Genomic DNA, 219,730 nt, shown 5'->3' on the forward strand with positions numbered 1-219,730 from the left:
GACCTGGGTGGAGGGGTCTAGAGACAACAGCTGCCATGATTTTGATTGGTTGGTATGAATAGCATGGACATCAAAGAAAGAGTGGCTACTGAGTGACAGAAATGGAGGGAGAACCCGGAAACGGCAAAGGGGAGCAAAGAGCATTCCAACTCCCCCACTCCCCACCAATGAGCCATGAAGAATGAGTGAAGATGCAGCCAGTACTGCCAGCCAAGGAGGCTGTGTCATCATGGGGGAGCCAGGTTTCAGTAATAGCTAATAGATGGAGGAAGTGGGAGATGAAAAGATTTAGGATGAAGGGAAGTTTGTTGCCTAAGGAAAAGGCATTCCAGAGGGCACAGTGGAAAGACTGTGTGGTGTTTGTTTGAAACTTGAGGGTTGGAGAGTTGAGGGACATGGAAATGAGGGATTGAATGGTAAGGGGAATAGAGGCTAATGACCCCATCAGACATCAAGAATAGGGTTTGTATGATGATCTATAGAAGCTTAGAGTCAATGGGATGTGAAGAGTGTGACTAGGTGCGAGAATGTTCATCATTGAATGGAAGGTGCCGCTTTTCCTGATGGAATTTGAAGGTCGAGCTAGAGTGCCAAATGAGATGGTACATGGTCAGATGATTAGATGGGAAGCCCTACCTCAAAACTCTTCCTTCCAAAGGCTGAAGGTTGGGCAGGAAAAGGGTATAGCTGGAGATGGAAGTTGAATTTGCACATCAAGAGAAAAAAGTCTTGTTCCCCATCAACTCTCATCTTCCTCCTATATCAAAGGATAGGTACATGAGGAGATGGAAGGCCTGAAGTTAGAGGGCAGGTTATTCTTCTTTGCACTGGAAGGTCACAACAACCCATTTGGGAGATTGGGCTGGCAGCAGAAGGTAGAGGTTGCCTTGTGCTGATACAGATGGAAATTGCTGCTTTGGGGTAGATGGAAGCTGCCTGAACTAACCCCTTGCAGTCTTCCCCCAAGGGACATGCTGGGCCCAGCAAGAGATGGAAGACACTGGTATGATCAGAGGAGCTATGATTTCTATTCTCATGCGAGAAGGCTGGCAATGAGGCAACAACAGGGAATGATAGATTCCCTGCATAAGGGAGACCCCTCCACTAGTGCTGGGAACAGGAATAGGGGTCAACTGGCGGCTATGGTCACAGCTTCAGAGTGGAGTGGAGCAATCACAGGTTGTGAGTGAAAGAGGATATAGCTGTGTACAGATCAGGGAAAAAGTTCTCAAAACTTTGCTGTGTGGCTCCAAGTCTAAAAGTAGAGAGGGGGAGACTCAATTCTAGCCTTTAGCCCATCACATAAACCTGCAGTGGAATAACAAGGAAGGAAACAAGCACCACAGGGGAATCAAGCAATTCAATCACTTTGAATCTGCAGGCTAACAGTAACGGAGTCCAGAAATAGTCTGCTGAAGCTCAGCCACACACAATCCAACAGACTCAAACCTGGGTCAGGAGCTTGCAGAGATCATACCAAGAGGGCAGTGAACAAACTTCTCTCTAGATCACATTACCTTGGAAGCACAGAAAACTTGCAGGCCCCCCACCTGAGCTGTGAAACAGCAGAAGGACAGAAAAAGACAGAAGTTCAGGCCAGACATCACTCTGAGAAGTGAGGAAAACCCAACACTAACATAAAGTCTAAAATCAAGAAGTAGGCTGGAAGAATGAGCAAACAAACAAACAAAAAAAGAACCTCACCAAAAGATAAACCCTCACTACAAGGAAGCTCAAGATGTAAACATAGAAAAAGACAATGACTTGAAATATCTAAAATCAAAGCCTCAAAGACAAATGCAGCCTGGACACAAGCCCAATGAGAATTCTTAGAAGAATTAAAGAAAGATTAAGAAAAAAAAGAGCAAAAAAATTCTAAAGAAATATAAGAGCAATAGAGGAAAAAAATGAGTAATTATTTATATTAATTAATTATTTATTCAATGCCAACCAAAGAGTTACTTTATAGATCTAGAATGAAAAATAACAAAATTAATCTGGAGGAACAAAAGGTCAAGAATACTAAAGCATTCAATGAAAAAAAAATGTGAAGGGGGCCTAGTAGTGCCAGATCTCAAACCATACTACAAAGTTGTAATCAATGAAACAATTTAGTACTGGGTAAGAAACAGAAAGGTTGATCAGTGGAAGAGACTAGGTACCCAATTTATAGAAACAATTTAGCATAGTAGCTCAGTATTTGATAAATCCCAACTATTATGGCAAGAATTCACTGTTTGACAAAAACTATTGGGGAAAATGGAGAGTACTTTAGCAAAAACTAGGCATAGACCATTATCTTACACTGTATACCAAGATAAGCTCAGAATAGGTGCATGGTTTAGACATAAAGGTTGATATAAGCTGATTAATGGAGCAGGAAAGGAATTACCCATCTGATATGTGGATAGAGGAAAATTTTATGACTACAAATACAGAGACAGACAGATTAAGACAAGAGATAGAGAGGTTCATGGGAGATAAAATCAATACTTCTGATTATATAAAATTAAAAAGTTTTTGCATTAACGAAACCAATGCAGCTGCTGTTGTTCTTTGTCCTTTGTTCTCACAGAGGACCATGGCATCAGGAAGGTGATGCCACGACTTGCAAGTGAACTGGATTCAAGTAAGAGAGGACTGTGCAAAGTCACCAGCCTCACTTTTCCAATGTATCTAAAATTAGAAGAAACGCAAGAAACTGGGGAAAAGAAATCTTTGTAGCAAATTTCTTTGATAAAGGTCTCATTTCTAAAATATATAGGGAGCTGAGTCAAATTTACAAGAATAAGAGTCATTTCCCAATTGATAAATGATCAAAGGATATGAATAGGCAGTTTTCAGGGGAATAATCAAAGCTATCAATAGTCACATGGAAAAATACTCAATTGCTACTAATTTATTGTAGTTATTTAGTCTTGTCCAATTCTTCATGATCCCATTTGGGGTTTTCTTGGTAAAGATACTAGAGTGGTTTGTCATTTCTTTTTCCAGCTCATATTACAGATGAAGAAATGAGGCAGACAGGGTTATAGGACTTGTCCAGATTCACATAGTAAATGTCTGAGGCTGCATTTGAACTCAGGTCTTCCTGCCTCCAGGCCCAGTGCTCTATCTATGCCACCTAGCTGTCCTGAGAAGTGTAAAGCAACTCTGATGTACTTCCTCGTACTCATCAGATTAGTTAAGATGACAGTAAAGGAAAATGGCATATGCTAGAGGGGATGTAGGAAAACAAGCACATTAATGAATTATGAATAATGAACATTCTGGAAAGCAATTTGGAGGCAAGCTGACCCAGTGATACCAGTACCAGAGCAATACTCAAAGGAGATTTAAAAAAAAAGATGAAAAGAACCTACGTGTACAAAAACATGTACGGCAGCTGTTTTTGCAGTGGAAAAGAATCATAAACTGAGGGGACACCCATCAATTTGAGAACGGCTGAACAAGTTGTGGTATATGAACGCGATGGAATACAATTATTCTGTAAGAAATGATAAGGAGGATTTCATAAAAACCTGGGAAGACCTGTATGAAGTGATACAAAATGAAGTGAACAGAACCAGAATAATCTACCCTGTAACAGCAAAAGTAAAGGTAATTAAGTTTGAGAAACTTAGTAACTCTGATCAACACAATGATCCACCATAATTCCAAAGGACTCGTGATGAAACATGCTATCCATCTCTAGATAGAGAACTGATGCACTCAGAATGTAGACTGAAGCATATTTTTTTTCCTTTCTTGCTTTCCTTGCTTTTTTTTTAAATCATGGCTAATGTGGAAATTTGTTTTGCATGACCATACATATTTGTAATAGGTTTTATTTTTCTTGCCTTCTTGTTGGGTTGGGGAGGGGTAGGAGGAGGGAGAGAATTTGGAACTAAAAACCAGAAGTCTCTGTGCATAAATGAACAAATAAATAAATGTTCATTGACAGACTATTTTAAGATGAGAAATGATGAAAGTTTCAGAGAAACTCAAGATGACTTTTATGAACTGGTGCTGAGTGAAATGAGCAGAACCAGAAAAACAACTTGTTTTATAACAACCCTATAAAGGCAAACATCTTTGAAAGACTTAAAAACTACAATCAATGCCATGACCGATTATGATTCTAGAGGACTGACGATGAAGCCTGCTATTTATCTCCTGACAGGTAATGGGCTCAGAGTGTGGACTGGGACATGTACTTTTTTGGATATCGCCAATGTAGGAATTTATTTGATTTAACTATGCATATTTCCTGGAAGGGTTTTGTTTTTATTTTTCTTGATGGGAGAAGGTGGGAGGGAGACAAAACAGATTTTCGTTAACAGAAAAAAAAAATTAAATTTAAAAAAGAAAGAGGGAAAAAAGTATAGCTACAAGTAAAGCCTGATTAGAATTGTTAGGTAATGGAATTTTATTTTTCCTCTGATATGAAATCTGAATTAGCATCCCCAGAAAGGAAGCCACTAATGCTTTTAAAAGGCCTTTGATTCCTTTATTTTGAGAGAACAACTCAAGTTATTTGCCAGATAATTGGCATTTATCCCTTGCTTCATTCCCCTTCAATATCCCTTGCTTTTGCTTAAATTCCTAAAGCAGCCAAGAATGTCTTTCTTTTTTTTTCCCCAGTAATGTCATAAGTACCTATCTGTGCCATTTGCCCTAGCACTGGAGCCTTATCATTTATCCAGTTGGACTTTCCTGTGTGTGGTGTCTCCCTTTATTAGAATATGAGCTCTTTGAGAATAGGGATTGTTTCATTTTTCTAATTTGCATTCTTGGTGCTTTCCATATTGTAACTACTTTAATGCTTTTTCATGAATTCATCCTCTCTTTTTTTCTTTCCTTCATTCATTTGGACTTAGACAGCCCTATGGAATTTGGCAAGATAATTGGGAACAGTCCAGGACAATACCATCATATTCCTCAACCAACTCAAAGATTTCAAAGTGTAGATCTGGAAGCCAAGGTGGCAGATCACACCTTGCTCCCCAACAATCACCATCCTGGAACCCCAGAAAAAGAAGCACCTTTTCCTATATGAAAAGGGAACTCTCTGGAGTCACCAAACAGCCTTAGTACCATACCATTGCTTCAATCTTAATGCAGATTTAGAGGCTCACAGTATCCCATTCTCATCTTCAGCTAGCTATAAAGGTTATCTTTTAATAAATCTCTTTTGGACTCCCAGATTTTATACATGGATTTCCTTTTCTCCTCCCTAGTTTAATCACTCAGTTGGAGAGATGCTTGCTGCTAAATGAAGGAACTGGATTAGCCAGGAGAAACTGATGGTCACCTCATTTCCAAGGAGCCCTCCTTCCAATGAAGCAGTAATGGCCTTAATTGGTGGGGGGCTAATGAGTTACTGTTTTCAGTGGATGTGGACCTACAGAGAACCTTGAATCCAACAGGGCAGATATTCTGGGAACCCCATGTATTACACAGGTAAAATAGGACTTACTGAAGGTCATAATAAAGTTGGTGACAATAACAGAAAGAGAATCGAGGCTTTGTTGATTTTCTACACTTAAAGTGATGGAAAAACATTAATAATGCTAACTAAACTTTAAAATGTCATGTATACACCCCCCAGCCCATTGTTAAATATTTGCCAGCACACCCTTGCTTACAACCCATGACTTCATTGAAATTGTATACTTGAAAGTCAATAAATGGCCTCTTTCTTGCCAAATCCATTTTTGTTGACCTCTTTGGTATTTGACATTTGACTACCAATTCTCTCTCTCTCTCTTTTTTAATACTACCTTATCCTACTCAAGTGGGGAGGGGAGAATGAATGACATAAAATATTTTTATTCAAGGTAGATACGAAATTTATTTTTACAACAACCTACCAAGAGAACTTGGAGTAGGGAGAGATTACTTCTGACTGAAAAAATAAGGAAAGCTACAAACAAGGAGGTACAGCTACATCTGAACTAGGCCTTGAAGGAATGAGCAGAAACTTGAGTAGATGGAATTGTGGTAGGAACAGGTATCATGAGCAATAGCATGAAAGGTAGGAAAGTACAGGACAGGACCTACGTGGAACCTTTGTTTGTAGCTGTACTCTGAAGCCCCAAGTTTATAAAGACTTTTTCCAAATGATTCGCAATTATTGGAGTCAAGCCTTTTCTTTTGAAAATCACCATGGCTTTTTTTTTTAACAGTGTGTAATAATTCCAATTATAACACTTAACATATAAATTAAAAAATACACTGACAAGGATGTACAAGAGCATGATAAAGTAGCAAAAGTATGGCTCAAAGGTGATCAGAAACACATACTACTAGACAAGAATTTGTTTTTAGTGCACGGGGGTTAGGAAAAGGGAAAAGAGAAGAAAAGGCATTTTGCTTCAACCTAGGACATTTTATCACCCAAGTATACACTTACGACTTATCTGTGAATCTCACACTGGTAATTCTTTGCAATATTTACTCAGTGGTCCCTATCCACTGGTTTAAATAGTTGAGTTTTATCATTCCTTACATATTCAATGTCAATTTAAATTGTAATAATAACATTTCCAAAGTGAATACTACATTACCTTTCCTTTCACTCAGTTTTACTTAAAATGAAATTAATTAAATATAAAATAATTTATAAAAGCTTCAGAAATAATCATCTATCCCCTTGGGTAATAGAAAAGTGGTCCAGCTTCTTTGGGCTATATCAAGGGATTCATTCAGGTAGGCTAGAACATATGCTTCCAAGACAAGTGTTTGAAATAGGTTAAACATAGCTGCCCTCAAACGGAATGATAACACAGTTAGTATGAAAACTGACCCAAAGAAATAAAAGGATGACCCAAAGCAACAGAAAATGATTCTAAATAATTCAAAAATGTGACCAAAATATTAAAATAAAAACTGTTTATTATTGCTCAGCCACCTCACACCATGTAATTTAGACTGAGCATCTGCTATAATTTTAGAAGATAATTATTATAGTTGTCCGGTCAAATAAATAATTCCTTTTTCAGATCTCCAACAACAATAAGGTGAGTTTTTGGTAAATGACATGTACTTGGAAATAAGTCTCACAAGAAGGTGGGTAAATTTTTCCGGAGCCTAGGGTGTGTGAAGGGGAGCCAGGGGAGATGAGTCGGCAGAAGTAGCAAAGGCCAGAGGCTCATGGTGAGACTTCCATACAGGAAGGGGAGTCTGGCCTCAGTTTACTCAAATGGAAAACGAGGCACTGTCTTCCGAGATGATCTCTTTCAGCTTTATATCTATGACATTATCTTATGGTGTGTTTTTTTTTAAAGAAATACTTATGTGGACATGGGTTCAGGACATTCGGGATGAGTCAGGAACATGATATGAATAAATGATATCAACTTACAGTTAAGTATTTTAGAGCCATTATTTTTTTTGATCCTGGTGACAAGTTTGTGATGTAGGTAGAAGAGTTTATATAATCACATTTTATAGCTATAGTACCATAACCTGGATTTAAAGGTAGATCTGACTCTGAGCTCCATGCTCTTTTGGGCACCGGGTGCCTCCCAGATGTCATAATTTCAGACTTACTAAAACCGGGAGGGGCAATCCCTTCATTTGTCAGAGGTAACTGAGACCCCAAAAGGTCACACAGCAAATGAATGAAATGGAATGCCAATGGGACTCCATTTCGGGCTTACCTAGATTTCCGAGTGCAGTGCTCTTTGCTCTCCACCAGATTAGACTAGGGATGAAAGATACAGAAACCCCCAATCCCAGGATAAGGTGTGGCAGAAGAAGCCAGGAAAACTGTTGCAGCAATCCTGGTATTTATCTTTACTGCCGTCGTATTATGGTTATTTGTATCTCTGGGACAATAATTATGACAGCAGGGACAAGATTTTTTTTTTCCTCTCTGTCTCTCGTACTTATCTGGGATACACCGTTAGAATGGACATTCCCGTTTTGGGCGGTTCCTTTTTGTAAGCCGGTTCGACTCTGGGAAAGCACAGGAACCCATCTGCCCTGCTGTGCCTGGCTCCTCTGGCCAGAAATCCGTCTGTGTAGGCTGGGCCCGCGGGAAAAGCAAGGTTGGGAGAGGAGGACTTGCCCTTCCTTCACTGCAGGTGAGCTGCGGCGCCCGGGCCCCTCCCCACTCCGCCCGCAGCCGAACAGCCAAGGTCGTAGAACTACCCGCCCCACTAACGTGAGAGGCGTCCACGGGAGGAACTGGGGGACACCCGACCGAAAGGGCCAGGAACGCCCCAACCCCAGGCGGGGCAAAGCTGGGACCAGCTGGCTGCAGCCCGGGTTGGGGGGCGGAGGAGGGGAAGCTGGGCAGCAATGTGGAGGGGGCGGGAACGGATCGGACGCGGGGCTGCAGCCTGAGCCTCCCCCAGCTCCTGCTGCTGGGAGAGACTGATTGGCCTTCTCGGACGAGATGAATCGTGGCCGAATGCCCGAAGCCCAGAGTCAGCACCACGCAGGGTAAAGGCGCGGCGCCGCAGCCTCCCGGCCCCGGCGGGGAGGGCTCACCCGTGGCTCCGTGCAGCCGCAGACCTACTAACCCCCAGGCGCGTCCCGAATGCCCACGGCGTGCAAGGTTGAGCTCCGGGGCACCTTCTACACCGGCCTCCCCTCCTCGGGAGCGAGTGACTGACACCGCGGGAAGCCCGTGAGGTGCGGGCGCCGGTTGCTAGGGCGTTGAACGCGAGCCAATGAATATTATTTGTGATGGGTAAGGGGGCGGGGGAGGTGGGCCGGGGGTGGGCTCGCTTCTCGGGGTTGCTAACGTCTAGCCTCGGAGTTGGACGCTCCAACGGACCCGCGGTGACGGGCGTGGGGCTGGCCCAATGAGGGTGGGCGTGGGAGGGGCGGCGCGGCGCAGCAGTGCTAAAGGAGCCCGGCGGAGGCAGCGGTGGGTTTTCGTCTGAGGAGCCGGATCTGTGGTCGCTGCTGGGCACTTGCGGTCGCCATCATCTGCGCCTCAAGGTGAGGGGGTGCGGGCGCCTCCAGCCGGCCCTGCCGCTCTTTGCTGTGGCCGCCGCGCTGGCGGGGCCGGGAGGGCCGGAGTGCGGGAGGGCGCTGGCTGGGCCCGGCGGGTATCGGGGCTTGCTTGGGGCGGGGGTCTTCTGTTTCTGGGCGGAAGGAGAGGGACTTGAAGGGCTGCGCAGAGAAGAGGCGGAGGAGGCGAGGGGAGGGGTCGCGGGCGTGCGCGCGCGCTTAGGAATGGCAGTAGGGCCGGGGGCCCTCGCGGGGAGGAGAAGCTGGGGGGGTGGGTGGGAGGTGGTGTCCAGGGAGGGCTCTCCCTGTAAGAAGGATTCAGGCTCTGTGAAAATCTGCTCCCTAGAGGGGTCCCTAGGCGGGTCTGGGGCACCCCTGGAAGGGTGGGGGCTCTGGATGGATGTGGGGGTGGTGTTTGTGGGAACCCCTGAAGGGTGAGGAGGGGCTCTGTGCGGGGCGGACAAAAGGAAGGGGGCCTCTGGTGTGTTGTGTGGGAGCCTTGGAGGGAAGCGGGCCCCGCGTGCGTGCGGCCAGGGACCCTCGTGTGGGGAGGGGACAACGAAAGAATGACGGCAGACGGAGCCTTCGGAGGGGAGTCTGGATGCCTGCGGACCCCGTCTGGGAGAGCTCCCAGGGAGGGCGTGTAACCCCGGAGGGGCTGGGAGGAGTCCCGGGAGGACGGGGTTCTGAGTAGGACCGAGGGGGCGCTGATCCGGCCCGGGTCGGGGAAGGCCGTGGCCGGGAGGGAAGGGGGAGTGCTGGGTGGGCTGGGCTCGGCTGCGGGCCCTCTGTGGTGGAGGGGATTGTGGGGAGACTGGAGATGAGACTGTCGAAAGGGATGGGGGGAGGGACAGAGCCATGCGGACTGGGAAAGCGCGGGGACCAGGTGCGGGAAGAAGTAGTGCTGAATGTGCTGTGGAAGAGAGCGAAGGGTTGATCCGGGAGAAGTAGCGCTGTGCGTGTATTGAGTAGGGTGGGATGTAGGAGGTGGGGTTAAGGTGTAATGTGAAGGAAGAAGGCAGGAGTGGGGGCTACATCTATGCTTTGGGAAGGGCCTTGCGGAGGCGGGAAAATGTAGCTCGCTTGGGAGGGAACGGGGAGGGGGGCTCCCTAAATGAGAGGGGGCTGGCTGCTCCTAGAGGCTGGCTGGCAGGGAGGGAGGGTCGATCCTCGATTTTTCCTATTGTGTGAGTGGCCGAGAGTCTCATCTCTGCCTTCTCTAGTTGAGGGGCCGTCCCCAGGAGCTCCCCATTCTCTTTTCTACTTCTGTCCCCGCTCGACCCCCCCCCCCCCCATCAGTGAGTCATGGGTCGGAGGCAGCTTGAAAGTGGTGCGTTTGTGGGAGCTTTTGGACAAGCTCTTTTACCCGTGTGGCTATGAGGAAAGGCCTTCTGGATTGGCCTGGAGCATAATGCCCCAGACTAGGGTGAGGGCATGAGGAGGTTTGGTGTGGGTGTCAAGCTCTCTAATAATCACCGTTATCTCTTCCAGGCTCTGCAGCTCCCTGCAGGATCACTGCGGTTGAATGAGGGGGGTTGGGGGGGGCAGCGGCAGTGGGTGGAGGTAGGGACTGCACAAGAAACAAAGACCTCGCTGCAGTTTTAACTGAATAATAAAATACCAAATATATTACTGTGCTTTGCTGACATTTTGATTTTTGATTCTGAATCTGACGACTGTCTGTGCTATCTGAATTATTCTCGATGCCATTTTATTTCCCCCCAAAACTCGTATTTAGGTTCTTAGTATCCTCTAACTACCCTTTTGGTCTCATGCTTTTAAGTATCTTTTGGCCTAGAAAAGTGACCATTTTATGCGTTTTACGTCTGCATCTTAAAGTCTGTTATTTCTGGAGAAGACACGAAGGGAAGTGACCCGTGAGAGCCTTGCTTTTTATTTAGGATCCTTAGGGAAATTATTTCAGTAAAGCCTGGCTGGATGACAATAGAGAAAAATTGGAAGAGTGGTTCGGTTGGAGGATAAAGGAATGTAGAGCTTTGGCTGTTAGTTTTCTATGGATGGAGACATAAGGATATAAAATAAAGATTCCTAGTTTAGTTTCCAATTTAAGAGAAATTTATTAAGTGCTTACTATGCAGAAAAGCTCAACTGATGATGGTGGTTTTCATTACAGATTACTTTTTTCTTTGCCAGTTTAAACAAATTTCACAAAAATAGAAAGTCTTAGTAAAATTGTGCTGTATATTAACATTATCAATTTATGGATTGTCATTTGTCATACTGAAGCAAATAACTTTTTAGTTCATTTGATGGAGAATAATTGACTAGCAAATGCACACATGAAAAGGAAGATCCAAAATGATTCTCAAAAATTTTTATTAGTATGTATGAAAATACAGTGTCTACTGGATTCATGAATTTCACAAATATTTAAGCATTTATTATGTGCAAGGCACTATACTAGATGGTATGGGGAGATACAAAAACACTGAAGACTGCTTCTTAAGTGGTAGAGATCATCAAGATAAGTGGCATAAAAACTTATATTGGGATTTGTGTTTTACCTAAGAGCTAGGGTTTCTTCTTCAAGCAGAGACTGGATGAGCAGATTGGGTATGTTATAGTGGGGCACTCCGTTCAGGTATCAGTTGGAATAGATGGCAAGGTGCCTTCTGACTGAAATTTTGTGATTCAGTGTCTTGGACTCAAATTGTATTGTGGTCCAATGTTCTCAGAGGGTGCTATACATACAAGTTTAGAGAAGGAAGGAATAATAGCTTTATGTTGCACATGATGATTTTCTTGAAACAGTTCTGTGAAGTCGATAATCCATGTGTTATCACCCCTGTTTTGCAGATAAGTGAACTTAGCCACAAAGTTGGTGACTTAAAAGTTTACACAGTTAGAAAGTGGCAGGTCCTAGGTTCAAATTGGGGTCTTACATATCACTCCCTCCTGCTGGGTTACAGATGGGTAGATTTACATAAGCATACATGGAAAAAGAGTGTTCTAAAACTGGCAGTTGTGATATTTTAGAAGTAGGAATTGAATTCTTAAAAGTATTTGTGCAAGTATTCCTGTTTTATTTTTTACTGGATTAAACAATTATGGCTTAACTGCCCTTACTGCCGCTTGACTCTCCATGCCCTCATTCATTGCTTTTTTTTTAAATTAAGAAAACCTTTAAAAAAAATACATCACAATCCATTCTTTACCTGCTGCTTGAGTAATTTTCCTATTGCCAGCTTTCTAATATATAACTCCTTTACCTAAAAACTGGAGTCTATTTCTAGATTGGTGAATTCATTTCACAGATATTTGAGCATTTATTATGTGCAAAACACCATATGAAGCAGTGTGGGGGATACAAATAACGTAAGACTGTATGCTTAAGGGTAGGGAACTATTTAGTAAGGAAGCTTAGTGACAAAATACCTACACTACATTGGAATCTATGTTTGGCCTCATTCTATCCAACATTTTTATTAATGGATTTGATAAAAGGCATGGATTGCCTTCTCATTAAATTTACTCCCATTGAATACTTTGGCATTTAAGTCCCTTCCCCGATCTGGCTCTAACCTAACATTCCAGCCAGACTGGACATTCCTATGTTCTCTTTCTGCCCTGAATTTCATCTGTGTGGCTTTACTTAATGATGACCCCTATGCCTGAAGTAGATTTCCTCTCTTGATTCTGTACCTGAAATCCTTTCTTTTCACTTAATGGATGTTTGAATTGAATTGTCTGTGCATATGCTTCTATTAAGCACAGGTACAGTTGAAGTTTTTTACTTAATGAAATAAGGATGGAAGGGAATTTCTCTATTTTCCAAACTTTTAGCCATTTTTGTTTCTTGTGTTGTTTAGATCCTCCATTTTCTAAACTTATGGGAGCTTAGTACCCCGCCCCCCAAATCAATGTGATTTCCAAACTCAATTGCCTTTTCTCAATCATCAGTCTTCTTGACCTCTGCAATGTGAAGATACTGCTGAGTAGATAGACTCCACTTGAAACTCTCCAACTTGTTCCTTTTCCATTTTCTTTCCCAATGTTTTGTCCTTTGCTCTTTTTGACATTTTCTTCCTTCAGAAGCTCACCATTGCATGGCTTTAATCTCTAATCTTAATCTTAACCTCTGAAATCTCTGTCTTCCAACCTCTCTTGAAATATTGAAACCTCTGACTCTATTGAAATATTTCCGAATGTCTACTTCTGGCTGTAGGTAGTTATCTCACTGATGGGACTTAAAAGTGAACGTGTCTAAGACTTGAACTACCAGTCTTTTCTGCCAAATCAGTCCCTTCTTTGTGACTTATTTTACAAATACAGAAGGTATATTTTGTCAGCTTTTCTGGAATTGTACTAACGATGTTAGATTCCTTCAAAGACCTTCAGTCCCTGTCCAGGCACATGCCTTGCTAGGTAGGAATTTGTGCCCAATGGTAAGGATGCACACAAACAGCCTATTGAGTGTTGCCTCTTTGTAGTTTCAACCTGACACATGTCTATCCTGCACAGTTACTAGATTAATTTTTTTAAAGCACCCCTCCAGTCTTATCCTCACCTTCACTAACACCTTCATTGGTTCTGTTGCCTGAAAAAGTGCAAACACCTTGGCATCGCATTTGAGGATCTTCAGTGTGTGCCCAACCTATTCCCTATTTCCCATTATTCTCCTGTGTGTACTGTACACAGTGGTCAAAGTAGGCTATTCTTTATTCCTTGAATATATCTTGTGTTCTGTGTTAGTTCATTTTGTTCCCTTTGCTTGGATATCTTCATACTCTACTCTTCCCGTCATTTAAACCTATCCCAAATATCACTTCTTTCATGTCATTTTCTCCAATTCTTTCCAACTGCTACCAGAAGTCATCTCTTTCTTTTGAACCACAGTTGTACTTTGTATCAATATTGATTGATTTCCTGCTTAGTATATGTTAGGGATACAAAGACACGAGTTAAATAGTTCCTGCCTTTAAGGGGCTCACATTTCACTTGGGGGATGCAGCATTTACACAGATAAATTCTGTTGTTGTTCAGTCATTTAGTTGTATCCAACTCTGTGATCCTGTGGACTGTATAGCATGCCTGGCCCTTCTGTACCACACTGTCTGCTGACGGCTGTCCAAGCTTATGTTCCATGCTTCCATAACATTATCCATCTCCTCTTTTGCTGCCCCCGTTCCTTTTTGCCTTCAGTCTTTTATAACATCAGGTTCTTTTCCAGTGAGTCTTGTCTGCTTATTGTGTGGCCAAAATATTTAAGCTTCAGCTTCAGTATTTGACCTTTCAATGAATAACCTGAATTACTTTCCTTAAGTTTTGACTAATTTGATCTCCTTGCAGTCCAAGGGACTCTCAAAAGTCTTCTCCAGCAGCACAGTTTGAATATGTCATTTCAGCACCTCTCAGCTTTCCTTATAGTCCACCTCTCACAGCTGTACATTGCTACTGGAAAAAATGGACTTGAGTCTTTGGATTAGCCATAGCTTTCCTTCCAAGGAGAAGGCATCTTAATATCTTGACTTTAGTCACAATCTTTGAGCCTAATAATATAAAATCTGACCCTGCTTCCATTTCTTCTCCCTCTATTTGCCAGGAAGTGATGGAATCTTAATTTTTTTGATGTTAAGCTTCAAGCCAGCTTTTACACCCTCATCAAGAGGCTTCTTAATTCTATACTTTTCTGCCACCAGAGTGTTATTGTCTGCATATCTGAGATTGTTGATGTTTCCCTCAGCAACCTTAGTTCTGGCTTCTCCACTATGCACTGTGCATGAAAGTTAAATAAATAGTGACAATATATAGCCTTTTCCAGCTTTAAAACCAATCAGTTATTAATCCATTTTTGATTCTAACTGTTGCTCTTGACCCACATACAGTTTCCTCCGGAGAAGAGTAAGATGATCTGGTAGTCCCATTTTTCTGAGGACTTGCCACATTTTGTTGTGATCCACACAGTCAAAGGCCTTAGTGTAGTCAATGAAGCAGATGTTGATGTTTTTCTGGCGCTCCCTTGCTTTCTTCATAGTCCAGTGGATGTGGGCAATTTGGTCTCTAGTTCCACTGCCTCTTTGAAAACCAGCCTGTTCTTCTGGTAATTCTCGGCTCACCTATTACTGAAGCCTAGCTTGCAGAATCTTAAGCATAACCTTGGTGTGTGAAATGAGCACAATTATTCAGTAATATGAACATTCCTTGGCATTTAGGATTGGAACAGTTGATCTTTTCCAATCCAGTGGTCACTGTTGTGTTTTCCAAATTTGCTGGCCTATTGAATGCTGCACTTTAAAATTCTTTTAGAATTTTCAGTACCTCCACTGGCCTTACTATTAACAATACTTCCTAAGGCGCACTTCATTCTCTAGGATGTCTGGCTTTAGATCAGTAACCACACCATTGTGGTTATCAGTGATATTAAGATCTTTCTTCCATAGTTCTTTTTGTGTATTCTTGCCACCTCTTCTTAATCTCTTCTGCTTCTGTTAAACCTCTCTCATTTTTGTCTTCCATGCCTATTTTTGCATGAAGTGTTCCCTTGATATTTCTTAATCTTCTTTTTTTGTTACTCATTTTTCTTTAAAATAGTATTTTATTTTTTCCAGTTACATGTAAAGATAATTTTTGGGGGGGGGAAGGCAGGGCAATTGGGGTTAAGTGACTTGCCCAAGGTCACACAGCTAGTAAGTGTGTTAAGTGTCTGAGGCTGGATTTGAATTCAGGTCCTCCTGACTCCAGGGCCGGTGCTCTACTCACTGTGCCACCTAACTGCCCCAAGATAATTCTTAACATTCATTTTTTATATAAAACTTTGAGTACTGAATTTTCTCCCTCCTTCCCTTCCTTACCCCCATCTAAGACAGTAAACAACTTTATATAATTTATATATGTGCAATCATGTAAAACATTTCCATATTAGTCATCTTTGTGAAAAAAGAAATGAGCAATAGGAAAGAAAACAGGAAAAGAATAAAAAAGTGAAAATAGTATACTTTGATCTGCATTCAGACTCCCATCAGTTCTTTCTCTGGATGTGGATAGCATTTTGGACTTTGTTGTATTGCTGAGAAAAGCTAAGTCAGTCATAGTTGATCATTGCACAGTGCTGCTGTTACCATGTTCTCTTGGTTATATTCATTTCACTTTGATTCAGTGCATGTAAGCTGTTCTAGGTTTTTCTGAAATCTGCCTGTTTGTCATTTCTTATAGCACAATAGTATTCCATTACATTCATATACCACAACTTGTTTAGCCATTCCCCAATTGACATTCCCTCAATTTCCAATTCTTTGCCACCACAGAAAGGGCTACTCTAAATATTTTTGTACATATAAATCCTTTTCCCTTTTTTATGATCTCTTTGGGATACAGACCTAATAGTAGTATTGCTGGATCAAAGGGTATGCATAGTTTGATTGCCTTTTGGGCATATCTCTAATTTGCTTGAAGAGATCTCTTGTCTTTCCCATTCTGTAGGTTTCTTCTATTTCTTTGCATTGCTCATTTAAGAAAACCTTATCTTTCCTGGCTTTCTCTGGAGTTTTGCATTCAGTTGGGTATCACTTTTCTTCTTTCCACAGCTATTTGTAAAGCTTTGACAGACAGCCATTTTGCTTTCTTGCTCTTCTTTTTCTTTGGAATTTTTTTGGTTGCTGCCTCCTATACAATGTTGTGAACCTCTGCCCATAGTTCTTCAGGCATTCTCTGCCTGATCTAATCCCTCAAATCTATTCGTCACTTCTGTTTCATATTCATAAGGGATGGTTTTTTAGGTCATACTTATACGGTCTGCTGGTTTTCCCTACTTTCTTGAATCTAAGTTTGAATTTTATAATAAGAAGCTCATGATTTGAGCCACAGTCAGCACCGGGTCTTGTTTTAACTGACTACATGGAGCTTTTCTACCTTTGGCTGCAAAATATGTAATCAGTCTGATTTCTGTATTGACCTTTTGGTGATGTCCATGTATAGAGTCACCTTTTGGGTTGTTGAAAAAGAGTTTGATATGACCAGCAAGTTATCTTGACAGAACAATAGTAGTCTCTTGCCCTGCTTCATTTGGTACTCCAAGGTCAAACTTTCTTGTAATTCCAGTTATCTTTTGATTTCCTACTTTAGCATTCCAATACCTTATGATGAATAAGACATTTTTTTGGTGTTATTTCTAGAAAAAGTTGTAGATCTTTATAGCACTGATCAGCTTTGGCGTCTTCAGTGTCATGGGTTGGAGGATAGACTTATATTACTGTGACGTTGATACTTAATCTTTCCATTGCGTCTTTGATCACAGGCTTACCTTGGTTTATTCACATTCCAGGTTACTATGCAAGATTGGTCTTTATAACTTTGAACTTCCCCTTCATCACTAGACATATCTACAGTTCTGCTACGGAGTGCCCTTTTAGCTTTGGCCCAGCTGCTTCATTAGTACTGGAGCTACTAGTAGTTGTCCTCAGCCCTTCCCCAGGAGTATGTTGGATACCTTCAGACCTGAGAGTCTCATCTGATTTTAATATTCTCTGTGGGTTCTTTGTTTGTTTGTTTGTTTTGCAGAGATACTGGAGTAGTTTGCCATTTTCTTCTCCAGTGGAACTCTCCACTATAACCTGTCTGTCTTGGGTAACACTGAACAGCATAGCTCATAGTTTCATTAAGCTATGCCAGCCCCTCTGAAGTGATCCAGGAGGGATCTATAATGTACTTTGGAAAAGGTAGAAAACATTTAACAGCTTTGGGGAGGGGAATTAGCAAAGTCTTCACAGAAGAAGCATCATCTGAGCTGAACCTTGAGGAGAAGACAGAAGAACTCTTGAAGAGTCAGAGGATGAAGAGGTATAATGCATTTAGCTTAGAAGATGGATTCTGCCAATACATGGGAGACAGGAGATGAAATGTCGAGGTCAGGGAACAAAGACTAGGGGAATGATGGGAAATGAGGCTAGGAAGGCAGGCTAAATCCAGGTTTTGGAGGGCCTTAAATGCCAGGCTAGAGACTTGTTTTATTCTAGAGGCAAAAAAAAAAAAAACCTGCTCAAAATTTTTGAGCAAAAGAGAGATGTGATTAGATCTGCCTGTGCAAGATTATTCTTGGCAGGAATGTGGAGGACGGATTAGAATGGGGAGAGACAGCAACCAATGGAGACCAATTAGGAGGCTTTTATAATAGTGCCGAGTAGTGATGATGTCTTGAACTAGGGTGGAAACCATGTGAGTGCAGAAAAGGAGATGGGTGCCAAGAGGTATGGAGGTGGAATTGATAAGACTTGGCAACTGATAGGGTATATTGGGTTTGAAAGAGAAGAAAGAATCGGAAAAAGCCAAAGAATTTCACTGAAGGCTGTGAAGCAAGAAAGGCTGGTTAGTGCCCATAGAAATAGGTTGGTTTGATGTAAGGGTAAGGGGTGGGAGAAGAAGATGAGTATTGTTTTGGACATTGATTTCAGTTCAGCAAACATTTATTAAGCACCTACTATGTGCAAAGCACTGGGCTAAAGGCTGAGGACACAAAGACAAAAATGAAACAGGTCCTGCCCTTAAGGAGCTTACATTGTACTGGTAGCAAATAACATACACACAGGTAAGTAAATACAAAGTTATACAAAGTAGTTTCTAGTGGAAAAGAGCATTAACAACTAAGAAATTAGGAAAGATCTTTTGTGAGTCATTTGAGCTATCCTTTGAAGGAAGCTAGGGATTCTACAATGTAGTGTTTTTGTTCTTTTTTTTTTAATAATATTTTTTCAGTTAGCAAGTTTTTAGTCCTATCCTCTTACCTCCACAGGAAAAAAAAAAAACAAAAACCTTAGTAACAAATAAGTACAGTCAAGCAAAATATTTTCCATGTTGACTACATCCAAATGTATATGTATAATTCATTTTGTATCTCGAGTCCCATCGTACTCCTGTTAGGCGATTCTTCATCATTGGTCTTCTGGTTGGTCATTGCATTGATCAGAATTTTGGTTCTGTTCACTTCTCTCAGCATCAGTTCATGTAAATCTTCCAGGTTTCTCTCAAGTTGTCCTTTTCATTATTTGAAGCATAATAGTATTCCACTATATTCCTATGCTTTAATTTGTTTCGACATTCCCCAATCGAGGAGTGCTCCCTTAGTTTCCAGTTCTTCGTCAATACAAAAAGCTCTATAGTTTTATACACACATGTGGGTCCTTTTTTTCTCAATTCGATTTCTTGGGGGTTCAGGCCTGGGTAGCATTAACCTGGATTGGATTAGAGGGTATGCTGTGTATAGTTTAGTGGTTTCCAGAATGGCCAGACTATTCACAGTTGCACCAAATAGTACATTGATGTTCCTGTTTTCCTGCAGCCCCTTCAATGTGTCATTTTTCTTTTTTGCAAATTTTGCCACAGTGCTTTAGTGTACATTTCTCTAGTTATTCTTGGTTGGTGGGGCAGCTAGGTGGCTCAGTGGATAGAGGAGGAGTCAGGAGGACCTGAGTTCAAATATGACCATAGACACTAGTTTTGTGACCCTGAGTAAGTCACTAAACCCCAGTTTCCTCCAAAAAAAAAAGTTACTATTGATTGGGAACATTTTTCATTGTTGTAGATAGCTTGTGTTTCTTTCTTAGAAAATTGCCTATTATTTATATATACATATATACACCCCTCCCCCGTCACACACATCTTTTGGCCATTTCTCAATTGAAGAATGACTCTTTTTCTTAGAATATCTGCATTATTGAGGAAAGGATGTATCCCAGACATGGGGGATCACCTATGCAAAGGTATATAGGGAGGTAAAATCTCAAGTACAGGGACTTGTTAGCTGGCTGTTTGATTGGAACAAAGCAGCATCAAGGGGAATAAGACAAAAGGAAAAAATAGATGGAAGACATTATGGAAGGCTTTACATGCTAGGCTGAGGATTTTGCATTTAATACTAGAGTCAATTAGATAAAATGCACAGATTCTGATGGATATACACACGTCAGCAGTCAGCTAGTGATGTGGGACTGAAATTCAGGAGAGAGCTTAGGGCTGTCATCTAAATACTTGGACATAATTGAATATATAAGAGATGATGAAAACACTCAAGGGGAGAATAAAAGATAACTGGATAAGTCCTTGGGGCGGTCCACACTTACTAGACAGGAGAGGAATGATGATTCAGCAAAGGAGAGTGAGAATGGTCAGATATATAGGAAGAGAACCAGGAGAAAATCATGGAACCAAGTGGGGAGAGTATCTGGGAAGAAAACAGTAGTCAAAGAGTTTTAGGACTGAGGAAAAAAAAAATATTGAATTTAATGGTTAAAAAATAGCTGGTAACCTTGAGAGAACTGTGGTATTGGCTTCTTGCAGGAAGTAACACTTTTTATTCTTTGAATTCCTTTATATATTATTCATAGGCAGCTTGGCATGGTGGATGGAGTATTGGACCTTGAATTAGGGGGTCCTGAATTAGAAACCTGACTCCAGTATTTATTAGCTGTGTGAGCCTGGGTATGTCACTTAACTTTTCTCATCCCCAGTTTCCTGATCTTTAAGAAATTTTTATAGCAACAGGGCTTTTGTGAGGATCAGATGACATAATGTATACTATACCCTTTGCAAATTTTAAAGTGTTATGTTGTTAATAGAAACTTAATATTTGTTTTTTAAAATTATGTTTTTCTTCAGTCAACAAATGCACTTTGTCTCTTCTCCTATTCCCTTCTTTCTGTCCCCCCACTTGAGAAGAAAATCCCTTGTTATAAACAGTGAAGCAAAACAAATTTCTGCATAGGCCACATAAAAAAAAAATCCCCTCCCCTCCCACCTTTTCATCAGGAAGTGGGCAGCACATTTCATTCTTAGTCCTCTGGAATAATGTTTAGTCATTACAATGATCAGAGTGCTTCGTTCCTTCGGAGTTGTTTGCTGTGCCGTATTCTTACCTTTGTTCCCTCGGTCCTATTCACGTCACTCTTCATCAGTTCATTCAAGTTTTTCAAGGTTTTTTCTGAAACCGCTCCTTTCATCATTTCTGAGAGCACAGTAGTATTCCATCACATTTATTATACGGTGCCCCAGTTGATGGGCACCCCCCCCATTCCCATTCTTTGCCAGCTCAAAAAGAGTTGTATTTTTGTACCTTTTTAGAGTTTGTCTTGCTTAGTTCTAATTTGTTCCTTAATCTACCCTCTCTTTAATTCCTCTTTCCCTTTTCTCTCTTTTCCCTATTTCCCTGTCGAGTGAAAGTATTTCTGTATATGTGGTGTGTGTGTGTGTGTGTGTGTGTGTGTGTGTGTGTGTGTGTGTGTTTTCTTCTCTCCTTTGACCAGTTAAGGTGAGAGTAAGGTTTAAGTGTCAAGTGTTTATCTCACCACCTTCTCTTTGTTTGTTTAGATGTTCTTCCCTGATCATGTAGGATGATTTTCTCTAACCTTCTTTTTCCCTCGCCTTCCTATTGTATTCTTCTTTCTCTCCCTTTCCATTCTTCTTTTAAGATCAAGCTATAACAGAAGTACTCCCAGGCTTTCTGTCTAATTAGACCCCTGTAGATGATAGGGGCATATAGGGAATACATATGTCATTTCCCCATATTAGAAAGTAAGCAGTTTATTCATTTTTTGTTCCTTTTTTGTTTTTTCTTTTAATTCCTATATTTGAACTTAAGAAATGTAGATGTTTTGGAGTCGTTCTCTTCTGAGTTTGTCATTTTTGTCATAACAACTTTTAATGATGGGATTTTTTTTTTGTTGTTCATTCTTCCAGCCTACTTCCCGACTTTCTGATGTTAGGGCCCAGTTCTGTGTGTTTCTGTTGGGAATGTACTCTGGAATGTTCCTGTTGCTGCTTTCCTGGGGTACTAATTGTTGTGTTGTTTAAGACCCCCAGGGAGAACTCAGGCTCAGGACTTGTAAGATTTCAGCACTTTCAAAGCAATATGCTCCGGGTCAAAGACTGAATACTGCTCCCCCTGTTCTGAGCTCTACAAGTTCCTGGCCTGGGTTTGGGTCTTAGCAGCAAGAGACTACTGCTGAACTCAGTCATTGTCAGCCGGCTGACAAGCTCTGCTGGTTCAGTGACAGAATTATTGACTGTCTTTTGGTCTGGGATTGCTGCTCAGGTCATTCCTCTGCAGTCGTCATACTGGGCTGGAGGCTGAAACCTATACCTTATTCTACTCTCTACTCCTGAAATTTGGGCCACTCTGCTACTCTTTGCTTTTGAACTTGCTCTTCTGCCCAGGTTTGTGGTGATGGGGAGTGAGAGACACAGGTCCCGTCCTCCTTATACCCTAAATCTGACTCGGAACTCAGTAGTGGGTTATAAAGCTTCCAGTTTGTATTTGTCTCCTGTGATGCTATGATATGGATTTGGGCCTGCCTCAATATGTTGCTTTTGATTAAGCCTTACCCATTCTGTTCATTTAGTGCTGTTTAAAATTTTTAATTTATTATAATGTTTTAAGTTATTAGACATATTAGAATGAGTTAGAATTAGAATATTAAGTGTTTTATTATATGCCAAGCACCATATTAAGTGATGAGAATACAAATAGAAAAATTAAGACATCACCATGTGCTCATATTCTAATTGGGGAAGATAACACATCAAGGAGAGTTCAGCTGTCAGGCAGATGGAAAGGCCTAGAATTCCTAAGAGTGAAGTGAAGTGGTAGATAGCCAGTCCCAAGGTTACATCATATGTAGATCATATGACAGTGCCGAGGTTCTGTGTCTGTAGAGACAGGGTGTATGGTAAAGCCTGGTGGTCTTCTAGCTCACTAGAAAGAACAGAGTTGGTGTCTCCCATCTCATATGAGATGTCAGATAGACTAGATGGGTGGATGAGAGGGTGGGAAAAGGTAAGGGTCAGGAAGGGGAGGAAATACCTGTGGTAGAGAGTCTTCCCAATGCCTGATTGTCCCACTTGGGTTCTGGGAATGAAAATACAGTTCTGGGCTGTGAATGTCATTGGATATTATGTGTGTGTGTGTGTGTGTGTGTGTGTGTGTGTGTGTGTGTATGTATGTACCCCTTTGGTCCTGGCTAATTTTGATGACCTCTGATCTCGAGTTTCTCAACAGTTTTTCTTGGACCTGTTAAGAATGTCATACAATTTCATTTTCATTTTTAGTAATTTCATTACTAGTTCTTGGGGCTACTGGAGGTGGCAGATCCTCTGTCACTTCTGTTCTTGATCAAAGACCTTCAGATTGCCTTTGGATCACCAGCTCAGTAGGGGTAGAAACAGGAAGGGTAAGTCTAACTAAAGAGTGATAGATTAGTATGCCTCTCCTCATACTTAAGGCTGTGTGACAAAGGGCAACATGATTTCATCGTGTCAGACTAACTTCATTTCCTTTTTTGACAGGATTTGTAATCTAGTAGATGAAGGCAGTGCTGTAGATCTAAGTTACTTAGATTTTAACCAGCAGCTGATGAGTACTTTTGCTACTACTACATGCTACTCATGTAGAAAAAATGGAGAGATATGGTCTAGAGTCTAGACAGTAGTACAACTAGATGGATTTAGAACTGGTTGAAGAACTGGACTTAGATTAGTCATTAGTGGTTCCATGTCAGTTGGTCACCTTGGTGGGAGGTCTTCCATGGACTATTTCAAGGAGATGTGTGGCATTGTGCTGTTTAATATTTTTCATCTGTGACTTAGATAAAGGCATGGATGATGTGCTTTTTCAATTTGTAGCTGACAAAAAAAAATTGAGACATCATTATTAATATGCTAAATGGATCCAAAAAGATCTCGATAGGCTAAAACATTGGTCTGATTCTAATGAGGTGAAATTTTTAAAAATTATTTTTACCCTTATTAAATTTTGAGTTATATACTCAGATTCAAAAATTGACTTTTTAAGTATGAGGTGGGGTAGCATGCCATATTTCCCCATGTATAAGGTACATCCATGTATAAGACGCATCTTAATTTTGAGGCCTGAAATTTGAAAAAAAAAATGTATTACATAAAGTTATTGAACTCAAGTTTTATTGGTCTGCTCATAGCTTTCAGGCATCTTTGGGGCAAGTCTGGTACATGTATGCATTTCATGCACCAGAAGCACCAGTTGTGTCCTCCTTTGAAATCAGTGACTTCTTCTTCATCAGCAATTCTTCTTGCCTCATGCTGGACGCAGGAATTCCAATTGCTCTTTGCTCTTCAATCCATATCTTCAATCCCCTCTCTAAATCAGACCATTTTGCTGACTTGTCTCTCATGGCCTTCTTCTGCCGTGGCATTTTCAGTGGGGTTTCTTCTTCCTGTAGCCAGTCTTGGATTGTTTTTTTTCAGTTGGAGAAGGACCAAACTTACGTTCAGCAGCACGATTTCCATTCACTTTTGCAAACTGGATCACTTTTAACTTGAATTCAGCACTGTATGAAAATCTTTCATGAGCCATTTCTGGGCAGATCGTGGCGAAACGTAACCTAATATACTGGTAACAAATTCGAAACAATGAGTGCAAAAACAAGTATGGAAAAATCGGGAAATGCAAGTAAAAAAATCTACAACAATGAGTGCAGAAACAAGCACGAAAAAGTGGGAAATGCTAGTAAAAAAACTACAACCACAGATGCACCCAGTTTTTAGACCCCAAATTTTTTGAAAAAGGGTGCATCTTATACATGACGAAATACGGTAGTTAGTTTGCATAACAAAGATCCGCGGGGGGGGGCGGGGCAGGTGTGAGGGGGGATTTAGTGGACAGCAAACTTAGTACCTAAGTTGGCTGTGTGATAGACTAGCCAGAAAAGTTAATTTAATTTTAGGCTACGTTGACGGGCCTTTTCTCTAATAATAAAGAGGCATTATAGTCTTTATTCTGCCCTTGTTACACCAAAGCTGGCATATTTTGTGTTCAATTCTAGTTATCACATTTTAGGAAGGATATTGATCAGCTGAAGGAATTACTAGAATGTGAAGGACTGAGTATGCATGTTGTATGAAGCCCTTTTTTTTTTTAATCACAAGTTGTAGAGCCATTCTTAGCACATTTCATTTTTCAGAGTATCACTGGCTCTTACCTTCCACACAGTAGGATAACCATTTTCTTTTCTCCCTCATAGAAGGGGGAAGGTGATAGCATTTTCATATGTGTGAGACCTCACTGGATCCCCTAATAGGCATTTTAATATGGGACCAGAGGGGCTAACTTGAGATGTGTAGCCCGTTAATTTTCTTCCTCTCTAATTCTGTCTATATCCTTTTCCTAATTTCAGTCACTCCTGGTATCTGTGTGGGGCACTTTGATCAGCATTCAGATCCCCAGGGCTTGGCATCATACCAACCTTATTATTCTTGGGTGACTCCTTTCTTTTTTCTTTTTAAACAGTTTTTTTCATTCTGAACTTAAGAAATAAAACAAACATTTCCATAACAAAATAGAATTTAAAAAAATTTTAGATTAATTTATTTTTAACCTTTCAACAGTAACTTCCATAAGTTTCAAATTTTCTCCACCTCCCTCCCCCCTTCACAACATAGCATGCAGTCTGATATAGACTCTACATATACATTCATGTTAAACATATTTTCACATTAGTCATGTTGTATAGAAGAATTAGAATGAATGGGAGGAACCACGAGAAAGAAAAAAACAAAACAGAGCAAATAGTATGCCATGATCTGCATTCCGACTCAATATTTCTTTCTCTGAATGTGAATGGCACAAAATGGAATTTTTTAAAAAAAGGATTGCACATGAAACTGCAACTCTATTATGTATAGCTTGTTTTTCCTTTTAAATATGTAATATTTAAATATGTAATAAAGTTATCATGTAACTTTCCTTCCCCCCTAGAGATGGCTAACCATTAGACATAAATATGTATACGTGTTGAACAAAATGTCCGGAATATCAAGAGAATTAATGAAAAGAAATGCTAGGGAAGGTGGCCTAGCCATACCAGATATTAAACTATTATAAAGCAGCAGTCATCAAAACTACTTGGTACTGGCTAAGAAATAGAGTGATGGATCAGTGGAATAGGTAAGGTACACAAGACACAACAGTCAATGACTATAGCAATCTACTCTTTGATAAACCCAAAGAATCCAGCTTCTGGGCTAAGAACTCACTATTTCACAGAAACTGCTGGGAAAATTGGAAAATGGTAGGGCAGAAACTGGGCCTAGACCAATATCTTATACCACATACCAAAATAGTCAAAATGGGTTCATGACTATCTTAGATATAAAGGGTGATTGATACTATAAGCAATTTGGGAGAGCAAGGAATAGTTTACCTGTCAGATTTATGGAGAAGGGAAGAATTTATGACCAAACAAGAGGTAGAGAGCATTACAAAATGCAAAATGGATAATTTTGATTATGTCAAATTGAAAAGTTTTTGTACAAACAAAGCTAATGCAACAAAGATTAGAAGGGAAGCAGAAAACTGGGAAAGAATTTTTACAGCCAGTGTCTGATAAAGGCCTCCTCTCTAAAATATACAGGGAGCTGAGTGAAATTTATAGAAATACAAGTCATTCCTCAGTTGATGAATAGTCAAAGGATATGAACAGGTAGTTTTCAGAGGAAGAAATTAAAGCTATCTATAGTCATATGAAAAAATGCCCTAAATCACTATTGATTAGAGAAATGCAAATCAGAACAATCTCTCCTGTCAGATTGACTAACATGACAAAACAGGAAAAGGATAAATGCTGGAGAGGATGTGGGAAAATAGGAACACTGTTACATTGTTGGTGGAGTTGTGAACTGATCCAGCCATTCTGGAGAGCAATTTGGAACTATGCCCAAAGGGCTATAAAAATGTGCATGCCCTTTGACCCAGCAATACTACTTCTAGGGCTGTATCCCAAAGAGATCACACAGGTGGGAAATGGACCTGTGTGTACAAAAATATTCATAGCAGCTCTTTTTGCGATGGCAAAGAACTGGAAATCAAGGGGAATGCCCATTAATTGGGGAATGGCTAAACAAGTTGTGGTATGTGAATGTAATGGAATACTGTTGTGCTATAAGAAATGAGGAGCAGATGGACTTCATAATAACCTGGAAAGACTTACATGAACTGATGCTGAGTGAGGGGAGCAGAACCAGGAGAACATTATACACGATTACAGACACCCGGTATCTGTCATGACTAACTTTGATAGACTTGGCTCTTCTCAGTAATACAAGGTTCAGAGACAGCTTCAAAAGACTCATTTTGGAAAAAGCCATCTACATCCAGAGAAAGAATTAGAGTCTGAATGCAGATTGAGGCAAACTGTTTGCTCTCTTTTTTTTTCCTTTCTTTTTGGTTTTGTTTCTTCCTTCTCATGGTTCGTTCCATTGGTTATAATTCTTCTTTACAACTTGACTATTATTGTGTAAATAAGTTCAATGTGAAGGTATATGTAGAACTGATATTGGATTACATGCTGTCTTAGGGAGAAGGGGGGGAAATTTGGAACTCAAAAACTTGTGGAACTGAGTGTTGTAAACCAAAAGTAAAAAAATAAATTTAAAAAGTGTGTGTGTGTGTGTGTGTGTGTGTGTGTGTGTATGTATGTATGTAAATCCACACTATACAGTTTTTTCCTCTGGATAAAGATAGCATCTTCATTCATAGGTTCTTTGTAGTTAATTTGGGTATTTATAACAGAAGGACTTAAAATATTACTGTTAACTGTATTTTCTCGGTTCTGCTTGTTTTAGTCTTCATTATTTCATGCATATCTTTCCATGTTTTTCTAAAATTGAGCTCATCATTTCTTATAGCACAGTAATATTCCATCACAATCATATACCACAACTTGTTTTGCCATTCCCCAGTTGATGGTATCCTCACAATTTTCAGTTCTTTGTCACCACAATAAGAACTGCTATAAATATTTGGAACATACAGGTTCTTTTCCTTTTTCCCTGATCATCTTGGGAAACAGACCCAATAATGGTCTTTGGGCATAATTCCAAATTGCTTTCCAAAATGATGAATTAGTTCACAGTTTCACCAACAGTGAATTAGTGTCCCAATTTTTCCACATCCCCTCCAACATTTGTCACTTTCTCCTTCCATCATTTTAGCCAATCTAACAGGTATAAAATGATATCTCAGAGTTGTTTTAATTTGCATTTCACCGATCAGTAAAGATTTAGAGCATTTTATCACATGGCTATAAATTGTTTTGATTTCATCAGAAAACTGCCTGTTTATATCCTTTGACCATTTATATAAATTGTGGACTGACTCATGTTCTTATAGATTCGACAGAGTTCTTTACATATTTGAGATATGAGACCTTTATATGAGAAACTGTCTATAAAATTTCCCCCCAACTTCCTGCTTTCCTTCTGATCTTGGCTACATTTGTTTATTTGTACAAAACCTTTTTACTTTAATGTCATTGAAATTATCCATTTTACACCTCACAGTGCTGTCTACTTCTTCTTTATCCATAAATCGTTTGCCTGTCCATAAGTCTGAGAGGTTATGTGCCATGTTCTTTATATTTTCTTGTAATATCTCCCTTTATATCTAGGTCACGTTTCCATTTTGACCTTATTGTTTTAAATGGTGTAAGATACTGGTCTATGCCCAATTTCTGCCAGACTGCTTTCCAGCTTTCCCAGCAATTTTTACCAAATGATGAATTCTTATCCCCAAAACTTAAATCTTTACACTTGTCAAACACAAGGTTACCATAGTCGTTTGCTGCTTTAGATTGTATATATGCTCTGTTCTACTGAACTACCTGTTTCTTAGCGAGTACCAGGTGGTTTTGCTAATTACTACCATATAATATAGTTTAAAATCTGGTACTATTAAACCTCCTTCCTTTACATTTTTTATTAGTTACCTTGATATTCTTGATCTTTTGTTCTTCCAAATGAGCATTTTCCATCTCAGTAAAATACATTTTTTGGTAATTTAATTGGGATGGCCTTGAATATATTTTTATTGTATTGGCCCTGTCTAGCCACGAACAATATTTTTCCAATTATTTAAATCTGATTTTATTTGTACAAAAAGTTTTTTATAATTTTGTTCATATAATCCCTGTGTTTATTTTGGCAGGTGTACTTCCAGATGTTTTATACTGTCTAGAGTTATTTTAAATGGGGTGTCTCTTACTATCTTCTTGCAAGGGGCTCTTCTCTTAATGACTGGCCTAGTCCTGAGCCCAGGCCCCTGAGATAGAGCCAGTAGTGCTTCATTCCTATACCCCTTGTGGATATACATGTCAAGTTGCATTTAGGTGCAAAGTGTGTGGGGGGTGGGGTGGGGTGGAATCAAAATACTGTCAGGTAGATGAGGGAATTTCAAGTAGAGATAGGTGCTCTAGTGTCTACCCCAACTCTTAGTAAAGGTGAAGTTTTGCTATTTTCATAGAAAAGGAATTATAGATTCCATGAGCCTAAGGGTGAGAGTTGCTGCTAGTAGCTTGCCAACTCAGAAGGGTAGAGGGGTAGGGGAAGAGAACAGGCTAACTCAGGTTCATCTCACCTCTAGTCTAGTGTGGAGTCTTCTGGTCTTTGGTTTTCTGGATTAAGGGCTTCTGTTTGTATGTTGCTGTTCCTTTGTACTTTGGGATTTGGTGATTGAATGCAATAACTCTAGTTTTAGCTAATTTGTGAATTTAGTTTTGGATGTTGGATTTATATTTGGATGTTGTTCTCTTTGGTTAGCATCTATCATAGAATGTGGTGCTTCTATTTTGTTTTTGTTTCTAAACTTTATACTCTTTTTCTCTTTTGGAAAGATCCTTACATATGTGAGGCTTGATTTCTTTAAATATTGGACTGTACATTGTTAACACATTTGTCATTGGATCATAGTTTTAAAGTTGGAAGGCCCCTTAGGGTTCATGTATTCTAGTCCATTAATTTTACAGAAGAAGACACTAAGGCCCAGAGAGGTGAAATGATCTTACTGCAAGTAAGGAACATGGTTGAGCCTGGAGTGCACTCCAGGTCTACTGCTTTTCCCACTGTACCGTGCTGTCTCCTGGGACTTTGGTCCCTTTATGTCCTTGATGGCCTGCTTAATTTGTGATATTGCTTGTTTTTAGCTTTTAGGCACTAAACTAATTTGTAGTGACTCCTACCTAATTTTGCTTTAGAGTCTTTGTTAAAGTAGATATGATTAGAAATTCCCAACATTTTTCACCTTTATGATGTTCGTTAAAGTTTTTGTTTTAAGCTGGTAGGATGGTTGAATCTTGTGATTCAGCTTTTTGTATACTTATTTTTTAAATATGGTTTTCTTTTCTTCCTTTCAGGCATAAACCATTGTATCTTCCCCTTTACAATGGCGCAGAGGAGTGGACTTGAAGATCCCGAGAGGTATCTCTTCGTGGATAGGGCTGTAATTTACAATCCTGCCACTCAGGCTGACTGGACTGCTAAAAAGCTGGTTTGGATTCCATCAGAACGCCATGGTTTTGAGGCAGCAAGTATCAAGGAAGAGAGAGGAGATGAAGTAATGGTTGAATTGGCAGAGAATGGAAAGAAAGCAATGGTCAATAAAGATGATATTCAGAAGATGAACCCACCTAAATTTTCCAAAGTGGAAGATATGGCAGAATTAACATGCTTGAATGAAGCATCTGTTTTGCATAATCTCAAGGATCGTTATTATTCTGGACTTATTTATGTAAGTATTTTTTCAAAAGATAGTATTTAAAACTGAATGGATAGGAGTAACTGCAAATTATTGTAAATGATATAACCCATGTCTTAAGCACATTGAACCTCCATATTCTGTACTAGAATTTCGTTTTGCTGAACTGTAACATTGAAGATAGAAAAAGTAATCTGATTACCTAGGGTTTCCTTTGTTTCAAATACAAACTTAATTTGCATATCAGTTTAGGTCACCTCTCTTCTCAGTAAATTCTAATAGGTTCCCTGTTACCTACTGGATCAAGTATGCTTTGTTTGGCATTCTTTCCTTTTCATACTTTTGCTGTCTTATCCTTTATTCTTTTCCATGTGTTCTTTTTTCCAGCTACCCCAGCCTATTTGTAGTTCCTCAAGCAAGCATTCCATGTCTTTGTCTTTGTGCCTTTACATTGACTGTCACCACCTGCTCTGCCCCTTCACATTTCTGGCTTCTTTTAATATTTGATGTCTGTTCCCACAGTTGATAGTGCCATCTCCTTTGATTCTGTAAAGATCTTTTATTTGTACCTATTTATTTATGTACTGTCTCCCCCATTAGAAGGTGTACTACTTGAAGGCACGGACTGTTTGTGCATTTCTTTGTATCTTCTTTGCTTATTTAGCACAATGCCTGATATATAGTAAGTGGTTAATGCGTGTTTACTGACTGATGAAATATCACCACCTAATTGAACATATACAAATGTATTGTAGTGTTATAAGTCAAGAAAGTATGTGAAAATATGTCAGCACAGATCCTGAAATCACTAGTAGAAGTAAAATAGAGGAAAAAATTCAACTGGGCTCTGATAACATCTGAGAATGTGGTAGTAAGTCCAGAGATGTGGTAGATAAGGGTGATGGAGCATGGGTTTGCCATGAAGAAAAATAGGTGGGAAAGTGGTAGAAAGTTGGTATAAAAATTGATACTAGTGAGTATCAGGGAAGCATAGTAATAGCATTATGGATGGAAAGCAGTAAAGTCTCTACTGGTAAAAGACAATTGTAGAGTTTCATGTTTCTGATAAGGTAAGAGAAAATGGAAGGGATAGGAATAGAAAAATAGAATTTTAAAGTTGCAGGAGACCTTAGAGATTATCTAGGCCAATTCCTCATTTTACAGATGAGGAAAGTATCTGTGTTGACTTTCATACATAGTAGACACTCAGATACTACTAAGTGGTTTGGAAAATGAGTAAAGGAATGCCAATTTAATAGAATTATGAAATCTTACATTTCAAAGGGAATTTGATTCAATCTTTTATCTTAGGAGAGGATCCTTTGTAGAAGGTACTAGCTCTCTAAAACATATTGTAGTGCGCAGATTGTAGGATCACAGACTTAGATCTAGAAGGGACATTGGAGGTCGTCTAGCTCCTCCTCTCATCTTATAGATGAGGAAACAGGCACAGGGAGGAGAACAAACTTGCTCAGATTGCTCCACAAGTAGTAAGTAGTGCCCTGGGTTTGAATGTAGTTCCTTACTTCAGATTCAGCATTCTTTCCACCATGCCACACTGCCTCAGAGCCCTGGGCTTGGAGTCAAGAACAGGGTGTGAATTCTGCCCCAGATGGTTAACAGCTGTGTGACCTGGGCAAGTCGTTTAACTTCTATAAGCCCTCCCTTCATTATCTCTGTAAAGTGGAGATAATAGCACTTAGCAGAGCTGTTGTGGGGAGTCAGTTAATGTAATGTATATAAAGCACTTATGATAGTTGGGAATTCACTGTCACATAAAGAGTACATGCGATTTTGGGACAGCTCTACTGGCTAGAATTGTTTTTCTTATATTGAGCAGAAATCTGCTTTTCTGTAACAAATACCTGATAGTGCTAGTTCTGGCTCCTGTAGCACCATAGAACAAGCCTACTTTCACTGCTATGTGACAGCTCTCTTCTAATAATTAAAGGGCTACTACTTTGCCCCCTTAGATCTTTCTTATTTAGCTAGTAAGAAAAATATGCTTAAAATAGTTGTAGAATGAAAAAAAAAATAGTTGTAGAATGGAATGTTATAGTTAAGCTCAAGTTCTGTTGCCACTACAAGAACTACAAGTCAGAAGAAACTTTTGATTTTGATTTTTTAAAAATATATTTTAATCAGTATTTTTGTTTTTATATTGTTTTGGATTTCCCCTGTATTATTCCCTTTCCTCCCAGAGAACATCCTTTATAACAAAAAAAGTTTTCAAGAAAGAGAGGAAGAGAAAAAATCCAGCAAAAATGAGCAATACATTGAAAAAAGCCGGCATTTTATGCAGTGTTCTGTATACATGAACAACTGCCTCCTCCCACCTTGGAAAAATTTTCATCACAATAAGTTTTATTGGGGTGTCTCTCTCTCTCTCTCTCTCTCTTTCCCCCTCTCCTCTTCTCTCCCCCTCCCTCTCTCTCTCTCCTTCTCCCCTCTCTCCCTCTCTCTGTATGTATGTGTGTATATATAATGTATATATATACACACACATACACACACACATATATAATATACATTTTTTACATCAAAATTTTCCCTGCATCTTTCCTCTGACCCTTTCCCAGAAAGTCATTTATTTGACAAATAATATTTTATGAGAAAAAAATCAGCAAAACTGATCAGTATATTGAAAAAAAAATCTAAAAATATGCTCAATATACTGTGCTTTTGTATCTCCCACCTGAAAAGGAGAGGGTTGGGAGTGTCTCACTTATATCTCTTTGGCAATATGCTTGTTCTTTGTAATTCTGCAACATTCATCTTTATTTTGTGTTTTTTTCTTTTTACATTGTTTATATATTTTTTTGACTATGCTTACTCAGGAAATGTAAAAATGTTCATGCAAATCTTTCTGTACTTGTCTGCATTCATCATATTCACTGTATCTTACATCACAGTAATAATTCATTGCAGTCATGTACCACAGTCTGTTTTGCCATTCCTCAATCAATGGGCATCTACTTTTGTTTCCAGTTGTTTACTATCCCCTCAAATGCTATTATAAATACTTTGCTGTGTATAGGGACTTTTCTTGTTATCAGTGGTCTCTTTGGAGTTTCAGTGGAATCTCTGGGTCAAAAGGTATAGTCACTTTATTTGCATAACTCCACATTGCTTTCCAAAGCAAGATTCATTCACAGATCCACCAACAATATACTAGGGTACCTACCTTCCCATAACATTTCCAACTTTGTCTGTTCCCATCTTGTCATATTTGCTGTTTCCAGTGTGTGAGACAAAACCTCAAGGTTGTTTTGATTTTATTTCTCAGTCATTTGGAACATTTTTTCATATGGTTGTCAGTAGTTTGCATTTCTTTTGAGGAAAAGTTTGTTCATACTCTTTGACTACTCTTAGGGAATGACTTCTGGTTTTACTTGTTGTTTTACATAGCTTAGATATCAAACCTTTATCAGAAATTTCATACAAAGATTTTTTTTGGCTTCCTACCTCATTATCTAACTGAAACTTCCCTCTGCAGAGTTACCTGATCTAATGGCTTGTCTTTTTAAATTTTTTTAAATTCAGTTTTATTTTCAGTTTCAAATTTTCTCCCTTTCATCTTCCCTCTCTTTCACATTGCAACTCATTACAAATATGTATAGTCAGGTAAAACAAATTCCCACATTGGCTGTGTCCAAAAAGAAGAAAGAAAAGAAAATGGGTTTCAGTCTGTACTCTGAGTCTATCAGCTCTCTATCTGGGGAGTGGATAGCATGTTTCATCATGAGTCCTTCGGAATAGTAGTTGGTCATTGTGTCATTGTGTGATCAGAGTTCCTAAGTCTTTCAGAGTTTGTCATTACAATATTATTGCTGTTGTAATTTATTCTTCGGGTTCTGCTCATATCACTGCACGTCATTTCATACAAGTCTTCTCAGGTTTCTCCGAAACCATTCCCTTCATCATTTCTTACAGCATAATAGTATTCCATCACATTCACATAACTTGTTCAGCCATTTCCCGATTGCTGGGTATCCCTTCAGTTTCCAATTCTTTTCCACCACAAAAAGAGCTGCTATAAATATGTTTTGTGCATATATGGATCTTCTTTCCCTTCCTTTGATGTCTTTGAGGTTTGGATGGATCAAAGGGTATGCACAGTTTAGTAGTTTTTGGGCTTGGTTCCAAAATACTTTCCAGAATGGCTGGACTTTTCTCAGTCCTCATCCTTGATCTCTCTGCCACCTTTGACCCTGTTGATCATCTCTTCCTGTTACTCTCTTCTCTCCAGGATTTCATGACACAATTTTCTCCTGCTTCTCCTAACCATCTGACTGCTCCTTCAAATTCTCCTGTGCTTGATCTTCATTCACATCACACCCACTATGTCCCTCAAGCTTTTGCCGTGGATCCTCTTCTTTTTCTCCCCACATGTTACTTTGCTTGGCAATCTCATCAGTTTCCATCTTTCTGAAGATCGTTCCCAAGTTGATTTATGCAGGCTTAACCTTTCTTTTGATTTCCAGGCTCACATCTTTAAGATGAATTAGACATCTTGAACTAGATATCCTATAAATGTTTTAAACTCAATATGTTCAAAACTTGAACGGATCCTTCCTCTCCAAATCTTCCAGTCTTTACTGTCAAGGGCACTACTTTCTTCTCCAGTCATCGAGGCTCACAGCTTAAGTGTCATTCTTGGCTTCTCATTCTCTGTCATACTCCCTATATTCCGGTCTGTTGCCGAGTCTTGTCATTTTTGTGTTTATAATGTCTTTTGTATATGTCCTCTTCTCTCTTCTGACACTGACTCTTATTACCTCACACCTGGACTGTTGAAATAGCTTGGTTGGCCTCCCTGCCTTAAATCTCTCTCTACTCCAGTCCATTCTTTATTCAACTATCAAGTGATCTTCCTAAAGCGTAGGTATCCTAAAGCATGTCATCCTGATGTTTTCTAAATGACTTGTCCCTATTAGAGGATCAAATATAGCATCTCTATTTGGCTTTTAAAGCCCATTGTAAGTTCTGTTTTGGACATGAGTTTGAGAGGCCGACGTGACATACGTTGACCATATCCAGAAGGTAGTAGTAGGTAGTTCATGATTGAGAATTGGTGCTTTATAGTGATTGATAGAAATTGAATCCATGGGAGCTGATGAGGCGATCAAGAGTAAGAGCTAGAGAAAAAAGAGGAGAGGCCTCAGGACAAAAGTCTTGGGGTAAACCCACAGTGTGCAAGACATTAGCAGAGGAGACCAAGAAGGAATATCTAGACAGGTTAGAAGAGAATATGTCTATTGTTGCAAACATCTGGAAGATAATTAAAATATGTGAGAATCAGAGTATCATAGATGCTCTGATCAATGAGTATCTTAGATAGTCTTATCTCTCCTATGCAGAAATGTAAGTGTCTTTAATAGCAGTACTAGTATTTGCAGGTTCTATACAAAGCTACCCTGGACAATTAATACCACTTTACAGTATCGTTGTTATGGTATAACAGAAGCTTTGTTTGACATCATTGGTCATCCATTAATGTCAGTGTTCTTAGTGAACTAACATTTTTACCTAATGGTTTTGAGGAACCAGTTAATGAGGTTAGTTCAGTCTCTGGTCTGAATCTTACTGTCTTGCCTAACTACTTGACCCTTTGAGAATCAGTTCACTCAGTTATGGTGCCTGCTTGTCAGAGTTTGTTTATCTTTTACTTATCAGGGTGATGGTGAAGTAAATGGACTGTCAGAGCATGGTATAGTGGCAGGAGTTTTCTGGTTTTGGAGTCAGAGAGTCTGGATTTGAATCCTAGCTCAGATACTGCCTGGGTGACCTTTGGCATCTTTCTTTGGTCCCCAGTTTAGTCTGTTGTGGCTGTGAATTAAAGGGACTTGACCGAATGAACTTAGAGTTGCTTCCAGTATTTTAGGATCAAAAAGTGGAGGGAAAGGAAGGGGTTGGGAGATTGGTTAAATCAATTTATTAGTAAGTTAGTTTGGAAAAAAAAAAGGATCAAATCAGTCCTTTTGAATTGACCAAATCAGTTGAAAGTGCTATCTGTACATAAATACAGCCTGAGTCTTCAGGAATAGATTAATTAATTGCATTTCTCTTGGTTTCTATATACAAAATTTCAAAAAGAGATTGTTTTGTTAAACAGGTTTTACGGCTCACTTGACTCTTCTGTAAGGGAGTGAATTGCTTCCTAATTTATCTTTTTGATTTTTAAATTAGAGGTGTGCCTATAATGCCTTTATCCCTGAGCAATTCATTGCACTTTCAGATATAGGCCTACCCTGGGTTTCAAAGTTAGGTAAGGCATTCCTGTAAATGAATTGTATTTCTTAATATTGGTTTGGCTAAACTCACTAGTGTTGCTCAGAAGTAGAGCATTCACAGAAGAGCTAATGAATTAGAACAGACTGCCCAGAGTTTTTGGAGAGACCTCTAGATCAGAAATCATTAGGTGACTAGAATAGCTAATAATAATAATTTACAGTAATATCGAGCTTTCGGTGTTGCCATAATCGTTCTCTTCGACCCTATTTCTCATATATATATATTATATATATTAATATCTCACAACCTTGTGAGTGTCATCCCTATTTTGTGGATGAGAAAGTAAAGTTTCCAGATCATACCCCTAGTTAGTAGTTGAACCTCGATTTGTGCTTTATCCCTCTACCCTAGTATACACTGTCTTTCGCCAGGTTCGTGGAACAGTACTTTGCACCATGGACACTTAGAGTAGGTGCTGAGGGATGTATCTTTGAAGAGATCTGGCACTGTCTTTAATATTATAGAACATGTCAGGTATAGTCAGAGAACAACAAACTGAGCATCATGGTACGTTTCCATTGAGTGCAAAGAGAATGTAAGTCTTGGCTCCTTACCTTTCCCCGTCATGTCCTGCTCTGTCTCACTTTATTTTCATCATCCCTCTTGTGGGCAGCAGAGCCGTTTGGCAGGAATGAACACAACTTACCTGGCTAGGATATCACAAAACATTAGAACTTTTGGGGCATAGATTAGAGAAGGGGTTGGGCTGTTGTGTTAACTGGAAGAGAATATGTCTGTTGTTGTCGGATAAAAAATATGTTCTTTGGCTATAGCTTTTGTAAATCAGTAGGCACGAAAGTATTAAAAAACAGAATGGCTTAATCATAGGATGGACTGTGTAATTTATTTTCCTTTTTTTAAGAAGTAATTTAAAATCAGTTGAACATAACTGTCCATAATTTTTATTTTCTTAAACTGGCTTGATAGGTAGTATGGTGCTATGGAAGGAGCCCTGGATTTGGAGTCTGACAAACTGAGTTTGAAGGTGTGCCACTTGGGCAATACACTTAAGCTCCATGGGCCTCCATGTCCTCATCTGTAAAATGAGGATATTGGATTAGATAACTTCTCTGGTCCTTTCTATCTCTGAATTTAAGATTTATGGATACATAGATTCTGTAGCATAAGGCTTTGCTAATATTATCCAGTTTGAAAGTTGGGAGAAGTGAGGGAGGGAAGACTTAAGAGAATTTATATCATGTCCCAGTTGACTGGAAAGGATTTGTGGCTGTTGCAAGTCAGATGTTGTAGGTAAAATTTGTTCTTTGACAAACAGTTTGTTTTTAATGGAAATCTTTCCAAGATAGACAATATGCTTCCCTTGACAAGAGTTTGTTAAAGAACAAGACTTACTTGTAAGCTTCAATTCTGTGTGTGTAACCTTTTTAATTTAGACAGTTTAACAAAATGAATCAGTTTAGTCTTTGAATCTGTGTGGGATGAAAAACCCTCACCAATTAAAAAAGTTAATTTTTAATAAGGAGCCATCTTAGGGTGGGAACAGAAATAAAATTTTATTCAATTCTCGAGAGAATAGGGTGGCCTCTGCCAGAACAGATCTAGCAAGGGAGGCCCCGTACAAGGGGCAAAGCATCAATGATTATACCCTAACGCAAGAAAATTCCCGTCCACCTCTGACCCTTCTTACCATTGGCGGGCTTACAATTTGAGCATGAAAGCTAGACAAAGAACAGGGAAATCGAGGCACAGAAACTCCAATTCCCATTCCCTTAGTTAATGATTACAATCAAGGTGACATCTATAAATCTGGAGAAGGAGAATAGGATAAGGGGAGGGGGAAACCCTCTCTATTCTTCTACAGTACTTTCACAGTAAAGGAGAGCAGGTCACAGTGACCCTATTCTTACTGAGCCAGAAGAAATCAGAACCAGAAGAAAGAACAAAAAGTTTTAGGGTAAACTTTCCCAGAGGCTGAGCCATCAGGCTCTCACAGCCTCAGCAGAATTTTCCACTTCCCTATTTCCCTATTTCTTGATTTTTAAACATTTCTAAGTATAGATATGAATAGACATAGATATATATTTTTATATATATATATATATATATTCCCTGTGAAGTCTTCACATTTTGTTTTCTCACTACCTCACACAAATCTTATCATCCAGGTAAACTTATAGGGGGAGAATAGTGGTATTCTTATAAAGAAGAGGATTTAACTGTTGTAGAAATAACTTATTGGTTTGGTTGCGTGAGTTGTCCTGGGACGTGATCTTTTTCAGTAGCTGAGGATTAATTTTCATTTTAACAGTGTTAAGTGATAAGTGCTGTCACAAATGCATTTATCTACCCAAAACATTCTGCCAGGGTCAATATCCATCCACCCAAATGTCTTACACTGTCTCTATAACTATACCTTTATTATGTCACAGTAATTGAAAACCCTGACTCATCAAAAAAAAATGGTCTGTGTACTCTGTGTGTTAAGACAGGGAAGTATATTGTATATCTTAGGAAGATTTCCATTAAAAACAAACAGTTAAAATGAAAATAAACCCTCAGCTATCTGAAAAGGATCACCTCCCAGGATAATTTACCCAAGGTTTTCCCCACAAGTAAGACACCCAAGTCTTGAGACTTGATCTATTCTTGTGGCTTTATTTCTCATTTCTTGTAGTCCTTTCATCTCAGAATTAGTTTTGCATTTTCTTCCAGTTAGTTGCTTGCTAGATATTTCCATCTGATGCCCTGTGAAAACCACAACTTCAGTATGCTTAAGACTGAGCCTGTCTTTCTCATTGCAGATCAGATTTCTCTTCAACTTCATTGTCTGTAGTCACTCTGGTTCAAGATTGTGGATTGCTCTTTCTGAGCCTTAAAACTTGACAGTTTAAAGGAACATCAGTGGCAGTCTGATCCTCCTCTCTGTTGAATTCTCTTTTTCTGCCATCTCTGTTATCTCCTGTTTTATTCTTCAGAATATCTCTGTTCTGGCTTCTTCCCCTTATTGTACTCCTCTTATTATGTCACACTTGAACCTGACAATTTCCTAAGTATTCTTTGTTGACCTTGTAATCTAGTAGAAAAAGAAGACTGACATATTAATCTTTTAAAAATGCTGCTTCAGGTCTCTTTTGCCCCTAGGATAAAGTCTTAATTCCTCAGACTGTCTTTCAAAGTCTTCTGCGGTCTGATCCATATCTATCTGCCTTTCTGAATTTATATGTCATATATTCACCACAAAACTCTACTTATTACATATGAAGCCATTTGCATAAATGATTATACAGAATAAATACAGTGGAATCCAAAGAACAATATATGCTTTTGACTACAGCTGTGCAAGAATGATAAGACCAACTAAAGCAACAAAGCGTAGATAAATACACATGGAAAAGCTCTGAAGGGGACATGGAAGCCAATAGTGTGCTTTTGATCTGTGCTGATGAAATGTATGTATAGACATTGTAAAAACAATTCAAATGGAAGTTTATGGTTTCTAATCAACTTTCCGTTTTTTCTTTTTGTTTGTGTATCTGGAAGTGTATACTTCAGTGATGCTGAGTGTAATGTTAAGCTATGTTTGGCCAAGAAGTAAGGCATTTTATTTTTGTTTTTTTTAACCTAGACCTACTCTGGACTATTCTGTGTAGTCATAAATCCTTACAAGAATCTTCCAATTTACTCTGAAAATATTATTGAAATGTACAGAGGGAAGAAACGCCATGAGATGCCCCCCCACATCTATGCTATATCTGAATCCGCTTATAGGTGTATGCTTCAAGGTAAGTGGGTATTAAAGTACTATATTGACACCTTACATATCAATTAATTTATGCCACACGAGGGATAGAAACATTAACCTTTGTGTATAGATGGCAGATAAATGTTCTTTTGTTGCTTTAGAAGCTTTGTTTTGTGAGATTCATGTTTTGCATTTTAATCCATTTTTACTTCTCTTATTTATATAGCATGTGAACTTTATACAGTGCTTTCATGTTTATAATCTTATTTGATTAATAGGATAGCTGTTATTGATTAAGTTGAATTATATTAGGATCAAGAGTTTGTGAGGAAAAGTATAGACACCATCTCATGGGGCAGGAAAAGCCATCATGATTTTGAGTCCCTGTGGCAGGAAGGAGCAAGAATAATCAATATCTTTTCTTCTGGGTTGGACTGCTTAGGAAAGGATAAAGTAGATTTGATAACTAATGACTGTTTGAGGGCAAAAATATTAGAAATTAGAATGCAGTGGTGATTTGTTTGCTTTTGTTTCAGACTTGATGATTTCAATCATTGAGGAAACTCCCTCTGCTAGTGCAGATGAATGACTGTTCTCCTTAGTTTTAGTGTCTGGGGGCAATGAGAGGTTAACTGACTTGCCCCTGGGATCCCAGAGCCAGTATATGTCAGAGGTAGGACTTGAATTTAGGTCTTACTGACTTTCAAGATCAGTTCTTCATACACCGTACCAAGCTTTCTTTGCATTTATAAAATGTTAATTTTTTTCCTTTATTTGAGAAAGTGGAATTTAAATAATGGGAGATTCTAACATAATTCCTCATGGTAATGTAAGAAACAAGTGCCTTACTAAGAACTCCACATAGCCATTAATGAATTCAGGAAGAACTATTTTGCTTTTGCAAGAGAACAGGTAACTAGCAAATACACAATTGTGTTGCAGAAACATAATCTTTTATCTTCCTGTCCCTAACGCAAATCCCTGCTCTGGTTCCCCGTATCTGAAAATGCCTAAACTCCCCCACACGTGGGTCTCAGCCCCTGTTCACATTCCTCACATTTCAGTCCCCCCTGCCCCCATCCTCATTTTCTTTATACTTTATTTGGTAAAAGAATGACAAACCATAAATACTTTTAATCCCAACTCTGGATGTCTGCATCACTCAGATTTTATGATCTCTATAGCATGAGAAAGGAATTTTCTCAATTGATAAGAGAGTTGAACCCACAATATCTCTGTTTCCTCCTGCCATTAACATAAAAAAAGTCCCATTATTCAAAACTGTATCTTGGGTTAATGGGCCTCATCTTTAATGGAGCTTCACCTGGCCTTGCAGGAAAAAGACATTCTCAGAGAGCGAAGGAGGAAATGTCTGCTCTCAACCTCCCCAACTTCTCTACAATCAGTTTACTTCCTGCACTAGCTATTCTAAGTTTCACAAGTCATGTATCACATGATTTCTGTGGAAACAAAAGTTCATTCATCCCTTACACTAACTCTTTTTTTTAAATACAGGATTATATTGCCACCTACCTTATATTTTTTAATTTAAATTTCCCTTTTTTGTAATTGACATCAACAAACATGAACGTTTTCCTTAAAAAAAAAGACTGCATATGAAACCAAATCTTCACTACATAATAGCTTGGTCTTTTTTTTTTCTTTTTGGTCTGTTTAAAATGTAACATGGTAGTTTCGATGAGGTTTGGGGTTGAAGGGTGCTCGAGACCCCAAAATGCCAATATGCCAAATGAATTTGACTCAAGCTTTCTCAGCCAAGGAAAAACAAAGTTTATTGTATAGACTGTTAGGGAGCCTGGGCATTTGTGACACTAATGCCAGTGAGCCAGATTAATCTGAGCTGAGCACCTTCATGGAGGCAAGATGGAGCTTATATACAGAGAGATTATGGGAGGGATGGAGGCATGATATTGAGTAGTCTGAGCTGACTAGAGGAGGGGTTTAGAGCAGACTGGGGTGAGGTAAGACTTCAGGGTGGGACATAGCTGAAGGCTACATGGAGATGACCCACTGTTGAGGGCTAGGGTAACAGAACTAGGGTGTAGATATTTTGATCAGGATCAAGGGTGGGAAACAGCCAGAAGGCAGTCCAGAGGTAGCCAGACTATGGAAGGCTAGGCTAGGCTATTTGGGCATGAAAAGCCAGATCAAGTGGGAAGATTCAGGGTGGGGCCCAAGGGGGTTCCCACAGTCTAAACTCCATCAGTTTGAGTGCTTCCCTGTGTTTGGGACAGGATTTTTAAATAATAGGAGAGACATCCTTAGGAGAAATAAAGTAAATTTATTTTACAAACCTTGCAAGATTTGGGCACACCTCCATAAGGGAGGAGGCAAGGTAAAAGGGAACCTGCCTTAATTTATAGTCTTAATGAAAAGATTCCCACCCACCTCTATCCCTTCTCACCATTGGCTGGGAGGTGGGCTTACAGTCTAGGCTCCAAAACTACACAGAGGACCAAGGGTGATCTGGTCCATTCAGGTTTTTCCCCATCAGAACTCAACTGCCAGGGTGACATCTGAAAGTCTAGGAGAAGAAATGGGGTGGGGGGGGAGCAGAGACCTTCCTGGAACAGAGAACAAATAGCTCACAGGAAGTTCATTATCTTCTAACATCCAAGAGAGAGGGGGAAGGGCATGCCCACAGCTCCAGGCCCTGACCTTCCAGAATCACAAGGCCAAATCCCAAACCTGTCCAACTCCCTTAGACATACCCTGTGAAGTCTTCACAATTATCCATCCCATTCAGTCCCCGCTCTGATTTCTTACGATTTTGAAGACTACACACATCATTGCTGATATAAATTGTCCATCAGCTTATCTTCCCATCATGTTTGCATCCCCATTACCCTTTTCTAAGGTTTCCATTCCTCAAAATTGACAAATCAAAGGGGGCAGTCCCCTTTGTAAATACAGATACAGAGACCCAAAGGAAAACGATGCAATTGTCTCTTTAAGATTCAAAAAGTCTTTTCCTGTATAGCTGTCCGGCAGGGAGCACCAAAAGTCTTCTGGTCCTTGGCATTTGCTCTCAGCACAGCATTCCAGCACCTTCCTCTTGTCTTATAGAAACCAGCTTTCTGTCCATTCTCCTACAAAAGTCACCTTGGCACAATTTTAAGTTACCATTTCTAATCCTTATAACCTTGATCATTTTACAGATTCAAAATTGGAACCTTGACCATTTGTTCTGTTTAAGAAATTCACATCAGAACCCAGTTTCTTATATTTTACATTCACTCATTATTAATTTCCTCACCAGGAGGATGATATCTCACTTAAGGAATTAACAGGCTCCAGTACATACATAAACACATTAAATAACCAATTTTTATCACAGTACATACAATATCATAAACTTTTGTCATGCCATGTTTCTTTGATGGCATTTACAGAATAAGCCACAAGCCATTCTTCTTTTAACATTACTAATTGTAACAAAGCCCTAGACAAGCTTGATATTAACCAAATAGCAAAATAATATTCTCACAAGCCTTTGACCTAATCCTCTCCATACCATTACCAAGGAAAAAATCTAACTTATATATGGACCTATGCAAACACACTACTCCCAGTCCTATAGTAATCTAAGATGTTCCATAATCAATAAATGTTTTTTTTTACTGTACTTACAAAACCTTCTGATTATAGAAATTTGCCACCAAGAGAGTAGGGACTTTGAGTAAGGGGACCATATTTTCCCCAGCTTCCTGTCAACTCCAGGCAGAAGTTATATCAAACTGCAAGCTGCATTGAGCCAGGCCTAGTCTGCCAGGCTTCAGTGAAGAGGATCAAGTTAAGAGGGTCCCACCTCGGCATATACTGAACAGTTGCCCTCTCAACTCTGCCAAGAAATCATACCTGCAGCTCATGCCTGCCCCCCCACAGGGCTGCTAGCATCTTGGGTCAGCCTTCCTGGGATACTCACAACTGGAGTTAGATTCAGAAAAACAGTCAGCAGTCCCATTAAGTCTTTGAATGGCAAGTTCCAGTGAATATGAATGTAATCTCACATTGCTTCAGGAACATCCTTAACACTAGCTCTAAATAGCTTGTGTGCATTTCTTCCCTTATCATAAAGTCTTCCCATTAAGATCATAAGTTATTACTCTAACACATTTGTATCAGTTTCTCTTCTATCTTCCTATTCTTCTCTAATTATGCCTGATCTGAGAGAATTGAACCATAACTTTATGTTTTAGATGATGGAATGAATTCAAATCCACACTTAACTTTTCCCATCAATACGGAAATATTCTACAGCTTATCTCTCTTGAAGAGACTTACATTGAAATTCTTTTCCCTAAACTGAAGATGTCTCTGATTTAGTTCCAGTGATTAATTTCACTATTTGTATTAATACCTAATTGTTCTTATAACTTTAAAACATCTAAGAACTCTATCTCACATAGATACAATATAACTTTAAAATCCCAGCCTTAGTCTATGGGATAATGATTCAACCTTACATTTGTAAACAATATTATCTCATAAAACTTCTTTTCCCTTCTTCCCAAATTATTCCCATTAATACTTTAGAAACCATATTATCTTTCATTTGGCTATATAAGAGTACCAATGTAACTAGTTGTTTGATTAAAAACAACAAGATTTCACATATTTGCATTTATCCAATTTTCCATTTTCCCCATAAAACCAACTTCTTTCACAGTGGTAACAGATTCTGGCAGATAACTTCCCTTTGGTCACTACCTGCGTATTTCTGATTAAAGAGATCTGCCATATCATCTCCCCCTGAGGGTGGGTTCTTTTCCATCAGGTGGCAAGCTTCACTAATAAAAACTGTATCCTTGAGACCCACATCCTCAAAACCTAATCTTATCCTAAAAACCCATCACTTTTGCTGACTTTAAAAAGCCAGGTTTTTTTCTGACCCCTACTGTTCTCTTTCTTTCAGTAAAAACTCAAATCCCAGTAACTGCTGCTCCTTTCCCTTCCTTCCCTTCTGACAGATGGGCAAAGGTAAAACTCTTTCTTCTCATCTAAACTAAGGGGGGGAAGGAGGAGTAAGGAATGAATGGACTTCAGTTTCAACCCTCCTTACTCAAAAATCTAGAATAAGACATTGAATGGGCCTTTCTTGGGGTACATAAAACACATGCTTAAACCACCCTCCCCCAAGACTTCTATAGATAAGCATTAATGCCCCAAGTATAAGGTTCTCACCCAGAACTTGGAAAATTCACAGTAGGTTTGAACTGCAACCAATTAGCTTAAGGTGGAAATTCAGCAGGCCTTCTGAAAATCATACAAAAGGATTTTACAGAGCATTTTTCAAAAGTTTTTTCCCTTCTTTAAAACAGTTTAAAATTGATCCTGATATAAACAGGGATTGTCACTAAACTTTCATGAAGAAAAATTATTTGGACAGCTCTAAAATGAGATGTGTCTCTCTCCTTCTTAAAGCAAAATTAACCTTTAAACATTGGGATTCATTCACAAATTCCCAAAGTGCCATCACAAATTAGTCCATAAACTTCCAGATTAACATACATAAATACATCTCTAGATGATACAGGCTTGAAAATCATGCCCCTATGTTTTTCAAAGTATTATAACAACTCAGTTCTTTGTTATTACAAAATTTCTAGATATCACAAAAATTCTTTAGTCAAAAAGGTGTTGTAATGGGGAGAATGCTTAATTTCTATACATTACATACCCAACTAAATTAGCTTTATCACAATAACAAAGTTTACCAGGACTTTAAAAGCTTTGTCCATAGGAATTCCTCTATCCTGAAAACTTCACACAAGATTGAATATCCAAAAGTCTTTGGTTCAGTTAACAACCTCAATTTCTTAATTAAGTACAATTCTTAATCTAACAACATCTAGATTATAAGAGGAATTATTTTAATCAATAGTGGTAACATTTTAATTTCTAAGGCCCCAATACTCTTAGCACTGTAAAAGAAAAGATTACTGTTTATAAAACCACATTTTTAACAGTTCACAATGTATCCTGAATTGACAGAGATTACAAGAGGACCCAACAAGGCCTTTGTATAAATACTTGATTTATAGAAAAACCAATTTCAATTGAAATTTCAGACAAAACTTGGAAGTTATAATTTCTTAGGTTACAGCAATTGTCCAACTTCTTAAGCTAATACAACACTAACAAAATTTATACTATAGAAATGTAATAATGCCCTAAACATTATTATGTATGTAAAATTTGAACTAATCATTTCAGTCTAGATAAATGCATTTCTAAACCAAATGTGACAGTTTAAAATTATCAAATTTCCATCACATCCTTTAAAAGCACCCAATTCACATACATCAAACTCAGATTAAAGTCACATAATGGTCTTCTCAAATTACACAATCTAAGAGAATTTTAGAAATACAGAAACAATAAATTTCAGATGACATCAGTTGCATTTCTAGGTTATCACGTATAGGAATTGTTGATCCTGTTACTTCTGGTATTTCTATATTAATACATTAATATATAAATACATGCATAACATATATTAGTACATTAATATCTTTAATATACTTCATTTATTTAACTGTATATTCTTCAGCACCAAGTATTAGGAATATTTGGCCTGGCCATGAATGAACTTATGAAAGAAAAGAAAAACTTTATTTCATATCATTATCTGCTTTTATGAACCCTCCAGATTTGAATTTGGCACCCCGCTTTCTCCAGGCTTCATCTTATGCATACTGGCAATTAATGAAATGCCTTAAAAGGATTTTGAGGGGGAAGGGATGCAGGCACTTCTCTTCAAAAAAAACCTTTTGGACTCTTAAGAAAGATAAGAGGGAGTGGTCCTTAAGAGCACATGGGTTTACAACTCCTCCACTCATTCTTTCTACCATGCTAAAATATTTTTCTCAGTTTCCCCTTCATCCTGCTTTCTCAGATAATGTGGAGGGGAAAAATCCCTCTCAGTTGCTAAAGGCTTTTCCCTAGGTGTATTACATTTGGGCCTGGAAGCCTTTCTAAGAACAAAGGAGCAAATTAGATATGCTAATTTTCAGGGGGCTAGCTTAATTCCTGTCCCTAGCCACTAGTATATGGCTTCAAATCATGATTTTATATAATCTCCGTGAAAACAAAATTCAGTAATACCTTACGTGGGCAAAGCTTAATGATTATACAAATCAAAGTCTTTCTTATAGTAAATACCCAGATTCAATAAAACCTTTCATCACTAACTAATCAGCCCTGTTTCCCAATCAAGTTACAAGTTTCTTTTAGCTTCAGCTCATCACAGTCTTTCAGTGTGGAGGGTGGGGGAAGGGTGTGGCCAGGAGCACATGGCAGCTAAGAGCAACAACCCCTCCACCCACCTAAATTTATCTCTGTCTTCTGTCTCTCTCTTTCCCAACTTTAACTTTTAGCCTCTGCATTCCAATTTCAATCTTTCTTCCCTAATATTGACCCAAACTACCTCAAACATTTCAAGTAAATAATACATTACATACTCACCCAGCTTTTCCTTTTCCCAGCTGCTTTCTTTTTACCTTAGAACTTAAAGGTTAAAATGACCAACAATTTTTAATCACATCCTAAGTAGACCACGGAACCTCTTGACAGTGATCATCCAATTTTTCATACAGACCCCTTTACTTCTCCTCTACAGTTTAAACACTTGCCTGATGGTAGATAGGCTAACTCAATACAAAATACACAGATTTTTTCCTTTAGAATCTAACCAACCCTTAATTCAGAGCCCCCCGCCCTTCCAGCTGGCAGCTTCAGCTCTGATTCCTTATGTAACAATTTTCATACCAAAGGAATCCATTTTGGTCTCCTAGAGTTAAACATTTTTATCTGAACATAGAACAAAAAAAAACACAAGACAGAACATTCGTTAGACATTTCACGTGAACGATTTCAGATTCGAATTCAGACCCACTTAGTCAAATATTTTAAGAGCTCTTTCTATGGCCATTCCTTTCCAAGTGCTGAGATTTGCAACCAATTTACACGAGACAGGTCACCCTCATCTCTGGGTTAGAAACCCCAAAAATTCCAATCCCACCTCTATCCTTTCCCACCATTGGCTGGGAGGTGGGCTTACAGTCTAGGTGCGAAAACTACACAGAGGACCAAGGTTGATCCGGTCCATTCAGGTTTTTCCCTATCAGAACTCAACTGCCAGGGTGACATCTGAAAGTCTAGGAGAAGAAATGGGGTGGGAGGGAGGAGAGACCTTCCTGGAGCAGAGAACAAATAGCTCACAGGAGGTTCATTATCTTCTAACAGCCAAGAGAGAGGGGGAAGGGCATGCCCACAGCTCCAGGTTGACCTTCCAGAGTCACAAGGCCAAATCCCAAAACCTCTCCTACTCCCTTAGACATACCCTGTGAAGTCTTCAGAATTATCCATCCCATTCAGGTGCCTGATTATAGTAGGGCTCTAGTCTTCTTTCATGCTTTTAGGGAATAGAAACCAGTAAGCTAAGTGAACCAGATATAATTTTTAGATTTCCCATCCTCGTGGCACTTATTTTAATTACTATCTAATAAAATCAGTTGTTAAAAGGGAACAAGCAATTAAGTATCTACTATGTGCTAGGCAGCTCATCTGGGTGTTGCAGTGACTAGAGTAATAACCTGGAGTCAAGAAGACTCATCTTCTTGAGTTCAAATATGGCCTTACAAACACACCTTACTAACTGTGTGACCCTGGGCAAGTCACTTCACCTATTTGCCTCAGTTTCCTTATCTATAAAATGAGCTGGAGAAGGCAGTGGCAAACCACTCTAGTATCTTTGCCCAGAAAACCACAAATAGGGTCACAAGGAATGGAGCATGAATGAAAGGACTGAAAAACAGTAACAACTATGCTCCCTAGGCTGCGTTAAGCATATCACAAATATCACCTCATTTGGTCCTCACAACAGCTTTGGGAGGTAGGTGCGGTTATTATGTCCATTTCATAGTTGAAACTAAAGTAGAGAGGGAGTGACTTGATTGGCTAAATTGGGAAAAGGTTGGCTGTTTGAATTTAAGTTGGATTCCTGTGGTTTCCCTAATGAATACTTAAAGGAATGTAAATTGTGGGTCATTATGTTTGTTGTTTTCTTTAATTTCTTTTTTATTTGTAAATGCATGCTGTTTTTAAGTACAAATGATGCATATAAAGGTAGGACTCTTGAAGCTCCCATTAATAGGCAGAGAATGCCTGGTTGTCAGTGATTATCTTTTTCCTAAGGTACTGTGAATAAATAAAAACCTTCCTATGAGCTTACTCAAAAATAGTGTTTTCTTCTGTTTATTGGTGTCCCTAGCCTTAGTTCCTGCCTTCAGACTTTGTGACATGGTCAGACTCTGTTTCCTCCTACACTCTTGGATGAAGCCGCTAGTGCCTAGCCTGGTTTTGCTGCTCCTTGAATGCCACTGTTCTGTCAGAATCCTGGGTGGGGTATCTAGCTTTGGTTCTTCCTTTTTGCCCACTTCTGTAGCGTTGGCTTTGGGCCAAGGAGTTGGGACTAGGCCCTGCCCATGCGTCCATTTCTGCCATCTGCTTCTGTCTCCTGGTAGCTAGCTCAACGTGAGTGCTGGCCTCAGCCTCAACTTTCTCCTCATAAGTTGATTTTGTCCCCTGATATAGTCCTTAGAAGCCCAACTGGATATTGGATATTGGACTATTTTGAGACCTAGCTTTAGAATCCTGAAAGAAGGGGCTTCTTAAGTGTCTTTTTTTTACCCATCTCCATCTCCTTTATCTTCTGCTGTGACCATAAATTATTGAAGAGTGTGCCATATTTTGGCTCTGCAGGAGGTCCCTATGGTACCTCAACTGTGAGCTTTTGACCAGTCTCATTTTTCTTAGGTAGTGATGTTCTAGAAGCTTCTAGAAGGTCTCCTGGAGGGCTGTGAGGCTTTTGTGTTACTACTGTGCCTCTGCCCTGACTCCCTCTCCTTGTGCAGCCACCTCCTGGAAGTTGGTTTTGCTTCTTGCTATACCTCTCACAGGTATACCATGTTGGCTCAACCATGTTGGCTTCAGGGTTCATTTTATTGGAGATCAAATGGTTTCAGGCCTTCCTGGTGTATCCCTGATCAGAGCTCCTTTAGGATTCCAGTCGTCTTATGAAGCCCTAGACTATATGGAGGAGCTTACTGGTGTTTTCCTTTAGTTTTATTGAATCTTTGCTTCATCTATTACCTTTGTACATGTTTAATTGGGGTGTTTTTCTGCAGGAACTGGGTTTCATCAGACTGTTTCTACCATCTTTACTGAAAGTTTGTTACATTTTTTTCAAAAGAAATGGAATGGCTAGAGAGTAAGGTAGCATTTTATATTCAAAAGGCTTGGAACATCCATTGATTTGAGTGGCATAGGCTTGGTGGGGAACATTTGGATGAACATAGGGGAAGGAGAGACAAATGATTTTTGTCATTGGTGGGTTGAGACAAGTCCAAGAAGTAAACCAAAAGAAGAGAGCAATTCTACAGAGCCTATAAGTAGAACCTCAGTAAAAAATTACTTGGTAATAAGTACCACAATCGTTGTCTGGAAGGAATGAATTAAAAGATAAAAAATGAAATTAAACTCCAGTAGGAAAAAAAATTGGAAAGGCATTTATTTAAATAGCTTAGAACAGAAGATAGAAAATTGTAGCAGGATCCCTTAAAAAAAAAAGGTGGAGTACCCAGAACTCAATGATTTTATAAGACAAGGACAAATACTAGAATTAAGTCAAAAGACTGAAAAAAAATAGAAGAAAATGTGATGTTTTGATTACCAAAAGCAAATGAGCTAGAAAACAAATGAAGGAAAGGGACCAAAACCAAGCCGGGACCAAAACCAAGCCAGGACCAAACAAGAAACTTAGATAACATATTTCAAGAAATCATAAGACAAAACCTTCCAGATCTGCTAGAACCAGGGTATGAAGTGAAAATAGGAACAATCCACTGAACTACCTTCTGAAAGAAACCTCAAACTGAAACACCAAAGCATGTTAATAACTTTATGGTAGTCCTTTTTTTTCTCCTCATTCTTTTAGCCTACTTCCTGACATTAGACTTGACATTTGGGCCAGGCTTTGTGCACTGGGATCCCCTATTCTTGCTGCTTCTGTACACAGATGTCTCTGGCTTGTCTCTGTAGTTGTTCCAGGAGAGTGTTTGCTTGTCTTTGCTGCTGACGCTCTTTTCTTAGACTTTTAATGGATTTCTAAGGTAGTCTCTTATTCTTGTTTCTCATTGGATTTCTATACCATAATTTAGTATGCAGATTTCATGTTTTTGCTTGATCACATAAGTGGGAATGGGGGGTGTACTTCTGTTCAGGTAGACATCTTGGTCAGCCATCTCCCAAATAGAATTTTTGAAACACTATATATAATAAATCTTTCCAAATTAACTGACTGTGGGAATAAAAATGTACATATTTCTCAGCAGTGCTTGACACTTTAACAAAAATTTGCCCTATGGTATCAAAACCTCATTAATAAAGGTAGAAAAGTAGATGTGTTAAATATAGTCTTTGCCCATGCTACATTTCAATTAAAATTATATCAAGCATTCAAAGAATAATTAATTTCATTATTTAATTTTTTTTCCCCCAAAAATCAGGGAAAAAGAAATGCTAATAGACCTATAGGACACAAAAAATATCCTGATACCCAAATGAGGGAAAAGTAATTTAGGGGAAGAAAACTATAGAATGAGTATTAACTCACATTGAATACCGTATTAGCAGAAAGGCTTCTACATGGCATAATATTTAAAAGATTACACACTATTACCAGGTTGGATTTAAACCAGGATTGATTGAATAGGAGAATGTGATCAAGAGAGATGGATGGTGGGAGTAATCTAGGTGTGGGTTTATAAAAACATCATTAGCGATATAGCAGAGGGATTTGAGAATACCGGATAGTGTTGTGCTAAATCAGTTAGTGAAGGGGCTCATGATTGAGAAGAGAGGAGAATGTAGCAAGGGCATGGATTAGGGCTGACAGTTGGTGGGATTTGAGGTCATAGTACTACATGGTTGCATGGAAGAACATAGTTAAGGGTCCTAAGGCGTAAGAAACAATATTGGGATAAAAGCGTGAAGGCGAGAACACGGGTGCGACTATTCCTCTGATGCTGGAGTAGAGAAATAGATAAATCATGGAAGCAGAGTAAATGGAGAAACTCGATTCCTTAATGTGATTAGGTGGGGTGGAGAGAGGAAGACCACAGCTTACTGGGAATGTCCCTGGGGAGATATTGGTCATTTGTTTTTGAATTGGATGAGTAAATTTGAAGAATGAGAAGTGCTGATTGCTTAGTGATGGTGATAAAGGGAGAATCTGAGAGTGGTGATAAGGAACAAGGAGCATTACAGTTAGTTGCCTCAGCATGACTGGTAAATTGGGGATGATGGGAGAAAGTGTAGCCCAGGGGTGGAGAACCTTCACCTCAGGGGGGGCATGGGGCCCTCTAGGTCCTCAGGTTCAGCCCCTTGACTGAATCCAAACTTCACAGAAGAAATCCCCTCGGTAAAAGGATTTGTTCTGTAAAACTTGGACTCAATCAAAAGGCTGCACTCAAGGACCTAGAAGGCCCCACGTGGCCGCGAGACTGAAGGTTCTAGAAAGGGCGGCCAAATCAGGTCTCACTGAGTGATGGAATATGCAGAGGGAGAGAGGACTCAACAGACACTTCAGAAAGTTCTTTAGTGGGACATTGCCAGGATGGGATTCGGGTGGATGGGAATAAGGGTGAGGACAACTGAGTTTGGGGAAATGAATTTGTTATTAGATGTTCAGTGTCACAGGGATGGAGATGAGAGTATACTAACATTGGGAGTAAGTCTCAATGCAGAAGATTGGCAGGCAAGGTGGGATCATTAGAAGGAAGCAGTTGATTAAGGATCTTCAAGGTCATCCCTGAAAGGACTAAATTTCTGGTGGTGGCAGTTGTGTCCTCCTATAAGACCCCTTGAAGGCCACCTCAGAGCAGGAGTAAACAAGGGGAGGTAACGTTTTAGGGCTGGGGAGGTTGGTTAGGAGGTAGATGTCTTGGTAGAAGTTTTTTTTATTTTTATTGAAAATTAACAGGCATGAACAAAAGGACAAGTGTTTTGCTTTGGTCCCTGATATTATTCTGTTGTAGATGGAATACAATTAGAAACAAATTAAACTAGAAGTTGTAAGCAGAAGGGAACTCTTGAGTTAGAAAAAGAATTTATTAAGTTAAATTAGACACTAAGTATCCAACTTAGTGTTTTTGTTTCCTTCGCGTTTCTGTTAAGTGGAATGTTTCACTGTTTATACCAGAGAAAGTAAATTAATCCACTTTATTCATCTAAAAACAATTTAAATGGATTTGTGATTTCATCAGTCAGTAAATATTAAAGACCTACAGCATGTCCAGGCATTGTGCTAAACTGCCGGAGGTAGATAGAAAGGCAAAAGACAGGCCCTGCTCTCAAGGAGCCCACAGTCTACTGGGGAGACAACGTGTAAAGAAGTTGAAAAGTGGAGAGGACAGAGAGGGAGTATGGGGGTGTGATGAAGTGCAGAAGAGTACCGCAGAGTAACAAATGTGGACTCATAGATTAGTCCAGTAAGTTGCACAACGGTTGAGGATGATGCGTAGCCAGTGTTTCCTCACCTGAAATTCACTATGGGTTGGGGTTGAAGGGGGCACGAGTGAAAAAAGTTTAAGAAACCCTGCGTAGATCAACAAAATCAGGTGCAATCAGAAAAACAAGCTCCACTGTCGCTTCTTGTGCAGAAGTCATCATTGGAAAATAGGCTCTAGCCTATGTCAGCTTTCCATGTGTCTCTCTGTTGACCTGTCAATGGATACATAAAATTTGTGTATTAATACGAATGTGTAAATGTACATCTGAGATATTGAATGTTCCGTGTCTTGTGACTTTTCTTGTGCTTTCCTAATTAGGTATGTCTTGATATTTGATGTGAGCTGAGCATTTAAAATGCAGAGAAGTGTAAGCTTCCTTTGGTCTGGAATTCCTGCCCTAGAAGTTGGAACTGAGACCTGCTCTGCTCCTGGGGTCTGAGCCACACCACTGTTTGCTTGCTTCTGAACTTTTTCTTCTTGGTACACGGCCTAAGGCTGGCAGCTGTTCTTTATTCCAAAATATCACCCCTCACTGTAGATCCCCTCTTCAGTTTGCTCTGGATATTGACTTTTACTGGGGTACCAATCCTGCATCCTGCATAAGATTGCAGTGCCCAGTGTGTGTCTGGTACTTTGTCTTGTCCCAGTCCTTGGTTGCTGTAGTGTTCCCTTGCTGTGAGAGGTGTGCTCTGAATAATGTGACTTTTTCTTGAATCTTCAGTGTGGTACATTTTCTAGATGTGTTTGAAGAATTTTTGTGCTAAGCTTGCTGAACTTCTTCCTGCCACCTTCCTCAAGTCAAATGACTTTAAAATCTTCATATATGAACCCCAGAATTGCAGGTCTAATTTATTGCTGTTCCTTTCAGAGTTGTTATTTTGTAGGTTATATGTTTACTTTAATGGCACTGCTCAAAATATTTTCTAACAGTTTTCAAAGTACTTTGAGTGATACGACTACTCTATACATCATCGTTTAGAATATTCTCACTGGTAACAAGTGTTTTGTCCTTTTGAAGATAGATTTGCTTTTTTGGAAGCGTTGGTTGTTTATAGAGATTTTGCATATTTTTTAAATAGGTTTTGCTAAATTTTTGTGTTCCTTTTATTGTTTGAGTAGGATATGTAGTTGGCGTAATGTCTTGCACATAAGAACTCAGTAAATGTTTGCTTAGATCTAGAAGGAACTGTAGTGATAGTCTCATCCATTTATTTCATTTTAAAGATATGAGAATTAAGTCTGAGAGGCGATTAAATGAAACTTATCCAGCACAGTTAATGGCAAAGCTAGTACTTAGAGCTTCAGTACTCTTTTCCAGTTCAGTATTTTTTCCATTATACTTCATATATGTGGTCTATCTTAGTGGTACCAATATTAGTTACATATATTCTATCACTTTGGGATAATACTTCTGTAGTCATACTTATCTAATCTATTATATGTAAATATTTGTAAATATAATTTACTGTTTGTAGAGTTAAAGGGGTATGAAATAGGAAAAAATATGTATATTTCCCTTTGAGTACATCTTATTTGTAGCCTAATGCTAGGACATGGTAAGCATTCAATGAATGATTGATTTTATTTTAAAAAGAGGCCAATCTTTTTAAATCAAGAAGGTACAGCTTAGGGAGTGAAATGATTTAAGGATAGCTAAGATTGTATAAATCAGTACACAGAACAAAACCTAGTAGATCAAAATCACTTTTAACAACAAAAATTCCAAGCCCAGCAGTTATCACACTCATTTCAAAACAACATTCCATACAAATGCAACAGATGGAATAGAATAATCTCTTGGAGTTTCGTTGGAGTGTCAGTTTGTGGTGATGTCCACTTTTTGAGGATGATAGTACTTTTAATGGTGATTTATATGATCTTTTTTGTGAATGTGTAAAGAAAAAAGCCAGCACGACTCAATTATATCCATGTTGTAAGAAACGTGGTTTTGGGGATCACTGGACTTCCTAGGCAGGGTCAAAGCCCTGAGGAAGAACCACGTGATAACCCCTAAGGAAGGTTGTGCAGACCACAGGACTCCCAGAGGAAGACCAAGTGGTAGCACCCCTTTATCTGTGGGGATCACAGGGCTTCCTAGGAGTCAGACCCTAAGGAGGACCCAAGTTGATGGCCCCTTAGAACAGCGGTAAGATCATAAGGCTCCCGAGACAGGGCTGGAAGACCTAAGTGACGGCCCCTTAAGAAGGCTGTGCAGATCACAGGGTTCCCCAGGGAAATCCCAAGTGGTAGCCCCCTTAACACCACAGTGGGGATCACAGGACTCCCCAAGGCAGGGTCAGGAAGTTAGCCCAAGATGTGCTTCTGTAGCTCATTGCTTTCCTGGTAGCATAACCTTAGGAAGATCCTTGTGGTTTGCCCATTCTCACCCAAAGAACTCAGGACCAGAGTGGGCAGAGGAAGGCATTTATTACACTCCTTAAGAGAGTGGGTGAAGTGATCACTAGGAACACTCACACTGATACAGCAGCAGGAGTGAGGGTAACCATCTCCTCCATTCCTGTTTGAGTTATGGTTGGTTTACATTCTTTACTTTTTACGTAGTTTTCTTAGGTTATACAGTTTATATAGGTAGGATAATAAGGATACAGAAGCAAAAGTGAAGTTAATTAGTTCTGTCTTCCATGTCTAAGTTAGGATTAATCTACATTCTTTACTACCCTACCTTCCCTCTTTAACATACGTAAATTATGCAGATTAGTAGACCTGGACACTTGACCAGGACCTAACCCTTGAACTGACATGATAAGCTTGGACTGATTCAACCGGTTTAGCTTCTCTAGTTTCCCTGATCCCCAGCTGGCCATTGTCTTGGTAAGTAAACTTTAACTCAGCTATATGGATAGCTTTTGTGGGAGCAAAACCAGATACCATACTATCTTTTCTCACAATGTTGAGTGAGTATAACATTAACTTTGTATAATTAGACACTATTCTACAAATCCAGCCTTATTTTTCATTACTATCTTGATTCCAACAGTCGTTCCCTGAATACCATATGCCTAATCTCACATAGCTTTCCTTATAAAGTTTTCCTCACCTAGAATGCTATCATCTCCATTTCCCTATCTAAATCCACCATGGTCTTCTTTAAGATCTTCCATAAAATATTCCCTGGCTGCTGTAGGTCACTCTGATTTTTTTATTTCCCCATAGTCCTAATATACTTAGTTATGAGCTTCAGGGTGGCAGAGACTGTATTTTATCCTGCTCTGGTTGGTATTTCCTATAACATCTGACAAATGCTGGACATGTATTAAATGGTAAGTAAGAACTTAGGGAAATAAAGTCGCGGTTGCTGCTATTTATGCTGTCTCCTAGGGGCAAGGCATCTATGTTTAAGCCAGGAAAATCTGTTAGTTTCTCTATTTTCTATCTATTGAGTTATGTTGATTGCTTGAGGTTGTGGATCCTTGTAATACTAATTAAGGTGGGACCTTTTTACTGTTTTAGAATGCTAAATTAATTAAGTGTCTTTGATTGAGCCTTACTAGGTGCAAAGCCCCAGGCCTAAACCCCTATCTACTAGGTGCTTAAGCCTGTGTGGGTGTGAAGCCCTCAGGGTCCTAAGGGGAGTTGCTAAGACCAGAGCCAATAGTAGGCACGGATTGTATAAGAAGAGGGAACAGAGCTATTTGCTTGAGGCTCTCACTCCTGGAGGATTGTTGGCATGGGTCTCTGGGCAGCTGCTCTAAGAGCTTCCCCTCAACCCAGATGTTGATGGTTTCTTGGCAACTATGAATTGTATTTGGTCTGTTTATAATATATGTTTGTAATTTGTTTGTATTTGCTCTGAAGTTGAGGGCGCTGGCTTTTTCCCCTGAACTAAGTGAATGATATTTGTATGTTGGATTGAAATAAGACTGGTAACCCTGTAACGTTACTTTCCTGAGTAAAGCAGATCAAAAGAACCTGTGCTGGCAGCGTTCTTGTTGTTGGGCTTGTGTTGGTCTTTCACCCCCACAGCAGCTGCTGCTGAATTGTTGCTACAATCATTTTTACCACACACTTTCCCTATGATTACCTCAGTTCGATTTAAGTGGTCATTCAAGTAGCATGCACTCATCCATTCTTTGCTGATTTGATTTCACACCCACCCTAAGTATGTGTGACGAACATCACTTAAAGGTGTTGGTAGACTAGGTTATATTCTAGGATCTTTTTCTGATGCTTGATATTCCGTTACATCCATAGATGATACTTTAGAAATTGCTCAGAATGCTGGATATGATGCCTAGTACTTACAACTTTAAAAAATGAGATAACATAACGAATGAAAGCTTGAAAAGCACTGTATGTCAGTGGTTATATTCTTTGCTACTTGCAGTAAACTGGAGTACAACAAAAGAAAACACTCTGTTTTAATTTGGGGAGGAGGGGAAGAAAAACGTAAAACATTTAACTCGGATCTGCTTTTAAAATTAAAACGAGGGAATATGTAATCTTAAAAAAATTTGTTTTGAAAATTCTGTTTTGTGGGTAATTAAAAGATGACAGGGATGGAAAAAAGAGGCAGAGGAGAGAAGGTGCTTTAATACGGATGATTGCCATAGCTGTCTAATTTTTCACCTCAAATTAATCTCTGTATACTGTCATTCTTGCTTAAAAGCTTCAGCAAACTTTTTTGGTTAACATCATATAAATCTTCTAATGTGGAAAAGATAAACCGAGAGCATATTTACAACTTACTGCTTGTCTTTGTTTTTCAGATCGTGAAGATCAGTCGATTCTTTGCACGTAAGTAAACAAATAATAAACTTTTGTAATTGTCTTTGATAGTAAGAGGAATGTAGCCATTTTTCCTAAGTCAATTAAAATCATTGGTAGTTCTTTCCTTAAACTCGTTTTAGAAAAAGAACTAAGTGTTGTATTGAAGGGGGAGTGAAGACCTCTTAATAATGGGACAGGTATTTAAAAGTATATGTTTTCCACTCCTTTCATTTGTCTTTTCAGTTAATAAGACGTTTCTTTCTTGGGGACTTTTTCAGAGGTCAGATCTGGGTCTTTAATCTTGTATTTATCTTTGATTTTATCCAGTTAGTCACCAAGTTCTTATGTATCTTCCTTCAGTTTTTACATATGTATACTATTCTCTGTCTTTCCCACTGCCACCATTTATAGGTCAGTTCCTCATTCAGTCATTCCTCATTAATAATAGGTTCCTAGATATCCTCCCTGCCTTTAGTCTCTCTCCTTTTTTACTTCATTATTCATACTTATGCCAGATTATATTCCTCCTAAAATGTTTGGTTAGTTACTCTTCCACTGAAGAATCTATAATATTATTTCCCACCTTAAGAATGGCGATGTGCCTTGTGATCATGGCATTTGAATACTGTTCAGCAGAGGAAGAGTTGATTGAGAAGAAAAAACTTAGGGGCTATATGATAATCGTCTTGAAGTATTTGTAGAAGAGGGATTGTACTTGGCCCACATAGGACAGAAATTAGCTGCAGTGCTAGAAATTGCAGAGATGCAAATCTCACCTGGTTTTCAGGGAAAGCTTCCTCATAACTAGAGGTATGCTTAAGTGGAAGGAGCTACTTCCTTCCTACAAGAATTCTTTGAGCAAGAGCTAGATGACTACGTTTTGGTTTTGTTGTAGATGGGAGGAGATTCTTCTTTAGTGAGGTATGGGTTGGCCTAGATGGTCTATAAGATTCTATGATGTTATAGTTGGAATTATCTGTAATTAATAGGGTGGCACTACCAACTGCTTCTTGTTGGGCCCTCACCAAAGGCCAACTCCAGCACCTAGCTGGATGTGGAAAAGTACCTGTTGTATGCCTGGCATCTACCTTTAGGCCCTAATCCAGGATAACCACCAGTGTCAGGGCTCAAGCTAAGGAAAAAACTTCTACTCACTGTGCCTTCCAAATTCTTCCCATTGGGACCTTACTCAGGACTCCTTCCTACATCACTTGTATCCCATACCACATGCTAAGGAATCATTGCCCACTTCAGATGGGACACTGCCCTCGGATCATCCCTAGCATTGGCTTCGTCTGCCCCCTGTAAATAAGAACTCTTCGATCTCCTGCCCCCACAGGGCTTTCTTTAGGACAAATAAGGTTACCTACTTGCCAGTCATCCTGAGTTCTCACAGGACACATCTCCATCTGCCAACAGGTGAGGTCTGGAGCACTCTAACAGCCTTCCTTTTTCAGAGAACCCCTCCCATTCACTGAATACTCTTCTTGGACTCTCTGCTTAGTGGTTAGCCTACTCTCATTTCCTTTTATTCTTTTCATCCCAGTAGTTCTGAACCTTGACTATTAATATATAAACTCCATTCATTCTTCAGCTTGCTACTTCCTCATTTCTTCAGCCTTATCTACCTCAGCCCTACCCCTTCTCCCAAAAAGTTCTCTATTTCCACTATACCTTTTGGAATGCACATTTCACAATTAACAAAATCCCTTTTATCTTAAGACCTCTTTTTTCTCACTCCTTCCATTATCTGGCCAAAGTTTGTCAGTCTACTCCATTTCCCATGACCTATTCCACCACTTCACCTCATATATACACAGAGATAATAACACATTTGACCTTGTAATTACTTACAAGTGTTCCACTTCTTTGGTCATAAACTCTAAAATTCTCTTCTCTGACCGTAATATTTTATCATTCCATCTTTCTGCGTGCTTAATCCCCTAATGATCCTAATCACTAACCCTCTTCTTCATCTTTGCTGTGACCTCCATTCCTTCCACCCCTTAATTCTTTTCCCAGGCTATGAACCTTGAACTGACTACATTCTGCTTTCTTCTTTAACTTGACCCCATGGTGAACCAACTCAAGTCTGCACTATCCTTGCCCCTTTTTCCTATCATGCTTTACCAGCTCCTAACACTATCATTTCCAATATCTGCCTGTTTTGCTCCTGTTCTGAATGGAGCTCCAATAAGGGAAAGAGTCCACTCTTCTCTAATCACTTGGTTATTCTTTTCTCCACAGTAGCTGTTCCGAAACTGTTCATCTCTTCTTAAGCCTCACATGGTATCTCCTCCTTCTACCTTCTTAGTTGAGAATGGTCTCAAAATTCTCTTCCTCTTCCTCCTCATCTTACATCATTAAAACATTTTCCTCAGTTAACACCTCCTTTATTCCATTCTCAGATGCTCCTTTCCAAAGCCAATCCCTCCATATGTTCCCTCAACCTTATCACTGCTCAATTTTTCCAGCAAATTGCTTCCTTACTGTCTAATCTTAAGTCTCTTCCTATCTCCTTACTCCTTCTAAGAAGCCTGCAAATATACACCTCACCAACACTTTAAAATACAAAACCCCCCTCATTTCATCCTGCAGTCTCCGCCGGCTGTGATTTCTTAGTTGCCAGATTGAACGGCTCCTTCTCAGTCCTGATCTTTCTTGACTTCTCTGCATCATTTGATACCTGGTGACTCTTGTCTCCTGGGTACCTTCTCCTTTGTAGGCTTTTCTGGCGTTGCTCTCTCCTGGTTCTCCTCCTGTCTGTCCAAGTAGTTCTTCTCCTTGTACTTGGCTGGTTCTTTACCCACGTGATCCTAAAAGGGATTTCCGCAAGACTACACTCTTATCACTCCCGTTGATTCAGCCATTACCTCTATGCAGGTGATTCATACTTACAGAGAGATAGCCAGCCGTATTTATTCTCTGTACAGACCAATGCTGCTTCAACTATCTCATCTCAGACCGGATGCGCAGTAGGCACCAGAAGCTCACTCTTCCTTCCTCTCTCCATCCTCCCATTTTGAACTCTGCTGTTATGATTGAGGCGCCGCCATCGATCTCTATGCCGTCCTTGACTGCTTGAGTGCCGTATTTTGTCATTATTGATTTTACATTGTCCTTCTCTCCGCTCATAAAGCCACAATCCTAGCTTAGGCCCTCATTACCTGTTGCCTGGGTTACCATGATAGCCTTCTAACTGGTCTCCCTGCTTCAAATCTTTTCTCACTTCAATTCATTCTATACTCAGCTGCCAAAAAGACTTTTCTAAAGCATGGGTGTGACCAGGTCACCTTACTCCTCAGCAGATACCGCTGCTGCCTTTAATACCCCCAGGGTCAAATGTGAAGTCCTTAGTTTGTCTTGTAAAGCTCTTCCCAGCCTGTCCCCTTCCTACTTTTTCTGGTTTTTTCACACTTTACTCCTTCCCACGCACTCAGCGATCTAGCTGTACTGGCCCACTTGTTGCTTCTCAAACATAATATTCCATCTCTTTTCTCAGTGCTTTTGCACCGGCTGCCCCTCATGCCTAGGATATTCTGTTTCCTTTAACTCTTAGTTTCCCTGACTTCCTTCAAGACTCAACTCAAAGCCCGCTGAAGGAGGTTTTTCCTGGTCCCTCCAATCGCTAATGCTGCCCCTTTCGGATTACCTTTCATCTATATCATGTATGTACTTTGATATAAATACGTGTTGTCTCCTCCTTTAGTACGAATACTCCTTGAGGGCAGAGACTATATTTTTGCCTTTCTTTGTATTTTCAGTGATTAGTATATTTCCTGGAATGGAATGTTTATTGACCAGCTCACTGCCCTGACTTTAATTGTTAGGAAGTTTTTCCTTAAATCAAACCTAAATCTATCTCTCTGCAACTTTCATCCTTTATTCCTTGTTCTACTTGGCCCTAAAGGGCAAAACTAGTATAATCTCTTTTCCACATGACAGCCATTCAGGAGCTTAAAGATGGCTATAATGTCTCTTCTCCACTTCCTACCTGGTAGTCTTTTCTCTAGGCTCAGGATTCCCTGTTCCTTCAACTTATCCTTATGGCATGATCTGCAGTTCTTCATTCCTTGGTCACTATCTTCTGGACCTGGTATAGTTTGTCTCTCTTCCCCAGAAATTCCATAATTCAATATTTCATATGTCCCTATCTAGAGTAGAGAATTGTGGAACTCTTCTTCATAAGGAACCTTATTATACTATCGCTATTAATATAGACAAGGAGAGTATTAGCTTCCTCCCCTGCCCCATCTTACTTTTGACTTGTTCACTTATTTTCAGTCATGTCTGACTCTTTGTGACCCTATTTGGGGTTTTCTTGGCAAAGATTCACTCTGATTCAAAAGTATGATATGGCACATCCCATAAGGAGAGCTACCAATCTTAACACACTCCTATACTGAAAATTCTTGGTTAAATTCTTAGTACAATTTTGGTGGAGGGAAGTCATTGGGTAAACAGTTTGCAGTATAACTAACTTTCCTGAAACATTTCTGTTCTGCAGTGAGAGAGTGACACTTTAACTTACACCCAGAAGCAAGTTAATGCTCACTGTAAAGATGGAAACATGGCTTAGTAGAAGGGTGTAGGTTAATAAAGATTAATTTCAGAGTTTATCCTTAGATATGATTTCTTGATGATTTTTCATGTGCTTTGATTCCAGAAAATCACTTTGGAAAGAGAGAGAAATATAAGTAGAGAGACTTTATGGAGTAGTTTCATTTTGTGCATATTTTAGGATATTACTTGAATTAATGAGTGAAAGAATACCATAACAAGACAATACCTGCTCTCTCTCTTTACATTCTAATAAGGGAAACCATTGCATGCAGAGGAGTAGTGGTCCTGGAAGGTTATATTGATCTTGGAAGTCACGAGAAATAGTAAGAGGGATAACAGGGAATTTGATTGACATGGCCCTTTTTGAAGTAATGGTTGAAATCATTTGAATACAGCTCTAATGAGATGAAAAGGGGGTTGGTGTTTGGTGGCTGAGTAGTTGCCCGGAGAGTGAAGAAACATGATCCCAGAGCAGGAGTTCAGAGTTGAATTGTTTAATTCCTCCTTGGAAAAAGTCTATAGAAGTTTGGTTTGGAGAACATAACACAAGTAGTTGCAAGGCAAGAGACAACTAGAATGAAGAAGACTTTTACATTTTTTTAAATTTATTTTTTTACTTTTGGTTTACAACACCCAGTTCCACAAGTTTTTGAGTTCCAAATTTCCCCCCCTTCTCCCTAAGACAGCATGTAATCCAATATCAGTTCTACATATACCTTCACATTGAACTTATTTACACAATAATAGTCAAGTTGTAAAGAAGAATTATAACCAATGGAATGAACCATGAGAAGGAAGAAACAAAACCAAAAAGAAAGGGAAAAAAAAAGAGAGCAAACAGTTTGCCTCAATCTGCATTCAGACTCTGTAATTCTTTCTCTGGATGTAGATGGCTTTTTCCAAAATGAGTCTTTTGAAGCTGTCTCTGAACCTTGTATTACTGAGAAGAGCCAAGTCTATCAAAGTTAGTCATGACAGATACCGGGTGTCTGTAATCGTGTATAATGTTCTCCTGGTTCTGCTCCCCTCACTCAGCATCAGTTCATGTAAGTCTTTCCAGGTTATTATGAAGTCCATCTGCTCCTCATTTCTTATAGCACAACAGTATTTCATTACATTCACATACCACAACTTGTTTAGCCATTCCCCAATTAATGGGCATCCCCTTGATTTCCAGTTCTTTGCCATCGCAAAAAGAGCTGCTATGAATATTTTTGTACACACAGGTCCATTTCCCACCTGTGTGATCTCTTTGGGATACAGCCCTAGAAGTAGTATTGCTGGGTCAAAGGGCGTGCACATTTTTATAGCCTTTTGGGCATAGTTCCAAATTGCTCTCCAGAATGGCTGGATCAGTTCACAACTCCACCAACAATGTAACAGTGTTCCTATTTTTCCACATCTTCTCCAGAATTTATCCTTTTCCTGTTTTGTCATGTTAGCCAATCTGACAGGAGAGATATGGTACCTAGGAGTTTTATTTGCATTTCTCTAATCAAGTGATTTTTTTTTCATATAACTATAGATAGCTTTAAATTCTTCCTCTGAAAACTGCCTGTTCATATCCTTTGACTATTTATCAATTGGGGAATGACTTGCATTTCTATAAATTTGATTGTATATTTTAGAGAGGAGGCCTTTATCAGAGACACTGGTTGTAAAAATTCTTTCCCAGTTTTCTGCTTCCCTCCTAATCTTTTTTGCATTGACTTTGTACAAAAACTTTTCAATTTGACATAATCAAAATTATCCATTTTGTATTTTGTAATGCTCTCTACCTCTTGTTTGGTCATAAATTCTTCCCTTTTCCATAAATCTGACAGGTAAACTATTCCTTGCCCTCCCAAATTGCTTATAGTATCACAGCCTTTATATCTAAGTCGTGAACCTATTTTGACTTTATTTTGGTATGTGGTGTAAGACATTGGTCTAGGCCCAGTTTCTACCATACTGTTTTCTCAGCTTTACCACTATTATTGTAACTATGATTTTTAACCACAAAAAGGAAAATTATGTAGGAATGTTAAGTGTTTCAAGAGTTGGGAGAGAATAGTGCTTCCCTATGTATATAGGCTAATTATGGGGATAAAAATTTCTAGGTCAATTAAAGCTGCAATGCAAGAAAAGCTCATGGGGCATTTGACTTCTGATAAAGTTGGTGAAAATCCTGAAACTACAGACTCAAATCATTCTAAGAAACGGATTAGACTTATTTGTATTGTATTCAGAACTTAGAGAAGACCAGCATTACTCATAAGTTGTGATAAACAAGGGTTGAAGATTAATGAAAGAAGTTCTTATTATGTAAAACTCTTTGGTTTTATTTATATTTTATTTTCAGTTAACAAGCATTTATTTTCTTTACCCCTCCCCACCACTCGTTTAAAAAAAAAACAAACAAAACCTGCTTGTAACAATTTAATCTAGCAAAACAAGTTCTTATACTATTCTTACAGTGTTATATTGATCAAATGAGGCAATATTTATCAGCGCCTGCCACATAGTAGGCACTATATTAATGTTTATTCCTTTCCCCTTGTGGGACCAAAAATATATGTCTTATTCTGCATCTTGTATCTATCCATTCTCTATCAGGTGGTGGAGAGTATTGTTTGATATCTTGTTCCATATTGTAATAATAGCTAATTTATATATCATTTTGTTTTTCTTATAACAATTCTTTGGGGAAGGTAGTGCGGGTATTTATTATAATGAGGAAACTGAATCTCAGAGAGGTTGTGACTTGCTCATGGTCATGTTGATTCTAAGTGGCAAAGGTTTCCTCATCCCAGTGAATTTTTTATTGGTTTGAATCTTTTGATCGGTATTGATCTTTCCGGACAGTTTTAAAATATTTCAATAAAAATGATTTTTTTAAATAGAAAAGGCATAATAAATTTAAAAAAATAATATAAAATAATATAATATATAATATAAAATAAAAAAATAAAAAAACACATGGAATGACTCAAAAAGATCTTGGTTGTCTAGACCAGTGGAACAAATTTAATAAGATAAAATGTAATACCCTTAAATGTGAAGTTCCTTGCTCAGATTTTGAAAATTAACTGTATAAGCACAGAATTGATGAGGAGCTAGCAAGGAAATTTGATGGATTATAAGCTTAATATGAATCAGTATTGTGTCATGGCAATTAAAAATCTAATGAGATCTTGGCCTTAGGCATGATGTCCAGAATGAGGAAGGTGGGGTGTGTGTGGGTGTGGGTGTGTGTGTAGTGTGAGAGATAGGGAGACATATAGTGTCTAGGATAGTGAAAGGCCTGAAGAACATATGCAAGAATTAGTTATGGGAACTGTATGTTGTTGTTAGCCTAGTAGAGAGAAGATTTAGAAGGTTTGTAGCCACCTTCACATCTTTAGAGAATTGTCTTGTGGAAAAGAGAAAGACTTGGTTTGTTGCATCTCCAGGACCAATTAGGAGCAATTTCAGTGGAAATAGATTTGTTAGCATACAGAAAAATGCTATATGGAAAACCTAGGAAAGAGAGAGCTCTTCCTTTTCTGTATTGAAGCAGGGAAGGTTTGTAAGCAGGGGGCATCATGAAGGCAAATGTAGAGTATGTGGATCTTTGGTTTTATCTAATGATTCTAACTCTGGAAAAAACATTTCCCTCTCTAACCTTGAGACATTTTATTTATCTTCATCTCTCAAAGATCAACTTTTGGACTGGGTATACTATATCTTCTTTAAAGAATGAAGATGAAATCAAGTAATTTATTCTTTCAGGGGTGAATCTGGTGCTGGGAAGACAGAAAATACCAAGAAAGTTATTCAGTATCTTGCTCATGTTGCTTCTTCCCATAAAGGAAGAAAGGACCATAACATTCCGGTAAGCTTTTAAAAAATCATTAAAAAAAATTTTTTTTTTAAGAAATGAAAATTAAGGATAAAAACCTGCATTTGACTTGCACAATATCCACTTCATTCTCTTAATCAGCTGTTCTACCACAAAAAGAGGTGGGAGGAGTATGTTGTACGAACTAAGCTACTCAATAGGGCTGCATCAAAGAGAATTTTCCCTCTTGTGGAATCTGTAAGAAGTTAGTAAGCTGAATTGAAGAGGTTTGAATGCTGCTTAAAGCATATTGATTTTTACTTTCAGTCATTAGGATGCTTAAACTTTTTTACCTGCTTGGTTTTTGGAGCACAATGCTGTTCTTGACCTCTTAAGACTTTCTTGGGGGATTATGGGGATGAGGTTTAACAGAAGCGGGGAAAAGTCATGTTTCTTTAAAATTTATTTGGGTAAGAGAAGAGAGTAAGCATTTTTTGGGTGTGTTAGGGGATTGAGGGTGAGGGTATGAATAAATTAAATCTGTTCATTGGATTCAGGAAGTGAGTGTAGTCCTCAAGTTCTCAGGTTGCCAGAGTCATTCTTACAACTCTTAGTTCTCCTTGTAATAACAAAGATGCAGAAATGCCAGTTAATGGAGCTTAATGGCATGCTGGATAAGCTTTTATCACACTAAATTGCATGTTGACCTGAATAATATGGGAAATAGTTTGCTGCAAGGGGAAGCCCAAACTTGCTAACATTTGCATTTATTTGTTTGTAACCAGCCTGAATCGCCTAAGCCAGTGAAACATCAGGCAAGTGCTTTTCTTTATGCTTCTTAGTTATGAGTTAATGCAACTATTCTCTTTGGCTTCTTATGTGTTCTAATAGAAGCAAATTATATAGCTAAATTTGTACTGTCAGACAATCAGTTGTTAGAACAATAATTAAAATAGTTATTTTTCACTTTCTTCTTTTAGAGATGGTAGAACAAATTTTATCAAATTTTTTGTTTTTATTTGTTCTGTAACATTGACTTTATGCTATTATTTACAAAGCATGTTCATGTAACAAGGTTTTTGTTCCAAATATATCCCTCCAATACTGCACAGAATTATTTCATTAGCTGTTAATTATAATCTGATAATAGGCTTTTGTGTTCTATATCATGTTTTAAGTTACATGCTGTGATGTCAAAAGTTCGAACACTCAGAATAACAGATGTTCCTGATCTCTTAAAAGTCACGCATCATTGCTATGTTTGTATTTAAAGGCTTCATTTTATTCAACATATAAAGTTAGGATTTTCTTTCTCATGGACAGATTCAGGAGAGTGTAGTCCTAGAAACTATGCTTAATACATAATGAGACTAATTCCTTTCTTTTAGCTTCACAGGCCACAGGAATAACATGTATAGGAGAAAGTTACCTATTTCCCTCCTCCACTGAGTTAGAGGAGATGACTTCTCCCTCATGTGAAAGGTGCAGACATGGTATAGGTTACACATTACACAGAACTGGGCCAAATGTATATTCTGTAGTATAGTCTTTTCCCTATTGCTGAGAAAATCTTATGGATGTGTCTTCTATGACATAAACTAAACTGATATAAAACAAATGTGAGGAAGAGTTATAAAGACAATTTATAAATATAAAGGAATTGGACACAAGTGTTAGGACTTTACCTTCCCACTTAGTTGGGGATATGTTTTAGACCAGAGGTGCACAAACTAGATTAAAATGTAATTGGTAAATGTTTAAAAAAAATTAAAACTACGATACAATATAGATAATGTTGATTTGTGGTTTGTTGTTGGTCCATTTTGAGGACCACAGTTTGACATCACTGCTCTAGACATTCCTCTGAATGAATTAATCGTTGAAGGACTATGTTGTACTTGTGTTAAGTGGATGGCCTCAATTAAATACTATCTGTATGAAAGATCATGGCCTATAGTTATTACTTTGGCAGCTGGAACCGAAAAGTGGGAAATCTAATCACTAACTTAAAGGGCTATTAGAGTAGAGGCTAGAGTGTTATACCACAATTCCAAACACTACTTTTTTTCACCATAGTATAAATCGTAATAGTAAATATTCATTCTAATATTTAAATATACAGATTTAGACTATGTTGTCAAATCCTTATATGATTTAATATATGGCATAAAACCTAACAATTTAACACTTTGTTTAAGTGTCATTTTAAACTTCAGAATGGCTCCCTATTGTATATGACTAGTATATTTGTACCTGTACATTGAATTAAGTCATTGGTATATACATTTTTTCAAAGATAGTAAAAGCTTCTGTGTCCGTGCTTTAAAGTCATTATCAGTCTGTATGATACTACATTAATTTTATGTTTACAAAACCATCTGTATTACAGGGGTGTGGCTCATAACCCACTCTACCTATGGTCTGCTCCAATGACCATTTTTCCAAATTCTGATTTAAAAAAAAATCATATAAAAAGATATCTGTTTATATATGCTAAATACAGTGAGACCTGAGATTGTGTTTATTTTTCATAGGTTGTACTTTATTAATATTGACTATAGTTTTCAGTAGTTTGATGTTACTAAGCACTATGAACCTGCTAGTCATTTCCCCCTAGGCCACAAGGACCTTGCACCTGGTGTCCTAGGATTTAACCATTAGATGGCAGTCTAGATTGTATAACCAAGTGGTAAAGCTATGGTCAGTTAGTAAAGAAGTGGAATAATCCGTGTTCCCTTGTCCTGATTTGTGTTCCCTATTTTTAAATACAAATATTCTTCCTTTTTTAAAGAAAAGGAAATAGACATATCAAATCAAGTCACAGAATTATAGAATTTGAGGGGTTGCAAGAGAAGAAACCTCAGTAGTCATCTAGTTCAAACTATATATGAAAGGAATCCCTACTTCACCATACCCAATGAAGACCTCCAAAGAAGGGGAATCCACCACTTTGCAACCTACCACTCCACTTTGTGATAGCTCTAATACTTGGGAAGTTTTCCTGACGTTAAGCGTAAAATTGTCTCTTTCCAGTTTCCACCCCTTGCTCCTAGTTTTGCCTTTTGGGGCAAAACAGAACAAGTCTATATTTTGCTCTCCAAATGTATTCCTCCTCTACTAGCCCTTCAGATACTTGAATACAGTTACCGTGTTCCTGCCTTGCCTTCTCTTCAACAGGTTCAGTTAATCTTCATATAACATAACCTTAAGTTTTTTCACCACTGACCCTCAGTAATACCTGTACTAGGACTTCTAGCTCCTTATTGGTTACTTGAACTTTGGGTATTTACATATAGATATTTGAGACCATTGGTTTTATTATTGGGCACAAATTGTCTCTGTGAAACAAATTTTAATTAGTTTAATCATACAAATAATTATTTTTCACACTGACCTAGGACTCTGCTGGTCTTTGTGTCTGGACATTGTTTTAGCCAGCAGAGCAACTAAGGCATAATAGTTTTTTGATCAGCTACTAAATGTGATTTCTTTAAGCTAAGCTTTTGTATGTTTTAGGCTTTTCATGCTTGAATAGCAACTGAAACGAGTCTGTTTCTATGAGCTTTCAGACTGGTCCACACAAAACTTGAGTTCTGATTCAAAGGCAAGAAGATGACAGAATGCACATCATATTTAAACTTTCAGGTTGTTAATTTTTCCTCCTTTTAGAATAAAGTTTGCTTCCCTCACTGGTAGAAAATTATGATTTCTCCAATTTTAGGGATCCTCCCCCCTTTTTTTGTATGTTGATCAACAAAGTATCCATAAATCATAATTTAGGTACACCAGGTTTTTTGCCAGTTTTTCAGTAAGTGAATTGGAACTAACTTTTATCTTTGTTTCATAGAGAAATAAAAGCCATAGTTGTATAGACTATTGTCTAATCAAATTTGATAAGAAAAGATGAGTACCTCTGTTCTGCCGGTTCCTGCTTCTTTTCCCTCAGCCATAATAGTTAAGAAATTACTTGTTAGTTTCAAGAAAAAATCTGAGTTTAGGAAATTGTCTAGTGTGGATATAATTGAAATTAGCAGTATTTGTAGTTTTAGGATGCCTTTAAGTGTTCATTTTGTTCATTCCTTTGTGAGAGGTGCTGGAGACAGTGAAGGTTATGGTTTCCTTCCATTTTGGGAAGATAGATTTTTATTGATATCTTGAGTATTTATATTACCCACATTTCTCAGTATATTCTTCTCTTTCCTCTCTTCCAGAGAGCTGTCCTATAATAGAGTTTTTAAAAATAGGAATAAAAAAAGTTAAATAAAACTAATCGACATATCTAAAAAGTCTGAATTTTTTGCCATTTTACACATCTTTGGACTTCCACTTCTAAAAAGAAGAGGGAGGAAATATCTTCTCACGTCTGTTTGGGGCCAGGCTTGGACTTAGTAATGGCTCCATTCATGATATTAACTCAGATCATGAGCTGTCTATTTGATTTTACCCATAACAGAAATCACTTGTGAGGTATAGTCTTGACTCAGCAGAGGGAGGATAGGGTGAAGGAGTGTGCTGTTGGGCAGATGATGTAATAACCTCAATAGGGACATAAAACTGCATTGGAGGTTCTATTACTATGACATTCCTTTGAGTTGAGGCTTTTGTTACTGTTATCTCCTAAAAGTTTTTTTTAGAATTCTTTAAAAATCTCCAGATCTTTGTCTCCTGAATCCTTTTTCCAGGAAGAGGGCAACAGAAAGATGAACTTCTCTACTTGGAATTATGTTGGAAGACTTATATACCTCTTTCTTATGTACCTCTGAAAATTAGTATTACCTTTTCTTCCCTTCCCTTAACACCTACTCACCTTACTAGAATAGTCTCTAAGACTTGACCCTAAACAGATGAGAATTTTGAGATAAGTCTTTCTCTCCATACCTCCCACTCCCTTACCTCTTCCACATATGCAAGTTCTTTTGTACTAGGACCCTTCTTCCCCCTAAATGTGATTTAGGGAGTAATATGTTGTTTTAACAGTCCCGCTAGCAGCTTCTGTGGAGGCGTAAGATGCACCCAGGAGGCTGCCGGCATGCCGGGAAAGCACAGGTTCTTTTTATCTGCTTAAACAAGGAAAGCACGGTGAAAGAGTTGACCAGCTTACTTTAATCCAGCATTCAGTTAGTTCAGGGGAGCATACAGACAAGCATCAACAGACAGGCCAAATACAGATTCATTCACTTACTTCAGGGGAAAAATGCAGCACCCTGAACTTCAGAACAAAATACAAACAAATTACAAGTATCAACAGACAGACCCAATACAGTTCATAGTTACCAACATCTAGGTTCAGCCAGAGAGCTCAGGCTGGCCCAGAGTCACGCTTGCCACCGCTGCCGCACCAACGGGCAAAAGGAAAAGGGATCTTCAAGCCGTCTTCGCCCCTCTTATAGAGTTTTTGACATCATCAAGCGCTGCCTGAATGACCAGGGCCGATTGGTTCTTGAGTTGGCCTCTCCCCCTGGCGTAGACTAGGTTAACACCCAATAGGGAGTGGCTCTGGAGTCCACAACCCCCTCAGCCAGCCCCATGAATCGTCACATAGGAAGTTCTCTGCTCCCAGGCATGGTCTCTGGGCTTCCTGCCCTGGAAGAGAAGCCGCAGACCCAGCACCCAGCAAGGCTCAATGAGATAAACTGAGTCACTCAAAGAAAACAAAGGCCACTCTGGCCACATACGTGCAGCCATTCTTGCTGTCAGAGACCTAAAAGTGACATTCGTTATCATTTAAGATGAAGCCCACTCTCTGTGAAATCTAATTTTCTCTTAAGTAATTCAGTAGTAAAAATTTGGGATCTGTAGGTTTAAACAAAAGAACTCATCATTAGATCCTACAATTATAAATTTGAAGTGGAAAGGAACTTTAGAGATTATTGAGGGACTTTTAGATACTATCCAACTCCCTCATTTTACGAGTGAGGATTCTGAGGCTCAGATTAAATGACTTGCCCAGGTTCATACAAGCTTTAGTTGTCTGACCAGATCTTCCTGATTGCACGTCTGGCATTCTATCCACAACATCATTGTGCCTCATTGAGCAGAAGAGAATTGATGGGAAACTCGGCTCAAGAAAATACTGCTGTTTGATTAGTCAAAATGGGAGTCACCATCCTACTACCTGAGTAATTTATATTAAGAAATTTCCAGTTAAAAGCAAGTTGTTGAAATTATGGTAGTTTAAGATTTAGAACCATCAGCCATGTTCTTGAAGAGGACCATGACATCAGGGAGATGTCTATATGACTTGCACTTGACTTTGATTTGAGTGAGGGAGGGCTGTGCAAGGTCACCAGCCTCACTTTCTCCTCCAAAACCATCTGGGTCCAGTGGCCAGACATTCATCAGGAGGACTGGAGACGGCCCAGGATGCAGTGGGAGACCCTGGCACTTTCAGGCTAAGGCCTTTTCACGTTCTCTGTTTGAATGAGATAACACCCATTCAGTGAATGGACCTCTTACAGGCAGCTAGGTGGTGCAGTGGATAGAGCACTGAACCTGGAGTTATGAAGACCTTAGTTCAAATCTGGCCTCAAACACCATCAACCAAGTATTAATTTAAGCACCTGTTGCATACCAAGCACTGTATTTGGTGCATTTATTTGTATCTGGATACGTTCAGACATATACAGAATAATTAAACAGAGAATAAATACAAATAAAAATGTGTTTAATAAGGTAGTTTAAGGAGAACATCAACACTTGAGAGGACTAGAAAAGGCATTACATAGAAGGTAATGCTTGACCTGTGTCTGCTTTTAAGAGCAGAAAGGAATTAAGTGACATGAGTGAAAAGAGAGTGCATTCCAGGCTTGGGGCCAGTGCAGAGGCACAGGTGAGAGATCAGAGGTCATCATTTTGTGTGTGTGTCGGTCGGTCTGTATAGATTGAAGGAGAGTGAGGAATCTGATAAGACCAAGGTATGAGCTTGGGAGATTGCTTCTTAAATGGCAGGTCTGACCATGTTATTCCCATCCATGGCAGCTAGGTGGTACAGAGGATTACAGATTACACTGAGCCTGGAGTCAGGAAGACTTAAGTTCAAATCCAGCCTCAGAAACTTCCTGTCTGTGTGACCCTGAGCAAGTCACTTATCCTGTTTGCCTTGGTTTCCTCAAGTCTGACGTGGGAATACGCTGTTATGGCATGTACCTTGCAAGGTTGTTGTGAGGATTGGTATTTGTTTTAAAAAAAGACAACACTCGGCACAGTCCCTAGCATGTAGTAGGCACTATATAAAAGTTCCTTCCTCCCTTTTTCCTTCCCTCCTTCCCTCTGTTGTCTACTTGTTACCTATTATTTCAGATGTTAAGTGTTGGGCATTTAAAACCCCACCTGTCTTTATTCCCCTCCACATAATCTTTGGTCCAGACATATTGGCCACATATGATACTGTATCTCCCATTTCTAGGCCTTTGCACTAGCTATCCCCTGTACGGTGCTTGGAATTCTTCTTCTAACCTCTGCATTTTAGAATCTGTGGCTCAAGTGCCACCTCTCACAGAAGATGTAGCTGTGCCTTCTGCTCCAAGACTGTTTGCCATCTACTCTGTATGTATCTTATATGTACCAATTTATTTATATTTGGTGTCTCCCCAGTAAGAACATAAGCAGTGCTTAGAGGCTATGTTCTGCCTTTAAAATGTGTCTGTGTCTGTGTGTCCGTCTGGTGTTTAGGACGGTGTCAGGTATACATTAAGAGTTTAGTAAGTGCTCACTAATTTACAATGTTGGAATTGGATAAATTTTATTTATCTGGAAAATTCATTGGTGTGGAATTACTTTATTCATTGCCTGGTAAATGATTTATTACTGTATAATTAAATTAATCTCTATATAAAAACAAAATAAAACAGGCCTTCTGCTAGGATTTGGTTGTCTTTGTAGTAGGCTTGACTAAATGGTACAGCTCTTCATTTCCTTATTGAATTTGACTACAGGTAAAATATATGAAAATCTGGATAATCCAGATAACTGCCTTGGAACCCATAACATGGATATTAATATACAGCGTAGCATCTTTTTGTGTAAACAGCTATTTTAGCTTTTACCCAGAAATGAGGATGGCCATATGTGTCTCATTATTCAATTTCATCTCATCTGTGGTCAGTATTTCTAAAAGTATTGAGTTTTCACACTAAAATTTCATTAATTCTTATAGTGTATGTAGAGTAATGTCAGAAGAATTTTAGATGTGGTCCTTAGAAATCCTCCAACCTATCTCCTTTCATTTATGAATGAGGAAAACTGAGGACCCAGAATGGTTGTGAACTGTTCAGTTTGCCAGCGACTAGCTGTGTGACCATAATTATCTCTTAAGTATGTTGATGGGTGAAGTAAATGGTGAGATAGTACATTTACATGGCACCTGGGTTCTAATTTTCAAATCTTTTGGGTTTTTTTTTTTCACTTTAGACTCACTTCTACAAGCAGGTTTAATTTTTAGGGTCAAGATTCTGTTAATTTTTAAACTATAATGATGTGTCTTTTGAAAAAGCGGTCCAGTTTTGTTCACAGATTCCAGTTTCTTAGTTCCAATCTAGAAGTACAACTTCTTCAAGGAAAGAATTGGCACACTTTTTTCCCACGATACTATTCCTTTTGGGACTCATGGATAAAATATGGATTAATGTACTCTAATTTATAGTTTTTTATGACTTGCATACAAGTTCACATGTAAGTTTTGCGTATTCCTAGGCTTTCTGGATATAGTGAAGAGAAACTCAGTTGTTTGAATTCAATTTGAATAAGAAATAATGTTAGTACCTTTTTGTTCCTGTGGTTTACCTGTCTGTTAAAGGAGGGATAATGATATCTAGCCAACCTGTATCAGAGTATTTTGTGCATATCTGTTGAGAACATCTGTGTGTAAGTACTTTTCCTCTCATGTAAGATGGTGACATTTTTATTAATGAGTTTTGGCTTACTCAAAAAAAAAATCACTGTGATAGTGTTACATAACATTTTACTTTTGGAAAATCTGTTCCTTGCATTTTCCCATAAATCTGCGCCTAATATATTTTTCTTATACTCAAATCCATTGTCTTTGTTTAACCGCATTGATCTCTTTGATATCATTATGTACATATGCTAATTTATTTCATTTTTAGTAAAGTCCTATCGAAACATCCAGGATCGAGAAGACCTATTTAAAAGGGGCGGTTGGTATGAAAGAACTGAGAAAAAGAGGCAATCAAATGTGAGGGTTAATCGAAGACTTTAGTTTAACATAAATACTTCTATGTTTGTTTTTGTATTTGTGTGTGATGTGTTTTAGGGAGAACTTGAAAGGCAACTTTTACAAGCAAACCCAATCCTTGAATCATTTGGAAATGCAAAAACTGTGAAAAATGACAACTCTTCTCGTTTTGTAAGTTTAATAACACCATGAAGTTTAATTCCTCAGTTTTCTGTCTGAATTACTGGCATGAATAATAACATGAAGTTATTACACCTCCAAGAATTTAAGTAGAAATTGAACTGCAAAGCAGAAGATAGATAGGTGGTTTATTGGGGGAAAAAAAGAGTAAGTGCTGTTGGAGATAGAACTTTTAAAATAGTTTGCTGTTTCATGAGATGGCTTAAAGCATTGCTTACTGTGTTTAATTTTGTTATTTGCTAGAGCTTTAAAATGTTTGATATATAAACTGGCATATGTATACACACACATATGTACACACACACACACACACACACACACACACACACACACACACCTTTGAAGCTCATTCAGAATTACCAAAAGTTGGCAAAAGTTTGACTGTCATTTGGCTTTTGATTTGACTTTTACTTTTTAAAATGTGTCTGCTAATTTATACTGTAGTCTCATTTTTTTTAACTGTCGTATTTGGACAGAATGAGACTTGATTTCTTAAGAGTTGGAAAATGTTGGAAACATGTTGGAAAATGCATATTTTGGAGATAGGATGTTATATCCACATTCATGGACAATGCAGAATTGAAATTGGCGTTGGAAGCGTTGTTTTATGCTCTTAGTGTTTCTGATGGTCTGTTACACCTCCTTCTCAATTATTCTGGTTCTGCTTCATTTATTGCATACTGTTCTCTGGGCCTCTAGACTTGCATTAGGACAAAATAATAATGTTCCTAAAAGAATATGTTAAGCTAAAGTCTCTTTCAGCCCTAAGAGTCTGCAAATATGTAGAATAATATTTCAGAGCTTAATGTGAAGGACCTTAGAAACAGTCTAGTCCAGTTTCTTCATTTTACAGAGGAGAAAACCAGAGTGAAAGCGAGTGGTCCATTAAGGTCACAGACACAGACACTGCCCTTCCTCCTTCCAAAAAGTTTAGATTTGTGTTTGGGATAGGGAGGAGAAGGGTGAAGGGAATAAGCATTTATTGAACACCTACTATATGCTAGGCAGGGTATGAAGCACTTTACAAACATTATTTTATTTGATGCTATGGGAGAGATGCATAGTTTCTTATTTTGCTTTATTCTTTGTCTTGTGCACTGATAAACTGGCTTGTGGAGAGCTTTATAGACATTGGGAGGGCTCTAATACTTCTGGGAAACTCCATTAACTCCGACAATGGACCATTCTCAGCAAATAAGAAGTGTTATGAAACGTGCTTATCTCGAGAAGAAAGATTTTTATGTTTACTCGGTGTTCTGTATGATTCCCAAGAAATCTAAGAGGAATTATATTCATCTTGGATCTCCGGGACCAAATTTACTGTGCACGAAAACATTTTGAGGGAGTTGCCATGCAGTAGCGCTGTGCTCTGTTCTTTTAATGTAGTGTCCTTGCATATCATTGTCTCTCCAGAATTTAGCCAGTTCTGGGGCATAAGCTAAGTAATTTTTCACTCTCTCTCCTTCCTTCTGTTTGTATTTTCCTATTCCTTAAAGTGTTTGCCAAATGTTGGTCAGCATCTGTAGAATGATTTCAGATGATTTGTCCTTGAAGTAAACATATGTATTTCCAGCATAGGAAACTAGATGCTATGCTTAATCCACACTTCAAACTAGTTTTTAATAAGAAACAAAAAAAAAACCCACAGAACTATTCTGGTACTTTTTTAGGTGACAAAATTTATTGGGGCCACTTATACTCTGTAAACGTGTAGTCTTTCCTTCCTTTTTCCAGAGTTGAGTCATTGTTCAACTTAGAGAAATGCTTTCAAAAGTATTCCTTACTTAAAAGGGAATTCCAGTGTCTCTGACGATATTCTCATAACAAGAATACACAAGAGACTTCACTTCTATACAATCTGAAGGATCAACAAGCATGAAATAACAGGCATTATGATAGATTCCAGATGATCTTAGGAGTATCACTTTCTATCCTTTTCTATGTATGCCCACTTTCCAGAAAACACATATAACACACTAGATTTGTCTGTTTTAGTAACCATCTATATTATTTGATAGATGGAGCCAGATGCACACACTTTCTATAAGCAGTAATTCTACGAATATATTGCTACAGAGAAGGAGGTAGTACATTTTTGCCCTTAGAGATACAGTGCTCTTGGTAGGGGTTAATCAGATACAACAAATGAAATAATAACAAAATTAAGCATATTATTATGATTAATTTAAAGAAGGAAAATAGGAATAAAAATGAAGAATGAAGAGGCAAAAAAGACTCAATTATCAAGAATTTGTTATGCACTTATTATATGAGAGGCACTAGGGAAACAAACACAAACAGCCTCCTGAACTCAGGGAACTTAGGTTCTACTTAGCTAGACTTGTTCATAAATAAGAATCTGTAAGATAACTTTTTTTTTACAGGGAAGATGCTAGCACCTGAGGAGGATCAAGGAAAGCTCATGTAGGACATGGATCTTGAAGAGAGTTTTGGAGGAAACAAGGATTCTAAGATAAGACATTGAGGAAGGAACATGCATAGCCAATGCAAAGGCTTGGAAATAGGAGATAGAATGACTTATGGAACAGTAATAAGTCCTATTTGGCCAAACTGTAGAGGGTAGGAAAGGGAATGATATGTAAGGTTGGAAGGGTATTTGGGACCAGATTGTGAATGGCTATAAAAGCTAAAATATAATGAGAAGTGTGGAGAGAGACAGTGGGAGAGGTAGACCTGGAAAAGGAGACTGATTTCTCACCTCTTTCTTATGTATGAGAGAAAAGCAGATGTATGAGAGAGGCATGGATTTGGGGGGAAAAAATAGAGTATTGAGAAAGAAGGGCCCAGTAGATCAGAGGCTTAGGTGAATGTTCTCTGAGATAAACATCTTTTTTCTCCACACCCACATTTGTGGTGGTTATTTCCATTTTGGAATCAAATCTACCACTGACTAAGCAAAACACATTCTTTAGGATTCATTGGTGATGGCCAGAGCAATGTTAACCATTTAACTAGATTCCTTTTGTGGTCTAGAGGTTACCAAACTCCTCTACCTAGAAAAGCTCTGAACCCACAAAAAACAACTTTTTAAAAACTATCTATGTCTTTTGTTTTTATATCACTTTCATTTCCAGATATTCCTCCCTCTTCCCTACTCAGATAACAATCCTTTCTATCAATAAAATAAAAAGGGGTGTGTGTGTGTGTAAAGTATTTTAATAAAATTGGAGGAAAAAGTAGTTTAAATTAACAAACACACTAATAGATTGACATTATATGAAATATTCCATGCCCATGGTCACCCACCTCTGCAAAGAAAAGAGGGAGGTGTATTTACTTTTGTCTCTTTCAGGTCCAGCTTTGATCATTGCAGTTTAGGTAACCCAATTTCGAAGAGGATATTGTAAAATTGTCTTTCAGAATTATGTCGTCGTTTTATTGAGTAGTGAAGTTTTGTTTTGTTTTGTTTTCCCTTACCCGACAGCCTTTCAGAATACTCAGGGGATCCCAAAATAGTCAGTGCAATTTTAATGCTCTTAAGGCTTAAAGCTGTACTCTGCCTTTAGGAATGCTCTGTAGATGTCAGAGCTGAAAGGTAACTTAAATGAAATGAGCCTCTTTGTCACTTCCACTCATTGGTTCTGATTCTGCTCCCTGGGGTCAATCAAACAGCTTAAACCTACTTCAAATGACAATCCTTCAGTACTTGAAGACAGCTATCCTGTTCCCCTTCACAGCCCCCCTCCCCAAGCCTTCTTTTTTCTAGGTTATGCCCCGTTCCTTCAACCAACTGTGTGACACATGGCTTATCAGTATCTTCATTTGCCTTTTTGTAGTAAGATCTCTAGTTTCTCATTTGTAGCCTGAACATTATTTTTTAATATGAATATTTGAAGCTCTTAGTTTTATTACTCTCAGATTATGTGCAAAGTGAAAGTTCCTAAGGCCTAGGGTGTGGCTTTTTGACCAAGTCCAAGTTTTACAGAACAAATGCTTTTATTAAGGGGATTTGTTCTGTTTGAATTCAGTCAAAGGGCCACACTTGAGGACCTAGAAGGCCAAATGGACCTCAAGGCTGCAGGTTCCCCATCCCTGTCCATGAGGGTGTATTCTTGAACCTATCAGTACTATAGATATAACGTGTCCAGGACTGAATTCTCAGTGCTGGATGTATATTTTTCAGTCTACTAAGAGTGTGTTAGTTGCAATGGTGATCACCAAAGATAGCTGCTAAGATTTGAAATGCAAACTTCCACTGTGTTTGTGCAGACAGCTATTACGCTTTAGGATGTTGACCCTGGCTGCCATGTGTGTGATTACTTCTTATCCCTCCTTGGAATGCTGACCCTCATATTGTACCTGTAATCTAGTTTCTAACCTTTGCTGAAAGACATCCTATAAGACAGAACCACTTTAGAGAATAAATGAATGTTTTCTGAGTATAAAGAGTGGGGGATATTGTTGCATGTGGAACAATCCCTTTTCCCACTGGGCTGGATTTGTGATTTCATTAGTATGGTAGACTCCTGTTGAGGAGTCAGAGACAGTACTTTAATGCTATTACAATCACTAAAGCTAGCTTTCAGCAAATGCATAAGAAATGATGCTGTGAAACGCCTAAACCAAACAAGCTTGGTTCTCAGTAGGCACTGTACTGGTAAAATTAATGTTACTGAGTCTGCCCAACCGCTTGGAGCACCCTTTGTCATATTCCACAGTTGTCCAAGCTGATATTTTATTCATATACTTCACAAAGCTGTGTGCAAAAGGTTGCTGCCACCAGCAGCAGCAATAGCAGAGCCAGGCTGGAGGCCGCCATATTGGCTAGCTCCAAAAATAGCATTCTTAGCAGCCCGCGTTGGTTGTACTTCATCTTTGACCAGGTCTCTCTAGTCTCAGCTTTACATTTTAAACTATGGACTAGAGGTCTAATTTCCGTTTGGATACCATTTCTTAACCAGCTGCTTACTTCCAAGTTATTACTTCCTTATTATTGCTTTCAGTGGCCAAAATTGAGGAAAACTTAACTGTTCCCCTTTGGTCTTTAGTTTCTTGCTCAAAACTTCATAATCATTGGCAATATTTTTTTTAACTTTGTTCTAGTATCATTTGTTCATGAGAATCAGCTGAAGTGGGTAGTTGTCTTTTTTTTTGGTAAGTCTGGAGAAGTAGTCTTGGTTGTGTGTTTCAATGATATAACCAACCTTTCTATTATCATTAGGTTAGGTTGTTAAGTTGCTGCCTTGCCCTGAGCAAGGCATCACAAACTACTTCCACTCTTTGATACTTTCTCTGACGTTTACATTGTTGTTTCTCACCTGGGCTTCTATAATGTGCTTGAGGGCTGCTGCTGTGAATATATTTATTTGGGGTCAAATCGCCCAGTATAATAAGCACTCTATTTATTCAGAACTAAATCTTATGCAATAAACGAAAGCATTCACAATTCATGACAACGTAAGGACTCGTTACCAGGGTGGCCACGTGGCCTCAAACAAAACATATCATTCGGTATATAACATAGTGTCCCAAAATACTTGTTTATACAATCAGGGGGTCCCAGGCCAGGGTCTTCTCTAACATAGTACATCCCTCGGGGTAGAAGAAAACATAATACACTCCACCCCTAGGTCACAATAGGTTATAATCCCTTAAATCAAAAACAAAGTGTCCAAGTAAAGCCCTCTTGGGGGTGTATCCTTTCTTCCACGCTGCCATTGCAAGCTCCCACCTGGCATTCTCAGGTGCACACATGCTCAAATGAGCCAAAGAGTCCAAGTCCCAATACTACTCCAGCCCCCGCTTCCAAGTTCCGAGGCCTGCTGGGCAACAAAGTGTTCATCTTGACTCAGGGCTTAATTCAGTTCTCTGAGCCATCCTCTCCTGGTTCCTGACGTAGTCAGGTCTCTGCTCCTGCTCCGTATCTCACCTCACTGGGTGAGGGGCAGCTCCACTTAAGCCCTGCCTCCTGCCATAGCTTTGGCTCTGAGGATTTCAAAAGAAACTTCTCCCCTGGCTCCTTTGTTATCTCTGTAGGAGCTTTAGCTACCAAAAATAGCACAATGACTGGGGAACAAGGACAACTAGCCAGTCTCACTAAACCCCATGTTCACGAGTGTTTTCAAACTCAGTGCTCAACACTTGTTTTCTCTCTTCATGCTCATCTTTCTTCACTTTTCCTCTGCTTCTGCTCTCTATTTGTACAGTTCTACCCAGTGCCTGCTTGGCTCAGAGGCATGGTAGCCCAATGTGTAGTACCTGATTGGCTCAGAGCCAGAAGGTGCAAACACCCTTCTGACTCAACACCTAATGTGCTACAGCCCTGAATTACCAGGGTTCAAAGGAGATTAATCCTTCAGATGTTTACAATTTAGCATAAGCCTGGGAAACTTAACTCCAGAAGAAAAACAACAAAAATCCCACCTTGCTTGAGCTCACAGCTTCTTTGCCTCTACCATATGTTTGTGTATTGGTGTATAACAAAAATATATAGGGGTGCGTGTGTGTGTATGTGTGAGAATTGGAGTACAAGCATTTTTTTCCTCTTCAGAGTGGCTACCTCTGTTCTTCAGGAAGAACCTAAAAAATAGCTTCTGGTTTATTTTAAGCTCTCATTGTATAACTTTTATTTCCCATTCTCGGCTCCCATTCCTCCTCTTCTAAAAAGGGCGACATCTGCTCTCCTGTACTCCAGATCCTTTTTATTCTGTCACTTTTGTTTCTTTTAAGCATGCTATTTTCTATAACAACTTCTTGGGGCCTTTTATCTGCCTTTACAAAGAGTACCAGCCTTCAGCCTTGATTTCCATGGTATGACTTAATTTCTTTCAGGAATACAGATTGTAACTTGGCCCAACACACAGTCTCAGAAAGTTGTTCTGACTGAAAAATTCATTCTTTCCCCATTTTGTTGATGAGCACCACAGAACTTAGCTAGATTGATCCTGAGCCTTCATTAGACCCATTTCTGAAAACTTAATGACTACCTTTCAGATCTTATTTTCTGCTGAAATAATCTTGAGTAAGACCATGGTCTCTGTCATGCTATAACGAAGCAGAAGAGTAGGACTGTAGTGAGTGCTGGAGATTATAGCACTATTTTTTTGATCAAAATATTTTGACCGAACATGGATTTTGATCTTTGGAAAACTGACCTAGTATTATTAAAACACTGCTATTTATTATAAGAAAATTAGGAACCTCTTTTTTGAGATATATAGATATAGATATAGAGAGATAGACAAGAGATATAGATATCACCAAAAGTAAGCTTTAAATACGTAATGCCAAAAAAACCATGTAAGTGTTTTTCCTTCAGGGGAAAAAGAATATTATTCAGGCAGTTTGACTGAATTGAGTATTCGATTCAAATTTTAGAAATAGTCTAATCATTTGTTTTCTGTATATCTTAGTTTGGTAGCTAGGTGATGAATCTTAACTTAAAGAATAGTATCTGCTTTTAATACTTGCTTGCAGTTTCAGTATGTAGCCTGTGCTATTATGGGATAGATGGCTCAACATTTCTATAAGAAATTCTGTTTTCTCTACTAATCACAGTGGAGCAATCACATTCGGACTCTAATCTTACAATGCCCAATAGCCAATGTGAAGTAGTAGAAATGATACTAAAAGAAACTAACAGGAAGAGAACCTAAACCAGATACATGCACAGAAGTCCCTGCTAGAGGTGAGAAAATTTTGAGCATGTTGATGGATCTGTTCTCGATAGCTTAAAGAGAGGCGCATACCGAGTGATTGTAAAAAATTAATGGATGACGTGACTTCCAAAAATAATCACAAGAACATCTCTGCTGCTCTGTATGTCTAACTTCTCATCTCTACAAAAGCTCAGTGCCAATAGTCTAAAAGTATGAAGCATCGTTAGTAAAAATATGAAAAATTAGTAAGCTGGCTTTTGTAATCAGAATTCTACAGCAGACCAATAATTTGCTGTCTTAATTGACTGAAAGTTGCAAAGGATGCAAGAGTGTGCCATTGTTATTTTGGTGACTATATTTTTTAAACCATTTGATTTGACAGATGCTGTGAGGGCTGTTCTTCAACATGATGTTAATTTTAAAATGCTTATTATAAAACATATGTATGTATTAAAGTTATGTAAGATTCCTTGAAAGATACAGCTTCTGTTCTTTCTGTGCAGTTGTGTAAATGCCTTCTCTAATGGCTATTTGATGCTGCTGTCTGATTGTTAATGGGTAGTATACTAGTAGGGGCTGTCCCACAGGCTTATCCCTAAAACTTGAGAAAGCCTCCTCTCTCTGTAGACCCAACCTGTGAGTGTTAAGGGACAGTGCAGGTCAGAGGGAATACTATATACTGTGGGGGTTTCACCAAAGATATATATAACTTCCCCATACATTTGTAGGGACCCACTAAAGAATCTCCATTTTGTATTCCTTAATTTTGCATATATCCACTAGAAAACAATTAGCATCTACTTTCTTTTGTTTTAATCTGGACAGTTTTCTAGTATCTTTCCTTTGTAAGCCATACTCACTCCCTTGACAGTAGGAAAATAAGAATACGTATAGTTGAATGTACTATGTACTGATACGTGTTGTTGTACTGCATCCATTATTAGTGTGAAGGAGAATAGAAGCAATATGGCTATCCTTAGAACATTGGTGCCTATTTTCACTGGCTGTTCCCCATGCCTAGAATTCTTTCCCTCCTCATCTTCACTTCCTCTCTTCCCTAACTACCTTCAGGTCCCAGCTAGATTTTTAACCTTCTGATAAAATGTCTTTGTTGATCTCTCTTAATTCTAGTGCCTTCCCCATGTTGATTATCTGTATTTTTTTTCAAATGTATATTGTTTTTACACAGTTGTTTACCATCAGACTGTGAGCTCCTTGAGAACAAGTACTGCTTGTTGCCTTTCTTTGTATCCCTAGCACATAGCACAGTATCAGTAGCTGTAATAAAGTCTTGTTTAAAAAAAACAACAGAAAGAACACTGGTGCCGAGCAGTATACTCAGAGCCACTCAGAGGACTCTTATTTAAAAGTGCCACATGAATTAAGAGAAGAAGGATATTGAAAGCTTTTTGTGAGCTGCTGTTGATACTTTATTTAGGAAGATGTGAAATACTAAGTGAAGTGGGGCAAAGACAAAACTTTGTTTTCTGTAAGTTGCCTAAGTATATATAGAGCCTTCTAAAATTCTAAGGTAGGAATTTGGGGAAGTATTTGATACTAATTGACAGGCCTCATACAGACTGCATAGGATAAATTCCTTAATCTTGTGAAACTTGAATTTTTTTAGAGATTACCAATTTGCTGAAGAATCTTTTATTTTAAAGTCTTATAAGGCATCTGGTTTGCATTAAAGAGTTCATTCTTTAGGTCAACATTGTTGTTATAAAAATAATCATTCACAGTTATTTCAGTTCTGTTGATGGAGAAGTAAGATACATTCCAGATGGTGACATATTTTGTGCAATAACTCTATTGAAAAGACATTTTTAAAAATAGCCTGGCTTTGTTTCAAAGTAATCGTGGTTCTTGTTAAGGATTAGTAAGGATGTTTTCGTTCTTCCTCATAGTAGAAAATCTTTCGCTATGGAAGAGTTAACTTCTATATGACCATCAGACTGTATAAGTGTGACCTTAATAACATCCCTTATGAATATGAAGTGGAGGTAATGAATAGATTTAAGGGGTTTGATAATGCCTGAACAACTATGGACAGAGGTTCACAACATTGTGTAGGAGGCAGCAACAAAAAGCATTCCAAAGAAACAGAAGAGCAAGGAAGCAAAATGACTGTTGGATGAGGCTTTACAAATAGCTAAGGAAAGTGAGAAGGAAAGATATACCCAACTAAATGCAGAATCCCAGAGTATAGCCAGGAAAAACAAGTAGGTTTTCTTAAATGAGCAATGCAAAGAAATAGAAGAAAACTAGAGTGGGAAAGACAAGAGATCTCTTTGATAAAGTAGAGATATCAAGGGAACATTTCATGCAAAACATGGGCATGATAAAAGACAAAAATGGTAGGGATTTACCAGATGCAGAAGAGATTAAGAGAGGTGGCAAGAATATATAGAAGAACTATACAAGAAAGATCTTAACATCATTGATAACCACAATGGTGTGGCTACTGGTCTAGAGCCAGATATCCTAGAGAATGAAGTGTGCCCTAGGAAGCATTGCTAACAGTAAGGCCAGTGGAGGTAACAGAATTCCAGCAGAGCTGTTTAAAATTCTAAAGGATGATGCTGTTGAAGTGCTGCATTAAATAGGCCAGCAAATTTGGAAAACACAACAGCAACCACTGGATTGGAAAAGATCAGTTGTCCCAATCCTAAAGAAGGGCAGTTACATTTCAGCTTAGCGCATTGTTTATAAACTATTCCAGTAAAATAATTTTTATTCATATGGTGATATGTGTAAAAGATCCACTCTAATGAGAGATTCCAATGACGGAAGTGATGTTATTGACCCAATATTAATATATGTCTATAAATTATTTGAATTACTTCGAGGAATTCACCATTTCATTTTCTTTCTTGAGAGTAAAAGAACACACAAGATAACTGGCTTAGTTTAGGGTTTTACTCTATAAGCATAGACAGTGAAGGTTTTTTCCCTTTGACTAAATATGCCATTCAATAAATATTTATTAATCACCTACTATGTGACAGTGTTCTAAGCACTGGAGAATTATCTTGGTTATTTATCAGTCAGTTTTACCTTTTATAAAATTTTCATTAATTCTTTTAGTGGATATTTAATGAGTTCTTATTCTGTATTTCTTTGTACCTAGGCTGCATTCCTAGGGCTCTTCAGTCAATTTACAAGCATTTATTAAGAGCCTATTATGTTCTGCTAAGTTACTTAGGTTACAAGTACAAAGAAAAGTGCAGACCTGTACTCAAGATTTTTTTTTTATGAAGACCTACACTCAAATGGGAAAGACAATTAGTACATATATAATTATATACAAAAATAAAATAGAGAGAATACATAAGGAATAAATATAAAATACAAAGTGTTCCTAAAGTCTGGACACATAGGCAGTTGACGGCAACGTGGAGTTATTGCATCGAGTTCACGTGAATCTTGCAACCTTTGCATCCCAAATGGTGGAAATCATATTGAAGATGTTATTTGTTAATATTCCAATTAAATAAAATGTTGTTAAATTTCATTCATTTCATTTCTTGAAAATATGTGTTTTTGCCTATGTGTCCAGGCTTTAGGAATACCCTGTAGTTTAAAAGAGAATTTGTGAGGGAAAGAACTAGCTGTTGGGGAGATTAGGAAAGATTTCATATATAGAGTGACACTTGAACTACATCTTGAAGGGGAAAAAGGTTTCTGTAAGGTGGTGCTGAGAAAGGAGTGCCTCACCGAAACTGGAGATGCCTCCTCTGTGAGGAACACAGGAAAGGCCAATTTGGCTGTTGTCAGAGTCAGAGTACAGGAGGGGGAGTAATGTACAATGATTAAACTGGAAAGTTAGATAGGGGTCAGGTTGCAGTGGCCTTTAAAAGATAACCAAAAGAGATGTTATTTTATTCTAAAGGCCATTGGTAGCCACTGGAGTTGATTGAGTCTAGGGAGTAGGGAGGCATTGGGATGGGTGGACATGATCAGATCTGTGTTTAAGGAAAACCTTTTTGGTAGCTGTACATACAATGGGGAAGGAGACCAATTAGAGCTATTGTAATAGTCAGGCAAGTGGTAATGAAAGCCTAATCTAAAGCTGTATCTGTGTGAATGGAGAGAATGAGTCAGTTGTGAGAGATGTGGGAGATGGCAGAACAAGATATGGCAGATGTTGGAATATGTGTAGTGAGGGGGAAGTAGGAGTTAAGTATAATACTGAGATCTTCAGGAGAAGTAGGGAAGTGAGTAAGGGGTTGCTTTTGGGGAGGGAAAGATAAAGAGTTCAGTTTTGGTCATCTTGAATTTAAGATGTCTCTGGGACATCTAGTTTGAAATGTCCCAAGACAGTCGATGATACAGGACTGAAGGTCAGGGGAGAGGCAATATAGATAAATCTATCTGTCTATATCTATATATTTGTGAATTATCTGCATAGAGATGTTAGTTAAACCCTTGATTAGGTTATCAAGAAACTGTAGAGAGAGAAGAAAAGAAGACCCAGAACAGAACCTTGGGAAGCCTGCACAGTTCATGGGCATGATAGGGATCGTAAGCCAGTGAATAACAATGAGAATGAGAAGGAACGGTGAAATAGGTAGGAATAGAACTGTTTAGACTGATCATGATCACTTGGGAGCAAGAGAGGCCGGGTCACTGAGGCAGGATGTATCCCTAGGAGCATGTCACACTGTGATATATTGAGGAGACGTTTCCTATCCTGAAATGCATACCTGTGTTTCTTTCATATTATTCTGGGTAAATTTTTGGATAATAACATCTTAGTCATCTCTTTTTATTAGTTGAGGTATTCCTCTGTGTGTGTGTATTTGCACACATACTGGCACACCTATATGCACATTTATTTTTGGGGTAGCAATAGAGTTCTAGACTTGGTGTCCAGAAGACATGCATTTAAATCCTACCCAAGACACTTAATATCTGTTTGACCTTGACCTCTCTGGTCCTTAGTTACCTTATCTGTAAAATGAGGATATTGAATTTGATTACTGCTAAGGTCCCCTCTAGCTCTTTGATCCTACACACGCACACATGCATGCACTTTCACACTCTCTCTATATTTACTTACATAAATTTATATATGTGTATATGTCATGGAGAGGAAGCGCGTGTTTTAATTATAGATGCTGAGAAATATCTGATGTTTGTTCTTTCTAGAAAGCTAAATTGTAAAGAAAATACTTCTGAAAAAACAGCTACTTAATTGAAAAGATTCAGTCTTTCCTAAACATTCTAGTTAAAAACATTAATGCTAGGAAAATGAATTACAGTAGGACTTTGTATTAATATTCATACCAATGACTGTAACTTAGCTCTTTAACTTACTTTCAGGGCAAGTTTATACGGATCAACTTTGATGTCACTGGTTATATCGTTGGAGCCAACATCGAGACGTGTATCCTATTTCTATGATACAGCATTTCTTAAATAATTTTCTTTTATTTATAATGCTATAAGGTATAAGTAATTGTAATGGTTGATTGGGGTGGAGGGGAGTGTTTTTAGAAGTACTTGAAACATTATGTCAGACATATTTTACCAGTTGGAATACAGTGGGTATTTCCCCATAGAAATCTTTAATTCTTAATTGAACCATCAACTCCTGTGTCAAGATGTCTTTGAAAGAGGCCTTGGTAAAAGATGAAGTTAAAGTTCCTCTGCTGATGTAGTTAGTTGTAATAATCCTGTAAGGCAGTGGGGCTGTCCCAGATACAGACCTGAACAGGATGTCACAAAGATCCTGTGTGACCCTTAGCGAGTAACTTTTCATTCCAGCATTCAGTCAGCTATTTTAGACTGAACGTTGTAGAGCAAGTGCAGATCTTCACTAGGAGTTTCCTCACCAGGAATCCCATATACCAGTAAAATCATGGGTCTGCCTTCCCTCAAGCCCCCATATTAGCTTACTTTGTTCATAGCAATTTAAGGTTTATGAAGTGCTTCTTTTGGTGACAGCCTCTGAGGTATCTATAAAAAAAGTGTCCCAAAACATTGAGGCTCACAAAAAACTAGAAGGAAAAATAAAATGTGTCGCGAAGTTCCTGAGAAATCACAGGTATTTAAAAATTGAAACTTGAAATTGAAAAGCTATAAGTGATTCTAAAAGATTATATGATAATTTCATAATAGATGTTTGATGATAATAGCGGAAAGTACTTGTTAAAAAAGCTTCAATAAAAGCCCAGTTTATGGCAGGCAAATCAACATATTGAGGATCCTAAAACCAGAAGGAAGAATGAATTAAACCCCAAAACAGGATACAAAACTTTCTTTGTAAATGGAAGAAAAGTGAATCAGATAGTCGGGAATAAGCAATAAGCTTCTTAAGCAATAAGAAGTTTCTTAATATTCAATAGAGAAAAAAATTCATGAAAGAAGAAACTGGGATTAGATAAGATACTAGACATATCAATTCAGATTATTTAAGAAATTGAATATTAGAAAAAAATTGAACTCTTACAGAACTTCTTTTTAGAGAAGAAAATTTAACAGATCTGGAACACAAATGTTAAAGTAGCAGAAAATTTCCTAGAGAGAAGTTAAGGGCAATAATTTTATTTTATTTATTTACTTCCAGTTTTCAACATTCACTTCCATAAGTTTTAAATTTTCTCCCCCTCTCTCCCTGAGATGGCATGCAATCCCATATGGGCTCTATATATACGAATTAGTCGTATTGCATAGAAGAATTATAACAAATGGGAGAAACCATGAGAGAGAAAACAAAACAAAAGAGAAAAGAGTCTGCTTTGCTCTGCATTCTGATTCCATAGTTTTTTCTCTGGGTATGGGGGGCGTTTTCCATCATGAGTCCTTTGGAAAAGTTTTAGGTCCTTGCATTGCTGAGAAGGGCTAAGTCTATCAAAATCAGTCCTCGAACACTGTGGCTGTTACTGTGTACCATGTTCTCCTGGTTCTGCTCACTTCACTCAGCATCAGTTCATGTAAGTCAGGAAGTCAGCCTGTTTATCATTTCTTATAGCGCAATAGTATTCCATGACATTCGTGTACCTCAACTTGTTCAGCTATTCCCCAGTTGATGGGCATCCCCTCAATTTCTAGTTCTTGGCCACCACAAAAAGAGCTGCTATAAATATTTTTGTATATATGGGTCCTTAATTATAAAAGAATACGTAAATTCTATACAAACCAAAGAGAATTATGACCTTGGAGGCAGAGTACACAGAAACAACTTAAGAATCATGGGTCTCCCATGCAAATAAAAAACTAGAAAATTGTCATATAGAAAATTAAACAGAAAAGTGTCCCTAAATTTTGAATAGAGAAAATAAAAGCATTGATCAAGAAAATAAACATAAACTACCTGAAAAACCTTGAAACTCCTAAGACATGTGGCAATCAGATTTACTTGAAAAAGGCCAAATTTCGCAATCAGCCAGGGAAAGCATTTGAAATATGAAGGAAAAGAAACTTGAAAATACTCAGTAGCCACAAGAACTTGCAGAAGACAAGGCAAGACAAGCATTTGTTAACCACCCATACAACCAGAAGGAAAGATGGTCTCTGTCTTCAGTGAACTTATGCCCCAGTAGGGGAAGACAAGACATTGGGAACTGGGAAAGGAAATGGAGAAAGTCTTAAGTGCAGCTGGGAAGGCAGTGAAGGTTGGCTGTCCTGACCTTTTCCCAAAGGTGGGGCCCCAGGAATAACTCAACAGTACAATAATGGGACCAGTATAGTTGTGATGGTTCACTGAATAGAGCGGAGTGTTTCATTCCAAAACGCTCCAGCTATAACCCCAGATGACAGTTGCTAAGTCCTTTCATTCTGCCTTTGTAACATTTCTTATACAAGGCTCCTTCTTACTTTTTATACAGTCAGCATCCACAACCGTCATCACCTCATGCCTGGACTATGGTAATAGCCTTCTGGTTGGTCTCTCTTCCTCAAGTCTCTTCTCACTTCAGGCAATTCTCTACTCCATTGTCAGATCAGTATTCCTAAATTGCAGGTCTTACCATGTCATCCCACTATTAATTACACTTCTGCTTGACTTTTAAAACTCTTCATACCCTGGCCCCTACCTACCTTTCTAGTCTTTTTATACATTATTCCTTTTCCTGTACTCTGTGATTTAGTAATGCTAGGCTCCTTTCTGTCCTTGAGCTTTGTGTACTTTCACTGGCTGTTCTTCATGCCTTCATGGTGTCCTTCTTCATCTGCTTCCTGGCTTCTTTCAGGTCTCATATAAAACCTGACCACCTGCAAGAAGCCCTTCCTGATCCACCATAATTCTAATGCCTTCCCTCCATTGTATATCTCCAATTCATCCTGTGTATATCTTGTTTGTACATAGGTGTTTGCATGTTGTCTCATTAGACTGTGAGCTCCTTGAGAGCAGGGATTGTTTTTACCCTTCTTTGTAAACAGGTTTTTTTGGGGAACAATGCTTAGGATAATGCCTGTTGTATAGAAGGCATGTATTTAATAAATGCATGTTGCTTGTTGTCTTACCATGCAAATTTGAGTTTAATCACAAATGAAAAAGGATGAACAATCGAGAAAAGGGTAGCATTTGAGTCATTCCTGGATACTGTTTCCTCCCTTCGCACCACCACCACCACCACCACCCCCCTCCCCCCCGGGAGCAAAATCACGAATGGAATATTCAGTTTGTAAAGGTCCCAACCATAGAAATAAGTACAAATAAACAGGAAAGAAATCACTTATTTCTTGTTTGGAGATTAGTTTAAATTCCAGTATTATAAAATCAACAAATAAGTTTAGAGTAGAACTTTTGAAATGACAAGAAAAAAAGATTAATTAAAAAACAAAGACTATAAAACTTTTAAAAAAACAAATTGAAAAACATTTAGCTAATCTGATGGAAATATATGGAAGAAAAAAGATAATATGAAAATATATATTTCTCAGCACCAAGTCTTAGAAAAATAGGCCATGGTCAAGGCCACAGAAAAATTATAAATAAATGCAAGAAACACAAATATGAAGCGCATCCTTTACAGAAATAAAAATGACACAATAAAAACACTTACACACACTGGGAGTGCAAGCAAAAGATACAACCATAAATGGAGATTTCAGAGTGATTGGAATAATGAGTGAATTAAAGAAGAAATCATAGAAGCAATAATTATGTGAAAGGGAGTGGTAATATAGAGAAAACATGTCTATCAAGGACAAAGCCAAAGCAATACTCAAAAGAAAAATTATATTCCAGAACAAATACATTAGCAAAATAGAAGATGAATGTACCAAATGCACAATTTTTAAGATTTAGAAAATAAGCCCAAAATAAAGATAAAAAGGAAAATTTCAAAATTATGGGAAAAATAAAAACAAAAGTATATAATTTATAAAGCTAAAAGCTACTACTTTGAAACAATTAACAAAATCAAAAAAACTTTAGCTAATTTTTAAAGGGAAGCAGAGTCAGAATCCAAAGTAACCAAATTATGACAAAAAGTTATTTAAATAATTTAAGAAAAGGCATTTGAGCTGAATGCCTTGTCCAGTTGGATGTATAGAAGAAATTTGGAGAAAATTCTAGAATGGATCATGAAAGGGTTAATTGTCCAATATTCTAAATTGAGACATGTTAATTACAAAGAAACATGATAAGTTAATCATGAACAGATTTTGGTAGATTTGTATCTTGTTTTTTATGCTAAATTAGTAACTGAAGGTATGCTTTGGAATAGAGAGATGTTCTCTTGTCAGACCTCGTCCAGGGTACCAGTGTTTGGTTGGAGAGCAGTATCCAGGGAAAGGCAGCTAGAACATCAGGTGCATCTCATAGAGATGAAAACTGGGCGTGTTTAGCCTGGAGAAGAGAAGGCTCATGTTTGCTGTACTCAAGCATGTGAAAGACTGTCACGTACAAGAGGGATTTGACTTGTGTTTGGCCCCAGAGGGCAGGAACAACAAAGGGAAGTTGAAAGGAGCCTAATTTAGGTTTGATGTCTTGAAAAGCTTCTAACAAAAAAGTAGTAAGTTCCCCCTCAAACGTTTTCAGGCAGAAGTTAGCCACCTTTTGGATAATTTACAGCGTAGATTGTTCTAGACAGCTGCTAAGATCCCCTCCATTTCTTATATTCTATGATAATGCAATTCTAAGAATTCTGTCAAATTTTTGAAGATTAACTGCGATATATAAATTATTCTCAAATTGAGAAAGAAAACCCTTTTTCCAGTCTCCTTTTATTGAGACAAATGTAGTCTTAATACTTAAATTGTGGGAGGTTAAAACAATGTGATGTGCATGTTTCAGAAAGTTTTAATAAAACCCTGGCAAAAAGCTTACAATAGTTAGTATATCCTAAAAGTTATTTATTGTGACCACATTGGATTTGCACCAGGAATTCAAGCAAGGGAAACCATTGTTTTCCTAATACCATTAATCATGAGGAGGTGGGGGGCATTGTCCAAAACCATATGATAGCTAAAGACATTGAATAAGTCATAGACAATGTACAACATTCATTTATGCACAGCATAAACAGAAGATCTTTAAAAATAATGAAGAACATAGTATTATCTGATATGGGGAGTCTTCTGCAATATATACAGAGCTAAAGCAACGGTGACTCTTTTAACTCTGTTAAGAGTTGTAATTGCTCTAGTAAAGCGTGTGATGCATTGAGAGAGGAGAAATTAAAGGCATAATGGTATGCAAAGGGAGAAGTAAAAAATTTTTTCATTAATATAACATGATGGTTTACTTACAAAATCCTAGAAATAAAACCAACAAAATCAAGATTTCTATATAGTAATAACAAAAAAATAGAAAGGGAAGCTCCATGTAAAATAATTAGAAAATGTTCCTTAGAAAAATAAGGAGGAGACCTGGGATTTCATTGGTAAAAGATACTTCCAAGGAGTAACTTGATCTGCCAATGAAGGTCACTACCTTCTCTGGAGAGATTCCTAGAGCCCTGAGAGCAATAATCATCAGACTAGTTGGCACTGGGTTAAAAATAGGAAAGTAGATTTTTGGAACAAACTAGATGAGGAGGAAACCAGAAACAATTGAATGCAACCCTGAGAATGGTGATAGCTCAGGCAAGAATTATGTATTTGACAAGAATTGCTGGGCAACCTGGAAAATGGTTTGGACAAAGTTAGGTTTAGATCAATAGCTTACACCACATAACCACAATAAACTGCATACATGAATATCAAAAGTCATGCCATAATTGAAAAAGATGATTAGAAACTTTGGGGCAGTGAGATGGTTGCAGTAGGTAAAGCACTGGGTCAGAAGTCCCCAAGACCTAAGTTCAAATCTAGCCTTAGACACTATCTCTCTGACCTTGGGCAAGCTACTTAGCCTCTGTTTGCCTTAGTTTCCTCATTGGTAAACATTGGGATAGTAATGGGACTTACCCCATAGGCTTGTGAGGATCCAGTGAAATAATTATAAAGCATTTAGCACAGTGCTTGGCACATAATAGGTGCTATGAAAATGTTTTTTATTATTCCAGTTATTGATTTGGTCAAAATTCTTGATGAAATTAGGTATATGTATATATATAAAGAAAACTATGTAATAACATAGTTTTAATTATGTAACATTGAAAAGTTTTTGCATGAACCAAATCAATCTGTACTAGAACATGAAGGAAGCTGTCAGTAGGAGGAAGATATTTTTCTCAATGTAAATGATAGAAAAATATTTCTGTCTCTAGTTAAGTGTCTGGTTCTAGATATATAGGGAACTAATACAAATATCTAAGACTAAGAGCTATTCCCAGTAGAGAAGTAGTCAAAGGATGTAAACAAACAGTTCTCAAAAGGATGACTGGAAACTATTAAGGGCCATTGAAATGCTACCCTAATTTACCAATAGTAGCAGAAATGTAAATTGAAATAGCTGAGATTTGATCTCAGTAAATTGAAAAAAGATGGTAAAAATGAGGATAGGATATATTGGGGGGAATGGGGAAAGGCAGGCAAATAAATATGCTGTTGGTGGGGCCATGATTTGGTCCCTTTTTTCTGGAAAGCCATTTGCAATTGCGCTAAGGGAATAAACTATCCATACCCTGTGGCCTAGTGATAGATGCTGTTACATATGACCAAAAGGTCAAGGGTTGAAAGCATTGTTTTTTTTCTACATAAAGGTATTTTATGGCAGCAGTAACAAAGAACTAGAAAAAAAGTGTATGCCCATTGTTGGGAGGGTGGCCTTAAAGAGTCGTGGTACATGAATATAATGGAATATGATTGCACTGAGAGAAATGGGAAAATTTAAATGAATTTATGCGGTGAAGTAAGCAGAATCAAGAAAACAATATTCAGGATGACTACAACTGTGGAAGTGGAAAGAACAGTAAAACAATGGGAAAACTTAGTCTTTTGTAATTATAATGGATGTGCATAATGCCAGATGAGATATGAGAATGCTCCTCTGTCCTTTTTTTGCAGACCTAGCGTAAATATGCAGCACTGCATATAATGTCAGATTTGGTTAATAGGTTTGTTATTTTGCCTTAACTGTTATTTTTTGTCTATCTCTTTTTAATTCTTTGTTTTAAAAGTTGTTTCTGGTGGGAATGGGGTTGTCATTCAGAAATGTAGGTGATCTAAATTAAGAAAGAGGTTAATGAGGTTTGTTTTTTTTTAAATGCTTCTTCTCTGCCATTGTTTCCTAGATCCTTAAGTTGTCCATTTGGATCAGGAGTTTCTTAACCTTGTGTCTGTGGATACCTTTCAGGAGGGTCTTTGAACTTGGATGGGAAAATTAATTACATCTTTATTTCAATATGGTTGATCTTCTTTGGAATCCTATATAATTTATTTTTTACTTTTAAAAATGTTATTTTGGGAAAGGGTCTGTAGGCTTCACCAGGTTGCTGAAGGTGTCCATGAAGCAGAAAAAGTTAAGAATCCTTGAATATGTCATTTAATACTGACCCTATCTGTAATGAATTTTCCCAGCTGAATCTTTTCTGATAATAGGAAAGGGGGTGGGGTGGGAGTGGGGTTCCTGGAAAGAGACCTTAAGAATTGTCTGGTCCAAGTTTTACAAATGGGGAAAGATGATACAAAGATCTTGAACTGTCATGTGTGTTTCCATTGCGTTGTCCAAATCATGTAGGCCCAATTTCTTCCACACTAAATTATAAGAGACTAGATGTCTTTGAAATAAATGACAAAAAAGAAAATAACTCCTCACCCCTCCAAAAAACCCACTGTTATTGGGGTAGGCTATCATTCTCTTTTTCTAGTAACTCTAAGGCATAAGCAGACACAACTTTCACAAGTAGTTTAATGAAGGACAAACAAGAATGATAGCCTTCACTTGAGGTTTGGCTGACCTTTGGATTCTTCTAGTCTAATGACTGAATGTAGGAAGCAGACTGAAATAGAGCTTGTGTATATTGTCTTTTTGGATCACACTTAAGAGTATTTTCGTTGATTTGTTCCATTATACCTACAATAGCATTTGTCATGTGAATGGGGAAAAGTAGATTATGACACTGTTAATAGACTTACTACTGGACTAGGGGTCCCAGCGCCACCATCTCACTATATGACCTTGAACAGGCTCTGTGGGGAGTGGCCTTCATGAAAAGGACAGAGGGCCAGGTGAGACAAGCTCTCAGCTCATCTGTGGCTCCAGTGTCCTCGGGTTTTGGAGACCCTTTCACTAAGGGTGATGCTCCCCTGGTGCACTTACGTGTCTGCCTACAGCAAGTCTCCCCTGACCAGGATCACGGGATCCAGAGCTGGAAGGGACCTGCAAGGCCATCAAGGTCAACTCCCTCCTTTGATCGAGGAAGACAGTGACGCCCCTGTCAAAAAAATAAAAAAACCAAAAACTTTTCGCATTCTAGAATCCTAGTGAGAGAAAACCAAACCCCAGAGATACATGTACCTGTCATAGCCACTAGCTTATCTACTCCTGAAATTGTCCCATAAATGCCTTCAAGAAGCCTATGGTGGCCACACTTTTCAACATATTTAATCCTTAACTGCTCTAACTCAGATCTTTTGGAAAAGTCTCGAGCAGTTCGTCAAGCTAAAGATGAACGTACATTTCACATATTTTACCAACTGCTGTCTGGAGCAGGGGAACATTTAAAGTGTAAGTTACAAGTGCATTGAATAAAACAGCAAAAAGTTTCAAATTTTTTCTTCAAATATTTTTGATTTAATAATAGAGCTTAGTCTTTTCTCTTTAAACAATCAAGGTTTAGGGTTTACTACAATTGTACCTTTTAAAAATACCAGTATAGTCCCAGGTGATAATAGGTGGCTGGTCTACATGCTGTTTTCTATCGCTAAGCCAAAAGTAAAGCTTGTTTTTTAAATAACTGTTTAGGCCAGAGCATGTGTTGGGTTTTTTGGAATACAAGTGGACTTTCTCAGTTTAAAGTTGAAGTGTTTCCAGCCTTCAGTTGCATAAACTAAATTAAAAATCTGTATAAAGATTGGGAGATGTTATGATTGGCATTCTTTTGCTTATGAACAAATATAGAATTTAGATTTTTTTTAAAAGCCTGTGTTTTTGCCAAATTTTCTGTGATATGATTTAAAAAGTGAATAGAAAGGCAACAGGCAATGCTAGGTAAAGGGATAGATGGATTTTCAGTCAGGTGATTTTCATGGTATTGCTTGTATTTTAGATAGACTGTTATGGATGCCTAAAGCAGATACTGGAACACAGTCATTTATATGGATGTTAATTATGGGTGATTGAGAACATGATGTAATTAATGGAAATAGGAAAATGAGACATGGGGTAAAGATTGGTTTTTGAGTCCTCCTGCTGTCTACAAAGTTCTAATCCCAAAACAGATAACTAAATAACCTAAAATTGGGAAAGTGCAGTTGAGATAATGATAATCTGTTATGCTGTAGTTATAGTTCATTTCAAATACTAAAGTAAATGATTGTCCATTTATGAGTAATTGCTAAAAAATTGTTTTATTTTGTTTTTCCCTCAGCCGACTTGCTTCTTGAAGGATTTAATAACTATAGATTTTTATCCAATGGCTATATCCCTATTCCTGGACAGCAAGACAAAGATAACTTTCAAGAAACAATGGAAGCGATGCACATAATGGGCTTCTCTCATGATGAAATCTTGTGTATGTGTGGGATCTGTAAGATCCAATGTGCACTTCAGTAGAACTTTTAAACATTGGTCAATCAAACCTTCACAAAGCTGCCAAAATAATCTTCCCAAAGCACAGGTCTGACCATGTCACTTTCTGCCTCAAAACGTTCAGTGTCTCCCTGTTGCTTATAGAATAAAATAGAAACCACATTAGCCTGGAATGTAAGCCCTCCACACTCTGTTTTCACATCTCCAGATTAAATTCAAGCCACTCTCCTTCATGATTCTATGTCTCACCCCTCATGCTCCCCATAAAAACCCAAACTGGAGTGCTATAATGTTCCCTGAACTTGGCATCTTCTCTGTGTACAGTGGTGTAGCCTCTATGGCTGAGGGCCTATGTGATCTTTCTGAGCTGAAAGTGCTCTCTCCTCACGTTTTCTTTAAATACTTTTTTAAAAGTTCTCTTGAAAACTCAAGGGAGTTCTCCTTTCCTTCAGTCAAATACTCTATATCCTTTAATCTGAATGTGGCCTGTAATCTTCCCTCATAGCCTGTAAGTTCTTGTAAATAGGAACTACAATTTTTCATGTTTGTTCTCTAGTGCATTATATTTATAGGTGGTAATTTCTTAATTTTTTTTTTCATTGTATTGACTAGATCTAAAATGGGATAAAATTAGCAAAAAATCTTACACCTTTTTTTTTTTTTAAAAAGCTTTGGGTTTGCTAACCTGTAACAGGAATTATAAGCTTAAGAAAGAACATTGAGAAATTTTGGACCTAATTTGAATGTATCACTAGCTCAGTTTGATTAAAAAAATTTTTTTGTTAATATCTTTTGCATTTGCCTTTTAACATAGCAATGCTTAAAGTAGTGTCTTCAGTGCTACAGTTTGGAAACATCTCCTTTAAAAAAGAGAGGAATACTGATCAAGCTTCAATGCCAGAAAACACAGGTAACCTAATGAAGTCATTTTAATTTTGATTATAAAACATGATAGTAAATATGAGAGGGAAGAGGGAGAAACACATTTAACTCTTTATCATATAACTAAAACGTTCTCGTTTCAAACCTAAATATGCAACTTTGAAACTTGCCCATTGCTTCTGCTTCTGTCTTCTGGAGCCAGGTTGAGCATGTTTAATTCTATAGCATATACATGCAAGGCTTCTAGTACTTCAAAACAGCTCTCAAGTATTCTGTTGTCTCAGCCAACTATCCCTAGTTCTGTCAAGTTATCCTTATGTGGCACGATCTCAAGGCCCCGCATGCTTTCTAACTTAACAACAATCCTTCCTAGACTGTGGTAATTAGAAGTGAACGCAGTATTCCAGATACAGTTTAACTACAGACCCTTACATTCACTGTTATGAAAGTTATGCCTTATCAAGGGAGCCCATGATTTTAATCGCCTTATTGGTTCCCATATCATTCTTTTTACTCATATTGAGCTTGCAGTTACTAAAACCCCAATCTTTATTGGGTGCATTGCTGTCTAGCCACACTGTCTCCTTTTTATACTTGTTTTGTAGTTGTGTACTTTTTTTTTACCTCAGGCATAAGAATCTTAACTTTCCTCTATAAAATGTTAGATCATTTGTTTAGCCCAGTATTGTGACCTGTCAGGATGTTTATTACCCTGGAATCCATTGTACAAACTGACTCTCTCAGCTTTATGTCGTTTGTGGCTCTGATACATATGCTGATGTTTTTCATGTCAGAGATAAAATGTGAGCATTTTACTGGCAACCTAGCTGACGCAGGACTGTTAATGGTACGGGGTACACAGCCAGTATCCAAATCTATTTTCTGGTATAGCTATCTAGCTAGACTACCTCTCTATCTTTCCCACAAGAATAATGTGATAAGTTTTATTCAAATCTAGATAAAGTATGACATTCTGTCATCTAGCAGTCTTCGTTACCTTTTCAAAAAAGTAATGAAGTTTGTCTGATATGACCTGTTCTTGGTGAAGCCACATTGACTCTTTGTGATCACTGCTTCCTTTTAGAAACATTCTTGTTGTTGAGTTGTTATCGTCTTGTCTGACTCTTTGTGACCCCATTTGGGGTTTTCTTGGCAAAGATACTGGAGTGGTTTGCCATTTCCTTCTCTAGCTCATTTTACAGATGAGGAAACTGAGGCAAATAGGGTGAAGTGACTTGCCCAGGGTTACACAGCTAGTAAGTGCCTGACACCAGATTTGAACTCAGAAAGATGTCTTCCTGACTCCAGGCTCAGCTGTTGGCAGGAATCTAAAGTAAGCTTACTAGCCTAGAATTAAGGAAAATTATATATTCCACAGGGGGACATCTTCTCCTAACTTCCCATGATTGTCTTCTTCAATGCCATTTTCACTCATAAAAACAACATACGTGGAACCTCTATTGATAGTAAGTGCAAAAGTGGTGACACCATCGTCCTTGTTAACAAAGAGCTTCTCATAAACACTTTGACACTTTCTATTTTTCACCTCCTTGTTCTTGCAGTAACATTCTTAAGTGCCTTTGGGATGACTGCTTCGCCTCTTGCCCATCATAAAACAACTTTTTTTGTCTTCTGTTTCTCCCCGTTTTATGAAGTGTTAATGCTTATGTTATTCCATCGTTGTCTTCTTTAAGATTTTATAGATGAATTTAAATTCTAAAAGAATGTTGCAACCCAACACAGTTGACTGAGAGGTACACAGAATATGAGATTCCACCATTTTATTGTGCTATCTTTTTTAAAAAAATCCTTTGATTCAGTAGAGCAGCAAAATACTGCCTAGTTTTTCTCCTGTACTTTTTATAGGCTCCGAAGACAGTTCCTAAAGAGGAGTTGAGAACTTTCAGATTTAATGTAAATAATTAGCTATTAAAATGGTAAGTAAATCATGAAGGAATTGGGAGTGCTCACTCTAGAAAAGTGTAGACTAAGGAAGATAGGCCAACTATCTTCACATCTCTGAACAGGAGCCAAAAAACTGGCCTCTGCTGGCTTTTGTGTGGCCTGCATGCTAAGGATGGCTTTAAATTTTAAAATAAATTAGGTTGCTTTAAAAGAAGAAAAAGTATGACTGGACTTACACTTTCACTTTTTCTTCCCCACAGCAGCACTAGTGTAAAGAGCTCCACTCTAATGATTTAAAGACCTGAATTCTAGCCCAAGCTTTACCATTTAAATGTAACAGTGATTATGATAGCTCTCATTTGTTCAGTTTTAATTTGGAATGGTGGTTTGACACATAAAACTTTAGTGATAAGAATTAGACCTGTGATTTTGTTGGCATAAAGGACTCTAGGATCAGGCAATTCCTTCTATCAATGAAAGCACCTTTTCTGGAACTTAGAACCTCTTAGAGTTGCCAGGAGTACTAAGAAGTTGAGTGACTGCCCAGGTTCAAATGGCTAGTATGTGTCAGAGGTAGGTCTTCCTGGGTTTGAGACTGGCTAAGGAGCTAGTCTAAATTGCTACCTCTATTTATATTTATTTATATAAATTATACTTTTTGTGTCAGTTTTGCCGGTCTCAAAAATACATGGGATTATCACTTGCTAGGTGATGCAGTTGAGAGTGCAGGGCCTGAAATCAGGAAGACTCATCTTCCCGAGTTCACATCTGGTGTCAGACACTAGCTGTGTGACCCTGGGTAAGTCATGTTATCCTGTTTGCCTCAGTTTCCTCATCTGTAAAATGACCTGGAGAAGGAAATGGCAAATCACTCCAGTATCTTTGCCAAGAAAACCCCAAATGGGGTCATGAGGTCAGACACAATTGAAAAACAATGTAATCATTGTGATTCATCAGAATCATACTTTGCCCTAGAAGATAACTTAAAAATAACTTAGGTCAGCCCTCCCATGATGAATATCTCAAATTGTTGCTAAGCTAGTCCGTCTAAGTCTTTTCAGCAGGGAGGATTTGAGAGAACTTAGAAAATCTAGGATCACTCATTCCTCATGACAAAGCTCATTAGGAGAGCACTTATTAAATAATATAGGATCACTTGAATCAGTCATACCAAAATACTGTTTGCCTTTTAGATGTCTTCTATTTTGTCTCTTTTCTACTTTTTTTCTCATGTTTCTTACTTCTTGGTCCTTGCCTTTATTTATGTTCAGGTCTGTATTTTTCTTGTGTCTGCCGGTTCATGTATGTTGTTCCAGAAAACATCTGTAACATCCATCCTTTGTAGGCTCAGTTCTTGGTAATTGGAGAGGGGAAGGGTAGAGAGAAACACATCAGTTTTTTGCCTTATCACATTGACTCATTTACCTCCCCTTAAGACTCCCAGCACACATCTTGTTTAACCACACCTGCCTCATTCGGTGCTTGTGAAAATTCAGGTGTCTTAAGTGTAGGCCTTTACCTTTGTCCTTATTAAATGCCATCTATTATGCTTGGTCTACCAGAAATGAGAGTTGTCACTTTGTGGTTGTTCCTTTTTTAGTCACTGTTGCCTCATAAAAATGATAAAATATCAGTTGCCACTGGTATTAGGACTGGTTGATAAGTCAAAGCTCACAGTATTTTTAAGGGTTAAATCTTGTTAAAATTTCAGTTGCACAGAAACTCTGTCATCTGCTGGGGATGAATGTAATGGAATTCACTCGTGCCATTCTTACTCCTCGGATCAAGGTTGGCAGAGATTATGTTCAGAAAGCCCAAACCAAGGAACAAGTAAGTTTAGTAATGATTTCTTCTATATTTTCTTTAAGTGATCCATTTCTTGACATGTAGCATTGAAAGAATACAAATTTCAATCATCTAGCTATTCTCAGGGTATTGATCCTCTATCTCTGTTCTTTCTACTCTAATTTTTTTTTAACTTTTCGAAGTCAAGAAAGGATGAAACCTAGGAAATTGTTTTTTTTTTTCCCTTTGTTTGTATTTGACTTTTTTGTTTTCATGATTCCACTAGTACAAGAAACTCCTGGTGAGGAAACTTGCTCTACCATACATCAGCAGCTGTTCTGAAACTTAGTCTTAGCATCTTCCTGATTTGCTCAAACTAACATAGCTAGTAGTGTGTCATAGGCATCATTCAAACACAGGTCTTCCTGACTCAGAGGACAGATCTCTATGTATTATGTCACATTGCCTCTTCATGTTATTACTCGTATTTATTTGCAAAAGATTTGCCTGTTTTTTCAGGAACACTTCTTTTTTTAAAAATTTCACCTTGATCAAATAATATTAATATTTTATATGTACAACAGCCTTCTCAGGTGGAAAAGTAATTTTCTGCAGTTTTTTAATGAGAGCTCTCATAAATGCCAAAGCCAGTCCTTGAGTCTTTTGATCCCCTGCGACCAGTTCTCTTTACAGTAATTGTGCAAAAATCCGCTCCCTGTTATCCTATGCACAGTTTTCTTACATTATGACATGAGTTTGCACATTGGGAACTTATCCTGCAAGCATATAAATCCTGTTCATGTTACGATGTTGTACCAGTGACAATAGAGTGTGTTATTCTTGCCCAGGATAGTTGGTGCAACCACCAAGAAGAAATATTTTGAGCATGGCTCAGAGGAAGGGCAAGGGATAACCTGCCAGCTGTCTTGTCTGTCTGTCATGGTTCTTGGTAATAAAAGCTGCAAGGATCTCTGGGGGGATGACTCTTGAATGCTCCTACTGGGAGGACTTATTGGTTCCTAACAAAAGCATCCATTCCCACACAGCTTCCTTATTTAGTGGGACATAGTCATGTCCTCAAACCAGTTTTCAAGTTATTCATGTTTTCAGTTATTTGTGATAATTTCCTACATCAATATACAAATTCATAGATTTATAAGTGTACTTTGAAGGGACTTAAATCATCTAGCCCAGCTACCTTATTTTACAGATGAGGAAACATTAGGCCCAGAAAGGTTACAAGATTTGCCCAAAGTCAAAGTTGGGATTTGAACACAGGTCCTTTCACTCCAAATTCAGCTGTTTTTTCATCGGATTGTTCTGCCTCGTCTTACTTCATTTCTTTTTGTGATCATGCTATTTAATTTTTTTTCAATTCTCTTTAATTTTTAAATCACTTATTACTGCTCAATTGAAATTTCTCAAATTAAATGTTTGATGCATTCTGATTTTCAGGCAGATTTTGCTGTAGAAGCGCTGGCAAAAGCTACCTATGAACGACTTTTTCGCTGGCTCGTTCATCGAATCAATAAAGCCCTGGACAGGACCAAACGACAAGGGGCATCTTTCATTGGGATTCTGGATATAGCTGGCTTTGAAATTTTTGAGGTATTTCAAAATGTGAATTTAAATTATTATTATTGATACCTTTTGTTTAGTGACCAATTGGTACTTCATTTCATGCTAACATTGAACTTGAACACTGGTTGGGTGCCAGCCTGCCCCCAACACCTTAGATCGCACAGTTACCCACAAGTGTTCCGCTTCCTCAGAAACTTTTACATTCTTTTTATCTGACTATAACTATCATTCTGTCACTGTCTATACCTCACCCTAATGGTGAAGTGGGAGATGTTATGTCATGTGGGAAACAGAGAGAAAATTTTGACTTTTGCAGGAGGAAGACCACTGAGACTAGATATATAGATTGGGGTCAAGTTGTGAAGGGATTTAAAGGTTACTGAGAGAAGTTGATATTTTATCCCAGGAGCAATAAGAAGCTACTGGAATTCATTAAGTAGGGGAGTCAGATTTGCACTTAAAGTAAATATTTTAATAGAAATGTGTAGAATGAAAGAGGAGAACTTTGAGAAAGAGAGATCAACTAAAGAAGCTGTTTGCTATAGTCTAAGCAAGAGGTGATAAGGGCTTATAAGGGGGGGGTGGAGAATATCGGTAGAGAGAAGGAATTGAGTGTGAGAGATGTTATGCATGTAAAAATGATAAGGCTTAGTAATTAATTGGCTAGATCAGGTGATACATAGTGAGTAGTCAAGGATAATACTGATACCAGCATCTTTTTTTTTCTGTCATCTCTTTGAAGTAAAATCTCTGTAATAAGAGCTCTCTATTACTTAGTATAAACAACTTAATAATTATCTTGCTTAATTTGAAATTGTCTTCCTGAGTAGTTTGGCTAATTTACAGCTTGACCAGAATGGAATTTGTAGGCCTATCTTCTGCACAGTTGTTCCAACATGGAATTTTTCTATTTTTTTACTTAATAGGATAATTTGATCAATATGAGGTGATAACTAAGAGTTGCTTTTTAAATTTGTGGGTTTTTTTCATTAATGATTTTGAACAGTTTTTCTTATGGATGGTTGTTAATAAGTTAACATTTCTTTTGAAAACCATGTCCTTTGATTGTTTGTCTTTTGGAATGGTATTCAGTCCTATGGACTTGATCCATGCCCTTTAGATTTGGATTGTCATACCTTATTTGTTATTGGTTTAAAATTTTTCCTCCAATTCGTATTTTTCCCTTAATTCTAGAAGCATTGGATTTATTTATTCAAAAGCCTTTTAAATGCCATGGTCAATGTTGTCTATTCTGTCTAATTCACATAGATCTGGGAGCTGAAAGGAACCTTAGGCCAAGGTCATCTAGATTCAACTGTCTTTTCAACTCTTTCTACAAATGATGAAACTGAGTTCAAATCCCTTCTCTGGCACTCAAATACTAGTGTGACCTTTGGCTTCATTTTCCTCATCTATAAATGGAGAGAGATGGAATAGATGACCTCTTTAGTGCCTTTTAACTCTGAATCTAAGAGTCCATAATCTCTTTTATTCTGTCTTGTTGGAAGTTATTCCCTTATCCATAATTGTCAAAGACAGAGCCTTCTATTCTCCTTCACTTTTTTGATTTAACCTTGGTCTTAGTTACTTGATGTCTCCTGTGGTCTGCATATTTGTTTTTATTTTTGGAAAATGGCTTTTTAGAACCTCATTCTTCTTTCAACACTTTGACAGTTGAATTCCTTCGAGCAACTCTGCATCAACTATACCAATGAGAAACTACAGCAGTTGTTCAATCATACCATGTTTGTCCTCGAGCAAGAAGAATACCAACGGGAAGGCATTGAATGGAATTTTATTGATTTTGGACTAGATCTACAGCCCTGCATTGATTTAATAGAGCGACCGGTGAGAATGCTCATTTTTACCTAGTTTTACATATTCATTCACATTCAGGTGGCAATTACAGAAGCAATATGGGATAGTGGAGAGGGCACAGGAAATGAGATTCTAGACCTAGCTTACAGTTATAGAGTTTATGGCAGCAGCCAGTTAAATAGGCAAGCAGCTTCTCATAATCTTCCCCTATTCTTCCATTGCCAGAAATATCTAGACATTCAATTAGTTTAAATTTCATAATGGCAGTAATGTTCCGTATTTGATAATTGAGTTCTTTTGCCATATTCAGTTTCTTAGGGCATGCCACAAGGAGTCCTTTCTGTTTATGTAATTATTGTGTACTTATTACTTGAGAATGTGGGCAAAATTTCTTCTGTTGGACCTGTGAACAAGAAACTCCTTGTACCCATTCAGATCAGCATTTGTGTGGCAACTTAGTGTTCTTAGAGAATTATCTACGGCACTGAGATATTAAGTGATTTGCCCAAGTGTCACCAGAAAGGATGGGTCAAACAAAGGTGAGACTTAAATGAGGACTTCCTGACTGCTACGCAGGCTTTCTATCCGCAATCCCAGGCTGCCTTTCTGGGTCATTGTCAGAAAATATTCAAGTTCTCACACGTTCACAAAATATATATAATCAGATTCATGATATTATTTTTAGCTCCAAATTAACCAGTCTCTCTGTGTGTATTTGAAATTCTATGAAAGAAAAGAAATAGTATCTACTTGCCCCATCTCCCCCTTTTTAAGTCTGTTAGTCCTGTTACTTCAAGCATAATTATACCCAGACCATGGGAGGAAAACTAGGAGATTCCATAACCTCCAGTGGCTTTTCAGAGTTTCAAAACCATTGATTTGTGTTGTAAGTATTAACCTAAGTTCCTCCTTGCTCCTGTTATATAATTAAATGTTTCCTAGTCGGATAGCTCTGGACACAGGGACATGACTAATGGAGCCCCTCCTCTGACACTGACTACTTATGTGGCCTTAGTTTCCATTTCCTCATTGTAAAATTATTAGAGAGGATGGCCTCTGAGGTCCCATTCAGTTCTAGATTTATGACACTGATTCTTTCTGTGTTGTAAGAAATGTTTGCAATTCTCCAAATGTCATGTTTACTTCTAAGTTTCAATCGTAATAGAGTCAGAGCTTTAAAAAAAAATGGATACTTTCGTGAAGAAAAAATAATTTGGTGTATATTTAAGGTCTGTGTCCTGGTCAAATAGCCCTGACCCAAGGATTCCTCTCCCTCTTCCCATCATCCCAGTGATGAATAGTTGCTTCTAATTTAACCTTTTTGTTTGATGTGAAACAGACAAATAGGCAGTTTTTGAAGAGCTTCTTCTGTTATCTGTGGTCGCTGTTTCAAAGCAAAAAAAATACTTGGGTTTGGGAGTATGGGGTGTCAGAGGAGGGACACTTAGTAAAATACGGTATAGTAATACCTCTTTTTCAGAGGTTATCCTTGCCCTTCTTAATTTGTTGAAAAGTCATTGTAGCACCATACCTTACACTTGAACACTTGCTCCAAAATAGGACTTTTTTTATTTAATGAATAATTCTTAACAACTTTTATTTGTTGATTTCACAGCTCCTAGCAAATTATAACACATTCTTAAGCTTTTTGTGTGATGAATTCTTTTGTTAGTCTGGTGTGTTATATATAGACCTCTTCTCAGAATATTTTTAAATAATTGAGGGAAATACCACAAACAAATTTATTGCTTCTCATTTCTGTTCAAGAAGTAGGCATTTTCTGTTTGGGATATTGGACATTGCTTATCTTTCTCAGTACCTGCATCTTGTTTTATTTGGCAGTAGTAAGGTTTTAGATTTTATGTGTTTATTTGGCCATAAAAAACAAAGTGGGGTGGCAGTGGGGAAAGCCCACCTTTCACCATTGGTGTAGAGACCACAAGATAAGTGTTCTAGAGTAGTATAATAGAATTAGAAAGCTCTAAATTCAAGGCCCACTGATGTGGGCTGTCATGACACTGGACAAGAAACTTAAATTCTCAGCGTCTCAAGCAATCATAAGACTAGTAGAGTAGTGGCTGATCACTGTTGTTGGGACCAGGATTCCCATATACCAATGAAGTCACATGTCTACACCAAAGTCACTCTGACAAGTGATATGAAATAATTGATAGTGCCTGGTAGACACACCTTCCACTAGTGAGTTTATAATAGAAGTGAGCAACAAAGGGAAACTTGAATCACTCTGCTTAGGGACTCTTTCCAGTTCAGTTCGATAAGCCTTCTTTATACAGTTATCTAGAGTTGAGAATGCTGGGCCTGGAGTGACCGCACTGTTATGGTTGCTCAAATAACTGTGTAATCTTTCTCTATTTTATTAAATAACTTAGCATAGTACTTTTCCCCTCCCAGAACCCAGTAAGAACCGAGTAGTTTGAAGCAACACATCACTTTGAAGTCTGCAATATAAAAACTGAAAAGTAGACAGAACTGTATTATTTTACTGTACCTTAACAAATGCTTTATAAAAAGTGTTAAACTATTTGCAGTATATCATTTAATTGTTAAGAATAGTTGGCATAAATCTTTTAAAAGAGTCTGTCATTACTCAACATACTGGAAACTTTTACAATTTTATTTTACTATTCTAAAGGAAACTGTACCAGTCAGTCTGTCCAACTGTTCTTTCCTTTCCAAAACATGACCAGGCCACTTAAATTTTCCAGCCATAAGCAACATCTAATAAATATGATGCAGTAGAACACACATTTATTCAGCAGATATTTAGGTCAGGGCACTCTGTGAGGCAAAGGCAGAGATACAGAATTTAGGTAAGCCATGTCTTTGTTTTAGGGAGATCAGTCTAGCAGGCCATCATGTAGGAAACTTCTATCCATTTTCCTTCATGGCAATGTTAGAAACATACTCACATTGTCATACTCACATAAGCAAGACTTGTTGGGAAGTCAGGAACGTTTTCATTATAATTTACATTTATTCCCCCTGAATAAATGGGTACCTCCCCTGAACAGAGTACAGGAGAAAGTACAAAGGACTCAGATGGACGCCAGTCCCTCACCTCAAATCTCCCGATACAACCCCCTGATTGCCTACATCATGCCCTCCTCAGATGGCTCATTTAATCATGTGTACAAGCCTCTGACCTTTCACCTGACCCACCTGAGGCCTGGTTTCTTCTAAATCTGGGGTGGGGGAGGGGGAAAGGTACACCTTCAATTCTGTGGAAACAAAACTTCTCCCATTTCGTACAGCAACAGTACAATTCTAACTGCAAGGGAGTATTATGATTTGAAGTCACAAAAACGGGCCATGCTTCGTGGCCCACTAGGTGATCCTGAGGCCAAACAGTGTTGCAAAAGAACACCAGGTTTTTCTTTTTAAGCTCTTTAGAGAGACTAAATTTTTCCCAATTTTCTAAAAGACAACCCAAAGGTGAACTTTTGGGAATTGAAAAGGATCAACCTGTTATAGGCCTAGGTGCTGGAAGTCCCTTCCTCCATAAAGGGGTAAGCATGGAAAAACAAACAAAACAAAATAAGACAGAAAAAACACAAAAAGGTACCTGAAGTTTTTCCAGTTCCCTAGTGCTGAGAGAATTGAAAGAATCGGGCATACACTTCTGAATGGGGCATCTGTCCTTGATTTCCATGCTTCAGAAGCTGTGCCCAGGTCCATGGACTCCGACATCAGGCTGAATACGAGACAGCCTCCTAGCTGTCTGACCTACTGGGACCAAAAAGCACCTCCAAAGTGATTGGAGAGTGAGAAAGGGAGGAATAGGAAGAGGGGGAGGGGGAGGCTTGCATATCTTCCAGTCTTGGCTGGAGAAGAACTTGAGATTAGCAGTTGTTCCCAGTCAGGTTTGGGGTTGAGGGGTGCTCGAGACCCCCAAAGACCAACATGCCAGATCCTGCCGAATGAATTCGACTCAAGCCTTTTCAGCCAAGGAAAAACAAATTTTGTTAGAGATTTGCCATATTGGGTAGATGCCTAAGGAGCCTGAGCATTTGTAACTTTAATGCCAGTGGAGGTGAGCTGAGCTAGATTGAATCTGAGCACCTTCATGGAGGCAAGGGGGAGCTTATATACAGAAAGACTGTGGGAGGAATGGGGGGTGGTCAAGTAGTCTGGGGTGATGGGAGGAGGGCTTTCGGGCATACTAGGGTGACTGGGGTGAGGCCTGACTCCCCGGTGGGAAATAGCTAAAGGCTACGTGGAGATGATAGACAATGGAGGGCTAGGATAACAGACTTGGGTATAGATATTTTGACAGGATCAAGGGTGGGAACTGGCCAGAAGGCAGTCTGGAGGCAGCCAGACAAGGGAAGGCTAGGCTAGGCTATTGGAGCATGAAAAGCCAGATCTGGTGGAAGATTCAGGGTGTGGCCCAAGGGGGTTCCCAGGGAAAAATGTTGAGCAGCATAGGTCCAAGGATAGTTCTTTAGTCCCTTTCACTAGAGCAGGAGTACACAAACTGCAGGCCTCATGGCATTCTTTTGGTACAGCCCATGAGCTACGAGTGTATTTTACATTTTTAAATAAAGCTTTATTGTTTTTTAAAATGTAAAAACCATTCTTAGCTCTGTACAAAAACAGATAGCTGACTGTAGTTTGCTTTTAATAATTACTGTATTGCAATATAATTAGTTTCCTTTGTACTTATTCTATGCATTTTATTTTATTCATTTATAAACCTTATTCTGAGTAGGGGACTTTGACCCCAAAAATGTTTAAGAACCTCCGCCTTAGCTCTTCTATTAGGTTTGTAACAATTTTTCCTCTGAAATGTTGATGAATCCTTATTTCATTCTGTTGTTTGCCCAAAGATTCCATTAGTACTTCCTGGGAATTTTCTTTTAAAAGTGTGAAAAAGAACTGGGTGGCGCTTCTACGGTTTGAAAAGGATGAATTGCTATCATTCCCCCACCACCTCTGGACCTCATACCCCACCTCTCCATGGGATATCCCCTGCGCCTTGGAACTGAAAAAAAATCAACTTACTTTAGTAGGTGAGAGTAGAATTTAGGGAAGTTTTTGCAGAATTTGACTTTAAGGAACATCTCTTTTGTAGAGGAAAAAACTACAGGTCCTAGAAGCAATATGACATGGCCAAGGTCTCATGTAGCCTTCTGAATCCACTGCCCAAGATTTTTACCATCACACCCGTCTGCCTTCCTTTACATGGGTCTTCCTTTTACATCAGAGTTACTACAGCTAGGTCCTGAGTAGTGCACATAATGAGTCTCCTGAAGTGGTCACACGAATTCGAATTTGTATTATTGAAAGCTATATTATGTAAAATTTGGTAGTTCTTTCCAGTCTAAGGGAAATATGCAATGTGGATTTGAATGATCTTCAGAGTATTCATTATAAGCTCTAGTGGAACCAAGCTGTAATTTGAAATACTACATTGATGCATAGTTCTAAGGACAGGTATCATGAGGTAGTAGATAGAAAGCCAGAGCTAGAAAGACGCAGGTTCTTCATTCAGATCCTACTTTAATCAGTCAACAAACATTTATTAATTACCTACCTAATACCAAGTAGGAGCACGTAAATACAAGAAGTAAAAATCCCTAATCAAAAGAGGGATGGTAATAAGTACACATATACATATCATTTATACGCACAAAAAGTACATATATACATTTATTTGTATACAAAACAAAGAGAATCAAAAAGTTATTAAATATGAGGTAGTTTTGGAAGGTGGTCTCTAAGTTGGGGATAGTTAGGAAAGGCTCCACCTAAAAGGTGATGCTTAAGGTGTATCTTGAAGGAGCAAAGAGATCCAGTGAGGGGGAGGTGAGGAGTTCATTGCAGGCACAGGGGACAGCCAAAACAAAGGCATGGAGGTAGGACCCAGAGCATCCTGTGTGAACAATAGTACAGCTTGTCTGGATTGCCCAGTGTAAGATGAGTAATAATGAAAGTTAGGTTGAGGTCAAGCTGTGAAGGGCTTCAGAAGCTAATAGAGGAGTTCATATTTTATCCTAGAAGAAATAGAGAGCCACTGCACTAGTTCTGTGAGTAGAGTAGTGGCATTTTTGTCAGTGGGGCAGCTGGGGGTTGCAGTGGATAGAGCACTGGGCCTGGAGTCAGGAAGATCCAAGTTCAGATTCAGTCTCAGATACTTAATATATCTGTGTGACCCTTGGCAAGTCACTTAACCTCCATTAGCCTTGGTTTTCTCATCTGTAAAATGAAGACAAACTGGAGAAAGAAATGGCCAACCGCTCCAGTGTCTTTGCTAAGAAAACCCCCTGGACGAAGTCCATGATGCTGTGTAGAGTTGGAAATGACTGAGTGACTGAATGCGAACAACAAAAATCTTTGGCAGCAATATTGAAGAGGTTTCTTGTAATGCTGAAGGCAGGGAGAACAAATCAAGGAGCTGTTGGAATAAGTTAGATGAGAGGCGACAAGGACCTGAATTAAGGAGATGTGTGAATAGAGAGGAGGGGTCAGATGTGAGAAATGTGGAATGTGGAGAGATTTGACTATTGATTTGCTTTGTTGAGTGAGGAGTCCATGATGATGCTAAGAGCACAAACTTGGCAGATTCAAAGTATGTTAGTGCTTCTGACGTGTGCTGCTTGTGTGATCCTGGGCAAGTCACGTAATTTCTTAGTTTTTTTCACAACTCTCCAAGTCTGTGAGTTTCATGCTCCCTGGGGAGGAGTTCCCTGTATTGGTGAAATCGCAGATCAGGTCCCCATCCCCACTCCATTAATGCAATGGCAAGTTCAGTTTAGTCAAAGAAGAATCTGCCTATTATCTTATTATGTATATTACCTGGCTCTAAACCTTAGAGAAGCATTTTCTCTGTACTTAATGAAAAAGTACAATACAAAAACTGTTAATTAGGAGAAGAAACCCTGCAGATCACCAAAGGAATTATTTATAGTATTTAAGATGGATATAAAATTTTGTCAGTGACTGTTGCTTTTTCTTTTTAGGCTAATCCACCTGGTGTATTGGCTCTTTTGGATGAAGAGTGCTGGTTTCCTAAAGCTACTGACAAGACCTTTGTGGAAAAACTGGTTCAAGAGCAAGGCACGCACTCTAAGTTCCAAAAACCCCGGCAACTGAAAGACAAGGCAGATTTTTGTATTATTCATTATGCAGGAAAGGTAAGAGTTATGTTGTAGTTAGATTTTTCTTAAATTTGTATTATATCAAATGTTTTACTTCAGTAAAAAATTACAAACCCATTTTTTTTAAGAAGATAAAGCAGAATGAAAGTGTGAATGTATTCATGTTCTAATTGATATTTAAAGAAACAATTATATGGATTTTGTGCTGATTAAAACAACCTAGAATTCCATTTAACCCATTTCTCAGACAAATCTTAAAGTTTTTTAATTTAGCCTTGAATTTTTTTTTATTTCATTTCAATCTTACTCTTCTTACAGGTGGATTATAAGGCTGATGAGTGGCTGATGAAGAATATGGATCCTTTGAATGACAATGTAGCTACCCTTTTACACCAGTCATCAGACAGATTTGTTGCAGAGCTTTGGAAAGATGGTAAGAAATGCATAAACTTTTTCCTGTCCATTGGTTTATGATCTGTCACTTATAATTAACTTAATTGGAACCTTTAAAATTTTGGTGTATCTCATAGTCTGCCTTTATATAGTTATAATTAGAAGCTGCTTTTCTCCCTAGAGCAGGGCTGCCGTTTTAACGGAATTTGTCCATCTTAAGGATAATTCAGCTTAAAAAATAAACGAAATGTTTAGAAAATTGGGCATATATCTGGTTTTTTGGTGAAGGTGAATTGTGTTACAGGAGAAAATTAGATACTTAAAATAGGATAAGAGCTGAAATGGACCTTAGGAATCTAGTCCAATCATTTCCTGGACCCAGCCTCATAGACAGCTGCAAAGAATGATCCTTACTTTGTATCAGTGCTAATCTACATTAGCACACAAAGACAGAAAAGGACTCTCTGTTCATTCACAGTTAAAGTCCTTTCCCTCAGCTCTGTCCCCTTTAAGATTTTGCAGTATTAGAAAATGATGAGAGACTACTTTGAAGCTCTATTTTCTGAACACTTGGTTGGTGCAAGGGTGCACAGGGACTAGCAAAGCAACCTGTGAATGCCCTGTATCTGCATCTGCCCCTTTTGTTTCTGGCCCTTGCTTTGTTTTTCTTCTTGGAAATCTCTGCTGAAGATTTATTTAATTTGTTTTCAAAACTGAGTACAATTGTTTTTGTGATTTGGTACCTCAACCTAATGTATTCCATGCTCACAAAAATACAAGTAAAAAAAAAACTTCCTATACTATATTGACCCTGCTACTCAAAGCTTGCCATTCACTTTTCTTTATTGCCTCTGAGTTCTCTCTCATTTCCTTGATATTTGTGGTAGAATTCTGGGAACTCTCCTTTATTCTGAATGTATCTGCCCTGCCCTTAGCTTTTTCTCAGTTCTGCTATTCCAAAAGCACCTCCAGAGCCCAGAAATCTTTCCCAGATCCCTTCTCAGAAGCCAAGCAATAAAGAGAATAAGAGAAAATACAACTGAGAGGAAGCAGAAATAGGCACATGTAGCAAATGAAGAGGTAAGGGGAAGGAAGAGGAGAGAACCAATGTGGCTTTCTGGGTCTGGCCTGCTGCCCAGTGAAACTAATTCTTTCAAGAGCAGGATGTCTTTTGGAATATGTATGTGAAACATGTGATGAGGGTACTTGTTTGTGAGTACCTGGGCCTATGTGGGAATGAGGGTGATTTTGGAGCTAAACTCAAATTCCAAAGAATCAGGGAGGGGAGATTGGTTTCCAACAGTTAAAGTAGAAGATTTACCCTCGGGCATTAAATGAAAATTGTTTGTTGTTACTGAATAATACACAATATTCTTAAGCAGATAAAATCTGTGGGACCATGTGAGAAGTGTGGAGCTCTCTTGCTTTGAACTTAACAACAATTTCATCACCAGGCACTGAAAAGTTCTGTCTCCTACTGAAAAATGGCTCTAGGTCTTGATGTGATCAGGTCTGTCTCAGGGGTAGTGGACAATCTACCACAGAGACAGTGGTTTTACACTAAGATAAATATGTGTTCAGGAATAGAAAAATGAAATGGTCAGTCATTCAGCAAGAAATATTTGTTGCATGCCTACTGTAAAGAGGCTCTGTGGCCTACTGGATAAGTCTGGCTTAGAAGCCAAGAACACTTGGGTTTAAATCCTGCCTCTGACACACACCAGCTATATGTAGGTCCCTAGGTAAGTCACTCAGTGTTCCAAACAACTCTGAAAGGCTTTAAGTTTCAGAAAAGTTGCCAACTTGTATTTCTTCACCCAAGATGTCCTTATACCAATGAAATCACAGATCCATTTCTCTCCTACTATATGTATCCTTGTACAAGATACATAATTTTGTAAGGCAACATAAATACCTGCAGTAAACAATAACATAGAATAAGGGCATATGTTTGGTGACAGATAAAGGAATGAAAACTCAAACTTGAATTGATCAGGGAGAATTGTAAAGCTGAAATTTGGTGAGTCAAGTCTTTGAGGGAATGGTAGGATTTTGACAGGGGAATATGTGGATTTATTTATCCTAGGCAGAACAGGAGTAAAGATGGGAAATCAAAATGCATATTTGGATAGGTTCTAGGTTGGAATGGAAAGATTAGTAGATTTGGAGTGATAGGACCTTGGTTTGAATCTTGTCTCTACTTCTTACCACTTATATGTCCTTGGTCTAAGTCACTTCAGCTCTATAGGTTACAGTTACCTCTTTTATAGAATGAATGAAATGGACTAGATGATGTCTAAATCTTTTGTCTGGAGCATAGGGTCTTTTTGGAGGAGGAGGAGGAGGAGTAAGGATTTTGGTTCCCAGGGAGAGGATTATGAACTTCAATCAGTAGGCAATAAGGAATCATTTGAAATATTGTGATGTAATCTGCATGTAAGCAATGTATATGAAGGATGGAAAGTGAGTACAAGTGGGAAAACTTAAAAGATTATTGTAATGAACCTAAATTAGGGTGATAACATGGGAATTTTAGTAATAATGAGAGGGATGTAAAAGATGGTGTTGAGGTAAATTGATACAACTTTAGAGGTGAGGACAAAGAGAGTGAAAGATTTCTAATATGAGAGATAGGGTGAATGGTGAGGCCACTGCTAGAAATGGGGAAGTAAAGAAGTACAGGTTTGGGGGGAAATAAGTTAAAGTTTGCGTGTGTTGAGTAGGACATCCAGGTAGAGATGTCCTGTAGACAGATCAAGGTGCAGACAAGGTCAAAGCAAGAAATATCAGTTGGGGAATCACTACTGTAGAGGTGAAAGTTCCAGTCATGGGAGTGATCAAATTTGCTGAGGGATAGAATAGAAAAGAGGGAAGAGAAGAGTCTTGAGGACTGAACTTAATGTTCATCTTAAGGGATAAGGAAAAAGAGACAAAAAAGTTGAAAAGGAAGTTGCTTATGGGAGTTACTGATCGTTTTGATATGTACCCTCATTAACTTGATACTACAGGGACTGTACAGGACCTTGAAGGAGGCAGGTATGTATGTGTCCTAGCACCTTACTGAGAGGATGCAAAGAATTCATCAGGTCCGCAGGCAGTGGGCCTACCACTGAAATGATTGGTGACTGAGTTAGAGGGAATGGACGTTTGTTGGAAGAAGAACCGTCTTCTTTTCCCTCTCTCTCGCCCTTTCCATCCCCCTGTTGCCTATATTTAGAGAGGGACAACTCTTCTGACAAGGGTTAATTCCCCCAGAATCCATTTAATTATCGATTCTCTCTGGTCCAGAAGAGTTCCCTGTATCTTCTCTCAAGTAAATAATGTAGCCTGCATTGGCTTTTGGGGCCACATCCTTTCCACAGTTCCCACTTTCACAGATGAGTTGGTTTCCCAGAGTTGGGCTGATTGTAAGAGTGCTGGGGGAACCACTGAAGAGTCAAGATTGACTTTCTCTTATGCTATTTGCTAGAGCTCTCACCAGTATGCTTCCCCCCATCAAGATTACCAATTGAGCATTGTCAGGAAGCTTTAAGTAACTTTTAGAAAGGAGTATTTACTACAGTAGTCTATTAAGAACAGTTCCCCAAAAACGTCTGTGCCACAGTCTCCCAAAGGTTTGCACAAATTACAGGAGAGTGTGGGGGCAAAGGGGTGAGCGACATAGCTCTTGGTTGCTGGAAGTCTTTTTTCCATCATGGGATGTCTAAGAAATGCCCCTTAAGTATGGTCTTGTCTCTTTGCTGGTTGATGTATGAGTCTCTTCTGTCTTTGGCTCCTTAAGATGTACACACTGCTTCCTGCTAATCAATTGAGGACACAGTTTAGGACCCTGATGGGAAGATGGAAAGTCCAGTATACTCAGTACCATCGTTTCACTTCATCCAGTGGCTCTCAAGGACTTTGCACACTTAGTCTAAGGTCTTTTGATTAAGAAGTGTTCTCATCTAGTTAAAATATCGGAGCTAGGACAGGATATTTTTAAGCCCATCTTCCTTTAGAGGCACTACTTGGACCATTTCACACATTGTAATTTTATCAACTTGAAGAGACAATTCATCAAATTTACTAGATGCTCCCTTGATGAACTCTGTCCCGTTCCCCCCTCCCCTGCCTCCCCTTTCCCCATACACACTTAACAAAGTTATTAGAGTGTTAAGAGGTGAACCTGGAGAAATTTGGGGGGTTTGGAAATTAAAGGAGAAGTAAGTATACACAAGGAAGCCTTATGGTCATCCATAGTGTCACATACTTCAGAGAGGTAAAGGATGAAGAGAATTTTTGGAACATCTTCCAATTTTGTGATTAGAAACCTGTTGGTGACATTTGAGCAAAGTAATTTTCGTAGAGTGGTGGAAATAGTAAAAGCTTATTAAACTCTCACTACTGTGATGAGCACTAGGCACACAATGAAGGACAAAAACATGGTCCCTACTCTCATAATTTAATGGGGGAGACAACATGCAAAAAATTATAGATTGGAGATATATAGGGTGTAAATGGAAAGTAATTGCAGAGGGAAGCCTTTAGTGATAGGAAAGACTGAGGAAGATTTCCTGAAGAAGTGATTTGAATTGAATCTTAAAGGAAGCTAGGAGTCACAGCTGAGAAAGGAGACCATTCCAGACACGGAGGGAAAACCAGTGAAAAGGCAGGAAGTTAGAAGATGGAGTGTTGTCTTTGAAGAACAGCAAGAAGATCAGCGTCGTGTTTTTAAAAAATGTGGAGGGATAAAATATGAGGAGATTGGGAAGGCCGGAGAGGCCTCGTGAGGGAGGCTTTATAAGCCGAGTGATGGTTTTATGTCTGAGCCTAAAGGTGGAAGAGAACTTCTGGAGTCCATTGAGTATCACTTTAGGAAAGTCACGTTGCCAGGTGAAGTCAGAGGTGGATTAGGAGAGGGAGACCCGTAGTCCAGGCTTGGGGTGGTGAGGACCTGTGCTGGGTTATCAGCTGTATGCATGTAGAAAATGAAGTGAGACATCTGAGATGCTTTGTGACAAAAGGAGACATTTTGTAAAGGGAGAAACTAGGCATGGCAGTAGATTGGACAGATGTTACCAGTGCTAGTGAAGAGTCTGGGAGGGTGCTGGTACTTTGGAGAGTAAAGGGTTTTTTTAGGAGAAAGATGATGAGTTTAGTTTCGGGCATATTGAATCCAACGCATGAGGAGAGAATAGCTAGTGAGGGCATGGATGTATTCATTATAGGCAACTTCACTGAGAAGTTTGGAATTGAAGGGAAGGTGAGATATAGAATGATTCCTCGATGTTTTTAGACAGATAGGAGCCAGTGAAATTGAAGATGCATGAGGACTGGAAGATTGCAAGAGTAAGGTCCTGAAAGAAGGGTAGATGGAATGGAATAGAAATAATAGGATAATCTCTTTATTTTTACAGAAGATGGGATAAAAAAGGAAGCTGTATGAGCCGTGTCATTACCAGTGGAATTGGAAAGGAAGTTAAAAATATGAGATGCCTTAAAAAGTTGTTTTCTAGTATGCATGGCATTCTTTCTCATGAAAAGAAAAATAGACATTTGAAATTATTGGCAACATCAAACTACATTTTGGATCTAGAGTCTACTGCTTATTCTGACTTTGAAGTATACTTTCCTAGGAATATATAAAGATTATAAGGGCAGAGGTATTATTTTGCATTTTCTCAGAGAGGCTATTTTAGGTTCATCAAAGGTTCTCAAGTCAAGTTCATTCTGTAAGTTTTTACTGAGCACTTAAACTGAGCTAGTCTTTAAGACCCTGAGGGGAATACAAAGAAATATGGCACAGTCACTGCTTCTAGTATCTTACACAATGGCACTTGTAAGTCAGTACATTAGGTGAAAAATTTGAAGCTAACCCTGCCTCTTAACTTCCCTGGGCCACCTCCATCCTGTTTCTCCTTTTTTTTATAGCACCATGCTCTCATTAACCTCTGATATCTTCCACTGGCAGGGTCAAGGCTTTAAGCACTAGTAGTTTCAGAGCATCTATTATTTGCAAGGCAAAGTTTTAGGCACCAACATCTATAGTCAGAATTGAAGAAATTTAAGTGAAGAGCAGGAAGAAGCTGACTTGGCCACAGCCATCAAGGGACTCTCATTTGCAAATGGTGGTGGTTGTAGTAATGCTGAATTTGGCTTGTATGCATGAATTCATTTGAATCTGAGATTTGAATAGTTTTTGAAGGATGAAGAATTTTTCTTAAGGACACTTTTTAAATTACTCAACCTCAGGAAAGAAGGGGGTGAGTTGGTGTGGACAAAATTTTTTTTCTGACAGATAGGAAAACTAGCAACTACATGATTTCTCTTTTTGCACTGCACTTAAATGTGCGAGGGAAAAAAGGTAAGTTAACTCTAAAGATGACTTAATTACCTTGTGAGGATATGCTAACAGTGAGTATTAAGCATTTAAGCTAGCTTTAAACACTCTTATTTTCTTCTGAAACAAAGATTGTATTTGGATTTTATAGATTTTTCTGAAGGTCAAACAAAGAGAAATAAGATTCATTGGTGGCAGCCCTGCCCTAGAGATATAATTCCCCCTGCCTATGTGTGTTTTCATATACTCTCACATGCAATTTTGGGGATTCCTTTTCAAACACAGATTTCTTTTCATGAGCTGACAATTTTATCCCTTAATCCAGGTTATTATCCCTTAAGGTTCTTGTAACAAGAAATTTCTCATTACAGACATTTCATAAAATGTATTATAACTTATGAGATATTTTCATGAATAATTGTGTGATTGGTAGCTATTTGAAAATTATTCAGCTTCATTATCTACTACTTGGTAGATTTTTAACAGTATGGTACAGTAGCATTTCCTTTGAATCTCACTTTATTATACTTGTCTGCATGCCATTATCACCAACATTTACAATTTCCCATTGAAATAGTTAAAGCAACACGTTTATTAGTATATCTAGATATAAAATAAGCTGATTTTTACATTCGTTTTAGTCCCTTAAGTTACTATAACTTTGTCTCATTTGAAAGTGCATAGTGTTTATAGAGTAAGTAGTCTTATACACAAATAACTAACAGTACCACACCATTCACTTATAAGGGGGAAAAAACTTAATAAAAGTTGATAAATACTGATCATAATATGTATATGTACAGAGTCTGGAATCAACTTTCTTCCCACTTACTGTCCTTTCCAGTAAATTTAGCCACCCTCAGATTCATCAGAGAGGCAGTAATGAAGAGAGAGTGAAAAGAAAGCTGGCCTTGAAGCCAGGAAAGATTTGGGTTCAAGCTCTGACTCTGACATACTGGCTGTGTCACTCTGGGCAAGTCACTTAACCTCTCAATGGTCTAGGCAACTCTTTAAGACTATGAGCTGAAGAGAAGGTTCTGACCTGGATTGATAGAGGAAGCTTCTTTACCCAGAAGTTCCCTCTATCAAGGATGTCACAGTTCTCATCTCTTAGATTCATCAGATTTAATTATTCTATAAAGAACCCTGTCCAAATGTGAAAATCCTACATATATTTGCATGGAATCTGTTATGGCCTGGTTATTTTTATAGCCCAGTTTCAAAGTTTACTTGTGATTTCAAATGTTCTGCGTACTAACAAAAGTGTTTTATGTATCTGCTCTTCTGTCCTTCTGTTTTTTGCTGTTTCTCTGCCTTAGAGATTCAGAATATTCAGAGAGCTTCTTTCTATGACAATATTTCTGGTCTTCATGATCTACCAGGTGAATGTATAAAAACTGTAGGTCTTCTCAAAGCCAAAGGATTGTATTCCCACAGGAAAACTTTTTTTTTTCTCCTTTTTTTGGGTGGGGGGAAGTGAGAGGGTGGGAGAGGGGGGAGGAATGGATTGTTGGTTTGCGGTTGGGGGGAGGTTTGGTTATTTTTGCTCACAGGTCTGCATGATTCTTTCATTTCATGCTCTATTATACTGCCTCAAAGCAACTGTTTGAGTGCATACCAGTTCAATTGCTACTGCCTACATTTTGCTTATTATTTTAAACGCAGCTATTACAGGCCTGCAAATTAAAAGGTATGTGATTACCTTTTTGAATAGTGCCATTTTGATACATGCTTTCCAAATAATTAAATATTGATGTTAGATAGTTTTTGGTTTATTATTTTCCTTTGAGCCAATTTTAGGAATTCCTTTTAGCCAATTGAGGGATTTTAAGAATTTAAACAATAAAATATGGTGGACACATAGTAATTGCAGATTTTTGCATGTCACCATTACATTGTAAGAAGGTATTTGTAGTATTTAGCATGTCATGGCGGGTAGAGCCAGCTTCTGGGTTAGGGAGACTTGAATTCAAGTCCTTCCAATGGTGTGTCATGACACACACCGACTATGTATGTGACTGTGTAACTGTGAAAGTCACTTAACCTCTCATTACCCCAGGCAACTTTCTGTTGTACCAAACTGCATTAGTAAAGGAGAGTTGGGAATTTCTAACCAGGTCTGGTTAAAATAGCAAAAAGAAATCCATTTGGCTTCTGTTAAACCACTTTGAAGTACTAAAACTGGGTCTAGGCTGGGGCTGCAATACTAAGTGGAACTACGTTGCGTTTGAATTTTCAGAGTGCAGGATTGTTATCTTTTATCCCTGCTTCTCTGTAGCACATCCTGATGAGACTAGTAACATCAGGTTCCTCAGAGTTAATCGTACTGTGTATTTCTGTATTGTCTAATGTACATCTTCATTGATACTGACAGTCTTTTGATGTAGATAGTATAGTTATTATCTCCCTTTGAGTTATTGGATGAAATTGAGAAAGTTAACAATAGGAAAACAGAGTTGAGTTCTTCTTGGAATGACTAGATTAAAATTTCTCAAGTGATTGAAAACATCTCAAGTCTCAAACGAAAATCAGCTTCTTTTCAAAACATACTATTTTGTGATTAAAACTACCATTTTTCCTTGTTAATATGAGGTTTGCATCTCTGATAGCTCTTCCTTTCCTGTTCTTTGGGGGAAAGTGGGCATCAGGTATGAAGACAAGAAATCTGCCAGAAGAACTGTAGTTATGCCAGACAGCTCTTCTCTAGGAGAAAGACAGCTCCAAAACTCAAAGATTGCTGACCCCAGAGAGAAGTAGAAATCATGGGTGATTGAGTAGAAAAGTTGAAAGTTGGAGATCGGTCTACCTGTGATCGCATTGTGGTTAGGGGTTTCTTAAGAAATTTCTTTAACCTTAAATTTGTATATCTTACCCAGAAGCTCTTAGACTTCCTAGATTTATTAAAGAATTTCAGAGACTTTGGTGACTTTCAGATACTATAAGAAGCAGTAATATTTAGAGGGCTTTCCTTCGTGACACTTGGTGTCAGTGACTATGGGCAAGTCACTTCAATCATTCAGTAAGTATTTACTAAGTGCCTACTATGTGCCAGTCACTGTGCTAGGCATTGAAGATTCAGATACAAAGAGCTGAGCAATTCCTACCCAAAAAGGAGATTACTTTCTAATAGGACTAACGTCCTCTAAGACTCTTAAGTTGCCAATCCACATTAATAAAGGGAGTTTCCTTATCAAGAGTTTTTAATACCAATAGTTATCATTATGTCTCCCCCCAAACCCTCCCTACCGACCTTCCCTACTACTATTGAGGGCAACACCCTCCTCCTAGTCCCTCAAGTTCACAACATAGGAGTCATCCTGAGGTCCTCATTGTTTCTCATAACAATGGTGTTGCCAAGGCCTGTCGATTTCACCTTTGCAACATATCTCAAATATGTTGTCTTCTGTCCTCTGACACTTCTATCACTCTGGTGCAGGCTGTGTTGGTCTGACAGCTTCAAGTCTCCCTTCAATCCAGTCCATTCTCCATTCAGCCACTTTTCCTAAAGCGAGGTCTGACTCCCTCCCCAAACCCTGCCCCTCCACGCACACACGCGCGCACACACACACTCTCTCTTAATTCCAGTGACTCCCTCTTGCCTCTAGGGTCAAATAAAAAAATCATCTGGCCTTTTATAACCTAGCCCCCTACTATGTTTCCCATCATTTTTTACTTTACTCCCCATCATGTACTCTTCAGTCCAGTAACGCTGGCTCTTTGCTGTTCCGTTTCTTAGCTCTGGGTGTGTTCTCTGGCTGTCCCCCATGCCTAGGATGCTCTCTCTCCTCATCTCCACCTACTGGCTTGCTTTAAGCCCAACTAAAACCCCATCTTCTATAGGAAGCCTGTCCCAGTCTCTCTTGCCTCTTTTTGTATCCCCAGAGCTTAGCACAATACCTGGCACATTGTTAGTCATTTCATTTGTGTCCAGCTTTGTGACCCCATTTGGGATGTTCTCAACAAAGATGCTGGAATAGTTTTCTGTTTTCTTCTCCAGCTCATTCTTTAGATAAGGAAACTGAAGGGTTAAGTGACTTGCCCAGGATTATGCAGCTGCTAAGTGTCTGATACTGGATTTGAACTCAGGACTTCCTGACTCCAAACCTGGTGCTTTATCCACTGTGCCACCTATCTGCCCCTGGCACATAACAGGGCTTGATAAATGTTTAGTGACTGGCTGACAATGAAGTCACAGGTTGGAACACACACACACACACACACACACATGCTTTGCCCCCCCAGAATATAATAATAATAACAATGGTAATAAATCTATTAATTTCTTCTTATATTTCCCAATTACTGTCCTGTCTTGGAGCACACTGTTACTGTTCTGTTCAGTCAGCTCAGTGTTAGGACTGTTCTTGATCTTTGGGGTTCACAATTTAGGCATTGAATTCAGTCTTGATTTAGTTAAGTCAACAGAACTTCATTAACTGCTCACTAAATACAATATTGTAGGCCCTAGAGTTTAGCCAGAAACAGTCTCTGCTCTCATCATGTTTATAGTCTAGGAAAGAGGTAAGACAACGATTACAACAGGAACACAACAGAGAATGTCCTGTGATATCTTGGGGATGAGGGCAAAGTCAAGGAAGGAAAGCATCATGAAGGAGGTAGCATTTGAGTCTCAACTTCAAAGGATTGAAAGGAACGTAGCCATTGAAGGTTAGCAGTGAGCACACAGGAAATACAGAAAGAAGTAAAGAGGTAAGAAAGCATAAGACCTCTCTGAAGGATAGTGTCACTTGGATGGCACCATCAGATGTGTAAAATATGGCATAAAGAGAAAAGTTTAGTTGTACCATGTTATAAGGGGCCTTTGAATGTCAAGAAAATGAATTTGAATTTTTCAGGGCAGCTATAATGATTTCAGAGCAGACTCGTACCTAGAATGGGCCCAATGGAGAGGAAGGACAAGGCAGGAAAACTATTGCAACAGCCCAGGCGCATGGTAAAGAAGATTTGAACTAGGCTAATGGTAAGAGGATAAAGATAAGGAGCTGGAGATGTTGAGGCAGAATTTATAGGACTTGGTTACTGATGATATTTCAGAGGGACAAGAAATGTAATACCAACATGACACAAAACAGTGAAAGGCGATGCCACTGACAAATAGGAAGAAATCAAAGAAGGTTTAGGCAAGAAAATAAATCTTTTGGATATGATGTTTGAAGGTGGAGAGCATACAGAAGGGGATGTCCTTTAGACAGGTAGAAATTTGGGTCTTGGAACTCAGTAGAAAGGTCAAGACTAGAATTTTTTTTTCAGTCATCAGCATATAGATGGCAGTTGAATCAATTTAATTATAAAGGGAGAAAATGTTGAGAAAGGAGAGAAAGGAGTCAGGGACAGAACTTACCCTTTAAGGAGTAAGGAAAAAGTTCAGCAACCAGTAAGAAGTAGTAACAAAAGTAGGAAGATAACCAAGAGAATGCTGTGTCTCTGAAGCTAAGGAAGGTAAGAGTATTCAGTTTTTCACAGTAAAGGGGAAGAAAAAGATGGGACTCTTTTGAGGTGTGGCAGAAGTATCTAAGGATTTTTTTATATAATGGAAAGACTTGTACATGTTTGTAGGAGGATAGGAAGGGGAAAGTAGAGGAGTGATTGAAGAGAAGAAGCATTGATAAGGTCCTTGAGCAAAGAGGTGAGAATGAGATCAAAGACACAGGATCAGAATTATTGGCCTTAGTGAGTAAGGTTATCTATTTCTCTTTTGGACAGGAACCCTGCAGGTCTTCCCCTCCCAGTTTGATTTTTTTTTTTTTTTTAGAGTTTTTGATTAAAGGGGCCATCCCTTGCTTAACTTCTTAAAGAGGCCTATTCACTGAATGGGCCTTACCTCACTCAAAGTGAGAACCTGAAAAGACCTTAGCCTGAAAGGGCCAGGGTCTCCTAATGCACCCTGGGCCATCTCCAGTCATCCTGGTGAGTATCAGGCACTAGACCCAGATGGCTCTGGAGGAGAAAGTGAGGCTAGGCTGGTGACCTTGCACACAGCCCTCCCTCACTCAAATCAAAGTCAACTGCAAGTTGTCATCATTTTCCTGATGTCATGGTCCTCTTCGAAAACAAAGGACAAACACAACACAACAATCTCTTTTGTGACCACTGGGAAGGAAAATGAGGGAAGAGGAGGCAGAAAGGGAATGATAAAATAAATTTTTAAAGAATTTTAATTTAAATCCGTTGACTTTTTTTTCAATCAAAAATGCACCCTTCCATCTCTTCTTTCCCCTTCCCTAATTGGAGAATTTTTAAAAAATCCTATTACAAATGTGTATAGTTGAACAAAATAAATTCCCACATTTACCATGTTTAAACAAAAAAATCTCAGTTTGTACCCTGAGTTTCTCACCTCTCCATCAGAAGTTGGACAGCATGTTTCATCATGAGTCCTCTGAAATCATGGCTGATAAGGTTACATTAATCAGAGTTCATAATACTTTCAAAGTTGATTACCTTTATAATATTGATATTACATGATAAATCATTCTGGTTCTATTCACTTCACTCTGCATCTGCTCATCCAAGTGTTCCAAGGTTTCTCTGAGGCCATCCCTTTCATCTTTTCTTTAAGCACAGTAGTATTCCATCGTATTCATGTACAACTGTTATCCAGTTGGTGGGCAACAACTCGGTTTCTGGTCCTTTGCTACCACAAAAAAAAAAAAAACTGTAGTGAAATTTTGAGGAACAGAGAAGGTGCCAGGATTTGTAAGATGTCAATCTTAATGAGTTCTGAGTCTGCTGTGAATGTGGAAGTTGTTGATGCATTTGGCAGCTTGAGTGAAGGGAAGAGTTTAGATTCTAAACTATGTTCTAAAGAACATAGTTGCTCTACAGCAGGGTTGTCCAAAATACAGCCAACATGCAGCCCGCAGTGTGATTTTATGCGGCCTGCCTGTGGGTTTTAATTTTAATGAGCAAAAAAATAAAATAATTTGCATGGAATGCATATTAGATTTTTTAATTCTATCTTATAATCTCATTGATGTTGATTTTCTTTGGTGTTTTTAAGCAGTATTATAGATGGAACATATCACATGGAATTTTCAGTCGATCTGTGGGATACATTCCCTCTGTATGGTCCAGACTAGTCTGTTTGCACTTATCTTTATACTGTTGTGTTGTCACTTTGTTTTGTGTTTGCTTTTGCACTTTGTGTCTTCTCCTGTTGTATTGATGAAGCGCATTCCCCCACTTTCTATTAGTGTACTGTATTTTTTATTCTGGGTGCGGCCCTCAAATAATTATTTTATTTTAATGTAGCCGTAAGATGACTTAAGGTTGGACAGCACGCACACACATATACACACACGCGCATGCTCACACGCGCACGCACACACACACACACACACACGCTCTGGGTCCAGTTGCCATGCATGCAGTTATCTCTATGCAGATGATTCCTAGATCCATCTTCAGCCTTCGTCTCTCTTGTGAGCACTAGTCCTGCATCACCAGCTGCCTTCTGGGTGTCTTCATCTGTATATCCCATTAGCATTTCTAACTCAACATGTTGAAAACAGAATTCTTTTTTTTTTTTTTTTTTTTTTTGCCAAAACCTTCCCCTTTTCTGAATTTCTCCTGTTCTTAAGAGCATCCTCTTAGTCACTCAAGTGTACAATGCCTTAATTCCTCACTTTTATGCCACATATCCAATTGACAAAGCTTGTTGGTTCTGTCTCCAGAACATCTCTCATGAATCCTATTCTTTTCCACTCACACAACCAGCACATTAGGTCAAGGCCTCATTGCTTCTCACAGGACTACTGGAATAAGTTCATATTTGGTCTATTGAAATGATTTCATATTTGGAGACCTTAAATCTCTCCCCACTTCAGTTCATCTTCAATATAGCCAGCAAGTGATTTGCCCAAAGCACGGGTATGAACATGTTCCCTCCTAAACTCATTAGCTCTCTAGTATCTTTATGGCTAAAAACATGAACCCCTCTGATATTTAAAGGTCTGTAAAACCTGTCCCCTTACTTCTTTTCCAGTCTTCTTACACATCACTTTCCTCTATGTACCTTGTAGTCAGTCAGTATAAAGAGCCTACTATGTGCTGAGCACTGTACTAAGCATTGGAGACTCAAAGAAAGGAAAAAGAGTCTTTGATCGCGGGGATGAGACAACATGCAAATAGCCTTGTAGGAGTAATAACCAACACAAGGAAGTGACTGGCATTGTGAGTATTAGGAAAAACTTCTCAAAGAAGATGGGATTTTAGCTGGGACTTAAAAGAAGCCAGAAGAGGGACAGCATTTTAGGGTTGGCCAAACAGAGAAAATGCCCAGAGCCAAGAGACGTATTGTCTTCTTCATAGAATAGCAAGAAGGCAGCAGTGTCAACTGGTTGGTGAGTATAGGACGATAGGCAGGGAAAGGAAAGATAACAGAGGCCGGACTGTGAAGAGCTTTGAGGGCTACACCAGGCCCGTTGCTCTTCGCACATATTACCTCTTTGCTTTCACAGGCAGTGTTCTTCATGCCTGAAAAAGTGTTCCATCCCTACCTGTCTCTTCAAACCTATTTCTTTTTCAAGACTTATCTTCTGCTTTATCCACAGGAGATTTTTTTGGTCCTCCCCATTGTAGTGCCTTCCAATCAATCCAGTGTGACTTTGTGTCAGCTTTACGTTTTTTGGATACGTATATATTTACATGTTCTTACCCCTTTTGGAATGTAACCTCCGTGAAAGAAGGGCCTGTCTAAGCTTTTGTTTTATGCCCAGTATCTAGCATGGCACCCAAGATGAAGTAGACACCTAAAAATGCTTATCAGTTGATTGGGAAGAACTCTTCAGCTAGTATATTTGTCCCAGATTTTAGGGAAACCATTTCTGCCACCCCCAGAAGTTTGGTAGCATGCTCTCTCAGATGTGGTAAGATTAAGTTTATATGTAAATATTTTTCTATTAAGCCATGTACTTTTAGATTATGTATCTACAAAAGCCAAAAAGCCCTTTTTCAAGTGTGCCGTCACGTTCTTCATCCATTATATCCATATAGGTTCTATTACCAAGTAGAGGGATTATAGTTCCTGCATTATTATGATGTAGTAATAGGGAATCATATGTTTTCCCTTTTTAATCGATATGTTATCCATTAAGTATAAAGAAGAGGATAAAGCCTATAGCAATACTGTTAATCTGAATTTCTCAGTGGTACCTAGTTGGACTTAGTAGAAATAGAAGGGTTAGGTGAGTCTGAAGTACTTCTTAACCTGACTCAGAAAGCAGAAAGTCAGCGTAAGTAGCTAAGTCAGCCTGAAGCCATTTAATAGTAGCCCCATCATAAACTCACATTGGTGGTAGCATCTTTAGTAATGGAGTAATTCTGTTTTCCTTCTGTCATCTGTTAACATAGGCTGCCCCAAGAAGTAATCTCCTACCCTTCTTTGTTCTTTTTCTCCTGAAAAGAGTTGTAAAGCCTTTTTTTATTGTCCTTTACGTGTTTTGTAAACCATAGTTCATTTGGCATTTTGTCTTTCTGATGCTGTTATTTGGGTTGTGTTTGTCTTTGGTTTTATGCTCTTCATTCTCTTTTTCATGTCTATATATAATACATGTCTTTAGAAGTTTCCCTTAACTTTGACTCACGGTGATACCTGGAATTATACCTAGGACCTTAAGCATGAGGCACACACCCCTAAAAGTAGATCTTTAAAAACCTTTCCAACTTGGTCATGGACCCTATGTGATATTTTACCCTTCCAAGGATTATATATCTGGAATGGGGAGAGGCCTTAGGCCGTCTAACTTAGGCCTCCCATTTTATAGATGGGAAAATTGAGGCCCAGGAACATTCAGTGACTTGCCCAAGTGCATAGAGGCAGTAGCAGCATTTGAATCTAGGTTCTCTGACTTCAGAATCAGCACTCTCTGCTGTACCAACAATGCTTCAGCCTCTTCTCATCGTCCTGGATAGTCTCTGTGTACGTAGCCTTCATGTTTCTTTTTAAATCTTTCTCAGCCGGGATGTCTGTAATTCATCTACAAATTTGTTTGAAACCAACAAAAATTTTTTTGAAACCATTAAATTGATGAATAAAAGTAGACCGTGCTTTTTAAAAAAAGGAATGAAATAGACAAACTGCTAATCTGATCAGACAGGAGAATGTGAAAAACCAAATTCCTGTGATCAAACACAAAAAAACTCACAAAATGACAATCAAATAGAGGAAATTATTACAAAATATTTTGCCTAATTCTATGCCAATGAAAATGAGAACTTGAATGAATATTGGCAAAAATTGAAAAATGTTTCAGGACTAGAAATACAGATCTTAAATAATAATATTAAGTAATCTAGTCTCAGAAAGTGAACTTCAGCTAGCCATAAATGTACTCTTAGTCAAAAAACTCCCAGGACCAGATGGATTTGCAAGTCAATTTGATAAAACATTCCAATTATAACAAACCTTAGTTTAATTGTTTGCAAAAATGAGGAAAGATAATATTTTACCGAATGCTTTCCATGAGACAAATATGTCCTGATATTTAAACCACATAGGAATAAAAAAAAATCTATAAGCCAAATTCCCTAATGGAAATATCAACACAAAAATATCAAATATAGTATTAGCAGTGATACTGCAGTAACATTAAAGTTTATATACTCAGACTAGGTTGGATTTGTATAAGGAACAAATAGACAGTTAAATAGTGGGAAGATCATAACCATAAGAAATAAATTAGCAAGAAAAAATAATCACATGATTGTGTCAAGAGATACAGAAAAAAATCTTTTGAAAATATAATACATTTTTATATTAAAAAAATTAGCATGTTCTCTAGAGGAGGAAACACCAAAAACCTTTCTAATAAAATCAAGGGTAAAGCAAGAATATTTACTATCATCACTATTTGTATAGTTCTAGAAATACTATTACTAGAAGGAGAAATCGAAGGAATAAACATAGGCAGTGAAGAAATGAAATTATTGCTTTTTTGCAGGTAATATGGCTTACTTAGAAAATCTTTTAATGATCCCACCAATACTAATTGAAATGATGAATAATTTTAGCACAGTTGAAGGATGTCAGTGAGTCAATAAACATTTATTAAGCATCTGTTATGTGCCAGGTGCTGTATTACCTGTTGAGAGTACCTAGAGGGCCACGTGGCCTTGAGGCTGCAGCTTCCCTACCCTTGACCTCGACTGAAAGAGGAAATAGATGAAAAGCTTGGGAAATATGGGCTAGAGCATGACACGGATACAAAGGACTTCAGTTATCCCCAAATCTACCAGAATTCTTTCTTTCAAAAGCAAAGGAGCTATATCTTTTTAACTTGTCTTAACTTCATCCTTCAAAACGTAGAGCACTCTTGAATTCAAGTCACTTAGCCCGGATGAAATAAATAATTGGGAAATACATATTGGAACAACAGCAATCCCTTCTCATACCCCTTACCCATCAGATCAGCAAAGATGACCAAAGAGGAGAATGACAAATGATGAAGGGACTGTGGGAAAACAATATATTAATAATCTATCGGTAGAACTATGAACTCCTCTTTTCATTCTGGAAAGCAGTTTGGAACTTTGCCCTCAGACATTACCAAGTTGTGCTTACCCAGCTATACGGCTACTTGGTGTAGCCTCCAGAAAGATCCATGAAGGAGAGAAGGCATCCACATATGCAAAGACATAACACTTCTTTAGGGGGGAGGAAGGCGGATCTAAAGTTGTGGATTGGCCAACCAAATTATGTTAGATAGATGTAATGGGATGTTAGTCTTACACCTTAGGAAGTGAATGAGATGGACAGTTTCACAGGGAGACCTCTGTGAACTGATGCCGAGTGAAGGGAGCAAAACTAACAGAATAGTTAATGCTTTGACAACAAAATGATCAAGAAAGACAACTTTCAAAGACTTTAGAACTTAGATCAATGCAGGGGCAGGCTGCAACTGCCAAGGGCTGAAGGAGAAGCTAGCTACCCGTCCACTGCTGGCAGAGAAACGACAGGCTGAAAAGGCAGAATGAGAAAAGCGTTTCTGGGCATGGCCAATGTGGGAATTTGGGGTTTTTTCATCACACATATCTGTTACAGGGCATTTATTCATTCATTTCTTTAGACAGGAAGGTGGCCCAGTACCTTGAGCACTGGGTTTGAAGTCAGAAAGACCTGAGGTCAGGTCTGTGTCAGACACTTCCTAGCCATGTGACCCTGTTTGCCTCACTTTCCTCATCTTCAAAATAGAGATAGTTATAGTACCTCCCTTCCTGGGCTGTTGTGTGGATCCAGTGAGAAGATAGCTGTAAAGTACTTAGCATAGGCCCTGATGCATAAGAAGCTCTGTGTAAAGGTTAGCTGCTTTAACTACTATCATCATCATCATTATTATTAGTTGCTCAATTTTAGGGACAGGCGAGAGTGATAGAAAAAACCAAATGCTTGTTAATCAGAAAAAATTACAAATAAAAAATTTTAATTTATGAGAAATTCTTCCAGTCAGTATTCTATAAGGTATTGTGGTATAGTGTGAAGGGTACTTATTTTGGAATCAAGGGACTCGGGGCACAATCTCGGCCATCTCACAATCGAGTGGAGTTAGATTAAATTATATAACCTCTCTATGCCTCAGTGTCCTCATCTGTAAAATACCGGGTTTGGACTAGATTACCGCCTATATCTAAGAGGTATAAATAAGAGCTTTAAAGCTGTGACCTTTGACCTATCCATGCAAAACTATTACTATTTGTAGTAGCAAAATTCTAGAAATAACATCTAGGAATGGGAACTAGCTGAACAAATTGTGATTTACAAGTCGATCAAAAATGACGTGCTGTATACACTATTGTATCATACACGATGACATATAAAATGATACTAGGTTTTTTTTTAAAAAGCATAACTATCAGAATAATATGTACACTTACTATAGCGGTGCAAATAAAGACAATAGCAGGGAAAACAAGAAATACATAGAATTCCTCAACTGGCTTCACAGAAATAAACAGGATGATTTTTTCCTATTTCTTGAGTTAATGTATAATTTTTGAATAAGTAAAAGATATAAGTAGATGTCCACAGACAAATGTGTAATTGTTTAAATCACTTTTCTCTTTTCCCCTGTTACATGTTGTTTGTTTTTTATGTTGTTTATTCTTTATGTCTTTCAATACAAAATGCAGTTAATTTGGGAGGACAAAGGAATTTTCTAGTAATAATTTTCAAACACCTTAATTTCTGCTAATAAACCATGATTTTATCCATGTAATAGCAGCTTGATTGCAATCAATTAGCAAGTATATATTAACAAAATAAATCTGTACAGGGGAAGAGTCAGAATCTGGAGATATTGATTGCCATTTAGATGCTTTTTGATTTGGAATCCAGTTCATCGTTTTGAATCTGAAAATATAAACTCCATGTGGGCAAGGAAGCTTTCAGTTTTTGCCTTTATATCCCCAGACTCTGAAGTAAGGTCTTAATAAATTCTTGTTGATTGATTGAGTAGAGGTAGAAGTTGCTTAATTCAGTCAAATATTTATTTAACAATACCTCTGTCCTGGGCATCTGCCTGAAATGTGTTATGGGCATAGTAGATAGTCTGGTTTTCTTGGAGCATAAGATGTGTGAAATGTGGAATATTGTCAGCTAAAAATGCTTCAGTTTAAAGTGCTTTTGTAAGTTGGGACTGTTGCTGAAAAATATCTCAAGGCCCTGGTGTGACTATGTCCATTCTGTGAGGTAGTGAATGACACTAATAAGCAGGATGGCAAAGTAGTGGACCTATACTAAATTTAGTATACTAAATACTAAAATAAGCACATGATTGGGAATAGAGGAGAAAAGTGTTTGGTCATTCAGTAATATTTATTTATTAAGTACTTTTTGCATGTAATAACAGCTAAAGGGTGGGAGGAGGAGTATAAAAGACATACAAAAACAAGCACATACGTGATTAGGCAAAATGCTATAGGAGCAGAGGTTAGAAAAAGACATCTTAGACATGAAGTGACCAGGAAGTTACAGTGGAGATGGCATTTGAGCTGGGTCTTGAAGACATAATTTAAAGAAGGGAAGATGTAGGTTGGGACAACCTAGACCCAAGGACACAGCCAGAAAATCACAGTGCTTATTTGGATAGGCATCGTGGTACAGCAGAAAGAATGGTGGATTTGTATTCACAAAACCTAGATTCAAATCACAGCTCTTTAATAGATGGATAGGCAGCAGAGCATTTTTGAAGCAGTCGTTATATACCAGGCCCTTTTCTTACCACTAAGGATACAAACACAAGCCAACAATAATCCCTACCTTCAAGGAGCTTATATTACAGTGGGGCAAAACAACACACAACTTGAAAGAAGTATGGATTTTGAGTGAAGGGAAGCATGGCTGGGGTCCATACTGAGATAGTGGTTTCTGCCAGGTAGCCACCAATCAGGGAAGCAGTGCCTTAGGGCAGAGATTTCTGCCAGAGAGACCTTGGTATGTAGGAGGAAGTGTAAAGTAAATGATCTAGGAGGAATTGTGGTTCAATGGAAAGTATGCTTATTTTGGAATCAGAAGACTTGCTTCCTGCAGAGGAGAAAGGACCGACCCACAAGCAACTCAGACCATGGGCTCAATGCTTCTGCACCACCAGCTCCATGCTACAAGGACCTTTAGAACCAGGGTTGGCCATGCCTTCCTTATAGCCCAGACTCAGCCCTTGATACCTTGACACCTTCCCCAAGAAGCTGTTCTACTTAATGGCTCTCTGACCTTGGGTATGTAACAACCTGTCTGGGCCAGTTTACCCAACTATATGCTGAGGAGACGGTTGAAAAAGTACTGGTCCTGGAGTTAGAGGAATTCATACCCTACTTTAGACACTGCCTGTATGACCATGAGCAAGTCATTTCCCCATCTGTACCTCAGTTTTCTTACCTGTAAAATGAGAAAGTTGGGCTAGATATCCTCTGAAGTCCCTTCCAGCTCTAAGTAAACAATGTTGAAATGATAGGAGTTCTTAAATAGCAGACCAAGGAATTTGGGTGTTGTAAAGATGTTAAAGATTGATTGGGTTTTTTTGCAATAGGATGATCTAGTCAGAGTTGTGCATTCAGAAAATTAATATATCAACATAATTTAGTTTTGGTAACACAAAATAAGATTTAACAGATTTAAGACCTGTTATATTGCATTTCTTAAAATTGTTTTTGAAGCCCAGGTCCTTGGATCTGGATGTCCAGCCTTGCCTTTTTTTTTATCATCAGTTTTAGCATTACTCAAAAGAACAAAATTTACAGTTATAAATTGCACATAAAGGGTTTGTTTAAATGTTTTAAGGCTGTCATTATACTATAAGTATAAAAATTACAGAATTGAGTAACAGTTTAAATGTTTATACTTACAAATGCCAAGAGCAGAATTATCTGCATTGTTCAAAATAAAATTAAATTTCAAAATTAAACTTAGTTATAAAAGTGAAGTTGTTTACCTAATTTGGATGTGAACATGAAGACCTTTGAACTATTCACATACAGAGAATGATAATTTTTGTGACATAAAATACAAAATTACAGCATTTCCAAGGAGCCATAAGCATTTCTTAAAATTACGTTCCCTTGCTATAATTGAAAATAAATTTTTTCTCACAAAAGCCTCTGTTTTCAATAACATCACCTTTAGGTTTCATTGCCATTTATGACAGGAAAAAGTTTGTCCATACTTTTATAAAAATAAACAAAAAACTACTTTCCATATTTAGATTTATACACTAGGGTTTTTTGGATGTCCCTGATTTTATATGTGTATGCCCATCTTAACAAAGCATGACCTCCAGCAGGAGCGTCTTCTGTAGTTGGCTTTACTTTTACCTCACCGGGGCTGGGTATCCTCACCGTTGAAGCAGCAGCCCCACCCCACCCCACCTCGTGGGCATTGTATAATATAACAAAAAACAATCATTTTAATGTGTAGCTGTAGTTTGTTACACTGAACATTCTACTAATTTAACATGCAAGAAATTTTGACCTGCATTAAATTTTTTTAAAAGTTTTACATAGCAGCCTGATATACACACAATAATACAATATTACTACAACAGGTAAATGAGAAGGGTCGATAAATTTTATACACAGATCCAAAGAGTGTGTGGGCTTTCCTGTTTCTAAACTCTCACGACTATAAAACCAAAAACAACAAAAAAAGGAAATCCAGATTTAAGTGCTCGGGGAGAATACATAGAGAATATATACTGTCACTGGCCACATGATAATTTTGGAAGGCAGTATTTAATTCAATTCCTTTGAACAGGAAACTCACATTTGGTCGCCAGAATAATATAGCATACAAATCTGAAACATGAGCCTAAAACAAGGATGGGCAGAGAATGAGTTTCAGCCTCCATAAAGGTGGTTTAAACTACTAAAGGACATTTCCCCCCACAAATTCTAAAGGAAAAAGTGGGATAAACTTTTTGCCACCAAAATAACCTACACATAACTGATGTTAGAAGCGGGCCTGGAGTTAGGAAGACCTGAGTTTAAGTGTATTAGCCGTGCAACCCTGAGTAAGTCAGTTAAATTCTGTTTGCCTCAGTTTTCTCATCTGTAAAATGGTATTAATAATCGGACCTACCTTGAGGGTAGGGTAAATCAAATAATAAAATATTTATAAAAGGTGTTCAGCACAGTACCTGACACATAGTAAGTGATATATAAACACGTATTCATCTCCCCTCCTCCCGTCATTCTCAGATTAACAGATAATACAGTGTATTAAAGAGGCTTTTAGAAAAGCACACGTAGTCCATAAGTATTATTACAAATGTGTCACAATGAACACATATACACATATTATTCACTTATAATTCACTAGAAGTTTACAACATTATTATATGATGTGTGAATTTAGTAATTTTTTTATGCCTCACTCTTTTTATGCCTCATAGTAACTTGAGTTCATAGACACAAGCTTAGCTTTTCAGTACTCTTAAGAACATCAACAACAAAAAACACTTAACATCTTCAGGATGAAATACAGTTGTTCAAAAAGCTTATAGAATATTTACTTAGCTACTTAGTGTTCGAGGACTACATTGAAACACTATTTACTGAAAAGACAAAACGGTAAAATGCTGGACATATAGCATTGTAGCAGTGGATAAATAATCAAGGTACTGTATACTGTATATACACTGAGTATATGTTACCAATCAGTAATATAATGAGGCATAAGCCAAAAATCTATAATATGAATTGGGCAAAGAATTGGTATAAAGGGCCTTAAATACTGAATCTTCAGTATGAAGAATACTCATAACCAAGGTCATCGGGACCTGTGAAATCCCAATAGCAAGGAACACCATCAGTGGCTATCTACCTACTGAAAGGTGACTATCTAGGACCTTTTCACATAGCATACTTCTGTGTAGCAGTGTTTTTTTAATTTGCAGAGTTCTACCGTAAAAAATGTGACATTTTTCTTTTGCATCAGTAATTTTTGCAGTGCTGATTATTTTTTAAAGTTCCACATTATAAGTACTGTGATTTAAAGCTACCTTGCAAGTTAAAATTAGAATGGTTCTACTGCTATAGCCTGCTCCACAGTATAATGCAGAAAACTAAAACAGCTGAGGATTTCATTCATAGCCACAAGCATGCGGAACTCTAGTACTCCTTGAATGGAATTCCTCTTATAGGAATATCGTAAAAAGTTGAATAAATTTAACCTTTTATTTGGACATTTTTTATTGGAGGAAATGCCAAAAATAAAAATATTAGCAAGTGCTTTCTTTGGCTATAATTTTAACAATAATAGCAATAATTTTAAAAGTAAAAGCTCTTTGAGAATCCATAAGCAGAAGAGCATGTTTCTCACCTCACCTTCCAAATGCAACACCTTAATATAACAGAATTATATTTTTCTAGGAACTTTTAGCAACAACAGGTATCCTCAACCTTTTAGCACTTAAAGTCTTGGTAGATAATTTCAACATAAAATAATAGACTAAATTTATCATCAAAAATTAAGTTTTGGATTACTCCAAGTTATAAACCTGAATTAGCAGTGTGTGCATTTCATTTCCAACTGTGCATGTAGTTAATAATCTTTCTCAGCTTTATTTATTAATAAAAGAAGATACAAGGCTTCAGAAGTTTTTTAAATTTTTTCTTCTGTTTTAATGATGTCCATTGAGACGGCTTTGAAAATCAGTACTGATTGAGCTACAATTACCTTAATGGAAGAGGAACAGTTCTTAAAAATTTTAATATCTACTGCCTCTTTCCTATTGTTTGTGTGATTTTCAAAAAATTGATCCACAAAGGATCCTTTATTCTTTTTTAAAAATTTGTTCTCTTGAGAGTATATACTTATTCTTCTTAACTAGTGATCTGGGGATATAGTAAAAGTAAATATTAGAGTGGATTGTGTAGATAATTGTGGGCCATTACCAACATGATAGGGTCTGATAACTGTTTTTAATCACTCATGATAACATTACAATGAGAAATTTTAGCTAGCATTCACATGGAAAACTCAGGCACTTCTTCTTCCTAAAGAAATAGGAAGGTGATTAAAAGTGAAAACATTATTCTGTGTTTTTGTTTTCCTGCTCCTTGATTTTTTTTATAGCACTTATCTTTCCCTTAATATCTAAGTCTTTCTAACATTTTTGAAGTTTGAAGACATCTATACAGTTAAAATATTCCCAGGCTACTTAAATTCATCTTCTTCCCAGAGTCACTTTTATTCCAGAAAAGCTAGCGATTAAATGGACAGAATCTATGGTTCTCATTTCATGGACATTTTTGTTGTCCATTGGTTTTCCTAAGGATTCTCTTTTTACCTTTTAGTATACTCTTTTTTAGGCATAAATAGGCTCTGGAAAGTTAGTTGAATTTTTTTCATAGTTTGCTTATTTAGTTTCAGGCAAGATAATTTATTTAAAATAGTGACCATGTGAAGATGGATTTCATGTGACTATAACTGTAATGTTTTTAAAAGTTAGTCTGTATTTGTATTATCAAAGCACTAAGACATATTGCCATCGAAGTTTGTGGCTTTTAATTCCACTGCTTGTGCCCAGTGTCTGGATATGCTGACTGCCTTCCCTAGATGGCATCCCCCTTTACCATCTGTTTCACAAAGCTTGTGCTGCTCCCCTATTACTCTCTGTCCTGTTATTTTGTTTTCTGATAAAAGTCATAACTGGTTTGATTTTATATTTCCTTCTTGTTTTTACCAGTGGATCGTATTGTGGGTCTGGATCAAGTTACTGGCATGACAGAGACTGCTTTTGGCTCAGCATATAAAACCAAAAAGGGCATGTTTCGTACTGTTGGGCAACTATATAAAGAATCTCTCACTAAACTGATGGCCACCCTTCGAAATACCAACCCTAATTTTGTTCGCTGCATCATTCCCAATCATGAGAAGAGGGCAAGTACTAAATAAAACATTTTATTTATGTGCCAAATGATAAGCATTTCTTATTGTGGTCAATTTCGTTACTGTTTTTCAAATTTTATTTGTGTCATTTTACAAAGGGCGACTTTTAAATTATTGTTTGCTTGATTAGGCTGGAAAACTGGATCCTCATCTAGTTCTTGATCAGCTCCGTTGCAACGGTGTCTTGGAAGGGATTAGAATCTGTCGACAGGGGTTCCCGAACCGGATAGTGTTCCAGGAATTCAGACAGAGGTACCAGGACTTCAGACTTCTTTACATGTGCTTCACTCCTAACTGAAAAAGTGATGGTAATCCTTAAGAAGTGGTGAGAGGGTAACAGATTCTTCCTGTTTTTCCCAGAATCGATTAAGTATGCTGCCCAAGCACTGGAGAACAGCACATGTTGAGATCAAGCACCAGCAATCAGTGTGTCTTTTAGAAAAGATGTAATTCAGTTAATCAGTAAAAATTTCTTGAAACTTTGTCATGGTTGATAGATGATCACTGCCGCCAAATATATGGTTGGCAGAGATAAGACATGTGCAGGAAGAAATACTAATTTAAAATATAAGTTCAGTGAGATATCTCTTTGAAATAACTATCAATAAGATGAACTCTTATTTGTTCTAACCCGAAGTCTCTCCTTTAACTGAATATAAAGGAAAAATGAGGCAACAGGTAAAAATAAGACTTGAGCTTTAACTCCCAGGGCCAGTCAAGTCTCAGGGTTAGCTTCCTTGCCTTTTAGAGAAGTAATTCCAATTTTGGAGGGGAGGGAAGATGGTGGCATCGACATGGTGGTAGTAGATAGTAATTGGTGCTCAAGTGGAGTTACCTTCTTGGACTACCTACTGATAAACTGCTTTTCCATTCTACCTGACCTGAAATCCCCATGTTATCATTCCTTTGGATCATATAGCACATGTCTCTAGACTAGGGGGTCTTCTTAACCTTCTTTGTATATGTATGCATTTTATTTCCAACTGTTCATTTGGTAATCTGGTGAAGCCTATGGGCCCCTTATCAGAATAATGTTTTTAAATATATACACTGCGTAAAATTACAAAGGAGTCCAATTATATTGAAATACAGTTGTCAAAATATTTTTTTTAAAAAAATAATTCTTGGACCGCAGGGCAAAAACCCCTACTCTAAAAGACATTGATCAAAAGCTGTTACTTTGCAGGGAACAACCTATATCAGACCCCACAGAGATGTAGCATATTTGTGACATTTAAATTACATTGTATGTTGAATAGTCCAATAGATATTCACTTTTTATTCCTTGGAACAAAAAGGACTTGATTAGCATCCAGGAAACTGAATTCACTGAATAGTCTCCCCATGCCTCATTCATGTGCCAAAGGTAAAAAGCAAAATATTTATCATATTTGGACTAGGAAATATCTTGTAGTCTAAAACCTGTTTTATAATTGAGGGGAAAAACAACAACAGGAAAAAATGTTTAATATCTAAAAAAGCTAGCCCCTAAAAAACTGTAAATTAAAATTATAAATTTTTTTAAATTGTAAAATTGTAAAAAAAAAAAAAAAAATTAAGAAATTTTCAGTGGCCTCTGTTAACCATGACACACCTTTCCTGGTGTGTTACATTTGTCCTCTACTGCTGGGCATATAAGACTTGTTTTTTTTTCGCATATTCTTTTCATCTTTAGAACCATGTTTATTTTATGATAATTATCATAGGAAGAGGATTAGTCTTGGAAGTCAAAAGACTGGGTTCAAGGGCCATCTCAGTCTGTGCAAACTTTGGCAAATAAGTTAATTTCTCTGAGCCGCAGATTCCTTGTATATAAAGTGATGATAGCAACGTCTACGCCATGAGATTATTGTAAGGATCTCATGAGATAAAATAAGTGGAAGTGTTTTATATGTTATAAAACTCTATAAATGTCATATTTTTAAGTTACTTCTATGTTTTGGATTCATTATCCTTAGATTTAGTGTCTAGCTTAGGGGTGGGGAACCTGTGGCCTCAAAACCACATGTTGCCCTCTAGGTCCTCAGATGTGGCCCTTTGACTGAATCCAGACTTCACAGAACAAATCTTTTTAATAAAAGGATTTGTTCTATACAACTTGGGACTCAGTCAAAAGGCTGCACCCAAGGATCTAGAAGGCCACATGTAGCCTTGAGGCTGCAGGTTCCCCACCCTTGGCTTTAACTCAAGAAATGACAATGATTTGGGACCTTTCAGGCCAGGTAGGAATAAAATCTTCTCCCATATAATCTAGGAATATATAAGAAGTAATGGCTTTGGTAGGCATCATTATTATAGTCTGGGACAGGAAGAATTAAACATGGTCTTCTTTCAAGTTTTCAATTGGTCAGCATTTATTAATTACCTCCAATGTGCCAGACTCTGGGAATACAAAGACACCAGCATGTGCTGTTAAAGAATTCACATTCCAGTGGGAAGTGGGAGGTAGGAGGGGAGGACACACACGACATACATATTATAATTTGTTTCATATTTTTTTCGTTGTCTTTTTTTTTGTTTGTTTATTTTTTTGGAGAGGAAGGCAGGGCAATTGGGGTTAAGCGACTTGCCCAAGGTCACACAGCTAGTAAGTGTGTCAAGTGTATGAGGCTGGATTTGAACTCAGGTCCTCCTGACTCCAGGGCCAGTGCTCTACTCACTGTGCCACCTAGCTGCCCCATATTTTTTGTTAGGTTTTTTTTTTTGTTTGGCTTTTTGGTGTTTCATATTTTTAATGGGAAGTTTTTCAATTGTACCAAATAGAGTATTCATACTTTAATTATATACCCATTAGAGGCAAAGAGTTGCTACGAATAGATAAAATGTGTGTATGCTAAAAATTTGAGTTCTCTTTGTTCTGTAACTTTCTTATAGGTATGAGATTCTGACCCCAAATGCTATTCCAAAAGGCTTTATGGATGGCAAACAAGCTTGTGAACGAATGGTAGGTTTTCTTTAACTTTTAAGTTATTGCTTGATGTTATACGTTGTTATTTGTAGCAGAAACTAAGCCAACTTTTGTCTCTTAGATTCGAGCTCTAGAATTAGACCCTAACTTGTACAGAATTGGACAGAGCAAGATATTCTTCAGAGCAGGAGTTCTCGCCCACTTGGAGGAAGAACGAGATTTAAAGATTACAGACATCATCATCTTTTTCCAGGCTGTTTGTAGAGGATACTTAGCCAGAAAGTAAGTTCATTTGGAATGTTATAGAAACAGTAATAATTGGCATTTATTTAACATATTAAAGTTTGCAAAGATGTTATAACCCATAAAAGCTCAACTTATGTTCTACTTTCTTCTAGGGGCCTCTAGTGATACCCCCAGTTCTCAGTCCCCGCTCTTAGCCCTCATGTCTGCTACCAGCAAACCACTGTGCATTTATTTTGTGTGTCTTGTATGTACTTAACTGTAAACTTGTATCAAGTATATTTTATAATGTACTAATTCTTTGAAATTTGATAATCTGTTAAAATATTTATTTAGAGGGCCTAGCCCTGTGCTACATACTAAAAGAATAACAGAAGATCTCTGTCCTCAAGGAAACTGAAATATAATTATGGTAAATAAGAGAATCAAAATGCATTTTTAAAATACCTACTACACACTAGGCACTCTCAGATGCAAAAATGGAAATAAAATGGTCTCTGCCATTAGGGGGTTTATAGTAAGTTCATGATAATTAGGTGGGGGGGTTGGGGGGGATGGATCCAGTAGCTTGAAAACAGCCTCATGTAGAAGTTGGTGTTAGAGCTGAAAGAAAGTTCAAAAGAAACTAGGCATTTTAGGAGGCACAATTGAAGAGGAAAACATATTCCATGCATGAGGGACAGCCTGTGCAGAGGCAAGGAAATAGGAGAGTGTTGTGTATGAGGAACAGCCAGAAGCACAGTTTAACTAGATCACTATGTGTTGTAGGAAGTAGTGTATAAAAAGTTTGGAAAAGTAGGTTAGAGCCAGGTTGTAAAGGGTTCTAAGTACCAAACAGAGGAGTTTGTATTTGTTCCTAAAGTTAGTGGAGTTTAATTAGTAAGACACTGGCAATGGCATCTTCAAACCTTTGCTTTAGGAGAATCACTTTGGCAACTGTGTGATGGATAGATAAAATAGAGTGGGGAGAGTCTTGAGGCAGGCTCTTGAAATAATCCAGGTGAGAGGCAACAAAGGTATGGTGGCCATATGAGTAGAAAGAAAGGAACGGATGGGAGATATGGTAAGCAGCTGACAGCACATACATAGGAAAGGATAAATAATGATACAGAACAAAAATGTGATGCCCTGAGAATCATATATGATTAAATGCCAAGTGATTGATAAAGATACATATGAACAAGAATGTTGATGGGTATGATTTACTTCCTCTAATAGTATTTCTATTCACTGTTCATTGAAAAAGGTTCTCAAAATTAGAGTAAAGGATGTCATCAGAAAAGCATTTGAGTGGAAAAGAAAATGAACTAGTTATGTTTTGAGAACATAAGATAAACAGTGGATAAGCCTATACACTCTGCTGCTTCCCTTCCAATATCAAGAGAAAGCTAGGCAGGCCCCAGCACAGCACACTGAGAGGCACCTGTGGCTGGGAGAATAGGAGTTAGACAGAATGGGGTAGGTAGGAGTGAGTATTAATCTGCTTCATTTGAAGGAATATTCACATCCATGTGTTCACAGATCTACTTGAGTTCAATATTAGGGCTAGATTGGTTGCATGACAGGCTGGAGAAAGAATGAACAGTTTGGAGATTATTCCACTAGGAAGGCAACTTAGTGCAGTGGGAAGAACAGTGAACTGTCCTAAAGAACGTGTAGAAATGAGTCCTGAGTTCAAATTTATACTGCCCTTGTGACCTTGGGCAAGTCATTTAACATTTCTGGGTCTTGGTTTCTTCATCTGTAAAATAAAGTGGTTGGATTAGATAATTAGTGTCTGGGGTTCCTTCCAGCTCTAGAACTTTTATTAGACTCTAGGAGGGAGCTGAATATGACAACCTAAACCAGAAAGGAAGTAGTGGGAGTAGATGTGGTGGTTAAAAACAATCTTAAAAGAAGACTCATCACGACATGAGGACTAATTGGCCTTCAGGAAGGTGGAAGATAAACAAAGGGTGCCAACATTAGGAGACAGGATGACGAGAAGAAGGGAGGCTATTGTGATGGAGAGAAGAACGTTAGGAGGGAGACCTACATTTGTAGATCAGGGAAGTGAGGAGTTAATGGGTTCTCACCTAGTTATTGAAGTGTAGATGTCCACTACCTCTGCAATCGAAGATTTCAGGACCATTGAAGGAAAAGTCAGGGCTGCATATGTAGATCTTGGTCCCATTTGAAGCCACAAGAGCAGATTTTCAAGAAGAAAAGGAGAACAAATGACCTTGGGGAAACACCTGTATTTATGGGATGTGAGAAGGAAGGAGCAGTTGTCAGAGGAAACATAAGGTGATTTTAAGTGTACCAGGATAGAAACCATAGGAGGAGAATTCCAAGTATGGGATGGTAAACAGCATAAAATACTGTAGAGGGGTCAAGGAAACGAAGAAAAAGACCATTGATTTCAGCCTTTAGGAAGTCAGAAATGATCTTTAAGAGAGTAGTTTCAGAGGCATGAACTGGAGGTGGAGGTGGAAGGTGGATTGTGAGGAGATAGAGGCAATGGAGATTAATCACTTGTTCAAGAAGTTTCAGCAGTGAGAGAAAATAGCACAAAAGCTAGAAGGGACATTAGGGTCCAGCAAAAATTTTCAGAATAGGGCAAACCTGTGCTTTTTTAAGGATAAGGGAAAATATACAATAGACAACAAGAAATAGAGTTTGCTAGAAAAGGGAGAGGCGATAAACTGAAGGTCAAGGTACTATAAAAAGTGGGAGAAAATGAAATTGAGGACATGGATGAAGAAATTCACCTTCAGAAAGAATAGACACATGACTTTTATTTTTGGAGGGGGGAAGGCGGGACAATTGGGGTTAAGTGACTTGCCCAAGGTCACACAGCTAGTAAGTGTGTCAAGTGTCTGAGGTCCTATTTGAACTCAGGTCCTCCTGACTCCAGGGCTGGTGCTCTGCTCACTGCACCACCCAGCTGCCCCAACACATGACTGTTGAGAGTAGTGGCTACTGAGATAGATTTTGACATAGATTAGACCACAAGGCAGCTTCTTGCTGAAATGAAAAGTGGGAAGTGGATGAGGTCTGAGTCATAAACATTGACAACAACTGAAACAGTACCAGTTCGGAATTCACTTTAAAAACTGATAGAATGAATGAAGAATTTTGCTTAGGCAGATGTATAGGCCTTGGCCAACTTGGGTAGCATGCGTTTGTAGTAATCAAGGTTTCCCATGCTAAGATCATGTGTAGTGTGAAGGAGCCAAAACATTTGATTAACTAGAATACCTTCTTCTCTTGCAACATTATGTTGTTTGTTTTTTTGTTTTTTTTGTTTTTTGTTTTGTTTTTTTTTTTGTTTTTGTTTTTCAGAGAAACTTCATTCCAAAAGCTATTAATTTTGCTCCAGTACTTATAAATATACTTTGGTCTTTCCTTTTGTTTTTAAGGGCATTTGCCAAGAAACAGCAACAGCTGAGTGCTCTGAAAGTCTTACAGCGTAACTGTGCAGCTTATCTAAAATTACGGCACTGGCAGTGGTGGCGAGTTTTTACTAAGGTGAGTTACTTGTATGGTGTGATTCCATAATAGAACAAAGAAAACAAAGACAACGTTAAACTCATTTCTGATTTTGCCATAGGTAAAGCCTCTACTACAAGTTACCCGCCAGGAGGAGGAGCTTCAGGCCAAGGATGAAGAGCTGTTGAAAGTTAAGGAGAAGCAGACAAAGGTAGAAGAAGAGCTTGAAGAAATGGAAAGGAAACATCAACAGGTATGTTCACTGACAACTTGAAACCCCCCTCTAATGCCGTTAATTAATATGAATTCATGTAGTGATATTTGGAATTCAAGGAAAAATGTCATTTACTACGGAATGATGGTCCTCGTATTTATTTTAAATATAATCGTTATGTTAGTAGCTTTGGTATTAGTTCATCCAGAGGCTTTAAAATCTTGAAAAATACTTATATGTAATATATTACTTTATTAAAGTTAAGAGTTTTATAACTATATTCCAAAGCAATTAGAATCCAAATATAGAAGTGGTTGGAAGACTGAGCCATGCGCTTTCTCCTGAGCTCCCATATTAAAAGGGCAAAATCTACTTCTCTTTCTCACCTGTCTTTCCTCTATGTTCTTAAAAATCACCTGTAACTGTAAGCATTTATTGGGTGAGTACCTAGCCTGTGGTCAAACTAGCACTAGTTAACGTCTGTGCATCCCTCCTGAGTGGAACAAAGAAGAGTCACACAGCTAGTAAGTGTTTGAGGCTGGATTTGACTCCAGGCCTAGCACTCTATCCACTTTGCCACCTAGCTGTCCCTAATATATATTAACATATTAATTAAAGAGATGTTAAGTAACAAAGCATTAAATACTTGGGAATTAACTTATCTAGACACTTTTGTGACAGTTACAAAACTGTACTCTTATGTTCATGGGTAGCTAAAATTCAGATAATAAAAATTACAATATCCCTAAATTTATAGTTTTCATGTAATAATCAAAATATGAGTTTCCAAATAGAACTAGCTAAAACACAGATGTTATATTGGCGATCAAGTGGGCAAGAATGTCAGAGCACAAGGTTTGGTGGGGGCAGGTAGGGACCGATGTAGATAAGGCTTGTACTCAGGCTAGCTTGTATTAGACAAAAAAATTAAAATCATATCAATGAAGCAGAAGAAAGAATTATTTACATATAAGAGTGACGTGCCTATAAAGATTGAGGAAAGAGTTATTTAATATATTTAGGAAGATGATGAAAAACTTATATGCGTAAAACCATATTCTATATTAAACTATCTGTTATAGCAACTTTTAGAGTGTTGTTTTCTTCAATATTTTTTTTTAGTGTTTTTGTGGGTCTCCTTTAGCCAGTCATTGACTTGTTTTTCATGGTTTTCTCACATCATTCTCATTTCTCTTCCCAATTTTTCCTCTACTTCTAACTTGCTTTTCCAAATCCTTTTTGAGCTCTTCCATGGCCTGAGACCAGTTCCTGTTTTTCTTGGAGGCTTTTGGTGTAGGCTCTTGAACTTTGTTGACTTTTTCAGGCCGTATATTTTGGTCTTCTTTGTCACCAAAGAAGGATTCCAAAGTCTGAGACTGAATCTGGGTGTGTTTTCGCTGCCTGGCCATGTTCCCAGCCAACTTACTTGACCCTTGAGTTTTTCGTCAGGGCATGACTGCTTGTAGAGCAAAGAGTACTTTGTTCCAAGCTTGAGGGGATGCGCCGTTGATTTCAGAGGTGTTTCTGTGCAGCCAGTTCTGCCACACCAGCACTCCTTCTTCCTCAAGAACCACCAACCCTGACCTGATGCAAATCTTCAGCAGGCTCTGCACTCCTGCTCTGATCCACCACTTAATTCCTCCCACCAGGTGGGCCTGGGGCTGGAAGTAACTGCGGCTGTAGTTCTGCAGCTGCACCTCCCCCACTTCCCCTGGGGCGGTGACCAAATAGCGAACTCTGTCCCCCGCAGCTTTTCCCACTAACCTTTTCTGTTGTCTTTGGTGTTTGTGGGTTGAGAAGTCTGGTAACTGCCACAGCTCACTGATTCAGGGCGCTAGGGCCTGTCCTGCCCGGCACCTGGTCTGGTTGGTCCTGCTGCCTCCCACGCTGAGCTCTGCTCCCTTCCACTCCGTGCGCGATAGACCTCATCCAGTGACCATCCAGGCTGTCCTGGGCTGGATCCCTGCTACCCTCTGCTATTTTGTGGGTTCTGCAGTTCTAGAATTTGTTTAGAGCCATTTTTTATAGGTTTTTGGAGGGATGTGGTGGGGAGCTCATGCAAGTCCCTGCTTTCCAGCTGCCATCTTGGCTCCACCCCCCTGTTATAGCAACTTTTAAAAAGTAGTATAAAAAGTATACAATATCTCATTGTCAGTACGAGAAAAAAGTTTATCCACTAAATAAACAGAACTAAGTTGGAGAAACAAGATGAACTGTATTATGTATTATATAAAATTAAGAAGGAAACTTGACTGGGAAAATTATTTTTTGGCAGATAGAACAAATAAAAGCTTATATTTGAAATTTACTTATAAACTGAGATATATTCAAGGATAAAACCCAATATCTAGTGGATAAATGGTCAAAGAGTATCAACAGAGAGTATATACTAAGAGATATCACTTGAAAAATGTTCTACCTTACTAGTCAAAATCCAAATAAAATCTACTTTGAGGTTCTACCACACAGTCACATTAAAAAGGGAAAAAAAAAAAATTTAGGCCTCATTGTGGAAAAGTGGCACCTGTTCTCTGCTTGTGAAATTCTGAGTGAGTAAAATTTTTGGCAAGCAGTTTAGACTGCAGTTTCGTAAATGACAATCATACATCTTGATGCAATAATCTAATTGTTGAGAATGCATCTAAGTATTATCAGAAAGGGAGAAAAAGCCATAACTTCCAGTATACTGATAGCAGCGTTATCTTTTATGGCCGATTTCCAACAGTTGGAAGTGGCTGAATCAGTTGTGGTGTATTCTAGATTGCAATATTCTAAGTCATAGAGCTAAAATTGAATGTGAATAATGTGAAGAAATTTAGAATTTATATGAAATAATGCATAACAAAGACAATATAATGACAACAGCTACATCAAGGGGGAAAGTGTGTATGTATGTCTGTGTGTGTGGCTAGAGAGTGGGAAAATAAAAAGGGCTATTGGGTCTAACTGATTAGTTATGAACATTTTATATACTGACATTCATAAATTTAATTCTATATTGTTTGAAAATACATCTGTCTACTTGGTTTTGTTGTGTACATCCATTTAACAAATAATTATTACCTAAAAAAAGTGATCATTATGTATCTAGAAATCTGATTTCTTTTGATCATACTGGTAATTGTGAATTCTAGTTATGAATTTCTTTGGCATGAAGTTCAGGACTATTACAGTTTTCTCGTGAATGCTCTGTGTGGATGTATGACATTTCATTAAGTGTTTCCATACGTTTATAGCTTTTAGAGGAGAAGAACATCCTTGCAGAGCAGTTGCAAGCAGAAACAGAGCTCTTCGCAGAAGCTGAGGAGATGCGAGCTCGTTTAGCTGCAAAAAAACAAGAACTGGAAGAAATTCTTCATGACCTGGAGTCCAGGGTGGAAGAAGAGGAAGAACGAAATCAAGTGCTCCAAAATGAGAAGAAAAAGATGCAAGGGCACATTCAGGTATCTGTGAATGTTTCTTTGAAGTGTTGTGTGACTCAAAGGAGGTCATCTCTATGAAAGAACTTTTTAACCTTGAAGGCCTGGCCATCACAAGCTGCAGGATTCTCACAGCTCTCTGCAAGCCACTGGAGATAGGGCCTGCCCCACAATCTCTCCACAGTTTCTTCCAATAGAGCATGAGCTCCTTGAGGGTTGGATTCTTATCTTTCTGGGTTTTTTTTTATCTCTTTTACTGCCACAAAATCAGTGTTTAATAAATGTTTATTGAATTGCTTTCAATTATAGGCCCCCTTGGCCTGTTTAGCCACATGTAACTGCACCATACTGAGACCCCAGAGTATGTAGACTCCTCAATCACAGTGAAAGAAAGCAGGTCTTGAAGTTTTCCAAGTACCTTTGTTTAATGAGTAGAAGTTGTAGATAACAGATTTGTATGTGTGTATCAAATAGGAAGAAGTTGGTTAAATTTAATTAATAATAGTGAAACTTAGAAATTCAGTGATAGTGAGGTTTTTAATTATGTCTTCAAAAGTTATTTGTTCTTTTCTTTGCAGTAACAGGCAACACTAACATGGTGGTGTTTTGGGTTTTGCTTTTTTTTAGAATTCTGTATTTTACATTCTTAAGCAACATTTTACCATTTGTGAAATCATAAATAAACAATGAATGTAAAGCAAGTACTCCTTATGTACGAAGGTCTATGTTAAGCACCGGATATACAGTACTTCAAAGGAAAAAAAGAGATAGTCCCTGCTCTAGAAGCCTAACATGTAGGAAAATTTAGCTATAGGGCACATGAATTAGATCATTTAGCTGCAGATCTAGAAGTCCTAAGAGATTAATTCCAAGGTCCCAGAGCCCTTAAGGATGCACCAGGGTATCTGCCCCACAGGAACAGCAGCCACCATTGGGAATCAGGGAATGGCTCTACTTTGAGAGGCCTGGCCTGGAAGGGAAAAGGAAAGGGCATCAGCAGGAAGATTGGGGTGGCTGTTGTGGCAGAGGAAAGTGGAAATAGGGTCTTGCTAGGGTTCTCCAGGTACCCCCAGGTAGAGTCTTGAGCAGCCTGCTAGTGTGGAGAAGAAGGTCCCACTCATTAGGTTTCAGTTTTGGCTGGTCTTGAGGAATTGTATAATGAACGTGACTTTCTCTTTTTTTAGTCATTGTAGTCATCTAACTTAATCTTCATTCAACAAAAATTTATTAAGCCCCTGCTATGTTTGGAGCACTAGAGTACAAAGGTAAATATTAAAAATAACAGCAGATTTTTATGTAGTGCTTTTAAAGTTTAGCAAACATTTACAAAATAATATCTCATTTGATCCTCCCAACAATCTTATGAGGTAAGTACTACAGGTATTTTTTATCTCTGTTTTACAGATGAGGAAACTGAGGCTCAGAAGTTAAGTGATTTGCCCAAGGTCAAACACCTAGTAAGTATCAGAGTCAGGATTCCAAACCCAGGCTTCTCCTGATTCCAAGTCTAGCACTCTTTGCACAACACCCTGATGCCTCATGTTTATCTCATTATAACATAGAGTTCTTATCCTTGAGAACCCTAAAATGTAGTATAACACCCATTTGGATAAGCTGGTCCACCCACTATGTAACACCTCACACATCTCACTTGGGTGCGTGGACACCTCACTCATTGGGCTGGATATCTCACTAACCTGTCATCAAACTGGCCAGGTCAGTGTTACTTAGGAAGGACCATCATCATGAAGCTATATCCAGATTCTCTTAGGGTCCTGCCAATTGCATCTGTTATGAAGAATACACCCCTTCCATGCTCTTAAGCCTAAAACAATATTCTTCCATCAGTATTAACCAGTCATAACACTTTTAGATCCATATCTTAAACATAGCCATTTACTTAACCAGTGAGAAAAATAACAGTGTAACAAGTACTCGTCTATTAAAGCAAATGCAGTAATAATAAATCCACATTTAAACTGGGGTACATTCTTCCACCAACAAACTCAGTGTCTGTGGGGAAAAGTGAGCGTACACTTAGAAGTTTGGCTGGCTAGGAAGAAGGAAAATCCAGGTAGTTAGAATTGGTCATTTACATTTGGACCTCAAGCTCTGATGTCATTAACCACTTTGCTGACTGTCCTCATTGCTTTATATCTGAGCAAGGTAAGCATACCCTAGCCAGCTCTTCATTCACAAAGATTCTGTATATTATGCATTAGATCTCAGCATCTCTTCTTATATTGTAAAGCCTCTTTCTCCTTTCTGCATTTTCCTTGCAAAGCAAAGGGAGTAGCAAAGAGCTAAAAGTGATCCTGAGATTCTTTACCTCTGTAGGTATTGCTGAAAGGCCCCAGCTGGAGTTGAAGCTATCTCCAGTGAGCTTTAATCTTAATTTATCCAATCATGAATTAGCAGCCAAAGTTTTCTTGTCAACTGACTGACTGCTCCTGCTGCTGTTTCTTCAAATGCTGCTTTTAGAATCCCTGCTGAGTCTTCTCTTTTGGCAGGCTTTTGAGTCTCTTCACCATAGACTCTTGGCCTCAGCCTAAATATTCTCAGTGGCTTAAATTAAAATCCTCTACTCAGTTACTCACCTTTCACTTATGAGGTAATAACTAAAGTGGTTTCCCCTTATCACCCCTACCACCTCCTTTTCAAAAAAAAAAATTACTCAGTGCCCCCTAGGAAATCTACTTTCTTTAACAGGTTTGTTTTTGTTTTTTTAATTTGCATCATTTTCAAACTCCTAGTGCCCTCCAGGGGGCTGTATCACCCCCTTTGGGAACCTGTGGTCTACAACATTTCAGTTTTACCTTCTCGAGTCTCAAAAGTTAGATGCAAAGAAGCTATGACTTCAGTGCCCTGCAGCTCCAACCATTAATCATTTCACAAAACAGCCATCCGTCACTTTCTGTATACTTGAAAACTGCTTCTTCATACTCGTATACATCCAATATTTAGTAAATAAAAGTTCTTTCTCTGACCCTTTAAATCATCAAATTGTTCACATACAAATAAGGCTGTATCCTTTACAAGGGTGATTTAAGTCTTTATATTTATGACGCAGTTCATTTTCTGTCCAAGGCTGCTTAGTTCCCATCCGTTACCTATCTTTACACACACATTTTAGCAGTTTTCGCTAAACCAAAGTTCTTATCCTTCTTTTTCAGGCATCACGTGGTTCATCCATAAACAAGGCGCAGTACCTTACATTCTTTACGAATGGACTTAATTCTTTTTCTTTAAGCAAAAGTGATTTTTCTGCCTCTTTCAGTACTAAACTGCTCCATATGAAAGGCCAAGACCTTATAGTATAAGACATTCTTTTCAACATTCCTTGGCTTCATGAACACATTTAATAAATGTTTTCTGAATTTAGGTATTTTTTTTTAACTATGTACTTTGTACTTCGCACAATGCCAGGAGTTTATCTGGGAAGAAAGAAACATGAACCCCACTCAGACTACCACCATTTGAGCAAATAACTGTCAGTACCTTCCATTACCCCCACTGGATCAGGGATTTCATTTCACTTAGGATCCTAGAGTTTTAGAATGGATTTCAGAGGCTGTCTTGTTCAACCTAGATCTCAACAAGAATCCTCTCCACAACCTAGTTGATAAATGGCCAACATCACCTTAGCTTGAATGTATCAAGTGAGAGAAAACCAACTCTTTCCAATGGAAGTCCATCTACTTTCCAATAGTTGAATCAGGAAATTTTTTTGTAATATTAGGCCCTAATTTACCTCTCTGAAACCTTTTACTTGTTCCTAGAGTTAGCTATTAGAACAAATAGAACAAACTAATACTTCTATAAGACAGTCCTTAAAATAGAGTTTTCATGTCCTCTCTTAGTCTTTTCTTCTTTGGTTAAAAATCTCCAGTTGCTTAGCAAGGCTGTATATGACACAATCTTTAATCTTGCTGACACTGTCTCTGTGACCTTGGGCAGGTCACTTAAGCCTTCCTGGGCCTTGGTTTTCTTGTCTGAAAAATGGGGAGGTTGATCTGAGATGTCTTCTGAGAACCTTTTTGGCTCTGGATCTATCGTCTTTCTCTTGCTGAGAATATATACATGTGTGTACATACATGCATGCGTGTTTGTGTGTGTCATAATGTAGCCTAAGATTGCATTATCATTTTTGGTTGCTACATCACACTATTAGCTCTTGTTAAGCTCGCGTCCAGATCTTTTTCAGACAAACTGTTGTCTAGCCACTGTTTCCATCACTCTGTAGTTTCGAAGGTGATGTTTTTTGCTGCCAGTAAGTCCAAGACTTTACATTTTCCTCTATTAAATTTGATATTTGGCCCACCATTCTAGTTTCTTGAAAGCATTTTTCATCCTGTTACTTACTGTGTTAGCTTTCCCTAAAATGTTTTTTTGTTTGTTTTTTTTACAGTCTGCAAATTTAATGGAAATTTCCATTTTTGCCTTTATCCGGGTCATTGATAAAAATGTCTTAAAAGCACAAGGCCAAGCAAAGATTCCCTAGAGACCTCCTTCAAAACCGACATTGAAGCATTAAAGATAACTCTTTCAGTCCTTTCACTACAGTCGTTTCACCATTTCAACTGTAACTGCCATCACTTAAGCCTTCATTCTTCCATGTTGGCCAGAAGAATGGCATGCGATTCTTCAATACAGTTTCACTAATTTTACAGTCTTGCAACCCTGTCAGAAAAGAAAATTGAGATTAGACATGCATCGCCTGTTATTAATAAAACAATACTTCCTCTTTGTGATGATGGCTTCCTTTTCTATATGGTTACTATCTCTCTAATTCCAGAATTTTTCCTGAAATTGAAGTCAGGTTCATTTGTCTATTGCTTCTAGACTTTTTTCCCTTTTAAGAAATTTGGACAGTAGTTACCTTTTTTCCATTCCTGTAGTATCTCTCCTGTTCTCCAAGATCTTTCAGAGATCACTGACAATGTCTCAGCAATCACATCCTATGATTCTTTCAGTCCCCTGGGATTCTTTCATCCCAGAGTACTGGTGACTTTCTTGGAGGGGCCCCTCTTGTTATACCTCTCCTCACGTTGGTTCTCATCTCCCTACGGCTAAGTTGTTTCCTAACCATTACAATCCAGAGACCTTTCTTCTTGGCAGATAAAACAGAAGGAAAATAAAAATTGTACATCTCCCTTCTTTCTTTTGTCCATTGTTATCATCACATGCACAACAAGCAGCATCCCTCTTCTTTCCTTACACTCCTTTTCCCGGATAGAGCTAAAAACACCCTTTTTCTGGTATTCATTTTTCACTCAGCTCAGTATGATTCATATTTCATCATCCATTGTGTTGCTTGTGTCTTCTATATTTATCTTTTTAAAATCTAAGTTTGTCAAGCTCCTGGTATAGCCACATCTATCTGATTATGTGCTTTTCCCTTTCTGTTGTTAGAATTTTGTTCTTAGGAACTTTCCATCCCTTCTGGGCCAAATTCCCCTATAGAATGCTAAGCCATTCTGTCTTATCTGGAACCTTTGAAATCTGCTCTCACGATATCTCTGGCACATGTCAGACTAGGGCACAGGAGGACTTTTCTCTACCACAATACAAATATTTTAAAATTAATTGGTTATTTTGCTCCTCATCATTTCCACCCTAGCAATTCATGGCTTCCTGTTAAGAATCAGGTCCAAAATAGAAGTGTTTTCATTGGTTCCTTTACTTTTGGAGGCATGAAGTTCTCATTAAGGCAAATCAAGGAATTACTGACTTCTTTCATCAGAAAGTCAAGTCCAGTAGATATCCGGATAATTGAAGTTCACCGTCGTGAGTATTTCATGCCTGTTCCAGGCTCACAGTGTTTACCAAACTCTGTTTTTTTAAAAGCAGTTCGTCAAAACCAACTCAAGCTGTCTTGTGTCATGGATCACATTGGCAGTGAGGTGAAGCCTATGGACCCCTTTCTCAGAAAGTTTTTAAATGCATAAAATACATAGAATTGCAAAGGAAACTAATTATATTGAAATACAGTTACCAGATAGTTTACAAAGTAAGTTCTTGAACCTAAGGATCCCTGGACTAACTCATCCATCAATCCATCAAAAAAAAATTTTTTTTTTATTAAGCATTAACGTGCCTCACACAGTACTATGCGCTGGGAATATAAAGGCAACAACAGTCCCTGTTTTCAAGGAACTTACATTCTAATGGGAAAACCACTTGCGAACAACTAAGTAACATAGACAAGATACTCAGAGAAGATGGGGATTATTCTCTGTTATTGCATGTGGTATGCTATGCCCACTGTTCATCCCCAGTTCTGCAATGCAGGGAGAGAAGTGGGTTTGTTCAACTCTTCTTTGGGGCCTTTGGTCATTATAAGTACAGGGTTCAGTTTCATTTCATTGGTCTTTCTTTTTACCTTTTTGTAGTTATATAAATTGTTTTCCTGGTTCATTTAACTTTATTGTACATTAGATTATGTGAGTCTTTCCATGTTTTTCTCTTTCATTTATTGTTTGCATGCCCAGTGCTAGTGCATAGCTTAATAAGTGCTTATTAATTGATTCTTACAGCACAGTTATGAACCGTCTTCATCTATTTCTGCTTCCTTTCCAAAGGATCTGAAATATATTCTAGTGCAAACAAACATCATTTCTGTTCCTGTTTTTGCTGCTTTCTACCATGTTTCCCATCTTTGGTTCCTGCATTTCCTCACATGTGTATGCCTTCTTTGTATACAGTGGTATTCCCTCACTATTTTTTTTAACATGTAACCATCTAGAGACATTCTAGTCATGGCTCATATCCCACCAAGTCTCAGTGAAACCTGGGAGATCAGATTTGCCTTCTTGTATTATGAACTCTTCACCCTGTTTGTTACCTATACTTTGTGCGTTTGTGATACATTTGAGATCGTTGCAGTTTTTTTGCTGACTCCTTTGAATTTTTTTCTTATTGTGTCTTTACTCCTACTTTCCTTCCCATTATAGGGACTTTGTTTAGTACATAGTTTAGTGGATATATGTAGGCATTTTTTTATCCTTCCCACCTCTTCTCATCCCTTCCCTTCCTTTTAAGTTTAGAACCTTTTTGATTATGTTTGCAAGACTCTTCAGAGACACATTCTTATCAGCCCTTGCTAAGTGTAAGCCATGTTGCTTGGGAACCAGTGATTCCTATATTTAAGCCTTGGTCCTGAAATCTCCATCCCATTGTCCTACCAGCAGTTTGTTTCCTGAATTTGATGCTGGATCCCAGAAGAGTGAGGACTTCACTTCCTATAAAGTGCTTTGAAGGAGCATGAAATAGTAGATAGAGAGCTGGACTTGGAGTCAGAAAGATTTGGGTTCAAATCCCACCTCTAATTTACTGGCTGTGTGACAATGAATAAGTCTCTTAACCCATCTGAGCCTCAGGTAATAGATATAAGCTATGTGCAAATTGCTATCTGCATAAGTATACAGGGGGTTTTAAACACTTTGATGTTGACGGTAATGCATTTGTATAAAGGGCAAAAACTGCTTGTACAGTGGTATAATTAGCAACCAATGATTTATAAGTGCAGTTTATAGATTCTAAATTATTTGAAATGTAATGGAGATGATTAAAGGGCGTTTAGGCCAATGATCTTCAAAAAAGGTGACCAGTCACAAATTCTATTATGTACTTATTTTTTGATTCATCTTTAGCCAAGTGCCAGAATTTGAGAGACGTCATTTAATACCTTTAAGAAGATACAGTACGTTCAAGACAATTTTGAAAATAGAGTAAATACTCAGTAATCTAAAATAAACTGAAAATTTTAAATTCTTTCTACATATATTACTTTTAGGCTTTAAATAACTATTCTTTTTTACTGTGATTCCGAGATGTTACTTTTAAGACATAGTAAGATTGTACTAGAAAAAGTGAGCAAAATATGTATTAAGTGTGCTTCTTCTATGAAGGATCTAGAAGAGCAGCTTGATGAGGAAGAAGGAGCTCGGCAAAAGCTACAGTTGGAAAAAGTCACAGCAGAAGCCAAAATCAAGAAAATGGAAGAGGAAATTCTACTTCTAGAGGACCAAAATTCCAAGTTTATCAAGGTATCATTGTGTTGCATGTCCTTTAAATGCAAACTCCCTGAGTTTTATTTTGTGCTCAGTTTGTGTATTGTTCCTTCGGGGATTGTGGTTTTGTTTTTGTCTTGGTATCTGAAGAGCCTAGTATTTGCTCAATGAATGTTTGAATTAAATTGAATTGAATTACTTCTTTGTTCTGCCTACTTTTATAGACTTCTCATAGAAATTAGCAATTCTAAATTTGTAAACTATTTCAGATTTATTTATTTTAATAATTTCAATGGAAATGTACATTATATAATATTTTAGCTTAAAAGTTCTTGTTCCAGTGTAGCCCTGTTTTATATCAGTAATGTAAGTGCTTAATATGCTAGCTTGGTACTACTTTGAAAACTTTGATTTACCACCTTTAATTTCTTTTATAAAGCAGTCAATTAATTATTCCTTAATAGGAAAAGAAACTGATGGAAGATCGCATCACTGAATGTTCTTCTCAGCTGGCTGAAGAAGAAGAGAAATCTAAAAATTTGGCCAAACTCAGGAATAAGCAGGAGGTGATGATCACTGACTTGGAAGGTGAGTATTTTGTAACCACGGATGTTTTAGAGTGTGTTTATTAGAAGCTCACTCATTCAGATTTTGTGGTAAGTTTTTTGAACACATTATTTTGTAATTATAGATCTAGTGTTAGTTTTAATTTATGATTTGCTGTGAAATATGTGGAAGACAATAAAAAAAACGTTAGAAGATATGACTTAGGATAAAGAGAAGAACAAGGCCAAAGCTTAAAGAATGCAGGGATATTTCGTGTCAATATCTTTTAATACATTCTTCAGAAACAAAGTTGGGAGGCACTGGACATGATGACCTTCACAGCATAACAATGAAAATGAGTATCTCTAATAGACAGGAGTGACTGGTTTCTCAGGTGAAATTCATTTATAAATCATTTATAAATTTACAATCAGACCATCAACATGTTAGAGCAAAGATAAAACATCAGTACTAAATTTCAGGAAGGAATAAATGGAAGATAGAGTATGTATTTGAGGCAACTCTAATCTGGCTTTTTTAAACAAACTGTTGACACCAGAAAATGAGAAATAGGAAAAAAATAATAGACGTGGACATAGACGTTTGCCATTTCCAAGGAACGTAAATCCTGAACCACAGTTAAACCAAAAGATCCTTACCTTAGCCAGCAAGCGTGTGATCCCATCACTGACCGCTGACCACCTGCTTTATAGGGCAACAGACCAAGAAGGCATATCTCCAACAGTAGCCTCACAAGTTTGCATCACCTCATCCCTGTATCTCACTGTACAGTTGCAGTGGATGTTTACAATTTCAGCACACATGTTTATATTATATATCATTGTATAATACTGTGCAAACGTGGTGGAGATGTTTTGAACCACAAGCCTGGGAACTCATATCTAATACCTGGGAAACAGAGATTGTTATGGCACATATCCTGGGAAGCTGAACCCTAAGAAATAATAACAAAAATACACTTTACACACACCAAAATCCACCTTACTTACACTAAAATTCACCTTACTGACATACGTGTACAGAAAGAAAGAAATGCTAGGTAATTTTGAAGAGGGAGAGCAATCAAGTTGGAGTCATTAGAGGAAGCTTCACAGATGAGAAAGCACCAAGATTTAGAGACAGAAGGAGAGGCGCCAGTGCAGCAAGGCAGGCTATGCAATATTGTGTTTCAGAAACAGTAGTTAACCCAATATGACTAGAACATAGAGTTCATAAAGAGAAGCTATGTGACATAATGCTGGAACCAGATTATAGAGTTCCTTAAATGTCAGGTTGAGGAAGATGCATTTTATCCTTGAGGCAGGATAGAACTCCTGGAAGTGTTTGAGCCTAGAAATAAAATTATGAAGATCCACGTGGACTCAAATGAAGAAATATGAGAAGATGCCCCTTTCTACCTATTCTGGGAGGTAGGAGGTCCACAGGTGTTACATATTACACGTTTTCAGATGTTTTCAATGAATAATCAGTTGTACTGCCTTTTTTTCCACCCTTTAAAAAAATACTGTCATTTGAGATGACTCTTGGGGAAGGGGAGAAGGGGGGGGATACATCACTCTATGGTGATGTAAGAAACAGAAAATATCGAACTATTTATAAAGGTTATTAAGAATCATCCAATTGAGAGGTGATTAAGAGTATAAACTACAGGGTGTCCCTAAAGTCTGGACACATAGGCAATGTGGAGTTACTGCATCGAGTTCATGTGAATCTTGCAAAGCACATCAGTTGTTGCATCACAAATGATGGAAATCATATTTTTGTTTGTTTTTTGAGGGAGGAAGGTAGGGCAATTGGAGTTAAGTGACTTGCCCAAGGTCACACAGCTAGTGTGTCAAGTGTCTGAGGCCGGATTTGAACTCAGGTCCTCCTGATTCCAGGGCCAGTGCTCTATTCACTGTGCCACCTAGCTGCCTCTGATGGAAATCATATTGAAGATGTTATGTGTTAATATTCCACTTAAATAAAATGTTGAAAATTTCATTTCATTTCTTGAAAATATGCATTTTTGCTTAAGCATCCAGACTTTAGGAACACCCTGTAGTATTATGATCTGGGAAGTGAAGAGTAGGGGCAGATTCAAGAGATGTTGAAGTATAGAGCTGCAATAGACAAGACTTTATAACTGTTTATGGGGGATGAAGGAAAGCAGAACATCGCTGGTGACTTCAGGGTTATGAACCCAGGTCACTATTAGGTGGTTTCTACAGCAGATATAGGCCTGTTTAAAGAAGCAGATGAGTTGTTTTAGACATGCCAGTGGAATATTTAGGGGGATATATCTAGTACCATTCTTCTAGAATCCTTCTAGCAATATTATTTGTTTCCATGTGAATTACCAGAAGTGCATATTAATATTCTAGTTTTTAGTTCTTTGTCATATCTTGGACATGTATCCCATCAAGGCAGCTGATCTCTCTGTTATAATGTTCTCAGCATGAATATACCAACCCCACTATTCATCTTTCCCTCCTCTGAGTCTTAATGAGTGATCTCTGTCCTCATGGCAGTTGTAGATCCACACCGTTACTCCTTGGAAAGATGATCGGCTGCTTTCCCCAAGAGAGTTCACTTCCCTCCTCGTTTAGAAGATCCTCATATCTGCTATTTAACTTGGAGTTCAATGTTCTTCCTTCCTTTTAATCCTGGGTCACAACTGCCCAACACAGGATGAGATGGTCCCCTCTACCTCTTCAGATGCTTTTTTCTTTTTTTTTTTTTTCACATTGAAACCCTTCTTCCTGATAACTTGGAGAATATAGAGGCATTCTTTGAACCCTTTTACCTTCACTTTTCTAAGTCCTGCATTATATCATAGATGAGTTAACTTAGTTGAGCAGAAATAAATACTGTGCACTCTGAATGTCCCTGAAAAGTTGCCCTTGTTTTCATCTCTGCTCAGTCCTTTATCATTCTTGCTGGTAGATCTCCTAGAAAACTGCAGTGTCTGTTTTCACCTGTGGAAGTGCCATTCATCTTGGTCCTTTGTACCTTTTTCTTGTAATTATCTTTTTACCTTGCTATTAACTTTACAGACACCGCTAACTTCTTTTCTGTTGTCTTACCACCTTCTCTTCAATTCCTCCCATATCTCCTCTCCCCAAAATCAATCTCTGAGCCTTCTTCGCTATTCCAGAAGCCTCCAAATCTCCTTCAGCTAAAATTCTACAAAAGCCAGGAGTTGGAAATTAATAGACTAAGCAGATTAGAAGCAGGGACACCACTTAAGAGGCTATTAAATGATGGAAGAAATATGAAGAAACCTGAATTCAGAATAGTGGCTCTGTGAATAAAGAAAAGGTGATAGGTGCAAGAAATGTTGTAGAGGGAGAACCATAAGACTAGGCAACTGATTGACCATAATTGGGCATTAAAAAGTCAGAGATCCCAAAGTTATGAACCTGAGCAAGGTGGAAGATGATAACACCCTGAATGGAATTTGGAAACTTTGGCAGAACAATCACTTTGGCAAGGAAATGAGTTGGATTTTATATTCTTAAAAAGCACTTAACATAAGTGATTTCATTTGAACCTTATAAGTACAAGTACTACCAGTACTATCAAGCCCATTTTATAAGTGAAGAATCTGAGGTTGAGAAGTTTAGTGATTTGCCCTTGCTTACTCAGCTAATTAATGTTAGAAATGGGAGTTGAAGCCAAGTTGTACATGTTGAGTTTTGAGATGTGAATTGGAAAATTCACACGGAGATGTATTACAGCCTGTTGACAATGCCAGAGATGATAATTGAGCTACCAGGAACTGCCGGGATCAAAAAGGAAGAGAATGTAGTGAAAAGAGAAAAGGACCCAGACTGGACCCTTGGGCTGTGCATACAGAGACATACATAAGGAGAAGAATGTAGCAAGGCAGCAGCAGTCTGAGGACCAGGAGAGAGCAGTGTCCCAGGATCCAAGGGAGGAGAACGTGGCAAGGAGAAAAGAGGGTATTGGGCAAGGAAACTACCCAGCATTGAGAAAAGGCCATTGGATCTAGTAGTTAAGACTTGATCATTGGTAATTGTGGAGATAATTTCAGTAGAGTGGTAGAGTTTAAAAATCAAATTAGAAATGGTTGAGCTGTAAGTGGGTATGAGGAGGTTAAGATACCAGTGTGTAATCTATCCTTTTTAGGTTTTGCCGGTGAAATGGAGGCAAGATATAGAAAAATGGCTTGAGGAGAAGGAAGGTGAAGTCAATAAAAGGGATAAAGAAAACTTTTCAGGATCCTCTCCGTTTACATGTTTGTATGCTGGGTTTTTATTGAGGTCTTTTTTCTCTCATTTTTATTGTATCCATTATCACTTAAATAACTCCTTCTTTACTGGTGCTACAGACCCCTATCCACTGTACTACTTAGCAGCCTTAATGAATGAATGAATTTAGGTAAGAAATTAGAGTTCTCAATGCAGAAAATAGAGTACTCAGTGCACTCTGCTGGGCAGTCAAACCTCCCACAAAATACATCCACCCCCCCCACCCCACCCCCAAAAATTAATTACGCAAACTTCTAGTAGGGAGATTGTGAATCTAAGTATATGGTTTCGAGTTCTCCTTTTATAGTTCATCATTACAGAAAGGCTGTGGGCTTTAGCTAATCATTTGGTAACACCCTTTGATCTGACCTTTGTCCCCTTTCCATATCGTCTTTATTTACATTGCAGTCATTTGTGCATCGTTCTTTTAATTTTCCTTTCTTCGTTCTACATGGCCATGTGCAGGTCTTCCTCTGTTTCTCTCAGATCTTCATATTCACCATTCTTTACTGCACAATAATATTCTGTTATCTTCACACACCAGAATTTGTTCAGCTATTCTCTAATCTCTGGAGCACATAATTTGTTTCCATCTTTTTTGATATTACATATAATAATCCTATTGGGACTGGACTTGAAAATTCATTAATACAGGAAATTCCTGCTAGCATAGCAAGGAGGTACCTTTTCTGCATTTTATAGACTTAGCAAGTTGTTAAGTGACCTACCAGGGTCACACGGCTAGTATGTGCCTGAGGGCAGGATTTGAGCCAGTCTTCTACTTTGCCTGTCCCTTAATGTGGCTGTGAATATTTTCCTGTGTGTGGGTCTTGTTCTTGTTGTTGTTGTTGTCTTGTACCTCCCAGGATTATAGATCCACTGGTGGAAACTCTGGGTAAAACTGAGTCACTTTGTGATTTTTCTTGCATAATTTAAGTTTGTCTTCCAGAATGGTTTAACCAATTAGCTATATCAGCTATGGATTAGGATACCTCTCTTCTCAAATCACCCTAAACATCAAGTCTTCCTGTTTTTTATAATTTAATAGATATGATGTCATACCTCAGAGATGTTTTTTTAATTTGTATTTCTTTGATTACTGATTATTTTTCATGTGGTTCTTGGTAGTTTAACTTTCTTTCAAAAATTGTGTGTATGCTTTGACCACTTATCCTTTTGGTTATGTCTTCTAATCTTATAGATTTATTATTTGGTACCCTATAGAGTTTTAGGTGTCAGGACACCAGATCTCAAATTGTATGTTGCTGCAAATTACTAACATCGGGTATCTGATTTTAAAAAATAGATTGATTAATGGAATAGATAAGGTAACCCAAAAGCAAAAATACACAATAGTAGAGCATTTGATAAACCCAAGAACACAAACTTTTAAAAAGAGTATGTTTAGTCTACAAAACTGCTAGGCCAACTCAAGCAGTTTAGTAGAAAACACGTTAGGCCAGCAAGTTATGTCAGTATGCCCCAAGAAATTCCAAGTTGATAAATGATTTAACCAAAACAAGTCATACCATAAAAACCATATCCATCACAACTAGAGATTGAAGAGGTACTTGTCACAACTAGCAGGATAGTGGAGACAATTAAAGGTGAAATTGAAAATTTTGGTTATGTAAAAAATTTTAAAGAGGCTTTTGTACAAATAAAGTCAACACAACTAGAATTAGAAGAAAGATACAGAATTAGGGAATTAAACTCTCTGATAAAAGTCTAACGTCAACATTCTTTCATGAAACCACGTTATTGGAGATTTCACACAAACCTGTTACATACAGTTTTTAAGCAGCCAGTGATTTGAGCTATTCTGAGATTTTTTGTCATTGTTCAGGAACTATTTCTTGATTTATAACTAGTGTGAAAGAAAACACAATCCATACCTTTTACAATCTTATGCAGAATCTATTCTCACTGCAGGCTTTTTGTTCTAAGGAACATGTTCTAGGAATGTATTCCTTGAGTAAATCAAGCACTTGCATTATTCCAATCTAGATAAAGGGAAAGGAAAAAACTAATCTCTGCTTTTCTCCCCATTATTTCTCCCCTACAATTCTCTCACTCCTGGTATGCTCTAACACCGCATCTGCCTCTCTGAAAATGCCATCCATATCAATACATTAATATTCCTCCTTCACACAATTTCTATCAAACTCATATCCCCTTTTAAATTGTAATGGGTTTCAACTATCTGGACATCTTATAAAATGTAACAGAAACAGTGGCATGTTCTTGAACAATAATTTTTTTAAAAGCTGCTGATTCTTGAAAAAATTCCAAGTTGGTTATCTTGATGTGTTCAGTGTGTTGAAGAGCCTCCTATGTCTTGCCTTAGAGCGCTTGAAGAAAGAAGAGAAAACTCGTCAAGAGCTGGAAAAGGCCAAAAGAAAACTTGATGGTGAAACTACAGATCTACAGGACCAAATAGCTGAGCTACAGGCCCAGATTGAAGAACTAAAGATCCAGTTGGCCAAGAAAGAGGAGGAGCTACAGGGTGCTCTTGCCAGGTCTGAGATTTTAAATTAAGAACATTGTATTTAGTCGTGTTCATAGGGATTTTATTTCTGAGTAAGCTGGAGAGGAATTGGGGGGAGATGTTTCCAGATGTCAGCTACATATGCCAGCATTCATGTAACACCAGACTGACTGACTTTACCATAACGCAATTGCCAACGTGTCTGTTCATTTAAATGTACTTAGTTTGGGTTGAAGCGTGGGGAGGAAACAATTTGTTTATTACCTCATTTTTTTTTCCTCATTTATAATACGTTCTTCTTTTAGAATGCAGATATATTTAATTTATGCTCTTAAGAATCTATATCTATTTCAACATAATGATTAAATTTACAACCAAGGGTTGTTTTGAAATGTTTGGCCACATGACCTAAAGTAAAGTAGTGAGACTCTTGGTTACAGAAAATTCTGTACAACAAATAATCTTACACAGAAAACTATTTTTACTGTTTAATATTGGACAAAGGCATCTTGTCAAATTTACAGACTAGACAAAGAAGTATAACTAGCACACTAGATAATAGAGTCAGAATTTAAAAAGAGTTTTGAAGATCTTAAAACATTGGAATGAATACTGTGAAATTATGAAACTGAGTAAGGAGAAATAAAAGGTCTTGCCCAGGTTCAAAAAATTGACCAAGTAAAAAATCGGGAGTGCAGTTTGTAGTTAGTAGCAGTTCATATGAATAGGTTCAAGGTGTTTTATTGGACTGCAAGCTCAGTATGAATCAGTTGTGTAATGTGACAGTTAAGAAATGGTGATACACACTTGGGCTGCAGTGAGAAAGGGACAGCTCCTGAGAACAGGGAGGTGCTGATCCTTATGTGCCATGCCCTGGGCAGACCATGGAGTATTGTGTTCAGTTGTGGATACTACTGTTTGGAAGGTCATTGATCATGCTTTAGAACACCCAGAGAAGGGCCACCAGAATGGTAGAGAGCATTACGTTCATGTCATATGAGATCATTTGGAGGAATTAGTGATATTTAGCCTAGGGAAGAGAATACTCAAGGGTAAGATACATTAGACTTATTCTGTTTTGCCCCAGTGGCCAGAACAAGAGGTGGAAGTTTCAAAGAAGCAAATTTAGGTGTGATGTCAAGAAAACCTTCCTAACAAGTTTGACTAACCAGTAGTGGAGTGGCCCGCCTCACCATACTGTGGGGGTTTCCTTGATTGAAAGTCTTCCAACAAAGTCTGAATGGACCAGGTGTGTTGTAATGAGAGTTATTTTTCAGATATGGATGAACTAGATGGCCATCTCTTCAGCTTGGATCCTGTGATTCTTTGGCCTAGGCCTACACACTTTGCGGCCTGCCAAAGGATTTCGGGCAGCCCACAAAAAATGTGGAAGCCACCCCCAAAATCCTTTGGTATGCAGGTTGTGCAGGCCTGTCTGGCCCCTTATCTGTATTACTCATTTTAAAGTAGTATTAGATTCTGTCACACAGAGAGGAATGCTCAACCCTTTACTTTTGTTCTCCCATCAAAAAGCAAAGTCCTTTATCCTTCTCCATCTCAAAGATCCCAATTTTTCCATCAGAGGGAAAAAACAGGTAAATCCAAGCTACCCACTTATCATATAACAGAATTATAGACTTTTGAGAGACTTCTGGCTTCAACCAGTCCTTATATGTCAAGTTTATAATCCTCTAACCCCCCTCATCTTCCTGGTTACCTTCCTTTGGACATACTCCAGATGATCAGAGTTCTTAAACTTTGAGGCTCAACACTGAACCTGATACTCCAGAATGACATCTGACTATGGTACTGTCACCTCCCTTTTCCTGGAAGCTGTTCCCCTCTTCATGGAACCCAGGATGCTCATGCTGAGTGGAGCTGCCATGCCACTAAAACTACCAGGTCTTTTTCACATTGCTATCTAACCATGCTTCTTCCATCTTGTATGTGACATTTATCTTTTTAACCCTGTGTGTAAAATTTTACAACTATTTCTAGTAAGTTACATCTTACTAAATTCATCCCAGTGCTCTATCCTATAAAGATTTATCTGAGTCCAGATAACTATCCTTCCCAGCTTGTGTCATCTAGTTTTGATATACATATCATCTGTGCCTTTATCCAAATAAATGATAAAAATATTAACTGGTGTAGGACCAAGCACAGATCCCTGGTGCAGCCCACCAGAGAATGCATATCAAGATGAGGCAGGATCTTTAATAACTTTGCTTCAAACCCAGCATTTTACCTTATTCTGAATCCAGCTAAGCTATACTGTCGTCTTTCTCCTATCTCTTCATCTTTTCCACAAGAATAGCATGAAATAAAATTCCTTGTTAAAATCTAGGTAAAAAAAAAATAAGGCATGACTTGCTCTTGATAAAAGCCATACTAATTCTTTGTAATCACTGCTTCTTTTCTAGGTGTTTCCTAATCATCTCTTTAATGATCCGCTCTGGATTTTTCCTAGGAATCAAACAAAATCAAGCTCGCACTCACCTCTAGGTTATAGACTATGTTCTATCATATTTCAGATACACTTGCAGTAACTCATATCTGCCAGTTCTTTTAGCCTGAGGATATAGCTAGGTGACTTGAATTCATTAAGAGCCTACTTCTCTTGTGTATCAAATTCCTATCCGCCTTTTTCATTCTGTGCTCTTTGGTACAAAGGTCTCTCTCTTTGTCAGAGAAAGCATAAGCAAAATCAGAGCTGATCCACTCTGTCGTCTGTTATCAATTATTATCATCCCATTTGCCTTAAATAAAGGTCCTATTCCTTCTTTGATCCTGTTTCCATAGGTCTAGCTTAAATACACAACACACACATGCACACTAGCTTAAGTCTTTAGCTTTACTTGAAAGCTTAGTTCATTGTGAACTTTAGCACTTCAACTTTTTCTAGGACCATACTATACTTTTATATTCTGTTACCTATCTTTCAAGTCCATTTTTCATACATTTAGTTTAAAATCTAATTTGGTTGGTGAGCTCCCTATGCATCCACATCAATTTCTTCTTCAATCATTTTCCTGGGTATTTTCAGAATATCATTTTTGAGAGTTTCCCATCCTTTTTGGACTTACATCCTCTGAACCCTATGAAAACCAACTAACCCATAGTCTGGGTTTGCATGTCAGTCTATATGGCTTTCTTCTCCTCCTTTAACACAAACTCTAGGAGTGAGTGACCATTTCTCCCAAAGTCTCCTTTGTTTCCAGCTGGCAACTAGTTCTTCTCTATTAATGAGAATCAGATTCAGAAGAGAATTTCTCCTTGTTGGTTCCTCACCTTTTGAATGATGAAATTCTTACTGAAGTAAGTCAAGACGTGCTTAGCCCAGCAGATGGCCCAGATAACCAAAGGCCTCATCACTGCTAGAGCGTTCCTCTGGGCCAAGCTTCTTATCCATTTCCCAAATTCCTAATCTTCTCTTTCTTTCCGAGTGGTCTGTAATATACTCAAATGACATGCACCTGTGCTGTTGCATTTTCTTTTTGTTGAATAAAAATGCATATTGTATTGCCTGAATACATTGCATTTAATACTGATAGAAAGTAGTTTGTTGTGTGTAATGTGGCAGTGTGCAGCTGACCTGGGATTATAAAAAATGATCATGTTAGATGGATCATTTTATATTGGTCACTAGAAGTTGACTGAACAATGCCCCCAACAGTATGTTATTAATGACTGACATTGGGACTATTCAGGTGCCCAGTTCTCTGCCATTGTTGCTGTGGCTCTTACCTCCCAAGGAAAGAATGAATGGGCAGTTGGTATCATTTAAGAAAACACTTCATACATATATATATAGAGAGAGAGAGATGCGTGTGGGATATCTGATTTCCTGTTATGCCTGAATTTTTAACAGAGGCGATGATGAAACACTTCATAAGAACAATGCACTGAAAGTTGTACGAGAACTGCAAGCTCAGATTGCTGAACTCCAGGAGGACCTAGAGTCAGAAAAGGTCTCCCGAAACAAAGCAGAAAAGCAGAAAAGAGACTTGAGTGAAGAGCTGGAAGCCCTGAAAACAGAACTTGAAGATACTTTGGATACTACAGCGGCTCAGCAGGAGTTAAGGTGACTCCCCTTTGTAACCCAGAAACCTAGGATTTTTCTGAGTCTCCCTGTCAGTTACGATTGTAATTTTTGCTCATATTTACATAGTGCCTTAGAGTACAAAGCACACTGTATACACCATACATTTATTACTTTGCCTCATACCACAGCTGTCTGAGGTAGATGATGAACGTAGCACAGAGGGGTCAAGCTGGAAGAGACCTTGGAGATCATCTGGTGTGATCTCTAATTAACAGGTGATAAAACTGAGGTTCAGAGAAACGAAGCAGTTATCCCCAAGTCATACATATTGAACTTGGCAACACCAAGACTCAGATGTTTACTCTCGGGTACATCATGTGATAATGACCTAAAGTAAATTATTTTTCTGTTCAACAGAGGCCCAGCAAACGATTTTGGTGGCCCCTTCTTCTGCCTCTAGACCACTTCCCCACATCTGTCGAAGTATCCTCAACCACCTTGCCATAACTGATTAACTGTTAAAGATTAGCAAGGGATTCATCAGTCATTAATGAGGAAAGGGGAAGGAACAAAATTAAGAAATGACAAAAAGAAGGGGACAACAGTAGTCAAACTTTGACCTGAATGTTACCTAAGAATAAAAACAGAGGTACATACACAAGGCATAGTTATCAAAATAAAATGTTCATTAAACATATCTATAACATACATAATATCTATATATATATGTATAATATATAATATCTGTAATCCTTCGACTTTGAACTCTGGGTGCATTTTCCCACTGCATTCTAGGTACTGTGTTATGTTGTTTTATAATCCTGAAGGATGTAAAAAATTTGGCAAAGTGGAAGTCCTTGCCTTGAAGGAGATTACCTTCTCACGGAAGGATACAGCAGGCACACAAAGAAATATACACGAAGCCAAAAGTAACAACTAGAAAGATCAGAAAAGGAGGTGACCTCTGAGCTGAGACTTGAGGGAAAGTAGAGATTCTAAGAGAGATAGTAGGGAATGAGGAAATACATTCCAGGTATGAGCGCTGGACATGGCATGTCACATTTGAGGAATAATTAATGGGCCAGTTTGACTAGAACAGAGTTCATGAAACTGGAGTAATGTGAAACAAGTCTGTAAAAGAGGGCGGGAACCAAAAGTGTGGAGGATTTTAAATATCGTGCTAACAGGTTTTGTATTTTATCCTAGAGGAAATATGATTTCATTTCTGCTTTGAAGAGTTGAATTGGGGAGATAAAATTTAATACTTAAACTAGAGTAATAAGGTGCTCTCTTTCTCACTTTCTGTATGTGTGTGTGTATACATACATATATATATATATATACACATGTGTATGTATAAACACATCTTTTTTCTTTATTTTTAGCATTCATTTAAATTTTTTTTTGTTTCCAAATTCTCTGCCTCCTCCACCCATTGAAAATGCAGGCCATAGGATGTCAATTAGATAGATATGAAGTCCTGTAAAAAATGGTCATATCAAACTATGCCAAAAGGGCTATAAAATTGTGTATGTCCTTTGATCCAGCGATACCACTACTAGGTCTGTATCCCAAAAAGATTTTTTTAAAAAAGGGCGGCGGGGGGGGGGGGGTAAGGGGAAGGACCTATGTGTACAAAAATATTTATAGCAGCTCTTTTTGTAGTGGCAAAGAATTGGAATTTGAGGGGATGCCCATCAGTTGAGGAATGGCTGAACAAGTTGTGGTACATGATTGTGAAGGAATACTATTGTGCTGCAAGAAATGGTGAACAGAAAATTTCAGATTTCAGAAAAACCTGGGAAGACTTAAACAAACTGATGTGGAATGAAGTGAGCAGAACCAGGAGAACACTGTAACACAATAATAGCATCATTTTATGATGATCAACTGTGAACGACTTAGTCACTGTCAGTAATACAGTGATGCAAGATAGTTTCAAAGGACTCATGATGAAAAATACTATATACCTCCAGAGAAAAAACTAATGGAATCTGAATACAGATTGAAGCATGCTATTTTTCACTTTATTTTTTTTTTATGTTTTTCCCCCCATTGAATCTACATTTTGTTTTACAACATTACTAATATGGAAATGATGTTTTGCATGATTGCATATGTGTTACCTGTATCAAGTGGCTTACCATCTCAAGGAGGGAGGAGAAATTTGAAGCTCAGAATTTAAATTTTAAATTTTTTTAAAAGAATGTTAAAACTATCTTTACATATAATTAGAGAAAAATAAAATATTCTTTTAAAAAATTCCATATTAGCCATGTTTTTTAAAAAACACAATAAAAAGCAAGAAACAAAGAAGGTAGAAAAAATATGCTTCAATCTGTGCTCAAGAGCTCACCAGTTCTCTCTCTGAGGATGGATAGCATTTTTCATCATGAGTCCTTTGGAATTGTCTTAGATCATTGCCTTTCACGGTTGGTCATCATTACAGTATTGCTGTTCCTGTGAACAATGTTCTCTTGGTTCTGCTTGCTTTACTTTGTGTCTGTGGCATTTAAAAAGTTTGAGGCATAATTTCTGGGTAATGTAATCATTTTATTAATAATGCCAGCATGTTTATTAGTAAAAGGAATATCATTTGGCCATCTCACTCTTAGACCAAAGAAATCATGGAAGCAGGCTCACAGTTTATATGCCTTTTGAAAGAGAGGTGTTCCAGAGGGTAGCAGTCAACTCTGATTGGTTAACAATTAATGAGAGAACGAGGGTGGCAGTCAACTCTGATTGGTTAATAGTTAATGAGGGAACGAATATTACTGTGAGGGCATTGAGAATGGCATCAGGTAGAAGAGAGACTATCCCTACACCCAGACAACCCCCAGCCTTGGGCAATCTATTCTGAGAATTATCCCCACCCAAACCTGACTAGAGCACAATGGCTTCCCCACCTGGGTGGGGTCTGAACAAGATTGTTAAGAAAGTTAGTCCAATGTTATTATCAGTAATGTCCTTCAAAAGACTGAACTTTTGAAATCAGGACTTTATAAAAGGGGGAGAACTCTGATCTCCCCAAATCCTTGTTTGTTAATAATCATTTCTCTCATTTCCCAGGCTTCTCTGAAATCAACCTGCTTATCATTTCTTATAGCATGCAAGTATTCCATCACAATCATATACTACACCTTGTCCAGCCATTCCCCAACTGATGGGCATCCCCTCGATTTCCAATTCTTTGCCACTACAAAAAGAGCTGCTATCAATATTTTTGTACATATAGGTCCTTTTCCCTCTTATTTGATCTCTTTGAGATACTGACCAAGAAGTGGCATCACTAGGTCAAAGGGGGCACAGTTTTATAATAAGCCCTTTGGACGTAGTTCCAGATTGTTTTTCAGGATGATTGAACCAGTTCCCAGCTCTGCCAGGAGTGTGTTAGTGACCCTGTTTTTCAGAAACCCCTCCAGCATTTATCATTTTCCTTTTCTGTCATGTTAACCAATCTGGTGGGTGGGAGGTAGTGCCTCAGCATTGTTTTTTAATTTGCATTTCTCTGATCAATAGTGATTTTGGGCATACTTTCATATGACTATAGATAGTTTTGATTTCCTCATCTGAAAACTGCCTGTCTGTGCCCTTTGACCATTTATAATTTGGAGAATGGCTCTTATTTTTATAAATTTGACTCTGTTCCGCATATATTTGAGAAATGGGGCCTTTATCAGAGAAACTTGCTATAAATATTTTTTTTCAGTTTCCTGTTTTCCTTCTAATTTTGGCTGCGTTTGGGGTTTTTTGGTGCAAATTTCATGTAATCAAAATTATGTATTATATTTCCTGTGATCCTTTCTTTCTCCTCTTTGGTCACAAATTCTTCTCATATCCATATTTTATGCTTATGACATCATACTTTATATCTAAATCATGTGCCATTTTGACCATATCTTACTATATTATATGGTGTGAGGTGTTGGTCTATACCTAGTTTGTGCCAAATGGCTCTCTAGTTTTCTCAATAGTCTCATGTATGCGTATTTCTTTAAACACTTCATAGCATTTAATTTATACCTCCAATGAAGGTGTAGGATGTGAATTAGTGAGACAATGTCAGAGGGCATTCTACACAAAGAGAATGGTATAAACAAAAAGACCAAGGCAAAAATGAGACTGACGTGAGTGGAGAATAGTAAGAGATCCACGTCACTGGAGTAAAAGACCTGGATTGGGGAATAAAAAGAAACAAATTTGAATAGATGGTTCTCAGTTGGTTCTTGTAGATGTCAGGCTAAAAATTTATACATTTATCCAATAAGGAAGGAAAGACAAACAAGGCTTCAAATAGACTTCTGAGACAGAGAAAGCAGTAATGCCTTTGATAGAACCAGAAGATCTAAATAAGAGATCCAAGTAGTGGGAGAATATATGGAGGGAAGATGAGTTCAGTTTTTGTTGTGTTCAATTTGAGGTGATACGGTATTTCTTCAAATTATCTTCTGTTTACTTTCCTGTGTGAATTTTTTTCTGGGTCTCCCAGATTGTGCCTTATACAATAAATAGTTAATATATATTTGTAGCTGTCTCTCTGCTAAAAGGTTCTAGTGCATCAGTAGACCATGCTCACATGCTTACAGCTGCTGTTCTGTTCCCCAACCCCAACACTATTCCTGCCTAAGTTAGAATACCTTGAAATATGCCTGTAGGATATGCATGTAGTGTCAGAAGGATGTTGGATGAAGATTGGAAAAACTTGGGGTCTCATCTCATCTCTGTGACCTCATACAAGCTACTCCACTTGTCTGAGCCTTAGGGTCCTTTTTATAAAATTAAAAGTCCTAGTCTTTGCTCAACCTGTCTCACTCACAGCTGTAGTAGTGTAAGAAGAGTACTTTGAAACCTGTGAAGCCTAATCCAAATGTAAGATGACCGTGTTACTGCTCAAACACTGCTCCCCGAGAGTGACAGCTGTGTGCAAGAAGTATTTATGTGAGTTCTGAGTGCGAGGCCCTATGTGTGGTACTAGGAATAATTCACAGAGGCTTTCCTGTTTCGTAAGCATGGCTGCTATGTTCCCAAAATCCTACTCTATACCTTTATAATTCAACAAACATGGATTAACTGTCTGCAGTTTTATAGGATCATCATTCTGTGGGTGTAGACTGCAGAAGAGATTAAATTGAATTTGTACTCATATCCTGAATGCTGTTACTGTTTAAATGGTTCCTCAGTATCAGCTAGACTGCTAGGGCTAGAACCAGTGGTGGGATTCAAATTAATTAACAACTGGTTCTCCACAGAACTGAGCTGAGGAGCTGCCGCCACCATCACCATCAACCTAAAATTAGGTAGCAGTTCTGCCAAACCAGTGCAAACCAACTGAATCCCACCACTGGCTAGAACAAAACCTAGTATATCCAGCCCCCTCTTACATAGAGAGAAAATAACTGAAGCCCAGAGAGGATTAGTAACTTGACCGAGTCGGCCCAGTTATTGAGATATAGGTCTAATAATTAATCATGTCCTATGTTCCTCAAAGTTTATGAAATATTTCACCTACCTATTTCATGGGTTTAGTGTGAATAAAGTATTATCCCCATTTCATAAAATAGGACATTGAGGCCCATGTGACCTTGCCCAAGGTTACACGATAGTAAAATACAGACCTGGAATTTGAACCCCAGTTTCTGGGCTGCCACTACACCACACTGGTTCTTCTCTTAAAATATCAGTTGAACTAGCTTTTCTATTATAGTTTATTACAGTACAGTATCTAAGGAACTAAAACTTATATAAAAGGATGTATTTTTGTACTACCAATTCTTAAATGAACTAAGAAAATAATTCTGGGTTTCTTTGTGTTAAAAATTGCTTTCTGTAGGACAAAACGTGAGCAGGAAGTAGCTGAACTGAAGAAAGCTATTGAAGAAGAAACTAAGAACCATGAAGCTCAAATCCAGGACATAAGGCAGAGACATGCTAGTGCCCTGGAGGAACTCTCTGAACAACTTGAACAGGCTAAAAGGGTAAATAAAAATTTCAGTCATTTAAATTTTTCTCAAAACCAGTCCCCAAATTAGATTTCTCATTGTTCATCAGTAATAATTTTCTTTTTCAAAGTAAAATTTTATTGATATATTTGATTTTTATATCACCAGAATTCTTCTAGTATACCTCCTTTTCTCCTCCCAAAGATCTGTCCCATATAATAATATTTTTTAAAGAAAAAGAGGAAGAGAAAATAGCCAAGTTGGTGGAGAAAAGGCATCAACTCACCTGAGGTCTCCCCAAAACCGCTGTGAACACCTTTAAGTAATGCAATAAAACAATTCCTGGAGCAACAGAATTCACAAAAGGATGGGATAAAATAATTTTCCAGCCAAAGAAACTTAGGAGGTCAGCAGTAAAGTTCTGTCACACTTGGGTGAGAGTGGAACACAGTTCAGCATAGGCCATGCCAGTATAGACCCAGCCCCAGCAAATTAGGAGGAGGCCTTGGGAGCCACTGAATCAGCAGTGTCAGCAGCTGCATCTGGAGTTCTCAACCCACAGATGTTAAGGGGATTGAACAGCTGGTCAGAAGGAGATTACAAGGTCTCTTTGCTGGCACTGAGGCAGGACTCTGTTGATTTGCCCATACTCGGATCTGGGTCACAGTCCTGGGTAATAGTCCTAGGGTGAGGAGTAGCACTAGCACACCGGAGCTTTCAGCCGCAGTGGAGCAGAAACCCTTGTCACAGTTCCAGGCCAAAAGAGAGTGTTTGCGTTCACTAACAGCAGAGCACAGGCCAAGAGAATAGTAAACACACCTCTTCTTAGATCATACCACCTTGGAAGAGCTGAAAACTTACAGCTCCTTAGAAGTATCTCTGAGAACAGCTGCACAAAATCCCTGAAGCTTAGGACAGTGCGCCCTCCTCCATGGAGGCAGAGCCCTACTTTAACAAAGAGTCAAAAGTCAAGAAATAGGCTGGGAAAATGAGCAAACGATGGGGGGAAAAAAAAACCTCTGACCACAGAAAGTTACTATGGTGACAAGGAAGATCAAAACACACACTGAGAAGAGGATAACAAAGTCAAAGCGCCAACATCCAAAGTATCCAAGAAAAACAGGAATTGGTCTTGGGCCATGGAAGAGCTCAAAAAAGATTTTGAAAATCAAGTTGAGAGGTAGAGGAAAAATTGGGAAGAGAAATGAGAGTGATGCAAGAAAATCATGAAGAACAAGTCAACAGCTTAGCAGAAGAGATACACAGAAATATTGAAGAAAATAATACCTTAAAAAAATAGACCAGTCCAAATAGTAAAAGAGGTACAAAAAGCCAATGAAGAGAAGAATGCCTTAAAAAATAGAATTGGCCAAATGGAAAAGGAGATACAAAAACTCACTGAAGAAAATTCCTTAAAAATTAGAATTAAGCAAATAGAAGCTAATGACTTTATGACAAATCAAGAAACAATAAAACAAAACCAAAAGAATGAAAAAAATAGAAGACAATGTGAAATATCTCATTGGAAAAACAACTGACCTGGAATATAGATCCAGGAGAGATAATTTAAGAATTATTGGACTGCCTGAAAGCCATGATCAAAAAAAGAGCCTAGATATCATCTTTCAAGAAATCAAGCAGAACTGCCCTGATATTCTAGAGCCAGAGGGTAAAATAGAAATTGGAAGAATCCACTGATCACCTCCTGAAAGATATCTCAAAATGAAAACTTCTAGGAATATTATAGCCAAATTCCAGAGTGCCCAAGGTTAAGGAAAAAATATAGAAAGCAACCAGAAAGAAACAGTTCAAGTATCTTGGAGCCATTCAAGATAATACAAGATCTAGCAGCTTCTACATTAAAAGATTGGAGGGCTTGGAATATGGTAATCTGGAGGGCAAAGGAGCTAGGATTACAACCAAGAATCGCCTACCAAGCAAAACTGAGTATAATCGTTCAGGGGAAGATAGATAGTCAATGAAATAGAGATCTTTCAAACATTCTTGATGACAAGATAAGAGCTGAATAGGAAATTTGACTTTCAAATACAAGACTCAAGAGAAGCCTACAAAGGTAAACAGGAAAGGGAAACCATAAGGGACTTACCAAGGTTAAACTGTTTACAATCCTGCATGGGGTGATGATACTTGTAACACGTAAGAACTTTCTCATTATTAGGGCAATTAGAAGGAGTGTATATATAGACAAAGGTGCAGGTATGAGTTGAGTATGAAAGGGTGATAGCTAAAAAAAAATAAAAATTTAGGGGTGAGAAAGAAATGTACTGGGAGAAAGGGAAAGGGAGAGATAGAATGGGATAAATTATCTCACATAAAAGAGGCAAGAAAAAGCTTTTACAGTGGGGGGAAAGAGGGGGTGATGAGAGGAAGGGAGTGAACCTTGCTCTTATCAGAATTGGTTCAAAGAGGGAATGACATACATACTCACATGAGTATAGAAATCTGTCTTACCCTACAGGAAGGAAAGTAGGAGGGGAAGAGACTAAACAGTGGGGGAAGGTTTTGGGAGAGCAAGGAATATTTTACCTATCAGATTTATGGAAAAGAAAAGAATTCATGACCCAACAAGAAATAGAGAGCATTACAAAATGCAAAATGGGTAATTTTCATTATGTTAAACTGAAATGTTTTTGTACAAAAAAAGCCAATGCATCAAAGATTAGGAGGGAAGCAGAAAATTGGGAGAAAATCTTTACAACTAGTGTCGCTGATAAAGGCCTCACTTCCAAAATATACAAGGAACTGAACCAAATATATAGGAATACAAGTCATTCCCCAATTGAGAAATGGTCAAAGGATATGAACAGGCAGTTTTCAGAGGAAGAAATCAAAGATATCTATAGGCATATGAAAAAATGCTCAACATCACTACTGATTAGAGAAATGCATATCAAAACAACTCTTAGATACCATATCTTTCCTGTCAGATTGGCTAAAATAACAAAACAAGAAAATGATAAATGCTGGATAGGATGTGGGAAAATTGGAACATTGTTACATTGCTGGTGGAGTTGTGAACCTTTGACCCAGCAATACCACTTCTAGGGTTGCATCCCAGAGAGATCACACAAGTGGGAAAAGGACCCATATGTACAAAAATATTTATAGCAGCTCTTTTTGTGGTAGCTAAGAATTGGAAATCAAAGGGATGCCCATCAATTGGGGAATGACTGAACAAGCTGTGGTATATGAAGGTAATGGAATACTATTGTGCTATAAGAAATGGGGATGATACGGACTTCATAACAACCTGGAAAAACCTACACGACATAATGCTGAGTGAGCGGAGGAGAGCCAGGAGAACATTATACACAACCACAGACATATGGATTCTGTGAGGACTAACCTTGACAGACTTTCCTTGTCCCAGCAACACAGGGTACTAAGACAACTCCAAAGGACTCATGATGGAGAATGCTATCTACATCCAGAGAAAGAACTATGAAGTATGAATGCAGATTGAGGCACACTTCATGCTTGCCTTTTTCTCCCCCTTTTTTTTCCTCTCTCTTGTTTTTGTTTTGGGGTTGTGGTTTTTTTTTTTTTTGGTCCTGTTTCTTCTTTCTCATGATTCATTCCATTGGTCAAATTCTTCTCCACAACTTGACTAGTGTGTAAATTAATTCAATGCGAAGTTATACGTGGAAGTTATATGGGATTCCATGCCGTCCTGGGGAGGGAGGGAGGGAAGAAAATCTGGAACTCAAAATTATGTAGAACCGTGTGTTGTAAACTAAAAATAAAAAAAAAGTCAAAAAAAAAAGAAAGAAAAAAAGGAAAAGGAAAAGCTTTTATAGTGGGAGGAAAGAGGGGGTGATGAGAGGAAGGGAGTGAACCTTGCTCTCATCAGAATTGGTTCAAAGAGGGAATGACGTACACACTCACCTGAGTATAGAAATCTATCTTACCCTACAGGAAAGTAGGAGGGGAAGAGACTAAACAGTGGGGGAGGGTTGACAAAAGGTAGGGCTGATTGGGAGAGGATCAGGCTGAAAGGAGAGTGAGAATAGAATAAATGGAGGGAATACAATTAGCAATAGTAACTGAAAAAAATTTTAAAGCAAGTTTCTCTCATAAAGGCTTCATTTCTCAAACATGTAGAGAACTGAATCAAATTTATGAAAGTAAGAGCCATTCCCCAATTGATAAATGATGAAAAGATATGAACAGTTTTCAGATGAAGTAATCAAAAATATCTATAGCCATATGAAAAAATGCTGTAACTCACCATTGATTGGATAAATGCAAATTAAAATAATTCTGAGGTACTACCTCATACCTATTAGATTGGCTAATAGGACAGAAAAGGAAAATGACATGTTGGAGAAGATATGGGGGAAGTGAGATATTGAAGCACCCTTGGTGGAGTTGAGAGGAAGAGGAAAAAAATCAACAGAACCAATCAGTACATTGACAAAAGTTTGAAAAGATATGATATTCCACACCCATGGACCTACCACTTCTGGAAAGAAGTGGGATAGAATTGTCAGTTGGTGTCTTTTCTTTGGGGCATTACTTGTCCTTTGTTATTTTGCAGCATTCACTTTTGATTCTTTGGTGGATCTTTATACCTACGTTGATGTACATTATTTTCTTGCCTCTGTTTTCTTCAGTGGGAATTAGCTCATATAAGTCTTTCTGTGTTTCTCTATATTCATCATATTTGTTGTGTCTTATAGCGCAATAATATTTCATTATGTTCATATGTCACAGTTTGTGAGGTGAAACTTAAGTGTTATCTGATTGACATCTCTCTTATTATTAGTGATTTTAGCATTTTCTTGTGTGGTTCTATTAATATTTTGTAGTTCTTTTGATAACTGCATAATCTTTGACCACTTAATTGGTGAATGGCTTTTTGGTCTTTTGTGTGTATGTTGTTTATAGATTGGATTCCAAAATTTGACGTAAAGAATTTTTTCCCTTTCAGCCACTTCCCTATTTAGCCTCAATGCCTTAATTTTGTTTGTGCAGAAATTTTTTAATTTCATGTAACCAAAATTTTAGCTTTTGTAATTGCTTGTGTCTCTTGTTTGCTTATTCATAACTATAAAAGATACATGATCTGCTTCTCCTCTTCATGGTATTTAATATTAAGGTCATGTGTCTTTGAATTTATTGTGGGATATGGTATAATATGTTGAGGTAAGCCTAATTCTGCCAGATTACTTTCCAGTTTTCCTAGCTGTTTCTATAAAATAAGGAGTTTTTCCTAAGTAATTCATGTTTTTATTTCATCCTGATAGATGGAGAAAAAGGCTTTGACAAAGTATAACATTCATTTGTGCTAAACGTAGGCATTTTATGATATTTTTTAATAGGATAAAAGTATCTAAAACCAAAGGCAAGCATTATGTGCAATGGATACTTTCCCAGCAAATACAGGAGTATAGCAAAGGTGCCCAGCCTCTCTACTGTTGTTTGAGGTAGCTCTAGAAATGCTAACAATATTTTTTTTTGGTTTTTTTCTTTCGCAGGGCAGTTGGGGTTAAGTGACTTCCCTAAGGTCACACAGCTAGTACATGTGTCAAGTGTCTGAGGCCAGTTTTGAACTCAGGTCCTCCTGACTCCAGGGCCGGTGCTCTACTCACTGGCCACCTAGCTGCCCCTAGAAATGCTAACAATAGCAGTAAGACAATAGAAAAAAATTTTTAAAGGTCTGAACATAGGCATATAGAAGGCAAAACTATCTCTTTGACGTTGTAGTTTACTTAGAAAATCCCAGGGAATCATGAAAAAATACTAATTGAGACAGCTAATAGCTTCAACAGTTTCAGGCAACAAAATAAAGCCACAGAAATCAACATTATCTCTGCATAATAATAGCAAAATCTAAGAGGGAATAAAGGAGAGGAAAATACCATTTGAAATAACTAGAAAATGTTTATATTTGAGATCAGTCTTATCAAAGCATGGTCCTGGCAACAGTGTGACTCAGCTTTCTGAGAACTAGACTCATTAAGTCTAGAGACACTAGTCCCACTGGGTGTTGAATTCTTTGGCTTTGGCAAACCATGAAACAATTGGCCCTTCAGTCCTCTGAAGCCCCTTTCCCCTTCTTCTAGAATGTAAGCAAAGTAGAAGAGGGTCGGGAAAATACCAAGAGTCATGTACTTACGCAGACTTTAATTTAGCTGTTGGTCCTCTAAAGATGCAATCCGTCAGTAGAAATAGTCCCGGAAGAATTGAATCATATCAACCTTGATATTCACTATGATTGAAACCAGAAGAAAGAAGAAAGTTAGAACTCAATGGAAGTTGATGGAAACTCGGAAAAGAGAATACAACAATTGGCAGAGTTGGTTTATTGCACTGTTCAGAAGTAGTAAGAAGCACCCATTTCGTGAGATGTTTGGTTATCTCTTGTTGTAGTTCTCATAATAAATATTTGCAAAAAGACCACCATGAAAAAATTGCAGTTTAAATACCACCATTGGTTGTAAAGAATGAAAAGGTAGAGAAATTCTCTGCAGAAATCATTAAGAACCTCCACATTAAATCAGCCTATGTTCTTGCTCTTGCTGTCTCCAGAAGAGCCTTGTGGACTGACTGTCTGTGTCTCAGACATCTCTGATCTCTTCTGGCCCTTCTCTTGGTCAGGTTTTGCTGGTAGTTTCCTTTTTCTGGTACTTGTGGGCTTCTAGCTGACTATTTGTACAGTTCTGGAGTAGAAGTGACTTTTTCAAGTTCCTGAATTTCTTGACCATTGTTCCATCTAGCGTGAGCAGAGTAGCCAGGTGGCAACCGTGTCTGCCAGAAATCCACTTTGTTAAGTCTTTACAGAAAGGCACTAACTTGACTCTGCTTTCTTCACTCTCTACTACTTGTTACCCCTTGTTTGATTAAAAACTTCCTCTTAGCCACAATTATAAAAAAAAAAAAGTACCACTTGTAATCTAGTTCAGTTTTTTTAATGACATGATCTTTAAGATCAGAGTTGTATATCCATTTTTGAGCATCAAGATAGGTTAGTCTAACGCTAATGTCTGTCTGTCTTCACACTCAGTATTACAGTCCCGTAGCTCAGGACGTTACCATATAGGTGTCCTTATCAGTTAGTTTGTACCAAAACAGAACTCATTATCTCTTTATCCCACTCACGTTGGCACTTTATTAAAATTGCTTCCATGTTGTTAATTTAAATGCATTAGTCTTCCTTTTACTGTCTTCTTCATGGCAGGGACCAAATCTCATGCTTATTTTGTTTGCCCCACAATGTTATAGTGGCAATCAACATAATAAATGAGATGATATTCTTTAAAATTGAAGAAACATAAGAATGCCCTTTGGGAGGACATTTATTGGGCTTCTTGGAGATCTCTGATCTATCCAAAGCAAGAGACACAGTTACCAAAGATAATCTTGTGGATTTTCTAGTCCTAACCTCGTTTAGTTTCGATAGATGGGTAGATAGGTAGGTAGATAGATAGATAGATAGATAGATAGATAGATAGAGAATATATTTCTCTATATATGTGTGTATTCAGTGTACGTCTTTAAGTACCTACAATGTGCTATATATTCTTGTAGGCTCTGCAGGAGATAAAAATTTAATGAGACATGGTGCCTATGTCTTCACATGTAGAAATAGACTACATATTCAAAGAACAGCCTTCTTGGTCAAAGCATCATGCGGTGCTATAAAAATAGTTGCATTTATGAAATAATTTCTAATCATATGGGCTTTTTCTGTCTGATAGTTCAAAGTAAACCTTGAGAAAAACAAGCAAGGTCTAGAGACTGACAATAAGGAGTTGGCCTGTGAAGTGAAGGTACTACAACAAGTCAAGGCTGAATCGGAACACAAGAGAAAGAAACTAGATGCTCAGGTACAAGAACTACATGCCAAGGTCACAGAAGGAGACAGGCTGCGGGTGGAACTTGCTGAAAAAGCAAATAAGCTCCAGGTAAGTTAGAAAAACTTCATTCTTTAAACCCAAATCAGTGATAGCATTTCCTATTTTTTAACCAGTGTAAAACTGTTCCGTTGGTGTGTTGTGCATTTGAGGAAGAGATGTGAAGACTGTCACTAGCTGTAAATACTGATATTTCAACACTTGAAAGGCACTTTTCCTGTTTATATTTCTAGGAGGTGAACTTCCTATTCTTAAAAGCAGATTGGTATTACCGATGTTTACTAATGTGGTTCCTGGCTCTGATTTCATTGTCAGTACTTCCGATACTTGCAGATCAGAGTCCCTCCACACTCTGCAACCTGTGTAATTCTTTTCCATATTTTCATAACTCTTGCATGGGGAATCTAATACATTTTGAGTACAGTAATTTTTGATATTTTTTAACCTGCTTACTATTGTGCTGAATTTGGACTTTTATTCCTGTCCACAGAATGAACTAGATAATGTCTCAACCCTCCTGGAAGAAGCAGAGAAGAAGGGTATTAAATTTGCCAAGGATGCAGCCAGTCTTGAGTCACAGCTACAGGATACACAGGTGCATTTGTGGGAAAAAAAGTCCCCTGATAAAATTTCTTCTCTTACGTTTTAGTACCTAGATACACAATAGTCCTTAAATTGCATCTGCCGAAAAATTAAAAGCAGCTTGATATCTCTTATTTATTTTGTATTATACTTGTCTTTTGCTTTGTATTGGGTGAGCACACTCTTGATAATTCTAGAATGTTAGCACAGATACCCCACAAGAATAATTTCTAGAATATCTGTCTGTTTCTCTGTCTCTGTGTCTCTTACATGCTCACATTCATGTGCACAGGTCCTTAACAGCATATGATGCTGGTGATCATAGAAGGCATTTGTTTAATTCCAAAAGAGTATCCTTGGTAGCTGTAATTATAGTTTCTGCTCTAGGCCCTTTTTGCCAAGAACTTTGTGAGCTGACTTTATAGCCGTCATGTTGAGCTAATACAAGTAGAGATATATTTTTTGTGATATTAAACATCAGGAAGTGGCTTTCTTATTTGAAGTTCTGATTAATCAGTGGTAAATTATCCATATTGTCTAGTCTTGAAATAAAACTTGCAAACCTTTCACATAATACAGAGAAACAACGTAGCATATTAGAAATTAAAAAGTGCTTTGCAGAGACAGTTTTTAACATTGGTAAAAATGAAGTGGATGATTATTAGGCAGAAAGTTACAGACAATTCTTTTTAATTTTTATCGAATTTTGTTTGGGACTGTGTTTTAAATTTGTTACACATTCTGTAGGTCTCAGTTTGAGACAGAGGGTGTATGGTTCACTATGAATTTGTGTATTAGAGTTTTCTCATCAGTTCCACAGTGGATGCTTGTCATAACTTCATATTGATTTTTCTAACATAGGAGCTGCTTCAAGAAGAGACACGCCAAAAGTTGAACCTCAGCAGCCGGATCAGGCAGTTAGAGGAAGAGAAGAACAACCTTCAGGAGCAGCAGGAGGAAGAGGAAGAGGCCAGGAAGAGCCTGGAAAAACAAGTGTTAGTCTTGCATTCGCAGGTGTGCTGTGCTTTTCTTTTTAAGACAGTCAGGTTACTGGTCTGGCTTCGTAACACTCAAGCCCCTCTATCATGAGGAGGCTGACTTACTTCAGCTCCATTTGGGACAGTTAATTAGGTTGTGCTAAATTAAGAATTAAGCACATTTTTTTTCCAACCCTAGATAATTCTGGTACAATGAATGCTGGGAGTGTTTTAAATGAAGATATAGGAATCTATGAACTATGTTATGTAAGATCTTGTTTAGTTAAAATTTGTAGATTATTGACTATCCCCAAATAAATTATAGATTTTGACTATTACCCTTGAAATTTTGCTTGCAGTTAATTTGTAATACATTTAAACACAAGCAAACACTTTAAATTTAAATCTTACTTCATAGACTCTTCAAAGTAAATATTTCCTCCATAATACTATGATTCTTTAGCTATGGATTAACATTTTGGAATCTTTAATAACAACATCTCTTTTTCCTTCTAAAATCTAGTTGGCTGATACTAAGAAAAAGGTAGATGATGACTTGGGAACAATTGAAAACTTGGAAGAGAACAAGAAGAAGCTGCTAAAAGACATGGAGGCTTTGAGCCAGCGCTTAGAGGAAAAGGCGCTGGCTTATGACAAGCTTGAGAAAACCAAGACACGTCTACAACAAGAGCTCGACGACTTAATGGTGGACCTGGATCATCAGCGCCAGATTGTCTCCAACTTAGAGAAAAAGCAGAAGAAGTTTGATCAAGTAGGCAGTTTGTTGTGTCTCCTTCTAAACTTGAGATCCAGTAGAAAGGATCTCATAATTCATTTGTCAATCTGTTACTTGTGTAATAGCTGACATGAGATGGAAGTATGCTTTAGGGTTAAACTTTTCATTGTATTGATATGTGCAGCTCCTGGCAGAAGAGAAGAATGTGTCCGCTCGATATGCAGAAGAGAGAGATCGGGCTGAAGCAGAGGCGAGAGAGAAAGAGACCAAAGCCTTGTCCTTGGCCCGAGCCCTAGAAGAAGCATTAGAAGCAAAGGAGGAGTTCGAGAGGCAGAATAAGCAGCTGCGCACTGATATGGAAGACTTAATGAGTTCAAAAGATGATGTAGGAAAAAATGTAAGTTTTCTATTTCTAAAATGATGGCACTATTTGGGGCCAAAGTGGGGTTTTGTTGTTTTAATTTTTTTTTAATCACCAAAAATCTCTCCCACCGTTTCCCTCCCCCTGGAGGAAGAAAGGAAAACAAAGCCCCTGTTACAAACATGTATAGTTAAGCAAAACAAACTCCTGCCCTGACCATGTCCATATGTATGTGAGATGTGCTACCTACCTTCTGACAGAGAGGTAATGATTCATCATTCACATAGCTAGAAATATAATTATATCAATCTGTTATCTTGACTCCATCACCTCTCTGTCAGAAGGTCAGTTAGCATGTTTCATCATGATCTGTCATTGTGTTGATCAGAGTTCCTAATTTTTCCAAAGTTACTTCTGTTTTATAAATTATTTTCTGGTTCTGCTCACTTCAGTCTGTATTAATTCATACAAGTCTTCCCACATTTCTCTAGGACCATTACTTTCATCATTTCTTGAAATATGGTAGTATTCTTTCACATTTATATACCATAACTTGTTCTGCCATTCCCAAATTGATAGCCTCTCAATTTGCAGTTCTTTGCCACTGCAAAAAGAGCTGCTCTAAATATTTTTGTACATATATGTCCTTTTTCTTTCTTAAATCTCTTTAAGGGCATAGACCTGGTATCACTAGGGCAAAGGGTCTGCACAGTTTAATTATTTTGAGGATATTGTTCCACATTCCTTTCAGAATGGCTGAACCAGTTCACAGCTTGACCAACGGTGTGCATTAATGTACCTGTTTTCCCATAGTCCCATCAGCATTTATCATCTCCTTTTTTTGATCAACTTTGCCAATCTAGTGGGTGTGAGGTAGAACTCCAGAATTGTTTCAATTTGCAGTTTTCTAATTATTTAGTGATTTAAAGCCATTTTTATATTGTTATTGATACTTTGGATTTCTTCCTCTGAAAAACTGTCTGATCATACCTTTTGACCATTTATCAGTTGAAGAATGGCTCTTAGTCTTAAAGATTTGAATCCATTCCCTGTATAACTTAGAAATGAGACTTTTATCAAAAAATATTTTCTACAAAGATTTATTTTTTACCCCATTTACCTGCTTCCCTTCTCATTTTAGCTCTATTGGTTTTGTTTGTGCAAAAGCTTTTTAATTTTATGTAATCACAGTTGTCCATTTCACCTTCTTTAATCCTCTGCCTTCCTTGTCTCATTATGAAACTTACTCTTCTCCATAGTTATGACTAGCAGTTTCTCCCTTGCTCCTCTAATTCATTTATATTGTTGTCCTTTGTATCTAAGTCATATATACATTTGGTGTTTATATTGGCATATGATAGAAGATTTCAATCTATACCTCATTCTGCTGGACTGTTTTCCAGTTTTCCTAGCAGTTTTTGTCAGATAGTAATTTCTTATCCTAGTAACTGGGATGATTTGCTTTATCAAACATTAAGCTACCGTGCTCATTTGCTTGTATATATTGTTTACCTAATGTGTTCCACTGGTCAACCTTTCTATTTCTTAACTAATACCAAATTGTTTTGATGATTACTGCTCTTGTAGCATAGTTAGAGTTCTGGTACTGCTAGGACACCCCTCTTCCCCCTTTATTCCTAGAAAGTAGAATACTTTGAATGACTAACATAGCTATAATGTGGCTGTTAAAGACCTTTGAGCTTGAATTTAAGGAACAGGAAATTTAAGAAAAGAGATTCAGGAATTTGTTTATATTATATATATATATATATATTTGTTAAAATAGTTTGTGTCTTGAGGATTCATGAACTTATTTTTAAAAATATTTTGATAACTTTATTTTAATATAATTGGCTTCCTTTGTTATCCTTGCATTTAGAAACACCATTCTGAGAAGGGGTTCACAGGTTTCAACTAGACCAGGGGTAGGGAGCCTGCAGCCTTGAGGCTTTGTTCTGTGAAGTTTGAGGCTGCACTTGAGGACCTAGAGGGCCACATATGGGTTCCAGGCCACAGGTTCCCCAACACTGCACTAGAATTAGTCTAAATAAAGGAGCTAGAAATTTGTGATAAATTGGTAGGCTTTATGTAAAGCAGTTCTTGGTTATTTATGGATCAACTAGAATTGATCTAGCTGAGAATTTTACCTCATATTTTAGAGGAAAAATTGAGGCCATTTGCCATGAGTTCTCTTTTCACCCCTCTTTTTCATTTCATATTACTCATATGCCTTCTGCCACTATCTCCTCCTTCATTCCTATCTCACATGGTGAGGTATCCTTACCCCTCAGCAAGGTTTTACCTGCTCAGGTTATCGCATTCCATCCCATCTGCTTCAGTGGATTTTGCCCTTTGTTGTCCCTACTCTATCACATTTTCAATCTGTCTGCTGGCTCCTTCCCTACTACCTAACAAACATGCTCATGTCTCCCCCATCCTGAAAAATCCCTCACTTGATCCTTCCAACCCTACTGTCATCCTATATCTCTTCTGCCCTCTGTAGCTCAACTCCTGTCTACCATAGGTGCCTCCACTTTCTCCTCTCGCTCTCTTACAGTCTGGCTTCCAGTATTATCGTTCCACCAAAAATGTTCTCTTCAGAGTTGCCAGTGATCTCCTAGTTGCCAAATCCAGTGGCCTTTTCTCAGTACTCATTCTCCTTGACCTCTTTGCAGCCTTTTACTCGTTTCATCACCCTTTTCTCCTTGATATTCTCTTCTTTCTAGCTTTTTGGCATACCATTCTCTCCTGGTTCTCCTTTTACCTATCTCACAGCTTCTTCTCAGTCTCCTCTGCTGGATCCTCATCCAAATAACATCCTCTAACTGTAGATGTCCAGTAGGATTCTGTCTTTGGCCCCCTTCTCTCTCTATGATACTTCACTTGGTTAACCTCATCAAGTTTCATGGATTTAATTATCATCTCTATTCTGACTATTCTCACCTCTACCTATCTTGCCTAACCTTTCTGCTTATCTTTAATCTCACACCTCCAGCTGTTTACCAGACATCTACTGGATGTCCAGTAGACATCTTAAGCTCAATGTATACAAAACAACTCGTTATATTTCCTCCTAAACCTTACACCCCGCCCTTCCTTCCCTATTACTGTAGAGGGCAACACCATGCTCCCAGTCCCTTAGACTTGCAACCTAGATGTCATCCTCAGCTCCTCACTATCTCTCCCCCAGTATCCAATGTGCCTATCAGTTATGCTTATATACAACTGTAAAAAAAAAAAAAAAACCACATATGACTTCAAGAGACAATATGTAAACAGACAATGATTTGAGAAAGAAGAGTACTAACAAGTCAAGGGGTGAACAAAGGCTTCCCTTAGGAGGTGGAACCTGCAGGTAGGGGAGGGTGTCCCACTCCAGGCACATGGGACAGCATATGCAATGGCGAAGACATAGGAGATGGACTGCCATGGGTAGAGAAGAACAAGTGAGCCAGGGAAGTAACGTGAAATAAACGTGGAAGGTAGACTGGAGCCAGGTTCCGAAACTAATTCTTTGCTGACTCAGTGACCTCTGTGGCCCTTTCTAGCTCTAAATCTCTGATTCTGTGACTTCTCATGGCATACAGGTCCATGAACTTGAAAAATCCAAACGGGCCTTGGAACAGCAAGTTGAGGAAATGAAGACACAGCTGGAGGAGCTCGAAGATGAACTTCAAGCTACAGAAGATGCTAAGCTTCGTCTGGAAGTCAATATGCAAGCCATGAAGGCCCAGTTTGAGAGAGATTTGCAGACCAGAGATGAACAGAATGAAGAGAAGAAGAGGCTATTGATTAAACAGGTGGGCCATTGAAAATCCCTCTGAAGCACACTTTGTACTTGTGAGTCCTAATAATAATTCTATTCCCATTCCAAGAAACATCCTCTGTGTGTCTGTTAACCAAGTGTAAACCTATGTCAGGTGCGTGAGCTTGAGGCGGAACTGGAGGATGAGCGTAAACAGAGGGCTCTTGCAGTTGCTTCCAAGAAGAAAATGGAAATGGACCTGAAGGACCTTGAGGCACAAATAGAGACTGCAAATAAGGCGAGGGACGAAGTAATCAAACAGCTTCGAAAACTTCAGGTATGTGAAGCCAGGCTGTCCACCCCACGATGGCTCCTTTTGGTTGGAACACGATTCTACCAGGTGTGCAGCAGCTGGAGCAGCTGGCTGGGAGTCACCATGGTTTGGACTCAAGTCCTTTCTAGTGCACTTCCCAGGTGTATGACCCCGAGCAACTCTCTCCACCTCCCTTGGCCTCAGTTTCCTCATTTCTAACAGTTGTAAGAATTAAATGAGATAACATTCGTAAAAGGACTTTGCAAACTTTAAAGGTTTATGTATTAGTTGACTATTATTATTAACAATATACATAATAATTATTATTAGCTCATTACAAAAAGAAACTATGCCCATGCCATATAATGTCCTCATGACTGCCCATGTAGAAGATGAGAACAGGCAAGTTAACTTGATACAAAACAAATTTCATACCTGTTTAGGTGTGAATTCCTGCTTCTGGGCATAATGGGCTCATGCCCAGTTGAAGTTGCAGCCAACAAAGCTCTCAGGCTTCTGGGTCCCCATGCCATTTCCTTATTACCAGGCTTTAAGGCCTTTGATGACATTATTCTGGTAAAAGTGAACCAGCAAAAAGTATTTAATAATCTAAAAAGGAATAGTTTAATCTTTGCACAAATTACTACTTTATATTAAGGATTTTCTCATGCTCTTCATATTAACCACCAAATTGCTTCCCAAAATACTCTTCTTAAAAAACAGGCACAAATGAAAGACTACCAGCGTGAATTAGAAGAAGCTCGTGCATCCCGGGATGAGATCTTTGCTCAGTCCAAGGAAAATGAAAAAAAATTAAAAAGTCTTGAAGCAGAAATACTTCAACTACAAGAGGTCAGATGCAGTCCTGAGAAATAGATTTATCTCAAACAGTAGCATCTCGTTTCCATTTAAATAATAATCTCCATCTTCATTGAGGTACAGTATTGGTCTAAATAGAGGCTGTGCTTTTCTCCGGAATTTGGCTCATATAAACCTGGGTGCGATCAATGTTCTTTTTCTGTTATCTATAAAGAAATCTCATTATGCATAGTGAGGTATTCTGACCTAGTTATTTATTTACAATTTCTGTAGCATCTTTCTTCAAAACCATGGTGATTTTTAGGTGAGCTATCCAGGGGTTGACTGTTAGATGCTTGCAACTAAGTCACAATTGCTGCTGGAGCCATAATTATACATTTCCTTATTGATACATTCACTGTTGCAGTGGTAATATGGTATAGATTTGGGACATTTTCATTTCTTCAGTTTGACAGATACAAAGGAAAACCACATATTTTACTGTTAAAATAAATAATGTAGGCTTGGCCCTCCTTTTGAATAGTGTAAGCATTTCTGGCAACTTAATAGACTGCTATTTGGGAAGGTCATTTTCAGGTTTCAGGGATGGGTTCTTGTATATGGTAGTGCATATGAATAGAAGCGTTGATCTTCTGAGGGCCAAACTGTCAATTGGGTTTCTTGTTTGACAAAAATTTCAGCAATGCTAGTACTCTGCCTAAAAATATCTCAGTCTGATCAAAAAAAGGGGAAAGGATCTATTTATCCAAAAATATAGTACTTCTTTCTGTGCTGATATAGGATTGGAAATTGAGAGGATGCCCATCAATTGGGAGGGAAGAAGGGAGAGAATTTGGAACTCAAAAATTTTTTTAAAAATGAATGTCCAAAATTGTTTTTACATGTGATTGGGAAAAAACAAAAAATGAATAAATAATAAATAGAAATATCTCGATCTGAACATTTTTAGGAACTTGCTTCTTCTGAAAGAGCTCGTCGACATGCTGAACAAGAGAGAGATGAACTTGCTGATGAGATAGCCAACAGTGCTTCTGGAAAGTGAGTCAAGTACTTATTCCCTAACAGGAAAGGTTTAGGAGCTAATGACAAAGCACAGCTGTTTTCATTCGGAGAGTCCAGTTGACAAGGCCCGTTAGTATATTTGCCTTTCTTGGAAAGAGTAACTATAGGTAATCCAGGAACCATGATTTGTGTTGGGATTTGTTTGATGGCTACATTTATGCAGAAAAACCACTGGATTAGGAGTCAAGATACTGGTTTCACTCTGCCACTAATTAGCTCTGTGACTCCAGGACAGTCATTAATGTGCCATTGTGGTATGCTAAATATGTCATTTGGCGATTATGCCTGGCACATGGTCACTTAATAAATTTTGATTTGATTAGAATATATTAAGTCTACATTATACACTAACCCCAAAATTGCTTTGTTTTTAATCTAAAAATCTATAAAAATTCGTAGGATTTGGTAACTAAAGTATTTGGAAATTATCCCTGTGGATTCACTTTTCATAAAGGATCCTTTTCAAAATTTTTTAGAGTCCGGGTTGATTCACTTAAAGCTTTTGAATCACTTCTCTTAATGGAAGGACCCTTTAACTGATTTGTCTTCTCCCTCCCCATCACTTTAATTGAATTCTCTATCTTTATAACACTGAAAACAGAACCATAGAACTTTTAGAACAATAATAGAAGTATTTATTATCTTTCCCTCCTACTACCTCCTCTAATTAAACAATTAAAAAAAAAAAGTCCAGCAAAAAAAAAAAATTCTTACATTCTGTCCAAATGCGTGTCTTCTTCTGGACTTTAAGTCCGTCAGCTCTTTGGCAGGAGCTGAGTGGTATGAATTGTCTTCAGTCCTCTGGAATCATGGTATGGCATTGCATTAATAATAAGAGTTCTAAAGCCTTTCACAGTTTTTTTTTCTATAATGTTGTTATTGTATAAATTGTTCTGGTGCAATTATAGAACTTCACAGCTAGAGGGACCCTTAGATCATCTGTTTCAACCCTCTCATTTTGTCAGTGAGGGAAGAAGAGGCCATAGAGCCTCCTTATAGAATTCTGTCCTAAAGAGCCAGTTGGCTTCATTTTCAGCAGTCTCTCTTTATCCCTTTGTTGATGCGCTCTCTCTTCTTCCTTCTGCCTCTCAGATCCTCTTTGCTGGATGAGAAACGGCGCCTGGAGGCTCGTATCGCACAGCTGGAGGAGGAGCTGGAAGAAGAGCAGAGTAATATGGAGCTTCTCAATGATCGGTTCCGTAAGGCCACTCTGCAGGTAAGCTGGTCACCAAAGATCGTTGTTCAAGGGTTGGCTTCACCTTCTGTGCAAATAGGGTGAAAGGCTTCTCCTGATGTAACGTGGCCTTTTTCCCCCCCTCTGTAGGTGGATACCCTTAATTCCGAGCTGGCTGGAGAGCGTAGTGCTGCCCAGAAAAGTGAGAGTGCCCGTCAGCAGCTTGAAAGACAGAGCAAAGAGCTAAAGGCCAAGCTACAGGAGCTGGAGGGGTCAGTGAAGTCCAAATTCAAGGCCACCATCTCTGCTTTGGAAGCAAAGATTGGACAGATGGAAGAACAGCTCGAACAAGAAGCCAAGTAAGCATCTCGGCTTAAATGTAACTTTACTTTCCCACCAACTCATTGTAATAAGAAGTCACATTCAAAGTCTAAGCCAAACCGATTATTGGATGGTTTTCTGGGTTCATTAAGCTTCCATTTCTGCCTAGAATTCAACTTCCTTTTTGGTTTTTTTTTTTATTTTGTTTTGTTTTTCGTAAAAGGAGAAAGGCGAGGCAATTGGGGTTAAGCGACTTGCCCAAGGTCACACGGTAGTAAGGTGTGTTAAGTGTCTGAGGCCAGATTTGGAATTCAACTTTCTTAAATGTGTATTTACATAGTAGATATTTATGTTCTTCAACTTGCTAGTATGGAACAATTCTAGTTAAGAAAATAACTTTGTTTTCCTTAAGATATCTTTAAAAATGTTTTCTCTCCAAATATAAGTACTGGAAAAGGGACTGTAGAGATTTTCTACAGCAGCTCACTAGTGGTTTGGTTTTTTTGTTGGTTTTTTGGGGTTTTTTTTTTTTTTTGGAGGTGGGAAGGCAGGGCAATTTGGGGTAAGTGATTTGCCCAAGGTCACACAGCTAGTAAGTGTGTCAAGTATCTGAGGCTGGATTCGAACTCAGGTCCTCCAGACTCCAGGGCCAGTGCTCTACTCACTGCACCACCCAGCTGCCCCCAAACTCACTCATTTCACAAGAGGACTCTAAGGTCATGAGGAAATAAGTGAGTTATCCCAGTACGTATACTTAACGAGTAGCAGAACCGAGGTCTCAAACCCAGATTCCTGGTTTTATCATGTCACTGTTCGAAAGAAAAGATCTGGTTGTAAAAAAAGTGTTTTTTTTTCCTAAGCTTTTGCAAAGATTAAGTGGGAAGGGATTTCAATCAGCCCTTTCCCCTACCTTGTTCACTGATGTGGAAACTGAGGCCTAGAGAGGTAAATTGACTTAATCAAGTCCAAACAGTCCCAAAGCCCAGGGTTCTATCTCAAAGATTATGGGAAAAATCCAGTGTAAACCTTAAAAACAGTATAAAAGTGTTGTCTTTATTTCTACTGCATCATGTTATTCCACTAAACAAAATAAAATTGGAATTAGCATGACTTACTACATGATGGAATTTCAGAATGGGAAAGTACCTCAGGGGATCACCCATCTCTCTATAGCACAACCTTGGGCCATTCCAAGGCAGCTCATGCAGCTCGGATGCACTCTGAGTGCTAGGAAGCTTTTTCTCACATTAAACCTAAAATTGCCTGTTTGCAACCTTGACCCATTGCTCCTAGCTTTTGGGGGCTAAGCAGAGGAAGTCTAATCTTTCTTCCAGGTGGCAGAATTCCCATATTTGACCTTAGCTCATATCTGCCCTAAGTTTTCTTATCTCCAGGTTAACCCACCCTGCCTCCTTCTTTCATCAAGGCTGCCATGCCATGAGTTAGAGAGCCCTCCCCATCCCTGGCTGCCCTCTTCTGATTGCTTTCCAGGTCATCCAATGGCCTTCCTAAAATATGGGAGCCGTGCTCCGGATGTCCAGCCAGGGGACCACACAACAAGATTTTCTCCCTACGAGGTTCCAGACATTTTCTTCTCAATGTATTCTCAGATTGGATTAGCAATTTACTAGAAACCCCAGAATTTTCAGACAAACTGCTATCTAGCCACACCTTCCTTATTAGGCACTCGTGAGGCAGATTTTTTTTTTTCTGTTTTAACCCAAGCCTGCAACTTGAAATTTAAAGGGATAAACGTGATGTCATTGGATTTGGGAAAGAAACAAGCATTCATGTAGTAAACAGGCCAGGCACCGGGCTAGGCACTTTGCAAATACTGTTTCTTTTGGTCCTCACAACCCTGGGAGATAGGTGCTATTTTTTTTACAGCTGAGGAAACTTGGGCAGGCAGAGGTGAAAGAGAATTGCTTAGGACCACATAGCAAGGAAACGTCTTCCCCAGATTCCGCCCCAGGCCTCCAGCCACTTGTCCCTCTGCTGTGCCTGATGAACCATGGAGTGACAAGTGCTGTCTGCTTACCAACCTTTTGTATAGCTCTGGTGATTAGGAAGGACCAAACAAGACTTATCCAAACAGACATTCCATCAGGAGTGTGTTAGACATTTCACATGGAGGCATTGAAAAGTTCCTTTGAGTTCTACATGGCTGGACTGAGATCTAGGTTGAGGGAGCGTAAAAAATCATCTTCCTTAGAAACCCTGTTTCTAGAATTTCAGCGTGGACACGTGTGTCATTTTCACAGGGAGCGAGCAGCAGCCAACAAGCTTGTGCGTCGTACAGAGAAGAAGCTAAAAGAGATTTTCATGCAGGTAGAAGATGAACGTCGACATGCAGATCAGTACAAAGAGCAGGTAAGTTAGAGACACGTTCGTGGTGAGAGAGTGTTTTTGAAGCTGTTCCCCAGACTGGGGTCTCGTCGTTCCTGTCGGAAGCCATTGGCATGAAAAGGGATGTTGGTTTACTCACATGGACATGTCACCTTTGTACAAAATACCTTTAAGACGTTGGGCTGCTGCTCTATCAGGTGTAACATGGTTCATTGTTATCCTTCTGTTGTAGTGATTTCCTTTTTCCTCTCACCGCCTCTTACCTTAAGCTTCTGGAGGATGGGGATGACGTCTCATACATTCCTTAGTATGACAGCAGCAGCCTAACTAGCTGCTCATACCGTCTGTCACCTGCATGGTCACGTGAAGGTATAGGATGCTAGCAGAGTGCCAGCTGAAAAGGCTGTGAAGTACAAGACCAGTGACAAAGTATATATCTTTAATTTAAGGCCCAACCCCAGCTCGGTTCACCATCTCATCGCTGGGTTAGCTTTAGAGTAGTGAGTTTTTCAGCAACAACTCCCTCTTGTTATAGAGGTTGTAATCTGTGTTGTGGAAGGAAATTGCCCACCTTGATGGAAAGTCAAGTTAATGAGAAATTGTTAAGCTCCTACTATATGCCGGACCCTGTGCTGAGCACTGGAAATGTTTTCTTCAGATGTGAAGACACACATGAAAAAGCGAGGTTTCTTTATATGAAACTTTGAGGTATACAGAGTACTTTCCCCACCAACAACTTTGTCAGGTGTAAATATTTAATGACCATCTAAGAACCTAATTGAAGTGATGAGCAAGAGGAGGCAAAGGCACTAAGTGAAAGCATGCTCCAGAATGCTTCATCATGGTTCAGTACAGGTGTACTCATGAGCCTTTTTTTAAAGATCTCAAGGAGTGTCCTGATAGAAAATCAGTTCCCCATGATCCTCCAGCCTGATGGTAGCTCCTCTTGCTTTGTGGACTTTCTTGCCATCTCTTTGGATATAATGAGGGTTTTTTTGCTCACCAGAAATCTGAACAGAAAGTTTGAAGGGAATAAGTTAGGAGGCTGACTTGCTCCCCCAAGTTCAGGACAGACAGACCTCTCTTTTTTTCATTGCCCTTCCAACAAAAGGAGTGAGCTTGGAGAATAAGCGGCAGTTGTCTCTGGCTTCCAGAGCAGTCTGAGAAGCCATGTTCTCTTTGATGAAGAAGGCTTCTGCTCGTCCTAGTCAGGTCTTCTCAGGCTGTCTTCATACCTTGGTTTAAAAGCTCTAAGGATTTCCAGAATATCTGACCTAAACCTAAGAGTATAGTACCCCCTCAGAACTAGCCCTCCAGCTGCACTCATGGGTCAAGGGATTCTGGCCGGAGCACCCACCTCGCTGTCTGCTCTTCCTTCTGTTTGGCCAGAGGATGCTGTTATCTTGAAGCAAAGGTATTTACTACAATAGCGTAGCATAAATAGTAGTAATAAAATATAACTTCTACGAACCCAGTAGTTCCCTAAATACAGACAACACCAGACAGACTAGACAGATACCTAGAGGCTCCTAACAGAGATACACACACAAAGGAGACACATGGCCAGGGGCACTTGACTTGCAGCATTGTGGGATGCTGGTGTCTTCTCCCTGCAGAGCGAGGCATGGGCTGGGCCTGATCATCACTGGGCACAGTATCTCTCATGCATGGTTTAAGTTGTAGTTTGCAGCTTTGGGCTTATCTGGCATCCTGACCTCATCAATCAGTCCATAAGTATTTATTGAGCATATGGTGTGCCAAGTATTGTGTTAAAGTCTGGGGATACAAAGAAAAGACAAAAAGAATCCCTGCCTTCGTGGAGTTCTCATTCTGATATAAGTGAGCGTGTCCATAAATAGGTATTTGCGAGATACATATAAATTAAGCGAACAGTAGCCTTGGAGGGAAAGGCTCTGGGAGCTGGGGAGGCTTGGGGGGAACCACTAAGAAACACCTCCTGCAGTTAAGATGAGCCTCTACAGAAGCTAGAGGTTCTGAGAGGTAGAGCACTCTAGGCCCGGGGGACAGCCTGTGAAGACAAGAAAATGGAGTGTGTGATGAAAAAAAAATCTTTTGTCCTTTCTCTCCTCCTGTTTTTGCTGCACTCCGCAGGAGGTACAGGGGAAAGGACAAAGAGTGAACCTTTGACCAGGGACTCACAGCTCACAGCTTGGCTGGCCACCCTTATTACAGGCCCCTGAGGCAGGGCTGATCCTCTTTGTCAGTCAGCAGAAGTTCCTTATGTGCAGCCATTTGCTTTATCCACTGTCTAATTATTATCCCATAAGGTTGGTTGAGGAATTTCTTCAATCTTGTTCTCAGGAAATACCTTAACACCTAAATGTTCAAGGATAAAAACAAATTAACCTGATAAAAGTACATCTTAGTGCTTTTACTTCTTAGTCCTCCTGTCTTGATTTCGCCATACCATCACTCTGCTGTTCGCACTTTATTAAAAAGGTCTCTTCCCTTTTATGATCAGATGTACCATTTATAGAGCAATTACTCAGCTATGCCAATTTCCAGTAAAAAAAATTCTCCAATGAAAAATTTTCTCTCCAGTTCACCATTTATTTGTTTTAAAACATTCACTTCTGCTTCTCCTTCCTCCACCCAGCACTCATTACCTATGTTAGGCATTTTTTTAAAGAACCTTTGAAGCATTTGGATTTGTTTTAGAATAAATAATTGAATATTTAATAGTACATAGGGACTTGCAAAGGGAAGACTAGACAGTCAATTTAAATGACATTTATTAAGCACCTATTATATGCTCTGGAGATACAAAGAAAAACAAAAGACAGTCGCTGCTGTGGAGGAGCTCACAACCTTATGGGTGGAGTCAACATGTAAGCAACTGTGTACAAACAGGATCTATACAGAGAGAAGGCAGTAAGTTTAAGAATGGGAAAGCTTTCTTGAAGAAGCTCAGACTTGGAGGAAGCCAAGAGATAGACATGAGGAGGGAAATCATTGTAGGGGACAGCTGATGAAAACACTGAGGACTTAAGAGGTGGATTATTGTGTTTGAGGAACAGCAAGGAAGGGGTGTCACTAAATCACAGAGTACATGGGAGGGGAGTGGGGAGTAAGGTAGAAGACAACAGGATTAGGTAGGAAGGGGCCAGGTTATGAACGGCTTTAGAAGGCAAGCAGAAGATTTTGTATTTGATTCTGGAAGCAATAGGGAGCCACTAGAAATGACTGAACAGCTGGGTGCTGTGGCCACACCTACATTTTAGGAGAATCAATTTGATAGCTGAGTTTAGGAAGAAAAAGCAGCCAACAGGCTACTACAGCAGTCTAGCCATGAGGTCATGGGGGCCTGCACTAGGGTGGTGGTAGCATGAGGAGAAAGAAGGAGGCCTGCATGGGAGATGTCAGGATTTAGAAGCCTTGGCAGCTGATTGGATATGGGTGGGGGGGAGGGGCTTGGGTACGGAGGGAAGTCAGAGAGAAAGAAGCATTGAGGATGACATCCCTAGGTTATAAGCCATCGTGATTGCAAAAGGGAAGAATCTTGAATCAAGAACTGATGATGAAATAAAGGCAAAGCTGCCAGACATGGTCAGTGGATTCATTTGTTCCACTCACTTGAGCTTTTATTAGATAGCAAGCATCAGTAAACCAAAAATATAAAGACACAGCAATTATAAATATGGTTCTGCCTCAGGATTTCTGAACTAGAAGATGCCAAATCAGTTCTCTCCTTCACATCAGGACTCAAGTTTGCATTTCTTCAAAGCATTAATGCCTTGAATTCTTATGGTCTGATGTAAATGGTCAGATCCTAACTCTCCCCTCCCTGTTCTGTGGCCTTTGATGGCCCTAATAACAATTATTAATTTATAGTCAGTCTGGCCCTTTCCTGGTTGCCCTCTGATACTCAGTGCCTCATTGTAACCTGAGATAAGGAGACCAGTAACTTTGAAGCTTTTGCCTCTTCCTCTTTGATCTGAAAGCAAAATGCTGTTAAGACATCTCTGCAGTCTCCTAGCCTCTACTCCGGCCTGAGTCCCCCAAGGTGTGGGTGGCATGGGGGTTGTTGGGTAGATTTTATTTTGTGTGTACCGGAGAGGGATCTCCCTTTCCAGTTCAAGGTCAGAATGAGGCTGAATGGGAGAGACGATCACTTTTTCACTGCTCCCACTCAGACTTGGTGATTTTCCTTTTTAACCACTTGCCATAAATTTTATTTATCAGATGGAGAAAGCCAATGCCAGAATGAAGCAGCTCAAACGTCAGCTGGAAGAAGCTGAAGAAGAGGCCACTCGTGCCAATGCCTCACGGCGCAAACTGCAGCGTGAATTGGATGATGCCATAGAAGCCAATGAAGGCCTGAGCCGGGAAGTCAGCACTCTGAAAAACAGACTGAGGTCAGTTCATATGGACAATTTTGGATTTTCGTGGGGGGCCCAAAGTCAGGTGGCTCTTCTTAAATTCAGGCTTAATGTTGGTAGCTGTCATCTTGTGTAGGGTCTGCACATCCAACACATTTTACCCCATGAAAGCTTTTGAAAACTCTGGCAGTATTTCAGGGTTTAAGGAAATGTAAGGGGAACACAAACCAGAGACTTTGCAAAGATCAGACTTCTTATACTCCTGGAAAGAGTTGATGTTAAACTTCACAAATGTGAAATGGACAGACAACTCTGTGTGCATGTCGTGGGGCAGTGGTGGTAGATGCTTTTCATTCTGGGTGTTGGCAGGGAGGCTTTCACAGCAGGAGGTACTTACTTAACTCATTTTGTTCTAATGCCATCAGCCAAAGATGCAAATGCAAAATTGACATCGTCTGTCCAGAAAGCCTTATTCGGCCTGATTTTATTACATCTGAGACCATTACAGTTGAAATGCCTGATTGCTATTTAGTATTTCTTTCCAAACACCCTAGTGGTCTGCTCCTTTTAAGGAGGATTTGACATAACAAACTTCTACAAAATTTGAATAATCCCTTGTTGTTTTAATAATGCTAAGCTTCCTTATATAGCATTTTATGATTATAAATCCCTGTCATCTAATTTGATTCTTGCAACAGCCATTATGAGGTAGGCAGGGCAATTCTTGCCCAAAGTCACACAGCCAGTAAGAGACTTGAAGCTTTCTGATGTTCAGTTAAAATCACTTTCTTCCTTCACTGTCAGTGGCTCCTAATCATTATTAGTTGAACAACTCCATTTCAACTTTAAAAATTTCTCAGACCCCTCTATGATGTGGATAGTTTTGTTAAATTGTTTCGGTCATGTCTGACTTGTTGTGACCCTGTTTGGCGTTTTCTTGGCAAAGATACTGAGGTGCTTTGCTGTTTTCTCTCTAGTTCATTTTACACATGAGGAACTGAGGGAAACCGAATTAAGTGACTTGTCCAGGGTCACACAACTAGTAAGTCTTTGGGGCCAGATTTGAATTCAAGAAGATGAGTCTTCCTGACTTCAAGTCCAGCACTGTTCACGGCACCATCTAGCTGCCCTTATGATACTGATAGTCCAACTATCATTTGAGAAAACACAATGGCACAAAGCTAGTAGGAATTTAATAATGCTTTTAAAGTAATTTGTATTTTACTAATCACACTATCTACCCATGTTTGAAAAAAATATATTACATAAGGCATAATACTATTACATAATAAAATACATAAGGTATACACTGATTTTTTTATACCAAATCTCACTGAGTGTTTTGTGGGAAATCAGAATGATGATACTCAGTGTATTTCTGGACTCAGGGATTCTGCAGCACCCGGAGGTCCACAGCACTATGTGAGGCTGCCTTGGCGTTGATTGTTTAAGATGGGACAAGTAACCTTACCTCAGGGCAGGAAGCTGGGAAGGTCATCTAGTCCATCTGAGGCCTACAGAGGTGAAGGGACTGACTTGATCCCTCCATTGTTCAGTTTAGCATCTTTTAACCCATATCCTGGTAAGATTAAATGAGAAGCAGATCCTGTAGTTTGTCCTTCCAGTTCAGTAGTCTTCTAGAACAATTAAATATGGACATCAAAGGTAAAAGAAAAAACTCGATTGAATGTCCTCTCAGATCATAGTAAGGATGGGTTCACTGACCAGACAGAAGGAATGTAAGTTGGTAGCATCTCTCTTACAGTATCCCCCACCAGGCTTAGCTAAACAAATGTCACAGCACCGCCAGTCACCTCTGTCTGTCTTCATAGTGAATGTTGCATGCCCAGGGGGAGAAAAGGAATGACTTGCTAAGCAACAGCTTACTAATACATGCGTATTAAGAATAATGCTATTGCTGTACAGGTTACCCATCGCAGCCAAAACTTTAGACTGTCCCGTTTATCCCCCTGCTCCTCCTCTCACCAAAAACACCCCAGTAGACTAGTACCCCTTCTTTGTAGTTAGTCATGTACCTTCCTATGACATTGATATATTGGGCCCTCATATCCCAGGGTGACCCAGCACAGATTCCAGGACATTTACTTCCAGGAGACGCATTTTTCTATGAATTGTCTGGAATGATTCTATCCAATCTATCTGCGTGTGTGTGTCAGTGTGTGACCTAAGTCAACAAGCAGCAAGTTCCAGTGCCCCAAAGACATATGAAAACCGGAGGTCCCAGTCATGTCAACATTCCTGGTCCTATTAATGGTTCTTTCTGTTCTCCACCCAGGAGGGGAGGCCCAATCACCTTCTCTTCCAGTCGATCCAGCAGGCGCCAACTCCATATTGAAGGAGCATCCCTTGAACTCTCAGATGATGACACAGAGAGCAAAACCAGTGATGTCAATGAGATGCCACCTGCACCCGTGGAGTAGAGAGAGGGCCAGAAGCCAGCCGCGATACTGTGGGATGAACAAGGACTTCCCTGACCACTGGTCTGCCTTGTGGCCACTAATCAGCAGAGGAAATGGGCAGATGATAAGGTTATTTACTGAAAGATCAACTGTGTCTTAAGGCTCTCTAGCCTCACCATAATATACCCTGCTTCAAATATAGGTACAAATGCTCTTTTTTTATATATATATTTACATATATATTAAACAGGATTATCCGTTCAATGCATCTATTTTCCAAATATTCTTTGGAAGGCCATTTCATAAAATGCTGTCTGAAGAAATTTTTTTTTAATGGAAACCTCAGATACTTTTATTGGGGCAGACCCATGGTTGTTATTGTGCATGCTTTCTGTTGTACAGTTACCTTAGCATCTCCTATGTTCATGTGGCCCTTGGCTTCTCAGCTGTATCCAAGTCCCTTAGAACATTGTGAAGACCAAACTGCACCTATATCTTTCATTTTCTTCTCATATTGTGATCAACACTATACCAGTGAGCAAACTGTGAAAAAGGGCTTTGGGAGTACTAAAAGGACCAGAATGGGATGGGGATGCCTTCACTTTGGTTAGCTCGCAGCAGCCCCTTACGGACAGCCCAGCTGCTCTGGGTGTGACGCCTCAAAGCTGTACATGTGGACTCTTCTTGGTCAGATCTGGTCTGTGCAGAAGGACAATTAAAACTTTGCAGCTGAGTTTCCAAGTAGAAATTAACTTATTTACTACTGGATGAGTCTCCAGAATCCTGTGTCTGTTAGTGCTTCCTACTCCTTATGAGTAAGCAGCCTCTGCCCTCCAGGCCCTGCAGCTTCTGGTGCTGACCTTGAATTCCAGCCGTGGCTTTTGAGCCCAAAAGGGGAACGTTGTTTTTTTACATCTGAGGCTTGTTCCAAGTTTGTCGGTGGTTTAGAGGCTCAGCATTGGATTCCTGTTTTCCTGAATGTTAACATGCCAGTGAATATGAATCCTTTCCTTTCCCTTCTCCCTTTTAAACAGTGTTACGGTGAATATTTAGCATTCTCTTTTGGTTAATAGTTAAATAATTTGACATTACAGAAAGTGCCTTAGACACTACAGTACTAAGACAATGTTAAATATATTATTTACCTATATAACAATTTAATGTATTAATTTTTGACTGCGCTTCATATCATGTACCTCTCTAGTGAAAGTGGTATGATGAATATTCAGTGATGATGAATCAGTGTTAATTATAAATCCTTGATCTTCTGCAATGGGCTTGAGAACACAACTCATATTTTGGGTTTAAAGCTTTAACATCGGTTATGAAGGTTTCATCGCGTGGGTGTGGAATCTCTTATTTCATCCCATCCCCTTATGAATCATACTGGCTGCTGACCACCAGGCACTTGACTGCAAACATCTTTTCTTGTATCCCCATATTTCTAGACAATGATTTTTGTAAGACAATAAATTTATTATAGATATTTATGCCTGCTCTGTTTACTTGAAGGAAAAAGCATCATTGAGAATAAACAGACCTCAATAAACAAGAATGATCATATGAACATAAAATCTGCTTTCTCACCTTCTGTTCTGCAGCTTAAAATTGATGGTCACTGGTGAATGTTAAAGTAGCTACATCACCCCAGCTCTTCTCCAAATGTAGTCCTCTTAGATTGTTAGATTATCTGTGTTTATTATGTAGGTCCAACTGTTCCCTTTTCTAGCAGATGATTCTTATGCTAAGGTAGGCTAATTAATAGCTCCTATTTATGTAAACACAGAGCAGCTAAAACTTTTTATCTCCAACTTTTCAATAGAGAAATGGAGACTGAGAGCCAGAATAACTTGCCTCCACCACCCAGATTCAAATTCAGGTGTCTTGATTCCTATCCTAGGCTTCTTTCCTTCACATGACTTTTAAAATTCAGAATGTTCTGTGGACCCTGTTTCAATGAACTGCTCTGTTCCTGCTGAATTCCTCAAAGCTTCCATCTGAGGTTCCAGGACAGTAGAGATGGAAAGGATACATACACACTGCTGTCATGGGGTCTGGAAGAAATGAGCAGCAGTGCCATCAGCAGAATCCTCTCTGGAGGAGGGGTACCGACTACTTCTCGAACAGTCTTCGTGGTCCAAGTGAGCATGAAGACTCTAACCAGTTTTCCTTCAGTGGTTTCCTGGCCAAGATGACTTGGGGATAAGAATGGGGTGAGGAACAACAAAGGAAAAGAGGGTATTGGATTATATGCATGAAGTCCTTAATCATAATTAGTCTGATATGATGGCATATACAATTACCATTAAGATAATGTTATTATTTGCTTACATAACAATTTAATGTATTTCTGTTTCATATCATGTATCTCTAGTGAAAGTGACATGAATATTTAATAATGTGGAATCAGCATTAATTATAAATCTTTGATTTATAATTGCAGTGGACTTGAAAACACATGACTTAAGTGATTTTGAGATCTCTGACTTTCTTGTCTAGTCCTAGTTAATCTCATTTGGATATCTTTCTAATTCAGATCAGAGCAAAGTCCACCATCCCAAACTTTTCATCTCAGTCACAGCCACTGTTAGACTTATGTTCTAATTTTTTTATTTAATTTAATTTTTTCAGTTGACAAACATTACCCCACCTAGGTCCATTAGAAAAAGTGGGGGAGAGGGAAGCCTTGTAACAAATATTCACAGTCAAGCAAAATAAGTTCCCTTATTTCTGGACTTACAGTGCCAAAATCTGGGTAGGTGGGCCTCTCTTAGCTGCCCAACTATGTTATGGCCTAGACTTTTTGGTAGAAAGTCTTAGTTCTTCAAGGATGTCAGTTTTTTAGAAAAAGCTTAAAACATGAAGGAAAATAATCTAAGACGTTGTTAAGGATCAACAATAGCCCAGGAAGATTCCTACATTAGGTATGGGTTGGCTGTTAAGGCTTTTTGAAGTGAAGTTTATGTTTCTATCCTGTTCAGAGTACTACAGTAATTTCTAAAAATCATTAATATTGGAGATTTCTGCAGAAGGAAACCTAGGACATGACCATAACATGGAACCATACAAACTTTAAGGGTTTGACGAAAGCTCTTGGCCCAGGCAAAGAAGGGAGAGGGCCTCAAACTTCTTCCCACCCAGCAAAGCTGCTGCCTTAAGTCTCAACTCACAGAAAGATGAGGATGTGTGACTCCTGGCTCCAAGGGGAAAAGTCTAATGAGCTGATTTTACTGTATATTTTAAGGTAGAAAAGGGGGGAGGAATTTTTTAGATCTGCCCTGGAAGAGTTACTGTGTACCCTCAGGGAAAAAAGTCAGAAGGACTTACGATCTGATCAGAGACAAAGGTTCTTCTCTGTCCTTTATTTTTTTTTTTGTCTGGAATGGATTGCCAACCTATGTCAAGTGTGTCCCAAACCTGATTTATATGAGGAAATCATCTTCAGGGTCATTTAATCTAATGCCTCATTTTATAAGTAAGATTCTAAGAGGTTAATTTGCTCAGTGTGAGTGGCCCACACAATGCTAGTCTATTCCAACAATACACAAGGTCAGTCTGAAACTGCTGCCCTGCAAGAGCTCTTACTAAAGCCTAAGAGAAGGTGGGGCAGGGGAGAGAGTAGCAGCCTGAGTTCAGACTGGGGGCCATGCTGTGGAGGAAGGAAGTCGAAGAAGCAAAGAAGGGTTTAGGGGACTGAGGGGAGGTCATTTTTCTTCCTTCCTCTTGAGTATCCAGCCTTGGGTCAGCTCTGCTTAAGTTGCCTCCTGCTCTTGCTAACTTTTTCTATTAACAAACATTTATTTAGGGCCTACTGCGTGTACACAGTACTACTATACTAGGCGCAGGGCATATGAAGGCAAACTGAAAGTTTCTAACTTCAAGGGGTTTGTTATACTGGGGTGTTTCAGCTTGTACACAGATGTATACTATGGGGTAGGGGATGATGCTTATTAAGAGAGCAAGAATATAGAAGAGAAGATGGGAACAAGGGCAGAGCCTTGGGGGACATCTATGACAATAAGAGTAAAATATAACCTCAGTGTCTGATTAAAAGTAGGTGCTTAATAAATGCTTACTAATTGGTTACTCCCGCAGAGGACACAGAATAAGTGGCCATATGTTTAGGAGGAGAACCAGGAGAAAGCAATATCCTAAAAGCCTAGGAAGGATAGAGTATGTAGAAAGAGTGAGTGTTTGACAGTGTCAAGAGGTCAAAGAAGATGAGAATTTTAAAAAGCCAGTGGAGTCGACATTTATCATTTGTAAACTTTGAGAAAGTAGTTTTGCCTGAAATGATCAGATTAAAAGCCAGGGTTGAAGGGGTTGGCAATTCAGGAATGCAGTGAATGTAAGAGTGCTAAATTCCTATTTCACAGTGAGAGGAAAGAGACCAAAAAGACAACAGTCTGAGGGGACGTCGGTGTTCAGCAAAAGGTTTCTTTAAGGACAGGAGAGGTGCCTGAGCATATTTCTGGGAAAGATCCAGTAGATCAGGGAGGAAAAAGGAGGGAATGATGGAAGAGACAAAAATACGGACTCAAAGGGGAAAAATATGCCCTAGCAAGAAGGACCTCCATGTTTAATTTTGAGGTATGAAAGAGGGGATGTGGAAGAACTTCAGTAAAAGAGAAGTTAAGTTAAGTTTCTCTGCTGATCGGACAGACGAAGGGAGTGACCATGGGTCTGAGGGGGGTTGGAACAGGCTTAGTGGAGAATGCTGTAGTGTTGATCATGAAGAAGATTGCTGTGCAGCAGTGAGAGCCATCAAAGATTAGATAATGTGACTTTGTGTTGCAGTTAGTTGATAGGGTTTCATGACTTTTAGCCCCAGCTTGGTTATTAGAAAAAAGATGCTAGGGCTCCTCCAGGGCTGAGGATTGGCTGATCAGTAGAAGGATGAGGAGGCAGCATGGTGAAATAGAAAGACTACTAGAATGGGAGTTAGAGAACCTGGATTTGAATGAGAGACCTTGGGCCACTCTTTGGGCCTCAGTTTTCTTATTTGTAAGATGAACACATTTCCAAAGATTTGTTTGGACAGACTATGGGAAGATAGATATCCATGCATTATTGATGAAGCCTTGAGTTGGTCCAACCATTTCAGAAAATAACAGTTATTCAAGAAAAGTTAAACTATGAATTGTTATTGTCCTGCGTTCTCAAAGAGGACCAGAATGACATCACTATGCTAGAGTCAAGTTTCAGTGTGTCCGACTGCGGCTGATCAGACCAATAGGAGCTCAGAATGCTCTACCATAGGTCGGGCACAAATAGTCCGTGTGAACATTTGGGGCGGATACTCCAAACTTGCTCATCCTGAGTTTCCTTTGAACTGTTTCAATTCTGCTTTGCCCGTAGAGCACAGCACCTTCTCTGATGTGGGCATGCCAGGCTGAGTGGTCCTGTGACAATATCCCCCATATCACACAATCAATTCCAAAGTTCTTAAGAGAGGTCTTGAGAGTGCCCTTGTATCGCTTCTTCTGAACACCATGTGAGTGCTCACCCTGTGTGAGTTCTCCACAAAACAGTCTTTTTGGCATGTGTACTTTTTGCATTTGAACAACATGGCCAGCCCATCAGAGTTGCACTCTCTGAAGCAGAGTTTGAATGCTTAGCAGTTTAGTTCGAGTAAGGACCTCACTGTGTGGTACCTTATCCAGCCAGGTGATCTTCAGAATCTTCCTAAGACAATTCAAATGGAAGCAATTCAGTTTCCTGGCATGGCGCTGGTGGACTGTCCAGGTTTCACAGGCATAGAACCACAGCTCTGTAGACCTTCAGTTTGGTAGTCAGTCCAATACCTCTTCTCTCCCATACTTTACTTTGGAGCCTCCCAAACACTGAGCTAGCTCTGGCAATGCATGCATCAGCCTCCTTATCCATGTGTACATCCCTGGAAAGTACACTACCAAGGTGAGTGAACTTATCCACAGCATTCAAAACTTCTCCATTTGCTATAACTGATGGTTCCACATACGGATGGTGTGGTGGTAACTGATGGATCACCTGTGTTTTCTTGGTGTTAATTGTTAGGCCAAAATTAGCGCAAGCAGCAGAGAACTGATCCCTACTTCGCTGCATCTTAGCTTCAGAGGCTGCATTGAATGCACAATTATCTGCAAACAGAAAATCATGCACCAACACTCCCTCCACTTTGGTCTTGGCTTGTAGCCTTTTCAGGTGAAGAATTTACCATCAGTTCAATAGCTGACCTTGATGCCATGTTCATCCTCATTGAAAGCATTGGACAACATGGCTGAAAACATCATGCTAAAAAGCATGGGAGCAAGCACACAGCCTTACTCCACTCCATTGGTGACTGGGAAGGCACGAGAGCGTTGTCCATTATCTAGAACCTGAGCGAGCACACCATCATGAAATTGATGTACAATGCTGATGAACTTCTCTGGGAAGCCAAGTTTTGACATAATTTTCCATGAGCCCTCATGACTAACAGCATCAAAGGTCTTGGTCAGATCTACAAATGTTGTGTACAGTCTCCTGTTCTGTTCCTGGCATTTTTCCTGGAGTTGGCGGAGAGCAAACATCATATTGACTGTTCCCCTGCCCTTTCTGAAGCCACACTGCCTCTCAGGTAGATGACTATCTTCCAAGTGAAGGGTCAGCCTATTAAGGAGCACTATGGGAGAATCTTGCCAGCAATGACTAAGATAGGCTCCCCCCAATGATTGTCACAGGACAATCTATTTCCTTTACCTTGATAGAGATGACAATGGAGGAGGCCTTGAACCCCTAGGGGATAACCTCCTCTTGACATATAACCTGGAAAATTTCAGTCAGCTTTTGTATGAGCAGTGGACCTCCTACCTTGTAAATCTCAGCTGGAATAGAATCAGCACCAGGTGCTTTGCCACATGAAAGGAGCCTAATGGCTCAAAACCTCTTCTTCAGTTGGAGCTTCAGCTAGGGAGGGATTGACTTCAACCTGAGGTAAATGGTCAATGGCCTCAGCATTGATTGATGATGGTCTGTTGAGAACACTATGGAAGTATTCAGCCCATCCATCTCTCCAGGATCATATCCTTATCGCTAATCAATGTGGCTCCATCAGCACTGAGTAGTTGAAATACCATAGGTCTTTGGCCCACAAATAGCCTTCAGGGCATCATAAAAGCACTTTGGATTGTTACTATCAGCATAAAACTGAATTTCATCTGCCTTCTTACCGAGCCAAGAATCCCACATCTCTCTAAGCTTTGCTTGTACTTTATTTTGATGGAATTAAATGCTTCCTTCTTAGAGATGGATGACCTATCCTGCTGATAAGCCCTGTGGAGTCCTTGTTTTTCATTTCGCAGCTTCTGAATTTCCCCACCATTTTCATCAAACCACTCTTGGTGTTTGCAAGTATTCTGACCCAGATGAGCAAATGCAGTGCTATACACCGAATCTCTGAAAGCTGCCCACTCCTTTTCTACTCCACTGTTGCCAACTGTGTGTTGGCTCAACTTTCCCTCCAAGTTAGCAACAAATTGTTTAAAAAAGAGCTCTAATTTGTCCAATAATTAGGTAATAAACAGCTTAACAAATTGTGTCATATGAATATAATGGAATGGTATTGTGCTTTAAGTAAAAATGAGTATGAAGAATTCAAAGAAATTTGGAAAGAGTTTAATGAATTGGTGCAGAGTGAAGAAAAAAGAACAACACCCACATTGATTATAATGTAAATTAAGACAAGAAATTCAGGTGAAATACAAGGTCCAGTGATGGTTCTAAATGACCACAGTTAACCTACGTTCGTCCTTTCTGTTAAGAAATATTCATATATGCTGTTAGGCACAATTGTTTTTATTTTTTTTTAAACTAGGCTTTGCTTAACTTTTTAAATGGAAAACTCCCAGGGTTGTTTCTTCGGAAGCAACTGATTATGTCCAAAAAGAGAAAGAAAGAATAAAAAATTAGAAAGGTTTGGATCTTACGCTTCTAATTTGATAACCCTAAGACCGAAGATCAGAATTTAGTGCTTTACTGAACAGGCTAAACTGGGTGTCCAAGACATTCATCAATGTGAATACTGAATCCCAAAAGTATGAAGGCAGGAGTTAGAGTATGGAAAAGACAACAAACTAAGGACTTGAGTATGGAGAGGAAGTGACCCAGAGGCTGGTGTTTGATGGTAGCAACAAGAGTCTGGACCAAGTGGTATAGACCAGTGGAGCGCACCTTAAAGAAAGAATTCTCTGAGTTAAAATACAGAGGGAGGGTTTAGAAATAGGTGGAAGAAAAGAATATATCAAATCCTTCTGATGTAGTGTCAGAGGCATAAAAGAAGCAGCAACCATGAGTAAAAGAGAACAGAGGGTGAAAAGAATAGATCCAATATGAAAGAGATTTAAACAGCAGAGTTCAAGATATTCATGTTGATAAATAAATGTCTGAGCCATCCATCAACGGCCTATTCAACTCCAGTAAAGCACTGAGCTCTGCCCTTCAACCACAGGGGTAATGAAATGGGGTCTCTTGCAGCAACTTTCACACACCCTTGGGTCATGTGGACATGATGGAGGGAGGACCAGGTGCTGATTTCACAAATGGAAGAGTGGTCAGTAGTGATTCAGTTTCTCAATCCTCCTTTTATGCAACACTCCTAGCTTCTTTAATCATTCCTGATTTCTCCACAGATCATTACCATCTGCCAAGATGGGACAACAATTTCATCTCATTTTCCAGGCCTAAGGGCCTTCTCCAAATAAACACTGTGGGCCGAGCACTTTACTAAGCACTTGGGATACAGAAAGAGGCAAAAGGAGCTCACAATTAAGATGAGATGTTAGGTGGAACTTAACGGGAAGCCAGAGGAATCTAGTCTGGGATGAGGAGGGGAGAGCCAAGAAAACGTCCAGAGCCAAAAGGTGAAGTGCCTTGTAGGAGGCCAGTGTCACTGGATAAAGGAATACGTGTCAAAGAGTAAATAAGGTATCATAAGAACACTGAAAAAGTAGGAGGTAAGGTTATGAAAGGCTTCAAATGCCAAAGTATTATGTATTTAGTCCTGAAGGCAAAAGGGATCCACTGAAGCTTATTGAGTGAGAACCAGGATAGAGTGGATATGCTAAAAATCTAGAAAGAGGAGACTATTAAAGAGTGAAAAAGTGTCAAAGGGAATGAGGATTGAGAACAGGCCACTGGATTTGTCAATTGTTAATAACTTTGGAGGGAGTGGTTTTGGTGGAATGATGATAGAAGCCAGAATGTAAGGGGTTGAGGAGAGAAAGTTGAGGCACCTAGTGTAGACAGCCTTTTCAAGGAGTTTAGCTGAAAAGGGCAGAAGAAAGATAGGATGATAGTGGGGAGAGGATCCAGTGAGGGTTTTTTCAGGATGGGCATGTTTATAAGCCCCAGAGGAGCCAATAGAAAGGGAGAGAGACTGGAAATAAGTGAAAGAGCGGAGATGACAAAGGAGGCAATCTGTTGGAAGAGATGGGATGGAATGGGATCACTTGTAAAAGATGTAATTCATCATATGAGGCAGGGGGAGGGAAGATAGTGGCAGAAGGTATAGAAGTGATACGAGGAGTAGTTAGGTGGCGCAGTGAGTAGAGGACCAGCCCTGGAGTCAGGAGGACCAAATCCAGCCTCAGATACTAGCTGTGTGACCTTGGGCAAGTCACTTAACCCCAATTGCCTTGCCTTCCCTCCCCGCTCCAAAAAAATACAAAAAGTGATATGAGATGGGGGAGAGGGAGCCCATGGACAATGGCTTCCAAGGTTCTCAGCCATGAGGATGGGGGGAGAGAAAGGGAAGGGAAGTTGGAGGCAGGATGAGAAGAGCCTCTGCACAGTGGGATAATGAGTTGATAGGGGAGGTATAAAAGGATCTCTTCACACCACCGTGCCTCGCTGCCCTAGTTTGGGCCCAGTTGAGTAGTGGACAAGTTTGCAGTAGATCCAATCCGAATAGTTGTAGGAAGTTTTCCACCTTTGTTCAGCAGCACATGCGTAGGAACGAAGGCAGTGAATAGTGGGAGTGATCAAAAGCTGAGGCTTGTCAGGAAATAAATCAGTGATGTAATAAGAGGTCTAGGGATTCAAGAAAGGAGCAAAGTATCAGGTTGAATCTTTGTATTCGAGGGTCAAAATGGGGAAAAAAGGAGAGAGTGGCTAGTGTAGGGGAGATGACCAGACAGAGAAATGAGGGCTCAATTCTAAGTGGAAATTCTGCGTGAAAAGTGTGAAATACAAAAAAAAAATTACCCATCAGTCTCCCTGGCACCACCAGACAAGAAGCTTCCAAGCGCTTGTGACTTGACTTTTTGGAGAGGGGGATGTTTTACAACACTTCTCATTAATAACACCCTCTGAGCAGAATGAATTGGTCCAGCCATTTTACAACGTGAAATTACAAGATCTGTAGCCTAGCCTTGGTCCAGCTCTAAACTTCTACAGTCAGTATGAAGACTCCATGTTTAGGCAATCTCCCTATCGCTGACTATTATGAAAGTTTTTCAGATGGTGAAGGATTAATGGAACAGAGGTATCCATTTAAGTTGTTTGGAAGCTGATGGGTCTGCTGTCTTCCTTGGTTTTTTTCTGGCCAGCAAGTAAATATCTACAATTAGGACAAGTTATATCGAAGTAATGAAATATTCTAATGATATATTAAAACTAAAGGAAAATTTTTTCTGATACTTTGAAGAATCTGTGATTTCATCCACACAAGTGCTTCCACCATCAGCCTTATCTTGTCCTGATGATTCTTGACCATACTTTCCCATAAATGCCCCAGGGAAAATCCGTTTAACGTTCTGGGGCCTTCCTCTTAAGGCTGCTGATATAAAGCAGGAGCTGTCTATTGTTCATCTATTTTATTTTTGAAACATGATGAACACACCTTTTCTGACTATTGACATTCGCAGTAATACTGTATTTTACTGTATTCACAGTAAAAATTTGTGTCATGAAAGTCAATAATCAAATCAGAAGATTATAAAATTTAAAAAACCTGCATCATCCCAAATTCTGTTTATTGACTTCCCCACCCCCCTCCCAGTGTCAAGCACCTAGTAAATATTTAAATGAATGAATGAGAACAAAAATGTTCAAAGAACTGGTTTCGAAACAATGGGGCATTAAGGGCAGATAGAGGCTCATGGTCTTAGGTGAACAATTTGAGGGTATTTTAATGGACATTCCAAGGTCTAAAACCTATGATTTCTTGTTCTCATTTGACAACGGCATCAGGGGGTAGCATCTGGTTACTTAAATTAGGTGAAGCAGTTTAATTGAACTGATCCCCACCCCTTACGCTAAGGAGAGCAGAATCTGCAGACTGAAGTCTAGCACATGAGTCACAAAGACCCCAGCATTTATAATGGGGTAGATGAGGGCACCAAGTCAGGGGAGTGTTATTTAGTCCCAATTTCCCTTCTAATGCCCCAGTTTCATTCAGTGCTCAGCCCAGTGCCCTTTGTCAGAGATAAGGCCTCTGGGGCCCACGGGCAGCAGGAAGACCCGCAACAATGACCCCAACTCACTGGACTGGAAATCAAGAGACTTGGAGTTGTCTCTACCATGAGCCTAAACTGTTCCTCTGTAACCTTCAACCTACTGATCTTAGTTCTGCTCCCTGGTGTCAAGGACAGGAAGTTTTCTTCTTCCACATGACACCACTTGTATTTCCCATTATCTTTTATAATCAATCCAAAAGCATTTACTAAACACCTACTATGTGCCAGGAATATACAACAGATACGACAAATGAAACAATCCCTATCTGTGAGGAACTTACATTCTAATGGGAGAGACAGTAGGTACATAGATAGGGATGGTGATAGGAGCCAGACCTATTATTTCATTGATATAGGAGGCTCACAGATGAGGAAACTCACTCTACCAGTGCAGGCTGGCACCTCAGCAACTTCTTTATAGTTTCCTAGATCACTAAGAAGTTATGTGACATGGCCAGGGTCACAGATTCACTTTGTATCAGTAAAGAGGATAAATACAAGGAAGGGAGGTAGCTACATCTTCTCTTTAGGCACTCTGTACTTACTGTGGAGTGGAGGTTTGGATGAATGAGGCAGTGAAGTGATCGCTGGATTTGACAACTTAAGGTCTCTTGGCTTTGGTTCCCTCCCTTTAAAATGAAGCAGCTAGACGACGTGACTTTTAAAGCCTTTTCCAGCTCCAGATCTACAACAGGATCACAGATCTAGAGAGGAAATCAAGCTCAGAGTCCATACTCTTCATTTTACAGAGGAGAAAACTGCCTTAGGGAGTTCCATACAAGAAAGATCTGAGGCCAGGGTGGAACCCAGGTCATGACATAAGTCCATGGGTTCCCACTTCATCACCCTGGCTCAGATGGGCAGCTGAGAAATGGCAAATGGAAATTTCACCAGGGCTTGGGGCAATCATGTACCACAGGATGCTGCAGATAGGAAATATTTCTGTCCTTCACAGTCCCATCAAATTTATGATGCGGAGATTCCCACTATTTCAGAAACCACTGCTGGTCCACAATCTTTTTTGTGTATTTTTAAAGTTTTTTAAAAATTGTGAACTTAATGCAAAATCAGTATTTTCATTTACAAAATAGAACAGGAAGATTGTACATGAAACCATAGCTCTCTGTTATAACTTTTCTATAGCTTCCGTATCCTTTTAAATAAAAAATAAATTCAACATGTTACACTCAAACTTTGTGTTTCCTTTTGGCCTTCCTGTTATTCTCTGTTCCTTTGTTTAAAAAAAATCCTTCCTTCCTTTAGCAACCGTTAACACTAGCCTCCTTTCCCTCCCAATTTTCTCTGTCCTAAATTAAGAGGAAAAAGAAAAAAAACCTTCGTAGCAAATATGAAAAATTGCTCCATTGACTGTGTCTGAAAGTATTTATCACCTTTTGTACCTTCAGATCATCACCTCTCTGCCAGGAAGTGGGTAGCAAGTTGAACAGAAGCCTTAAAATGTTGTTTTTCTTCACAATGTTGCTACTGCATAATAGCTCTCTTTGTTCTGCTCATCTCTGTCAATCTGATAGTTATTAAGCAGAACATCCATTGCTTTAATTTGTATTTCTCAAAATAGTGTTTTGGAGAATTTTTTCATGTGCTTTCTTTATATATGTGTGTGTGTGTATGTTTATATGTATATATATGTGTGTATATACATATATACATGCTTCAAATATTTTTCATATTTATCTTCCTTTGAGAACTGACCATTCATATCTTTTGACCACTTACCTACTAGGTACCTACTAGCTTTCTTGCTCTTATAGACTTGAATTAGTTCCATATATACACATAATCTACTGAATATTAGACCTGTATAAGAGAAACTTGCTCCAAAGATTTTTACCCAGTTAATTACTTCAATTCTCATTTTCATTCCATTGACTTTATTTGTGCAAAAGTTTTCAATTTTCTGCAAAATTGTCCATTTTATGTTCTGTAATTCCCTATATCCTTTTTTGGTCCTGAACTCCCCATCTATAATTCCAAAAAATATTTTTCCCTTGGTCCTCTAATTTATTTATGACATGTTCTTTTATATCTAGGTCACATATCCATGTGGAGCATATCTTGGTATACACCATGATTGAAATGTTGGTCTATACCTAATTTCAGACAGATTGCTTTCCAGTTTTCCAAGCAATTTTCTTTGAATGAGTCCTCATCCCAGTAATTAGGGTCTTTGGATTTATCAAAAACTTTGTTACTCTATTTGCTATGTTCCATTGACCAACCTCCCTATGTTTTAGACAGGACCAAATAGTTTTAGTATAGCTTAGGTAAGACCTGATACTGCTACGCCTTCTTCCCCGCCCCCACCCCCATTTATCATTATTTTCCTTGAGATTGTTCCTCCAGATGAATTTCATTCTTTTTTCTTTCTCTATGATGTAATCTTTTAACAATTTGACACTGGCATGGCACTGAATAAATAAGTAGTATTGTCATTTTTATTATATTGACATCTTCATGCCATCTATGAACAATCTCCAATTATTTAGATATTATTTCTATGAAAATTGTTTTCTAGTTGTATTCATATAATTTCTTTCTAGACGGGCTCTCAGATATTTTATACTTCTATAGCTGTTTTGAATGGAATTTTTCTTCCTACTGGGTTTTTTATTAATAAAATACAGAAATGGTGAAGATCGATGTAGATTTATTTTGGGTCATGTAACTTTGCTGAAGTTATTGTTTCAATTGATTTTAATTGATTTTTTTTATTCCCTAGCTATTGTTATATCATCTGCAAAAAGTGATGATTTTATTTCTTCTTTGCCTATGTTTATTCCTTAAATCTTATTTATACAAAAATTATTGTTTGAATATTTGATAGAATTTGCTCATAGATTCATCTGGTTCTGGGCTTTTCTCCTCCCGTTAGGGGTCAATTTGTGGTTTGCTCCATTTCTTCTTCTGATATTAGGTTATTAATTATTCACTAACAATATTCATCTATTTCTTGTTAATTATGGGTATGGTTTTATAAATATCATAATAAATTCATGTTATGAGTTTTGGCATATTAGGCAAAATGATTTCTTCTATTTTGTTTTCATCTTTAATTATGAAATCTCCTTTTAAATTTTTAATAAATTTGGTAGCTAAGAAGAAATTCCTTTTATCCCTGACAAGGAGAATAGGACAGTTCACTAACCCTACCAGATAACTCATTCCACTTTTGGGCAGCTTTAATTATTATAAAGTTTTTCCTTACCTCAAGCTAAAAATCTGACTTCCTACAACTTCCCCTTATTCTCACCTAAATTTCTGTTTCAAAATCATCCATTTGGTATTGTCTAATTTATCTCCTCATTCCCTGAGAATTCCTGAAATACTCTAATAACTTTGATCAAATCTGGCACACCACTAAAAAGGCAGTGTATGAGAGTAGGAATCCTTCCACAATACTGTCTATGGGAGGTCACAGGAAGCCTACTGTCTCTTTCTGGGACTCCCTCCTTCGGCAAGTTCCGCCTTTTGTTTCCAGTCCCATGAGACCAACTAAGATGAGAAATGTGATCTAATGAGAGATCACTGGATTTGGAATTGGAGGACCTGGGTTCAAATCCTACTTACCTATGTGTTCCTGGCTAAGTCACAATTAAATTTTCTGGACCTTATCTTCATCTTCTGTAAAATGAGGGAGGGTTCTACTAAAGGTTCCTTTGCAGTTCTAAATCCTACGATACTAAACCTAATCTCTGTTTCTGTAAATATTGTTTTGTATTGGTATTCATATAGTTCTTTTGTAGGTGAACACTGAATTACTTTTACATTCTCTATTTTTCAAAATTCCTTGACATCACCACCAGTTCTTTACTCCAGTCTCTGAGATGGCCTTTCTCACTAATGCCGAACCTTTTCCACTTTTCCCATCCTTGATTCCACCCCCTAGCGCTTTTTTTATCTAGCCCTTCCACTGGCTTTTCTCTCCCTGATGTCTACAAACAAATCTCCCTCATCCTGACTAAGCCATTTGACTACCCTATCCCTTTCCTCTACTCTTACTCACTTATCAACTCTTTGCGATCCAACTTTCACTCAACTGAAATGGTTCTCTCAAGTTAACAATGATCTAACTGCTAGCCTTCATCTTTTTTCACCTATCATTTGATGCCATTAATCACCTTATCCCTGAGTGGTCTCTCTTTGGGTTTTCACGAAACTGTTCTTCTCTTGGCTCTCCTATCTGCCTGACAATTCCATCTCAGTCTCTTTTGCTGGATCATCACTGTCATTATGTCCCCAACTGAGCACATACCCCCAAGGGGCTTGCTCTTTCTCTCTCATTGCCTTTTAGACACATTGAATGTTTTCCCATAGGCATCTCAAACTCTAAATGTCCAAAACAACTCATCATCTTTCTACCAAAACCTACCCCTTTAAGAAACCTCATTTCTGATGAGGAAACAACTCTTCTTCCGGTCACCTGAGTCTGCTACCTCAATTACCCACTGACCTTCATGCCACATATCCAGTCTATTGCCGTCTTGTCAGTTCTTCCTCCCTATCATCACTCTACTCAGCCACTGCCCTAGGTGATACAGACTATTTATTCTTCGAAATCTTCCTCCAATGTACATGTCCAGTCTCTTTAGATATGACTCCTGATTCATTCTAAAACTGGTCTTCCTATATCTCAACTGTAAGCTTCATCCTGAATCTTCATGCCTTTGCCTACGCTGTCACCCGTGCCTCTTAAAATCCCTATTTTGCTATAAACCTCAACTCAAGCTCTAGTTTTATGTGAGGCCTTTCCTGAGCCCCCTGGTTACTAATGCTTTGCCCACAAATTACCTTGGATTTATTGTGATATGTAGATATATATACATACGTGTGTGTGTGTGTGTGTGTGTGTGTATCCATCCCATGTGTGTGTGTGTGTGTGTGTGTGTGTATCCATCCCATGTAAGATCTGAGGCTTTTTATCCCAGCTCTCACAGACAAATCTCAGGACTGGAGCTTAGGACATACACATCTAGAGATCTATACAACACATACACATATATCTATATACACACATATGATGTCTCCCAATAGAATTCAAGCTTCCTGAGGGCGGGAATTTTTGTCTTTGTATCCCCAGCACCTAGCGCAGAGCCTGAAGGTATTTAAGGTAGGTATTTAATAAATGCATGTTAAATTCCATGATAGCCCCGAAATTTCTCAAGACATTTATCAATCTGCAGGAGGTCGTCT

The 219,730-nt window shown here is 38.5% G+C and overlaps 1 protein-coding gene across 4 annotated transcripts; it reads left to right on the forward strand.

The window, feature by feature from the left end:
* The first annotated feature begins 8,837 nt into the window (after positions 1-8,837).
* Positions 8,838-204,619, forward strand: MYH10 (myosin heavy chain 10). Of its 4 annotated transcripts, XM_036767249.1 has the most exons (43): positions 8,863-8,934; positions 30,111-30,484; positions 40,332-40,488; positions 58,771-58,798; positions 67,085-67,187; positions 67,919-67,948; positions 76,405-76,497; positions 89,451-89,514; positions 98,092-98,190; positions 99,053-99,196; positions 100,028-100,123; positions 103,712-103,830; positions 105,241-105,393; positions 107,041-107,214; positions 114,165-114,338; positions 114,621-114,735; positions 122,334-122,396; positions 140,211-140,404; positions 140,544-140,665; positions 143,288-143,357; positions 143,443-143,603; positions 146,966-147,074; positions 147,157-147,288; positions 150,486-150,692; positions 158,579-158,716; positions 159,145-159,268; positions 165,848-166,019; positions 169,860-170,072; positions 175,864-176,008; positions 183,694-183,900; positions 184,340-184,444; positions 185,293-185,445; positions 185,932-186,180; positions 186,329-186,541; positions 190,093-190,305; positions 190,426-190,587; positions 191,287-191,415; positions 192,332-192,420; positions 193,537-193,660; positions 193,769-193,977; positions 196,201-196,309; positions 200,489-200,661; positions 202,922-204,619. In XM_036767249.1, the coding sequence occupies exons 2-43, from the start codon at positions 30,140-30,142 to the stop codon at positions 203,064-203,066; spliced, it is 6,024 nt and encodes a 2,007-aa protein (XP_036623144.1). In that variant the 5' UTR covers positions 8,863-8,934; positions 30,111-30,139; the 3' UTR covers positions 203,067-204,619. The 4 variants fall into 4 exon arrangements, with proteins under 4 accessions (XP_036623147.1, XP_036623146.1, XP_036623145.1 ...); XM_036767251.1 differs by lacking the exon at positions 122,334-122,396 and having other exon boundaries at positions 8,861-8,934; XM_036767250.1 differs by lacking the exon at positions 67,919-67,948 and having other exon boundaries at positions 8,861-8,934.
* Positions 204,620-219,730: the final 15,111 nt, after the last annotated feature.

This window comes from Trichosurus vulpecula, chromosome 7 (assembly GCF_011100635.1).
Source record: "Trichosurus vulpecula isolate mTriVul1 chromosome 7, mTriVul1.pri, whole genome shotgun sequence".
Lineage (NCBI taxonomy): Eukaryota > Metazoa > Chordata > Mammalia > Diprotodontia > Phalangeridae > Trichosurus > Trichosurus vulpecula.

What these genes read in the sequence shown, in the direction of transcription:
- MYH10 (XM_036767249.1), top strand. Translation starts at nt 30,140, where the DNA reads ATGGCGCAGAGGAGTGGACTTGAAGATCCCGAGAGGTATCTCTTCGTG. An exon ending in AAGCCCAAACCAAGGAACAA is followed by an intron (nt 103,831 to 105,240) that starts GTAAGTTTAGTA and finishes TCTGATTTTCAG; the next exon opens with GCAGATTTTGCTGTAGAAGC. An exon ending in AACAAGCTTGTGAACGAATG is followed by an intron (nt 143,358 to 143,442) that starts GTAGGTTTTCTT and finishes TTTGTCTCTTAG; the next exon opens with ATTCGAGCTCTAGAATTAGA.